The sequence below is a fragment of the Phyllostomus discolor genome, chromosome 5, assembly GCF_004126475.2.
Source record: "Phyllostomus discolor isolate MPI-MPIP mPhyDis1 chromosome 5, mPhyDis1.pri.v3, whole genome shotgun sequence".
NCBI classification, from domain to species: Eukaryota; Metazoa; Chordata; class Mammalia; order Chiroptera; family Phyllostomidae; genus Phyllostomus; species Phyllostomus discolor.
Window position 1 is genome coordinate 127,814,251 of NC_040907.2, and position 245,825 is coordinate 128,060,075.

At 38.3% G+C, this 245,825-nt stretch overlaps 6 protein-coding genes, 1 long non-coding RNA gene, 1 other non-coding gene and 1 pseudogene across 28 annotated transcripts; 6 read left to right on the plus strand and 3 right to left on the minus strand.

Moving 5' to 3' along the window:
• Window positions 1–326: 326 nt before the first annotated feature.
• On the plus strand, window positions 327–39,528 carry SLC25A16 (solute carrier family 25 member 16). 3 transcript variants are annotated; one of them, XM_028513789.2, is made up of 9 exons: window positions 327–555; window positions 4,072–4,164; window positions 9,687–9,820; window positions 10,752–10,815; window positions 27,215–27,336; window positions 27,564–27,630; window positions 31,981–32,143; window positions 35,295–35,363; window positions 37,499–39,528. In XM_028513789.2, exons 1-9 carry the CDS (start codon window positions 432–434, stop codon window positions 37,653–37,655), a joined length of 993 nt encoding a protein of 330 aa, XP_028369590.1. In that variant the 5' UTR covers window positions 327–431; the 3' UTR covers window positions 37,656–39,528. The 3 variants fall into 3 exon arrangements, with proteins under 3 accessions (XP_028369590.1, XP_035882764.1, XP_028369591.1); XM_036026871.1 differs by lacking the exons at window positions 27,215–27,336; window positions 27,564–27,630 and having other exon boundaries at window positions 345–555; window positions 37,499–38,083; XM_028513790.2 differs by lacking the exons at window positions 327–555; window positions 9,687–9,820 and having other exon boundaries at window positions 4,091–4,164; window positions 37,499–38,083.
• LOC114498347 lies at window positions 6,321–6,446 on the plus strand. Its single transcript, XR_003684771.1, has one exon. It is a non-coding gene; the product is annotated as a U4atac minor spliceosomal RNA (small nuclear RNA).
• Window positions 39,529–47,443: 7,915 nt separating the features above from the next.
• DNA2 (DNA replication helicase/nuclease 2) lies at window positions 47,444–96,846 on the plus strand. 2 transcript variants are annotated; one of them, XM_028513499.2, is made up of 21 exons: window positions 47,444–47,626; window positions 49,077–49,259; window positions 51,007–51,190; window positions 56,533–56,678; window positions 61,928–62,059; window positions 65,861–66,080; window positions 70,469–70,586; window positions 71,433–71,598; window positions 73,717–73,911; window positions 77,131–77,361; window positions 81,312–81,428; window positions 81,506–81,615; window positions 81,885–81,994; window positions 82,623–82,847; window positions 89,777–89,970; window positions 90,060–90,149; window positions 90,234–90,438; window positions 91,891–91,980; window positions 92,583–92,765; window positions 95,351–95,497; window positions 96,315–96,846. In XM_028513499.2, exons 1-21 carry the CDS (start codon window positions 47,553–47,555, stop codon window positions 96,381–96,383), a joined length of 3,189 nt encoding a protein of 1,062 aa, XP_028369300.2. In that variant the 5' UTR covers window positions 47,444–47,552; the 3' UTR covers window positions 96,384–96,846. The 2 variants fall into 2 exon arrangements, with proteins under 2 accessions (XP_028369300.2, XP_035882765.1); XM_036026872.1 differs by lacking the exon at window positions 82,623–82,847.
• A 5,423-nt stretch (window positions 96,847–102,269) lies between these two features.
• On the plus strand, window positions 102,270–146,940 carry RUFY2 (RUN and FYVE domain containing 2). Of its 8 annotated transcripts, none has more exons than XR_003684604.2 (18): window positions 102,270–102,500; window positions 104,385–104,558; window positions 107,066–107,183; window positions 110,990–111,091; window positions 112,829–112,952; window positions 113,155–113,216; window positions 114,236–114,301; window positions 119,327–119,396; window positions 121,577–121,678; window positions 121,806–121,922; window positions 122,776–122,943; window positions 123,634–123,731; window positions 124,496–126,278; window positions 135,013–135,142; window positions 135,454–135,548; window positions 139,870–139,918; window positions 144,740–144,817; window positions 144,909–146,457. XR_003684604.2 is itself a non-coding variant. In XM_028512145.2 (18 exons), the coding sequence occupies exons 1-18, from the start codon at window positions 102,497–102,499 to the stop codon at window positions 145,050–145,052; spliced, it is 1,821 nt and encodes a 606-aa protein (XP_028367946.1). In that variant the 5' UTR covers window positions 102,275–102,496; the 3' UTR covers window positions 145,053–146,940. The 8 variants fall into 8 exon arrangements, 6 of the variants coding, with proteins under 6 accessions (XP_028367946.1, XP_035882769.1, XP_035882770.1 ...); XM_028512145.2 differs by having other exon boundaries at window positions 102,275–102,500; window positions 126,159–126,278; window positions 144,909–146,940; XM_036026873.1 differs by lacking the exon at window positions 102,270–102,500 and adding an exon at window positions 103,161–103,562 and having other exon boundaries at window positions 126,159–126,278; window positions 144,909–146,940.
• A 570-nt stretch (window positions 146,941–147,510) lies between these two features.
• HNRNPH3 (heterogeneous nuclear ribonucleoprotein H3) lies at window positions 147,511–159,163 on the minus strand. Of its 7 annotated transcripts, none has more exons than XM_028511294.2 (10): window positions 158,975–159,163; window positions 153,822–153,956; window positions 153,177–153,315; window positions 152,531–152,670; window positions 151,963–152,049; window positions 151,539–151,654; window positions 150,172–150,307; window positions 149,034–149,129; window positions 148,853–148,945; window positions 147,511–148,748 (listed from the first exon to the last, which is right to left on the minus strand). In XM_028511294.2, exons 2-10 carry the CDS (start codon window positions 153,931–153,933, stop codon window positions 148,672–148,674), a joined length of 996 nt encoding a protein of 331 aa, XP_028367095.1. In that variant the 5' UTR covers window positions 153,934–153,956; window positions 158,975–159,163; the 3' UTR covers window positions 147,511–148,671. The 7 variants fall into 7 exon arrangements, with proteins under 7 accessions (XP_028367095.1, XP_028367096.1, XP_035882773.1 ...); XM_028511295.2 differs by having other exon boundaries at window positions 152,486–152,670; XM_036026880.1 differs by lacking the exon at window positions 158,975–159,163 and adding an exon at window positions 158,118–158,289 and having other exon boundaries at window positions 152,486–152,670.
• Window positions 158,297–204,463, plus strand: PBLD (phenazine biosynthesis like protein domain containing). Of its 5 annotated transcripts, none has more exons than XM_036026883.1 (11): window positions 158,311–158,445; window positions 172,221–172,401; window positions 185,298–185,437; window positions 196,330–196,429; window positions 196,772–196,870; window positions 198,317–198,426; window positions 198,509–198,538; window positions 199,987–200,075; window positions 200,344–200,522; window positions 202,427–202,489; window positions 203,586–204,463. In XM_036026883.1, exons 3-11 carry the CDS (start codon window positions 185,354–185,356, stop codon window positions 203,696–203,698), a joined length of 867 nt encoding a protein of 288 aa, XP_035882776.1. In that variant the 5' UTR covers window positions 158,311–158,445; window positions 172,221–172,401; window positions 185,298–185,353; the 3' UTR covers window positions 203,699–204,463. The 5 variants fall into 5 exon arrangements, with proteins under 5 accessions (XP_028369136.1, XP_035882776.1, XP_035882777.1 ...); XM_036026884.1 differs by having other exon boundaries at window positions 172,221–172,370; XM_028513335.2 differs by lacking the exon at window positions 172,221–172,401 and having other exon boundaries at window positions 158,297–158,445; window positions 185,294–185,437.
• On the minus strand, window positions 175,085–175,400 carry LOC118500822. Its single transcript, XR_004903408.1, has 2 exons — window positions 175,282–175,400; window positions 175,085–175,223 (listed from the first exon to the last, which is right to left on the minus strand). It is a non-coding gene; the product is annotated as an uncharacterized LOC118500822 (long non-coding RNA).
• A 29,863-nt stretch (window positions 204,464–234,326) lies between the features above and the next one.
• On the minus strand, window positions 234,327–236,829 carry LOC114498058 (annotated as a pseudogene).
• Window positions 236,830–239,737: 2,908 nt separating this feature from the next.
• Window positions 239,738–241,409, plus strand: ATOH7 (atonal bHLH transcription factor 7). Its single transcript, XM_036025081.1, has one exon. The coding sequence runs from the start codon at window positions 240,230–240,232 to the stop codon at window positions 240,686–240,688; it is 459 nt and encodes a 152-aa protein (XP_035880974.1). The 5' UTR covers window positions 239,738–240,229; the 3' UTR covers window positions 240,689–241,409.
• The last annotated feature ends 4,416 nt before the right edge of the window (window positions 241,410–245,825 follow it).

Genomic DNA, 245,825 nt, shown 5'->3' on the forward strand with positions numbered 1-245,825 from the left:
ACTTGGTGGGAGATAGTGCAATTTCAGAGGTTCACCGAAAGAGTCAAGAACCTAAGGTTGGTTCTGAAAAGGCTTCGTCTTAGGAAAGTCAGAAGACAGCCCGTTGGGCGGTTATAGATCAGTGGTCAATAGGCGAGGAACAGCTTCCTGAGTTGGTGGGAACTTTCTTGCTGGCTGCGCTTCACCTCTTAGATCTGAACAGAAAGGGCTTGGGAAGCGAAGCCCGTACCACCGACGTCGGGTTTGTTGGGTGGGTGAGGCGTCCAGCCCAGGCCCCGCCCCTCGCTTACGCCATCATCCCGCGCCGTGCCTCAGGCTGTAGCTCCACCCCTCTCGCGCCGCTGCCTGTGCCTTGCAAGCACTAGCGATGGCTACGGCCCCAACCCTTTTGCTAGTCGAAGACTAAAGCTCCCGGCGCGGCCCCAGTCCCGATGGCGGCGGCGGCGGCGGCCCTAGCCGCGGCCGGCGCCCCTCCTGCAATTCCTCAGGCGGCAGGAGCCGGAGGGCCCACCGCCCGCCGAGACTTCTACTGGCTTCGCTCTTTCCTGGCCGGAGGTGGGTGTCTGCGGGAGGGACCCGGCCGCGCCCTAGAGGGCAGGTCCGGTGCATGCGGCCACGAGGACATTCTTGGACAGTGGCTACTTCAGTGCCCTGCCAGATGTTTGTCCTGACCTGCTGTAACCTTTTCCTGATAAGCACTTAACTGTGACAGCAGGATCCTGGGGAGGAGGGCCCTGGAGCTGCTGTGGAGTGGCTGGGGACGTGAAAAGACTGAACTGTTGTTGAGGATTGGATGGGAAAATGTAAAGATTCTGACAAAGGCCCGAGGGGTTTCGGTAAAACATGTTGGGCTTTCCTTTCTTTTATAAAGACCATAGGTGACTGAATGTGGAATTGGGTTTTGTTATTTGCTTAAGAGAAAACAAATAGCTTTTAAAACATGATTGGAAAATTGCGCAACGCTGTCTACAACCAAAATGATTCCAACGATTCTAGTAAACTGTCACAGTTGCTCACAATTACTTGACAGGTAGCTGGTGCAGTCCTATTGTTGGTGTGACTGTAGGACCAGAAGGTTCACGTTGTCTATCAGAAATTTCCTCTGCCTTCCCATAAAGAGGTGTTTCAGTCTCTACCCTTTCTTAATTGATTGTGTGGGTTGTCATCACTTATTTAAGACTAGGAATTTAAAAAATTCTATAGAAAGATAATGTCTCTATGCTGCAGTAGTATTAAGAGTTTATTCTGCTGATAGAAAGGACATTCATTTATTTATACAGGAACATTTGAATGCCTTCTGTGTGCCTCTTACATGTTCAATGTACAGCAGGGAACAAAACAGTATCCTGGAGTTTACATTAGTTGTGGAGAAAGCCAATAAACACAATGAAAAACTAAGTTATATAGTTTGTTACAAAGTGACAGATCCAATGGGAAGAAGTAAAAAGAAGAATGGGGCAAGGAAATGGAGAGGCTAAGTAGGTGCATATTAAATAAGATAGTTGTGCTAATTGCCATTAAAAGGATGACACTTGAACAGACTTGAAGAAGCGAGGGAGTTTAGCAAGTTGATGGCTAAGAAGGAGCATTTCAGAAGGAGAGAAAAGTTAAAGCAAAGGCTTCAAAGTGGGAGTGGGCCTCCTCTGTTCAAAGAACAGAAGTGGCTGCAGCCAAGTGGCATTGATGGGAGAGGGAGGTTAGAGACATACAGGCTGCAATTGAAGGGCCTTGCATACCATTGTAAAGATTCTGACTTTTACTTGGAATGAAGTTGGGAGTCATTGCAGGTCTTGAGCAGAGAAGTGACATGATATGACATATTTCAAAAGGATCACTTTGGCTTCCTGTTGAGGGTAACTGTAGGAAAGTATGGCAGCAAGGAGACTAGTTTGGAGGTTACTGCAGTAATAAAATTACTTTATTCAGATGATAGTGGCTTGGATCAGGTGAGTAACAGGAGAAATGGTGAAAAGTTATGATAATCTGGATACAGATAGAATGAATAGGACTTTCTAACAGGTTAGAGATAGCGTAAGAATGAGTCAAGAATGACTGATTCATGGTCTGAGCAGCTGAAAGGTTGAAGCACTCACTCACTGGCTGAAATGGGAAGGCTGTGGTTGGAGCAATTTTTTTCATGGTGGTTGTAGTTGGAGGGGAGATGAGGAGTTCAGTTTTGGAAACATTGCATTTTGTGATGTTGATTAGACATTAAATTAGAATCATGGTACATGTTGGTGGGCATAGCAACCAACCAGTTCTCTTTATGTGCTACTGGTAGTACTATAAATTGGTACAGCTGCTTTGGAGAACTAGTTGGGAAGTTATCTGTGAAGCTGAACATTTATATGTCATGTGATCCAGTAGTTCCGCTCCTAGGTTTATCTCAACATATATATATTTCTGTTCTTGTCTACAATATTCATGAGAGTCCCAAATCAAAAGCAATCCAAATGCCCATCAGTGTTATGACATATTACCAAAATATGGTATAATCATACAATGAAATACTATGCAGCATTGAGAATGAATAAATTCCTGCCACATGCAACAGTGTTGATGAATCTCACAAGCTTAATATTGAGCAGAAGAAACCAGGCACAAAGCTAGCCATACTGTGTGATTTTATTTATATTAGGTTCAAAAACAATCAAAACTAAGTCCATGTTGTTAGAAGTCAGCAGGCCGATTGGTTATCTCTGAGAAGGAGGGGCAAGTAGTGATTATGGGAGTACAGAAAGGACTTCTGGGAGGCTGGTAGTTTCATTTCTTGATCCGGGTAGTCCTTATGTGATTGTATTCACCTTTCATTAAGTGACATACAATTTGTGCACTTTTTTCTATGTATCTAACAGTTACTACTTAAAGTCTATTAAAAGGAGGAAAAGAATTGCAGATAGCAAGTATCAGAAACTCTGCAAAGGAATCTTGATTAAACTTTGTATTTTTTAGAAGTTTGCATAGTTTTTGTTTTGTTTTTACATAGTTTTCATTCTTTTAAAATCAGGTTTATTAAGGTATAATTTATATACAGTAAAATTCACCCTTAATTTAAATGCATTTTCTACTTATGATATTTTCAGTTTGCAGTGGGTTTATCAGTATGTAACGCCATCATAAATCAAGGAGCATTTGTACATATAAGGTACTTTAGAAAAGTGTCTTAGTTCATGTGGGCTACTATAACAAAAATACCATAATCTGATGGTTTATAAACAACAAACATTTATTTTTCATAGTTCTGGAAGCTGGAAAATCCAAGATCATGGTGCCATCCGATTCAGTGTCCAATGAGGACCTTCTTCCTTATAGACAGCAAATTCTTACTGTGTTTTTACAAGGTCAGGGGTGTCTGGGGCCTTGTTTATAAGGGCACTAATCCCACATTTAGTTGACTAGTTGACTCATATTGCATTTTATATAAATAAAGATTCAGAGCCCTCTGGACATAATCACCCCCTAAAAGCCCTACCTTTAAATGCTATCAAATTGGGAATTAGTTTTCAACATGAAATTTTTGGGGGGTTGGGCACAAACAACATAGCAAAAGAATCTATATATTATCACCTTAGAAGCACACGAAACTAGTAGGCTTGGCCCGTATATATGCACTTTTGCACTTTGCTGTCATCTACATGTCTGCAGGGTTGCATGTGGTAGGGACCAAGTACATAGTTGCTGAATGTATGAGAGAATGATTGAATTTCATGGGTAAAAGTTGGTTATTTCAATGCAAAAGTTACACAGAAGAGGAGGAGGTTTCTTAAACAGTGCCTTACAGTTGAGTAAATGTCTTTCAAGTGTCTCCATAACCACTTTTAGCAAGATTCCCAGTATTCATCAGGTATTAGGGGACAGATTTACACTTTTCAAACTTATTTTTAGGTATGACATGCCAATTAGTAAGTTACAGAGAATGAGGGCCAGTGATCTGTACATCACTTCTACTAGGTAGTTACACCCATGGAGACCAAATTAAAGATCAGAGGTATGTGTTAGCTGAATAAATAATGGTTTCCATCTGGAAAGAAATGGTATGCAACATCTCCCTGACCTCTTAAAATTTTTTAGGTATTGCAGGATGCTGTGCTAAAACAACAGTTGCTCCTTTGGATCGAGTAAAGGTTTTGTTACAAGCTCACAATCACCACTATAAACATTTAGGTGAGTTAATAGTTGCTAAAGATTAAAATGAATGAAAACATCCATCTGTGGGCTTGGTTTCCATTTGTGAATTACAGTGGAAAGAAGATACAAAAAGGAGTTCAAATTTGGTGGCAGATTTTACAAGGAATAGATCTTTCTTATTTATTTTAATATTTTTATTTGCCAGAGTGTTTATAATTGTTTTAGGGTACTGGTATCCTCTAAACCAAAATCTTTGAATAATTGGAGTACAACTACTTGCTTATTGGGATTAACGTGTCACATCCTTGACAGACACACATTAATAGCTCAGCTAGATTTTTTTTGAAGAATCCAATCAGACCCTGACTGGTGTGGCTTAGTTGGTTTGGCATCATCCACAGACTGAAAGGTCAGTGGTTCCATTCTTTCCTGGCACGTGCCTGGGTTGTGGACCAGGTCCCCAGTAGGGGGTGCAGGAGAGGCAATCACACAGTGATATTTCTCTCTCTTTTTCCCTCCCTTCCCCTCTCTAAAAATAAATAAATACATAAAATCTTTTTAAAAAGTTTTAAAAGAATATTAATTGAGTAGGAATGAAGTTCAAAATGTTTTAGTTAATTTAAAAATATTACAAGCCCTGGCTGGCGTAGCTCAGTGGATTGAGCGCAGGCTGCAAACCAAAGTGTCGCAGGTTCGATTCTCAGTCAGGGTACATACCTGGGTTGCAGGCCATGACCCCCAGCAACCGCACATTGATGTTTCTCTCTCTTTCTTTTTCTCCCTTCCCTTTCTAAAAATAAATAAAGTCTTTAAAAAATACTACAAAATAGTGGAATTATTTGCATTTTATATAAACAAACATGTATTTAGACAAAAGACTAGAAAGACAAACATTAACATTAGTGGTTAATATTCAGTGGTGAGATTAGAGGAAATATTTTTCCTCTAAGCTAATTTGTAACACATGTTGAACACACATATATTACTTTTTCAATTAGAAGGGAAAAGAGTTTTTAAAAAATTGAATGTGTTTCCCTGGTGGAGTAGTTCAGTTGGATAGAGTATTATCCTGATATGCCAAGGTTGTGGGTTCTGTATCTGCAGGGCACATACAAGAAGCAGCCAATGAATACATAAATAAGTGGAACAGCAAATCAATGTTCATGACTTCACTTTCTCCTCCTCTGCCTCTCTCTTCTTCTCTCTCTCTAAAAATCAATTTAAAAAATTATTATGGCCAGAGACCAAGAAAGAAATTAGGTCAGGGCAACCAAGTCATACCACTTCATTGCTTCAGTTTCATGCTTCAAAAGATAGGAATGATGAGTGCTCTGCATGATCTGTGCAACGTCAGTGTGGAGGAAAGACGATTAACAGGGTAGATGAGAATTATTTTTTCAATTGGATTTTTAAAATGTGATTTTCCTCAAAAAATATGATGGCTGTTTATATTTTACATTAATTGCAGCTCACTTTGTTGTCACTATTCTTAATACTAATTCTGTACTTAAAATTGAAAGAAAACTACCATCTTTATGTCCAGCAATAAATCCTATATGTTCACAGTGTGCTCTTCATATATAGAAAGAATCAGACTTTTGCACTTGTTAAGAGATTATATAAAACTAGAAAGGAAGGAAATTACTTTCTTTTGTTATCTAAATTGAGGGTGAAAAGGGACACGAATTTTATTACCCAGTATCTTGGAGTGTTTTACAGTGACCCAACAGACCACTAACTGAGCAGGATTGTTTTATTCCTTTAACCTGCTCCGCATGGTGATCTGTGTTGTTTTGTTTCCTGATTTGTAATTGTTCGATTACCTATTCACATTAGATTTCACCCTCTACAGGGCTGCATACCGTGGGTCACAGTGTACCCTATCAAGGCATGCAAAATTTGAAATGGCATTCCTGCAGTGGTGTAGTGTATGGAATTTCATGTATCTTTAAAATAAAATATACAAGCTGTAAAAAAAAAAAAAAAGGCACACGAGCCATAAAAAAGGTATCCTTTTTAAATTTTCTTTAAAATGTTTTTTGGCATTTTATTCTAGATACCCCCTTTTTAATATGTATGCATAAGCATTTTTAAAATTTTGGTTTTTTTAAAGCATGAGTTTTCACAAATACAATATGAAGATGGGCTATTGAATAAAATTTCTACTTTAGCTTCTTTTTAAAAATGTGTGAACCATCTTTTCCTTGGGGTTGTACTACTATCCTCTGAGCATGTAGTGAGAGCAGTACAGCTAGTGCCTAAACAGCACACTCCCATCAACTAGAGCTCTGCTTTATTTTGGTGTAGTTTTAGGAAAAAAGAGAAAAAAATTAAAAATGTGTGACATTACTTTCAAAGCTTCAAAAATTACTTTTTATTTTGAATCAAAATTATTGTGGCCAAATGAAAAGTAAGGAGTATGGTAATTAGAATTTCTCCTTCCCCTCAGTTGCAGTTTATGTAAAGAATTTTTTCCTGTAGTATATTATAAATCTTTGACTTTCATTTAGCTTTTTACAGTCAAATGTGATATAAAAATAGGTAGATGAATCATGATAGGATTCTTTAAAATTCTTTTTAATTTTGTTTCTTTTACACTTTATTTAAAAAATTTTTTGAATGTATATTTTTGCAAGTTCATAATTCAGAAAAATACGAAAGCAAATTGTCATTCTGTGTCCCTGTTACCTCTTTGGAATCAAGCATTTTTCCAAGTTTCTTCCATTTCTTTTCAGCTAATGTATACGTACACAAGCATATGCTTATATTTTACCAAATGTTAGTTCCTTCTAATCCTGGCTTGATATTAAGTGAAGCTATAGAGGTGGATTTAAATAACTCATAAGCTTCATATAATAGATACACTGAGGATTTTGCACCCTACAGGGAATACATATTTTTTTCAAACAATTTTATAACATTTGCAAAAGTTCGTCCAGTGTTATGTCTTAAGGAAAATCTCTGAAATAACTATGTATATTGTCAGATTGGTACTAGACTTACTGTGGTGATCACTTCATAAGTTATATTAATGTCTAATCACTATGTTGTATACCCGAAACTAATATAATATTGTGATAAAGTATTTCAACTGTAGTTGAAAAATTTAAAAAATATTTTTTAAAAATTTCAACCCTGGCTGGATTGCTCAGTTGGTTGGAACGCCAGCTCATACACCAAAAGGTTCTGGGTTTGATTCTGGGTTTTATCCTGGGTTGGGGGCATGTGCAGGAGGCAACCAATCAATATTTCTCTCTTGCTGTCTCTCCCTGCCTCTGCTGCCCTCAGCCTTTCATCTCTCTCTAAAATCAATGAACATATCCTTGGTAAGGATTTAAAAAAAATAAAAGAACGAAAGAAAATCTCAGTTTATTTCCCAAAGTGAAAACAGATTGTAAAAAAATAATACATTTATCTAAGTAGATATTTAAATGCCATTTGAAAACATTCAACATCCATTTTTCATCTGTTTGTCTTTCTCAGTTATTTTGTTTTAGGTGAGATTTTTGTAAAAAGCATCTGGTTAAATATGGCATTTTAACAGAATTTGAGAATCTTTGGCTTTAAAATTTTTTTCCCCTCTTATTGATTCCAGAGAGAGGGGGAGGGAGAAAGCGAGGGAGAGAAACATCAATTTGAGAGAGAAACACCAATTGGTTGCCTCTTGCACCTGCCCCAATTGGGAACTAACCTGGAACCCCCAGCCATGTGACCCGGACTGGGAATTGAACCTATGACCTTTCAGTAGCAGGACAATGCCCAACCCACTGAGCCACACCTGCCAGGGCAAGATTCTTTGGCTTTTCATAGATGACTTTGTCCGTCAGCTTTTCTTTTTTGCTATCATTGAGTTATTCACTCACATTGTTATTTTATGTTTTCTGTTTATTGTGCCTTTTTGTCATCTCTAGTTCCCCTCTACAGGTCTTTCTTTCCTAGATTTCCTTTTTTTTTTTTTTTTTTTAAAGCACTGTATCTTTTTTGCCTATACTAATGGTTTTTCTTAAAATGTTTCCAGTAATCAAAGTTTTAAAGAATAATACAGGGTCCAGAACAAATAATACCCCTTTGTTATTACAAAATCTTTTATTATAAAATCATAAACATGTAATTCTGTAATATAACAATATTGCACTCAAGCACACCATATGACATTTTAGGTGAAATGTTCAAATTAAAACCATAAATGATTACACCCACATTATTACTACCAACCACACTCACACAAACCTTACTTCTTCTGGATCCTGTATAATAAACGTGGACTCAGTGCTTCAAAATAAGCATTATCAGTACAATTGAAACTTCCTCTGTACTTCCCCTTCATCGTCATCAGCCTTCCTGTCCCTACTAGAGAGTCGTGTTTCTAAATTTAATTACCCTTAAATTGTTACTAATGCATTTGAATAAAATTAAACAGGACTTAACTTTTGCTCCCTTTTCCTGCAAGGGGACGCCATCTTTAGTAGAATTTCTTTTTTGGTGTGTGTGTGAATATATTTAGTTTTATTATTCATGCATTTTGGGAGAATTTTATATATTATGCACATAGCCATATGTCAACATAATAGAATTCTTTTTTACTAGACTGTTAGTCCATTTAGGTACTTACTTATTAAAAATGTTTTTATTATCTATTTTGTCTTGGATGTTAATAAGTAATTTCTGGGAAGGGATCAAAAAGTTACTTGCAGTCTAAAGTTCAAAATGAGCCTAGTGATTTACTTTCATATTTGATCAGATATTTGTTTGAAAAATTTGGAAAGGTGCCTGAATTTAAATGGTTTAATAATAGAAGTATTTAACTCTGTACTGCAAATGGGACTAGTGATTAACCTTAAGAGAATAATAAACATATCACTATATAGGATCAGAACTGAGGCCTTAGTTTATCAATATTGCTAATTAAAGTCTACTAATGATGGAAAATTGCCCCCCCCAATTTAAATAGTTTTAATAGTTTTTTGTTTCTTTTATTTAGCAATTTTTTAAATTTTTTCTTATCCTCACCTGAGGATATGCTTATTGATTTTTAGAGAGAGAAAAGGAGGAGGTGGAGGGAGAGGGAGAGTTTCAAACCTGTACCAGTTCACAGGGTAACACTCCAGTAAACTAAGCCACACCAGCCAGGGCTAGCAGGATTCTTATGTATACAAACCACACGTGTATTTGGGTCAGTCTGGGTAATTTTCCTTTGTCCTTCCAGATAGAGCTGATCATCTGCCCTGCAATATATAGACTTTGAATATATTTCTGTTGTTAATATTTTTAGATAGCTATAGTTTAATATAACCAATGATAATTGTGCATATAATTTATTTGTAGCGGTTCTTGCTATAATATTTTATATTTTTACATGTGGTATATTTATGTAATTTGAACAAGTGATGTATTTTAAGTAGTATTAACTTACATAGAAATTATTCATGTAATTTCTCAAACAAAATTATGTATGATGACATTAGTAATCTTTATCTGTGATTGTCATGAAAATTTGAATTTAGATAGTTTTCTCTGTTTTAATAGTATTTTTTTTCCAAAAATCTTTCTAAAAATAGGAGTATTTTCTACATTGCGTGCTGTTCCCAAAAAGGAGGGATACCTTGGATTGTATAAAGGGAATGGTGCAATGATGATTCGAATCTTTCCCTATGGTGCAATCCAGTTTATGGCGTTTGAGCATTATAAAACGGTGAACTTTTATTTTGTTTTCTTGTTTTGTGTCCTTAACTATCATACTTAATTGACAAGGCATTTGCTTTGACCTTTAAAATTACTTTGGATGAAAGGGTAAAGTAATGTCTTTTTGAAGGAATAAGATTTGTGATAGTTTAAAATTTTAAATATAACTTGGATTTAGAGTTATCTATTCCAGAATTGTTAGTCATTTTTCAGTGAATTGTTTATATTCCAATTTAAGAAAAAGAGCCAAAGTATTCTTCAAGTAGATAATAATAAATTCATAAAATATTAATAGCTCTTTAGTATTTTTTTGTTTCTCAATTGTAGGAGAGGAACATTGTGGCTTTGGATTTTCTTACTATATAAAATAGCAAAACCATATTGTAAAAAAATCTGTTTTTAAGGAATGATCTAAGTTAACAGCTTTTCCCATCTTACTCATTGATCAAATTTCTCTTTTCTAGCCTAGTGAAAGTTTATCCTGTCAAATATCTTAACACAGAAAGGGGTTACATATTTTAAATTTCATAGGGTATCTTAAGACACAAAGTAAACAGTAGGCATGGGAACAACATTGTAAGCTAGTCTGTCAGATGGAACGGATGCCTTCAGTATATGAAAACTTCATTGTCTGTAGAAGCATTTTGTTCCCACTATTCCGATTTACACTTCATTTGTAGTCATTAGAGTGTAGTATATTTGGTAATCCTAAGCTAGATTGCATCTGTAAAAATACATTAGAGCAGAGGCTATAGGGAAAATATCTGACCTATTTATGGTGTGATATAACACAGTCCAGCTTCATATAATTGTAGTCATTTCACTCACATTTAATATTTCTTTTTACTAGTTCTGTTACTCTTTTGAAATAAGCCTTCATTATTAAACAGTGAAATGGGTAGCATTTTAAAAATATTTAATTTGACGTTTTTGGTTTCTAGTTGATTACTACAAAGCTGGGAATTTCTGGTCACGTGCACAGATTAATGGCTGGATCCATGGCAGGTAAGAGGAATGGGTTTATTTTATTTCTGACAAATTTATTTTCTATTAAAACATTTAATTTGGTTTAGGTGATATGTGTGGTATTGATTAACAGTATACATTTGTTATCTTTCTACATTCAACTATATAAGAAATTGTTAATATCCTGCCCTGGCTGGTGTGGTTTAGTGGATTAAGTGCTGGCCTGCAGACCAAAAGGCTGTCTATTTGATTCCCAGATTAGGGCACATGCCTGGGTTGTGGGCCATATCCCCAGTAGGGGGCACGCAAGAGGCAACCACACATTGGTGTTTCTCTCCCTCCCTTCCCCTCTTTAAAAATAAATAAAATCTTTTTTTAAAAAGCAAGAAATTATTAATATTCTAACTCAAAAAGAGTATTTTACAGTGGGAGAGGATAAGGAATAATGTAAATTTATACCCGTGTGAAAACTATGTCATTTCCTTTGACAATTCTCCTGAAAATTTTAATTTTTTTCTTTAAAAATTAAAAAAAAATTAGGCCCTGGCTGGTGTGGCCTAGTGGATTGAGTGCTGGCCTATGAACCAAAGAGTCACTGATTTGATTCCCAGTCAGGCCACATGCCTGGGTTTTGGGCCAGGTCCCCAGTAGGGGCCGTGCAGGGGATAACCATATGTTGATGTTTCTCTCCCTCTCTTTCTCCCTCTCTTCCCCTTTGTCCAAAATAAGTGAATAAAATCTTAAAAAAATTTTTTTAATTATACTGACTACTCCTGTATAAATGAAAATAGTATCACTCCCTAGAAGCAATCACTGTTAGCAGTGTCTTATGTATGCTTTTTTCTAATACTACTTTATAGGATAAGAACTTTGCTTTTAGTTATCTCTGTATATATCAGTGCATAGATCTTATTTTGTTAAAGAATTATATTACAGTCTTTTTTTTAGAGGTCAGACTTCTTGTCTTGCCTTGTCTTGTGTTTCACTGTGTTACCTTCTAAGGTATGAGTGTACCATGATTTATTTAATTAGTCCCCAGTTGATTGACATTTGGGATTTTTCAGTATTTGTTTCACAGAGAACATATTATACTTCTGTGACAATATCTATAGAATAGATTTTTGAGAAGAGAAATTATCTATGAAAGGATATACGTATTTAAATTTTTAAAAAGATTTTATTTATTTATTTCTAGAAACGAGAAGGGAAGGAGAAAGAGAGGGAGAGAAACATCAATGTGTGGTTGCCTCTTGCACATCCCCTACTGGGGGCCTGGCCTGCAGCCCAGGCATGTGCCCTAGACTGGGAATTGAACCTGCAACCCTTTGGTTCATAGGCCCACACTCAATCCACTGAGCCATACCAGCCAGGGCTGTATTTAAATTTTGATAGGATTTTACAAGCTGTTCTCCATAATCTTTTCAACAGCCTTTTCCCCTACATTCCATACCAATACTAGTTCTTATCAAAAATTTTTTAGTATATTTTCTTGATTATGCTGTTACAGTTGTCCCAGTTTTTCCCCCTTTGCCCACCTCTGCCCAGTACCCCCTTTCCCTCCAGCAATCACCCCTCTTAGTTTATGTCCATGGGTCATGTATATAACCTCTTTGGCTTCTTCATTTCCTATATATTATTAACATCCCCCTGTCTATTGTCTATTTTGTACCTACCAACTATGCTTCTTAATCCCTGAACCTTTTCCCCCACCCCTAACCCCTCCCAGTTGATACCCCTTCAAATGATCTACATATCTATGATTTTGTTCCTGTTCTGGTTATTTGCTTAGTTTGTTTTTGTTTTTTAGGTTCAGTTATTGATAGTTGTGAGTTTGTTGTCATTTTCACGTTCATAGTTTCGATCTTCTTTTTCTTAAATAAATCCCTTTAATACTGGCTTGGGAATGATGAATTCCTGTAACTTAACCTTGTTTGGGAAGCACTTTATCTGCCCTTGCATTCTAAATCATAGCTTTACTGGATAGAGTAATCTAGATTGTAGGGTCTTGCTTTTTATAACTTTGAATATTTCTTGCCAGTTCTCTAGCCTGCAAAGTTTCTTTTGAGAAATACAGCTGATAGTCTTATGGGAACTCCTTTGTAGGCTACTCTCTGCTTTTCTCTTGCTGCTTTTAAGATTCTCTCTGTCTATAACCTTTGGCATTTTAAGTATGATGTGTCTTGGTATGGTCCTCTTTGAGTCCATCTTGTTTGGAACTCTCTGTGCTTCCTGGATTTTTATGTCTTACTTCCTTCACCAGATTAGGGAAGTTTTCTTTTATTGTTTTTTCAAATCAGTATTCAATTTATTGCTCTTTTTCTTCTTCTGGCACCCTTATGATTTGGATGTTGATATGCTTAAAGTTGTCCCATAGGTTCCTCAGCTTATCCTCATTTTTTTGTTTGTTTGTTTGTGTGTGTTACTTCTTTTTTTTTTTTTTAACTTAGTTTTTGGATTCCTGTTTCTTCTTTCTGTTCTGGTTGAATGTTTATTTCTTCCTTTTGTTTGAAATTGTTGATTTGAATCCCAACTTCCTTCCCTTCACTGTTGGTTCCCTGTATATTTTTATTTCACTTAGTGTATCTTTCATTTCTTCCTTTATTTTGTGGCTGTACTCAATGAGTTCTCTGAGCATTCTGATAACCAGTGTTTTGAAATCCACATCTGGTAGGTTAGCTATCTCCATTTTGTTTAGTTCTTTTTCTGGGGTTTTGTTCTGTTCTTTCATTTGGGCCATATTTCTTTGCATTCTCAATTTGGTGGCCTCCCTGTGTTTTGTTTCTGTGTATTAGGTAGAGCTGCTTTGACTCCCTGTCTTAAAAGTGTGGCCTATGTAGAAAATGCACCTGTAGATTGCGTGGGGCAGAGCCTTAGGTAATTGCCAGGACAGGGCAATTCCCTTCACAGCTTTGTGTCTCTGCATGTGTGTGGCAGGGGGAGGGGGCTTGGAGAGGAGTCAGTACTGCTGCCTGGCTTCTGGAGGCCTGCTGGGCACTTCTCCTGCTTCCAGTCACCTCACCCACCATCCATATGTGTTTGGCGCCCTTCCAGCTGCTGCTGTAGTGTTTGTGTATGTTCTAAGCCCACATGGGCCCTTTAAGCAATGAAAAGCCAGCAGTTTTTTCCACTGCCTCAGCCACCACTGGTTTTTATAACCAGAGGTAATGGGGGTTTTATCTTCTCTGTGCTGGAACCCTGGGCTATGTGGGCTGATCTGGGGCTGGAATTGGTTGTTCCCAAGGTATCTCTCCCAGTTCTTATTCACTGTATGGGACTGTAACACTGCCCACTCCACCACTGATGCTGCTGTCTCCTGTGCTGCACCCTGTCCGGACTCTACAACTCTGCCCAGCCTACCCATCTGGATGAAAGTAGCTTCTTTAAATCCTTATTTGTCAGACTTCCATACAGCTCAGCTCCATTTTCTGATGGTTCTGGGTGGTATTTGGTTTTGACATTTGTTTGTAATTCTTTCTATGCAAGGAGTCAAGGAATGTCTACCTATGCCTCCATTTTGACCAGAAGTCCCCTTATCAATTTGTGTTTTTTAAGATTTTGTTTATTTACTTTTAGAGAGAGGGGAGGGGAGGGAGAAAGAGAGGGGGAGAAACATCGATCAGTTGTCTCTCATAAACATTCAGCTGGGAACCTGGCCTGCAACTCAGGTGTGTAGACTGACTAGGAATCCAACTGGCAACCTTTTCATTTGGAGGCTGGTGCCAAATCCATTGAGCCACACCAGGCAGGGCTCAAATTTTTATTTTTAATTTTAATTTTTTAAAAAAGATTTTATTGATAACTTCTGGCCAAGATGGAGGAGTAGGTAGACATACTGTACCTCCTCACACAACCAAAAGAAGGGCAACAATAATTTAAAAACAAAAAAGCAACCAGAACTGACAGAAAATTGAACTGTATGGAAGTACAACAACCAAGGAGTTAAAGAAGACACATTCATCCAGACCGTTAGAAGGGGTGGAGACGGCCTCTTTGAGAGGACTCGGTACAAAGCTGAGGCCGGCACACCCAGTGAGGTGGTGGATTGTGGAGTGGAGCGTGCAAAACTGCAGCTGGCTGGCAAGGCAGCAGTGGGTGGACCCAGTGAGGCAGCAGCTGGTGGAGTGAGCAGTCCCACATTCACATGCGGGTAAACTGGGAGGAATAATTGGGGAGCGAGACAGACTATGCAACCCAGGGCTCCAGGGCTGGGAAATAAAGCCTCAAACCACTGAAACTCCTAGCCTCACATGAGAATTTGTTGGAGAGACCCTCAGGGTCCTGGAATGTACACAAACCCACCCACCCAGGAATCAGCACTAGAAGAGCCCACTTTGCTTGTGGGTAGTGGAGGAAGTGACTGAAAACACAGCAGAGAGCAGAGCAAGCGCCATTGTTCCCTCTTGCACCCCTTCCCCACATACAGCATTGCAACGAGGCTATGTGTGCTGCCCCACCCCGTATTACGTAAGAGGTGCACCAAGACAAGAAAAAAAAAATGGCCCAAATGAAAGAACAGATCAAAGCTTCAGAAAAAAATACAACTAAGTGACAAAGAGATAGCCGACCTATCAGATGCACAGTTCAAAACACTGGTAATCAGGATTCTCACAAAATTGGTTGAATTTGATCACAAGTTCGATGAAAAAATGAAGGCTATACTAAGTGAAATAAAGGAAAATGAACAGGAACCAATAGTGCTGGGAAGGAAACTGGGACTCAAATCAACAGTGTGGATCAGAAGGAAGAAAGAAACATTCAACCAGAAAAGAATGAAGAAATAAGAATTCAAAAAAATGAGTAGAAGGTTAGGAACCTCCAGGACATCTTTAAACATTCCAACATCTGGATTATAGGGGTACCAGCAGGAGAAGAGGAAGAGCAAGAAATTGAAAACTTACTTGAAAACATAATGAAAGAGAACTTCCCCAATTTGGCAAAGGAAATGTACTTTCAGGAAGTCTAGGAAGTTCAGAGAGTCCCAAAGAAGTTGGACCTGAGGAGGAACACACCAAGGCACATCATAATTACATTAGCCAAGATTAAAAATAAGGAGAGAATCTTAGAAGCAGCAAGAGAAAAGGAGACAGTTAACCTACAACAAAGGAGTTCCCATAAGACTGTCAGCTGGTTTCTCAAAAGAGATCTTGCAGGCAAGAAGGGGCTGGAAAGAAGTATTCCAAGTCATGAAAGGCAAGGACCTACATCCCAGATTGCTCTATCCAGCAAAGCTTTCATTTAGAATGGAAGGGCAGATAAAGTGCTTCTCAGATAAGGTCAAGTTAAAGGAGTTCATCATCACCAAACCTTATTATATGAAATGTTAAAGGGATTTATCTAAGAAAAAGATAACAAATATGAACAGTAAAATGACAAGAAACTCAGTTATTAACAATCACACCTAAAACAAAAACAAAAGCAAACTAAGCAAACAAGTAGGGGTGTGCAGGGTGGAGGGGAATAAAGGGGGGAAATGGGACAATAGCATAATCAATAAAATATTAAAAATATTTTATTTACTTTTTTTGGAGAGAGTGGAAGGGAAGCAGAAAGAGAAGGCAACATCAATGTGTGAGTGATGCATGGTTGCATCTTGCATGCCCCCAGCTGGGGCCTGGCCCACAGCCCAGGCATGTGTCCTTGTTCTCAGGCCAGCATTCGACCCATTGAGCCACACCAGACAGGGCTCAAATTTTTGATACATGGAAATTGGAAATTAATTATGAGTAAGGTTAATCACCTTTTCATAGTTGTAGTGACCATTCATTATTTCTTTCTGCTCTGAGTTGTTTCTATTTAGTTATTAATTTTTATCAGTTTTGGAATTAGGACATTATTTTTCTTTTTTGTCAAATATTGCTCATATTTCATTTACCATTTTTAGATTTATCTTTTGACTGTAATTGTGATTTTTTAAAGAAAAATCATCTAAAAGTTGTTTTTACCCCCTTTATAGAAAATTTCCATAGCCAAATGTGTTAGGCTTTTTCTCAGTGGCTTCAAAATTTTTATAAATGCCTTTCTCTTTCTAAGATAAAACATTGAATCATGTTTTCTTTTAAAACTTTTTTATATAAATGTTTTATGTTCATCTTTTTAATATTTATCTTTATATAAGAAATAAAATAGAGATTGAATAAAATTTTTCTCTAAATGACTGGTTAGTTATACCAACATTATTTACTCAGTAATTTATTCTTTCTCTTTATTTTAAGCACCTCTATTATATAATAAGTTCAGTAAATATATTTAACAGAAGTAAGGGTGTGTATAGTGGTATTTAGCAACAAAGATGTTCATTGTAGTTTTGTTTATAATATCAAAAGGTGAATTAAATATGTAGCAATAGAAGAGTGGTTAAAAAATTCCATATATCAGAAATTTACACATTCATTAATAATACTTTTTGTGGAATTTAATTATTTATTTTTTAATATTTAAAGAGATTTTATTTATTTATTTTAGAAAGACAAGAAGGGAGGGAGAAACAGAGGGAGAGAAGCATCAGTGTATGAGAGACATGTGTATTATTTGCCTCTTGTACTCCCCCTGCTGATGACCTGGCCAGCAACCCAGGCATGTGTTCTGACCTAGAATTAAACCTATGACCTTTCAGTTTGTTGGCCAGCACTCAACCCACTGAGCCACACCAGCCAGGGCTAGAATTTTATTTATTAACAAAGAAAGGTGTTTACATCTTTTTTTTTTTTTAAACACTTCTTTTTTTTAAAAAATATTTTATTTATTTATTTTTAGAGAGGGAAGGGAGGGAGAAAGAGAGAGAGAGAGAGAAACATCAATGTGCGGTTGCTGGGGGTTATGGCCTGCAACCCAGGAATGTACCCTGGCTGGGAATCGAACCTGGGACACTTTGGTTCCCAGCCCGCGCTCAATCCATTGAGCTACGCCAGCCAGGGCAGGTGTTTACATCTTAAAAGCAAATTACAAAAGAGAATGTTCATTATTGTATATAATATTTTGTTTTTTTAAGTAAATACATGTATAAATATTCATAAAAATTCTACAAGTTTATAGCCAACATGTTAACTATTTTTATTTCTGCTAATGGAAGTAAAATCACTGGAAGGTGATATATCAAAATCTTAATTCTATATCTGACTGGTGTGACTCAGTTGGTTGGGTGTTGTCCAGCAGAGTGGAAGGTTGCTGGGTTGCAGGATTGGTTCTCCCATCGAAGTCCCCATGAAAGACAGCAGATCAATGTTTCTCACATTGATGTTTCTCTCCCTATCTTTCTCCCTCTCTTACCCTCTCTCTAAAAGTAAATAAATCTTTAAAAGAAAAACTAAATTGTAGTGGTTATCATAGGGTTTGTAGGATTTTGGATAACTATTTTGTTTATTACTTAAGTCAGGGTATGACATACTCCATGGTGGTGTCAGGTTTCTGGAACCAGAATTTTGTGCCATGCCTTTGTGAATACTAGTAGTGGGGGAGAGAGAGGTATGTGTGGCTAAAGCATCTAGGTTATTTGGCCTTCTGAGTAAATAGGCCCCTGCTCTTCAGTATATGCAATTAAGCATTCTAGTAGTTTTAAAGACCTTGAGGTGTACATGTGTTGTATGGGGGGCGGGGGGAAGGAATGCAGTTAGATGTGAGCAGGTAAGCCCCAAAGACCAAAAAAACAACCAAACCATCTTTGGATAGATGTTGGAGATACTACAGCCATTGATAATTATTTTCCTGGTTGTGGAGACAATAGTCTTGGCCTTAGATGACATGTCTTAGGAACTTACCAAATACTACTTTAGACTCTGAAATTAATGACTCTTGAGCCTTATACCTTTATACCTAGATTTATGCTGTTCCACCTGACCTACTTATCTACACTTTTGACTCTTTGCCTTCTTATTTGGCCCTTCTTGACTTCTAGCTGGCTGCCCCAAGTTCAATGAGTAATAAAAATAACCAAGAATGATATTCAAAATACAGGATCTGGCACAAATAACACCCTTTTTTTAAATTACAAAACTGTTTATTACAACATCATAAGCATGTAATTCTGTAACATAACAATATCACACTCAAGCAGACCATATGATATTTTAGGTGAAATGTTAAAATTAAAACTATAAATTATTACACTCATATTATTACCCTACCATCCACATTCAAGCATGCCTTACTTCTGCCAGACCCCTGTATTTAGCAACCCAACTGCAGAGGTACTAACAAATATGACAGGTTCTGAAGCCTCCACTTAACTCTTTTGTGGCTGGATCATGAGATGGTATGTAGTGGTGGTGGTGGTGTGGGAGTTCCAGTGTGGGGAGAGTGCTATCAGAGCCATTGTAGGGGAGATCTTGGGGAGTTGGAGCAACAGCTATTCTCCAGGTGGTGTAAAAGTATTTCAGTATTGTACACGGGCATGACAGTGCTGGTGAGTAACATTAGCTAACAGTATTGCACATTTGCTATATGCTGTTCACAGACCTGAGCCCATGACATGTCATCTTTGGCACTTGACATGTAGTCCATGGAACAATACTATGAGAAAAGTGTTATGATTGTCTTCCTTTTATGGAAGAGAAATTTTAGTTGTTTCCAAACCTTAAAGTGTATGATTTCTTGTATCACTTTTTAATTTTCTGTCTCTTAAATTTAACTTTACAGGTGAATGGTCAAAATTCTTTGAGGGTTGTAGGAAAGATGAGGTAGGATTATGAATATAATGAATATGAGTTAAATCCTAAAGGTTTTGTGTTATCTTTTTTTCATGACACTTGGTTATTGAAGAGCATGTTCATTCAAATGGTGTTTCTAGTTCCATTTTGCTGAAACAAAAGACATGTTAACATCAGGGTTTCAGTATATATTAGAAAACAGTAGTAAAAAAGAAGAGTGTCAATTATGTTTTTATTTTTAAAGAAAAAAGTTTTAGACTTCCGGCAAGATGGAGGAATAGGTGGACGCACCGTGCCTCCTCGCACAACCAAGATTAGAAAACCAATAATTTACAACAATAATTTACTATCAGAATAACACCCAGATCCGGCAGAGGATTTATCTGAATGGAAGTCAGGCAGCCAAGAAGTTGAAGTAGACGCGTTCATCCGGACTGGTAGGAGAAGACGAGCCGGCGGGCGCGGGTCTGGCTCGGGTCGGCGGCGCGCGGAGGTCGGGGGAAGGTTTGGCGCGAAATCGGCGCAAAAGCCATCCGGCGCGCAAGAAGGCAGCGGTGATCCCTGAGTACGCAAGCTGCGGCTGGCAGACCCAGAGGGGTAGCGATTGTGGACCAGGGCAGAACTCGCAGCCCAGAAGCCCAGACAAGGGTCTGAGTCCAGGGGAACGGAACTACCGCCATTGTTTTCCCCCGCCCACCCCGCCCCCACATATAACGTCACAATCTAGCGACTGGGGTGCCCAGCCCCGGTGAGCACCTAAGGCTCTGCCCCCCACGGTAACAAGAGCAACCAGACCGGAAAGAAAAAAAGGAGAGACGGGGAAAAAAACAAAAAACAAAAAACTATGTTTTCAACAGAGCAGATCAGTCCCCCAGGACTCATCCTTTTGAGCGACCAAGAACTAGCCAATCTATCAGATGCGCAGTTCAAAACACTGGTGATCAGAAAGCTCACGGAACTGGTTGATTTTGGACGAAATTTAGATGAAAGAATGCAGATTACCATAAAACAGATGCAGGAAGACACGCAGAGGAGAGCCAATAGTGAAAGGAAGGAATATGAGTCTCAAAACAATACAGTGGACCAGAAGGAAGATAGAATCAACCAAGCAGGAAAGCATGATGAAATAAGAATTCAAAAAATTGAGGAAAAGATTAAGAGCATCCAAGACACCTTTAAACGTTCCAATATCCGAATTATAGGGGTACCAGAATCGGAAGGGGAAAAGCAACAGATTGAACATGTATTTGAACAAATAATAAAGGAGAACTTCCCCAATCTGGCAAAGGGAACAGTCTTCCAAGAAATCCAAGAAGCTTAGAGAGCCCCAAAGAAGTTGGACCCAAGAAGAAACACACCAAGGCACATCATAATTACATTAGCCAAGGTAAAAACGAAGGAGAGAATCCTAGAAGCAGCAAGAGGTAAGGGGACAGTAACCTACAAAGGAGTTCCCATCAGACTGTCAGCTGATTTCTCAAAAGAGACCTTACAGGCAAGAAGGGGCTGGAAAGAAATATTCCAAGTCATGAAAGACAAGGACCTACAACCCAGATTGCTCTATCCAGCAAAGCTTTCATTTAGAATGGAAGGGCAGATAAAGTGCTTCTCAGATAAGGTCAAGTTAAAGGAGTTCATCATCACCAAGCCCTTATTTTATGAAATGCTAAAGGGACTTATCTAAGAAAAGAAGATAAAGAAAAAACATGTATAGTAAAAGGACAGCAAACTCACAAATATTAACAACCACACCTAAAGCAAAACCAAAAGAAACTAAGTAAACAATTAGAACAGGAACAGAACCACAGAAATGGAGGGCACATGGAGGGTTAGCAGCAGGGGGGTGGGAGGAGGAGAGGGGGGAAAAGGTATAGAGAATAAGTAGCATAGAATGTAGGTTGAAAATAGATAGGGGGAGGGCAAGAATAGTATGGGAAATGTAGAAACTAAAGAACTCATAAGTATGACACATGGACATGAACTAAAGGGGGAAATGTGGGTGGGAAGGGGGGTACAGGGTGGAGGGGAGAGAAGGGGGGAAATGGGACAACTGTAATAGCATAATCAATAAAATATATTTAAAAAAAAAAAAGAAAAAAGTTTTAAAAATTCTAGCTATTATAAATAAGACTAGTACTTCCATTATCCAGTATTTCCTTTTTCTTTCTTTCTTTCTTTTTTTTTTTTTTTTACCATGTTTAAGTAGATTTGTTTCTATGATTTTAAATAGTTGAAATGGATGTTCTGGTTAAATTTATTTTTATCTGGTATCTTTGCTCCTCTGCTTTTGGTGGCCTTTGAATCTAAGTTTGAATTCAGTATTTTCCCAAATAAAAATGGTATGTATATTTTCACTTTCATTTCAAAAGAGCTCATTTTTGCCCTGGCTGGTGTGGCTCACTGGACTGAGAGCACTGACCTGTGAACCTAGAGGTTGCCAGTTGGATTCCCTGTCAGGGCACATGGCTGCGTTTCGAGACAGGTCTCCAGTGGGGAGCACTCGGGAGGCAACCCCATATTGGTGTTTATCTCCCTCTCTTTCTCTCTCCATTCCCCTCTCTAAAAATAAATAAATAAAATCTTTTTTAAGAGCTCATTTTAAATATTTCTTGAACTTTAACCTTTTCCCTCATCCTGCAACTAGAGTCCATACACATTGAATCTCAGTCAGACAGAAAAAGGAAAACCTGGAGACTGAAGAATCAAGGTCTGCATATTGAAGGAAGTGTTTCTTTCCTTATTTATGTTTCAGTTGTTTGAAATCAGTCTTAGTTTCTGTGGAACTAAGAGTGATAGGACAAAGAGAAGATGGAAAAAAGGAAGTTATTAGAAACTAGAGGTAATGAGCTGAGTTCTATCTGCCGTCTGTCCTCTCTGGTCTACTCCAGTTTGGTGTGTTGGCTCAAGGCCAGCGGGGTGAAAGGACAGAATGTTTCCTGAGATCCTAGCTGGCCTTCATTTCATACCTGTCCTTTCACTATCTGCAGGTCATCCAAGTTTTCCATGGTTCATTTATCCATTTGTTAAAGTGGAGCTTATGGTTGGTCAGCTCCCTGTCTATGAAAACACTGTGAAAGATCTAGGTCCTCCGTAAATATGAGCTAATATTATTAAACCTTCCATGGCAATGACTTGCTACATGCTCTTCAGCCAGCCACCTAATTTCTTCTTTTCGTCTTATTTGTAACACAGGGAAATTTTTAGTTGTAAATAGAGGTGACATTCAAAATATTTAACAACCAGTATGACGTGGGCAGCAACCAATCAGGGCAGAGCCTGGACATGAGCAGTTAGAATTGCTGTATGGTGCATCCAATGATTATTAAAACAGATTACACACTGTTTTCTTTAGGGTTTCAACATGGCTTTGAAGTACCTTTCCTAGATACTTTTATTTAAAAGGGAATTCTATCCCTCTTGAGCCCCAATCCAGAATTCAAAAGCAATAGGCTTCCTATATATTTGGAGAAATTGTTCTTCTGAACTAGTAGTCCAACTCTTGAACTTTTCAAAATCAGAACTAACTTTCTTTAGTTAATAGATCTGAGGCCTTATTTGTGTGTGCATGGGGTTGGTGGAGTGGGGGAGACATAATGTTCAGACATCTGCTCTCTAGCCCTCTGGCTAGACTCACATGATGTAGTTACCTGAGACCTCTCATTTCTACATGAGACTATTGTATGAAAGGCATCCAAAGTCAGTTTTTTCTTTTGTGTAATAGTGATTGCAAATGTGGTTCCTGGATGTCATAATTGAATTATCTCTTCCTAAATATTCTCTAAGAGCATTATTTTATTTATTTTTTATTTTTTTTTAAAGATTTTATTTATTTATTTTTAGAGAGGGAAGGGAGGGAGATAGAGATAGAGGCAGAGAGAGAGAGAGAAACATCAATGTGCGGTTGCTGGGGGTTATGGCCTGCAACCCAGGAATGTACCCTGGCTGGGAATCGAACCTGGGACACTTTGGTTCCCAGCCCATGCTCAATCCACTGAGCTACGCCAGCCAGGGCGAGAGCATTATTTTAGATACTGTACTCATCAGAGGTTGTACACAGCTATGGACAGGTGTATTTTAGTTATTTTCAACTGATACTTAATTATCAGGCTTGAAGAAATGATTTGCATCCAAAGGATGGGATATAGTAGAATTGAACTACCATGGACATCTACTCTAGGCCAGTTTCCTTAGCTTAGCTTTTATATTCCTGATGCTGGAGCCCTCCATTTGTCTAAAGTATTTACTTGGAAATCATGTAATAGTGGTTGAACTTCAGTCTCTGAATGTGTATATAAATTTTGGATGCTGTTCCCTCTGTGGAAGCCTCAGATGGGGAAGGACAGTGGTAAACTGGGAGGAGAGCCAGCTCTGAAAACTCAAATCTACTTCCATATTCATTGATAAATTGGGAAAGAAGGAGATTGATAAGAGTCAACATATGCTCCTCTACTCCAGCCCTGCGTTATCCAATTTCTAATATTTACTCCTCTCTTCTCTCTACCGCTTCCTCCTTGTAGTGTTAGTTCTTTTGTGAAGAAATTCTTTATGCTTCTTGCTTGAGCAGAATAAAAAATTATATTTACCATATTTTCAGAATATAATCTCCAAAATTCTAATAAGCCAGTGCTACAGATGGAGAGAGGGTCCAGGTTCTTGGAGGTCACGAGCAAAGATATTGTAAAGCAAAGCAACTGGGAAATTTATTAAGGAAGGTACACTTCCCAACATGGGAGTGGGCCATCTCTGGCCAGGAAATGGCCCTCTTCTATTGAACAGCTACATGCTTTGTAGGATTTTTACTTAAGCTTCTACACATGCAGTTTTCCACAATCCTCCTTGATTGCCCTCTCAGGAAGGAAACCACAATTCTAATTATTGTCAGGTGTCACAAGATGGTTGTCGGAAATCAGGATGCTGACTGATGACTGCTGCATTGTCTCAGGATTTCCTATTCCTGCCTCACCAGGACTATCTGGTTTTGGTATTGTGGTTAGAAATATAATTTCCCACCAGAGATTTTTTTGCTTTCTATTTAAGCATATGGTAATTATGGAAGGTAATGTTAAATGCTTCTAAGCTTTCCAAATTACCAAATCTAGTTGCAGACTCAAGTATGTTCTTGGGTTACTACTGTTCCTGGGACTCGAGAATATAGAGATAAAAAGAGGATGAGACTTTAGGGACAGTCTCATCCTATAGTCTCAGTTGGTTTGAATTTATCATAAATCCTCAGTTTCCTGACTGAAGGGAGAAAAAGAGAAGTTGGCACATATATAAAAATTATAACCATATCTCAACTTGACTGGCTAGAAGAATGGCCATTCTGCCAAGCACGAGTTAGAACAGAGAATGTACCATTAATCTTCCCAAGTGCATTCATAGAGTGAGCTTCAAGAAATGTGCCCTTGGGCACTCAAAGGGGTCTGGAGATTTGCCATGAAGGAGATGGAACTTCAGGTGTGTGCGTGTTTCAGTAAAGCTGTCTGGGCCAATGGAATAAGGGATGCCCCATATCCTTGTGCACATGTGTTCATGTGCAGGTGTCCAGAAAATGTGATGAGGATGAAGATTCACCAAACAAGCTGTATACACTGATTACCTTTGTACCAAATAGGTAGCCACTTTAAAAATCTACACAGTCACTGTGGACAACTGGCCACTGATTGACAAATAGATATAAAACCACCACACACACACACACACACACACACACACACAAAGCCATATGAGAAACACACCAAAATAACTGATAATGCTTTTTGCCCATCAGTTGTTGGGAAAATGATCGAATAATTTAATCTTTTAATTGTCTAATAATCTAATACTACCAGGAAGTCAGAGAAATAGGACTTTTATTCTAATGGATGGCGTTATAAATTGGCATAATCATTTTGGAGAGCAATTTTTATTAAAAGTCTTGCCCTTTGACCTAATAATTTTACTGTGGGATTTATCCATAATGGAAAAGATGCACAAAAATATTTAATAGTTACAAGAACATTCACCAAAGCATTGTTTGCTCTTATAGTATCAGTGGAGCAAATAATGGAGACAACCTAAATGTCCAAGAAGATTGTTTTAATATTATAGTACATCCAAGTAATGTTTTTCTCACATGGAAAGATGTTCATAATATAAAGTTAGAAAATATTGACTACAAAATAGAATTATAAGGGTTTTTTTTTAAAGATTTTATTTATTTACTTTTAGAGAGGGAAGGGAGGGAGATGGAGAGAGAGAGAGAGAAACATCAATGTGCAGTTGCCGGGGGTCATGGCTGGCAACCCAGGCATGTGCCCTGGCTGGGAATCGAACCTGCGACACTTTGGTTCACAGCCCGCGCTCAATCCACTGAGCTATGCCAGCCAGGGTGAATTATAAGTTTTAAGTGTGTGTGTGTTTACGTGTGTATAGATGTACACATATAAAAAGTTTGGAATATATAGGTGATTATTACTGGAGGATGAATATATATTTAATTTATTATTGTCTTTATTTTCTAGTTTACTATATTAAACATACATTTCTTTTGATACTTTACAAAAAGATTTTTTTAATTAAAAAAATAACTCAGCTGGGTAGTTTATGGAATTTGAAATCATGTTGATGAAAATCTAGAACTTACTATTAAATTTTCTTATCACATGATCTTACCCCTAAAACACATTGTTTGTATTTCCTATGATGTTTATATTTTAATATGTTTAGTCAATTAACAAATTTACCTAAATTTAAAAATGAAAATTATGATAATGTTTTAAAATTTTTAAAAAGCACCTTTATTTTATTTTATTTTTATAATAGTTTTGTAGGTAGGTAAAGCATCTCTCCATTTTAGGATTAGAGAAAATAAAAGTCAGATAGCTTGTCTAGTGCTATGCAAATAGTTTTTCTTCTGATACCTTACCTTGGAATAGACAAGTATTAGAATTTTAAAAATATTCACCATCCACTTACACTATATTATTTTGGTGCTAACAATATAACTTCACCACAAGAACTTGAAGAGATTTTTACAAACTGACCCTTTATTTACCAGGTTTTTTTCAGCTGATGATATTATGATATAATTGTATCAATATCACCTTTCAAAAAAAGATTTTAAGCCCTGGCTGGCGTAGCTCAGTGGATTGAGCGCGGGCTGGGAACCAAAGTGTCCCAGGTTCGATTCCCAGCCAGGGTACATTCCTGGGTTGCAGACCATAACCCCCAGCAACCGCACATTGATGTTTCTCTCTCTCTCTCTCTCCCTCTCTCTCCCTCTCTCTCTGTCTTCTCTCCCCCTCCCTCCCTCCCTCCCTTCCCTCTCTAAAAATAAATAAATAAAATCTTAAAAAAAAAGAATGATTTAAAAAAAAAAGATTTTATTTATAAATTTTTAAAGATAGAGGGAGGGAGGGAGAAAGAGAGAGAAACATCTATATGCGAGAGATGTGCCATTGATCAGTTGCTTCTTACACACCCCCAGCCAGGGACCTGGCACACAACCCAGGCATGTGTCCTGACTGGGAATCAAACTGGTGACCTTTTGGTTTGCAGGCTGGCACTCTGGCCACTGAGCCATACCAGCCAGGGTTCACTTTTGCTTTCATTGGGTTTTCATCATTGCTATAATTTTACAATGAAACAAATGACAGGAAAGATAGATATATAGATATATAGATATACATATTTGTATCTATATATACACACACACAAAAATATCTTCTATATATACAATATGATTTAATGATAGGAAAGAGATATATATGTGCCAAAAAATTTCTTGTACATTGACGTTTTTTACTTTTTTTCAGGTATGACAGCAGTTATCTGTACTTACCCTCTTGACATGGTTAGAGTACGCCTAGCATTCCAAGTGAAGGGGGAGCACACTTACACAGGAATTATTCATGCATTCAGAACAATTTATGCAAAGGTACATATTTATTTTTCTCATCTATATAACATGTTTTTTATACATATGGAAATATTTTGAATGTTATATAAATCTTTTGCTTACAAGTAATTAATAATAATTATGAAAACATCTGTGTTTCAGGGTTGTTCACAGAATAATTTATTATAATGTATGCTTTTGTTTTTTGATGTTTAGCATAATGAGAGCAATGTAATCTTGTTTCTGTTGTTTTCTTCACTCAAAAGGAAGGTGGTTTCCTTGGATTTTACAGAGGCCTGATGCCTACTATATTAGGAATGGCTCCATATGCAGGTATGTTTCAAATTTTGCAGAATCTTTTTCTTTTATTCCTTTTAAGAATGATTTTTAAAATTTAGCATTTTAGCCCTGGGTGGCGTAGCTCAGTGGATTGAGCTCGGGCTGCGAACCAAAGCGTCACGGGTTCGATTCCCAGCCAGGGCACATGCCTGGGTTGCTGGCCATGACCCCCAGCAACCACACATTGATGTTTCTCTCTCTCTCCATCTCCCTCTCTTCCCTCTTTAAAAATAAATAAAATTAAAAAAAAAGAAAAAAGAAAATTTCTTAAAAAAAAATAAAATAAATTTAGCATTTTATATTTAAGTCACTAATCTGTCAGGATTATTTTTTTTCTTCCTGAAGGGTAACTGTTTGATTTATCACCATTTACTAAGCAGTCAGGCCCTCCTTTCTCCAGTGATCCTCAGTGCCACTTCTTAGAACAGTAATAGAATGCAGTTTTCTATGAAGTCTTTATAGTCCCTTGCAAGTCCCTTACAAGTCCCTTGACTTTATGCTTCCCCCCCCCCCCCCGCCCCCGGAATGTAATGACTATAGATATTTTGCTATTCCACATACCTGAGAATCAGGTTTGTTTTGTTTTAAGATTTTATTTATTTTTTTTAGAGAGAGAGCAAGGGAGGGAGAAAGAGAGGGAGAGAAACATCAACATGTGGTTGCCTCTCATGTGGCCCCCACTGGGGACCTGGCCCACAGCCCAGGCATGTGCACTGACTGGGAATAGAACCGGCGACCCTTTGGTTCGCAGCCCACGCTCAATCCACTGAGCTACACCAGCCAGGGCTAGATTCAGTTTTTGATGTCGCACAAGAACCTTGTTTGGATTTTGAATGAAATTTTATACAGTTTTTGGACATTTTTGCTAGATATAGTCACAGAAACCTTATAAGCTTTGTAGTGTCTTTTAGAAAATTACAGTTTATGTTTATTGCTTGATTTAATTTTAAGTGATCTTATAACTTGCTGTTATCCTACTTGTTGATATTATAGCCAGACATCATGTTACTTGTAGATGTTTTGAATTTTCTGTGTGGGCAATCACATCCTGTGCAAATATTATTTTTCTTCATTCTAATCCTTATTTTTAAAAAAATTTTATTTACATTTGTTTTATCTTACTATACTAGCTAAGGACCTATAGTGCAGCAGTGAATAAAAGTGATAATCCTGGGCATTTTGACTATTATTGATTTTCACAGGAATATTTCTAATACTTCATTTAGTATAATGTTTATGGTAGTGTGTAGTAATTATCAGGTTGAGGAAATTTTGATAAGAATTTTTACCTGATTCAGTTCATTATACTATTGTCTACTGTTGAATTTTATCAGATACCCTTTTCTGTATTTATTGAGGTGATCATATAGTTTTCTCCTTTAATATGTTAATATGGTGAATGACATTAATGGATGTTCTAATGTCAACCAAAATTGGTTGCGATATAGTGATCTTTTTATGTCCTGTTGGGTTCAATTTGCTGTTTTTATAAGTGTTAATATCTATATTTATAAGTGAGATTACTTTGTAATTTTCTTGTAATATCCTCAAGGTCTCATAGAATGAATTAAAGAGTATTTCTTCATTTTCCATCCTCAGGAAGAATCTGTATAAAATGATTACAGTTATCTGTTTCTTGAGTTTTAGTTATGGGATGACTTTTAAATACTGGTTTAATTTCTCAGTGATTGTAGGGCTGTTCATGTTTTTTGTGAGTCATTTTGGTAATTCATATTTTTCTTTACCATTATGAACTTGACTGTTTTATGCTGGTTTTCAATTTTTTGTTAAAAGGTTTTCTTTATTTTTTTATACCTGCTCTATCTCCAGTTGTGTCCCACTTTTCATTTTGTTTATTCTCTCTCTTCTCTAGTTTACCTTTATTCTCCATTTCATTAAATTTTTGTTCATGTCTTAATTATCTCCTTTCTCTGGGTTTATTCTCCAGTTGGATGCTTACCTAAATAACTTTCAATCTTTAGATTTATTTCCCCTAATGTAAATATTTTTTCCTAAATACTGCTTTAGCTGGATTCACTGAGTTTGTTATTTTATTTGTTTTTATTTAAGATTTGGAAATTTTCAAACATATTTGAAAGTAGACAATAGTATAATGAACTACCATGTACCTATTACCTAGCTTCAGTAGTGATCAACTCATGGCAAATCTTGCTTTATCTAACCCCTAATTACTCCCTCCACCCTCATCTCAAATTTTTTCAAAACAAATTCACTTTATTTCATCCACAATATATCTGTATTTAGCTCTTTATGCTTTTTTAAAAAGCATGGCTACATACCATTTGAAACTTGGAAAAAAGTCCTGAGTGTCATCTAGTCATTGTTAAATTCCCACCCATCTCGTAATTATTTTTTGGCCATATCCAAGTTAATATTTGCCTGGCATATCTTTTTTCATCCTTTTTATGTCTTTATGTTTTAGTTATTTCTTTTGCAATCATCAGAGAGCTAGATATTTTATTTAATCTAGTCTGTAAAACATTTTAATTGTCAATTAGTCCACTTGATGGTTATTATGATTATTGATATATTTACACTTGTTTCTATACCTTGCTATTTGATTTGTGTGTTTTTTTTTAAATTTCTTTCTCATCTTGTTTGCTTATTTTTATGAATCTTTACTCCCTTATTCTTTATAAATACACAAATTTATTTTCTTCTTCCTGTGCATGGTAGTCTTTAATTATGAGCTTATTACTTGATCTCTGAGTTTCAGACTCAGTGATTCCTTCTTCTGTAGGACCAATGGAGGATCCAGTTTGATGGCTTTGCTGCTATTGGTGTCAATATGTAGTCATTCCATTACTCTCATGAGACCACAACTCCCAAGTGGGCTTATATTTTTGGGAGGTGCTGGTTCTGGGGTTCTTAGACACCTTATACTTTTTGCAGTGGATATAGTTGTCCTACAATGACAAAGTCTCTCGGAACACCTATATTGCCATCATGCTGGAAGCAGAACTCTTTAATCTTCTGCTATATTTTCTTCTCTATCTTTTATTTTTGTTTCAATTTTCAATTTTTTAAATATATTTTTACACAATTATATGTACATATATAATTTCTTGATTCTTCCTGATTTTCCAAGTACTTTTTTATATTTTGAATACTCTTTACAAACATCATTTTTATTAATTATGCCATCATATTTTATTGATTATAACTCCACATCATTTAGGTAGTTCTAATTTTTTTTTACTTATGTTTATGTTGTTATGAACCTTCTTGTTGTAAGCTTTTTCTGGATTTAGATTAAGGCCTTAGACTAGATTTTCCAAACATAAGTGTATGAATATTCCAAAATTGTATATCATCATTTCCATATACTATAAAATTGTAAGAATTTTATGTAAAGAATAAATGCATATATTGAGATATTATCCTGGACTGAATTTTTGTTAATGCTGATTTGTTCTTAAGCATCAAGTATCTCTTTAAATATGTTTTTAAAATTTAGTAGATATTAGGATATCTTAATGCTTAGGTGATAAGGATGTTTGAATTCTATTCTTTTTTTAAAGATTTTATTTATTTTTAGAGAAGGGAAGGGAGGGTGAAAAACATCATTGTATGGTTGTTTCTCATGAGCCCCTCGCTGGGCACCTGGCCTGCAACCCAGGCATGTGCCCAGACTGGGAATCAAACCTATGACCTTTTGGTTCGCAGGCCGGCACTCAATCTGCTGAGCCACACCAGCCAGGGCCAAGTTCTATTCTTGATTTTATTAACATGCAACTTTAATGGGTCTATTATAAATTCATGTAAATTTTCATCAATACCAACTTCATATTACCAATAACTTAATCCAATGTTTATTAGATTTCATGTGTATTACAAGCCAATATGAACATTTCTCTGCTGATGACAACTTTTGAAGACCAAATTAGATACTTAGTTAAAATTACAATGCTTTGTCACTTCTGATTTTTTTGTTTCTATCTTATATTGTCACCATTATTGTTATTATAAATGGAAGTTGTCATATTTACTTGTTATTAATTATGAATTTAATATTTATTCATGTGAAACCTTCTATTCCTATATAAGATGGCATTATACTCACCAATATCTTTATTCAGTGAACTCAACTATTTATGTTAGTGTGTAAAAACCAATGCTGTAATTTTTTATAGGTGCTAATTTTGTTGTCTTTAGGTTAGTTATAGACATTAATTATTTTTTTATCTTAGATTAAACCAAACAGCAGGAAACAGGAAATGCATAGGTAGTTCCTTGAGTTAATTGGTTATTTTGTAAGATTGGTATCTTTTCACAGCTCATGTTCTGTTTAGCATCGTCGTGAATTTATATTTTGTTTTTCAGGTGTTTCATTTTTTACTTTTGGTACCTTAAAGAGTGTTGGGCTTTCCCATGCTCCTACCCTTCTTGGCAGACCTTCATCAGACAATCCTAATGTCTTAGTTTTGAAAACTCACATAAACTTACTTTGTGGTGGTGTTGCTGGAGCAATAGCACAGACAATATCGTAAGTTTCTTCATCCACTTAATTCAGTCAAGTTGCCCAGTCCTGATTTTTAGCATTGGTTAATCATTTTTTCTAGTAGATTATTTTAAAACATAGTATTCCTGGCAAAATATAATTATTAACTTAATACACTTTTTCAGATGTGCCTGCACTTTTAGCATGTTATAAAAAATTTATGCCAAATTAACCAAATTAGTGAACCCACCCAAATTCCTATGGATTCATTCAAAATAAAGAAAGATAGAAACACTAAGTATAGTCTTCATCCATATTTTCTCATGCATTTGCTTTTCCTATATGAAGTTTCTGAAATTTGAGCCATTTATTGTGTTTGTGTACGCAAGGAGACAGGACTTCTCTGGTGCTAAAATCTTGAAGGCCTGCTTTGTCAGACAGTGTACAAGGCATTGGGAGGTTCACTGACAGGAAAACAGTTGTTGCCTCAAGGAGACCATATTCTTATTGAGACAGTAGCAATATTGTGGAATTGTATATTAATTTAAGTTCTAGTGGAAACATAAAGGTATTACTATATTGTAATTGGAAAGGTGGCTTCAAAGAGTTTCTGTAGAAAGAAACTCTTTCAGAAAGAAGTTTCTGTAGAGAAATTGATTAGATGAGATAAAAAGAGACCAGAATACTAGAAGCAGGAACTTTTCAGTCATAGGACTGAGTATCCTGTAAAACAGAAGACAACAGGAAATGGTAGTGTCACCAACTCATAAAAAAGAATATCCAATGGAAAAAGAAAAGTCAAATAAGATAAGTACTAAAAAGTAAGTTCATTGGATTTTATAATTAAGTATTACCTCTGTGAAAGCAAATTTGCTGTACTTGTGTGAGAGAGCAGATCATACCACAATGAGGGTCAAGAAGCAAACAGGTGTCTGGTTTACTTTCAGAGACCTGGCTGTGGAAACTTGTTCGTTTGCAGACGTGATCACCTCTGGCTATCCTAATTCTCTTCTTGGTCTTACTGCCCTTTTTCTTTGTTACTCACTGCCAACTTAGGTCCTTAAAATCTGTCTTCTCTTTCCCACTTTTCCTCTTAATCTATATTCTATACCCATTGGTTCTTAACAGATCCAGTGGCTCCCTCTAGGGTCTTTTACCTTCCTTCCAGTTGTTCTAGTGCCTTGGTTTTTATAACAGTGCCCGTTCTTGGCCATCCCTCTCTCTAACCTTCCCTTTTCTGGTACTTTGCTGATTCATGTCTTCCTCTTCCTACCTATCTGTGCCAATTTTTAAGGCCCAGCCAGATAGTAATCCTTTTGATCTTCCCTTAAATATCTAGAATAGTTCATCTGTCTTTATGGTTTCATAAAGAGAACCAATTCTCTACTAGATAACCAGTTCTATTTAAATCTCCATTGTTGACTCACTATTACTTCTCCAGCAAGCTCTTGGATGTTTCTACTTGAACTTCTGCAGTTAGTGCCAACTCTGTAATTCAGACATATCTTTCCTCTTTGTGACAGTCCTCAACTCCCAACTTTCCTCTTTGTTATTGATGAACATTAATCTAGTCATGATAATGCCTCAAAATCATTTTTCACATTTTACATATCTATATACTCACTAAGTCTTACTATTTTTTACTTCAGAACATTGCCTATAGTGCTGTTTTCTTTCTTCCTCGTTGTTACTTCCCTAGCTCCAATACTTGTACCTTGTCTTCTTGCATTCTCTCCTTTATACTAATCATCTTCTACCCACATACATCTTTTCCTGCTTGGGAACTGAATCCTTCAGGTTGAGGTTTTGGCCCCTTTATCCCCATAAAGTGTTTTCCTCTCCCCACGCCCCATTAAAAAATAATTCCTGGAGATGCTATTGAAGTATGATTATGAAGTATTGAAGTATGAAGTATGTAGGGAGTTTCAACTGTTAGTAATGTTACTTCTTGAGCTGTTTGGTTCGTACATGGATTTTAAAAAATTATAACTATTTTATAATAAATTTAAATATATACAAAACTATATGATTATTTTTGGCATGTATCACTTATGTATATATTAGGTACCATGAAGAGTTTTGGGTTAGAAAGTAGAAAGCGTCTTTGGGACACTAGAGAATGTCTCTAAGACTCAGTTTTTTAATCTTTTTTTAAAAGATTTTATTTACTTATTTTTAGAGAAAGGGGAAGGTAGGAAAAAAGAAGGCAGGACAGAAACATCGATTGGCTGCCCCTCATAAACCTCCAACCAGGGAGCTGGCCCACAACCCAGGCATGCGCCCTGACCTAGAATCGAACTGGTGATTGCAGGCCAGTGCTCAATCCACTGAGCCACACCAGCCAGGTCCTCAATTAATGTTGGGATAATAGTACCTACTTTATGGAATTGTTGTGAAGGTGGAATGAGATAATGTACATAAATTGTTTAGCAGGGGATCTAACATAAGTAGTCAATATTAGCAAAATAAAATTTCAAAAAATCACCTGGGGCCTTACCCTGAAAAGAGATTACTTTTGTATATTTCATTTTAGACAGTCTTTACATAGAATTTACTCTGTTCTCTAAATGTAATTATCTGTATTGTTTATTATATCCTGTAAAGAAATTATTTTTGTTGGTCTACTGTATACAGGGGGACTTGGTGGATATTCTTAAATTACTGGTTCTCAACTGGGGTGATTTTGCCTCCAGTGGAACATTTATTAATGCCTAGAGACATTTATTGTTGTCACAGCTGGAGGTGTGTTACTGATTTCTAGTGGGTAGAAGGCCAGGAATGCACCTGAACATCTTAGAGTGCACGGGACAGCCCTTCTTAGATTACTAAGAAGTATCTAACTGAAAATGTCAGTAGTGCCTAAGATGAGAAACCCCATCTTAGGGTTACAACTGTGAAAAACACCCAGTTTGTTTTCTTTAGGAGGGGGCATTTAATTTGGCCTTAAGGGATGAATAAAAATTGATATAGTGATAGGAGGAAACAACTATCTAACCTGAGGGAGCCACATAATCAAAGGCCAGGAGACCTGTGTTTCGTTATTTAACTTTCTTCATGTGCCTGTACCCTGACTCCCAAACAATAAGAGAATAGAAACACATTATTTCTTAGCATATATACGGCTTTGTGTTCAATAATTATTAAGCAGAAAAATAAAAGTAATTTTTAAGTCCTTAATGCCTTTTTCTTCTTTTAGCTATCCATTTGATGTAACTCGTAGGCGAATGCAATTAGGAACTGTTCTTCCAGAATTTGAAAAGTGCCTGTAAGTTCTCCATTTATCTTTGTTTATTTTCTTTAGGAAATGTAATGTTTAAAGTAAGTAGGGAGATAGGACTGTGTCTCATCAGTAGTCTGGAACACCCATTTTATCTTCCATAGTTTAATTATAAGGTTTTAATTCAGGTCCCAGTCTTCCTATTAAAATCTTCCTTTTAGAGCAGCACTGTTAAATAGGAATAGAACATGAGCCACATATGTATTTTAACATTTTTTGGTAGCCACATTTTAAAAAATGTATAAAAATAAACATGAAATTAAAAACAATATTTTTCTTTAACCTAATATATCTAAACTATTATAATATAAACATTTCAATATTTTACATCCTGTTTTTATACTAAGCGCTTGAAAGCCAGAGTGTGTTTTACACTCACAGCATATCTCAACTTGGACTTGGAACATTTCAAGTGCTCAGGAGCCACATATGGCTAGTAGCTGCCATTATTGCACAGCACAGCTCTAGAGTTCTCTATAATCTATAGATATTAATATTTAGAATCACTCTGTTTGATTGGTGATATATTGTCCCTCAGGAGAAGAGCCGAATGTTTGTTTAGGGCCTTAAATTGCCTTTATTGACCCAACAGATTTTTTTTTTTTAAAGATTTTATTTATTTATTTTTAGAGAGGGAAGGGGGGGGGAGAGAGAGAGAGAGGGAGAGACATCAATGTGCGGTTGCTGGGGGTTATGGCCTGCAACCCAGGAATGTACCCTGGCTGGGAATCGAACCTGGGACACTTTGGTTCCCAGCCCATGCTCAATCCACTGAGCTACGCCAGCCAGGGCGACCCAACAGATTTTTTTAAAGATTTCAGTCCACATTGCCTATTGAAAGGTAAAGGCAAAGCGCAAAATGTTGGCTTGAAAGGAAAAAGAATACCATTTGAAACAAGAAAGTCTTTATTGAAATGTGAAAGATGGTCCTTCAAGCTTTAGTTCTATAACCACCTACTAGCTATAGTATAAAACTGGAGCTGAAATGAAAACTTCTAGGATAACTCTTCTTACATCCTTTAAAACAACTACAATATTTCAGATATTATTATGAAATAGTATTATTTGTACTAGATTACAGTTCATTACTGGTTTATTGTGTGTTTTTAGCTTGTTTTAGCACTTGCCTTCCAAAAACTATTCAAGATGGTATTGCAGATACTAGCTTGCAGTGTCTGAGGCATTATGGGTGAGATAGGAGACAAATTCACACAGACTACCAACTCCTGTGGAGGAAAAGGGACCGCCCAGCTTCTCTCTCAAGAGGAGAGTGCCAACCCTTGCCCCTACAAGCTTTTATTGGATTCAATTTGCATAGGAATACAGGGTGTATATGTAAAGCTCATCAGTCATTGTCAGGCAGAAATGATTAAACAATAGATAACATTCAAAGAACTCTTGAGGGCCTAGTTTGAGTCAGGGTCAGTTAGCTAAAGGGCCATAAAACTTTGAGGAACAAACTCACTTCCTGCTTGGACCCTTATTTAAATTGAGGGTATTAACAAAGTAGGTTTCACAGGATTTTCTGCATTCTTTCTTAGGCCTGATCACCCTAGGGAACCTGCCCTTTCCAGCACAGGGCGCCACCCTCCTCCAGCATTGTTTTCAGTCTTAAGGCATTGTTTCAGGCTTAAGTCAAGCAGGGGAAGTAAGGCAGCCAAGAGATTAGGAGATGTCTTACAGAAAGAATGAGGACTCAGGCTATGTCAAAGCCAAGGGCCAAGGGTCCATCACCCCTTTTTCTATAGCCCCCAAGTCCTTCCCTGGGGGCCCCCATGATAGTGCCTGTTTTAGGTCATCCCTTCCTTGAGGAATCTTACCTGTCATTGGCCAACCAGTCAAGCATTGGGGGCCAGGCAGGGTGAAGTAAAAGGAGCAGAGGCAATGCCCCTGCCAGGGAGATAAGCTTTGTCTCCTTAGTGGCTATGGTCTGAAGATCACTCACTCAGCCTTAGCCATTGGGGGGTGGGGGGAGGGTGGGTGGGTTACAGCTTCTGAAACCAGGCAGGGTGGTTCCCCCAAAAATGGCATTTTCGCTTCTTTTAAAAATGCTGTTATGGATCTTAACATTGTTTCTTCATGAGTAGGCCTAAAGGCGTCATCATGTAACCACTGTCTTTCAGTACCATGTGGGAGACGATGAAGTATGTATATGGACACCATGGAATTCGAAAAGGATTGTATCGTGGTTTATCTCTGAACTACATTCGCTGCATTCCCTCTCAAGCAGTGGCTTTTACAACATATGAACTTATGAAGCAATTTTTTCACCTCAACTGAAAAATTATGATTTGCTTTCCTAAACAAACTCTCAGAGGGACAAGTAAAATGTTACTTTAATTTTGGGAAGAACATTACTTGAAGGGGGGATATTTACCCTGTCACAGGAATCACTGGTATTTAATACTTGATCTTTTTCATTCATCACAAATCAAGAGCACTTGCTATACCTTTAATACCAAAAGCTGCACCATAGAACATTGAGAAAAAATTCCTAAACTGATGCTGGCTAATCAGTTAGGTTGTTTAGGTTGAAATGATTTAAAAGTGTTATTTGGAAGTAGAACTAACTTAAAATGGGATTCCGAAGGTTGCCATTAACTTATAATGCTGTTCTAAGCTTTTAATTGTAATCATGATATTCCAAGATTCTGCTACTGGTTATTATCATTATAATAAGCAGGCTTTGCAGCAGAAGGACAAGAAATGAACTTTTAAGTTACATAACCCATAGCTGAGAAGCCAGCATTGGAATATTACTGTTTTTCTTCTTAAAACTGCTCCATTAAGCCCTGGCTGGCGTAGCTCAGTGGATTGAGCGTGGGCTGGGAACCAAAGTGTCCCAGGTTCGATTCCCAGCCAGGGTACATTCCTGGGTTGCAGGCCATAACCCCCAGCAACCACACATTGATGTTTCTCTCTCTCTCTCTCTCCCTCCCTTCCCTCTCTAAAAATAAATAAATAAAATATTAAAACAAACAAACAAAAAAAAAAACTGCTCCATTGGATAAAGGGACAAAACTCTTTTTCTCTTCATTAAAAACAAAATCATTGTATTTAAAAAGTAGTCATGTAGAGACTCAGCAATAAATGAAGAATTTTCAGGTATTGCTCAAATGTTATTACCAGGTATTATGACTGATTTGTATATTTTAAAAAGTCAGTGTATTTCCCAAAGGCAGTAATAGTAAATACTGCCTGCTCTAAAAACAGATTAGCATTATAGATTTGTTTTGTTAAATGATTTGGTGTATAGTAGAAAATATGTTTAAGTGGACCATGAAATATCCATGAACATAGATGTGAATGTCAAAGACTGTTTCTAAACATTGTCATGATACATTTCCAACTAGTTCTTCCATGTAAAATAATTTTAGTGCAATATAAACTTAAGTAGCAATGCAAAAATTATTTGAATTGCTATCCTTTATATTAAAATGGTTTAAAATGTAAGAATTCCATTTATTGTATTTAGAATACTTTGTATGTTTTATTATAAGCATGATAAAGATGGGAGGGAAACACAGTTTTGTTCTCAGAAATAGTGATTTGTAGAATTGATGTGTATTTAAGACATTAGAAAACCAAGTTGAAAGTGTTATTTCTGCTCAAATTTTTATTTTTTGCATAAAAATTTCTTGTCACACCTTAGTAAAAATTAGATGAACTGGTTTCATTTTCAAAGTCTTTATTTTAAAACAAATATGTATCTTTGTATGATTTTGTAAGTGTATGTGCACGTGGAAATACATGTGTTCCTAAAACTTACGTAATTTTTATTTTTTTCCTTTTTATAGAATTTATTGGGATGACACTGGTTAACAAAATACAGGTTTCAGGTTCACAATTCCATAACACATCATCTGTACACTGTATTGTGTGTTCACCACCTGAAGTCAAGCCTCTGTCCATCACCATTTATTCCCCCACACCCTCCTCCACCCCACCTCCCACCCTGCGATTACTGCAGTCCTCCCTCCCCCACAGCTGCTCTCTATGTGTCTGTCTCTATCCTAAAACTATTTTGTGTATTTTAATTTCTGGACTACACTATAACTAAATATTGTCATCAAATCTCAAGATTATTTAAATGTATAAAATAAGTATCTCAGTTATGTTATCAATAAAAAGGACTGAAAATATTTTAAAAATACATTTGCATTCTTGTCTTTTATAGACTACATAGGATATTAAAAATAATAGTCACATTTCAACAATTATTTCTGTTAACTATTATATTAAAAGATAACTGTTAAATATAAGAAGTCAGAATTGAAGAATATTTAAAATAATGACTATATCTGCTTTATTTTTTTTTAAATTTTATTTTAATCATTGTTCAAGTACAGTTTTCTCCCCCCTACTCCCATTCCAGCTATATCTGCTTTATTTCAAATTGATAACCCAAGTGCATCTTGCCAGGTTATCTTCCATTTAAAGATGGAATATTTGTTTGGAACTCCATTACTACTCTTCCTGCCTTTCAGTAGTTACAGCCCTCTGATCTATAGAATGGGACAGTGGTCTGGTTTAGGGATTACACGAGGTACCTCTGCCTGCTGTCAGTGGTTGCCTGTATGGAAGTGCCTGTAAAGTTAGTGGGTATATAATAATATCTTACCCCATTCTCCCCCAGGGAATTCAACATCTGTTTATTTAGCACCCATATGTGCCAGGAGTTGTATCAGCATTTTGGGGGGCTTACTTTAGGAGGTCTGTCAGCTTACAATCTGATTTGGATGCCCAATAACATCTAACTTTGGGTATTTTTCTAATACAGTATGTACCGTACTTTATGGTAGCTGCCTGTTTACCTATGTTTCTCCATTTGGTTCTCTCAAGGATAGAGTCATGTCTTCACCACTTACAAGGAACACAGGGTCTGGCACAATAATAGGTGCTCAGAGATGTTTACTGATGGGAAGAAGAAAGAGTTGGCCCCTCTTTTTGGAGACCTTATGTTCCAGTAAAGAGAAATGAATCACAAATAGTCCATGGAAAAAGCAATTTAGAAAGAAAGTTATTTGGTTTGTTTCACAGACATGTTTTGTTCCCAATTTGAGCCAGGAAGAATGGCAGATAACAAAACCTGTATTATATGAGTGATACATTGCCTTACAGAGTTGAGCCAATGATATGTGATATACTTATATAGCAACTGCACACTTTTCACAGATCCTTGCATGCATTCTTTGCTTTGTTGTTGGTTGGTTTTTTCTTAATCCTCACCCAAGGACATGTTCCTTGATAGAGAGTGAGAGAGAAGGTGGGGGGGGGAGAGGGAGGAAAGGAGGGGAAACATCAGTCAGTTGCCTCCCATACACCCCGGACCCAGGATCAAATCCTCAACCTTTTGGTGTATAGGGTGATGCTCCAACCAACTGAACAACCCAGCCAGGGTGTTTCGCACATCAATTCTTTGAATATCAGACACTGTGTTAGGCACTAGAAATCAGAGATGAATAATGTCATGTATGTTTTCTGAGGATTTAGTATGTTCCATGCCTTGTTTTAAGTAATCTTGATGCCTTAATCTCTACAACAATACTATTAGGTACTATTTAATAGTCCTTTAATACAGATAGGATAATTGAAGCCTAGGGAGATTAAGTAACTTGTCCAAGTTCACATAATAAAAGGTGCCTCTAGGATTTAAGTCCAGCCAGTTTGAATCTGCAGCCTCCTCTACTAGCTATGATGCTATATTTCAATACATTAGTATCCTATTCAAAAGAAACTTATCATGTCAATAAATTAGAACATGTCAGTGAACATAAAACCAATCAATAAAATGATTGAAGTTTGTGGAAATACTTATTGAGGAAATAATTATGTGATAGAGAATATTTGTGGGATATAAAGATCAGAGAGCTACTTTAGAATGGTCAAAAAAATATTTTTGGTACGCTAAACTTTAAGCCGACACATGGAGGATAAAAAGGAAACAGCCATGCAAAGAATTGGGTGGGGGTCAGGGGACAGAATGGCCCAGATAAAGAGAATAGCATACAAAAACCCTGAAGTAGGAAAAAGCTTGGTGTGACATAGGAAATGCCAAAAAGCCAGTGTGAATAGAGGATTGTGAGTGAAGAAACAGCAACAAATTGGATTGGGGAAGTACACAAAGGCCAAATCATGCAGAGCTGCAGAGGACATGATAATGATTTTATCTTTTACACTAAATGCAATGTGAAGCCCTTGAAAGTGTCCAGCAGAGAGGTAAAATGGTCTGATTATGTTTTTACAAGGATCACCCCACTTGGTCAACAATGGTTTGTAGCTAAAAAAGAAATCAACAAAAACCAGACAATAGAGAAAATAACAACCCCCAAAATTCTTTCAAAAGAACAACAACATTGATAAGCCCCTAGTTAGGCTGATGACTAAAAATGTAAGAATATAAATGACCATTACCAAGAATGAAAAAGAGGACATCACCATGGATCTTGTGGGTATTAAAAAGATAAGGAATTTCTACATAACTTTGTCAAGGAATCTGACAATTTACATGGACAGAGATGTCTTGGAAATCACAACAAAAGATGGCATAGATGAAGCAAAATCTGCATAGTCAATTAAAGGAACTGAATTTATCAAAAATCCTTCCACAAAGAAAACTCTAGGCTCAGATGGTGAATTCTATTGAATATCTAAGAATGAAATAACCTCATACACAGTTTTAGGAATTAAAAGATAGCAAGCACTTCCTAAGCCATTTTATGATGCCAGCATAACCTTAATATCCAAATCTGACAAAGTTATTACAAAAAATGAAAATTACAGGCTAGGATCCATTAAGAACAAAGATGGAAAAAAATCTTTAATAATATTAGCAAACCAAATCTAGCAACATATAAAAAGTTTATTGCATCATTACCAAGTTGGGTTTATCCTAGGAATGATAACAATCTGAAGTCAATAGTGTAATTCCCCATAATAGAATAAAGGAGAAAAACCACAATCCTTTAATAAATGCACAAAAAGCACTTGGCAAAAGTCAGCATTGATTCATTATAAAAGCTAATTACATTAGAAGAGAACTTCCTCTTCTGACTGGATAAAGGACATTTTGTCAGATAATTCCAATTACACATCCCATCTCACATGCTCTTCTTGTGTCATGTCACACATTCTTTCAAGAGGTAGAGACTCTGTTCCCTCCCCTTCAGTCTGGCTGAGTAGACCTGTGACTAAAGTGGAAGTGATGCTGTGTAACTGCAGAAGTTACTCTCTGAGTAAGCCATCTTCAAAGGGGATCCTCCAGCTCCCAGCTAATGCTTCATGAAACAGAGACCAGCTTTCCCATGGAACCCTACCCAAATTGAATATTCATAAACTATAAAAGGATTGTTGTTTTAAGCCACAAAATTTTAGAGGTTTGTATTTTTTTAAAGATTTTATTTATTTATTTTTAGAGAGAGTGGGAGGGAGAAAGAGAAGGACAAAGTCATCGATGTGTGAAAGACATTGATCAGTTGCCTCTCACAAGTCCCTGAAATCCAGGCACGTGCCCTGATTGGGAATTGAATCAGCAACCCTTCAGTTTACAGGCTGGTGCTTAACCCACTGAGCCGCACCAGCCAGGGCTTGTTTTTGTTTTATACATAGCATTAGATAACTATAACAGGTATCCATAAAAAGCCTACAGCTAGCATTATATTTAATGGTGAAATACTGAATACTTTCCACCAAGGTCAGGTAGAAGGCAAGGATCCAGTGTCACAACTTCTCTTTAACCAATGAACTTGGGTAAGAAAACAAAATAACATAAAGATCAGAAAAGAAGAAGTAAAACTGCCTCTGTTCAGATAACATGATTATTTACACAGAAAGTCTTAATGTATTTACAAAATAACCAGTAGGAATTATAAGTAAATTTAGCAAGGTCTCAGAATATAAGGTAAATATAAAAACGAGTTTCATGTGCTAGCAGGAAGCGATTGGAAAATAATTTTAAAACAAATTCATTTATAATAGCATCAGAAAAATAGACAACACTTAACATTTAACAAATTTAACAAAAAATGTGTAAAATCTGCACACTTACAATTACGAAATATTGCTTAAACACATTAAAGATGTGATTCTACAGTTCTGGCTAAGACGGAAGAGTAAGAAACACTACACTTCCTTGAACAACCAAAAGAAGGAAAACAACCAATTTAAAAACTAAAAACAACCAGAAATGCCAGAAAATCAAGCTGCATGGAAGTCTAACAACCAAGGAGTTAAAGAAACATTCATCCAGACTGGTAGGAGGGACGGGGACAGGCAGCTGAAGCAGAGAGGATGCTGGGCAGGGTGGACCACTGCGTGGGTGAGGTAGTGGCTGGCTGACTGGCAGCACTACATTTGCATGCAGATAAGCCAGGAGGAACGGAGCAAGACAGACGGTGAAACCTAGGGTTCCAGCGCAGGAAACTAAAGGCTCAAGACCTCTGGCTTTAAAATCTGTGGAGGTTGCAGCAGCAAGAGAAACTCCCAGTCTCACAACAAAATTCACTGGAGAGGTCCATGGGATTCTAGAATATACAGACCCACCCACCTGGGGGTCAGCACCCGAAAGGGCACAATACACTTGTGGGAAGCAAGGGAGTGATAGAAAGTGGGGTGAGAGTTTAGCAAGTGGCATCATACCCTCTCTGACCCCTCCCCCACAGACAGCACCACAATGCAGCAAAGAGGGTTGTTCTACCATGGCGCACGCATACCTAAGACTCTGCCCCTTACAATGTAACAACTGTGCCAAGACAAATAAGAATGGCCCAAATGAAAGAAAGATAAAAACTCCAGAAAAAGAACTAAGCAACAAGGAGATAGACAACCTGTCAGATTCAGGGTTCAAAATACTGGTAATCAGGATGTTTACAGAAATAATTGAGTTTGGTTGCAAAATGAAGGAAGAAAGGAAGGCTATACAAAGTGAAATAAAGGAAAATACAGGGAACCAACAGTGAAGGGGAACCGGGAATCAAATCAACAATTTGGAATGAAAGGAAGAAATAATATCCAACTGGAACAGAATGGAGAAACAAGAATTCAAAAAAAACAAGCAGAGGTTGAGGAATCTCTGGGACAACTTTGAATGTTCCAACATCTGAATTATAGGGGTTCCAGAAGGAGAAGAGGAAGAAGAAATGGAAAACTTATCTGAATAAATGATGAAGGAGAATTTCCCCAATCTGGCGAAGGAAATAGACTTCTAGGAAGTCCAGAAAGCCCAGAGAGACTCAAAGAAATTGGATCCAACAAGACACACACCAAGACATTTTGGGAACCACCCTGCCTGGTTTCAGAAGCTGTAACCCACCCACCCTCCCCCCACCCCCCAATGGCTAAGGCTGAGTGAGTGATCTTCAGACCATAGCCACTAAGGAGACAAAGCTTATCTCCCTGGCAGGGGCATTGCCTCTGCTCCTTTTACTTCACCCTGCCTGGCCCCCAATGCTTGACTGGTTGGCCAATGACAGGTAAGATTCCTCAAGGAAGGGATGACCTAAAACAGGCACTATCATGGGGGCCCCCAGGGAAGGACTTGGGGGCTATAGAAAAAGGGGTGATGGACCCTTGGCCCTTGGCTTTGACATAGCCTGAGTCCTCATTCTTTCTGTAAGACATCTCCTAATCTCTTGGCTGCCTTACTTCCCCTGCTTGACTTAAGCCTGAAACAATGCCTTAAGACTGAAAACAATGCTGGAGGAGGGTGGCGCCCTGTGCTGGAAAGGGCAGGTTCCCTAGGGTGATCAGGCCTAAGAAAGAATGCAGAAAATCCTGTGAAACCTACTTTGTTAATACCCTCAATTTAAATAAGGGTCCAAGCAGGAAGTGAGTTTGTTCCTCAAAATTTTGTGGTGGGAATTACCTGGGAAAGGACATGAAAGAGTTTTCTGGGGTGAAGATAACATTCTGTATCTCAGTAGGGGTTTGAGTTAAACACATTAGTCAAAATTCATCAAATGGTACACATAAGACTTGTGCATTTGATTTTAAGTAAATTTTAAAATTTAAATATAAAATATATTAAACAATTTTAAACTACCCAAAACTACCATAGAATTCATAAAAAATATTGAATTCTAGCTAATAACATGCACACCAAGTTTTAGGGGTGAAATGCACTGATACCTGCTATTTTGAAGTGTGTTAAAAAAACACACACACACAAAACCCTGAATTCATGGACAGAGGGATTTATAGATAGATGTAATTAATCAAAAGTAACAGTGTTAGTAGTAAAATCTATGTGATAGGTGTATGGGTGTTGATTATATAATTTTTTAACTTCTGTACATTTGAAAAATTTCATGATAAAATATTAGGAAAAGGGACTAAACTGCAAGGAGATAATAATGGAGGCACATGTAAGAGTTGACTGCAGTTTTCCAGGTGAGAGATAACCATCAGGTAGTGTCAGTGAAGTTGGAAAGGCATAGAGAGATTTAAGGCCATTTTAGCTTCAAAATCTATGGGTCTGCCTATGCACTGGATGTGCGTAATAACAGGAATCAAGAATAATCTCTGAGTTTCTGGCCTTATCCTCAGAGTATATGAGAGAGATAGTGCTATTACTGAGAATAATAATAAAAATAATAAAAGGTTGCATTTTTGGCCATGTTATAATTGAGACCTACTCCCAATAATATTTCTTAAATGTCAGGTAGTCAGTTGGATTCTTGAATTCAGAGGAAAAGCCTTGCTTATAAATATACATTTGAGAGTTGGCAATACAGATGTTATGTAAAGCCATACAAATGGATGATATAACCTAGAGAGCTTGTTCATAAAGTTATCAAGAAGTGAACTCTGAGGACTTTCAACATTTTGAGACTAAAGAGACATTAAAGCAGATTGAGGAGGGCCTGTGACATTGGAGGAAAACCAATCAAATGTGGTGTCACAGGTACAGAACCTGTATTTACTACAGGCAAGGCTTTTCCAATTTTTTTGAGAAAGTTTTGCATAATTTTTTAATGAAAACATGGATATGAGAGAATTCTTAATAAAGGTTATTTTAAAATTATGTGACATGCTTCTGAAGTGATTTTATTTTTTACATCTTTTTGAATATTTTAAATACTGAGTATATTAATTTTAAAGTGTATGTAAAATAAATTGCCTTTTCATTAAAAAAATAAAAACAAAAAGAAAGTGAATAGTAATTGAAATAGGACATAGCCTTAAAAAATTATTTTAAAAAGTTTTAATTTGAGAGTGGCCAAGAAAGGGATGGAATAAGTTCCATCAAGGTAACAACTTTTAAAGAAGGGAAGGGCCTTGGCCAGGCCGCTCAGTCGGTTAGAGCCTCCCACCCATACCCAAGGCTGCAGTTGGATCCCTGATTAGTCAGGGGACACACAAGAAGCAACCAACGAATTCATAAATAAGTGGAACAAATCAATCAGTAAATCAATCTCGCTCTCCCTCGGATCATTTTAAAAAAGAAAAAAATATGAGAGATACTGGGCCACATAACATGCCTTCACTATCCGATAGTGAGGGAGATTGATGACAGAAGGGAGCAAGGGAGTAACTGGAGAGCACTGCCCTTGATAATACGAGAAGACTTTGAATGGAGGGAATTGTCCACGGACAGGAATGCTTTGTCCACTGTTGAAAAAAAGTGGAAAAAGTGTATTTACAAGACAGGTAATTTTGTAGATTTACTCCTAACGTGATGAGAAAGCTCCTGACAATTTGTTTTCTAGTAAGTTTTCCGAGAAAAAAAAAGTGGAAGAGAGGTTGTTTTCCAGAGGGGAAAGAAAAGGTGGAAGAGAGGTTGTTTTCTAGGGAATACAAGATTCTGATGGCTACGCACTCCTGGGTTTGGGCAACTACGAATTGTTTTGCTCAAATAAAAATCGTGTGCTGGGAATAGGTTGGCATGTCTAGAAGGTGGCGGGAGCATTTAGTTTCGGCCAGAGTATGACGACTACCTGTTTTTCAAAACCGAAGACAGAAGCCCAAGACAACCTTCCGCGGGAGGGTAGCCCAGACCGCGGCGCTCCTCGAGGAATGAGGCGGCGCAGAAGTAGCGGTTTGCGCAGGTCACTTGGGACCTTGGCGAGTCGGCGCATGCGCGCGGTGCCTCACGGACCCGCGCTGCTTCGTCTTTTTAGGGTTGCTACCGATTTCCCTTACTTTTAACTTGGTGGAAGTTAGCGGATTCCGCACCCGGGAATGGAGCAGTTGGGTGATCTCGAGCTTCTGATGGAGAAGAGTTTCGGAGACAAGGCTGAGCCGCCCGCGGAGCAGTGAGCTGAGTGGGGGGAGGGTCTGGGAGCAAAGCGGGAAATTTGAAAGAAAGGAGCCGGAGAGGTTGCGCTCACGGCCTCCGCGGACCCGAACTCGGACAGTGACCCGGCTCGGGTCCCGGGGCGCCAAACTCACCTCCAGAGCTGGGGTCTGTCTGTTTCGTAGGGTCCTCTGGGGCCACACTCAGACCAGAGTCTGGAGACTCTCCCTTTGCTCAGCAGTTCGTTATTTCCCCTAATTTCACGTCTTTTCCGAATTTGGAGAGTCCCAAGCCATCTTAAATGTCTTCGTAAAAGGATGTTGCAACTGCGAGGTGCTTTTCTCGATGTTTAGTTGGAGAATTTACCCCAGAGAGAACTCTGCATCCTCACCTCGGTCTAAATGGTCGGGAACACTTGACCCACAATCATGGTGTGGAGTTATTTTCAGTAGCAATAACATTGATGCAGATTATTGTTGATGGATGTCTTGCGTTTTGGGTTTTGATCAGCAGTACCTCTTGGGAGACCCTTAAGGCGTCCCAGCTGACTTTGGGAAATTCGAGGGGTAGGTAAATGTGGAGATTCCAAAATAACAGAACCTAGAGTGGGTGACAAAGGTAATTTTAGGATAATGTGAAAGGCATTTGTTGTTATTGGAAAGAGAATGACTTTGGACTCTATTGGAGTCTTACTACAATCAAACAGGAAACACTCAATAGGAATTTAATGTTTTCTAGAGGAGAGATTATTTTGCTTAAGATCAGTGGATAAAAATATTGTGACACCCCAATAAATTCAATAAAAAGGAAGAAACTGAAAGTGTATTGTGACATTGACTTGCTCATTATAGAATAAATTTCTGAGTTACTCTGCAGGAATAAGCTAATGTATTGAGTTTGCTTTCTATACAATACAGTGGCTAGTTGATTGCCAATGAGATGTCATAGAAGGGTTTCCGGCATTAAGTAGTAGATTGAACGAGATGATTTCTAAGTACTCTCCTAATTTAAAGATTGATATAATTCTGTGGCCCTCAGTAGGACTTCCAGCAAACCACCATGCTGTGTTTTTCTATGACAAACATTTCTTTTACTTACAAAAAGGATAGTGTCCAAAACATTCCCTTTTATTTGTACTTTGAAAAGGTTTACACCAGTGGTAGGAGTGTGTTGTTTAATGTTTTTCAGTTTCTCCTGAATCCTCAGAATCAAGGAGCTCATACTTGGAAAAAAAAAAAAAACAACCCATAAGTGTGTTTTAAATGGCATTGCTTCTGGGAAGTTCTTTTAATTGGAATTCTGTTATGTCCTTGCTCTCTTAATTTTTACCTATTTTTGCTAGTAGTCATTATGGCAAGCTTTCCAGAAGAGACAAACCTAAAACGAGAAGGTTGATTTGTAGATAAAGGAGATTGGTGGCTTCTTATTTCATGCTTGTGCTACAGTAGTTTTGTATGTGTATGCTTTAGATTTCAGAAAAAGGTGGAAGCTTCCTCTTCTAAAACAGTTCTGAGCCGTGGAATGGATAATCGGTACCTGGTGTTAGCAGTCAATATTGTACAAAATGAAGAAGGAAACCATGAAAAGCATTTACTCATCACTGCTTCCCAGTCGCTAGAAAATAAAGAATTGTGCATCCTTAGGAATGACTGGTAATTTTTGTGTGACTTTGAGCACTGATCTGGCAGATTCTTAAGGGTACCATCTTAACCCCTCACTTGGGCTTGTGTGGATGTCATGTAATTGTTAATAAAGAGAGTAGTTTCAACCTGAATTAACTCCATATTAATTTTGTGTCTGTTACCCCAGTATGTCAACTCCCTTGTTCCAAAAGTTGATTTTATTGTCATTTGAAATTGCAAAGGGACTTATTAAATGACTATTTTTGATTACTTGTGTTTTGCTGTTTTAAGATTATAGCTTAAAACTCATTCTGACTAAGAATAAAATTAATTATTCCTTGAACATTCTTCGTAAGAACATTCCTTGACCTTAGATTTCTCTACTCAAGCAAAGTGTGGTAAGCAAGGGGTGAAGGGGAGATCCAGAAAAGGTCAGGTCTAATTTTGTGTAGATTTTGTGTCTAGGCTGCAAATGGGTGGTTTGAACTAGATAAATGTGATTTTATTCTTGCTACATTAGGCTTAGCTCCATGTCTCAAGAGTTATAAAAGATGTAGATATACTGTAAGTCTTAAGAATGTGACAGTTAATTATTAAAACAATATCATTCATAATTGGAGCTTCATAGTACATCATTAAAGATTTAATAATGATGCCCTGGCTGGCGTAGCTCAGTGGATTGAGTGTGGGCTGCGAGCCAGTGTCGCAGGTTTGGTTCCCAGCCAGGGCGCATGCCCGGGTTGCGGGCTGTGACCTCCAGCAACCGCACATTGATGTCTCTCTCTCTTTCTCCCTCCCTTCCCTCTCTAAAAATAAATAAATAAAATCTTTAAAAAAAAGATTTAATAATGATGCTAAAGCAGTTTTCCCTTTTGGGATTTAAGGAAAACCCATGAGTATTCTCAGATGTGTTTCAAAGGTGAAAAGAGGTGGTGTAACAAGGATTTGATTCAGAAGACTATCCTGATTCTTAATTTTTAAAAATAATCCAGAAATTTAGAAGTATTTATTTTTTAAGACAAAATATTTATTTATTTATTTATTTATTTTTCTAAAAAGAAGTATATTCATTGATTCCAGAGAGAGAAAGGAAGAGAGAAAGAAACATCAATGTAAGAGAAACATAGATTGGTTGCCTCCTATGCCTGCCCCAATTGGGGACTGAACCTGTAACCCAGGCAAGAATGCTAACTGGGAATCGAACCAGCAATCTTGGTCTATGGGGTGATGCTTCATCCAACTGAGCCACACAGCTGGGCAAAACATTTATTTTTGAAGCCTCATTAATGAGCTTAACTGTATGAACCTACACAAGCTGGGTACCTGAGTCGGTTAGAGCATTGTACAGATAACGACAAGGTTGTGGATTTGATCCTGTCAGGCACAAAAAAGAATCAACCAATGAATGCATAACTAAGTGGAACAGAAAAATCATTGTTTCTCTCCCTCCCTCCCTCTCTCTCTAAAATCAATTAAAAAAAAAAAAGAAAAAAAAAATGTAGGCCCCGACTGGCATGGCTCAGTGGGCTGGGCATCCTCATGCAAAGCAAAAGATCACTGGTTTGTTTCCCGTCAGGGCATATGCCTGGGTTGCGAGCCAGATCCCTGGCTGGGGGATCGAGCAAAAGGCAGCCGATCAATGTTTCTCTCTCACACATATGTTTTTCTCCTTTTCTTTTTCCCTCCCTCTCTCTCTGAAAGTAAATAAATAAAGTACTTTAAAAAAGAAAAAATGATAGGAACCTAACTGTGTCTTGATACTTTGCTTTATTTTTAGGTGCTCTGTACCAGTAGAGCCAGGGGACATCATTCATTTGGAGGGAGACTGCACATCTGACACCTGGTTAATAGATGAAGATTTTGGATTTTTGATTCTGTATCCAGACATGCTGATTTCTGGCACAAGCATAGCCAGTAGTATTCGATGTATGAGAAGAGCTGTCCTGAGTGAAACTTTCAGGGTGAATAATATTAACAGCTAAAGCTTCTGCAGGATTTTAGAGTTTTTAGAGTACTTTTACACTTTTATGTTACTTAATCCTTCCAATAATCCTGTGAGATAGATGGTATTAATCAGCAGCATTTTACAGATGAGGAAAATGAGGCTCAGAATTTAAGTGACTTGCCCAAAGTCGTGTAGCTAGTAAGCGGCAGCGCTGAGACTCAAGGCTAGTTGCCTGAGTCCTTTGAATCTTGTTCAACACTAATAAAATCTAATGATAAAATTAATTCAGCAATAAATTTTTAAATTTAGTATGTCTAGACATTTCCAAACTTTACTTCATGTTTTTCCCTATGAACTAGAAATAAATGTGACAGTCTCCTTTAAAAAAGGTATTATGGGAAATTTGAAGTATACACAGAGGTGATTATAATAAACCCCCATGTACCTACTTTGCTTTCCTAAACATTATTTTGCAAGTAAATGAAAGCTGATGATTTTAGGAATATGTAAATACAATATTTTTATCATAACAATAAAACACTAATTTCTAAAATTATTGTTCAGTTTATCTCTAATGTCTTTTATCAAAAATATATTTTTTTCAGTTGGTTTGTTAGAATCAGTATCCAAACAAGGTCTTTGTACTATGTTTATTGATAGGCCTATTAAGTATCTTTTGATATGTATTTGTCTGCCTTCCACTTATGCCCTTTGTTTCAGTGCCATTTATTTATTTATTTGTTTATTTTTTAAGATTTTATTTTATTTTATTTATTTATTTTTAGAAAGAGAGGAAGAGAAGGAGAAAGAGAGGGAGAGAAACATCAATGTGTGGTTGTCTCTTGCATGCCTCCAACTGGGGATCTGGCCTGCAACCCAGGCATGTACTCTGACTGGGAATTGAACCAGTTCCCAGGTTCACAGGCTGGCACTCTATCCATTAACCCATGCCAGCCAGGGCTCAATGCCATTTATATGTTGAAGAACCTGAGCTATTTTTTTTTAATAATGTATCTTTTTTTTTTTTAAAGATTTCACTTATTTTTTTTAGAGAGGGAAGGGAGGGAGAGAGAGAGAGAGAGGGAGAGAGAGAGAGAGAGAAACATCAATGTGCGGTTGCTGGGGGTATGGCCTGCAACCCAGGCGTGTACCCTGACTGGGAATCAAACCTGCAACACTTTGGTTTGAAGCCTGCGCTCAATCCACTGAGCTATGCCAGCCAGGGCTGAACCTGGGCTTTTATTTGTTAAAAGTTTCCTTCACCTAGAGTATTGTTTTTATTATACAATTAATCTATATGTATATAGAAAACCAAAGTTATAGCTGAGTAAGAAGAAAAAAAGAAGAAAAATACCTTTATAGATTTTCTGAGTGTTGTTACTTATTTATTGTTTATCTTATCCACTTTTTTTTCTTCAGTTGTGGGAGAATATCAACTTATCTTAATCACGTTATAAAGTGGACCTAAATATTAATCTATTAAAAATTTTTATTTTGAAATAATTTCAAACTCATACAGAATTTGCAAAAATAGTACAGAGAGTTCCTCTGTAAAGTTTTAAACATTATTGATGATGGACTTTAGTGTTTTGTTAGCTTCAAGGTAGAGGCCTAGGTTAATAGGAGTTAATTGAATAATACTGATTCGTTTTGAGTGGAGAGAACTTTTGCTAAAAAATCTAGGTTTAAATTTTATGGGTTTTTTTGTAAGCTTTTTACAAACTTTATAATATTTTATTGATTATTTATATTTATTGACAACTGCTGTTACAGTTGTCCCAGTTTTTCCCCCTTTGCCTCCTTTCACCCAGCATCCCTCATTCCCTCTGGCACTCCCTTCCTTAGTTGATGTTCATGGGTCATGCAATTAAGTTCTCTGGCCTCTCCATTTCCTATACTGTTCTTAACATCTCCCTGACTATTCTATTACTACCAATTTGTACTTCTTAATCCCTGCACCTCTCCCCCCATTCTTCCCTTTTCCCTTCCCAACTGGTAACCATCCAGATGATCCCCATATCTTTGATTCTGTTTCTGTTCTGCTTGTTTGCTTAGTTTGTTTTTTAGATTCAGTTGTTGATAGTTGTGAATTGCCATTTTAGTGTTCATAGTTTTGATCTTTTTTAAAATAAGTCCTTTTAACATTTCACATAATAATGGCTTGATGATGATGAACTTTAGATTGACCTTGTCTGGGAAGCACTTTATCTGCCCTTCCATTCTAAATGACAGCTTTGTTCGATATAGTACCCTAGGTTATAGGTCCTTGCAACTTTGAATACTTCTTGCTTGCAAAATTCCTTTTGAGAAATCAGCTGACATTATTATGGGAACTCCTTTGTAGGTAACTCTGCTTCTCTCTTGCTGCTTTTAAGGTTCTTTCTTTATCTTTAATCTTTGGTGTTTTAAGTGTAATATGTATCTTGCTGTGGTCATCTTTGTGTCCATCTTGTTTGGGACTCTGTGGTTTGTGGATTTGTATGTCTATTTCCTTCATCAAATTAGGAAAGGTTACTTTCATTATTTTTTTCAAACAAATTTTTAATTTCTTGCTCTCTTCTTCTTCTGGCACCCCTATGATATGAATGTTGGTATGTTTGAAATTGTCCTAGAGAGTCCATACCCTATCCTCGGGGGGGGTTTGTTTTTTGTTTTCTTTTTATTCTTTTTTCTTCTTGCTATTCTGATTGGCTGTTTATTTATTTTTTTCTTATGTTCCAAATCATTGATTTGACACTTGGCTTCATCTACTCGGCTGTTAATTCCCTGTACATTTTTATTTTATTCAGGTAGTATAGCCTTCATTTCTTTTTTTAAATTTTAATGATTATACTGTTACAGTTTTCCCAATTTTTTCTCCCCTTTATATCCCTCTTCCCACCACCCTTCAGCATTCTGCCCCCCTTAGTTAATGTCCATGGGTCATACATGTTAAGTTCTTCAGCTACTCCATTTTTTACACTATTCTTAACCCCCCCCTGTCTATTTTGCATCTACCAGTTATGCTTCTTATTCCCTGTACCTTTTTCCCCATTCTCCCTCTCATTCTCCCCACTGATAACCCTCAATGTGATCTCCATTTCTGTGATTCTGTTCCTGTTTTAGTTGTTTGCCTAGTTTTTTGTTTGTTTGTTTGTTTTTTAGGTTCAGTTGTTGATAGTTGTGTTTGTTGTCATTTTACTGTTCCTAGTTTTTGATCTTCTATTTCTTAGATAAGTCCCTTTAACATTTCATATAATAAGAACTTGGTGATGATGAACTCTTTTAGTTTTACCTTATCTTGGAAGCACGTTATCTGCCCTTCCATTCTAAATGATAGTTTTGCTGGATAGAACAATCTTGGGTGTAGGTCTTTGCCTTTCATGACTTCAAATACTTCTTTCCAGCCCCTTCTTGCTTGCAAGGCTTCTTTTGAAAAATCCATTGATAGTCTTATGGGAACGAACTCCTTTGTAGGTAACTGTCTCCTTTTCTCTTGCTGCTTTTAAGATTCTCTCCTTATCTTTAATCTCGGGTAACATAATTCTGATGTGCCTTGGTGTGTTTCTTGTTGGATCCAATTTCTTTGGGACTCTCTGGGCTTCCTGGACTTCCTAGAAGTCTATTTCCTTCGCCAGATTGGGAAAGTTCTCCTTCATTATTTGTTCAGATAAGTTTTCCATTTCTTCCTCCTCTTCTCCTTCTGGCACCCCTGTAGTTCAGATGTCAGAACGTTTAAAGTTGTCCCAGAGATTCCTCAGCCTCTGCTCGGTTTTTTGAATTCTTGTTTCTCCATTCTGTTCCAGTTAGATGTTATTTCTTCCTTTCATTCCAAAATGTTGATTTGATTCCCGGTTTCCTTCCCTTCACTGTTGGTTCCCTGTATTTTCCTTTATTTCACTTTGTATAGCCTTCATTTCTTCCTTCATTTTGTGACCAAGCTCCATCAATTCTGTAAGCATCCTGATTATGAGTGTTTTGAAGCCTTCGTGTGACAGGTTGTTTATGTCCTTGTCACTAGTTCTTTTTCTGGAGTTTTGATCTGTTCTTTCATTTGGAGTATATTTCTTTGTCTTGGTGCACCTGCTCTGTTGTAAGGGGCAGAGCTTTAGGTATTCACCAGGGCAGGGCAACCCTCTACTGTGTTGTGGCACTGTCTGTGGGGGAGGGTCCAGAAAGGGAACAGTGCAACTAGCTCGCTTGCTTGGCTCTCACCCACTTTTCATCCCTTCCCTGTTTTCCGGCAAGTGGGTTGTGCCCTTTCAGGTGCTGATTCCCAGGTAGGCGAGTTTCGTATGTTCTAGGATCTCATGGGCCTCTCCAATAGACTATCCTGTGTGGCTGGGAGTCTCTCCTGTCCTCACAACACCCACAGAGTTTTACAGCCAGAGGGTTTGGGTCTTTAGTTTCTCAGTCAGCCAGAACCAGCCTTGCCTGTGTGGTCTGCCACATTGTGGTGCTTCTTGTCTGTCCTGTCTGCCCAGCTGCCTGCCTGTGCTCCTCCCACCAGTTGGGATGAATGTTTCTTTAACTCCTTGGTCGTCAGACTTCCCTACAGTTTGATTTTCTGGCAGTTCTGTGTTTTTTTTTTTTTTTTTTAATTGATTGTTATTTTTTTGGTTGTGTGAGGAAGTGGAGTGTTTCTGCCTGCGCCCTAACTTGGCTGGAAACCTTGTAACCTTCATTTCTGATTGGGTCATTTTATGCTGTTGAAATGCCCACTAAGTTTTTTGAACATCCTTTTAAGCAGTGTTTTGAACTCTGCATCCGATGGATTGCTTATCTCCATTTTGTTTAGTTCTTTTTCTGCGGTTTTGTTCTGTTCTCTCATTTGGGCCATGTTTCTGACAGCCTCCTTGTGTTTGTTTCTAGGTATTAAGTAGAGCTGCTTTTATTCCCTGTCTTAGTAGCATGGCCTAATGTAGAAAAACCATTGTTAACTGTTTGGGTGGTCCCCTTAAGTTGGATGGGGTGGAGCCTTGGGTAATCACCTAAATTTTATGTTTCAATAATATCTTATTTGCATGAGTTTATGAGCTATGCTTTTATTGACTTTTTCCTTGGGTAAGTTATAAATGAAATTGGAAATGAATGTATTAAATATTTGAGAATATGTTGAACTTTTTCATATTGGTTAATTTTTTAAAAATTGGAAATATAAGATTTAAAATAAAACATAATACTTATAAAATAATTCAGGTCATTCTGAATTGGAGAAAGTGAGAGTCACTTATAATTCCACCCACCAGGAAAAAAAATTGGTTGATGTTTTGGCATTTGTCTTACCAGTGTACTTGGGCTATAGTAATTTAATAGGTTAGGTAATAAGTATACATTCATGTCTTTTAATATGTTGTAAAATACACTTTTTTTGGATAGAGCCCTGATCCAGCCTCGCGCCAAATGCTGATTGGTACAGTTCTCCATGAAGTATTTCAGAAAGCAATAAGTGATAGCTTTGCCCCAGAAAAGCTACAAGAACTTGCTTTTCAAACTGTTCAAGAGATAAGGCATCTGAAGGAAATGTAAGTAGTTATGAGAGAACTATAGATACAATTTTATTTTATAACTTGTAGAATTTATAAAGCATTTGGCTATTAGACTATTCATTATAAATTAGTATAATATTAGAATGTAGATTCTGGAGTTGAAGTACCCTATTGTATTTCTGTGAAGAGCTTCTAAAATTGCACAATAGGAACTCTTTGGCTGAAAATATCTAAATTTTCTGTGCCTGTGCACAGCAGACCCTCAGAGAATGCGAAAACCTTTTGCCTTGCCTTTAGAAAGTGTGACCTATTGAAAATTGTTTGGGTTTGGGAGTCAGATCACATTTGAAATTCTAGCTTTGCCAGTTTAATGACTGAAGAAGTTATTTAAAGATTCCAAAGAAGGTAATAGTACCTATCCTGCATTTTGTGACAATGGAAATAATGTATATATGCCCACAGATGCTTAATCATTGGTGTTTTATGAGTGACTGCCTGCCTGCAGAGGGCTTGCCATGTTCTGCTGTCTGTTTCATCCTTGACTCCTATTGCGGTTCATCTTCTCTCAGAGGTGTTTTTATTAGTGGCAATTTTCACTTTGAAATCTGTCTACTTTCCCAGATGTAATTCCATGTTTAACTGTTTGTATGGGAAAAAATGTGTTTCAAAATTTCACACAACTGATTTGCTAATGACATGTGTCCATAATCTAGTGTCCTGAAAACATTTTAAATTCCTGCCATATGTCAGGCAGTAAGTGCTTTTAGCCATATTTTACATAGTCTCATATCAACTTGTTAAAAATGAAGAAACTGAAGCACAGAGAAGTTGTCACTTGTTCATGACCATATAGCATGCACAGCATTCAGAATATATAAAAATAGATAAAATTTTGCTTTAAGAGTTCTGCTTATCACCTTATTTACCACTTTCTAATTTTTTTCTTTACAAAATTTTAATTTTTTTTTGCACCCTATTCAGCAAAGATGATACCTTATCTGTTGTGTATTTTATTGACTATTGCCCTGAAACCCATCACATCAAAATTTAGTGGCTTAGCCCTGGCCGGTGTGGCTCAGCTGGATGGGCATTATTCCACAAAGCAAAGAGGCCACCAGTTCAATTCCCGGTCAGGACACATAACCTAGGTTGTAGGTTCCCTGGTCGGGGTGCATAGAAGAGGCAACCGATAAATGTTTCTCTTTCAACATCGGTATTTCTGTCCCTTCCTCCTACTCTCTCTCTAAAGAAAAAAAAAAACAAAACAGCCCTGGCTGGTGTAGCTCAATGGATTGAGTGTGGGCTGCAAACCAAAGAGTGTGGGAATCAAACCCCGGTTTGATTCCCAGTCAGGGCACATGCCTGGGTTGCAGGCCAGGTCCCTAGTGGGGGCCACGTGAGAGGCAACCACACATGATGTTTCTCTTCCTCTCTTTCTCCTTTCCTTTCCCTCTTTCTAAAAATAAATAAAACCTCTGGCTTAAATGATAAGCGTCTAATCTGTCATCTCATAGTGTTTATAGGTCAGGAATTTGTAGGTGGTTTAGCTGGCTGGTTCTGGCTCAGTCTCCCATGTGGGGCTGCAGTCATCTGAAGGCTTGATCAGCGCAGGAGGATCTGCTTCCATGTGTTTCTTTTGCTGAGGCCTCCATACCCCACTGGCTGCTGGCAGGAGGTCTCAGTTCCTCCCCACATGGCCTCTTCATAAGGCTGCATGATGTGACCTTGTGCCATAGCAGTGGCTTCCTGGATGAAGTATCCAAGAAAGAAAGCAAGCAGGAAGCATAGTGCCTTTTATATCCTAGTCTTTGAATTCCTGCACTGCTGCTTCTGCTTTTTTAATTTATTAGGTGCAAGTCACTGAGCCCAGCTCTCCCTTAAGGGTGGGGGGATTGTGTGCTGTCTTTTGAAGGGAGTATCAATGAATTTGTGGACATATTTTAAAACACCTCAGGTGTTTAGGTATCAGGCAATCTGATCTATAACCTAACTTGAGTACCAGGATGAAAGAAATCAAGGTTTCTGAACAGCCTTGCTTAGCATTTCTGTTGTTTATGTGTTAAAAAAACCATCATGTACTTTATGTAATGGAATGTCTCTCTGATACCCTCTTAGCACATGTTAGTTTTCACTAATATCTAACAGTCTTACCTGGTTTCCAAGATGTGGGAGAGAGGCACCTTCATTTTCATAGAACATGAACTGACAGCTTCATTACAGTATAGGAAAGAGGGAACTTTTTAAAAATACAGGAACTATGAAGGTAAAAAATTTGAGGGAATGCATTGTAGCAGATCCTTGGGCTACTGGATTATATTATTGTTTTTTAAATCACGATATCCTAAGTCATTAAGGGAAAGGTTGTGTTTCATTTCATAATTATGACAATATGAATTCTCCTGTGAATGTCATCCATCTACTACAATAGTGCTAATCCTGTTCAAAAGAATACTTTTTAAATTCCAAGATCCCAAAATAGGTCCAAAGTTCTTTTCTGCCTTCTCTCATAGGCCCATCTCTCTTATTATAGTTCACAGAACATATTTTATCTATTCATGTTGTACACTGCCATTATATCTGTAAGAGTCAAGGCCTGAAGGTACCACCTTAAGCATTTTACTAATCTCAGGAGAGACCAGGCTGTTACATGTCATTTTTCTGTGACTTCACAAATTAAAAAGGGAGAATTTAAATGCAGGAGACATTAAGTAACCAGTGTAGACTGGTATGGAAACTTTAAAAAGAGTCCTGATCTGTAGAAAGTAAGACACTGGGAAGATCTGCCTAAGGAGTTCACGACAATGAAGAACGCTCTTGGGATGGTTGGAGAAAGTTATTTAGGAAAAAAGACTAATCAATTGTGCAGGATTTAAAAAAAATGAAAACACTATTTCTAAGTAGGGTATAAATTCATGTATACGATATGTTATTGTAATAGTGGAAGGGAGTAAACAGTAAAAAGTTCTTTCTACCATTATTTTCCTTGTCACACAGTTCCTCTCCCCAGTGGAAACAACTGTTGTTTTCTTATGTCCTTCCAGAGATTTCAAACATTTATATGTGATAGTGTGTTGTGTGTGTGCCTATTTACATTTATATTTTGTTATGGAGATGGTAGCATACCATGCACATTATTGTGCACTTAAAAATCAAATCTTGGTGATCATTCCATCTCAGTACTTATTGAGCTATCTCATTTTTAATTAATAGTTGCATAATGTATCATTGTATAGCTAGATCACTTTTTATGTATCTGTGGCATTTCAATTTTTGCTTTTATTAGCAATGCTATGATAAATACTATTGTACATCCTTTAGTTCATACCTATGCAGGCATATATGTGGGATCAATACATAGAAGTGGAATGGTTGGGCTAGAAGATATATGCATTTAAACATTTAAAAGTGTTTTAACTTGGAAATAATTTTAAATTTAATGAAAAGTTGCATGAGTAGTACACAGAACATCCATATATTCTTCACTCATACCTATTTTGTGTGTGTGTGTTTTAAATATTTTTATTTATTTATTTTTAGACAGAGGTAAAGGGAGGGAAAAAGAGAGGGAGAGAAACCTCAATGTGTAGTTACCTCTTGTGTGCTCCCTACTGGGGACCTGCTCTGCAACCCAGGCATGTGCCCTGACTGGGAATTGAACTGGTGACCCTTTAGTTTGCAGGCCGATGCTCATTCCACAGAGTCACACTGGCCAGGGCTGTGTGTGTGTTTTAAAAGATTTTATTTATTGCCCTGGCCAGTGTGGTTCAGTTGGTTGGGCATTGTCCTCCAAACTGAAATGTCACAGGTTCTATTCCTGGTTGGAGCACATCCCTAGGTTGTGAGTTCCATCCTGCTTGGGGTGCATTCAAGAGGCAACTTATCAATGTTCCTCTCTTGTATCAGTGATTCTCTCCCTTTCATTCTCCCTCTCTTCCCCTACCTTTCTTGACAGCCTTTCATTTCACAGGCTGGTGCTCAATCCACTGAGCTATACTACCCAGGGCCAGACTTTTTTTCTAAGATTAAGTAGTACTAATCATGGAATACACAATGATCTGTAAACCATGAGGACACCAACCACAGAGCAGGCCGAAGAGGGCCCTACACATCCTGGGTTGTCCTGTGGGTTCAGGAATACCCACAGTAGTGGGCAAGGTGGCCTTGTTCACTTCCTTCAGACCTCTTCTCTCCACAACACTGGTGACTGGGCCAGGCATGTGGTAACAGCTGGGTGTGGGGCCGTAGTGCCTGCTGCTGGCCAAGGACTTTGCTCATGACATGTTCTTGCTGATGCTGAGCAAAGTAGGCTCAGGGCTTGTGTCCCTCAGGTAGAAAACCATGATATATTGTTAAATGTGTATTTCCTAAGAATAAGGATTTTTTTTAGGTAACCACAATGCAGTTAGCAAGTTTAGGAAATTTAATAGTGATGGAATACTTTTGTCTGATCTGTCCACATTCTAGTTTTGCCCAGTAATATCCTTTATAGCATCTTGTCCTCTCCAGGACAGGTTCCAGGCTGGGTGCATTTAAAATTTTGATACGTATTGCCCTTGCTGGTGTGGCTCAGTGGATTGAGTGCTGGCCTGCAAACCAAAAGGTCACTGGTTTGATTCCCATCCCGAGCACATGCCTGGGTTGCAGGCCACATCCCCAGTTGGGGTTGTGCTAAAGGCAACCACACATTGACGATTCTCTCATTCTTTTTCTCTGTCCCTTCCCCTCTCTATAGAAATAAATAAATAAATAAATAACATCTTTTTAAAAATGAATAAAATTTTGATACATATTGCCAAATACATCTCTGTAAGCATTGTCCCCATTTATATTTCTGCCGGCAATACCTGAGTTCTGTTTCCCCACATTCTCACCTACATCTTCTGTTATCTACTGGAAGTTGCCAGATTTCAAACAGTCTTTTGCAAGGATAACCTTTGCCTCTGTTAGACTGAATGTGTGATCAGGACACTTTAGTGTCAGCAGTTGCTCACTGGCTTGAGGAATTTCACATTCTCTATCAACTTGAGGTTGCTGTTGTGCTCAGGAGAAATAGTCTTGGCAAAGCTGGGTTGCTAACTTTGTCTTCCCTGCTGAACCAGCTCTTTCAGAGGACTGATAAGGCTTTGCTGTCTTCTTTTTTAAGGCTGAATAATAATCCATTGTTCATATAGACCACATTTTGTTTATTAGTTGGTCACAGGTACTTGGGTTGCTTGTATAGGTGTTTCTGTCCTTATTTACTGTTTTTATATTTAAACTTTTACATTTAATCTCTTACTTTACAGGTATCGCTTAAATTTGAATCAAGATGAATTAAAACGAGAAGTAGAAGGGTATCTTCCTTCATTTTCTAAGTGGGCTGGAGATTTCATGCATAACTATAATTCAACTGGCTTCCCACAGATGCAGCTCTCTTTGTAAGAAACCCATTTTGTTTATATGGTGTTTATATGTTTAGAACAGGATTCTGTTCTGTATTTTGAATTAAAGCCTTTTAAAGATTGAGTTATTACAGCTAGTCTTTTTGTTTGCTTATTTTATTTTTTAAAGATTTTATTTAATTTTTAGAGAGAGGGGATGGGAGAGAGAAAGAGGGAGAGAAACATTGATTGGTTGTCTGTCACACCCCCCCTAATCAGGGACCTGGCCCACATCCCAGGCATGGGCCCTAACCAGGAACTGAACTGGTAACCCTTCAGTTCACAGGCCGACAGTGTCCAACCCACTGAACCACACCAGGCAGGGCTGTTTGCTTATTTTATAAATTATAGTCCTGATGTAAATCTGCCCATTTTTATAATGAAAATTCCATTCTCTCCTTTTTCTCTGTCCCTTCCCCTCTCTATAGAAATAAATAAATAAATAAAATCTTTTTAAAAATAAAATTTTGATACATATTGCCAAAAGTAGACATACATATTGAAAAGTAGACATTTTCATTATAAAATGTCTACTTTTTGTATGTGGTTATTTTTTTAATAAAATAATCAACTAGTACATTTTGGGGGGATCCTAATTTTATGTATATTTCTCTGTGTTACTATCACATATGGACTGTGTCACATATTGATTGTCATGGATTTGTGTTGTATAGTTAAATGCTATGTTTAGCCAGTTAATGTTTTTTGGCATTTGATTTGTTTTTTAGTTTTTCCCCTTAAGGTTGCATTGATATAAATTTGTAGGTTTATAGGTAATATGTTTTTTACTTTTTAATTACTCAGCCATTCAGTAAATATTTATTGAATGCCTGATATGTACCTAGTAACGTTCTAGGTGCTGGGATTATAGTAGCAGTAAAAAAAGGCAATGGCTTCATGGAGCTTCTATACTGCTGAACGAGGAAACCACAGTGTGCCAGACTGGGTAAAGGCAGTGCAGAGCAGTGGGGAGGGGAAGGAGGAAAAGAGTCACTAGGACAGGTCATTTCCATGTTATGGTCATGGAAGCTGTCTGTAATGAGACACTGAGCCAAAACCTGAAAGAAATACAGGAGCTGTGCAGCTGTCTCCAGGAAGAGCATTTCTGGCAATGCCCTGTGGCTCACTCACCTCAGTCAGTATGACTGGAACAGAGAGAGGCTGGAGAGAGCAGAAGTGACTTTCCAGGGTCCTCCATCCTTGTCAGGACTTTGGCTCTGGTAACATGGGAAGCCACAAGAGCATTTGCACAGAGCTTTTCTCTTTGTTTGTTTTTTAAGATTTTATTTTTTAGAAAGAGGGGAAGGGAAGGAAAAAGTGAGGGAGAGAAACATTGATGTGCAAGAGAAACATTGATCAGTTGCCTCTGACACACTCCCGTCCAGGGACTTGGCCTGCAACCCAGGCATGTGCCTTCACCGGGAGTTGAGCCAGGGACCTCTTGGTTTGCAGGCCATTGCATAAGCCACTGAGCCAGCTTGCACAGAGGGTTTTGATCTGATAGCTTTTTTTAAACAGGCGACATTTTATTTTTCTTTAAATAGTCACATCTTTTACTTACATCAATATTTTTCTATCGATAGTCTCAATGTTTTATGACATTTTATGATCTAAATAACTTCTTTTAAGATTTGTGGATCAGAAATCTTGGTAACAGTCAGCTTTTTGGACCAATTTGTTTGCTAATGTTCTCTGTGCTTTGAAGGACATACTGAGCCCGAATGTGAATTCTAGTTCTGCCACAATTTAGCCATGTAACTTTAGGCAACTTCTCTGTGCTAATTATTACATTCTGATTTACTTTTAAAAGAATCAGTCTGGCTGCCCATTTGAGGCTATTTTGTAGGATAAAGGCAGAAGTAGACCAATTTGGACATCCTTGCAAGAATTCAAACAAGAGATGGTGGTGGCTTAGACCAGAGTGAGAGTTGCAGAAGTGATGAAATCGGTTGGATTGTGGTCAGATTTTAAAGGTTAGAGTTGATAGATTTTTGGATTAGATGTGGATGTGAGGGAAAGAAAAGTAGGTGGTGATTCTGGGGTGAAAATGTGATTAGCATGGGGTCAAAAAAGAATGGTAGCCCTGGCTGGTGTGGTTCAGTGGATTGAACTCTGGCCTGCAAACCAAAGGGTCGTCAATTTGCTTCCCAGTCAGGGCACATTCCTAAGTTGTGGACCAGGTCCCCAGTAGGGGGTGTTCGAGAGGCAACCACACAGTGATGTTTCTCTCCCTCTCTTTCTCCCTCCCGCCCCCTCTCTGAAAATAAATTTTTAAAAACCTTTGAAAAAAAAGAAAGAATGGTAGAAGAGGATTTGGGGACAAGGTGTGTAGACAGCTATACCTAGCAGTTTGTCTCTGAAAGGATATGTAGAAATGGAATGGTTGCCAAAGGCTTATGTGGCAGGGAAGAGAGCTTTGTTGTTTTGAGGATGGGAGCTGTAACTTATTTATATGTCACTGGGAAGATTTCCATAGAGGACACAATTAATACTTAGAAGAGATGGGAGATTTCTTAGAACTTTGTCCTTGAGTAGAGAAGGAATGTACATATACTAGTTAGAGGGTGGGTATGGGGACAGTTATTTCCTTGTGTTAAAACCTCAGAGCTGGAGGTTCTACCTCATCAAAGATTTTTGGGAATTTTACCTCTTACTTATTGCTGGAATTCTTTGACAATTTTTAAATCATTTTAGAAGGTTGCTAGCAATGTTTAAATGTCCCGTATCTGCCAGTAGGGTTTTAACTATTATTTTTTCTATTATGTACAATTCAGTGACTTCCAGTATATTCATTGAATTGCGCAACCATCAGTTTGCCAACAGAACTTATGTATGTATTTAAAAAATATTTAGCCCTGGCTGGTGTAGCTCAGTGGATTGAGTGCAGGCCTGCGAACCAAAGAGTCACTGGTTTGATTCCCAGTCAGGACATATGCCTAGGTTGTGGACCAGGCCCCCAGTAGGGAGTGTGCAAGAGGCAACCACTTTGGTGTTTAAAAAAATATATTTAGAAGTTAAAAAAAAAAAGACAACTTGCTGTTAGAATGAAGTTTATTTCTCATATTGTTTATTTCTCTAGTGACCTTAAATTTACCACCAGCTCCATATCTTTTAAAAAAAGTAAATAGGTTGTTTAATTTTTCTTGTACTATTTTTTATAAATTCATAATTTATAAAAATTTGTTGATTAAAATCAAAGTAGTTAAATTGAAATAGTGTCACAGATCTAGGTCTAAAATCACATTACTTTTAGAAAAAGTAATGTTAAAAAGTTTTATTACCTCTATTCTATTAAGTATACACGTGACATTTTATAAATAATAAAATTTGCTTTATTTTACATCAGCATATTTGAATACATACCAAGATCAGGTAACATTTGGTAAGAGAAAACATAAATATTTAAGAAATTGTAGGTAAGTTGTGGCTTCCCTGAATTCCTCTGTTATCTCTTTGAAAGACTGCAGAAGTATATGCCTAGAGATTTTATTTGAAGTTTCCTGAAATAGTTTTAAAAAAATTACTGAAGATAGCATTCTCTTTTCTTAGAAAATATTCTTATTTGTTAAGAAATAACTGATTTAAACAACATAAAACCATGTCAACTAGATCATGTAACAGCCAGAATTCTTACACCTTTTAAAGCTTGATTTTTATGATGCACACTTGGAGAATCACTGCTGTGATGGTACATAGACTCTTTTCCATCCCCACATTCTCTGTGTGTAATGGAAAGTCAATAGTAGTGGATGAGAAGTTAGCTAAGTGTTCTAATTGTTTCTGTGTTTTGTTTTTTAGGCCAAGTGATGGTAGTAACAATAACACAACATGTAATATTGAAGTCATAAAATCACTGGATATTGAAGAAAGCATTTGGTCCCCTAGGTTTGGGTTAAAGGGCAAAATAGATGTTACAGTTGGTGTGAAAATACATCGAGGATGTAAAGTGAAAGATACAATAATGCCATTGGAACTTAAAACTGGCAAAGAATCAAATTCTATTGAACACCGTAGTCAGGTATGTAAATCTTAATAAAATCGAAAGTTTAATAGATTTAAAAATGTAGTTTGCTTTATATATTTTGGTTCAATTCAGGTAATGTTTAAGTTTCATGTAGTACTTTTTAATTTGTGATACATCCAGAATGCTCACATTGTTTTATAAATGTATGTATAGCTACAGTGTATCCTCGGCAAAGAATATAACAGGTGAACTTGTGAGACAGTACTGCCAACTTTATGTTGCCAAACTATCAGTCTAAACAGATACTTTAAAAAAAAAAGAATTCCTTGATCTTGTAAGCTGGGGAAACCAAGTATATTTGTAGATACAATGATGTGTATTAGCCTATTAAAGTTTCTCAGAAGTCTTAAAGTAATATTTGTTTTAGCAATGTTTAACCCAATGTTTACTAAACCCAACTCACCATGTAGCTATTGTTTTCAGGTAACATCTACACAGGACAATCTTTAGGAAACATGATTGTAAATTCATTATTCCCTACCATTAATTTAACTATATTGATTTTTATTTAAAATGAAATATAGAACTATATTTTACTATTATGTTAAATTAAAGTTTTTAAAATCATCTTTTCTTCTCTTTAGTATACATAACAATTTTCTATTGTCCTTCAACATTTTCTGAAATTTATATTAATTATAATGACAAAGTAATTAACATAAAGTTCTGTTTTGTTTTCTAATTATTTCCAGTCCCTCTGCCCATCTCCACATTGGCAATTTGTAGTTTGTCCTAGGCACTTTTAAATAGGCAAAGATGAAACTAAAAGAGTAATATTATTATATTTTATGGTATAATATGTATTAAGGGAATAACGACGACATTTTGTAATATTACTTAAAATTCCTTTTACCTTTGGAATTTCACTTATTTCAGCAGATTTCATATAAAATAAAGTTCAGATTCAAAATAATTGTGTAATCAGGGATTAAAGAAGCAGAAAGGCTTCCTCTCTTTTTAAAAAAATAATTACTTTTTAGAGAGAAGGGAAGGGAGGAAGAAAGAAGGAAAAGAAACATCAGTGTGAGGGAGAAACGTCGATTGGTTGCCTCTCATGCACCCCTCGACTGGGGACCAAACCAGCAACCTAGGCATGTGCCCTGAAAAGGAATTGAACCAGTGACCTTTTGCTTTGTGGGACATCCAGTAAACTGAGTCACACTGGTCAGGGTGAGCTTTCTTTTTTTTTAAATTTTTTATTTGTTGAGCTTTCTTTTTTTTTTGAAATTCAGTTTATGGGAGTAACACTGGTTAATAACATTATATGAGTTTCAGATACACAGTTCTGTAATACATCATCTGTATATTGTACTGAGTACTCACCCAAAGTCTAGTCTTTCTTCATTACCATGTATTTGACTCCCTTTACCCTCTTCCTCCTCCCCTCATCCCACTTCCCTCCCTGGTAACCACCATACTGTTGACTTTAAAAAGACTTCCTGTCATTAAATCTTTCCTACCATTTTTAATTGTATACCAAACACCAAAAGGTCTCACAAAAGCTTTTTCATTTGGGAATGGAAAAGTAAGGTAATCTTATTGTTTTTCACTTATTAGTAGATTTTACAGATATTGGAGGTAGTGGAGAAAAAATAGGTTTTCCGTTTTTAATAGACATGAATTTTTTATTTTGATAGTACAGAAATGGATGAAATTATGAACTAAAGACTTGGCTAACTTAAAGCCCTCTTAGGAAGGGAAAATCATGCCAAAAATTTGAAAAAAATGTGTTTTGTATACATGAGACTGCACATTTTTAACTTTTTTTTTTTAAGGACAAGTTTGATTGAAATCACTTGACTTCTAAAAGGAAGAGAAATATAAAAGAGTTTCAGTGTCCAAAGTGGTATAGTTCTAGAGACCTTTCTTCCAAAATTGCTGCTCTAATTTGTAGTACCTTCAAACAAAGAACATTACTGTGTTTGACTTTATTTAGTTGGAATTTTATCTTTGCAAGTAGAGAAGCTGCAAGAAGAACTTTTAAGAATAAAATAGTATCCTGGCTGGTGTGGCTCAGTGGATTGAGTACTGGTCTGTAAATCAAAAGGTTGCCAATTCAATTCCCAGCCAGGCCACATGCCTGGGTTGTGGGTCAGGTCCCCAGCTGAGGGCATATGAGAGGCAACCGATCAGTGTTTCTCTCACATATCAATGTTTCTCTCCCTTTTTCCCTCTCTTCCCTTCTCTCTAAAAATAAATAAATAAACATCTAAAAAAAGAATAAAGTAGTATAAAAAAGAATAATATTTCTTATATTAAAATATTTGATTAGAGTCAGGATCATACAAAAATATTGGAGTTTGTATTACATATTCATTGTGTAAAAAAAAGGAGGAAACATTTAAAAATAGTTATAGTAATTAATTGAGTTATATAGATAATGGGGATGAGGAAAGAGATTTCTTCTCTTAGAAGATTTGAAATTTTCACTTTGGTAATACAGAAAAAGCTTATGTTATAAACTAATTTCAATTAGAGGAGATCTTTATTTTATAAATGGATTATATTCCAAAAGTTTATTTCTAAGTTGGTGATTTCATCATTTGAAATACATTTTTAAAGGAAAAATATATGGAGCTGTGATCCCTAAAGCAGCTCATAAAAACTAATTTAACTTGTTAAATTGTTATAATACAGTTGAATTATAGTAATATTGTAAAATTCCAACCTAACTTTCTTTTATCCTAATATTTAGGGAATTTCATTTCTGATAGTTCCCTGTACTAATAAATCCCAGGAGCAGAGTCTTATGTACTTCTTCCTCCTGCCTCAGTTCCCATTGAGGGAAAAACCTCACATGGTGAGACCGTTGATTTTGGATGACTCCTTAGGTCAGGGGTGCCAAACTCATTTTCACTGGGGGCCACGTCAGCCTCAAGGTTGCCTTCAAAGGGCTGAATGTAATTTTGGGGCTGTATAAATGTAACTACTCCTTAACAGTTAAGCAAGAGCTTGGCACTACCGCTGGGTAGAAACAAGGTGTCAGACTGGATAAAACAAGGCGGAGGTCCGGATTCAGCCCGTGGGCCTGGTGTTTGCCACCTGTGCCCTAGGTCCATAGCTCCAAGTCTCTACCCTGTCATTTATGAGTTTACTTTAATTTTTAAAAGTTTTATTTGGTATTTATAATGTATCAGGGAATGCAGTAGGGTGCTTATAAGAAGCCCTCCCCCAAAAATGCTTTATAGGTTCAAATGTTGAAGCAATAGCCTAAATTATTAGGCTATTCTATTAGGCTGTTCCTAAGAATGGCCTAAGAAGATTCCTAAGAATCTTATGCTTAAAGATGAATTTAGGATATCAAGCTAAAGTATCAAACTTTCATGTGATTATTTACTGAGATGGAATGTTTCTACATTTTATTTTGTAAACATTTGAGATTACCTGAAGGATTTCTGTAAATGTCCTTGAACATTGAGGTATCTGGGATTGTGTTTTCTTTGCAAAATTTGTATATTGAGATTTCTTCTATATTTCCATTACACTTGCTAAATAATTGCACAAACACTATTTTTGGTAGTAGCAAAAACAAAATATCAGCAAAATTTATTTTTGTTTTTTGTAAACTTGTGCACTTAATGATGAATTTGTGTATATAATTAATATTTATGCTGCAAATAATACTTTTGGCCTTCTATAAATTAATCGTTATATTTTAAATATAGTTTGGAAAACCAGAATATCATCATAGTTTGACATTACCCTTAAGCATGTTAATTATAATTACTGATTCTTTGTTTTTGAATTTTATTATTTAAAGACTGGGCTTTCATAAATCATATACTTTAATATTGGAGATTGCATCAGCTTGTTGTTAGGCTGTATGTGACTAAGCAAATGACTTGGCCTTGCTGCTAAGGTGTTTTCATGGACTAAAGGAGCTATTTGTAGCTTGTCTTAGATGGTTTCTCTGAAGAGCACCTCATAAACCTACTGTAGTTACTGATGCTTCAGATCTGAAAAAAAATGGTAAACTTTATAGCGTTAGTCTGATTTAGCTGTCACAGTACTGTGACATAAATAATTTGTATTTTAGTGAATAGTTAACTTATTTTAAACAGGAAAAGTAGTGTCTAAAAACTGTTAACTTCAAAATGTAAAACATAGTTTCATTTCTCTCTTTAATTTATTGGAAACCTAAATATTTACTAAGAAAAATTTGAAATATTAAAACTGAGAAGCAAAAACTGTTTTGTGGAAATTAAATGTTTGACATTGAATTTATAGTGTTACCTTTGCTAATTTGGCTCATGTTATTTTCAAAATGGATATAGCTTAATTTACCTTTGATTTTAAAATTACAGTATGTGTTGATTGCAAAACTTGTATGGAAAAGCAGAAATTTAAAGTTTTATTTGACAGAATGTACAATGTTTTCACAGCTGGTTCTGTATACACTGCTCAGTCAGGAGAGAAGATCTGATCCAGAGGCAGGCCTGCTCCTCTACCTGAAGACTGGCCAGATGTACGCTGTGCCTGCCAACCATCTCGATAAAAGAGGTTGAGCTGTTTTCTCTCAGTTTCACTTCTCCGGATTTTGTTTGTTTGTTTTTCTCTTCAGCTGTTGGTGATATGTACATACGTACCTCAAAGGTATTGCAGGTTTGATTCCAGATCACTGGAATAAAGTGAATCTGGCAATAAAGCGAGTCACATAGATTTTTTGGTTTCTTAGTGCATATAAAGATTATGTTTACATTATCCTGTAGTCTAATAAGTGTGCAATAGCATTATGTCTAATAAAGTAATATATACTTTAATTTAAAAATACTTTATTACTAAAAAGGCTAGACATTATGCAAGTCATAATCTTTTTGCTGGTAGAGGGTCTTACTTTCAATTCGTAAAAAAACACAACGTCTGTGAAGTGCAGTGAAACAAGATATGCCTGTATTTATACCTGACAGTAGCTCACTGTACTTATTAGGACTAAAAACTGGTTGTAATTTGTAGTTGTGGTATTTGTAAAAAGAACTTTAACTATGTAGTATAGTTAAACATTAGTCTTTTAAAATTTTACTGTACAAAACTATTTTAAACTTCCTATCCCATACTCTAGATAGCTGTATATATCCTTAGCACTCGGCTGATAAAACACCAACTTCACAATATGTACTAGATATGAGATACATGATTGTTGAAAGAATTTATCAAGTGAACAAAAATTGGAGAAATTATACCAAAATGTTAACAGTGGTTATTCTAGTGTAGTGGGAAATATGAGTGTAGTTCTATACTTTTTTAATGTTTTTAAATCTGAAAGTTTTACTTATGCAGTGGGAAAGGTATATTGTATAATAAACTTCACTTAATTTTTAAAAGACAACCACCTTTTTTCGTCCATAGAATTATTAAGACTAAGAAACCAGATGGCATTCTCTTTATTTCACCGTATTAGCAAATCTGCTACTGGAAACGAGAAGACAAAGCTTGCTCCTTTGCCACAAATAATTGAGGAACAGCAAACCTGTAAATATTGTTCACAAGTGGGCAACTGTGCTCTTTATAGCAGGTAAACACACTGTCTTTCAAAAGTACTAACTTCAGTTAAGTAGGTACTCGACTCAGAACAATTTGACATTGTTGTCTGGTCTGGCATTGATAATTTTATTTAGTCATTTTTTTCCATGTGTGTTTCTATGGAAAAAAGCACAGTCCATAATTTATAACAAGCCTGTTTCCTTAGGGAATAACAGAATGCATTTTAAACTTTGGTTAAGAAAAATATAATATGTAGTATAGGCATTGTGAATACAATACAATATAAATGGCTTTTTCAAGAAATCTTTTACTTCTTAGCTGCTATTTTATTTTCAGGCATTTTACAGGGCAGTTGTTTCTTCCAGACACACAGTTTAGTATGATCTGATGGACTTGTCTTGCTTACATGTGCCTATTGTATTACACATGTGACATTTTCTAGCTGTCTTATAAACAGTCACATATATGCCTTCGTAGGCCAGTGAAGGTTTTGAAGGACACAAAAAAATAGGTGTAAATACAGACTAGGAAAGAAGATCAAATAAGAACCAAAATTCTAATTCAGCCTGGAAATTCACAGAAAGGACTTTAAAAACTATTGTATCAAAAGATCTCTTAAGAGCAGAGGACCATGAATCATGGGAAGTCTGGGCCTATAGTATAAGCACATTGTTTTGAAATCTTATGTTTTATTGTTAATGTTTTGTAGGCTATTCTATGATATATTTGTTTCTGTATAAAATTTTAGAATTAGCATTAAGCAAAATTGATACTCTAGATGATTCTTGTACTTTTTATGTTGACTTTCTTATGACACAGAGCTGGATGTACAAATATTGTGATTTTAAGAAATGCAGTTGTAGAAAAAGCCAAAACTTGCTATGTATAGGTATGAAGACCAGCATATACCAAATTTAAGTAATTGTTAGGGACATAGCCACTGAAGGCAAATAACATAGTATTGAGTCTTAAGTATTTTGTTTTGTAAAAAGCCATTTGGCTTGTAAAATATTGAAATGACTTTTTTTGTTAGATTTTATTTACTTACTTTTAGAAAGGGAAGGGAGGGAGAAAGAGAGGGAGAGAAATATTAATGCGTGGCTGCCTCTTGAGTGCCCCCTGCGGGGGACCCAGACTGCAACCCGGGCATGTGACGTGGATGGGAATCAAACCAGCAACCCCTCAGTCTTCAGTATGGTTCTCAATACACTGAGCCAAACCAGCCAGGGCTGAAATGACTTTAAAAAGAATTAGGGCCATGGCTGGTGTAGCTCAGTGGACTGAGTGTCAGCCTGTGAAGCAAAGAATCGCCAGTTTGATTCCAGTCAGGGCACATACCTAGGTTGTGGGCCAGGTCCCCAGTGTGGGGCACGTGAGAGGCAACCACACATTGATGTTTTTCTCCTTCTCTTTCTTCCCCCCTTCCCTTCTGTCTAAAAATAAATAAATAAAATCTTTAAAAAAAATTTTTTTTATAAGCATTTATTGTTCAAGTAGCTGAAATCAACTGAGTGTCTCTAAACAGCTCTATGTTTTTGTGTTTTTTTAAAGGTTTGATTTATTTACTTTTAGAGAGGGAAGGGAGGGAGAAAGATAGAGAGAGAAACATCAATGTGCGGTTGCTAGGGGTCATGGCCTGCAACCCAGGCATGTACCCTGACTGGGAATCGAACCTGCGACACTTTGGTTCCCAGCCCGCGCTCAATCCACTGAGCTATGCCAGCCAGGGCAATAAATAAAATCTTTTAAAAAAAGAAAAAAGAAAGAAAATTAGGGGCTGTAGTGACAAGTTATGGTGATCACCATATATGTATACTTACTTTATTTTACTATTTATTTACCTTAAAGATTTTATTTATTTACCTTTAGTGAGAGGGGAAGGGGGGGAGAAAGAGAGGGAGAGAAACATTTATGTGTGAGAGAAACTTTGATCCGTTGCCTCTCACACTTGCCCCAACCCAGGACTGAGCCTGCAAGCCAGGCATGTGCCCTGACCAGGAATGGAACACTCAACCTTTTGGTTTGCGGGATGGCACACAACCAAATGAGCCACACCAGTCAGGGCTGTATTTATTTTAGAAATACCTCATTTTATAGGCAGCCAGCGAAATATTTTATACACATCTCTGACTTGGAGCTTTATTTTTAGAGCAGTCGAACAACAGACAGATGACAGTTCAGTCCCCATTGGTATGCTGCCCCAAATAAAAGAAGAAACCCAGCACCTCAAGCTTACCCACTTAGAATATTTCAGCCTTTGGTGTCTAATGTTAACTCTGGAGTCACAATCAAAGGACAACAAAAAGAATCACCAAAATATATGGTTGATGCCTTCTTCAGAAATGTAAGTGGTACATTTAATACAGTAAAACTTCAATAATTTGGATTAGCTAGTAGGATGTCATTAGAAATTCATGGCATTGAATGCTACATTAGAGATTATGTAGCATGTTAAAGACATGCAGTTTCATGTATCCATGCTAACTCCAGATGGCTGTCAGTGAATTGTTTCTAAGTAGAGCACCACTGTTAAATATTTTCAGTAGGATAAATTTGTCTCTGGAAATCTTGTTTTTTTTTTTTAAAGGTTTTATTTATTTATTTTAGAGAGAGGGGAGGGATGAGAGGAAAAGAGCGAAGGAAACATTGATGTGGGTTGCCTCTTGTGCACCCCCGCACTGGGGACGTGGCCTGCAACCCACGCATGTGCCCTGACTGGAATTTGAACTGGTGACCCTTCAGTTCGCAGGCTGGTACTCAATCCACTGAGCCACACCAGCCAGGGCTAGAAATCTTACTTTAAAAAGTATTAGTAAATCCTTTTTTATTAATGAAAAAAGTATAAACTCGAGTATACCATAAGGTAAATTTTGATACTGGGTTTGCCAAAAAGGTTGTTTAGTTTTTTCTGTACAGTAGCTCTAGTTAGTTGTTTTTAACTTCATTTGAAACAATTTTATTCGATCATATTGTGACAGCTGTCATATCAGCATGTATTTTAAAAACTTATCAAAATTGATGAATTTTTGTTTCCATTTTAATGTTGAGGATGGAAGAAAATATGCAACATTTTGCTTTATTATTTCAAGAAAGGTAAAAATGCAACTGAAACACAAAAAAAGATCTGTGCAGTATATGGAGAAAGTGCTGTGACTGATTGAACATGTCAGAAGTGGTTTCTGAAGTGTCTTGGTTTACTGATATTTTGGCAAGTAATTCCTTGCTGTGAGCTGTCTTATGCATTGGAAGATGTTTATCAGCAGCCGTGGCCTCTACCCACTGGAAACCAACAGCAGCAGATAGCTGACATACTCAGAATATCCAAATCAATAAAGTTACTAGTGAAAATGAAAAATGTATCTTTTAGTTTATAGAAACAATGTAACAGACTTTTTAGCCAACTCAATATATTGGTAAAGTGCAAATGAAGGAATTTTTACTTCATAATTTAAATATTAGTATTTAGAAAATATACAGTTTTTTGAAAACATATTTTACTTATTTATTTTTAAAGAGAAGGACAGAAAAAGAGGGAGAGAAGCATCAATGTGCAGGAGGTGTGCCAGAGAAGCATCGATCAGTTGCCTCTTGCATGCCCCCAGCTAGGGACCTGGCCCACAACCCAAGCATGTACCCTGACTGGGAATTGAACCGGCAACCTTTTGGCTTGCAGGCTGGCGTTCAATTCACTTAGCCATACCAGCCAGGGTAAAAGTTTATAGTCTTAGTATTTTTTTGTTTTATTTTATAGTCTTCATTTATTTATTACAAAATACAGGATGGGGCAAAAGTAGGTTTACAGTTTTCTTTAATATATTTTATTGATTATGCTATTACAGTTGTCCCATTACCCCCCCTTCATTCCCCTCCACCCTGCACACCCTCTCCCACCCACATCCCCCCCTTTAGTTCCTGTCCATGTGTCATAAGTTCTTTAGCTTCTACATTTCCCATACTATTATTGCCCTCCCCCTGTCTATTTTCTACCTACCATCTATGCTACCTATTCTCCATGCCTTTTCCCCCTCTCTCCTCCTCCCACTCCCCTGTTGCTAATCCTCCATGTGATCTTCATTTCTGTGGTTCTGTTCCTGTTCTAGTTGTTTGCTTAGTGTGTTTTTGTTTTTGTTTTAGGTGTGGTTGTTAATAATTGTGAATTTGCTGTCATTTTACTGTACATGTTTTTTATCTTCTTCTTCTTAGATAGGTCCCTTTAACATTTCATATAATAAGGGCTTGGTGATGATGAACTCCTTTAACTTGACCTTATCTGAGAAGCACTTTACCTGCCTTTCCATTCTAAATGAAAGCTTTGCTGGATAGAGCAATCTTGGATGTAGGTCCTTGCCTTTCATGACTTGGAATACTTCTCTCCAGCCCCTTCTTGCCTGTAAGGTCTCTTGAGAAATCAACTGACAGTCTGATGGAAACTCCTTTGTAGGTGACTGTCCCCTTATCTCTTGCTGCTTCTAGGATTCTCTCCTTCATTTTTACCTTGGCTAATGTAATTATGATGTGCCTTGGTGTGTTCCTTCTTGGGTTCAACTTCTTTGGGACTCTCAGAGCTTCCTGGACTTTCTGGAAGTCTATTTCCTTTGCCAGATTGGGGAAGTTCTCCTTCATTATTTGTTCAAATAAGTTTTCCACTTGTTGCTATTCCTCTTCTCCTTCTGGCACTCCTATGATTCAGATGTTGGAACATTTAAAGATGTCCTGGAGGTTCTTAAGCTCTCCTCATTTTTTTGAATTATTTCTCCATTCTTTTCTGTTTGGTTATTTCTTTCTTCCTTAATATAGGTCTTGCATAGTATTTTTCTCTGTTTAGTTGCTTTTTATACATTTGTTACTCTCCATAATGAATACTGATAATAATGTGACTTTAGAAATAATTAGACCATTATTTGCTTAATACTAGACTTCAAAACAGGAAACATTACAGTGGAGAAAGTTTAACTGGTTATCCATAGACTATGTAAGTACAGTGAATTGCCGAGTGTACATGCCAAGAAGCTTCTGAAGTGTATAGTGTTTAATAGTAGTGCCCTAGAGACAATAAATGCCTAATACTTACTTTCTAGAAGGAGTGGAATTATCAGTTTGCTTGCTGTTACTGTAATAACAGTAATTATAAATCCTTGTATAAACACTGAAGAAATAGCTTAGTGTTTTCTTCACATCAGATTTAGGAAGAGATCATTACAGTTTGTCTTCCTTAATGTTATGGTACACCCAGGATGTGGGGGTGTCCTTCAGGGACCAAAATTCTGGCCCACATGCTGCTCAGAGATCCCAGCCTGTGATGCAACAGGGAGGTGCTCCCTAGCAGGTGTGTGGAGGCCTGTTGGTGGGAGATTACGCATTTTAAAAAAGCTAACAGAGAGAATGTTTCCTTAGCATTTCTAAAGTTCCAGTGTGGAGTGTGGAATATGTAAAACCGACAGACTCAATGTTAGCATTAGAGTTTCTAGGGGTCCAATGAAGAAGGAAATTGTGGAAAACTGCAAATACAGTGTTTATATATGTGATGTAAATGGAAGCTTTCTCTATCTTTTTTATTTTATAGGGAGCAGAGTGGCAACTGCATTGGAAACCTGATCAGAACAGAACATGTAAAGACAGTTGGTGATGGACAATATTTACATAATTTCCAACGTAAAAATGGTGCCATGCCTATCACAAATCTAATGGCAGGTGACAGAATTATTTTAAGTGGAGAAGAGAGAACACTATTTGCTTTGTCTAGGGGATATGTAAAAGAGATTAGCAGGATGACAGTAACCTGTTTATTAGACAGGTAATGACATGTTCCCTTTTTGGGTGTAGGGGTAACAGCTTTATTGAAATATAATTCATATACCATACAGTTCATCCATTTAAAGCATACAATTCAATGGTTTTTAGTATATTCACAGAGTTATGCCCATCACCAAAATCGATTTTAGAACATTTTCATTACCCTACAGAGAAACCCTATACCCCTTAACAGTCACTCTTCAGCCCTAGACCAGGTTTTTTTGTCTCTATAGATTCATTGTTCTGAACATTATATATAAATGTGGATATACAATATGTTGTCTTTTTTTAAAAATATTTTATTTTTAGAGAGAGGGGAAGGGAAGGAGAAAGAGAGGAAGAGAAACATCAGTGTGGGAATTGAACCAGCGAACCTTTGCTTTGCAGGCCGGCACTCGGTACACTGAGCCACACCAGCCAGGGCACAATATGTGGTCTTTTGTGACTGGCTTTTTTCACTTTGCCTACTGTTTGTTTGTTTGCCTATTCTCTCTCACCATTATTTCTCATTGTTAGGTGTGATGTTAACTGTAGGGTTTTGATAGGTATTCTTTATGAAGTTGAAGTTTCTCTCTATCTTGAGTTTACTGAGGTTTTTGTTATTTTTTTAATCACAAATGAGTGTTGGAACTTTGTCTAATGCTTTCTTCTGTATCTATCGGTTTAGTCATGTGATTTACTTACATTAATTGAGGTAAAAATTCACATAACATAAAATTAGACCATGAATTATTTTAATTTTTTAAATCTTTACCCAAGCATATGTTTATTGATTTCAGAAAGAGAAGAAGGGAGATAGAGAGAGAAACATTGAGATGAGAGAGAAACATCTATCAGCTGGCCCCTTCATGCCCCAACTGGGGATCGAACCTGCAACTTAGATATGTACCCTGGCTGGGAACAAACTCTCAACCCTTTGGTTCACAGGGTTATGCTCTAACCAGCTGAGCCACCTGGTCAGGGCCATTAATTATTTTAAAATACACAGTCCAGTGGCACTTAACAGTATTGTACAACCAACACCTCTCTCTAGTTACAAGATGTTTTTTACACCCTGAAAGTAAACGTACCCATTAAGCAATCAATTTCTTTTTTAATTTAATTTAATTTTTTTAATCCTTACCCGAAGATATTTTTCATTGCTTTTAGAGAGGTGAGGCTCAGGGGACAGACAGACAGACATTGATATGAGAGAGAGACATCTGTTGGCTGCCTCCTGAATGTGCCCAGATGGAGGGATTTAAACCTGCAGCCTAGGTGTGTGCCCTGACCAGGAATCAAACCCACAACCTTTCGGTTTACAGGGTGACACTCCAACCAACTGAACTACGCTGGCCAAGGGAAGTCATTGCTTTTCACTGTCCCCTCCCTCCCGTGCCTGGCAACAACTAATTTGCTTTCTGTCTCTATAGATGTACTTCTTCTGGATATTTCATATAAGTAGAACCATATAATATGTGATATTTTTTGTCTGACTCTTGTTTATGAGGTTCATGTGCATTTCATCATTTATCAGTACCTCATCTTTTCCTTTTTTTAAAGTACCCCATTTCTTTTTATGGCTGAATAATATTCTGTTACATAGATAAGCCACATTTTATTCATCTGTTCACCAGCTGATAGATGTTAGAGTTATTTTCACTTTTTGGATGTTATGGCTAGTGTTGCTACAAATATTCACATACAAATTTTTGTGTGAATGTATTTTTATTTCCCTTTGTGGATACATCATAGTGGAATTGCTGGGTGGTGTACTAATTTTATGTTTGACATGTTGAGGAACCACCAAACTGCTAATCTTTTGCTCACTGCATCACATCCCATAGTGCTAATGTGGACACAGTCTTTTCTAGTTCTCACAGCCACGGGTGCCGTGGGCAGGACAGACATCCTGTGTTCAGCATAGAGCTTGTTTCTCCTTAGCACTTTGGTCACTCAGCAGTTCATTCCCTGCTGTTTAAAAAATGATTTTTTTCCCATTTATAGTTGTGACATTTATCTCAGTTAAAACAACACAGGTTGATTAAAGAAAAATATTAAGTAAATAACAGAAAAGTTGCTATAAAATTTTGTGGCAGAGTCTAATATCCATGTTTATCAAAGCCATGTCCCCCTCTTCCTGTACTGCCAGCCGTCCTTGCTCTGATGTGCAACATATGTCACCATTTCTTCGTGGGTAGAGATCGGTGACTGGGGTGCAGTGACTCCTGGGCACCTGCAATGGAGATGTCCAGGCTGTTCTCTCCCAGTCATCCCAGTTAAGCTGTAACCGGTGCTAGCCTGGGTTTTGTGCTATGGGAGTATGAGCCACAATACTTGTGTTGTCTATTAAGATTCTCTGCAGCCTTTTGTAGTATTTATTTAGTGACTACCATGTGTTAGGTGCTTTGCAAATCCTTAAGGAATTATAGTCTTGTGGGTATACAAATACATAAATGTGTGTTCAGTCTAATATGACAAGTGTTTAGATTGCTGGAAACACCAAGGAGAGACATTCAGCCCAATTTTAGGAGGTTCAGGGAAGGTGTTTGAAAGAGGTCATATACTGGGGGGAGTTAGGTGAGGGAGTTAGAAGAGAGTGGTAAAGTTGGGATAAAGGGTGTTGGAAACTTGCCTTGGAGTGGTGAACATACAATGCAGTATACAGGTGTCGTATTATAGAACTGTACACCTGATTCCTGTATAATTTTATTAACCAGTGTCACCCTAGTGAACTCAGTAAAAAAAATAACAAAAAATAAAAAAAGAGAGAGAAAGAGGTCATTTTGAATCTCAGTAAGTTAGCCTGCTGAAGCAATGTGGGCAGAGTATTCCAGACAGAGGGGACATGGTATGTAAAGGCATGATGCTGTCATGTAGTGTGAAGTGGAGCATTCAGAAAAGTGCAGGTAGTTTTTTCTAGAATGTGAAAGATAAGGGAATGATTGGAGAGGTCAGATTGAAGGTGGTCTTATATGTTAAGAAGTTTTGACTTTATTCAGTTGTGCTCAAGAGTTTTAAACAGAAGACTGATAATCATACTTGCTTTTTTTCCTGTGGATACACTGTGGAGAGTAGCATTAGTTGATGGAGGCAAAACTGAAAGCAGAGAAACCAGGACACTGCTGTAATGGCCCAGGCTTGAGGTGAATGAGGGCAGGGTGAGTTTGGCAGAGAGGCTGGAGTGACTTTGACAAGTACTTAGAAAGTCAAGCTGGCTGGCATTTGAATGCTCACTGGGTATCCAGGTTGAGAAGTTGGTGAGAAGAGGGAAGGATCAAGGCAGCAGTGTAGATGCAAGAGCTGTTGGCTGAGGTCAGGACCATGGAAGGAGGATCAGGTTTAGCAGGGGACGAAGCATTGTGCAGTTTTGGATATATTGAGCTTTCTTAGCCAAGGTTTTAACCAGGTGGAAAGACCTTGCTACCTACTGGATATCCAAATCTGAAGCTTGGGTGAGGAACCAGGTGGGAGAAGAATGTGAGGTCAGGCCTAAAGATGCAGATTTGGGATTTAGAGCCATGTGATGGCATGGCACCTAAGGGAAAATGACAAGAAGGAGCAGTAGAAGGGACCATTGGGAACACCATGGTTTGATGGGCTGCTGGTGGAGTGAGAGAAGGTGTCAGGAAAGAATCCTGTGCTCCAGGCCCGTGGAGGGAGAGCCTTGGCTCAGGATCCTTCTAGTGTTGTGAGCCCAGGATTGCAAGGTCAGGTGAATTGTTGGCAATTGTTACAGGTTCCTGATATTGGCTTTTTTTACCTTGGTGCCTTGTGCTCTCTCCTTCTCCCTTTTCCCACAATCCAGGACTTTGTGCTCTTTGATTGCCAAGTATGAATTACGGGCTGGTAGCCATTTTAATAGCTACCCTGGCCCATTTGCTCTTTTTCCAGACAGCAGCGTATATCTTGTATAATCGACTGACTATGTTGAGTGAAAAACATTCATGTACATCCGTGTTCCTGTTTTAGGAACTTATCAGTACTCCCAGAATCAACTTTGTTCAGACTGGACCAGGAAGAAAAAAATTGTGATATAAATACCCCATTAGGAAATCTTTCTAAATTGATGAAAAATACTGATACCAGGTTTGTAACAGTGAATGAATTTTAATTTTATCTCACTTTCCTAAGAAATATTACTAAAAGCATTTTTTTCTTTGCAGCCAAAAACTTCGAGAGTTAATCATTGACTTGCGTGAACCTCAGTTTATATCCTATCTCAGTTCTGTTCTTCCACATGATGCAAAGGATGCAGTTGCCTCTATTCTAAAAGGTGTGCTACCAGCCTGTCTGCTTCCATTAATTATTTTGGTTCTGTTTATAGTTTAATCTACATTATAGTTTCATGTTTTATTAATTTTTATGCAGTTACAGTTTTTAGACAGTTTTTGAAAGTAGTTTCCATATTTTTTAATATCACCATATTTTCTCACTTTGCAAAGATATATTGAAGAAATTTGAATGTCAGCTACTTTTCTTATAATTAATTTGCTCATTGAAATTCAACATACTTTTTCCTGTTATTTTTAAATTTAAATGTAGGCTTGAATAAGCCTCAGAGGCAAGCAATGAAAAAGGTACTTCTTTCAAGAGACTATACACTCATCGTGGGCATGCCTGGAACAGGGAAGACAACTACAATATGTACTCTTGTAAGACTCTTGTGCCTTTGCTTAGATACTAAATATGTAAATCAGCTTCTCCTTTGTTCAGAGATTGTGATGTTTGCTACCAAAAGGGCTGAATTTTAACTCAAAGTGTCGTTATTTCAAATTAACATTTTAGGATGACATGAGAAATAGAAAAGTTAAATTACAGATAGTTGTAATCATGTTGTAGGTTTCTTACATTTAGGATTGTCTGATGTCTCTGTTTTGGTGGTATATGTATCATTGTTATGTTTCCCTTCCCTTTAAAAAAAGATAAATTATATAGAGGTGGTTTAAATAGATTTTCTTGGATTTTTTTTCATATTGGTAAATTTCTTAATAGTAATTTACTGATTACTCATGGTGATAGTAGCAGATGTTTATTGATTGATACTGTGTGCCAGATACTATTCAAATTTTATATGTATTTAATTAACATCATTAATAACATAATAATGCCATGTTACTTTCATAAAACATTTTGGCCTTATAATTTTAAAAAAGTTACTTGGTTCTATTCTTAGATAGGCTTCCTATTAAGTTTTCTGACTTTATTAGAAAAATATGAACATGTTAAAAACGATCTGGAATTGAAAGTAATGCTGGTTTCCTTTCTCTTACTCATTGTTAGGTAAGAATTCTCTACACCTGTGGTTTTAGTGTTTTATTGACCAGTTATACACACTCTGCTGTTGACAATATTCTTTTGAAGTTAGCCAAGTTTAAAATAGGATTTTTGCGCTTGGGTCAGCCTCAGAAGGTACATCCAGATATTCAGAAATTTACAGAGGAGGAAATTTGCAGATCAAAGTCTATTAAATCTTTAGCTCTTCTAGAAGAACTCTACAATAGTCAAGTAAGTACAGTATGGTATAATAATGCTGATTAATAATGCTGATACTAATTTCTGTAGCCAGAATGAGGGGGGAAACAGCACTCTGGGAAATTTAGTCACATTGACCAAATTTGCACATGATTGATTTGTGTAAACCGCAAGACCAATTTACTAATTTATAGTTTGCTGTTTGCTTCTGAAATGAAATGAGATTTTTGGTTTAAAATATCCCAGTAAAGGAAAACTCTGTCTCTCTCTACTCACAACACTTTTGACACTAACTACGTGGAGTTACTGCAGACCCCATAAGTTAAGGGCTTAGTCCCACAAGACTGCCCCCTACTTCAGTTTAAATTGCAAATCAGGACCTCTTGTGCTACTGAATAGCTAGCTGTAAACTGGGGTTTCCATAACCTCCTCCTTGGGTTAGGTAATTGTTAGGATGGCTCATAGAACACAAGAAAGTGCTTTACTTACTATTACTGAATATCTTATATGGGATACAATTCAGGAACAGCCAAATGGAAGAGATGCTTAGGGTACTTAGGATGCTTAGGGTGAACTACCCTCCCAGCACCATGATGTGTTAGCCATACCCCTTTGGGATTTTTATGGCGAGTCCATCATGTAGGTCTGAATAACCATTGGCCACTGGTGATTATTCAATCCCCAGCCACCTTCTTGGAGCTGGAGGAATGGATGAAAGTTCTAACCCTATAATGATGTGGTTGGTTCAACTGGCAACCAGCTCTCATTTTCAGTGTCACCTCATTTCAATAAATTCTGGTTTGGCTGAAAGGGGCTAATTGTGAATAACAAAAGATATTCCTCTCTCCCCCATCACTCAGGAAATTCCAAGGGTGTTTAGGAGCCCTGTGCCAAGAATTAGGAGGAAGGCCAAATATATATTTCCTATTATATCATACTATCACACCTAGAAAACTATTAATCAGGATTCTTTTAGTGAGTTTGAATTAGAAGCAGTGGCACATGAACAGTCTTGTGATGGGTTTTTCTAGTCTTTGGTATAGAACCTAATTTATATTTTATTATTTAACTTTACATCTATATATTTTTACTAGGAGGTCTTAACTGGTATTTTTGTCTTTTAAAAAATCATCTAAAATAAATTACATTTATAGGCCATTCTTTTAACTCCTTTGTCTAATATCTATGCCAATTATTTAAAAAAAATTGATGTGTGATTTACTTTTTAAAAGTTAAACTTTTTCTTTTGAGATAATTATAGATTCACATGCAGTTTTAAGGAACAATACAGAGATCTTGTGTATCCTTTGCCTGATGGTAACATTTTGCAAAACTGTAGTGAACTATCAGAACCAGGACATTGACATTGATCCAGAATAGTTAGCTTTGTTATCACAAGTAACAAAGTAGCTTTGTTACCACAAGTAACAAGATTAGCTTTGTTAGCTTTGTTACCAAAGTAATAAGATACTTTGTTACCACAAGTATCACTCATGTCACACTTTTATAACTTTACCCATTTCTTTCCCATCCCACCCCTCCTTAAACTCTGATAACCACTTACCTGTTCTCCATTTCTATAATTTTGGTCATATCAAGAATGTTATATAAATGGAATTATAGAGTTTGCAACCTTTTGGGATTGGTGCTTTTCACTTACCCCAGTGCTCTGGAGATTCAGATCACTGCATGTGTCAATAGTTTGTTCCTTTTTTACTGGTGAATATTGGTCCATTGCATGGATGTACCACAATAGTTTAACCAGTCACTCATTGAAAGACATCTGAGTTTTTTCCCGTTTTTGGCTATTAGGAGTAAAGGTACTATAGACATTTGTGTACAGGATTTTATGTGAATGTAAGCCTTCATCTCTCTGGGATAAATGCTCAGGGGTGCAATTTCTGGGTCATTTGGTTGTTTCATATTTCGATTTTTAGAGATCTACCAAACTGTGTTTCAAAGCAGCTGTAACAGTTTATACTTCTATCATCAACATATGAGTGATCCTTATCAGCATGTGTTATTGGTGTTACTGTTTTTCATTTTGGACATTCTGATTGGTGTATAGTGATATCTCATTGTCTTTTTCTCTAAGGCAGCGATTTTTCAATCTTTTTCATCTTATGGAACACATTAACTAATTACTGAAATTCTGCAGCACACCAAAAAAATTATATTTTTTGATGATCTGACAAAATATAGGTATAACTTTTTAATGTATTTTATTGATTATGCTATTATAGTTGTTCCATTTTCCCCATTTTATTCCCCTCCACCCTGCACATCCCCTCCCACCTGCATTCCTTCCTTTTAGTTCATGTTCATGGGTCATACATATAAGTTCTTTGGCCTCTACTTTCCCCATACTATTCTTAACCTCCCCCTGTCTATTTTCTACCTATCATTTATGCTACTTATTCTGTGTACCTTTTCCCTCCCTCTCCCCCTCCATTCCCCAAATGCTAATCCTCCATGTGATCTCCATTTCTGTGATTCTGTTCCTGTTCTAGTTGTTTGCTTAGTTGGTTTTGGGGCTTTTTTTTTAGGTTCAGTTGTTAATAGCTGTGAGTTCTTTGTCATTTTACTGTTCATATTTTTTATCTTTTTTTGTTAGATAAGTCCCTTTAACATTTCATATAATAAGGGCTTAGTGATGATGAACTCCTTTAACTTGACCTTATCTGGGAAGCACTTTATCTGCCCTTCCATTCTAAATGAAAGCTTTGCTGGATAGAGTAATCTTGAATGTAGGTCCTTGCCTTTCATGACTTGGAATATTTCTTTCCAGCCCCTTCTTGCCTGTAGGGTTTCTTTTGAGAAATCAGCTGACTAATAGGAAGTGCTTTGTAGGTAACTCTCTCTTTTTCTCTTGTTGCTTTTAAGATTCTCTCCTTCTCTTTAATCTTGGGCAACTTAATGATGATGTGCATTGGTGTGTTCCTCCTTGGATCCAACTGCTTTGGGACTCTCTGAACTTCCTGAACTTCCTGGAAATCTATTTCCTTTGCCAGATTGGGGAAGTTCTCCTTCATTATTTGTTGAAATAAGTTTTTAATTTCTTGCTCTTCCTCTTCTCCTTCTGGCATCCCTATGATTCGGATGTTGGACCATTTAAAGATGTCCTGGAGGTTCCTAAGCTTCTCCTCATTTTTTTTGAATTCTTATTTCTTCATTCTGTTCTGGTTGAATGTTTTTTTCTTCCTTCTGGTCCACACTATTGATTTGAGTTCTGGTTTCCTCCCCTTCACTGTTGGTTCCCTGTAGATTTTTCTTCATTTCAATTTCACATGATGCAACCCTCATTGCTACCTGGGTCTTTTTTATGCTGTTGAAGTACCCAGTGAGTTCCTGGAGCATCTTGATAACCAGTGTTTTGAACTGTGTATCTGATAGGTTGGCTATCTCTTCATCACTTAGTTGTATTTTTTCTGGAGCTTTGAACTGTTCTTTCATTTGGGCCTTTGTTTGTTTGTTTGTTTGTTTTGTTTTGTTTTGTTTTGGTCTCAGTGCACCTGTTAGTAGTAAGGGGTAGAGCCTTAGATGTTCACCCGGGCAGAGCAACCCATGTTTCTTGGTTGTGACACTGTTTGTGGGGGAGGAGTCCGAGGTGGAACAATGCTGGTTGCTCTGCTCTCTGCCAGTTTTCAGTCACTTCCCCTGCTTCCCACAAGCAAATTGGGCCCTTCTGATGCTGATTCCCTGGTGGGTGGGTTTATGTACATTTTAGGACCCCATGGGTCTCTCCAGCTAACTCTCCTATGAGGCTGGGAGTTTCTCCTTCTGCCTCAACCCCCACAGGTGTTTTCAGTCAGAGATTTGAGGCTTTATTTACTGATACTGGAGCCTTGGGTAGTGTGGTCGATCCCTGCCCCCTGCCCCATTGTTCCTCCCAGTTTATCTGCATGCGAATGTGGGACCGCCCCACCCCCCTCCAGCCACCACCTTCCTGTGAGTCCTCTCTGCCCAGCTGCCCATCTCTGCCCCTCCTACTGGTCTAGATGAATATTTTTTCTTTAACTCCTTGGTTGTTGGGCTTACATATAGTTTGATTTTCTGTCAGTTCTGGTTGTTTTTTGTTTTTAAATTGGTTGTCGTCCTTGTTTTGGTTGTGCGAGGAGACACTGTGTCTACCTACGCCTCTATCTTGGCCGGAAGTCCCAAATATAGGTATAATTTTGATTCATTCACACTGGATGCCTATTGTTGTTTTGGCTGTTGTCATTTTTTATTTGACAATTTAAGGGAAAAGAGGTCAGTGCCCCTGACTAAAATAGTCAGGTATTGCATCTTTTAAAAATTCTTGCAGCACACCTGTTGGAAATAGCTACTTAATGGTTAGTTATGGTTTTGTGTGCTTGTTAGCCATCTGTATATCCTCTCTACTAAAATGTCTCTTCATATCTGTTGCCCATTTAGATTGCTTATTTTTTAATGCTGAGTTTTGAGAATTCTTTATATATTTTAGATATTAGTCCTTATGGGATATGTAATTTGTGAATATTTCCCCCCACTGTGTATCTTGTTTTTCATCCTCTTCACTGGGTCTTTTGCAGCAGAAAAGGTTTTAATTTCAATCAAGTCCAGTATATAATTTTTCATGCATTCTGCTTTTAGTGTCAAGTCTAAGAACTCTGTCTAGCTCCAGATGCTGAAAGTTTCCCCTTTTTATTTTTTTCTAAAATCTTTATACTTTTATGTTTTATATTTAAGTCTGTTACCATTTTGAGTTCATTTTTGTACAAGGTGTGAGATTTAGGTCAAGGTTCATTTATTTGCTTGTTTTGATGTCCAGTTGCACTTCTTGAAAAAATCCTTTCATTCCTCCATTGAATTGCTTTTGCACCTGTGTTAAAAAAATTTGTGAGCATATTTGAGTGATATAAAAATTCTCAACACTATACTCATAAACTGAATTCAGCAGCATACTAAAAAGTTTATATATGATGAACAAATGGGATAATTCAACAAATGAAAATCAGTATGATACTCCATTTTTTTTACTCTCAACATGCCTTTCATTAAATTTGAAGTGATTTCCTTGTAGTGTTTAGCTAGGACATGTTTTTTTTATCTACTCTGCCAAACTCTACCTTTTACTTGGTATCTTTTTTTTTAAAATAAAAGATTGTATTTATTTATTTTTAGAGAGAGGGGAAGGGAAGGAGAGAGGGAGAGGAACATGACTGTGTGGTTGCCTCTCACATGCCCCCCACATCAGGGACCTGACCCACAACCCAGGCATGTGCCCTGACTGGGAATCAAACTAGCAATCCTTTGGTTTGCAGGCTGGCACTCAATCCACTGAGCCACACCAGCCAGGGCTCTTCTAGTACTTTTTACAGCCCCTTCTCTAGGACTGTGAGGACATGAATGTTAGATCTTTTGTTATGTTCCACAGGTCAGTGATTACATAATTTCTATAATTATTTAAATTAAAACATTTTTAATTACAGTTGACATTCAATATTAGTTTCAGGTGTATGGTATAGTGGTTAGAAATTTATATAACTGATGAAGTGATACCTCCATAAGTCTAGTACCCACCTGATATTATACATTATTACAATATTATTGACTACAACCTATAATCAATCCCCATGACTATTCTGTGACTGCCAATTTGTATCTTAATTCTTTCATCTTTTTCACTGAGCCCTGAAATAATTTCTATTTTTCTGAGTCTCTGTTCACTGATTCTTTCCCTTGCCTCCCAATGTTGAGCCTGTTCTGTGGTCTTTTAAAAATTTGGTTTTTGTACAAGTATTTTCAGTTCTAAAATTTGATTCTTATATCTTTTGTTTCTTTGCTGCAATTTTCTATTTTGTTTAGACTTGTAATGTTTTCATTTGATTCAAATATGTTCATAATTGCTCATTTAAACATTTCTCAGGGCTGCTTTAAAATCTTTGTCACATGGTCCTAATGTCATCTTGGTGTTGGCATCTGTTGATTGTTTTTCTTCATTTAGTTTGAGATTTTCTTGGTTCTGTGCATAATGAGTGATTTTTTTGGATGAAACCTGAGCAATTTTATATAATGTTATTTAAAACTTGTTTTTAGCCCTGGCTGGTGTGGCTCGGTAGATTGAGCTGCTGCTGCGAACCAGAGGGTCACCAGTTCCATTCCCAGTCAGGGCACATGCCTGGGTGGCAGGCCAGGTCCCCAGTAGGGGGTACGTGAGAGGCAACCACACATTGATATTTGTCTCCCTCTCTTTCTCTTCCCCTCTCTATAAAAATGAATAAATAAAATATTACAAAAACACAAACTTTTGTTTTTAGCTGGCTTCCTCTGACACTATTCTGGTAGGACAAGAGGATATGCTACCTCATTACTGCCAGGTGGGAGTTGAAGTCCAGGTTCCACACTCAGCCTTATTGACATGTAAGGTTGGGGGGCTCCTCATTAATGCTGGATGGGGCAGAAGTCCAGGCTCTCCACACAGTCTCCATTGACATTGCAGGTGGGGACATATAACCAGCCAGCGGGAATGGAAATCCTGGTTCCCTGCTTGGCTTTCTCTGGTACTGCCCCAACAGGGTATTGTGGAGCCCTGCTATAACATCTTGCGACAGTTGGGGTCTAGCTTCCTAGTTCGGTCTCTGCTTGCATTGGTAGTGGGTGAGGCCACAGTTTTTTCTGTGGTGTTTGGCTAGAGTAGAGTGGTTACTGTATACAAGTTTTCTGTTTACTAGGCTTCTTATCTGTTCCTTTGGCTTTTGTTGGAGCTGGGTTTGGCCTGCAAACTTGAGAATTGTTAGGGTGTTTGGAAAAATTTTTTTTTTCAATTTGTAGTAAAAATTAAACTTTTTTGCATGTTGTATCTTAGAATTAAATAATATTGGGGAATTCCTGTTATTGGAGATGAAAGTCTTTTTTATATTTTTTAGTTTCAAAAATAGGAAAAAGAAGTTACATTTTTTGGACATACTAAATAACTGGTCTGTTTTCTTTGTCTTTAGCTTATAGTTGCAACAACATGTATGGGAATAAACCATCCAATATTTTCCCGTAAAGTTTTTGATTTTTGTATTGTGGATGAAGCGTCTCAAATTAGCCAACCAGTTTGCCTTGGGCCCCTTTTTTTTTCTCGGAGATTTGTGTTGGTGGGGGATCATCAGCAGCTTCCTCCCCTGGTGCTAAACCGTGAAGCAAGGTAAGCAGACATTGAAGTTTTAACTTTAAATTAGATTCTTTTTAAGGGACAGTTACAGTACACTGATGAGCCTCAATTTATGTTGACAGAGCTCTTGGCATGAGTGAAAGCTTATTCAAGAGGCTGGAACAGAATAAAGATGCTGTTGTACAATTAACTGTGCAGTACAGAATGAACAGGTATTTGTAACGGTGGCAGCTACTAGGGATTTTCGTGTTTGTTTTCATCCACCAAAACTAAAACTATTTTTGTAATTCTCTTAGTAAAATCATGTCCTTAAGTAATAAACTGACATATGAAGGAAAGCTGGAATGTGGATCAGACAAAGTGGCCAATGCAGTGATAAACCTACCTAACTTTAAAGATGTAAAGCTGGAACTAGAATTTTATGCTGATTATTCAGAAAGTCCTTGGCTGATTGGAGCATTTGAACCAAACAATCCTGTTTGTTTTCTTAATACAGACCAGGTAAAGGAAAACAAAACAACTTTTGGGGGGTGGGGCTTTTCTCCTTTTTTCCTATTTAAATTCTGCAGTTTTCAACAGCAAATGCCTCATTAGAGCATAGCAGTAAAAGTAGTATACTTCTTGTACACTTTTGCAACACACACAAAATTTTTTTGTAGATCCATTATCATTGGGAGGAAGTTTTTTTTGAGGATTGACATATCAAAATTGACTTTTAGTAGGAAAGCTAGGAAGTGAACTCAAGAGTATAATTACATTTCCTAGAAAAGAAACTGGCATTAATAGTGTCCAAAGGCTGGGTTTGCAAATGGACACAAGATATGACAAATTTTTGTCCTTTTAGAGATTTTTTTAAAAATAGACGCTATTTTTTCTAGAGTAGTTTTAGGTTCACAGCACAATTGAGCTGAAAGTAAGGAAGTTTCCTGACCCCACTTATACACATAAAAACCTCTTTACAAACTTGGCATTAAACAAAAATCTTCACAAGGACTTTAAATGACTTATTTCTAGGAACTAAGAATAAAGTTTTGACCCTATACTCCTACAGTTTGTTTTACATAGTGCTTCTCAGCATTGATTTAGAAGTCTTTACGTAAGTTCAAATAAAAATAGTGGCCCATTACATGTATGCATATTATTCTGAAATGTATCATTTGTTATTAAGATGGGTGGAGTTAGTTGATTGTTAAAAATGGGGCCTAATTGTGCATACCCTGCTGGAATTTTCATTCTCTTGGATATTGCCCTGAGCATTTCAGGTTCAAGAATTAACACCTAGGGGCAGGCAGATTCTGGGAAATTCATTTAAATAAGCTGATTTCACAGATGACTGCTTTTATAAACCACAGTTTAATTTATTAGTTAATTTACAGTACAATTATTTACCTCACTAATGATTGCTCAGGTTCTTTATTTTTATTACTCAGGTTTTCTCTTTCTTAGCATCAGGATTCCAAATAAGTTCTATTAAAAATAATCAAGGTTAGTTAGGGATATGTAGAGCAAAATAGTCCCTGGGGAATTTTACCATGTGTGTAGAACCCGGGGAACTTTATCTGCTCCATTATTTGTGTAAAAGGCAACAAGAAAATGGAGAGAGCACAGATATTGGAGCCAGATCTAAGTTTTCATTCCTAGTGCCATGATTCATTGTGAGCCCTTGAGCCTTATCTTTTTTGGCCTTCGAGTCCTTAACGTGGGGGATTACAAAGTAAAGCATGTGAAGCCCCATGTGCGGTCGGCTTTCATAGAAATTTTAGTCTGAACTGTGGCATGTTTAAAATGGTTGCCTCTGGATGGCTTTCTGAAAGTGAATAATCTCATTTCAACTTTTAAGATGAAGAAATTTTTCAGCTGTCTCCACAACTGGCAGTACAGTCTCTTACAGCTACCTGTGTGCTCTTAACTTTAGAGATTATTTACAAACAGGATGCTTATTTTTCTATATAGGTTCCAGCACCAGAACAAGTTGAAAAGAGTGGTGTGAGCAATATAACAGAAGCCAAACTCATTGTCTTCCTGACTTTGATTTTTATTAAGGTAATTTAGTATTTTACTTTGAGGGCAAATTAATATTTGCAAAGTAATAGAATGTTAGAACGCAAGGAACTTGAGATGTAGTAGCATTTTACCCTTGTTTATTAAGAGAACTGAAGTCTGATTGTTTCATTTTGAGGAAATTTATCCCAGACATGTAATTTTTTTTATAATGGCATTTTGGGTTTCTTTTTAGGATAACTTGTAACATCAAATAATTCTGATTGTGTCAATATAGTGCTGTTGTCGGTGTGATTGGGGATCAGAAACATCAGTGGGAATTGGATAGCAGAAAGTGAAATGTATATCTTTATGCTTTTTTTGTATGGCAGCAGTGGTCTAGTGGCATGCAAACCTTTACACTGTCATGAACTCCTAAAAATCAGGGGGCAATGTTTGAGGAAATTATTTCAGCTCGGGAAATGTGAATTTTGATTTAGAACAAATTCAATAATTATATTTACTCCTTGTCTTAGGAATATCTATTAGAAACATCAGTTGGGCACATTATGTAGTAAACATTTAATTTAGTGAATTTAGTAAAGCTTAAGTAACAAAAATCAAGCAAGATTTAAAAAATTTTACATTGTGTTTTTTCTGTTTAGGCTGGATGTAATCCCTCTGATATTGGTATTATTGCACCATACAGGCAGCAGTTAAAGATCATCAATGATTTATTGGCACGTTCATCTGTTGGGGTGGTTGAAGTTAATACAGTAGACAAATACCAAGGAAGAGACAAAAGTATCATTCTAGTGTCTTTTGTTAGAAGTAATCAAGATGGAACAGTAAGTTAAGTGTATTTCCTGCTGATTTGTCTGGGACATATTTTTATTCCTCTTTTTTAAAAAAATTGTAAAAACACAGAACATAAAATTTACCAACCTATTTTTAAGTGTATATAGTTCAGTAGTGTTAAGTATATTCACACTGTCATGCAACAGATCTCCATAACTTTTTATTTTGCAAATTGATGCTCTATACCTATGAATAACAACTCCTTAATTCCTTCCCACTCCAGCCTGGCCACCACCACCATTCTGCTCTATGTCTCTATGAAGTTGACTACTCTAGGTACCTTATACAAGTGGAATCTTAGAATGTTTGTCCTTTTGTAAGTGGCTTACTTCACTTAGAATGATGCCCTCAAGGTTCATCCATGTTGTAGCATGTGACAATTTCCTTCCTTTTAAAATCTCAATGATATTCCTTTGCATATATATGCTACTTTTGTTTATTCATTTATCCATCGACATGCATTTGGGTAGCTTCTACCTCTTGGCTATTGCATTTGGGGCATTTTATTTTATTTAAAATTATTTTATTGTTGTCTGCATTTCCCTCCACTGCTCCCCCAACCTCAGCCAAACCCTCCTCCCTCCCTTGTTTCCACCTTCCCTGTTGGTTTTGTCCATGCATCCTTTATAGTAGTTCCTGAAAACCCTTCCCCACATTATCCCCTCCCACCTTCTCTCTGGTTACTGTCAGATTGTTCTTACTTTCAATGTCTCTGGTTATATTTTGCTTGCTTTTTTCTTTTGTTGATTATGTTCCAGTTAAAGGTGAGATCTTATGGTATTTGTCCCTCACCACCTGGCTTATTTCACTTAGCATAATGCTCTCCAGTACCATTGATGCTATCACAAAGGGGAGGAGCTCCTTCTTTCTTTCTGCTGCATAGTATTCCATTGTGTAAATGTACCATAGTTTTTTGATCCACTCACTTACTGATGGGCACTTAGGTTGCTTCCAGCACTTGGCTATTGCAAATTGTGCTGCTATGAACATTGGGGTGCATAGGTTCTTTTGGATTGGTGTTTCAGGGTTCTTAGGGTATTATCCCAGCAGTGGAATTGCTGGGTCAAAAAACAGGTTCATTGTTTTCTGAGGAGCATTTGGGGCATTTTAAATACAAGGCTTTCTCAGATATACTTTTAGATTTATAGATAATTCCAGTTTTTGTTTTCATTTTTACCTCTTCTTGATTTTTTTCATGATTATGTGATACTTTTATATGGTTGTAAAAATGTACATAGTAAAAAGTCTCCCTTCTACCATATTCCTTTTCTACTCAGTTTTTATACTCACAGATAATTACATTTTTCGTTTTTTTAATAACCTTCTAGAATTTCCTAGGCATATACAAGCAGATGAGAATCAGTATTCATAGTTCCCTCCTTTTTACACAAAAGGTGAAAATATATTATTCTGGACTTTTGCTTTGTCACTTAATTAAATAGCTTGGGGATCTTTTTTATGTCAACACATAGAGATTTCATTCTATTCTTACTGTTACATAGTTTTCCATTATACAGGGTCTGGCACAAATAATGCCTCTTTCTTATAACAAAATTTTTTATTACAAAATCATAAGCATGTAATTCTGTAACATATCGCACTGAAGCACACCATATGACATTTTAGGTAAAATGTCCAAATTGAAACTATTAATTATTACACCCATATCATTACCTCACCAACCACACTCCAGCAGCTGTTACACCTGCCGGACCCTGTATGTATGTGTCATGGTGTAATTTAACCACTCCCCTGAGTCTTCTATTTTTATTACTGTAACAAACAATGCTACAGTGAATGGAAGATAGCTTTACTTTTTGTTTTTATTATGTATCTAATAATTTTAGATTACGGCTAGGATATCACACCAAAGATGAAATATTTGAAGTTGATATTGTGGGCAAATGTTTACAAAAGTCAAGATTTTTTAATGTGTTGATGAATCTTTTTTGCTATATGTGTATATATGTATATATATGTGTGTAACTTTTAAAATGGATGTTGAAGTACAACTGTCTCCATTTTCCCCTCACCCCTGCCTCCCACACTCAATCCTAGACTAACCCCTTTGGCTTTGTCCATGAGGCCTTCATATATATATTCCTTGACGACCCTTCCCCTATTTTCCCCCATTATTCCTTTCCTCCTTCCCCTCTGGTTACTGTCAGTTTATTCTTTATTTCAATGTCTCTGGTTATATTTTGTTTGCTTGTTTTTGTTGTTGTTGTTGATTAGTTTCCACTTATAGGTGAGATTATATGGTATTTGTTTTTCACCACCTGACTTATTTCACTTAGTGTAATGCTCTCTAGTTCCATCCATGCTCTCGAGAAGGGTAGGAGCTCCTTCTTTCTGCTGCATAGTATTCCATTGTGTAAACGTACCACAGTTTATTGACCCACTCATTTGCTGATGTGCAGTATATATTTTTAAAAGTGATAAAATAACCTTTCCCTGGTGGTCTATTGGTTAGCATTAAAAGTAATAAAATAGTTCAAGACAAATTGTGTTCTTTGCCAGAACAAACCCAAATATATAAGAAACCTCAAATAATTGAAAATTACATATCTTTCAGCTTGGTGAACTCTTGAAAGACTGGCGACGACTTAATGTTGCTATTACCAGAGCCAAACATAAACTGATTCTCCTGGGATGTGTGTCCTCACTAAACCGCTATCCTCCTTTGGGGAAGCTACTTTGCCATCTAAACTCGGAAAAATTAATATCCTTTTTGTTTTCTATATGGTCACATTTGATTGTGCTATTTTGAGTATTTTATTTATATACTTGCATAAATTAAAAATTCAGTGTGTTTTGTTTTCTGGGGGCATATTTCAAACATCTGATTCTACAAAGAGGAGACAGAAAACAATTCACAGAAAGTAGTTTTAAGCCGAAAGTAGAATAATGAAGGTGATGGAGGATAATGTGTGAAGTGAGAAAGAGGGTGGGGGAGGGACTTGATCTGTTGCCCAGTGAACAGAGTGTATGTTTCCTAGATGCATCTAGAATAACTGGTTCTGTCCTCTGGTTTCTGTCATCCCAATTTATAATCCTCTGTTAAAAATATAGTATAGCCTTGACTGGTGTGGCTCAGTGGGTTGAGCATCAGCCTGCAAACCGAAAGATGGCTAGTTCATTTCTTGGTCAGGGCACATGCCTGGATTGCCGGCCAGGTCCCCAGTGGGGGTTGTGCGAGGGGCAGGCACACATTGATGTTTCTGTCTCTCCTTTCTCCCTCCCTTCCCCTCTCTCTCGGGATAAATAAAATCTTTTTAAGAAATGGAGAATTACTTCTTGCCATAGTATAATTTATTTTAAAAATAGATCTCATCTTTAAAAAAAAATTATATGGAGGTGTTAGGCTAAAATACATAAACCTTATTGCATAAGTACATTATTTTCCATAGAATGCTATACAAATCTTTGTAATTTTTAGCAGTCCTGTAAACCAAATTATGAAATATTAAATAATTATGTCATAAATGTTTTATGTGGTTCCATAGTGTGTTAAATATGTCTTCCTTAATTTATTTTACATCATTGATCTGCCATCAGGAGAACATGAAAGTCTTTGTTATGTATTGGATGATTTTCAAAGAAGGTGAAGCACGGTTTTCCTTTTTCACACTAGCATAGTGATCTTCTCTAACAGTTTCCTTTTATGAGTCATTTGGGCATGCTCTAAAGTCAGCACCTGGTTAGGCTGTGGAGATAACTTTTATCCTAAGGGTATGAAATGATGTAAATGTACTCTGTTCAGAGTTGCAGGTTTGTGTGTATGTGTTTGTATAATCTTGTTAAGCATAATGTTCTATCACCATACAAAATTTAACACTATTTTTCAGTACAGATATACTCAAAACTGAAAAGTCTAAATTTATAGTACTATATATGTGTTTTTATGTGACCTACAAAGAATTTGATAAACGTTTACCAGCTTTTGAGATGGACTTTTGGGGGGATCTGAGGTTTAAACTTTTAAGTTTAAAATTTCAAGATTAACTTGTTTTGTAGATTTTTATCATATTTTATTTGCAATGCAGGTAAAGAAAATTGATTTGTTTTTTTCATTCAAGTACAATCTTATGGTGATGAGAACATGGGTGTGAATTTTTTTTTCAGATTCCTAATCCAAATCTGTTTTGCTGTTTTTCCCTTTTTATTTCTGCTGTCAGATATGCTTTCACTTAAAAACAGCCTTTTTGCCCTGGCCAGTGTGACTCAGTGGATTGAGCATCAGCCTGCAAACTAAAGGGCCACCAGTTTGATTCCCAGTCAGGACACATGCCTGGGCTGTGGGCCAGGTCCCTAGCAGGAAGCACGTGAGAGGCAGCCACACACTGATGTTTCTCTCCCTCTTTCTCCCTTTCCCTTTCTAAAAATAAATAAATAAAAATAAATAAATAAAATCTTTTTTGAAACAAAGTCCTAGCCTTTAAACTATAAGTTGATTATTTCCAACTAATTTCTACTTCCTTCTTGCTCTCCCATTTGTTATTTTTAGTATTCAGTATTGTAGAGTAGATTTTGATATAAAGGAAAATAATTCTTATTCTTCTTTAGAAATTTTGTTGCTGAATCGATAACAAATTAAAAATGTATACCCTATTTTCACCTCTTTATGTTCACATGCTCTTTGTTTCAGGGCATTGCTCAAATTTTTCTCTTTGTATAAAGATGTTTTGTATAACAGAATTAACCTCAAAGTACTTACTTATGTATTTGGGGACCAATTTCAACCTTAGTGTATCCATCTTCTCCATGGGAAGATCTCATTTCTCTCAATTGCTTCTATCTCACATGTTTTTAAAAAAATGATTACTTGAAGTTTTCATTGAATAAATTGTTTTCTACTGTTCTGTTTTACTGTGTCAGTTATTAATACTGAATAATAATTAAATTCAGGGTTGTCCAGCATTGTTTTCTAGTAGTGACAACTGAAATAATTATAATGCTCTAAAGATGAAACCAAGGGGTGTTGACATTACATAACAGGAAGGACTCTAAGATAATTTCGGTTCCTAGGGGTGAGATGAATAAGAAATTTGTTTTGGATTAGTCATTGCTTACCTCTTTACAGGTTTGTATGGCCTGTAAAGTAAAGCCATATGGAAGAAGAATTTGAGGAGGAGTTCTACATTTTCTGTCATTTGTGAATCTGTCTTGGTTACAAGATTCTAGCCACTTATTTGTAAGAGTTAGGATTCATCATCTGTGTATACGTTGCTGTGAATTGGAGTCTTGGGATGAGCTGGAAGTTAAACCCAAACTGGGCACTCAGAAAAGCTATAGTGCAGTCTAAGTATGATATTCATGCTGAGGACTGAGATGGCAGTGGCTACCAAACACTAATGTTACAGGCACTCACTTCGTTCAGTTTTAGATTATAAGCACCATTACCCTAATAAGATCTCGCTTGTAGTGTAAAGCTAAGATTTGATGACAGCGTAGCCATTCCAGTGGCCTCACTCCTGAATCAGTTCAGAGTTCCTGCTAACATCTCCCTCTAGCTGTCTCTGATTCCATCCCTCTCTCTAAAGGCAGGTCTTCCCCAGACCTCCCTGTGTGGTGTAATCCTCTTCTCTGTCCTTGGATAGTGATGGCTTCAACTATCACCTGGGTGGCTGTTTACAAATCTATACCTCACACTATGTCTTTAAGTTTTGCATGTAACTTTTCTAGCTCATACTTCCAGAATCTCCTATGAGCATTTCAGACTCAGTACACATAAAATGTAAATTCCCATCTTCATCTAATGCAGCGATTTTCAACCAGTATGCTGCCGCAGGCACACTGGTGTGCCACAAGAATTTTTAAAACATGCAATGCCTGACCATTTAGTCAGGGGCACTGACCTCTTTCCCATTAGACTGTCAAATAAAAAATGAGAACAGTCAATGCAACAATATCCAGCAATAAGTGAGAATGAATCAAAATTATACTTACTTGTTTTGTCAGATTGGCAAAAAATACAATATGTTTTTTGGTGTACTGCAGAATTTTAGTAATTAGTTTATGGTGTGCCACGAGATGATGAAGACTGGAAATAACTGATGTAGTGCCTCCTTCTCGTGACCCTTATTTTGGTTAACACCACCATCTACCTCACAGTTATCTGAGCTTTAAAGTCTTTGTGTGCCTTTCTTTAAATATTTTTTCTCTGATTTTAGTGAGAATTTCAAGCACTGAAGATTTTGGAAAATTAAATTTTTTTGTAATCTCATCCTTTAATTACAGCTACTGGTACTTTGTCATATGATGATATAGTGTGGTATTTAAGAAATAAAAATTACAACAACCCATAAGAAATACATTTATGTCATGAGTTGGCAGACATGTGCCCATGTGTACATCTGAAGCAATACTTTAACAAAATATTTACCCTTTTTATATGTGATACACCTTAATATTTCCCACTCTATTCCATTAAAAACAGCTGGTTGTAAGCTATTAAACTTATTTTCATGTCCCACTGTTAGGCTGGAACCCGTGGATTATAATAGAGGGTTGGCCAAAAAGTCCATTTAGTTTTTTCTAAAATAAAAGACATTTTTCATTTTTACCAATAACTATTGATTTGGATATTTTGAGCATGTTGGCTATCTCCTGCTGTTGGTTTCTAGTGGGTTGAGGCCATGGATGCTGCTAAACATCTTCCAATGCATGAGACAGCCTCACAGCAATGTCAGTAAACTAAGAAACTTCTCAAACCACTTTTAACACTTCCATCAGTCACAGCACCATCTCCATATATTACACAAATTTTTTTTGCATTTCAGTTGTGTTTTTACCTTTCTTAAAATAATGAAGCATAGTGCACCAAAAATATTACTTATTCCATCTTCAATATTAAAATGGCTGCACAAAGACCAATTTTGATAAATTATTTTTAATGCACACTGGTATGACAGCTGTCACAATGCAGTGGAACAAAATTGTTTCAAATTAAAGACAACTAAACACTGCTAGAGCCATCATATAGAAAAAACTAAACTTTTTGGAAAACCCAACAGAAGTCATTCTCTAATATTTTGTTCATATATTTGTTGTAACTTTAATAGACTGTTCAGTCCAGCAGAGTAATACCTGCTTGAGTGTGGTTGGTAGGGTAATAATATGGGTGTAATAATTGATAGTTTTAATTTGAACATTTCACCAAAAATGTCATAATGGTGTGCTTGAGTGTGATATTGTTATGTTATGGAATTACATGCTTATGATTTTGTAATAAAAGTTTGTAATAAAAAAGGTGTTATTTGTGCTGGATCCTGTATTTTTGCTGTTCCCTATACATGTCTTTTCCTCTTCCCATTCATATCCTCAATCTAGATTTGTCTTTTCCTCCATTATTTATTCAACTTTACCCAATCTGAAAGAGTTTAATAGGTCATCTCCAAAAAGCCTTGTCTGATTTTTTCCCTGACAAAAGAATTATTACCATCTCTATACTTAGACTATGAAATAGTGCTTTACATAGCTTTATTAGCACTTACTGCTTTTTATTTATTTTTTATTTATTTTTAATTATTTATTTATTTATTTTTAGGAAGGGAAGGGAGGGAGATAGAGAAGCATCAATGTGTGGTTGCTGGGGGCCGTGGCTTGCAACCCATGCATGTGCCCTGACTGGGAATCGAACCTGGGACACTTTGGTTCCCAGCCCGCACTCAATCCACTGAGCTACGCCAGCCAGGGCCACTTACTGCTTTTTAAAACAGCAGTAGTAATATGTAGCATGCTTTAAAGTTTGTCAGCAGTTTTCATAGATATTCTCAGCTGTATTAAACCCTGCAGAGTACCTAGCATAGATATTCTCTATTAGTATATAGCCCTGGGCAGGTCACCTGAATTGCTAGAATTCAGGTGTTTTGATTAGTAATTCAGCAATTTTCCTAGTCAGTATGTGTTCCCCATTTGGTGGTGTACACATTTTCCAAGTGTGCAGCAGTCTTAACAGTTGTCATTGTAAGCAAATCACATTTTAGGCTATCTGGGTGTATGACTGGAAGCTTGTGGCATGATGTGACAAGCTGGTCTACCTGGACTCAGTGGAGAGCTTTGCTGGTTGAAAAGACTGCTTCTAGTTATTAGGATAGGCCCATCCAATTCCACTCAGGTCACCGATGACCCTTAGGTGACTGAGGCTCAATCCTGGGAGGTATGAATCACAATGGATTCAGGGGATGAAGTCTGCATCTTTTATGGGTATTGCTTTGGCATATAAAAAATTTTTACATTGATTTACTTCAGCTTACATTTTATGAGCTTTAAAAATTTAAAAATTTTCAAAAACACACTAAAATAGTACAATGAACTCCTGTATTTACCCATCACCCATATTCAATAGATTTTGCTGCAGTTTTCAACACCCTTGATTTTTTAAAAATCTGAGATGTTATAAAGCAAATTCTAGACATTTAGTTCCATCCCTATACGTCAGTGTGTGATGAGCTTTTAAAAATAGTATTTTTGTTACATAATATTTGAAAGCATTTTTAAAAACCTAGATTCTTAGCTTTAGTAGATCAAGGACTCAACAGATTAATATTCTACTGAACCCTATTAAGGGTAGTTAAACATAACACACTAAATTCTAATTCTGTTCAACACGAGGGGGCTAGAATATCCAGCAAATGTTTATTTTAAGAATATGCCCTCAAAGGGAGAAATGGCTTTTCGCTTTAAATAAACTGGGATTTTTGCTGAATTAAATTTCTTTTTTACATGTTATCTATAGAGTCCATGGGGCGGGGGGAGCAGTGTAGGAAGTCTTTTCCCTTGTTCTCACTGCTTTATAAAATAAATATACATTTAATTTTACTCACTTTTCTAAATGCACTTAGAATTCCTCTTTGAACCATGAACAAGATGCTCCATTTTCAAGAAATACCTCGATCTGTTTCTAGAAACTGCTGATCTAACTAGGTAATAGCTCTCTTTTCCCAAACTGATGTAACTTAAACTGTGTCATTTGACCATGAGGGTTTTTTGCTTCCTGAAATGAAAAAAACACTAGCTTTATGTTGACACTAGTTTCTTTGATTAGTAAAATCCTTCCCCAGTGCATTTTTATCACTTAATTTTTTCAATTATAGTTGATATTCAATATTACATTAGTTTCAGGCCTATGGCATAGTGATTAGACGTTTGTATAGTTTACGGAGTGATCCTTCTGTTACCAGTGTATTTAATGGTTTGAACGTCATGATTTGGGCTGTATAGTTTCAGTAGATTCTTGCTGTTAATCGCTTCAGATTTTCTAAATTCTTTCATTTCCTACTAGTGTGTGAAGATGAAAGGGAAGAGGTCAGGCGCATTAGATGAAAACCTGGCGGACGGGCGGATGAAAACGTTTGCACGTGGCTCACACCCGCTAGGACAGGCCTTCTGAGCGCGGTGGCGTCGAAGTCCCGAGGGTGAGAGGACCAGGTCTTCGGACCAGGGTCCCGCCCTCCGGCTCTGCAGAGCCCCGGTCTCCTTCCGGTCCGGTTGGACTGCGACAGGTTTAGCGGAGGCAGGTTTCTCCCCTGCCGGCCGTAGGCTCCGCGGCCCCCGCCCCACTGGCAGCGCTGCGGCACTCCCGGGCGCCCTCCCGCCGCCGGGAGCGCTGTGGGCCGCAGAGGGTCTGGTCGCTGACGCCCTGGCGGCCGCCGCGCGTCTGAAGGGAGCTGCTGGCGCGGCCCAGGCAGTCCCCGCCCGAGACCGCACCGCAGCCGCCATGGGTAAGGGAGCCGGCCGAGAGCGGAGTCTGAGCCCTGCGTCCAGGGCCGAAGGCCGCGGGCGGACGAGGAGTACTCCCGGTGGAGGGCGCCGAAGGCTCCGGGTCGGAACTGGGGCGGAACCCGGCCTGGACTAGGCCTGGGCAGCTAGGGACTCAGGGTCGCGCGGGGTCACCATGGCAACGCGCGGCCGCCCCTGTTCCATCCAGCCCCAGCTCTGGGGCCTAGGAGTCGTGGGGTGTCAGTCCGCCTACTCTAGCTAGCGAGGACAGGGTCGGCCGCGGTGTCGGTCCCTGGTCGGGGGAACGGTCGGGGCGGGCGATGACAGCTCAGGTTTGTGGGTGGCAGAGGGAAGACGGGTCTCAGGTTTAGGCCTGGGACCATGACACCAAGGGCGGGGGAGGGGCAGCGATGCAGCGTAGGACCCCGGGTGAGCCCTCCGCGAGGGTCCCGCGGGCGTCCCGAGACTTTTAGACAGTCTTACTCGAGGGAGATAGGTGGGCAGGGAAGGGGCTCTAGGGCCGGGCAAATGCCGGGGCTGACCCTTAGCTTTGCTTCGGGGCCGGGAGCCCGGACGCCTCCGGCGGGGCGCGGCCGAGTGTAAAGGCTCTGCGCGAAGCTGCTGGCCCCCAGGCCGGCCCTGCCAATGCACCCTTTGTCCAATTGTCGCATCGTGCATTACAGGTTGTGATGGGAACTGTTAAGAAAAATGGGGAATTTCCATAGATTATGAAACATTAAATGGTTTCGCCCCCGAAAAAAAGAGGGAGTCATAGCACTGTGCGTATTTGAAGCAGTGACGTGTGTGGAGATTTTCCACCTGCTGGCCAGGTCACAGCACTTGTGGCTGTTTGCATTTTTGGCCTGACTATATGAGATTAGAACTAGAATACTAGATCATTGGGAACTCTGGACTTTTTGTTCAGTGAAGGAAAAACGGACACTTGGTTTATTCCGGGGTAGTAAACTTGTCAGAGCTCATGAAACGCTTTACTAAGTGCTTCATTATTCTGCATTTCATTTTGTCATCTGTGTTTGCTGAAAATATTCCTGCCACTCAAAACGGTAATGAGAATATGGGGAAGCGTCTGAATTTCTAAGTAAACGGAGAATAAAATTCGTGGGAAAGAAAAAATATTTTTTTGTGAATTGAAAATATCAATTGAAATAAATTTTTAAATGTATCTGTTAACCTGTTACTCTACTGAATCAGTTGTGTGGAAGGAAGGGCAGGGAACCTTAATGTGAAACTGGATCCGGTTTTTTATTTCCTCTTGGAAAGTAAAGGACTCACGCAACATAGAACAACAGTTATGATGAAAACACAAGATAATTAAAATGAGTGAAAATTGAATGGCTTCCTCTGTGTTCTCTTGTCAGTGTGTTTTTATGTATTTGTCATGATAGTTATGAGTAATACTGGAATCTTAGAATTTTAAGTATCTTTTATTTTATTACCAGTTTATTCTGAAATTTTTTTGCTTGGAATTCATCCTTGGATGGTTCCTGCTATCCACATCTTTTGTGTGAGACGCTTAAACATGTTGCATATTAGTCCAAACTTACGTCTACAGAAAGGCATTTAAAAAACCTCATACACCCTGAAGGGGTATCATAAAAGTAAAATAAATACCAGGGAATAGCCACATTGCAGGATCTTGAAAATAATTTATAAATGTTGGCTGGAGTGGGCATGATAGAGTTCTATAGTTTGTGTGACAGAGACATAAAGTGAAGTTAACTAGGGGTGTAGGTTAGTTAGGAAGACAAATTTGTTGACCAAGGAAAAACAAGCCACTGTTGGTTTTATAGGGGAAGGAAAGAGTTTGTATATTTTTCACTGTCATGTCTTGCAAATGATCTTGGACTCCTTTCTTGTGCTTTCAGCTACAAAAGACCCCACAGCTGTAGAGCGAGCAAACTTGTTAAACATGGCTAAACTGAGCATCAAAGGACTCATTGAATCTGCTCTAAGCTTTGGCCGCACTTTGGATTCTGACTATCCCCCCTTGCAGCAGTTCTTTGTTGTTATGGAACATTGTCTGAAACACGGTCTTAAAGGTATCATGAGACTTAAAAAAAATTAGAATCAATCTCTCTCCCATCTTAAACATCCTTGAAAATATGTTATTTTTTGTTTGTTTTGAGGCCATAATTATTACTTTACATTTAAAAATACTTGGGTTGGTTTTGGGAGAAAATATCCTACTGCTTTGTTTTGAAATGGGTGGTCTTAGAAAATGATTACTTGTTAGTATCTGGTTAAAAAGCATATTTAACTTAAAACTTTTTCAACATACTCTGAATTGGTTTCCATTTTGTAGGACATTTATAGAGATATTAAAAATGTCAAGTTTGGTGATTCTGATATGAACTCTTTTTATTAGTCTAAGCCCTATTGAACAAATACATTAACATAATTGATTATTGAAATATAAACTTCCTTAGCACATGGGAACATATCTAGAAAAATTGTCTTCTAAATTGGGTTATTATAGAAATGTGAGTACTCCCTGAAAACAATATTACTAGTGAATATTGTGTTCTTCTATACAGTTCATGTTGAATTATCTTATGTGTAAAATGTATTATAGTACTTAACATTTATTACATAATAACTGTTCTTTTACTTATAATTGTTGGACAGTTTTGGTCTCTAATTCATATGATCAACAGCTGTGTAGACAGCTAGCTATGTGAGTGAAGTTGTTTACTAAGGCATTTATTATAAAGCAAAAGAAACGTGGTTTCTTGCACTAGGAGCCTGAATAGGCTGGGAGGGCTTAGAGATTCTGACTATGATGCATGAGAGTGTGGGTAAATGTAAAAAGCAGAAGAAGAGATTTATCTAAACATGGTTTTAATAAAATGTACTTCATACTGAGAAGGAGTCTTAGCACCAAAATTTGAGAAATTCTATGTGATGTTATTGACGTACTCATTTGTTTTTTTAAATTTTATTCATTTATTTTTATTGGGATATAATTGACATATAATATTATATTAATTTCAGGTATACAACACAATGATTTGATGTTTGTATATATTGTGAAATTATCACAAGTCTGGTTAACATCCATCACCACACATAATTACAAGTTCTTTTTTTCTTATCATGAAAACTTTAAAGATTTACTTTCTTTTTTAAAATAAAAAATTAAAAAACATCCTCATCCAAGAATATGTGTATTGATTTTTAGAGAAAGAGAAAGAGGAGGAGAGAGAGGGAGAGAAACATCAGTTGGTTGCCTCTCGTATATGCTTTGTCGAGATACTGAACCGCAACCTAGGCATGTCCCTGGTGACCTTTTGCTTTGCAGGATGACCAAACCAACTAAGCCACACCAGTCAGGGCTTGCCTAACTCTCTCTTTTTTGAAGATTTTATTTATTTATTTTTAGAGATTGGGGAAGGGAGGATGAAAGGGAAACATCAATGTGTGGTTGCTCTCCCTCACCCTATATTGGGGACCTGGCCTGCAACTCAGGCATGTGCCTTGACTGGGAATCAAACCACTGACCCTTTGGTTCACAGGCTGGCACTCAATCCACTGAGCCATACCAGCCAGGCTAGGACTTGCTTTTTGAAAATTTCCTTTTCATTTAAAAAAAAACTAACAGTAAGATAGATTTTTAGTTTTTCCCAACTTGCTGAAATGCAGTTTACCAAAAGATGGCCAAAATAATTAAATTTTAAACTTTTCTGATTTTATTTTCTTTTACTTCACAAAATATCATGAGCCATCTCCTAATAGTCTTAGGCTTATTTTGATGAAACATTATAAATCTACTTGTGCTGTTTGATTTTTTCCTCCAAGGAAAAATTGCCTCCCTTCATGGTCGTCCTTGGGTGGTGCACATGATAGGCACAGTGCATCTGCAGGAGAGCTGTTCAGTCTTAAGAAAGAAATGGATAGTGATTTTATGGTTTTGTATTACCCAAATCTCAGAGGAAAAAAAAGGAAAAAGGAAAGCCTCATTTTTTCATGTTTGAAACTAATGTAACTAGCCCTGGCCTGTGTGGCTTAGTTGGTTGGAATATCATCCTGTAACCAAGGATTACAGGTTCAATTCCCAGAACAGGTCTGTCTGAGAGGCAACCAATTCATGTTTCTCTCTTGCACGGATGCTTCTGTCTCTCTCTTCCTCTCTCTGTAAAAGCAATGGAAAAAAAATGTCCTTCGGTAAGGATTTAAAAAAAAAAAGTAATATATTTATTTGTCTTTGCTTTATTTAATAAACTGATAAAGATCAGCTTTCTAGGGCCCTCAACCTTTCTATTTTGGTACTGGTAAAGAATGGGCCCAGTTGTTTTTTTTTTACTATAATTATCTGCCTACATATTTCTGATGTGGAAGAATGGCCAAGGTACGTATTTCTGATAAGGAAAAATATCAGGATCCTGATTAACAGGCTCTTGATCAATAGGACTCTGCAGTGTGATAAAAGATGTAAGGTCTCTGAATAATTGTATGTTGTTAGAAATGTTGAAATTAAATATTTAAACAGAAGTTACTGTAGTTATATACATATGCTGAAGTCATATGCATTATATTTTCTTTTTTTCAGTAAGAAAATCATTTTTGAGTTACAACAAAACTATCTGGGGTCCTTTGGAACTAGTGGAGAAGCTGTACCCAGAAGCAGAGGAAATAGGGGCTAGTGTCCGGGACTTACCTGGTCTTAAGTAAGTCATATTGTTACTTGTTCATCTGTAACCACAGAAGTATATTCACTGTTCCTTAAAAGTACTTCATATTCTAATTCATCTTTTCTCAGCCTTAAGTAGCCTTCTTCCATTGTCTCCTAATATAATTCTGTTCATTCTTCATGGTTCAGCTCAAATTTCTTGATTTTTCCTAGCCCCTTCAGTAATAAGTAACTGCTTTTTCTTTTTATGTTCTTATCACTATAGTCATTTTTTTATTATATCACTTACTTCAATTCTTGCATTGTATTGCAGGAAATTGCAAGTTCTTTTAAAACAGAATGTATCAATTATGCATTTCTGTTTCCTGAGTGTTAAGATGTTTTGCAATAGTAGGCAGTCAGCGACAATTTGTTGGAGACTAAATTCAGGCAAAGGCTCAGGAGATTTGAGTTCTCAGATGAGCCATCTATATCGCATAGGACATGTGCAAATGACTTTCTTCCTTTGAAAATTGGGACCTATAGTATCACCTCCCTGTTTCACTATGCAAATATTTATGAAATGTCCTAAAAGCTGAATAGTTTAGCTAATAACTCATAAATGTTGAAAATTTTTTGCAGGTAGAAAGTGTTGTTAAGGCTAAGGTCTTACACTCTTTAGGGTATGATTAAGATGTTAGAGCTCTCTTAGTTTATCTTAATTCTTGTGAATGAGATAATTTTTTTATGCTTAGTATTTTCTGTCAGATCATCAGTTTGCTTTCTTTCAGTCAGGTTTATAATTTAGAGATTTTATGTTATGGGGAATATGGTAGTGTTTTCTGGTTATCACAACATCTAAATGTTTGTAAGTTGTACTTAATTGAGTGATAAAAGTAAGCTATTATTTATTAAGCACTGTATTGGTAATAAGATCATTATTTTACATGGATTATCTCATAAGATTTGGTTTTATTTTAATAGGAAAATACATGTTGATATTGTTTTTTTAAAATATGTATTTATTTTTTAGAGAGGAAAAAGAGGGAGAAAGAGCGGGAGTGAAACATCAGTGTGTGGTTGCCTCTCAAGGGCTCCCTACTGGGGACTTGGCCTACAACCCAGGCATGTGCCCTGACTGGGAATGGAACCAGTGACCATTTGGTTCACAGGCCGGCACTTAGTTCACTGAACAATGCCGGCCAGGGCTCATATTGTTTTTAAAAAGCCAAATTCTACAAAAGTAAAAAATGTTTTCTGAAGAATAGTAGTCATTAAAATGCTAAGCCATAAGAACCTCAAGCTGTTAGAAGTGAAGGTTAAGTTTCCTCCCGTACTACCTGCTTAAATGTTCTGTGAATAAGAAAATATAGACTTCCGGCTAAGATGGAGGGGTAGGTAGACACACTGTGCCTCCTTGCACAACCAAAAGGACAACAGATTTAAAAACAAAAAACAACTAGAACTGCCAGAAAATCAAACTACATGGACATCTGACAACCAAGGAGTTAAAGAACCATTAATCCAGACTGGTAGGAGGGGTGGAGATGGGAAGCTGGGCAGAGAGGACTCATAGCAAGGTGGTAGCTGGAGGACCGGGTGGTCCTACATTCACGTGCAGATAAACTGGGAGAAACAACTGGGGAGTGTGATAAACTGCACAACCTAGGGTTCCAGTATGGGGAAATAAAACCTCAAAGCCTCTGACTAAAAAACCTGTGAGGGTTGAGGCAGAAGGAGAAACTCCCAGCCTCACAGGAGAGTTAGTTGGAGAGACCCACAGGGTCCTAGAATGTACACAAACCCACCCACCAGGGAATCAGCACCAGAATGGCCCAAATTTGATTATGGGTAGTGGGGGAAGTGACTGAAAACACAGCAGAGAGCAGAGCAAGCACCATTGTTCCCTCTCAGACCCTCCCCCCAACATACAGCATCACAACCCAGCAACTGGGTTGACCTGCCCTGGTGAATACCTAATGTTCCACCCCTTACTAGGTAGCAGGCTCGCTGAGACAAAGAAAATGGCCCAAATGAAAGAACAGATCAAAGCTCCAGAAAAAATACAACTAAGTGTTGAAGAGATAGACAACCTATCAGATACACAGTTCAAAACACTGGTAATCAGGATGCTCATGGAATTGATTGAATATAGTTGCAAGTTAGAGGAAAAAAATGAAGGTTATAAAAAGTAAAATAAACGAAAATGTATAGGGAACCAACAGTGACAGGAAGGAAACTGGGACTCAAAGAACAGTTTGGAGCAGAAGGAAGAAATATTCAACCAGAACAGAATGAAGAAACAAGAATTCAAAAAGTAAGGAAAGGCTTAGGAACCTCCAGGACATCTTTAAACATTTCAACATCCAAATCATAGGAGTGCCAGAAGGAGAAGAGGAAGAGCAATAAGTGGGGAACTTATTTGAACAAATAATGAAGGAGAACTTCCCCAATCTGGCAAAGGAAATAGACTTCCAGGAAATTCAGGAAGCTCAGAGAGTTCCAAAGAAGCTGGACTCAAGGAAACACACCAAGGCACATCATAAGTACATTGGCCAAGATTAAGGATAAGGCGAGAATCTTAGAAGCAGCAAGAGAAAAGGAGACAGTTACCTACAAAGGAGTGCCCATAAGACTGTCAGCTGATTTCTCAAAATAAATCTTACAGGCAAGAAGGGGCTGGAAAGAACTATTCCAAGTCATGAAAGGCAAGTACCTACATCCAAGATTACTCTAACCAGCAAAGCCATCATTTAGAATGGAAGGGCAGATAAAGTGCTTCCGAGATAAGGTCAAGTTAAAGGAGTTCATCATCATCTAGTCCTTATTATATGAAATGTTAAAGGGATTTGTCTAAGAAAAAGATAAAAAATATGAACAATAAAATGACAACAAACTCACAGCTATTAACCAAACCTAAAAATAACAAAAAACAAAACCAAATGAAGCAAACAACTAGAACAGGAACAGAATCACAGAAATGGGATCACACTGACAGTTATCAGCGGGGGAGTGGGTAGGGGATAGAGGGGGAAAAGGTACAGAAAATAAGTAGCATAAATGGTAGGTAGAAAACAGACAAGGGGAGGTTAAGAATAGTATAGGAAATGTAGAAGCCAAAGAACTTACATGTACAACTACCCATGGGCGTGAACTAAAGTGGGGGAATGTGGGTGGGGGGTGATGTGCAGGGTGGAGGGGAGAAAGGGGGGGAAATGGATAACTGTAATAGTATAATCAATAAAATATATTTTAAAAAAGAAAATATAAAATGTATAAATGATATAAATGATATTTTTCTCTTTAATCAATCATACATATTCTCTAAAACTTTTATTTTTACTAAATGATAGAAAAGTGTGAGATTTAATATTTAAGGGTAATTGGATAAAGGAAACATTTGAAAAAAAAGCAAGCAGCCTGATAATTTTTCTTTGATTAGTTACCAGGTTGGTACCTTCTTAGCTTTGCTGTGATCTTTTTACAGTTGGATATGATGTCAGTTATTTTTTATGGCATTATACTGCTCTATTGATGCATTTTGCATATTCATTTTTAGAAGGCTAAGCCCATTCTGACTAAATGCTGCTTGTAGAAATATTCTCACTTTTTAGAAAGTCATTTGTTCCAATGCTTAAAATGGTACCTAGATGTCCTACAGAGGCAAGTTTACCTTAGGACTTAAATAGTTCACAGGGATTGGTTTGCATGCTTGAAGAGCTGGCTTAGAACTAGAGAAACTAAGACAAAACCGTGATGAATTGCTTTTTTTCCTTATTAAAGTGTACCTCAACAGAGATAGAACAGGTAGTCCATTATCTTTGGGCTGGGGCTGTTTTCTTACCAATTGGTTTTACTTTTTAGGACCCCTCTGGGTCGTGCAAGGGCATGGCTTCGATTAGCCCTCATGCAAAAAAAAATGGCTGATTATCTTCGTTGCTTAATAATTCAAAGGGATCTCTTGAGGTTAGTACCCTTAAATTGTATTCATTTTCATTTTTTATTTCATTTATATTCTGCCTTCCAAAAAAGATTGAAGATGTAGTAAAAAATGATTCGTTAAATACAATAAGATGGCATGAAATAAAAGAAGGAGCAAAATGAGTGAGAAAATCATTGTGGGGGACATACATTGATTAGGAAATAACCTAAAAACTGAATATTGCAAGCTTTTTATCAGCTGATAAGGGGGAAATTTATATTTCTAAGTTTCATTTTTTAAAGTGTAGGGTACATTTTTTTTCTAAATTACAGTTCTATGAATAAAAATGTATAGTGGAATTTGGGGCTTTAGTTCAAGAGCCCTCTTTATTTTATTTATTTATTTTTAAAGATTTTATTTGTTTCTAGAGAGAGGGGAAGGAAGGGAGAAAGAGAGGGAGAAAAACATCAATGTGTGGTTGCAGCTTGCACATCTCTAACTGGGGACCTGGCCTGCAACCCAGACATGTGCCCTGACTGGTAATTGAACTGGTGACTCTTTGGTTTACAGGCTGGTGCTCAATCCACTGAGCCACACCAGCCAGAGCTCAAGAGGTCTCTTTTTAGATCTTGAATGTTCAAACTACTGCTTTGACTGTATTGTAAACCGTCAGTTTAAATTGGAGGCAAAATGGTTAAGACAGACTGTCAAAGCAAGGTAATCAGTTTTCAAAGGAAGTGGGCCCATGGTAGCCCCTTAATTCACTCTTGTTCTTTTAGAGTGCATGTCTGATGTTCTGGAGAATTTAGTTGTTTTGGGTTTACTTGTGACTGTAGTTGTACATCTTGGTTTTCCCATATTTTAAATGAGAATGACCATAGTTTAAGCACCTGCAATTTCTCAATAATATTCTGAAGGTTAATTGAGTGATTAAATACTATACATGTGACTTCTTTTTTCTTTTAAGATTTTATTTATTTATTTTTAGAGAGGGAAGGGAGGGAGAAAGAGAGAGAGAGAGAAACATCGATGTGCGGTTGTTGGGGGCCATGGCCTGCAACCCAGGCATGTGCCCTGACTGGGAATCGAACCTGCGATGCTTTGGTTTGCAGCCGGCACTCAATCCACTGAGCTACGCCAGCCAGGGCTTACATGTGACTTCTTGAGGAAGGCATGAGACAGTGATAATTAGTTCTTTTGCTATAAATTGTCAAGTATTTTTAAATTGTCCAGTTTCTTTCATGAGTCTCTTATTTGAACTGTTTTTTTAGAATATAGATATCTATATCTTTTATTGGTTTTCTATTAGTAACACTTGTAGTACACATATCAAATGCTCTGACTTGAACATGGGCTTTGAAATATGTCAAATGTTCATTTAGTTACCTTAGTCTTTATTTCAAGGGTCTTAATAAATCCTAGAATTGAAAATTCAACTCTAATTAAAGTGTTGTAATCAGATCAGCAGCAGTCACTGTATCTTCTGAGAGTCACAAACATTCTAGCCCTCAGTGATGCCTCTTTTTCTTCTGATCTATCTTTGCTTCTCCTCCTTAGCATTCAAAATTTCTTTTTCAACTTTATCTCTTTTGATCTCTTTCTTTTACATTTTCTGTATAAACATGTAAATTTCAAAAATTTTAAGTTCACATATAGAAAGGCTAATTTGAAGATACCTAATATTTATTGGTTTTATGTTTGTAATAAGGTACTGAGATTACAAAATTTAGTTTTTGAAATAAATTTTTGATTCAATGTTGTTATTATTTTAATTTTCACAGTGAATTCTATGAGTATCATGCACTAATGATGGAAGAAGAAGGAGCAGTAATTGTTGGGCTACTGGTTGGCCTGAATGTGATAGATGCTAATCTGTGTGTAAAGGGAGAGGATTTAGACTCACAAGTAAGTGAAAGTGATGAGTACCAAGTGCAGAGTGTTTTCAGTTTGCAATGTTCGTCTTTGATCCAGATACTACTATTACTTTAAGTTGTAAACAGTGAGGTTAAACAGTAAAGAAAAAATAAGAATAAAATTCAGTTGCATGTTAAATGTACTTCAGATATTTCTCCCCTTTAAATAGAAATAACTTTATTTATAAATTCAGGTTGGAGTGATTGATTTTTCCATGTATTTAAAGAATGAAGATGATATTGGAAATAAAGAAAGGTATGATTTTCATAAGTTATTTCACATGTATTTTTTTATGCAGGTCTTTACAAATCAGTATGAGGTTCGTCTGTTTACAGTGTGTTTTTTATTGCCATTATTTGTGTGTAGTTCCTGCTTTATTTAGTTTTCACTTCCATATACAAACTTTAAAAAGCAAAGACCACTTGGAAAGACACCTTAGTCTGATGCATGACTTTGGTTATACTGGTAGTTCCTATAACCCCTTTTATAATTTTTTTTCATCCTCATCCAAGGACACATTTTCATTGATCTTAGAGAGAAAGGAATAGAGAGAGGAACATTGATGTGAAAGAGAAACATTGATTGGTTGTGTCCTGCATGTGACTGGGGATCAAATCTGTAACCTAGGCATGTGCCTTGATTGGGAATCAAATCTGCAACCATCTAGTACACGGGATGATGATCCAACCGAGTCACCCCACTGGGGTCTGAAACCCATTTTAGTAGTATGCTGTGTTTTGTGATAAAAGGGATGAAAGCTTATTGTTCACAAGCTTACATGCACTAGTTTATTTCAAGATCTAATTATGTTTAAATTTAAATTATACTTACACCAACTGCTAAAAATAAAGGATAATTGTATAATGTGATAGAGCTGCTAATTATTGCTACAATGGCAATCATATCACAATATAAATATATCGAGCTAACATGTGGTATGCCTTAAATTTACACAATGTTATATGTCATATATTTCAGTAGAAAATAAATCATATTGATACAAAATTTTTAAAATATACTAATGGTACATTAAACCTAGTATTAGCAAGTTATTTAATAAATATTATAGTTATTTAATATAATCAAGCAGCTTACTGCTACAATTGTAAAGATTATTACATTTTAAAGGCAAGATAATGTTTCACCATTATGGTATTAAAACTTTAAGTGGCTTAGATATTATTTTTACAGCAATTTTAGATGATTTAGACATTGTCTTTGGTACCCTCTAAATACCTTTCCAATTAGCACAAAACTACTTTTCCCCCCTTTAGGAATGTTCAAATTGCTGCCATATTAGACCAGAAGAATTATGTTGAAGAATTAAATAGACAACTGAAGTAAGTATTATGGGTACTTGGACTACTTAGTACATTTATGACTATTGTCTTAGGGTTCTGTCTTCAGGCCAGCTTAACTCTGTTCTTCAGTGCATCTTTGAGAAAGGGTTATAATGAATAGAGAAAATTAAAAAGTAAAAGGATACAGAGAGTTATTGAAGATAATTCATTTTCAGTAGAAAATGAGAACCTAATCTTTAAATAGAATCCTCAGAGAACTTAAAAATAGAATTTCAAACACATCCCTGTGCCCTTAAGAAAAAAGATTAGATAAGGTGGAAGTTTATGTCATTTTGATGCTTCAAAAATTCATTTTCTCCTACTTCAAAGGGCTTCATGTGTAAATGTGGCTTTCATATTCCATGGTGGAAGTTTTCTCCTTCCAATGTCACCTGGTCACTGGAACTGTCAGTGAATACTCTATCTGGGGAGAATTCCTGGTATCTGTTTGTAAAGTACTAAAGTGCAGCTCTGTCCGATAAAAGTATAATGTGAGTCACAGAGGCAATTGGAAATTTCTAGTAAACCTTATTAAAAAGGTAAAAAAAAAGCTGAAGTTAATTAAAAATGTTTTTAACCCCAGATATTATCATTTAAATATTTAATCACTATAAAAATTATTAAGATATTTTATATTAATTTTTGGTACTATATTCAAAATTCAATATGTATTTTACACATAGCACATTTAAACCTGGATTAGTCACATTTTAAGTGCTTAGTAGTAGCCACAAATGGCTTATGGCTACCATACTATATAACACAGGTATAGTGAATATTTGCTACATAGTTATAAATAGACGGTTCTCATTAGTTAAAAGGAAGAATTAGCAAAACTGGCTAACTCTGGATGATAGGATTATGAATACTTTATATTTTTTTCTTTATAGTTTTCTGTATTTTCTGCATTTGACCCAATAAACATGTATTATAATCAGAAGATACAAATAAACATTTTCTCATTGAAGAAAGGCTAATAAGATGTAACTCTTGCTTTCCCTCTGAAGTTGGAGACAGGGAAGATCTTGTGTCAGTGTCTTCTTCAGTCATGGAGTTTTAATAATAGATATCATAGGAAACATGTGCATTGTATGTATCTGTATTTTTGTCATTTGTATTTCTGAAATTGTATTTTTTAAATTTTAATTATTTTTTTAAGATTTTACTTATTTTTAGAAAGAGGAGGAGGGAGGGAGAAAGAGAGGGGGAGAAAGAGAGGGAGAGAAGCATCGATGTGTGACAGAAACAATCAGTTGCCTCTTGCACACCCCCAACTGGGGACCTGGCCCTCAACCCAGACATATGCCCTGACCAGGGATCAAACTAGCAACCCTTTGGCTGTCAGGCCAGTGCTCAGTCCACCGAGCCACACTAGCCAGGGCTATTTTAATTATTTTTTAATTGATTTGAAAGAGAGAGACATTGGTTTGTTGTCCCACTTATTTATGCATTCATTGGTTGCTTCTTTTGTGTGCCCTGACTGGGGATTGAACCCACAACCTTGGCATACGGGGATGATGCTCTAACCCACTGTACTGCCTGGTCAGGGCTCTGAAACTTCATTTCTAAGTGCAACCTTGTGCTACTTATTTATTTACTTTTAAACTTTTATTCACTTTTTGGGAACAGGCAATATATTCCCATGGTTCAAACTTAAAAAGGAGCATTAAATGAAAGGTCTCCCTCTTCCCTGATCTTTAACCTTGTAGTTTCTCTCTCAGGGATTTATTAGCATACTAGGTTCTGATGAATGCCTCTACAGATGCTTTATGCAAATCAGTAAGAATATGCATATATTTTCTAATATTTCTCATCTTCCTCCAGTTCTTTACACATAAGATAGCATACTTTCTTTTTGGTGTTTTTATTTATTTATTTAATATATTTTATTGATTATGCTATTACAGTTGTCCCATTTTCCCCCCTTCACTCCCCTCCACCCTGTGCCCCCTCTCCCACCCATATCCCCTCCTTTAGTCATGTCCATGTGTCATACTTAATAAGTTCTTTAGCTTCTACATTTCCCATACTATTCTTACCCTCCCCCTATCTATTTTCAACCTACAATCTATGCTACTTATTTCCTGTACCTTTTCACCCTCTCTCCTCCTCCCACTCCCCTGTTGCTAACCCTCCATGTGATCTCCATTTCTGTGGTTCTGTTCCTGTTCTAGTTGTTTGCTTAGTTTCTTTTGGTTTTGCTTTAGGTGTAGTTGTTAATAATTGTGAGTTGCTGTCCTTTTATTATACATGTTTCTTCTTTATCTTCTTTTCTTAGATAAGTCCCTTTAACATTTCATATAATAAGGGCTTGGTGATGATGAACTCCTTTAACTTGACCTTATCTGAGAAGCACTTTATCTGCCCTTCCATTCTAAATGAAAGCTTTGCTGGATAGAGTAATCTGGGATATAGGTCCTTGTCTTTCATGACTTGGAATATTTCTTTCCAGCCCCTTCTTGCCTGTAAGGTCTCTTTTGAGAAATCAGCTGACAGTCTGATGGGAACTCCTTTGTAGGTGACTGTCCCCTTATCTCTTGCTGCTTCTAGGATTCTCTCCTTCATTTTTACCTTGGCTAATGTAATTATGATGTGCCTTGGTGTGTTTCTTCTTGGTTCCAAGTTCTTTGGGGCTCTCTGAGCTTCCTAGATTTCCTGGAAGTCTATTTCCTTTGCCAGAATGGGGAAGTTCTCCTTTATTATTTGTTGAAATACGTGTTCAATCTGTTGCTTTTCCTCTTCCCCTTCTGGTACCCCTATAATTCAGATGTTGGAATGTTTAAAGATGCCCTGGAGGTTCCTAAGCTTCTTGTTTTTCTTGAATTCTTATTTCTCCATTCTTTCCTGATTGGTTGCTTTTTTCTTTCTTCTGGTCCACTCTGTTGTTTTGAGTCCCAGTTTCCTTCCCATCACTATTGGTTCTCCATGCATCTTCTTTCATCTCTTTTATGGTAACCTGGGTTTTTTCAACTAATTTGCGTCCAAAATCAACCAATTCTGTGAGCTTCCTGATCATCAGTGTTTTGAAGTGTGCATCTGATAGATTGGCTCTTAGTCGCTCAAAAGGATGAGTCCTGGGGCATTGATCTTATCTTCTGTTTAAGACTTGTCTCTCTCTCTCTCTCTCTCTCTTTTTTTTTTTGGTATGGTCACTCCTGTTACGGTGAGGGACGGAGCCTTAGGTGTTCACCGGGGCTGGGCACCCCAGTTGCTAGATTGTGACGTTGTATGTGAGGGTGGGGGTGGGAGGGAACGATGGCAGTAGCTGTGTTCTCCTGGGACCTCAGGCCCTTCTCTGGGATCCTGGGTTGTGTGCTCTGCCCTGGTCCACAGTCGCTGCCTCACTGGGTCCACCAGCTGTTGCTTGCATACTCAGGGTCCACCCGCTGCAATCTTGCATGCCCCAGATGCCTTACAGGCTCCTGGTTGCCTTATGCGTCCAATTCACCCTGTTCTCTGCGCGCACCGCAACCCGCGCCCGGCTGCTTCTTTCCACCCCTCCTACTGGTCTGGATGAACGGGTCTACTTCAACTTCTTGGCTGTCCGACTTCCATTCAGATAAATTCTCTGTCAGTTCTGGGTGTTATTCTGCCTCTAAATTGTTGTTGTTCTACTCTTGGTTGTGTGTGGAGGTATGGTGCGTCCACCTATGCCTCCATCTTGCTGGAAGTCTAAGGTAGCATACTTTTTTACACTATTCTGTACTTTACTGTTTTTGCTCAACAGTTTATCTTAGAGACTATTCCATTTGGTTCAAATGAGCTTTCTCAGTCTCTTTTAAATTATATGTTTGTTAATCAGTTACTGTAATACTAGTGCCTTTTGTATATTTTATGTATTAAAAGCATTTCTTTGTTTTTCTTATTGGAAAATAGTTCACGAACATTTAGAATATTTTGAAAGTGTAGAAAGCAGATAAAAAATAGAATTCACCTGCGTTCCAAAGAAAACCACTATTGAGGGTTTATTGTTTTCAAAAGTTATTTTTTTATTTTTTCATTCTCACATATATGTGGGGCAAATATTATTGTCTGATTATATAGGTAAGGAAACTGAAGCTAGGAAAGGTTTTATGAGGTGACACAATTAGAAAGTAGAAAAGCAGTGTCTCTTAACCTTGGTCTTTCATCTCCTGGTCCTGTGCTTATTATAGCTTATCATCAGTGTGGTATTGTTGGTGAAAAATGATTTAATATGAATGAAAAAACACTTTTCCTGTTTCACAGCATAACTAAAATGCCAACAGTTGTTTCCGAAAATGGTATAAAATTTGTTGAATCTATTATACATCTTTACTGTGATATGTACAGCATATTACATTTTATTAGATAAAGTTTGAGATGGTAAAATCAAGCAGCTGTTGAAAATCAGACTCAGTAAAATGTACAGTAATGTCCAGTATTGATTGATTTAAACAAAAATGCAAAAAACAAGTGTGTTTATGTGGTGTAACCTGACTTTTGACTATCCTTGAAAGCTGAGGTGTTTGCTTAGTGTCAGGCTGACTACATTCCTGATACTAGGTATCACATATTTACATTTCTCAACAACAGGTGACTTTGGAGGTCTTTAAGTTTTTATGAAAGTGGAGAGGGGAATCAGAATGGGACTTCTGTTCATTAATGTTGTTCATAAGCATCATTAAGCCACTTAATTACAAAATGGGCATTTAAAGTTCACCCTTTAAAAATAACTTTTAAATTTAGTTTTAACTATATTTAATACTCTTTTGTGTAAAATTTTTATTCCTAAATATTAGAAGTTAAATGTAAAAAGGGACCCTAAGAATACAAAAAAGAATGAGCAGCATCAAATAAAATTTTAATAGAAATATTGGTTCTTTTGCTACAGTCTTTACTGTTTTTCTAGCTAAATCAAGTTATCCAACTTATTGAAACTCCCACACTCAAAATTCAGTTGGCATTTGGTGCATGTCAGTTAACATAGAGTCCAGGATAACATACTTTTTCTTGCCTTTGTGAGTTTGTGTGATTTTGAATGAGTTTTTTCTTTATTAATTTCAGCAGCACTGTCAGCAGTCTCCATTCAAGAGTTGACTCATTAGAAAAGTCAAATACTAAGCTGATTGAAGAGGTATTGTCATCCGGCCATGGATAATTGTCTTTCATGAACCGAGAATTTGCGATCCTTTTTCATGTTCAGCATGTAAAAAGCACACACACACACACACACACATGTTTTCATCATTATGATGGAATACTTACATTAGTTTGGCCAGCAAGTTTGTTTTTTTTTTTTCCATAAGATGGCTCTAGTAGAGCTTAGTTATCTTTAACTTCATTTGAAACAATTTTGTTAGATTGTATTGTGACAGCTGTCTTATCAGCATGCATTTTAAAAAAAGGCTTATCAAAATTGATGAATTTTTGGGTAGCCATTTAATATTGAAGATGGAAGAAAATATGCAACATAGTTGTAATTGAAAAGTTGAATGGTAGCCTCTTGAGATTTGTGGTGGTTTGTAGGCACCACCATCTCAAGAGTGGGTGGCTAATCACAGGTGTTTCAGAAGGAGCCTGGAGAGTAAGGTATTTAGAAGGGTTGCTGGGCTTTCATCAAAGGGCACAGTTCTTCCTAGGATCTCTGTCTCTCTCTCCAGGTTCCAATAACTGCCTAACTTCTTCCCATGACTTCCTGCTGTTACTTGCCCAGAGTATTGCACTGTCCTTCATGGTTTCCCTACACCCTGCTCACATCTCTGAGAAAAAGGCCTTTTAGGAAGGGGATTTTGGGGAGTGGGTGAAAAAGGTGAAGAGACTAAGAAGCACAGATTAGTAGTTGTTACAAAAGTCATAGCGATGTAAAGTACAGCGTAGGAAACATACACAATAATATTGTAATAACTGTATGGTGTCAGTTGGGTACTGGAATTCATATGATTGGCTACCCATATGCTATACACCTGAAAGTGACACAAAATAATATTAAATGTAAACTAATTGAAAAAAAAATGAAATTTTCCCTTGCAAAAAAAAAAAGTTTGAGAGAAACCACATATCTTAGGTGAATCTTAATTGTTTTGAGATACTCACCTTCTAGGAATGAGCCTCAAGGATGAAACTCATATATACTCTTCTATAAGTAAGCTGTGCTTCTCATTTTTAAATCCGGATAGCCTGATTTTAGATATAGAATCACCTATAGTTAGAATTTCATGCTGAAATGATACTCTCCCTCTTGTTCCACTATTCAGATTGCTTTTCTTTTGAAGCATGATCGTATCCACTCTATATTCACCTTCCCATGTGTAAATTTTTTTGCATGTGCTCTGGTTTCCTGCACTGTCAAAGTGGCTCTCTGGTGGTCCCAGAACCAGAGATTTATGTTAGCTCTCTTTTTTATACTATTTTTTAATATGTTAAAAATCTATTAAGCCATAGAAGTATTGCTTTCTATTTTCAGAATTATTTCAGGTAGACTAAGAAATCTGTTATTTTATTAGTGCTATTAACCCTGTTTCCCCTGTTAATTAAAATTTTTATTTCTTTTAAAACTTGCCCTATGTTTTCAAACCAGGGAAAACATGGTTGTTTGTATAACTGAAGTTAAAAATGCATCTTTGTTTTGATAGTTTGTGACCATGAGAGAGAGCTGCTCACAGGTTTGTGTTTCTTCTTGGCCTTAAGCACACTGTGAAGTTCAGTCACATCCTTGACAAATTATTCAGAGATTTATTTGCAAGCCAACACTGGGAAGTGGTCCCTGGTTTCCTAGGATCCTTTTTATTCTTGGCCTCAGAGGCAAGCCATTCATTCACTTAGTCATTCAGGTTTAACTCTGATTCTGAGAGCTGTCTCATATTTGCATTGGTCACTCAGTGTGCCATGTTTCACAGGGCATCCTGTTTGTTATCACAAATGTCATTTCCAATGACAGCAAAACCGTTTTTCCTTATAGATGTTTCTGTTTTTACACAGTCTTTACAGTTTTATTGTTTACCACATATTTCTTTATATGCTGACTCAGGCACTTTTATTCAGGGCATATTGTAAACCAGATAAACATAATATGTTTTGATTAACATAATATATATTGACTAAGAAAAGGAAACAGTAGAAATTAGTAAATTTCTTTAATTGGTATTCTGGGGTAATAGGAACACATATTTCTTATAAAAGTTTCTGTAATTGTGAGAGTCGTTTTTACTAGTTTTATGATTTTATTTTCTATTATTTATAGCCTTGAACATAACCTGTAAAACAAATATAAAGATGTTTAAAATGTTTTTTTTGCCCATGTTTCATAATTTTTAGTTAGCAATAGCAAAGAATAATATCATTAAACTCCAAGAAGAAAATCATCAATTACGAAGTGAGAATAAATTGATTTTAATGAAAACACAGCAACACCTAGAGGTAAGTACAGACTGATTGCAAACAAACTGGTGTCAAAAATTGTTACTTTTTGGGACTTTTGTATAGATTGGGTATTTCTGTGCTGTATTAATAGCAGTGATGATAGAATTAAAAGTTTTCTTCCTAGGTTACCAAAGTGGACGTGGAAACTGAGCTTCAAACATATAAGCATTCTCGACAGGGTCTAGATGAAATGTACAATGAAGCCAGAAGGCAGCTTCGAGATGAATCTCAGTTACGACAGGTAGATTGCATTTAAGTTACATTAATAATAATAATAATAGTTATTATTTACCCTTAAGCAAGCACCATTTAAAATCTCTTTCAGCCCTATCTTCCTTGGTGTGGGATGGCAATCCACCTCACTCAAATCCCTCAAATTCTTTAAGCTCCCACTGGATCAGTGTTTTTTTAAATGATGTTTTTAAGCTGTTACAGTGTGTGTTTTTGAAATGAATAGGTCATGACCAGCATTACAAAAAAGGAAATAGAATGCTGTATTCAAATATTAGTAAAATCATACTTAAAATTAACTTTTTTACCCTTTTAAATTATTAAATATAATACCTACAGAAAAATACAAATGTATAGCTTAATGAATTATAATGTAAATACCTCTGTAGGTACTACCCAGGTGAAGAAGAAAGTATTGTGAGCTTTTTCATTACTTTTGCTATTTGTCTTTAATATTAGGAAACATCTTTTCTTTTTGATGTAAAATTCCTTAAGAGAAGAAATTAAAATTGTGAAATAGGATTTTGAGTTATCTTTGGCTTTCATTTATATGCATTGCTTTATTGTTTTACTTAAGGAAAATCAATACTGAGTCTATGAGGCATAAAAATACTTCATCCTTGAGCTAGTAGAATAATGATAATTGACAATCTAGGAAATGCTTTCATTTTTAGCAAAATATGCATTTGAAAATATTTAGAATGTTGTTTTAGGGCTTGATTGATTCCCTTTAGTGGGGCTTACAACTCAAAGGAGCAGTCTGCATATTGAATAGAAACTGTTTCATGGCCTCGTTAACTATTGTGTATGTGATTTTGACATCCTAAAGTGGCATGTGAATTGAGGATACGTTACAATTACAGGATGTCGAGAGTGAGCTAGCCGTGCAAGTTAGTATGAAGCATGAGATTGAACTCGCCATGAAGTTGCTGGAGAAAGATATCCATGAGAAACAAGATACTCTGATAGGCCTTAGACAACAACTAGAGGAAGTTAAAGCAATTAACATAGAGATGTATCAAAAGTTGCAGGTAAGGAATGTTCTTAAATTCTTGGAATTTCTTGTTATATAATTTGAAAATGAATATTTGTATATAGGGTTTGGTTTTTAATAGATGAACCTATTTTAAATCTGCCATATTGGTTATAAAAAGTGAGGTGGTTTTTTTTTTTTTTTTCTAAATGGAAGCTTCAGATATGTAGCAATGAAAAAATGTCAGAGAACAAACAAAATCACCTATCTGAATTTGTTTTTTACTGCTGTAAGGTTAACAGTATGAAAGTTAAATCTTTTAGGAAAACTCAATCTAATTATGCAGGACATTTCTGTGAACTTTTTATATAGCATAGTCCTGAAAAAGATTTAATTTTGATTGAAATGCTTTAGTATAATGATTATGAATTCTCTAATAAAGTGACATCTTTGTTCAGTAGACTTGTTGCCAAAATCCTTTTACAATTTAATTTCAAAAATAGCATATTTTACAAGAGTTTATCCTGTTGCCTTCCAAAAACAATGAAAGCTGAGTGTTTTTTTCCCTTTATTATATTTTTAAATGAAGACTAGTAGTAGTACTACTGCTTTATATCATGAGAGTATTTGAATCTATAAATTAACTGTTCATTGCAAAGTAACAATCCCACAGCAAAATGGTATACAAAACTTACAAATATTCAGGTATAAAAGTCAAAACCACTGTAGCTTTTGTTTTTCTAAATAGGGTTCTGAAGATAGTTTGAAAGAAAAAAATGAAATAATTGCTCGACTAGAAGACAAAACCAATAAAATTACTATAGCCATGAGGCAGCTGGAACAAAGGTACAGCATTTCTAGTCTTAGTTTCTTTTTTTCCTTTCTTTCTCCCCCTTTCCTTTATTCAACTCTGACACCTGCCGCAAAAACCATTAGGGAAATTTAGATTAGAACATGATTTTTTTTAAGCCCAGCAGAATTTTGCCTTTGTTGTTTTGGTTGTTGCATGGAATCAAGTTGCTTTATATTAGGCTGATTCATTTGAACTTGCCATTTTATAGATTTTTTAAAAAGGCCTAATATCAGCAATTTCATGTGGTTCAGTCTGTTATGTTACATAAAACAAATACACAAACAGAAATGTTGAAAAAGTGTAAAACAAACAAAATCCGTGGTAGAATTATCCTTGATTGATTTCCATGCATATTGATTGTCATACCCTTTTTCATTCACCATCTCTTTATCTGAAATCGAGCTTTCCGAGTTGACAGTTTAGTTCTGTTTCTTTGAGCTAGGACCCTTAACCCAACCCAAGAAATAATTTTGTTTAAATTGAATTGTTTTATATTGGCATTTTTCACTTTTATTGTTGGAAAATGTAATGTATTTCCATTGATCTGTCATGTTGGTGTCAACATATGTCTTATCATTGCTTTCTTTGAATCTACTTATGAAAAACATAACTATTAATGCTTTATTGACATGAATATTCTTTTATTGACATCCTCTTTCTTCTTTTTTCTTTTTTGTTTTCTTTATCCCCATTTTTACATTTTGGACATCTTTATTACCTTTTTCTGTCTTTGATTTCTGTCCATTCCATTATGAAGTGACAACGATTTGTTAACTCAAACTAGGACAATTGCAATGTCATTGGTGAAATGTGCCAGCAGTGACACTCAGGACCAGTACAAGCTGGTCAAAGATATATCTTTCTGAAAACCACTTGTATTTAAATAGACTGAAAGAGAATCAACAATTTTATAATATATTACACAGAAAAGAATTTATGCTATTAAGTCTTCTAAAGGGGTATTAGGGACCCTGTACACTTCTTGATCAGCTGCTATGGTAACACACTGCCATAAAGCAGAGTGGGTGCACTTGGATTTCCAAAAACACATCCCTCAAACCTTGTGCACAAGGGCTGATTTTGAGTATTGACCTTCAGAGGTCAGGATTTTCAAATGCAGTTTTATCTTTTTAGCTACTTTTTGATGAAAAATATATAAATTGTTTAAAAATAAGTTAACCTTTGGTTTCACAATGTGTTGGCACAGATTTTTTTTTCCACCGTTGGTCCACGGTTTGCCTAATGGCTCTTTTACTAATTTTTAAAATGTTTAAAATAGTTTGTAACCCAGATTGGCCATCATCTTGTGCTTCAGCACCTCAAGTTTCTAGTTCCCCTTAATTGTTTTCTATGATAGCACAACTTCAAGGCCTACCTCACTCCTTTTTTTTTTTCTTTAGTTTCTATAACATTAGACAAAAGCTCCCTCTACCTTAATATTTCAAATTTAGATTTAAAGACAACTTGAATGTTACTCTTTTCCTTGGAAGTGGCATTCATACCTCTGAAGTATGTGAGGGTTGCCCCATTGGTATGGTTTTAAGGAAGAAAAGAAGAGGCTTTTTTGTTGTTGTTGTTGTTGTTAGCTGAATGGAAGCTTATCTTAGGATTCCCTACAAGGAATTAATATTACTTGAATACTTGGGAGATGTTTTCATATAAAAATACTGAAGTTAAATCTAAGAAATCCTAGGTGACCATAGGAGACAGGGAGTGGAGCTAAGCACAGGGAGAAGCAATGACTTAAAAATAAGAACAAATGGAAATCACATTTTAGCAAGTTTTAAAAATTCAATGACAAAATTCAAAGAATAAAAATAACCTCTAGAGAATGTTGCCAACTGGTACTAAATACTTTTAAATCTTAAAATGCACACACATATACATACAGCTTTGGCATAATTTAGTAAATGCATAATGATCCTATAGGGAGGACTAGGCTGTTAATTTAAAGTAGTTGCAGGTCTTTGCTCTTGGCCTTGTTAGTGCACTTGATTCCTGGCATACACATCCTAACATAACAATGGGGCTTCTTCACCTAGTATAGACATAAATACTATGCTTTTCATGGTTTTGTAAAAAGGTAGTAACACACCTATTATACTTTGAAATTTGATTCATTATGCTCTATAAAAGTGGTAAAGGCTGTATTGCTTTGCATTATTAATTATGAACAAGAAATAAAACAAATTTGAAGATAGTATTCTGGGCATATTATATGTTATATTGAAAAGAAATCACAAAACAATTTCTAGACATTGTGTGGCTCTTTCACGTTTGAGTTTGTGAGTTTTCCCCCAAACTTTGTTTTCATTTAGAAATGTTTCTATTTCCCCATTTTTCTTTTATTTGTCTTCTTCACCCTTTTACACCCTAGTTCTAGCCTCAGTTTTACCCAAAGTTGATTTGAATTACACCAGATTGCAGCAAGCAGAGAAGGCGCAAATGGAAGCTGAAGATGAGGACAAGAAGTATCTACAAGAATGTCAGAGTAAATCCGACAGTCTGCAGAAACAAATCTCTCAAAAGGAGAAACAGCTGTGAGTATTTCACTCTTGGAAAAATATACTCATATGAACATAATGCCTACCCAATCCCCTTTCTTTTGTGCATATGATAGAATACCTATATTTTTATTTATTTAATGATGTCAAGTAGATTGTAGAGTTCTTAAAAAAATATTAGAAAACATACAAGGGGATAACCCCCAAAAACCTGAATTATCTTCTAGAGGGTGGACCCTGTGTAGTACAGGGCTCTCCTGCTAGGTGAGTGTTCTAGGAACCCATCTGTATCAGTGTTGTGAGAGGCTGTTTGGCTTCAGTGAATTTTTCTGAAGACTCTTTCAAGGTGTTTGCCCATTTCATGATGGATAATTTATGAGCACACCTGCCCACACCACGCTGAGTGTTCAGCAGTTTTTACCAAAAAACAGCATGACCTCCATGCCTCATCCTCCCTATTCACCTGATCTTTCCCCGCGCAACATTTTTTTGTTTCCCTGGATGAAAAAAGTCCTCAAAGGGAAACATTTTGCCCATGTAGAAGAGGTAAAACAAAAATGGCGGAAGCACTAAATAACATCAAAATCAAGGAGTTCAAAAACTGTTTTGCACAATGGAAAAAAGTCTCAGTAGATGTATTGCATGAAATGGAGAGTACTTGGAAGGTGAATGAAGTTTAAACATGTAAGAATAAATATACAATTTTTTATAGATAAATTCTATTTTTGTGTGTCCCTCCTTGTGCTTATGATTAAAACTTATGTTTTTACTTTTTTACTACTTTTATTATTTATAGAGCATTTCCAACTGTCTTGCTATGTTTTTGCTCAAGGGCAGTTTTATCCTTTCTGCTGTTAACATTAATCTGATAGCCAGTATGTAACTGTAAGGAACATCTATTATCAAAGAACATGATGTTTTCTGGGAACATTTTTTATGAGTACTTCACATGTTAGATCTGTATGTAGCCAACTGGGAAGGATGTCAGTATATGTCACTGAGTTGGGAAAAAGCCAAGTTGCAGAAAGTATGCTATGCTAAGTATGATCCTATTTTTTATAAAATTAAAATGGCCCTGCCCTGGCTGGTGTGGCTCAGTGGGATGAGTGCAGGCCTGTGAACCAGGAGGTCACTGGTTTGATTCCCAGTTGGGGCACATGCCTGGGTTGTAGGCCAGGTCCCCAGCTAGGGGCATGTGAGAGGCAACCTATCTATGTATCTCCTCCTCTGGATGTTTCTTTTCCTCTCTTTCTCCTTTCCTTCCCTTCTAAAATATATAAATAAAATCTTTTAAAAATTAAATTAAAACTGTCCATAGAAAAGAATTTAAAGAATACAGATTCTAAGGAACGATTATCTCAGGGGAGTGATGACAAACTGACAGGGGTATTTTATTTTATTTTAATTTTAATTTTTTATTTCATGTGTCCCCCACCGAGACCTGGCCTGCAACCCAGGCATGTGTGTCCTGACTAGAAATCAAACCAGTGACCTTTTGGTTCACAGGCTGGCACTTAATCTCCTGAGCCACTGGCTGGAGCTGACAAGGGTATTTTAATTTTTACTTCACAAACATCAGTATTTTTCCCCAGTAATATGTATCACTTTTGTTTTATTAAAAGAAAACAATAGAAAATAGTTATATATTATGTTTAACAGATCATTAAACAAGACCACATGCCATATATGATGTATAATTTGCTGAGCTGCCTTTAAATCTACTGGTTGAGGTGTTGTTAAGTTTTTTTCTGTCCTTACTGATTTTCTGTCTAGTAGTTCCATCAATTACTGAGAGAGGACTTCTTGTAATTTCCCAACTATAATTGTGTACTTAGGTATTTCTACTTTCAGTTATATCATTTTTTGTTTCTTACATTCCAAAGTTCTGTTGTTTAGTATCTACATGATTAGGATAACTGTATCTTCCTAGTGAATTGACCTTTTTATCATTATATAATTTGCTTCTTTTTCTCTGGTAATTTTCTTTGCTCTGATGTCTACTTTATTAGAATTAATTTAGCCACTTCTGCTTTCTTTTTATTAATGTTTTCCTGTAGTAAACAAAAGATTAATGTTTGCATTTTACTGTCTTTTTACTTTCAGCCTAATCTTTATCATTGTAGTTGAAGTAAGTTTCTTATAGTTTAGTTTTTATCCATTCTGCCAGTCTCTCTTTTAAAGATGTAGATAGTCCATTATATTTAGTGTAATTGTTGATATATTACAGCTTAAGTCTGCTATTTTATTATTTTATTTTTCTGTTTTTTATTTCCATTTCATTTTTTCTGCCTTCCCATGGGTTACTTGAACATTATTTAGAATTCCTCTTTGATTATCTGTAGTGTTTTTGAGTGTATTTCTCTATATAATGTTTTAGTGGTTGTTGTACACATTATACTATATATTTGCAACTTTTCACAGTCTACTGATATCAACATTTTATTGCTTTTAGTAAAATGTGGAAGCCTTACTCCCATTTTATGCCCTCTCCCCTTTATAATATAATTTGCTTAAATTATATTATAATTTCGCTTTCTCTACATAAGCATATCAGACAATGTTATAGTTTGTGCATCAACCTTAAAACATAATTTAGAAAACTTTTCTTTTTATTGTTCTTTCTTCATTTCTGATGTTCCAAGTTTCCTTATTTGTGTCTGAAAAGCCTCCTTTAGCCTTTCTTTCAGGGTAGGTATGTTGATAACAGATTCTCTTGTTTTTTGGTTTCTTTTGTCCATCTGTAAACATCTTGATTTCACTTTCATTTTTGAAGGATATTTTCAGGATATCCTTAGAATTCTGAGCTGACAGTTCTTTTTGTTCAGCACTTCAAAAGTGTTGCACCACTTTCTTTTGGTATTCATAGCTTCTGGTGAAAAAACCCCTGTCGTTTGAATTGTTCTGTTCTCAAGATTCTTTCTTTGAACTTATCCTTTTTTGGGCTTTGGGCACCTACTTGAATCTTTAGGTTTATACTTGCCAAATGTGGAAAACTTTTGGCCATTATTCAGGTATTTTTTCAGTTCTACCTGCTTTCTACTCTCCTCTGAGAGTCTAACAACATGAATGTTAGATTTTTTTTTTTAAATAGTCCCACAGGTACTTGACACCTTTTTTTAAAGAAATTTTTCTGTCTGTTTTTCTCTCTGTTGTTCAGATGGGTAAATTCTGTTTTTTTTTTTTAAATTTTGAAGTTTATTCATTCTTTCCTCATCATCTTCATCCTTCCAATGACCCTATCCAGTGAGATTATTATATGTTCCAGTTCTAAGACTTCCATTTAATTCTGTATTTCTTTCACCTTTTTTTTTTGGTAGTACTTTGTACTTTTTCATTTGTTTCAAGCATGTCCTTAATTGACCATGGGAATATTTTTATATAGCTGCTTTAAAATTCTCATCACTTAGGAACTATCTGACATGTTAGCATGTCTGTTTTTTCTTGTCCAAGTTGAGATTATTTTCCTGAGTCCTGGTGTTGTTACCAGACAGCCTTGTGCTATTCGAGAACAGCCAGTGTGGTCCTAGCACTCGCCACCCATAGGCAAAGACTCTGGAGACAGAGTCCGGTGGAAAAAAAACAAAGGAATCCTTTCTTTAAAGTATACATGGCTTGACATAATGGCAGGTTTCTGCCTCAAAGCCTGTTTCCTTTAGAATGCCTCAGAGAAAGCCACCCTGCCACTCTCTGCCAGCTTAGGTCAAGGTTGCACCAGGAACCTTTCCTCCCACCCAAAGTGCCATCCTTTTCATCCTTCAGAGTCTGTGCATCCAGGCATCCTACTCAAGGCTTTGTCCTGTGTAGGTCTGCTAAGCCCCATCCTGCTTGTGGTGGGTCCAAGGCCCTGCCTGGGCTGAGTGGGCAGAGTGGCATTGGTGGCAGGAACTGTCATTTGTTGCAGCCACCACTGGAGGCAGGCAGGTGGCTGCTGTGGCACAGCTTCCAGGCAGCAGGCCACTGACCCACAGGGGAGGGGCACAGGGCCTGCCACTGATAGGTCTTCTCTGGAGGCAGGCAGGTGGCCGCTGCTAATGGAGGCCCCTGCTAATGGAGGCCCCTCATTAGAGGAGTTGCCAGATGGGTGACTGCAGCTGATGGCCCCTCGCTGGAGGGGTACGGGGTGGGGGGGGTGGCAGGGGGGTGGCTACCACTGATGGCTTCCCATGATTTCCTGCAAGGAGGAGGGGTGCAGGGCTTGCTGCTCTTCAACCCTAGCCGCATCCCTTCCCTTCTTACCAGCCTAGTCACTGCAGTAGTCCTGGCCAAGGAGGACTCCTGGACAGGCAGGTCCCGGAGCACTGTGGGAGGGGCACTGGGAATGATCCCAGACAATCCGGTTCTCCCAAGGCCAGCCTGTTCAGGAGCCTGAGCCCCTGACCAGGGGAGGAGAGAGCAAAAGTGCACATTTCCCTGGTGCTCAGCTTTTGAAGATTGCCCCCACAACCCCCAGCGCTGCGGGAGTAGGTGGAAGGGTATATCCCTCACATCCAATCCCCTCCCTAGCTCCAGTGTCAGCCCTTTTTGCTGCTTTTCTGCTGAGTCATGTGTGTGTCCTCCCAGCTGTCCCAGGTTGTCCCAGAGTGAGGAATGCACATGCTGACTTCGGTGCTCTTCCATTCCTTCCCCATTTCAGGGGTGGGGTGGGGTGCGGGAATTCCCTCCCCCCTTAGAGTATGTCAGGTGTTTCTCTATTAGGTCCTGAACATTTGGGGAACTGTGAGACTATCTTATTTAAATCTTGTTTTAGCAGCCCTCCACTGAACCCATACCAGCAGGGGAATGTGGACATTGAGCATTTATACTAAGTGGGGGTGGCAGCCTGGGACTGTTGTGGATGAGATGGAGAGGGGTGCCTGACCATTGGCAGGGATTGAAACGTATTCTTTCCACTCAGTCTCCACGGACACTGTGGAGGGAGGGGGAGTGAAAGTCCAGGCATCCTGGCTGGTCTCTGCTGACACCATCCTGGCGGGGAGAGGGAGAGGTACTTCATTACCACAGCACAGGTAGAAATCTAGGCTCTCCACTGGGCATTTGCTGCCACTGTCGCAAGGGTAAGCAATACCTTGTTACTGATTCATGCGGGTAAAAGTACAGGCTCCCCATGTGGTCTCTACTGACACCATAGGGGTAGATCAGGAGAGACACCTCGTCACTGCTGGGTGTTGGTGAAAGTTCCACTTCCCCTTTTGACCTTCTCTAACACGGCCACAGTGGGGATTGAGAGGGACACCTCATATCGCCCAGTGAGGATGGAAATTTAGGCTTCTCACTGGGCCTTTGCTGACAGTGGTCAGGGGTCCTATGGTTTTTCATCTGGTGTTTTACTGGAATAGGGCATTTATTGTCAAAAAGGTTTTTTACCATGCTAGGCTGCCTCTTCCAAGCTCTTTGGCAAGGAAGAGCAGGCCTTTCTCGGGCCTTTTTTTGTTTGTGCCCGTTGGCATTTGTGGGTTGCAGGAGGCTCTGACACTAAGTCTGAGTTATATAGGAGGCAAAAAGAAACAGGTGACTCATCACTGTGTTATTCTGTGAGTCTTGGGGGTTTTTGCTGGTCTGCTGCATTCTTGTCCCATTTCATAGTCTTATGTTTGTTTATATGTGATGTCCAGGGTTTTCTAACTGTACTTAGTGGAGGAAATGTGTTTACTCCATCTTGTCCAGAATTAGAATTCTAAGTTCCTTTAATAATGCAGGGAGTATGACAGTGACTGAAAACTTGAATCATTTGTACATTGTGAAACTAAAACCCAGTCCCCACCCCTAAACAAAAACACTCAGCAAAGTGTTTTCTCTTAATTTTAAGATTTTCACAAAAGGACTGACAGCACTTTCAGAGCTCCCTTGGCAACAAAAATCACATGGGACGTTTAAGCCAACAAGTTTATTAATGACGCCAGGGTTTTGTTGTTGGAGTCCCTTTGCCTTGATAGATGAAAAACAAGACATGCCAGCTTGGGACATTTTGTCAGTCAATAGAATACTACCTTGAAACCCTGGTATTCTGTGTTGCTGAATTTCTTTTCTAGAGTTTGACAAACCTGTAGGTAAGGCAAATCTGATAATTTTTCTGCAATAATACAACTCTTTGATCTCTGCCCAAAGGATGACCTAAATAATGCTACAGGGATCCTCAGTGAGATGTGGGTATAAGCTGCAGAGAGAAGATGTTTGTCTGTGCTTAAAACCATGAAAGTAATTTTGTCTCTCAGTCCAGGCGATTATGGAGAGCATGAATGTGGTAACATTTGGAGATCAGGCAGTGTCCCTGATTACTCAGAAAAAAGTGGAACCATTACTATAGAAGTGTTGGGACTTTTTAAAAAATAGTTTGATAAGTATCCTTATTTATTCTTGGTATTACATTATATTGATACTACATAGATACTGAATTTCTAGAGTGTCATGGTATATGCTCTTTAATCTCTTATTGTATTTACTATATCATGGACTATCAATAAATCAATGTGTATTAATAAATACAGCTCTTCACTAGCATATCACAGTTAACCTAAATGAATCCTTTCACCTGCAATATTATGCTTTATTTTTTGAGTTTACATATCTTTGTCTACAAATGATAGATTGCATTTCTTCATTTTGTGAATTGCCAGTTTATATCTATTTTTCCCTTTATGGTGTTCACTGTTTCTTTCCCCCCAAGAGCTCTTATGTATTTACTGTGGATTTTTCACATATAGTGAAAATGTTTTCTAAAGTTCATTGTTAATTTTTAAACATCGTTCACAGTGGTTTTTATTTTTTTTTAATACTCACTGGAGAACGTTCTTATCGATTTTAAAAAGGGGAAGGGAGTGAAAAACAGAGGGAGAGAAACATTGATGTGAGAGAGAAACATCAATTGTTGCCTTTTGTACACTCCCCAACTGGACTGAACCCTCAACCTAGGGAACTGAACCTGCAACATTTTGGTTTGCAGGTTGATGCCCAACCAACTGAGCCACACAGACTAAGACCATAGTAGTTTTTTAATTTACAAATGTATAACTTTTATGTAGTTTTATTTCCCCTTTTTAAATGATTTTCTGGTTTTGGTGGTCAATATATGTTCTGAGAATATATTTATTATAACTTAAAAACAAAACTTTTTTTTTCACTGCTTTTATTTTAGTGTATGTTCATTAAAGCTGGGATCAGTGAAACAGGAAGAGCTTAGGATAGAAGAAGCAAAAAGAGATATGCTAGGCAGGGTTGCTTTGGCTCCCCAGAAATGTTATAGGAAAGTGAGCCATGCAGGGCTGTGTGGACCCATTGAGAAGTAAAAGTCACAGTGACAGAAGTGAGCCAAGGTAAGGCTCACTAAACGGGGAAAAGGGGGCCTTGGAGACAGGTTTAGGGCATTAGCCTGGGAGGAGCTGCTGCTGCCCATTGCTCCCCTGGCTGCAAGTATCATGGGGTCCCTTAGAGTTCAGAAGATGCACGCCTGGGAGGGAGGAAAGGCCTGGGCGTACTAGGTGAGGGTGTGCAGTTTTTTTCTGACTCTGGATGATAACCAAGGCACTCTGTAATGTGGTTTACTTCAGTGTTAGTAACAGTATACCTGTCCCTTTGTATTCCTTTTAAATTTGTAGTACATGGTATTTATCAACAATTTGTAAATTTTGTTTTGAAGTATTTCTTCTCATCAGCTCAAATTACAAAACCTGAAATCTGTTTCACTAAGAAAGAATGTGGCTGTAAATGGAAATGCTAACTTTAATGAGGAAACAAAAGTAATAAAAATATTAATGCAAAGTATTAAAATAATATAATCAAAGTACTATATATTGCAATTAAAATGTTAGGCATTAAAAACTAGCATTATTACTATGTACCTACTTATGAGCAATAATTATAGAAATGATTTTTTGTCATTCTAAAATGTAGGAACTTCACTACTTTTGTTTTGCCAGCTACCATCTGTTGTTAGAATGTCGACATAGTGCTTTCAAATGTGAACTAGTATTTCCAGGCAGTGTGGATTCCCCCAGTGTCTCCTCAGTCTTTACCTGTCCTGTAATAATAGGTCAGCTTCCAACAGGAAACTGAAAAGTAGCTCTTCGCACCAGAGCTGAATTTTCCGTTACTGATGTTAAATTGATTTAGTGGTTGCTGTAATTTTTATATCAGAACAGTACTTTTCATTAGTTTGTTGTAAAATTTTTCACACAGCACAGAAATGTAAATAATCAAAACCCCATGTTTCTCTCACACTAGATACAACTGGTATAATTACAACTCCAACCAGTTGTAGTAGTATGGTGTAGCCTTGCAGGCATTTTCTATGCTTATACAGCATTTACATATACAGAATTAATAAATGACAAATTATTATTTAGCAAGGAGTTTTTGTGGTTGGCAAATAAACTGGTGCTTTGGGATCAGAAAAGCCTGTGCTGCTGAATTTACCAAAAAAAATTTTTTTTAAAGAGTTTATTTATTTATTTTTTAGAGAGGGGAGGGGGAGAGAGAGAGAGAGAGGGAGGGAAACATCAATGTGTGGTTGCTGGGGGTTATGGCCTGCAACCCAGGAATGTACCCTGGCTGGGAATCGAACCTGGGACACTTTGGTTCCCAGCCCGCGCTCAATCCACTGAGCTACTCCAGACGGGGCTTTGAATTTACCAAAAATATTTATGCAAGAAAATATCTGAAGAAATGAATTATAAAGGCAAAAGTTATCAACCAAAAAGATGCTCTTTTTAAAGAATATATAAAACCCTCATGTAAACAGTAGTACTGAGCTTCTGTTTACTGTTTGTCATTCAAGGGTGCAACTGGAAACTGATTTGAAGATCGAGAAGGAATGGAGGCAGACTTTGCAGGAAGATCTTCAAAAGGAGAAAGATGCCTTAGCTCATCTTAGAAATGAGACCCAACAAATCATTAGTCTTAAAAAAGTAAATGGTGGTAAAACTTTTAAAATTACATTTTTATAAAAGTTATTTTAAAAGATTCAAATTATAATTTGCCTTTACACCAAGGAAATAACATACTAGTCATCTTTAAAAATATCAGCGAAGAGAGTAAATAGTGGACGGAAAGTAGCTGATAATTGATAGAGCAGCTATGAACGTGCTTTGGACATAAAAATCTGTTTTTTGTAAAAAACTAAAGGACTTGTGTTTCTAATTAATGGTGTGTGTATACAATGTGGAGTTTCTAATTTCTTTATTTTGAATTACATTGTCTGTTTTTTATTGTTCTGAAGGAGTTCCTTGACCTCCAGGATGAAAATCAGCAGTTGAAAAAAGTGTATCATGAACAGGAGCAGGCTCTTCAAGAACTTGGCAACAAACTTAGCGAGTAATTTCTCTTTTTTCCTTCAGCTAAGTAGTCATTGACTTTTATAAAGGTTTGAGTGTGCCAAACCAAATAGGCAGAAAGGTTGAAATATAGAAAAGAAAGATATGAACTATTAAAAACAAAAGCAGACTCAGCGAGCAGGATGACAGCTATGGGCGGGGGCGGTGATGGTTAGGGGCAGAAGGATCCAGCAAAAAGGAGAAAGGACTCATGGACGTGGACAACGGTGTGGTGATTGCAGGAGGGAGGGAGTATAACAGGGATAAATGGTAATGGAAAAAACACAATAAAAAATAAAAACAGAAACTTTAAAGACTAACAAGACTATAGGTTGGAGAGATTTTATTAAAAATTTTCATTGTATTAGCTCTTAGCTCTAAATGTTTTCTTAAGAGATGAAAGCTAAGTCTCTTGATTTCTTCAAATCATAGTAGTCAGGAGTTAATATATTTTTCTCAGAGCAACAGAAGCTAGCTCTTTCAGAGTGTTTTGAGAAGGACCCAACATTGGGAGAAGTGAAGGGTATTTCACCTCATCTGGAGTAGGGGCTTAGCTTCATAGAATGTCTGTGGTTGGTTCGTTGCAATGAAGTGCTGGGTCCGTATAAAGACAAGAAAGAAATGGTGTTCTGCCTCACATATTCCTCCTTGTTCCATAGTCTGTTTTGCTAAAGATGAGATTCCATGAAGAAGTCTTGAGACCAGTTTCCAAGGGCAGAGGAAAGAGCAGTTTACTAAAACCTCAAAAGGAAACATCAGCCTTCAGAAAGATAACAGTGTTTAAGATTACAAATTCAAAGAACAACTGCATTGTGATTCTGATAAACGAGATTTCAGTTTTGTTTTGGCATCCATTTACTGACCCCTCTGAGCCAGACCTTACGCTAAGTGCTTATTGCCTCATTTCCCATTTGTTCAGTCTACTTGTTGAGCTTCTACTTTGGGCCAGGCACTGTTCTAACTGCTAGGAGCTCAGTAGTGAATAATCCCCACAACAAAAAATATGTTTGCATTACTAAGATCATAAAGGTTTAATATTAAAACAGATTAGAATAGTAAAAGAAGGAATTACTTTTTGCCCATCTCGCATTCAATACTAGAGATGTTATAGTTGTATTAAAAGCATGATTTTAGCCCTGGCCGGCGTAGCTCAGTGGATTGAGTGTTGGCTGCGAACCAAAGTGTCACAGGTTCGATTCCCAGTCAGGGTACATGCCTGGGTTGCAGGCCATGGCCCCCAGCAACCGCACATTGATGTTTTTCTCTCTTTCTCCCTCCCTTCCCTCTCTAAAAATAAATAAATAAAATATTAAAAAGAAAAAAAAAGCATGATCTTTTGGCTGTCCAGATAACTGAATTCAGACTTCTGTTTTTTTATCTTTAGCCTGGTTCATTGTTTCTCAAATTTTAGTTTGCATGAAAATTACTGCTCAAGATAGGGTATACCTAACAATCTGTACTGAACCTCATGGACTACTTAAGGAATTCCCAAGGGTTATTCTGACTACTAAATTTTTCCCTTGTAAACTGACTACATACCTAATTCCTGTGTAACTCCACACTGTATGCATGGTTTTCTGAAGTTTGTGGGGTTTTTTACTTTAGAATATGCATTAGAGGTTTTTCCATATGAGTACATAAAGATATTCCTTAGGATGAATTTGCTATCATTAAATTGTTTCTAAAATTTTTTAAAACTTTATAATATTTAAAATAACCAGTACTGCTGTGAACATTCCTATAAGTGTATGTTAATATCTCTAGATATACTTTAATAAGTATATTTGAAAAGTAAGTTCCAAGAGGTGATTGCTGGGCCACATGGAATGTGCTTAAAAAATTTTGATAGTGCCAGTTTACCCTACACCTCCAATGTTAGACCCCCGCCAGAAATAGGAGAGAGTGTCTGGTTTTGCCATTCTGATAATTGAAAATACTGTTTGATTTGTGTTTCTTTAAGTATGAGCAGGGTTGACATCTCTGTTTGTGTTCTATTTGTACTTGCAGTTTATTTCCTGAAAACTGCTTGTTCATATACTTTGTACATTTTTTTTGGTTGAATTGCTCATCTTTTTCTTATGGGACCTTTGTAAATTAATTGTTGTACAGTGTACATCTTTTTACCCTAGTTTGTCATTTGTCTTTTTATTTTATTTATGATATATATATGTCTTTCCTTGCTAATGTTTGCATTCTTTTTTTGTTTTTAAAGATTTATTTATTTTTAGAGAGGAGAAGGGAGGGAGAAAGAGGGGGAGAGAAGTATCAGTGTGTGGTTGCCCCTTCCACGCATTACCAACTGGGGACCTGGCCTGCAACCCAGGCACGTACCCTAGACTGAGAATGGAATCGGTGACCCTTTGGTTCGCAGGCTGGCACTCAATCCACTGAACCACACAAGGCAGGGCAAATTCTTTTTTAGACATTTTTTAAATTTATTGATTTGAGAGAGAGAGAGAGAGGAAGGGGTGAGAGAAAGAGGAGAGAGAAACATCAATTTGTTGTTCCACTTATTATACACCCATTACTTGATTCTTTTAAAAAAAAAATTTATTTATTTAGTTTTAGAGAGGGGGAAAGGAGAGGGGAAGAGAAACATCTGTGTGAGAGAGAAACATGGTTAGGCTGCCTCTCTCACTCCCCCACCTGGGACCTGGCCTGCAACCCAGGCGTGTGCCCTGACTGGGAATCGAATCAGCAACCCCTCATTTTGTGGGATGACACCCAACACACTGAGCCACACCAGTCAGGGCTCATTGGTTGATTCTTGTGTGTGCCCTTATCTGGGACCCGCAAACTTGGTGTATCAGGAGGGTACTCTAACCAAGGGAGCTACCTGTCCGGGGCTAATGTTTGAGATTTATGGTGCAGCTTTATTAGTTTTCCTTCTCTGCTTCTGAGACCTGTAGTCCCTAAGACATGAGTAGGGCCCATTGTGAGTCAGAACATATTTTACTTTTGTCGACTTTAGTTCTTTTCTGCAGTGACAATAATTTTATGATGGCTAGAGGAAGGACCAATGGCCCAAGAGTTTCCCCAGATGGTACCAGTTGTTTTTTCTTTAAGATTTTATTTATTTGTTTTTAGAGAGGGAGGAAGAGAGGGAGAAAGAGAGAGAAACATCAATGTGAGAGACAAACATCGATCGGTTGCTTCTTGTAAGCATCCCGACTGCAACCACTGGGACCAAACCTGAACCCCAGGCATGTGCCCTGACCAGGAATTGAACCTGCAACCTTTCACTGTGTGGAATGATGCCCAGCCCCCTGAGCCACACCAGTCGTGTTCCAGACTGTACCAGTTTATCTGCTGAAATACTTACTCCTCCTTGTGGCAAAAAAATGGAAACAAGTTGAAAGTTCAGCAGTAGATAATTATATAAATTACTTTATATTCTTTTTCATGGTATACTTATAATCATTTAATATAATGATGTGGAAGATACTTAATAAGAAGTCAGTAGCTCTGAGCCTTTCAGGTTATATTGTTAAGTGAAAAGAGCTGGTTATGGAAGACTGTCAATAATGATTCCATTTAAAATACACGCACACTCATCAACATATATTGTCATCTCTGAGAAGTGGGATCACAGGTAATTAAATATTGCTATTTATAACCTGCATGTTCGTTAACACTTATTTTCAGAAGAGAAAGTATTACATAAAACTGAAACTCAGACACAGACAACAGTTTGGTGGTTACCAGAGAGAATGGGGTAGGGGTAGTAAAGGGGAAGGGAGCCAAATACATGGTGATGGATGATGGTTTGACTCTGGGTGGTGGACACACAGTGCAACATATAGATCGTGTATAATAGAAATGTACACTTGAAACCTATATGACACGGTGTCACCCCGGGAAGTTTAATAAAAAAAGAAAAAGTATTAGTACTATATATTCCTTAATTTTTCCACTGCCTTTTGCATCTGCTAGACAAATGATATGCATGGTGGTAGAATGTCACCTTTGGGGTCACATTAGAACAGGTTTTGAATCCTGACTTCCCTAGCTGCCACCTCTGTGACCTGTTACAAATGACTAAACCTCATGAGAATGCACTCTCTTCAACTTTAAAATAGGATTTTTGAAGATTAAATGAGATAATGCATGCAAAGGTTATAGCATAGTGTCTGGCATACCATAAGCTAGTAAATGATAGCTATTATTAATGTCATCATGACCACATGAAAATACCAGTATTCTTTAAAAAGCAATTTTAATATTTTGTATACTGTGTAAAAGCAATACTTTCCTCATGAATTACTAGATGTTCTATATTTAAATACATGTACTGAAATTTGGACCTATTTGTAATTTTTTAGGTCAAAACTTAAAATAGAAGATATAAAAGAAGCCAACAAAGCGTTGCAGGTGAGTAGAAAGTATTTTCCCCAAGTAGGAAAGTAGAGAGATAGGTGAAAGTCCTCAACAGAAGGTAAAGCCCTGCGTACAACTAAAGTGTTGTTATTGAGTCCCAGGATTTATTAGAGGCAAAACCACTGAATGGGGAGCCTGAGTGTTGTGGGTCTACTTTCCTATAAAGTGTAGTGTGATCAATGAAATTACCTTTGAATTGTAGAATCCTTGAGTTCCTATGCTATTCTATTACTTATTAGTTTTTGACCTTCAGTAAGTCACATATCCTCATTGTCTCCTCTTTTGAAATGGGCTTATGATTTTGCATAGGGTTGCTTTGAATATTGGGTAGGTTGAAATATGTGAAAGTAATTGGTACAATTTATCCGTATTTGGTTCTGAATATGTCTGGATGCAAGAATTCCTTCTATAACATAGGAGAAAATAGTCTCTATGAGTATTTCAATAACAGATAACTTCTTCTTGCACAAGTTACCCATTTTTAAAAAGATATTTATTTTTAGAGAGAGGGGAAGGGAAGGATAAAGAGGGAGAGGAACATCAATGTGTGGTTGCCTCTTGTGAGCCCCCAACTGGGGACCTGGCCCTCAACCCAGGCATGTGCCCTGACTGGGAATTGAACCAGAGACCTTTCAGTTGGCAGGCTGGCACTCAATCCACTGAGCCACACCAGCCAGGGCCCCATTTTGTTTTTTATAAAAGTGTTACAGGAGAATAATTTAAAAAGTCAAATGGTACTAGAAACAAATAATGGTAGCAGTCTCTTTTTCTTCATCTTCTTGTCCCTTATCCACCCTAGTTCCCACCACCTGAAGGGAGCTTTCTTTTTTTCCTTTGGATATTTATCCCCCTATTTGTAAATAATATGCAGTATGTATTGTTTTCTCTTAATTTATTTAAGACCATTTTAGACCTATCTATTGCCTGGTTAATGTGCTGGATGAGGAGTTTTGCTTACTTTCAAAAGTTTTTGTGGAATTCACTTAATGTATATTCTTTATTATGGCTGTTTAAGTACTGTTTTTTGCTGGGTCAAGTAGTATATTGTAATTATATTTTCTTTCTTTTACTACTTTTATTTCCTCTGGAGTTAATTGCCTTTTATTTTTAAAATTTGGTTGTATTTGAACATCAGTGTTTTCTTAATGTCTCTTTAAAATGCTTCTTAATAAGAGTTTTGCATGTGGTAAATGAATCCAGTAACTGGTTAGTTGTTTTTTTCCTTTGAATCATCCTTCTTGGAGTTCTCTGCTTTCCTCTACACCTGTCTTATCTGTTTACCCCTGCCCTGACATTTCCCTTTGCTGACATTCTTTGAGTTCCCTTTGCTGTACTCACATGGGAGAGCCACACCAGCCAGGGCTGCTCTCACTGTTTAAAGAGATTGATAGTGATGTTTGCCTATCACTATTTAATCTGTGAACTTTTTTTTCACTGTTAAAGATATCATATAGTACAGCTTTAAAATACTTGCATACTCCCTCTGCTGGTGTGGCTCAGTGGATTGAGTGCCAGTCTGCAAACCAAAGGGTCATTGGTTTGATTCCTAGTCAGGGCACATGCCTGTGTTGCCAGCCAGGTCCCCAGTAGGGGGCGTGTGAGAGGCAATGACACGTTGATGTTTCTCTTTCCTTCCCTTCCCCTCTCTCTAAAAATAAATAAATAAAATCTAAAAAAAAAAAATACTGGCATGCTCTCTGCTTTAGTTTGTAAAATAGAACACATGTGCTCCCGTTTACAATCTTCTCCCTATAGTAATAACCTTGTATTTTGTATTAATAATGTTTTTAGTTTTTATCATTCATGTCTATCTTTAACAAAATATTACCTAGATTTCCATATTTTCACATGCATGAAAATAGATTTACATGTGACGTAATCTTCTTTTTTGACCAGCTGTTGGGTCTGGGACAGCTGTCCTACAGTTTACCCTATGTTGGGTTTTATGATTACTTGCTCGTAGTAGTCTTTAGTTCTTCTGTGCCCTTGTCGCCTGTAAACTGGAAGTTAAATCTAAAGGCTTATGCGACCTGCATGGAGACTTTTTATTTCTGCTACCATATTTTTAATATTCAGCAGGCCCCTATTTGCTCACTTTTCCTTTTAAAAATAGCATCCTACTTTATATCTCAGTATATTTATTGTTGCTTTATGAAGTTTTGTTTTGCTACTGCCACTCTTTATTTATTCTGAATTTATTTCTTTGAGGTAGCTCTTGCCAAGGTCATTCCTCAAATGTTGGATAATCCCCCAATTTCAGTAACACAGAAAATCTTGGATGCCCTGTATGTGATGGTTGGGTGGACTAGGGTGGGTTGTTATAGACGGACAGGCTTCAGCATAGAGAAATCTGTTGCTAGTTAACAGAGTTCTGGTTGCTAGTTGGTACCCTCTCCAAATAAATGGTAGTATCAATAGGACTTTTCTCTGGGGCAGTTGAGTTTCTCCAGAAAAGGATCCTCTGTCTGGTGGTGGTGGTGGGGTTCCGAGTTCTAGTTGGGTAACTGACATTCTGGAATTGGGCAGAGAAAATAGCCATTTGTTCTCAGAGCAATAGTTTGCTCTCCTCTAGCCTTGAAACACCTGTGTTTCCTTGAGAACGGAGCTACAGTTCTCTGGATTCATGTTATCTGACAGGTGGCAAACACAAGGCCTGAGGGCCAAATCCGGCCCTCCAACTTGTTTTATCCCTCTTGGCACCTTGTTTCTACCCAGCAGCAGCACCGAGCTCTTGCTTAACTATTTAGGAGTAGTTAACATTTGTACAGTCCTAAAATTACATTCAGTCCTTTGAGGGCAACCACAAGGCTGATGTGGCCCCTGGTGAAAATGAATTTGACACCGTTGTGGCTTACTGATAAATAAGAACTATGGGTATCGATCTCTGAGGTCCCTTTCAGCTGACACACTAGGCTTACTCTACAGCCTTTCTCCTTGGCAGACTAGCAGGGTAAATTCAGTCAAACTGAAGTAAGTGTGGAAGGCCCAGCCCTGCAGTCAGAACAGTCATCTCTGAACCTAATGATGCTGTTTGGAAATCTGCTTTACGTCAGGTTCCCCATGCTGCTTCCATTAGGTGGCTTTGGGGCATTTGGCAAGTCACTTCCCCTTCTGTGGTGTTCAAGTTATATCTGATTATCTTTTAAGGTCTTGTATCTTGCTTTAAATAAAAATTTCTGTGATTCAAGTAATTTGATTCTTTGCTGGTGGTGTTTGTGTTTGAGCTGTCTAGATTTTGTTAACCCTTCACTACTTACAGTCCTGTTTTAAGGAGCCTTAGACTGCGAGTGCATTAACCCAACACAAGTCATCTTACTTCTGCTACAATAGGTGTTAGCTATTAAGACTGTAAAACAAATACCTGGAATTAACCTTGTGATTTTTATCTGTAAACTTAGTCCTTTTTCATTTTCCTCTTTCTTCAACCGTCTGAAGCCTTTTAAGAATTTTGCTTGGAGAATTTTTCTCTAGTTAGGTGATAAAGGCCTCTCTGCCTCAGAGGTATTTTATAGGTGGCACATCTTCCACCTCCCGAGCTGGATTTACTTGTTCTTTGGAAGCGGCAGCAGTGTGGCTTAGGCTGGGCTGTGTTTAACTTTTTTTTTTTTAAGGTTTTATCACTTTTAAAGAGGGGAAGGGAAGAAGAGGAAAACGTCCGTGTGTGAGATACATCGAACATTTGCCTCTCGTTCACCCCCAACTGGGGGCCTGGCCTGCACCCCAGGAATGTGCCCTGACTGGGAATCAACTGAACTGGCAACCCTTCAGTTAGCAGGCAGGCACTCAATCCACTGAGCCATAACAGCCAGGGCCAGGCTGTGTTTAAAAGGAACAGGTGATAAGATTAGTCAGAAGCATTGAGGACTCGTCCTTCCACCTGGGTCTTTTCATTATAAAACTGGCACCATCTAAACAAAGTTGCTTTACGGGGGAAAAAAATGCTTTCTACCCAAGATCTTGGTTGGTTAAGAATGGGTCAAATTAGGAATTTTAGATACTAAGTTAACTCCCACTTGTTTAAGACTGCTACTAAAGTTTACATAGCAGCTATTAAATGTGTGAATTATAGAACTTGAGGGGAATTAATGGCCACATAAAACTAAATTTAATGTGGTCTTAATCTGATTTCCAAATTCTTTAAGTTTTATGGAATTACTGTGTATAAAGTATATATATTGCCAAACTCAAGTGCATTCTACAGTGAAAATTTATCCTTAAGTGTGTTGGACTAGATAATCTTTAAGGTTCTTTCCTTAATGAAAACTCCCATCAGTAACAGATTTTTATTTTTAAAAAAACATTTTATCATGAAAATATCCAAACATATGTAATCATAGGGAGTAAAACAAACCTTTACCTAGTTTTAGTATTTACCAGTATATGGCCAATCTTGTTTTATGTTCAACCCACATCCCTTCTCCCTCAGATTATTTTGAAGCAAGGTTCACACATTTAATCTACAACTATTTCAGTATTCCCTCAAAGAAAAAGGACTCTTTTTTTTTTCAAATTTTATTTTTAGAGAGAGGGAGGGGAGAGAAACATCAATGTGTGGTTGTCTCTCGCATGCCCCCTACAAATACCTGGAGCCCAGGTGGAATACCACAACCCAGGCACGTGCCCTGACTGGGAATCAAACTGGCAACCTTTTGGCTGGCACTCAATCTGCTGAGCCACACCAGCCAGGGCTAAAGGACTCATTTTTGATTCTTCATCTGTATAAATTCCTGTAAAATATTTTTGGTGGAAAATTTTTTAAATGTAATTTTTAGTGTTATAAATTTGAGCACTAATAGTTACTTTTCCTCCTACTAGGGACTGGTATGGTTGAAAGACAAAGAAGCAACACATTGTAAGCTTTGTGAAAAGGAATTCTCACTCTCTAAGAGAAAGGTAAAGGAAGTAGAGGCCAAAAGTTTTGGTGCAAACATGGCTTTTAATTTTACTGTTTTTTCTCTGACTTTGTTTTTTCTCCAATGACTAGCACCACTGTAGAAACTGTGGAGAAATTTTCTGTAATGCTTGCTCTGACAATGAACTGCCTTTGCCCTCTTCACCAAAGCCAGTACGGGTTTGTGATTCCTGTCATGCACTGCTGATTCAGAGATGCTCATCTAATTTGCCGTAAGACTCCAGAACTAAATCTTCCTTGTATGCAAGTACCTATGGTGAATGTTATGTGTGAATATGTGCACATATTCGGACAGCTCTTCTGAAGCGACTTTCGGACAGTACTGGTACCAGTTCTGTTCCACATTTCAATTCATGGGAATTAAGTTGTATAATTTGGTATTTCCTTTCCACTATTATTCAAAAAGAATTTTCAACAGGGCATGTTTTGAAAACTTTAACCTAACTCCAAATTCATGTAATTATAATGTAACTCTCAATGACACTGAAAGGCCAGATAGCATAGCTAACACTTATCTGCCTTACTTTATAAAGGCCTTCTTAAAAATAGGGCTTCAGATTGTTTTATTCTCCAGATGGTTGAGTTTATATTTGATGGTGCCTGTAAGTTTTATTAATGCACTTTAAAGCTTCATGGGTCTCATAGAAAGACTGGAAATGTGCAGAACTTTTTACAAGTGTTAAGATTCCAATTCAACATATTTCCCATTAAGTTAGTAAGATGTCATCTATATTTATTTGGCCCTTTCCCCCTCCCTTCTTTTGCCTACTTTGCATTAGAAAAAGCCAATGTTTTATCCTGTAAAATTTCTTTTGGTTTTCTTCCTCTAAAATCAATGTTGTAGTTGCTGATACCTTTCAGATACAGTGGGTTAAAGAGGTTACTTTGCCTCAACCTTTTCCTTATTTTGAAAGGAGGTTAAACCATCATCCTTTTACCTTAAGCTGCTACTTGCAGATCTAGTAAGTTTTAAGCATTACATTGCAGCCGTCTGCTACTGCAGTATAGAGTAAAAAATTCACCATAAACTGAGCACCTCTAAGCTAGGGTCAGTTAGTGAAAATGTGGTCACCCTGCCATGAAATATGTACTTGAACCATTTCAAGCATGAGACTAAATAAACACTAACCTTGTTATATTACTTATAGCATACCAAGAATCTGTCAAGTTACCTTTGTATAGTCACTTGAATGACACCACTACTAGGGAACCTACATTAAAAAAAAATTAGTTTAATACCAGCCATGCACTTTATGACTGTGTACCTTTCAAACAATGTCCTGTTAGGATAACCTTACATTATTCCTAAAAGCATTATATTTAGTGAATTTAATCATGGCCAGCTCCCTAGGATGGGGGATATCCTGCAGGATCCTTTCCTCAAGAGTACATACTTTCATTAAGCTTAAAAATTATTTTTCTAAATTCCCAGAGTATGAAATTAGTATTTTACTTGAAGATTTTTTCTTCACAATCCAGGTTGAGGTCTTCAGTTAGAAATGAGATTTTTAGGTGGTCTTTCTTGAATACTCTGATAGAAATGTCCCGAAGAGATAAATTATATTCTTGAAAAGTTTTGTATTGATGGGATGAACATTTTTATGATTGCTGAAAATGAGATTAAGGAAAAAAGGAAAATTTTCAAATACCAGATGTTTTTTATTACTACTGTGCTTAGAACAAATTTTAAAATGTGACTCCTACTTAAATTCCAAAGCTGTTTAACCATGATTTTTAGCCCCTACTCCCTTAAATTCTTTGCCATTTAAAATTCATGTATTGCCATTGATTTGGGATTTTTGTAGGCAAGCTTTTATGATAGCAATACAACTTGCTCCATTTAGTTTGGCTTTTATAAAAACCATTTGTACTAATTTTGAAATTTATGTTACAAAGTTTGAATTTGTACATTGTGGTTGTGAACCTAGTTTTACTTTTCAAGATCTGCTCTTACAGAAACTATAAACTTCACATAGCATTCCCTCATCTAGCTAGTACTACCACAATAATGCTATCATTGGTGCCAAGGAATTGTGATTGTAATTCTCCTGCCCTGTAATATTTTAAAATAAAATGTGAATTTTGTAAACCAAATAAAAGATTTGAAAAAGATTTGCTTTAGAAGGGCAACTTTCATTGATAACAGTTTATATTTTTACTCTTAAAAGATTTAAGTACTCCCCTTTAAGTACTCTTAAAGATTTTAAGAGTAGTCCTGGGTAAACAAAAGCACATGTAATCTCTAAAAAATGTTAAGCGGGCCCTGGTTGGTGTGGCTCAGCTGGCTGGATATATCAAACCAGAGCTGGAGATCATGGGGTTTAATTCCTGGTAAGGGCATGTACAAGAAGACAGCCAATCAATGTCTGTCTCTCTACCCCCTTCCTCTCTCTCTAAAAAAAGCAATGAAAAGATGTCCTTGGGTCAAGGATTAAAACAAATTAAGTAACATGAAACCAATATTTAAATGGGTAGGTAAGGGAGTAGATATAGGCATTAAGATTTATCATTGCTTTAGCTGATGATAAACTCCATTTAGGATCACACTACCTTGTCTAAAGCAGAAATCACTCTAAATTTAGGAGTCATTTTGTTTAATCTTCAGTTAGAAATATTTAGTACCTTGATTTATAATCAGAAATTGACACAAAGCATTCTAGGACAGACGCCATACTATTATCTCCCACATTGATATTTATTACATTAATATTTCTAGCAAAAACAAGTTAACAAGTTCAGTAACTGAATTCACATTAACAGGTTTCATTTTGATCCATTAGCCAATTTGGAAAAAAGCCATACTGATCAAAAGGGTTAAAAGTAAAAAGCACCTTTTCCTTGCTACATGTATAGTATTTTTTTAAACACAATGGCTCTAAAACTCCAAACAGATAGCAAATGAAAAATCCAACCGTAGGACTATCATTTTAAGACTACAACATGGACTTCTCTTATATCTTTAAAGGTATTTATACAAATATATATAAAAAAACACAAATGTTTTAACTATTGGGCTGAAAATAAAAATACATCTGTGAAAATTAACCCCACAGTAAGTACTTTTGTACTGAATTCTCATTTCACTTTTAGAAACTTAACCTAGTCTAAGACATTTTTTGAGATAACTTACAACTGTCAGTTTTTGGAAACATTTTTTGGTACTTCAGTCAAGTGCCAAGGGGATTTTATTCTAAAATCTAGGGCTAGAGTTTAAATGTCCAACACTGCTATCCTTGGGTAACACAATTATGAATATTCAGAAATCCAGATACCTCTTATTAGATCAACATTTCAGAGCTATGCCTGATAAGTGACATCTGAAAAGACACTAATAGAATTAGCAGAACTCTATACTCCTGAAACCATCTAAACTCATCTTTAGGTTTTATATTTACAGTATTGTCCAGGAAAAATTAAAAGTTATACTACTTTACAAGTTCTATTCCAGGTGTCTGCTTATTAAGACTTGCAGACTATGTAGAGATGAACCATTCTCCTCTACAATTACACTGTACTACTACTTGTAGAGCTGATAATAAAATACACCAACCCAAAGCTTATGAAAGCAGCTCGTCCTTAGGAATAACTAGTATATAAAAAGTATCAACATCAGTGGTTTGAATATAAAAATTTATTTTTAAGTCAAAGTATGCAACAAATAAAACCTACAGAAAACAGATTTTCCCATCACAATCTGTTGCTTTACCAAATAATATTTTGAAAACACATTCCTTCAGTCATTATAAAGTTCTTAAAATACAAAAGAAATGAAATCTGTAAGAAAGTCTAGTAGACCAGATGCTGTTGTCAGGACTAATATGTTGGTGGTTATGCTCTAATACATTCCACGCCATCCGCCTCCACTCATGCCACCTTGCCCATAGTAACCTCCACTGCCTCCACCACCACGACCTTAGGAGAAAAGACATTAAGAATTTAGTACAAGGTATCAACATAGAAGTTAGTCTGCATCACATATGAGGACTAACTGAACCAGAGTAACCAAAAACACTTACCATAACCACCCAGGCCATCAGGAGTCCCATATCCTCCACTGTAATTGTTCCCCATTCCCATTCTTCCAACAGATCCATAGCCGCCCTGATTATCTTAAAAAAAAAAAAAAAGTTTGAGGTTGACTGCTAAGTGTCTAACTCCATTTACTTAAAACAAAACAAAAAACACAACTTTACATACCCATTCCATCTCTGCCGTAGCCTCCCATTCCAGAGCCTCCCATTCCAGAGCCACCTCCAGGAGTGGAATTCAAGAAGAGTTCAATGTATCGATGTTCTTTAGGAAAAAAGAGGAGAAATGATGGATCAAATTTATCAAAGTATAAAAAGGCTATCTAATATTAATCTAAATGTATGCTCACAAATTCAAAGGGGAAAAATAAAATGAATGGTGAACAGGGCTAAAAAAAATTAGGTTTCTTTCAAAATGAACAAGTTATTTAAGTATTTGGGGCCTCAGCCTATCTATCTCTAAAAAGAACTAATTCCTTGTTTCAGAAACAACTGTTATACTTCTTAACAGATTCCAGGCCCAGTCATAGAACTAAATTAAAACCTTAAGAGCAGTGTCCAAGAAAACTTAAAAAACATTTCTTTTAGAGAGGTGGGGAGAGAGAGGGAGAGAAACATCCACGTGCAAGAGATACATCAACTGGTTGCCTCTCACACCCCCCCACTGGGGACCTGGCCTGCAACCCAAGCATGTACCCTGACTGGGAATTGAACTGGTGACCTTTCCGTTATTAGCAGACCAGTACTCAATCCACTGAGCCACACCAGCCAGGGCCAGGAGAACTTTTTATTAAGTACCAAATGACTGAAGATGTGTAGCCACATTTGGGAATCCCTGGTTGAGGTGAAATTTAGTGGATTAAAAACTGATTTGATAACATGCAAAAATAACTCACTTAAGTTGATCAATGTATAGATTAAGAAGTGGCACTAATTTGCAAAAGGCATGGGAACTCAAGCAAGTGCATATAACATACCCATTTCACCCCTTTAATAACTTAAGTTCTGATTTATCAAGTATTAAGAGTGTGAATTAATGCTTCAATAAAAAGACCTCGAGTCATGGGTTTGATTCCTGGTCAGGGCACATGCCTGGGTTATGGGCCAGAGGCAACCAAATGATGTCTCTCTCACACATTGTGGTTTCTCTCCCTCTCTCTAAAATAAATAAAATCTTAAAAAAAAAAAAAAAAAAAAAAAAAAAAAAAAAAAAAAAGGCAGCCCCCTTGAAAACTATTAAAGCCTGATCATAGAAGAAACAAGTTCACACCCAGGAAACAAGACAGCATGCCAAGGCTACTACTTACGCATATTATTCTTATCTTTAGACATGGCAGCTACTGCATCTTCGTGTGTCACAAACTCTACATCTGCTTCTCCTGTTGCTCTGCCATCAGCTCCAATATCAATATGCACTCGTATTGGATTTAGTGGTGAGAAGAACTAAAGAAAAGAACTTGTTACCTTTCTATTTGTATTACTAAAATTACACCATGCCTTTGTTTTTCCTTCTCCATTAAGACAAACCCTTCTATTGCCCTGTGTTGCAAGGCCAATAATTACACCAACTCCAGAGGTTCTCAGAATATTAAGACTATACATACTTAGGAAAACACAGAAATTATTTTCTCCTAAAATAATGTAGGTGGTATTAGATTTGAGAAGAAAAATATATCTAACCCAGAGAATAGTTTATCCTAAACAGATGAAAAAGTCTCATACCCTACTTCTGAGAGGGAGAAGAGTAAGCACCCCACTCCCAAGAAAAGTATTTTGAAATTGGGTATATGATTCAAAATGATAGTGTTTGATAAGCCTACCAACTATATATGGATGGCTCCGAAATATATCATTTTAGTTCTAATCACAAGTTAACCAGGTTTACGTGATCTTAAAAGGCACCCAGAACTTAGGCCAACTGGTTCCCAGTAAGCGCTAAAGCAAAATTTTCTTTAAAAGCTAGTCAATACTCTTGGCTTTGTAGGCCACTGGGAGTAAACTACTCAGTAAGTGAATATGACTGGATGGCCTGTCAGCTGATGTTTGCTGATTCTCTAGCCAATATGAAACAAACCAGTTTTAAATCAGTAGCAGCATCTACTTGCATTACTTTCAGCTTATCATACAACCCTGAAAGCCAAACCAAACTGCTTAAACTTTTCACTTGTTAACAAATTTATACTTTTGAAACTTCACACAAGGGAAACAATCCCCCAGTCATCACTACTCTATGCTGGTTAGTCAGCTTTTACTAATTTATTTTTTTGGTATATATTTAAAAATCCTCACCTGACGATATGTTTATTGATTTGAGAGAGAAAGGGGGAAACATTGATTGGCTGCCTTCCACACACTCCCCAATCAGGTATCAAACCCACAAGATTTTGGTGTTCAGGACTTGGCTCTACCTAATTGATCCACCCAGTCAGGGCTTTCACTAAATTCTTAACAGTACTTTATCAATGTAGCCTTTACTTGTTTGAATCCTATGTAGGTCACACAATGGACGCAAAAATATTCACAAACTACTGAAGACACACACATACACACACTACTTTTTTTTTTAACATTAAAGGTTTCTGTTATCAAAACTAGAAGGATGAGAACATGAAGAACGCTTCAAAATTTAGATACCAGGATTAGTATAAAACCGTTAAATACTAAAATTACTCACATTAGCAATGTCATTTTCAGTTGCTCGAAAAGGCAATCCTCTCATATGTACAAAATGACCACCATGAAAACCTGAACTTGCATCACCAGCTCCACCATAGCCATGTCCTCCCATGCCTAAAGAAACATTTCCAGATTATAAACTGATACATGTAGAAATGTATTTTAACATTTCTTTCCTATACATGTTTTTTCCTGTTCACACTGTTTTGATAACCCCAAGAGATCTAACACTTATAGTTGGTCTAATCATCAAATGGAGAATATACCACTAAGTATACATCTGTATAAAGCCCTATGTAGAATACACTAAAATATGCCCTAGCTGAATTATATATATAAGTCACCTACATTACAACTAAGTGGCTGTAAAGCAAATACCAAAATTCACCTAAAAGTGAGTATGTTTTTAATATTTGGTTTACCTCTTCCATCTCTCATCCTGTCATCAAAGCCATCATTTCCATAGCCATAATTATTATAGCCACCATAGTCATCAAAACCTCCATAACCTGTGTAATTTGAGAAATACGTGAATATACTTTAAAGAGATAAATTTTATAATGTAGTTTACAAAAGCATACTTTGTGGTAAGCAATTTGGTTAATCATTACAAATTTGCAACTCAACATGTGAAAAAAGCAGTTAACACTTGGTAGAAATTAAAAATTTCAAAAGGATACATTTAAACATCCAAATTAATTTTCACCCCGATATCAAACAGACGTCAAAACATGCCAACACCTTCATTTTAATTTCTGTATACCATTTAGGAGACAATATGTGCATCAACCAAGTCCCACAGCTGGCCATGGGAATTCATAGTTTCATGAACAGGTTTTAAAACCTAGTAGGTACTGAAATTACTGCCATTTCTATATTTCTTGACAAAGTGTCAGGAACATTAAGAAAATGACAACAGAACCTTTGTTCATTAGATACACATACCACCATCATATCCATCACCTCCTCGGCGCATTCTGTCATACATACTTCCACGCCCAGCTCCATAATAACCCCCTCTTCCTCCTATTGGTCTATCATATGGTCCTGGTCGCTGGCCCAGCAATCTTCTTGGTGGATCATAAAATCCTTTGATTTCACTCCTGCTACTTCTGAAGATCTCAATATACCTATTTAAAAATGGTTTAAGGTACAAGGTTTCAGCTTAAATGTATTAGAGTAAATAAAATACTGGGCAAAATGCAGTAAGTTTTTCTATATCCAGATATATAACCCAATTTAAATTCCTAAATACAACATAAAGTTAACATTTTTAAACCTTCAAACTTAAATAATTAATATTTAAGTTTCACATAGACAAATTAGCCATTTGAAATATAAATGTATTTTAGCTTTTCTTTAAGTACACGATAGGTGTTTAGAGAAAATAGTTGATTATACAAAAGCATTTATCAACATCCTACAGAGAAATGAAAACAATCTAATTTTAATTTAAGCAAACTATTAGTATTAATTCCCCACCCAAATCTGTAGTTTCCAAGTTAAATTTAGATAATTATCAATTCTTTTAAAACTACCCCAGAAAAATGTTACTGTTACCCCCCCATTTAAGCAATAGTGACCCACAACCCCCAAAAATAAAAATTTAACACCATCCCAAACTCTCCATCCCCACCTGTGCCCTATTCTTTCCTTGTGTTTCCCCAGAGCATTTTCTGCTATCTCCTTTGAAGCAAACTGCACGAAGGCCTCCCCTGTGCTTCTCCCCTGGTAGTCCATCGTCAATGTTATCCCATTTGGCACGATTTCCAACCCTTTAACCCAAGGACAAATAACCCCATCAAGGGGAACAGTGTTAAAGGCTGAAACATTCCCATCTGAATCAAATATTTAAAACAAGTCTAAACAAAACAAAACAAAAAATGCTTAGTTCCCCATCACCCCATAATACAAATGGAAGATTTTTTCAAATACTGGATTACATATTTTTGCGACCAGTGTCTTTTAAAATTACACTCTAAAAGCCCACCTACATTACATTAAAAAAGCTCAAATCAAATTTAACTATGTTTCATATGCTAATTCATGGTTCATTTCATCACACATAATTACTTTCAATTAAGTTTATTGCACATTAGTTAGGTGTTACATATTCTACACATTCTGTATGGAATATTAACTGGAGCAAACTTTAAACATTAACCAAGATATCATACTCAAATTAAAAAGTCCCCCAAGCAAATGGGTTTTGCAAATTAAAAACTGAGTAATATAATGTACAATTAAAATACTACTAAACTTTGACTAATACTAGAGGTACCTTGAAAGAACTGAACTATTTCCTCTTTGCTGCAACCAAATGGCAATCCACGAAGTCGTACTGTCCCATCACTAGCGTCATTTGGACCATTATGTTTCATAACCCAATCCATCTCAATACCGTTTGATTTAAATGCTATAAAAAAATAAACAAGCACATAAAGCAGTCAATCAAAACATACTCTTGTCAGAGGTACTGAAGAAACACCTCTCAGTGGTGCACAACAGGAAATGTAACATACAGCTCAGTGACTCCAGTGACAATGCTACACAATATAATGGCACAACACCTTTCTGTTTTGAGGCAGGGAGAAAGATTGAAAAAAGGCAGTGAAACTTGACCCCTCCCATGAAAAAGTACGGAATTTATAAGGAGCAAATATATACCGCCCAATTTTAAAAAAGCTTACATAATTTCTCGTAAGTCTTCAAACTCTTTCTATTTCTCAATCCTGCCATTTAACATCAACTCTACCTCTTCTTCATCTCTCAAATTTTCACTTACATTGTCCAGGTTTTATTATTCACTTGAATAGTCCTGCAAAATCTTTAAAACTTAACCACTCAGAATTTTGCACATAGTACCACCATCTACTCAGTAAGAACCAGAGTCAAAAGTACAAGTACTTCTTTGATGCACTACAATTCTGAACATATCAAATTGTTTTTGAAGGGGGAAAAATTCTTATGATTTTTTTAAACTAAATCTGGTCCAGACACTCCACAAGGTTTAATGACTAAATTAGGTTGCATTTTAAAATGGAGGTAAAAAAGGCCTTCTGACAGTCATCAGTATTTTTTTTTGAAGCCGCCCATTTTGGAAGTTATTGAATATAGTGTTAAAAACCAGTTTACTCACTGCTTTATTTTTTTATGTCAAATTTTTTAAAATGACAATACATTCACATTCAAAAAGTAAGCATTAAAGAGTAAAGTGAGAAGCCCTCTTTCCCCTCCAAAATGAACCCATCCACCCTGTTCCCTTCCCGAGACATCCATCCTTCCTTTTAATGTTCCAGAACACTTTTAAAAGGTTAATGCAGAAGTCCTTCAGCTGCAGAAACTTACCAGAGCTTATAAATTTCATTATGCAGCTGTAGGAATCCTACTCACCTGATTATTTCAAAACCTTCCCTCACCACCTCCTCCCCTGTAAATAAAACGATTTTGTTCACTCGATTCCTGTATGCTCAAGAATTGTATTGTATTTCATATAAACAATACTCACTAATATTTAATTTCACACGAATGAATTATCAGTTCAACTCTTAGGGGCAACATCTGCAAAGAGTAACACCCCCCATAAGAAATTCATGCATTTCAAAATAAGCTAAATGTAGAAATTTCCAAATGTGCATCACTCAAATCAAATCATCTCTGCATATCAATCACCTCTAGTACCTGTTATGTTGTTTTTTTAAACCAAGAATCCTACATGCCACCTATATAGAGATCCCAAATGGCAAAAATACTCATTTTATCCGATATTATAAATGAATGAATTCTTATGCAAATAACTGGTATGAACTTTTAAAGAGAAAAGAAACTTGGTTTGAATCGTTGGTCACTCACTGACTACCTAATTTAAGCAAATTGCCTAACTGCTGTGACTAACTAAAAAATACAAGAGAGGTGCTTATACTTCACTGGACCGTTTTAAGAATCATTCAGTGCTTAGTCTGTGGCATGGTAACCACTCAGTCAACAGTGGCCATCATTATTACATTTTAAGGGGCCCTGTAGAACTAGCGAAATGTACCACTAACAAAAAATAACTGAACCCTAAAGGACAGGAAAGTATCCTGAGTCTTAAAAGGAAATAAACATTGTCACAAGTTCTCATATTTCTTTAGAAACTGTCAAAAGCAGAGAAAAGAGAGGGGTTTTTTTTGAAAAGTTTACTGTAATATATGCATTATTAGCTAGAGGATTTAAAAATACTGGTCTAGTAGCCCTGAAAGTAGGCTCCAAAAACGGGGGGTGGGGGTGTAGTTAAGAGACGTTTTGAAGATCTACCATTTTCTTAAAAAAACAAAACAAAACACAAAAACAAAAAAACCACCAACCTAAGAAATAATAGCTGCTTCCTATAAAAGGGGTTAAGAACAAAATAGGAGAAAAGTGGAGATCTAACACATATTACTTCCTCATGAAAAATTTAAGAACTTTGCAAAGTCAATCTGTTGTGAAGCCTTGGCTGGGCAGCTCAGCTGGTTAGAGCATCGCCCCAATACGCCAAGGTTGCGGATCCCATTTCTGATCAGCGAACATACAAGAATCAACCAGGGAATGCATAAATAAATGGAATAACAAAAAACCTCACAAAAATTACAAAACATTAATATGATGCTTTTTATAACACTTAGCACATTTTATCAATGTGAAGATACTGTTTTGGGAACAAATACGAAAGTTGAAAATATTTTACTACAAGAACTTGCAAGCAAACTAGTTTTGACTTTCTGATCAGTGTATACCAATTAGATCTATATAAAAACAACAAATAAAAGTACTGCTATTAAAAAAAACGCACAAAGCCTAAACACAGTATTAAATTGGGGAAAACTTAATCAGACTCGGGGAGGGGGGAACTCTTTAAGAGGGCAATTCTCCATCCCGTGTGCACTGAGAAGGCACACAAAAAAAGAAAGCACACTTGTCCCCACTGGTGTGGCTCAGTGATAGGTATTGTCGATTCCCAGGCAGGGGACATGCCTGGGTTGTGACAGGCCAGGTATGACTTGTGGGTTGGGGGCATGCAAGAGGCAGCCTTCTGAAGTATCTCTCACACATCTATGTTTCCTTCCCTTCCTCTCTCTCTAAAAATAAATAAGTAAATCCATTAAATAGAAACACCCTATTATTTCCTCAAAACCCCAAATCTGAGTCTAGAATTCCACTTAGAAGACAAAACCAAGACAAACTCTAAAGGCATACAAAAAGACAATCTGCTTTAGTATCTTAATAAAGCTGTTTCAGAAACTACCTAAATAGTTTCTTCTTATTCAGAATAATCTAGCTCACCCTTTCTTTGCAACAGCATTATGACTAATCACAATTGTTTTAAGATTTCCAGGCGATAGTGCCAATTAAAAATACCAGCAGTTGAAACATTAGGACAACTTCAGTCCATTCTGTATGAGGCTTTAGTTTGTCAGAAAAAGCATCTAAGAGAAAATTCCTTCACAGCAGAGATTATACCATCTTTTGAAGTTTAATGCGTAATGGATTTGATGCATCAATAACTTTCCAAATGACAGCCTGTTGGTTCTAAAAATGAGAATTCCAAATTTTGGCAAAAAATTTATTTTTAACTAAAATGCAAATTTTAAATTATCCCCTCTTCCAATGTGCTTACCCAATTTTAAGTTAAAGACACACACACCACTAATACCTAAAGGATTACAATGAGTTCTTTTCTAGAGCAAAGTTAACCACATTCAGCTGCTTGTTTACTATGAGACCACCAAAAAAAGAACATAGTTGTTAAAAATATAAAGGCAATTACATGGATTTCCAGATTATAATGCAGATGAGGGCAGAGAAAAAGATTTCTAGGGCAATCTATTTAGGAAAGCTGTTACATCACATGTGTACTACCTTATAAGTAAACTCCGGCCTGTCTTGTAAAGCTGGAATGTAGGTAAAAGACTTCTTGTAAAGATTCATATGCATTATTGGAAACTGTTATTCTGAGGCCTTGCTTGTCCCTTTCCTACTGCCGCCCCCAGTGGAAATTCCCACCCAATTCTGCTGTGTTCTAAGGACGAAAAATCATCACACCGTATGCACTGCACTTTCAGTTTGTCTTGCTGTTGAGCAGGGCTACGTTTTTGGTGAAAAGACAGTCCTAGATTACGAGAGTCCTGGATTAAATAAAGAACACGCTTAGCTACAAACAACAACAACAACAACAAACCTCAATTGTATTTTAAAGTATTTTATACAGCCTAATGCAAAAGAATCTTCGCACAGTTACTCAATTCCTACATTCACATTTTTGTCACCACTGGTTGTTTAACCTTTTCCCAAATGTAAAACGCCTACTCCAATTCTAACTCAGTATGTGCCAAACTATAGAGAACCACTGCTAAACCACCCACCCCGCCCCAAAGTTCAGTAAGCTGTATCACTAAGTTCACTGGGCCCAGACGACCTATTTGAAATATGCGCATTTCACATTCCTATTTAATGTCACCCACTTTTCTCCTTACAAAACAATTACCCACATACTCTTTACGTTTAAGGTAAGCGTGAAAAAAAAAAAAAAAAACCTCTTCGGAAAATGAGTACGTACTCTTTTCGAAGTTCCAAATCTGGAATATAAGGGCCGGCTAAGCGTCCTTTATTCCTCCCCGGAGACTTTTCGTTTATCTAGCTGCCCTGGAGACCAGAGAGCTAGGGAGAGTACGCCCCTTCCCCCGCCTCCCCGTCCGGCAGCCAAGCCTGGCTTAAAAACCTTAGCCACCGGGCGGCGGAGTTACAAAGGAGGACCTCTGCCTGCCTCCTTTGTCCTGGATTTGGGAGTTGAGCGCCTTCGTCGCCATTGGCTTTCCTCCCCCAGCTCCAGCCTCTCTCATCTTGAGAATCTGCGTCAGAAGTCACTGGTAGTCCCGCCAGCCCAGGTAGCCCTGACGAGACTGCGGAGGATGGGAGGCCGCTGTGGGAGGCCAGGCCCATCCAGCGCCATTTCCATCGGGAGCGCGCCCGTCAGCCCAGATCCTCCCCCCACCCTCGCCCAACTGCCCAGCGGTTCCCAGTTCGCTTCGTTCCCCACCCTCGTCCCCTCCAGGGCGCTCGGACCACCTTCCAGGCTTCTAAATCAGTTTCGAAAACTGAGGAGCAAAAAGTAGAAAGAGAGGAAGGGCGGGAAGCCGAGGCGGCCGCGCCACCGTACCCAAAATGGCGGAGGCCAAACCAGCAGGGAAAGGAGAAATGCTGGATGACCCCCATTTCGGGCCTCGGCTTCATTCACTGAATTCCACATTAGAAAAACCTCCCCCCGACAGGCCTCCCCGCCTTGAAGTGGGAGATCGCCTGGGAGGCGTAGCCTGGCCGCTTCCAAGCGGCGACCTCCACACTTCCCCCCCACCCCCTCCCAGTCTCTTTCGTCCTTCTCCCGACTCCGCTCACGAAACCACCGGCCCAACCTACCCCCTTTTACTTCAGATACCCTGTCAAACGACAGCAGCGCTGACTCCAATGCTTGCGGTGTTCGGTGGAGAGGAAGAAGCCGCTCGCCTAGTGTAGCGCTCCCCACAACGGTTCTTCCAACCGTCTCCGGCGGAGGGAACCGCTCAGGGAGCTGCGCAGCAGAGCGAATGGCTTGGGGGGATGGGAGAGAGCGAGCGAGGAGGGGGTGGGTGGGGCGAGAGCAGCTAGAATCCGCCGCCCCCGTTCTCGCGAGACGAGAGAGTCGAAGCCACTTTCGCGCGGGCGACGAGTAGCACTCTAGCGTGCTGGTAGGCTGACCAGTTGGTGGAGAGAAGGTTAGGCAGGTCCAGTTAGAGGAAAAGGCGGAGAGTTCCTCCCTCCTTGCCCACTCTACAGCCATCGAATTCCCAGAACCCACATTCTGGCCTCTTTTGGAGGGTGAGTGGTAATAGTGGTTCTAGTAACGTGTTTGGAGGAATACTGGTGTCACAGTTTGGGAGAGTTCTCCGGTACTCTGCCCCACCACGAACAAATTCCATAAAGGCCCGCCCTTACCGTAGCGTCACTTGCGTGGAAAAGGCGCCACGCGCTTTTGCCACCAAACAGGGAGCATTTTCCTTGTCCACCATGTTTGCACTATGCGGTAAATATAGGAGTTTTTCAACGCTGGGGAGAGTCAAAGTGTCCACTAGCCCAATTTTGGCCCCTGGCACCTCTTTCCTTTGGCCCTGGCGCTGTCCGCACCGTTGTCCACCAGTGGGCCTCGTCGCGGGAGTGGGAGTCGGGAGGGGCTTCTTGATTGATTTCCTCCATACCCGCGTTCACTTGCAAATACGTAGCTCGCTCTCTGCTCTCGCCTTCGCTTTCCTCTTGCTTTTCATCTCTCGCACTTTGTAACCTGAGTGATCGATTAGCCCCCTCACGGCCGGCTTTGGCTCGTTTTCTAACCAGAGCTTTGCATCCTTGAAAATTCCAAGTACAAGTGACACCGAATAAGTACTTGCTGGTTGTACTCTCACACCACCAAGGTTCCTAGCGACACCTAATGGCTTTCTATTTTTAATTAGAAAAATGCAAGCTGAATTTCTGGGAAGGGTGGAGGGCAATCCTGGTAAAGAGATTAATGCAAGGTCCAGAAGTAGGAAGGGACAGGAAGTGAGACGGAGAGAACGAGATGAGTTTGAGCGCACGATTGTTTCTGTAGGAAAGGTCGGTGAAATTAGCTTGTATAGAACGTCAATATCCAGTCAGACTTTGTAGTAAGGGCATTGGGAAACGTAGAGGGTGGGATTGGGGGCGCAAGGGGTGCTTACAGTGAAGAAGCTTGCACGTTCCCCCCATGAGATCTCTGTGTAGAATGGACACAGGAAGCCAGTTACCTTCAGTTTCCTTAAATTTCATGGCTAGTTACCTTACACATATTTCATGGCGCCACGTGGTTCTGTTTAAGCCTGCTTCATCCTCAAACCTGCTTAAGACAAGTGCGGGATACGCCCCCGCCCCTCCACTCCTCTCCCCGTCTGTCATGCAGAACCGGGGGTTAACCTTTACCCTTCTCTCCTAAGCTCCAAGGGCCCCTCCTTTTCCCTGGGTAACTTGTTTCCTGAGGCCCATTTCTTCTATGGCTCATATCTTTTACCTCTGTGATTTTTAAAATAAACTTTCTCTTATAGTCTGGGTGGCGGGGGGGAAGCCAAGTGCAGGACAGTAAGAATTGGTTAAGCCGTAGTGCTGTAGTGCCTTTCTTGAGCCCACTCCTTTAAAATATCCCTCAGAAAAGGAAGAAAGTTACTGTGGTCATTGCTAGAGACAGAAACAAAACCAAGATAATGTATTGATAATAGCTCAGATTTATTAAGAACTCGCTTGAGCTAGGTGCTCAATTCACTGACTCTTTACAACTATGAAATACAGTTGAAATAATTTATAATAATAATAATAAATTATTTATTATCTCCAATTTACAGAAAAGGTGCCTGAGATCTAGAAAAGTGAAAAAAAAAAAAATGCCCAAGGTCACACACCTAGTGGCAGAAACTAGGATTTTGAACTCAAATGATTTCACACCAGGCTTTAAACATAACATCATTTTAGGCAAACTTAAGTTACTTCCCCGGAACAAACACTGAAATTACCACCTCCGGAAACCTGCAGTTAACAATTTATTGGCTGGAGACTTTTGAACAGGCCGGAAACTTGATGTTCTGGTGTTGCTGACACTGTTAGCACCCCGGCCCCTTCTTTTTAAAATAGTGTCGTATTGGTAAGACTCCAAAATTTCATACTTCAGATGGAGTTCTTTCTTCATTTCAAGTCATTTCCCTACTTTATCCTTTCAGTCTTTCCACCCGATTTGGTAGATGGAATTCTGTAATTATTTTCACCCCTTGCCTGAATCCATACAATTTATTTACTGCTTGATTGAGTTTGGCATTCTTTCCACATACCTACTTTGTGTGGTTATAGGCCACAAACCTAAAGGCATTGTAATAACTTTTTACTACCACACCTTGATGTTTTCTTTGGCCATAATTTCTTTGTATTTTGCACTCTGCTGTTTGCCATTGTGAATGCTTAGAAAAAACTTGAAATTAGTACATATATTCCTTTTGCTTTTTTTTTTTTTATCATTATAGCAAGTAGGAAGTTTTAAAAAAGTACATTATGTAGGGGTAAATCTGATTTTTATTTGACTGTCTACTTTACCATTTTTCTTAAAAAAAATGTCTATCAGCTATTTCTAATTGCAAATTGGATCCTGCAAGTAAAGGTTAGTGAGACGGGCTTACCACTGCTCTTGCAATCCCTACAGAATTGTTTCCAGATGGATCTCTGTGGAATTGTTTCCATAGAGATGGTTAGAGCTAAGGGCTCCCAGCTGCTTCTGGGATTTTTTTTTTCCTCTTTTGTCTTCCATTCAGTCACTTCAGTGCTTTCCTATTAGCATAGAGATCAGAGGGACCCTGGAGAGGATCTTGTTAGAGGCCATAAGGATAGAAAAGATGAAAAGGGAGAAGGAAATAGAAGTACCCACACCACCCAAGGGAAAACAAGACAACGAACACGTGATCATGTATTACATCAAGAGGAGAGGAGAGGAAAATTCCATGCAGAGCCTGAGAAAGAGAAATACAGAAATCGAAAGAGATCGCACTTTTGGGGGAGGGAAGGCATATTAACTAAAAATTGGTTAAGATAGTTGTTCACATACTCCCTGATGACTTTCTACCATGAAAACTGGATTATCATAATCTTTTTGCCTATATGAAAAGCATATAAGCTAAACATAGCAAAACTTATAAACAAGTTTCTAGGAGTGTGTCTAAGGTAGTTAATGCCTTTTGAACGCTAAATCTGTCTTACTAATGTTTTTTGAAATGCTTGTTCTTGGATTTATATCATATATATGAGGTCTGTTCAGAAAGTATCCAGTCAGGTAATATGAAAAATAAAGACATTTACTGAAGAAGATACAAGAAACAGTGTACATAGGACAATGACACCTCAGTCCTTTTTTCTTTTCAAAGTAGGCACCTTGGGACCTCACACAGTTCTTCCAATTGCCATCAGCTGCTCTGTTGTATTTTCCTGAATCTCATCAATGGTCTGAAATCTCTTCTCTTTCAGAGATGATTTTAGTTTTGGGGAAAGCCAGAAGTTGCAGGGCACCAAATCTGGGCTGTAGGTGGGCTGAGTCTCCTGGGTGATTTGATGTTTTGCCAAAAAACTGCATGAGACATGACGCACAAGTGGGTGCGATGTTGTGATGAAGCTTCGAGTCACCAGTTGCTCATAGCTGTGGCCTTCCGAATCATCCTAGTATTTTCCCCAGAGGAAGGTGCAATCTTAATCCAAAGTTTGATGCAGGTTTGTTGCTCTGCTGGCCCAGTCTTTTTGCATGCAGCAGCCACACTGTACACATGCTTACTCAACTGGTGTCTACAGTGAAGTCATAGTTCACACATGGGCATTCTAGTCCACTCTCCTCGGCCACCAGGCTACATCGATATCACACAAACTGTTCTCTTTATTTTAACAATGGCTGGACTTCTTCTGGATAGACCTTATATCTACTATCTTTAGAAGTGATCTTCCTTGTGATGCTTCAAAATTATTTCTCAAAACAAGGCTTAATTACACAGTTAACATTCTTAATACTTTTTTGTTTCTTTAAGTCATATTAAGAGGTCATCTGAGACTAGGGAAATTCAAAGGTTTCATCCAATTTTAATAATTATACACTAAGCAAATTTAAAAGGAAGTCTAAAAGAAATTTAAAAGGAAGAAAGCAGCTAACACACTCTTTCTCTAATTTTTGAAAATAATTAAAATTATTGAACATTCTCTCTGTTCCAGTGGACTGATGTGAAGAACAGGGAAAACGGCTACAAAAAATAGCTACTTAAGGAATTGAAATCAAATTATTGTGCTGCTTTCAATGTGTCATAAGCACATTAACTTAGAAAGCAGCACAGATAATAGAGTAACAGCCATTTCCTACCTTCCCACCCACATGATTTTAAACTTCTGACTGGTAGATAAATAAAAATATAGGTTTCACTATATATGTACCTATGCCTCTGAGTATAGGAAATCATCTCATGTTTATAACATACACATATAGATATACACAGACAGACACAAAAGACAGTTGGAGGCCTTTTATACTTATATCTGTCCTTGACAAGCCAAGTTCCAAATGACCTTCCTCCTTTTAAAATAAGGACAGCCATTTTTAATACTGCAGAGAATTGGGTTGGCACCTAAATGGCATAGATTGATCTATTTATCTAAATCCTCTTTTTGAAGCTTTGAGAGACCAATTAAATATGTTTTCCATTCATTCTGCCTAATTTTATAGCCAGCTTTTTCTAACTGTGCATACAAAATTAATTTAGAAGGATCAGAAGATCCTCATCTCAGCCATCTCAGTTATAAATGGGAGGCTGGCTGTGGTGAACCTTGTTGGGTTGAGAGGCATGATTTCCCATGTTAATTTTGAGCTCTGTAGAGTCTGAAGAAATTTCTAGAGAAAACCAGCCCTGCCTGTGTCCAGGCGAGCTACAGGTGCTGGATATCCCTAGGACTGTTTTAAGCCCCAGAGGATATTTTTCCTCAGGCAACCCCACAAAGATTCTTAGTTACGTAAGAATATCTGAACAAGGGCCAGGGAGAGCTTGCTGGATGCTGCTGAAACAACCACGCTTTCCAAAGCCCATGCTTCTCTCATGGGTCTCTCTTAGGGTGAACCCATTCTAGAGCACCCTGTCTTCTCCCTGCGGCTCCTGCTGCCTTTTTTAGGGTTGACTGTATTACTGCATTGGGTGCCTCATGGCATCCATCTCCACCACTCTGGATTTGGGGATCTCAAACAACGGTTGTCACCCCATTTGCTGTTTGGGTTGGGGAAGCAAGTGTCCTTTCTTTCAGAGCTAAAGAGAGTTGAGCCACTCATTTAACCAGCAATCCAATTAAAAAGCTGAATTAAAAACAGGCAACCCATTTTTTTCCCCACTGGGTTATCTCAACCCTTATCCAGCTTAAGGATTTTCTTCTTCTTTTTCTTTCTTTTTTCTTTTTGTCCACTCACACATCCAAGGAAGAACTGGCCATCATAAGCTTGAGGATTTTCTAAGAGCAGCTCAAATAAAGTCATGGCCTGCTACTTAAAGCAAGGAGGGTTGAAGTTCCAAGAAAGATTCATCCAAGTTTACTTGATGCAAAGTGGGAAGCTGGTAGGTCGCAATAGGCCCTTGCTTGTGTATAGTACTGGGTCCAGGTCTGCAGAGTAGTCCTGGGTGGGCTTTGGAATCCTGCCTACTACACCAAGTAAATGTTGATGTAAGAAACATCCAAACCTGTAGAGAATTTTTATGAGCGTATTTGAGCCAAACTGATGATATACACTAGGGAGCAAGATCTCAAATGCTCCCTGGCTTTTGTTTTTAGGTTGATAATCAACCTCAAATTAGATAATTTTGGCTGAAGTGGGAAGGGCGGATATTGAGAGAAGGAGAAGAGAGAAGACTAGGAGAAGGTCCAACAGAAATGATGAGCATTTAAACTAGAACAATGGTATTAGGGATAGATATGAGGGTTTTTGAGAAATATTTAGGAGTTCCTTTCAGCAGGATTCAGGGACTATGGATGGGTAACATAAAAGAAGTCAAGGATGAATTATTTTCGGTTTAGGGTTGCATGGTGGGGGCAGTAACTGACACAGGAAATATAGGAATATTGGGTATGTTGGTTTTGAGATGTCATGTACAATCCAAGTGGATGTATCTAGGCGGATATTAATATGTGCTAACTAATATATATTTGGCATTTATCAACTTATATTTTGCTTTTGCATTCTGGAAGTTTTGGTGGATAGGCTCAGGCCAAGTAAATTTGCTATAGAATCTGTTGTAAAAATTGGAATGAGAATTTATTAACTTACATTGAGGAATAGTGAGGAATATAACCATCAAACAGATGATAGTTATATTTAGTGTAATTACTGATCAGGTAGGGTTTAAGTCTGCCAGTTTGCTATTGGTTTCTATATCTCTTATGTCTTTATTGTTCCTCTATTCCTTCATTACTGCTTGTTTTGCATTAACTAGGTATTATATATATCTATATATATGAATATGTATAGTACATATAGTAAGCATGCATTTGTGAATATACATAAAAAGAACAGAAGGATGCATATACAGAGGGCTACAAGGTTTAAGAATTATTATTTTGTTTACTTATTCATAAGATTGTAATAATCATAACATTTCCAAAACCACTACTTCCCACTATTACTAAAGTTAAGTCCAAATAGTATGTATGTAAAGATAGAGATAGTTTTTTTCTGTAATGACTTTGTAGACCCAGTTTTCCTCATTTAATTTCAAGATAGAGCAAGATGCTACCGTGCTTTACAAAAAGATTGATAAATTTTTAACTGTGAGACTGTCCAAAAATTCAAAATGTAAACATGCAATAGAGTTGGATAGTCAAATACAGCTTCTTCGTAGAAGAAAGAGCCTAAGGAATTTTTGTCATACACTGAGGGTTTTACTAGTAACAAACAATACTGAATCATATTTTTCCTACTTAGAAAGGATCTTAAAATCAGTTTATAATTTATTTTCTGGAGTTTGCCCTAATCCCTTAAACTTCCTTTTTAAAAATAAAATGTATTAAATCAGGGGTGACTGGTTAATAAAATTAGGTAGGTTTCATGTGTACATTTCTATAACATATCATTTGTACACTGCTTTGTGTATTCTCCTCCCAAAGTCAAATCTTCCATCACCATATTTTGAATCCTTGATCTTCTTAGGTGACAAGAATGTGGGTCTTATTTTCAAGCAATCAAAATATTTTTTAAAAATTTGGTTGATAGCTCGGACTGGTGTGGCCCAGTTGGTTGGGCATCGTGTTCCACAAAACAAAACGTCACGAGTTCAATTCCTGGTCAGGGCACATGCCTGGGTTGTGGGTTTGGTCCCCAGTTGGGGGCGGGGGGGGGGGTGTGAGAGGCAACTGATTAATGTTTCGGCCACACATTGATGTTTCTCTCTGTTTCTCCCTTCCCTTTCTTTAAAAAAAAAAAAAAAGTTAATGAGTGGTCCTTAAAAAAAAAGAGGAAACAAAAATTAAAAAACAAAAATTTAGTTGATAACAGTAAGGATGATGAGAAATGTAAAATTTAGCAGAAAATTGAAAATTTCTAAAACGGTGTTTGAACATAAACATAGTTTAGTAATTTGGAACTAGTCTATAAATATTTTAACAAAGGCAGCATTCCAGAGCTTCTATTAAGTCTAAGGAAATATGCAAAAAAGTAAACACAAAGTAGTTGAGTGCCATATATGTATGATTAGTAGCTAGATGAAACTAATTTGGAAATAATTTTTCTTCCAAATTTTGACTTAAAATTTATTTTACTTAGAATTCATAATTTTTATGCTTATTCTTTTCACCAGCTAGTAGACAGCGTTCATGTACACTTAGAATGCCAGTACTCTATTATTAACTATTTACCCTTTTAAGGAACTAAAGGTCATTTATTAATGGGTAGCCTAGTTTTGAGGCAGCAGTCATGAACCAACGCTAATGAGTTCTTTTATGCTAACAGCTATAGAATAACAGGAATTAACTTTGTTGTCTGTAGCCACAGGATACTGTAAACAAACTAAAACTATTACAGAGGAACAAATAAACATCAGTGTTACCACCAGGCGCACCCACGGGCAGGTTTCAAGATCTAAGCTATTTGAAGGAGGGAGGTTTATGATTTCTCTACATTTACATGGTAAATGGAACCAAGATTGGAATTCAAGAAGTGTCTGCAGTGTTCTCAAAAACAAACCTGATGAACCTCTGAGGAAGGTAATGGGATTGGAAATCATCAAATGGGATTTTAGTTGTTTTTCTTTACTATCTTCTTTATAAGAAGATTATATTCATATACTAAAATAGTGATTAAAAAGCAACTTTAACAGAGAGTTGTGGCTGGGTAGCTCCATTGGCTAGAGCATCCTCCTGATACACCAAGGGCATGGGTTCAATCTCCAGTCAGGGCACATATAAGAAGCAGCTAATAAGTGCATAAATAAGTGGAACAACAAATTAATCTCTCTTTCTCCCCCCCTTCACCTGTCCCCTCCCTCTCTAAAAATATCAACAAATAAGACTAAAAAAAACAGTTACAAAAGAGATGAATACATGAGAAATTACATGATTTGTAAGCTTTACCCTCAGGTGATTTTATATAAACAGAATATTTGTTTGGCATTATTGAGGGGCATATGAAGCCACTCTAGAGGTCCAAATGGACTGTGAGTGAAACTAGAAAAGGATAATTTAAAGTATTTAGGTTACTTGAGAAACATATGCCTGATAGCTGTACAGAGCCCAGCCTGATAGCTGTGATAGGGGAACTCAAGAGTTCAGGATTTTAGCTTTAGTTGTAGTTGATAGGCTGTCAAGTGACTAGTGTGTGTAAAAAACTGTTGTTCCAGGAACTGGAATACATGACCTTGTAACTCCAGGAGGTCAACAAGCAATTGAACCTTTGTGCCTCAGAGATCTGCAAGTTATCGAGATACAGGATATCTATGACACAGATAAAGAATTATTGATTAGTAAATAAAGAAATACTAGGAAAATCGCTGCCAGACTATAACTCTTATCTGATTTATCTTTTTCCAAGCTTCTTCCCTATCCTTTTCTTCTCATAAAAAGATTGACTTGAGATGAGATATTAAGATGGTTTTTAGGGTATATAACCTGCCACATTCTCAGGTCACCAGCATCTGAATAAAGCTCCCGTAAAGACTCAATCTGTATCTCTACTTATTGGTTTTGGTAGTGATAGACAGCATGAACACCAACTTTTCTGGTTTCAGCTGCACCTCAGGTCTAGCCATTGTGTTGACCAGAATGCCAGAGTTTGTACATGCCCACTTGGTAAAGAAAAGCAAGTTGCTTAAACTTTATCTGCTTCAAATTTTTCCTCAGTAATTTAGGGGAGGTTAAGGCTGCCTTTTCCTTACAGAAATAAAATTGAAATTAATTTAAAAGTGAGATGGAGGAAAAGATATCTTCAGAAATAAGTTCTATCCCTGACTGGTGTGGGTCAGTGGATTGAGCATCAGCCTGTGAACTGAAAGTTCACCAGTTCCATTCCAGGTCAGGGCACATGCCTGTATTTCGGCCCAGGTGCCCAGTTGGGGGTGTGCAGGCAGCAGCCTATCGATGTTTCTTCACACATCAGTATTTCTTCCCCTCTCTTTCTCTCTCCCTTACCCTCTCTCTAAAAATAAATTGATAATAATCTTTAAAAAATAAGTTCTAAAAAAAAGAGATGACAATGAAAGAAATAAGTTCTAGAATTAGATCCTCAGGGTAGTGGGTTGTGGCTCTTTTATGAGCCTCTCTCCTCTCCCTGGGTGCCTAGCATTGGATGCTGACACACAGTAGCTGTTGAACTGAACTTTGGATTTCTTTTTTTTTTTTTTTTTTTAATATATTTTATTGATTATGCTATTACAGTTGTCCCATTTCCCCCCTTCTCTCCCTTCCACCCTGTACCCCCCTCCCACCCACATTTCCCCCTTTAGTTCACGTCCATGTGTCATACTTATGAGTTCTTTAGTTTCTACATTTCCCGTACTATTCTTGCCCTCCCCCTATTTTCAACCTACATTCTATGCTACTTATTCTCTATACCTTTTCCCCCTCTCTCCTCCTCCCACCCCCCTGCTGCTAACCCTCCATGTGCCCTCCATTTCTGTGGTTCTGTTCCTGTTCTAGTTGTTTACTTAGTTTCTTTTGGTTTTGCTTTAGGTGTGGTTGTTAATATTTGTGAGTTTGCTGTCCTTTTACTATACATGTCTTTTCTTTATCTTCTTTTCTTAGATAAGTCCCTTTAGCATTTCATAAAATAAGGGCTTGGTGATGATGAACTCCTTTAACTTGACCTTATCTGAGAAGCACTTTATCTGCCCTTCCATTCTAAATGAGAGCTTTGCTGGATAGAGCAATCTGGGATGTAGGTCCTTGTCTTTCATGACTTGGAATATTTCTTTCCAGCCCCTTCTTGCCTGTAAGGTCTCTTTGGAGAAATCAGCTGACAGTCTGATGGGAACTCCTTTGTAGGTTACTGTCCCCTTACCTCTTGCTGCTTCTAGGATTCTCTCCTTCGTTTTTACCTTGGCTAATGTAATTATGATGTGCCTTGGTGTGTTTCTTCTTGGGTCCAACTTCTTTGGGGCTCTCTGAGCTTCTTGGATTTCTTGGAAGACTGTTCCCTTTGCCAGATTGGGGAAGTTCTCCTTTATTATTTGTTCAAATACGTGCTCAATCTGTTGCTTTTCCCCTTCCCATTCTGGTACCCCTATAATTCGGATATTGGAACGTTTAAAGGTGTCTTGGATGCTCTTAATCTTTTCCTCAATTTTTTGAATTCTTATTTCATCATGCTTTCCTGCTTGGTTGATTCTATCTTCCTTCTGGTCCACTGTAGTGTTTTGAGACTCATATTCCTTCCTTTCACTATTGGCTCTCCTCCGCGTGTCTTCCTGCATCTGTTTTATGGTACTCTGCATTCTTTCATCTAAATTTCGTCCAAAATCAACCAGTTCCGTGAGCTTTCTGATCACCAGTGTTTTGAACTGCGCATCTGATAGATTGGCTAATTCTTGGTCGCTCAAAAGGATGAGTCCTGGGGGACTGATCTGCTCTGTTGAAAACATATTTTTTTTTCCCCCAGTCTCTCCTTTTTTTTTCCCCCGGTCTGGTTGCTCTTGTTACGGTGGGGGGGCGGAGTCTTAGGTGCTCACCGGGGCTGGGCACCCCAGTCGCTAGATTGTGACGTTATCTGTGGGGGCGGGGCGGGAGCGGTAGCGGGGTGGGAGAAAACAATGGCGGTAGTTCCGTTCCCCTGGACTCAGACCCTTGTCTGGGCTTCCGGGCCGCGAGTTCTGCTGTGGTCCACAATCTCTACCCCTCTGGGTCTGCCAGCCGCAGCTTGCGTACTCAGGGATCACCGCTGCCTTCTTGCACGCCGGATGGCTTTTGTGCCGTTTTCGCACCAAACCTTCCCCCGACCTCCGCGCGCCGCCAGCCCCGCGCCCGCCCGGCTCGTCTTCTCCTACCAGTCCGGATGAACGTGTCTACTTCAACTTCTTGGCTGCCCGACTTCCATTCAGATAAATCCTCTGCCGGATCTGGGTGTTATTCTGATACTAAATTTTTGTTGTAAATTATTGGTTTTCTAATCTTGGTTGTACGAGGAGGTACGGTGCGTCCACCTATTCCTCCATCTTGCCGGAAGTCTGTGAACTTTGGATTTCTGATCCCACAAAGACCAATCATGAACATTGGCTCTAGCTGGCCTTTATAGTGTCTCCTTTTGTCTGTAGCCACAGAAGACTGTGAACAATCTATTACAGAGGGACAAGTAAGCATCAGTGATCCCAGGCACACCCATGGGCAGGTCTTATCTCTACCCTCTCTATCTGCTCCCCACCCCGTGTATTTCCACATCCTATTGCTTGCCTTCTGATCAGTCTGTACCTTGTGCCTAAAATGCCTGTTGCCACCTACTGGAACTGCAGAACACATTTTTGTGTGTGGTTTTAAACCCACTCAAATGTCACTTCATTTCTTGGGCTCCCATTGACATCTGGGTAGAGCTATTGGTCTCATTGGGTTCTGAAACATTTTATCTATATCTTTTTATTTCATATTACAATTTTTAGATTGATCTTTGTACTGGCTGAGAATTCCTTGAGAGAACTAGTGACTTATTTTATCTCCAAAGTCTAGCATATGCCTGGCATTTAGGAAACACAGTAACTTTTGAAAATAAAACTGTTGAATCCTAGAGTAAGCATAATCTGTCACCATAAAGTTCAGAGATATTAATTGAATAAATTTTTTAAAAAGCCCTTTCTCTACCTTTTGACAGAATAAAAATTAAAGTGAAGTTACATAACACAGCTTAGAAATATTTTAGAAAATATTTCTAAATATTTCTAAAACGGTGTTTTATACATTTATGGTGTTAAATGTTATAGTGGTTCTCCAAGTACAGCATCAGCATCACCTGAGACCTTGCTAGAAATGTAAATTCTTAGGCACCCCCCTCAGACTTACAAAATCAGAAATTCTGGGCATAGAGTCCAGCAATCTGTGCTTTAACAAGCCCCCACAAATGATTCTGATGCATGCTAAAATCTGAAAACCAGTGTTCTAGAATGAATAAAAATGCTTTAGAAATGAATGTTATTGGATGGAGTCTGGGCCCAGAGCAGGCCCAGTGTTCAAGTTTTAAAAATAATGTTTGTTAAATAGTCTTCTGAAGTTTTCTTAATCTAATTCAGTACAGAAGAATAAAATTTTACAACTCAGTATTTTATCAGGCCTCACAGGATGGGGCAAAATTAGGTTTACAGTTGTAAGTACACAAAACAGTTTATTCTTGTATCATTATTACTATATTATTTTCCATACGAACAACTATAAACCTAATTTTGCCCCATCCTGTATTGTATAGCATCTCAAATGAAAACATTTCTTTAAAGGGAAAAAATTCTCAAAGACTCTAACAGTCAATATCATTTGTCTGTTTAACAGCTACCTCCACCTGCTGCACTCCCCTCCGCATGCCTCCACTGATGAATCATAAGTTGTGTAAGCCAATCAGGACAGTCGCATTCTCCTTTGTCATATGCTCACTCTTTAGATTCTCTTGCAGGTAGAGATGGCCATATGACCCAATTAGGGCAAGATTGCTAGAGGGGTTCTGGAGAAAATCTTGCTTTCTGATAAAAAGGGAAGATCTAAGAGGACAATGGACTGCCACTGCTGATGCCTAGAAATGCAACAATCATCTTTTGACCATGAGGTGACAAATATGAAGATTAAAATCTAACAAAGTAAGCTCTGGCTGATGTGGCTTAGTAGGTTGGGCATCATCCTGCAAACTGAAAGTTTGCCAGTTTGATCCCTGGTCAGGGCACATGCCTGGGTTGTGGGCCAGGCCCCTGGTTGGGAGCATGTGAGAGGCAAACAATCTCGATGTTTCTCTTGCTCTCTTTCTCCCTTCTCTTCTCTCTAAAAATGAGTAAATAAAATCTTTTTTTTTTTTTAAGAAAAGTTAAGTAAGAAAGAAAGAGTATGGGTACTTAACAATACATTTAATCTGCTAAATAAATATTAGAAGCTTCTACTTCCAAATTTCTTAAGTAAACAACAAATGTCCTTAAGGTATAAACTATTGTTAGTCTATGTGGCAGCCACTAATGGCTCCCCAAAGATGTCCACATCCTAAGTCCAAGAACTTTTGAAAATACTATGTTACATAGCAAGGGGGAATTTAGTTGCAAAGAGGATTAAGGTTGCTAATCACCTGACTTTAAAATAAGATTATTCTGGATTATCCAGGTGGATCCATTGTCATGGGATCTTTAAAAGTGAAAGAGGGAGGCCAAAAAGCCAACTCAGATTTGAACATGCTATGGGCCTGGCTTGAAGATAGAGAAAGGAGCCATAAGCCAAGGAATAGAGATGGCCTTTAGAAATTAGAAGAGGCAAGGAAACAAATTCTCCCCTAGAGCATCTAGAAGGAACATATCTGGATTAGTCAATTCAGGATGTCATAACAAAATACTATGAACAGTGTTTTGAACAACAAAAATTTGTTTTTTCAAAATTTAGAGGCTGGGAAGTCTAAAACCAAGGTGCCAACAAATTTGGTTCCTGGTAAGGACTCTCTTCCTGCCTACAGACAGCCACCTTCTTTCTGTGTCCTCACGTGGCAGAGAGAGAAAGGGAGCAAGCTCTCTGGTGCCTCTTTTTGTAAGACCCCTAATTCCATCATAAGGGCCCCCACTCATGACCTCTTCTAAACCTAATAACCTGCCAAAGGCCCTCCCCCTTCAAATCCCATCATATTGGTGGCTACAACTTTAACATATTAACTGGGGTGCCACAATTCAGTCCATAGTAACCCCCTGCCAATACCTTTATTTTATCTCAGTGAGACCCTGAGATTTTGGACTTCTGACCCCCAGAACTTAAATAATAATTTTGTGTTGTTACTAACCACTAAGTTTATGGTAATTTGTTATGGCAGCAACAGAAACCTCATATAGTTCCAATATTCTTTTACTTGCAGCCCAACAGAATTCTAACTGCTGCACAAATTTCCAAGAACAATAAGTTAATATTTATTGAGCACTTACATGCTAGACTTGATTCTAAGAGCATTTATTCCTCAGAGCACCCCACGAAACTGAAACTATTATAATCTGCATCTCCATTTTACAGATGAATAAATGGAGGCTTGGAAAATTTAAGTAACTTGCCCAAGTTCACACATTTAGGCAATACCTACATTTGAACCCAAATACTCTAACTCCAGAGCCCATGTTCTTAGTCACTGTGCCTTAGAATATATCCAAGGACCAGAATTTGAGAAATTCACTCGAGGAGCTAAAATCTTAGTTCCATGAAACTGTAAACCATCACTGAATAACAAATTTTGTCTTAAGTTTAAAAAATATTTTATTTATTTATAGAGAGAGGAGAAGGAAAGAAGAAAAAGAGGGAGAGAAACATTGATGTGCAGAACATTGCTTAACAAGCTGAGCCACATCGGTCAGAGCTGTCAAGTTTTAAAATAATGTTTTACACTATCATTGAAATGAACACTCAGAATTTAAAAATTCTCACTCTGGCCAGATAGCTCAGTTGGTTAGAGTGTTGTCCCAAAATGCCAAGGTTGCAGGTTTGATCTTCAGTCAGGGCATATGCAAGAAGCAACCAATGAATGCATAAATAAGCAGAACAACAAACTGATGTTTCACTTTTTCTCTCCCCTTTCCTCCCTCTCTAAAAATCAATCAGTAAATAAATAAAAATTTTATTTTAAAATTCTCTTCAAATTTGCAGACACTGAAGAATACAAAGGACCCTGATACAAGAAACACTAAACTGTATTACATTATGTGTGAAAACTCAACAAGATTTATTTCTAGTAAAATAAAAAGAATTGTCCAAGTGTAAGTATGACAGGATAGTAAGAAGCTAGGCAAAGTCCTAGGCAAGTACAATAGGAAAACTGAGACAAAATAAAACAAGGCCAAACAATCTGAACAACTTACAGCCAGCTAGTGAATCACCAAACCTTATCTTCCCTAACCAAGGACACTTGAGAGCAAATGTTTATACCTCTCCTCCCTAACCAGAGAATACAAAGCTTAAATCACCCTGGTCTGGGAAATAGAGAACAGAGCCCCAGTTAATGCCATTTGTGCCAGCTATGCCTAAGGAGAAATGAAGTGAGGGGAGCAAAGAACAAAAACTGCATTAGAGCCAGACAGACCCAAGATAAAAGTAAACCTGTTAAGCAAACCAAAGAATTATCCCAAAATCCCCTACACACTCATTTTGATGCATCAGCATATTAAAAATGCACCTAGAAAGCTGATGAAAAAATCTGAAACTCTCCCCTAAGAGTCTCACCTGCAGAAGTGAGATAAAGACCCTCAGGAGAAAGACCTAGTGTGAGCTCACTGTAGAGCACACCCATGACCCTTCTGGGGCGTGAACTTTTTTACTTCCTCTTTAAGTGTCCCCGTGAGACTTGCAACCAGGGGAGCAGTGGGCCACAGCACCTCATCTCAGGTTTACCCCTTGACCCTATCTCCAAGGCCCCCTTTCCTCTGACTTCCCAGTGAGCTAAAACCATGCCCACCTTGACTCACTTATGTCACTGTGACCATCACCCCCCAGTGAGCTAAAACCATGCCCACCTTGACTCACTTATGTCACTGTGACCATCACCTCCCAGTGAGATAAGAGTAGCCCTGCCTTGCCTCATTTCTTTGCTGTATAACATTTCCATGGAACAGAAGCAGAGTACTGCCTAGGCTCTTGTTGCTTCTTTAAGTCCTTAGTTTCACTGCCCTTAGCTTTAATAAGTTTACTCCCCAAATCACCTGGATTCATGTGAAATCTTTCCTACACAAAGTCAAGAACCAACACACTACAGGTGGGAAATTTATGATCACTATAGAAGAGTTAGACAGTCTTTTCAATGTATATTTTCTCATCCCATTGAACATGTAGCTGATGGCTAGGACCAATGAAGTTCAATGAGGCAAAAAAAAACATGCTCCTTTTGGCACCCACGTAATTTTTGTAATAGTATGAATCCTATTAAGTTTATAAAAACTATGTTTCATTATCAGAAGTATACTTTGTTCCTGTCCTGATGAGTGTGGCTCATTGAGTTGGACATTGTCCTGCAAACCGATAGGTTACCAGTTTGATTCTGGTTAGGGCACATGCCTGGGTTGTGGCCCAGGACCCTGGCTGGGGGTGTGAGAGGCAACTGATTGATATTCCTCTTGCATATCGATTTTTCTCTCCCCCTGTTTCTCCCTCCTTCCCCCTCTCTAAAAATAAATAAAAATATTTTTTAATGAAAAGAACTATACTTTGTTCCTGTTGTTTAAATTTTCTAAAATAATAAAGGCAATCTGTAATACAATTTCCAAATAATTGAATAAACAAACTGCAATGTACTATTGATATTGGTAATGCTACTGAAATGGAAATGTTAGTTGGCAGATAATAACATGTTTAGACACTCCTAAGTGTTTGTCAATCAATGTATGAATGTCCAGTTTTGATGTATGCACAGCATGTTATTTACCTACTTAATTAAAATATTTACTGAGTGCCTGGTACTGTTATAGGAACCAAGATTCTAAAAGTAAAGAGAAACAATAGGTTCTGTCTTTATGCTCTTAAGAGTCTAGTTGATAGACTTCCGGCAAGGTGGAGGAATAGGGGACTTCCGGCAAGATGGAGGAATAGGTGGTCGCACCGTTCCTCCTCGTACAACCAAGATTAGAAAACCAATAATTTACAACAATAATTTATAGTCAGCATAACACCCAGATCCGGCAGAGGATTTATCTGAATGGAAGTCGGGCAGCCAAGAAGTTGAAGTAGACACGTTCATCCGGACTGGTAGGAGAAGACGAGCCGGCGGGCATGGGGCTGTCTCGGGTCTGCGGCGCGCGGAGGTCGGGGGAAGGTTTGGCGCGAAATTGGCGCAAAAGCCATCGGGCACGTACGAAGGAAGCGGTGATCCCTGAGTTCGCAAGCTGCGGCTGGCAGACCCAGAGGGGCAGCGATTGTGGACCAGGGCAGAACTCGCGGCCCGGAAGCCCAGACAAGGGTCTGAGTCCAGGGGAACGGAACTACCGCCATTGTTTTCTCCCACCCCGCTACCGCTCCCACCCCGCCCCCACAGATAACGTCACAATCTAGCGACTGGGGTGCCCAGCCCCGGTGAGCACCTAAGACTCCGCCCCCCCACCGTAACAAGAGCAACCAGACCGGGGGAAAAAAAAAGGAGAGACTGGGGGAAAAAAAAAATATGTTTTCAACAGAGCAGATCAGTCCCCCAGGACTCATCCTTTTGAGCGACCAAGAATTAGCCAATCTATCAGATGCGCAGTTCAAAACACTGGTGATCAGAAAGCTCACGGAACTGGTTGATTTGGACGAAATTTAGATGAAAGAATGCAGAGTACCATAAAACAGATGCAGGAAGACACGCGGAGGAGAGCCAATAGTGAAAGGAAGGAATATGAGTCTCAAAACACTACAGTGGACCAGAAGGAAGATAGAATCAACCAAGCAGGAAAGCATGATGAAATAAGAATTCAAAAAATTGAGGAAAAGATTAAGAGCATCCAAGACACCTTTAAACGTTCCAATATCCGAATTATAGGGGGTACCAGAATGGGAAGGGGAAAAGCAACAGATTGAGCACGTATTTGAACAAATAATAAAGGAGAACTTCCCCAATCTGGCAAAGGGAACAGTCTTCCAAGAAATCCAAGAAGCTCAGAGAGCCCCAAAGAAGTTGGACCCAAGAAGAAACACACCAAGGCACATCATAATTACATTAGCCAAGGTAAAAACGAAGGAGAGAATCCTAGAAGCAGCAAGAGGTAAGGGGACAGTAACCTACAAAGGAGTTCCCATCAGACTGTCAGCTGATTTCTCCAAAGAGACCTTACAGGCAAGAAGGGGCTGGAAAGAAATATTCCAAGTCATGAAAGACAAGGACCTACATCCCAGATTGCTCTATCCAGCAAAGCTCTCATTTAGAATGGAAGGGCAGATAAAGTGCTTCTCAGATAAGGTCAAGTTAAAGGAGTTCATCATCACCAAGCCCTTATTTTATGAAATGCTAAAGGGACTTATCTAAGAAAAGAAGATAAAGAAAAGACATGTATAGTAAAAGGACAGCAAACTCACAAATATTAACAACCACACCTAAAGCAAAACCAAAAGAAACTAAGTAAACAACTAGAACAGGAACAGAACCACAGAAATAGAGGGCACAAGGTGGGGCTAGCAGTAGGGGTGGGAGGAGGAGAGAGGGGGAAAAGGTATAGAGAATAAATAGCATAGAATGTAGGTTGAAAATAGATAGGGGGAGGGCAAGAATAGTACGGGAAATGTAGAAGCTAAAGAACTCATAAGTATGACATATGGACATGGACTAAAGGGGGGGAAGGTGGGTGGGAGAGGGGGCACAGGGTGGAGGGGAGAGAAGGGGGAAATGGGACAACTGTAATAGCATAATCAATAAAATATATTAAAAAAAAGAGTATAGTTAAAATAGTCCAAGAAACACAAATAAAAACTCAAGATATTTTTATCTATCAAATTAACAATTGTGGGACACACTCATATCACACTGTCTAAAATGATACACTCTTTCTGAAGATGAATTTAACTGTGTAGGTTAAGATGTCCACACACTTTGATGAAAGGATTTCACTTTAAGAGTCTATTATAATTAAAGAATCAGAAGTGCAGACCAAATTTTACATTCAACAAATCTGATCACTACATTATCTTTGTAAGTGAAAAATTCGAAATAACAAAATTTACCAAAGAGGAAATGTTTAAATAATTTATAGCATATGTAGACTTTTGTAAATCTATTTAAATGTTTCTGATGTATTTATGTATTTAAAGTATTTCCCATGGAAAATACTCATACTGTACATTAAAAGGGTAGAAATTATTATTAAAAACTATGTCTAAAGTAATGTTATTGCTTGGGGTCAAAATGTACAAACTTACTAAAAATTGTTGAAGGGGATCAAAAGGTACAAACTTCTAGTTTTAAATAAATTATGGGGATGTAATGTACAGCATGGTGACTATAGTTAATAATACTGTATGGCATATTTGAAAGTTGCTAACAGAGAGAGATCATTAAAGTTCCCATCACAAAAACATTTTTTTGTTATATATGGTGACAGATGGTCACTAGACTTATTGTGGTGGTCATTTTGTAATATATACAAATATCAAGTCATTGTGTTGTGTACCTGAAACAAACATAGTATATTGTCGGGTGTAACTCTAAAAAAGAAAATAAAAAGAAAAGCAGGCATTTGGTAAGATTAAGCAAAACACTTATATTAAGAAAGAAAGGGAAGCATTTGAGATGCTACCCTTCTTCTTTCTTGGAATGTGTCATCAGTTTGACTCATAAACTTAGGAAAATTCTCAAAAGGAAGGAAGGAAAGAAAAAAAGGAAGGAAGAGATAGGCTTACGAGCTGCCAAGAGGGCTGGGCTATGGTGTGGGCAGCCAGCAGGGCTTCCCAGGTTGTTTATCTTCTTGAAAAGAAGTGTGGAAGCTACATTCACCTTCTCCAAGGACCAGACTAGAAGTACTACTTCCATAGTTACAAAGAATTAAATAGCCACAAATACATATCTATCAATAATCACTTTAAATGTAAATGGCTTAACTGCTCCAATCAAAAGAACATAGGGTAGCTAAATGGATAAGAAAACAAGACCCTGCCTGGCTGGCGTAGCTCAGTGGATTGAGCCCAGGCTGCGAACCAAAGTGTCGCAGGTTCGATTCCCAGTCAGGGTACATGCCTGGGTTGCAGGCCATGACCCCCAGCAACCACACATTGATGTTTCTCTCTCTCTCTCTTTCTCCCTCCCTTCCCTCTCTAAAAAATAAATAAATAAAATCTTTAAAAAAAAGAAAGAAAACAAGACCCATATATATGTTGTCTACAGGAGACCTACCTCAGAAGGAAAGATACACACGGAGTAAAAGTAAAGGGATGAAAAAAATATTTCACACAAATAGAAATGAAAAAAAATGTAGAGTAGCAATATGTATATCTGACAAAATAGACTTTAAAACAAAGTCTATATATAGTAAGAGACAAAGAAGTATACATAATGAAAAGGGAGCAATCCAACAACAGGATATAACCCTTATATACATTTATGCACCCAACATAGGAGCACCTAAATGTATAAAGAAAATCTTGAAGGATATAAAGGGAGAGATTACTTATAATATAGTCATAGTAGGGGACTTCAACATCCCATTGATATCAATAGACAGATCTTCCAGAGAGAAAATCAATAAGAAACAGCAGCCTTAAATGACACACTAGATCAGATGGATTTATTTATTTATTTTAAATTTAAATAATTTTTATAATACTCCAATTTGAATTGTATTTTTAAAAATTTTTTAAAGATTTTATTTATTTATTTTTTTAAAGAGGAAAGGGAGGGAGAAAGAGAGAGAGAGAAACATCAATGTGTGGTTGCTGGGGGCCATGGCCCGCAACCCAGGCATGTGCCCTAATTGGGAATCAAACCTGGGATGCTTTGGTTCGCAGCCTGTACTCAATCCACTGAGTTATGCCAGCCAGAGCAAATTAAAATAATTTTTTAAAATTTATTGATTTTAGAGAGAGAGGAAGGTAGAGAGAAACATCAATTTGTTACTCCATTTATTTATGCATTCGTTGGTTGATTCTTATATGTGCCTTGAGTGGGGATTGAATCTACAACCTTGATGTATCAGGCTGATGCTCTAACCAACTGAGCTACCCAGTCACGGTCAGATGGATTTAATTGATAGCTTCCGAATATTTCACCCCCAAGCAGCAGAATATACATTCTCTTCAAGTGCACATGGAACATTTTCTGGAATAGATCACGTTAGGACACAAAACAAATCTCAATAAATTTAAGAAGATTGAAATCAGATCAAGCATCTTCTCTGACCATAATGGCATAAAACTAGAAATCATTCACAAGGAAAAAACTGAGAAAGACATGAAGACATGGAGACTAAATAACATGTTACTAAACAATGAATGGGTTAACAACCAGATTAAGGAAAAAATTAAGATACCTTGAAACAAGTGAAAATGAGAACACAACAACTCAAAATCTATGGGACACAGAGAAAGCATCCGTAAGAGGGTAATTCAAAGCATTACAATTCTACCTCAAGAAATAAGAAAAATCTCAAATAAACAATCTAACTTTACACTTAAAGATACTAGAAAAAGAACAACTAAAAAAGCCCAAAGGGAGTAGAATGAAGGAAGTAATAAAAATTAGAGCAGAAATAAATTAAATAGAGTCTAAAAAAACAATACAAAAGATCGTCGAACCCACAAGCTGGTTCTTTGAAAAGATAAACAAGATCGACAAACCTTTAACCAGAAGAACAAAGTTGGTGGAATTATATCAGATAGTGTGACAAATCACACTACCTGATATAAAACTATACCACAAGGCCATAGTAATCAAAACAGCATGGTACTGGCATAAAAACAGACATATAGCTCAATGGAACAGAATAGAGAGCCGAGATGTAAATCTAAGTCTTTATGGTCAATTAATATTTGACAAAAGTGGCAAAAACATACAATGGGCTAAAGATAGTTTATTCAATAAATGATGTTGGGAAAATTGGGCAGAGACTACATGCAAAAAAATGAAACCAGACCACCTTCTTACACCACACACAAGAGTAAACTTAAAATAGATTAAAGGCTTAGATGTTAGACTTGAAACCATAAAAAATTCTAGAAGAAAACATAGGCAGTAAAATCCCGGACATTTCTCATAGTAATATTTTTTTCTGATCTATCTCTGTGGGCAAAGGAAACAAAAGAAAAAAATAAATAAATGGGACTGTGTCAAACTAGAAAGTTTTTGCACAGTAAAGAAAACCAATAAAATGAAAAGACAAACCACGGAATGGGAGAACATGTTTGCCAATGATATATCTGATAAGGGGTTAAGTTCCAAAATATATAAAGAACTTATACAAGTCAACACCAACACAAACAATCCAATTTAAAAATGGGCAAAGGACATCCAAATGGCCAATAGACACATGAAAAGATGTTCAGGGTCACTAATCATCAGAGAGATGCAAATTAAAACCACAATGAGATATTACCTCACACCTGTCAGAATAGCTATCATCAATAAATCAACAAACGTGTTGGCGAGGAGGTGGAGAAAAGGAAAACCTTGTATGCTGTTGGTGGGTATGCAGATTGGTGCAGCCACAGTGGAAAACAGTATGGAGTTTCCTCAAAAAATTAAAAATGGAACTTCTTTATGACCCAGGAATTCCACTTCTGGGAATATATCTGAGGAAACCTGAAACACTAATTTGAAAGAATATATGCACCCCTATGTTCATTGTAGCATTATTTACAATAGCCAAGATTTGGAAGCAGCCCAAGTGCCCATCAGTAGGTGAATGGATAAAAAAGCTGAGGTACGTTTACACAATGTAACACTTATTACTCAGGTGTAAAAAAGAAGGAACTTTTGTTCTAGACAGTGTAGATCAGTTTGTTGGAGCATCATCCTTTAACTGAAAGATTGTGGGTTTGATTCCCAGTCAGGGCAACCAACATACCTAGTTTGTAGGTTTTATTCCCATTCTGGGTGTGTACAAGAAAAAAACAATCAATGTTTCACCCTCTCCCTTCCTCTCTCTCTGAAAGCAAAAAATTATAAATATCCCCCTCATGGTGAGGATAAAAAGAAGAAGGAAATCTTACCTTTTGCAATAGCACAGATGGACCTGAAGAGTGTTATGCTAAGTGATATAAATCAGTCAGAGAAAGACAAATACCATATGATTTCACTTATGTGTGGAATCTAATGAACAAAATAGAAAGACTCATAGCTACAAAGAGCACACTGACAGCTGTCAGAGGGGAGGGGGTAGGAGGCTGGGTGAAAAAGGTGAAGGGTTAAGAAAAAAACCCCTCAGACAACAGCATGGGCATTACCAGAGGGAAATGGGGGTTCAGGAGGTTGGAGAGGTTAAAGAGGGGATAAGTGGTGATGGAAAGAAACATGACTTGGAGTGGTGAACCCATGATATAATATACAGATGATTTATTATAGAATTGTACCCCCTATATGTAATATTTTTAACCAAGTAACCCCAATAAATTCAATTTAAAAGTGAAAGAAAAAACATGTTAGATAGGTGATTTTCTTTTTTCTTTTTTTTTAATCCTCACCTAAGGACATGCTTATTGCTTTTAGAGAGAGGGGACGGGAGGGGGAGGGAGAAACATTGACCAGTCAGTTTGCGTACACACGCCAACCTGAGACCAAACCTGCAACCTAAGCATGTGCCCTCAATGGGATTTGAACCTATGACCTATAGATTTATGTTTCAGCATTCCCATCAATGGAGGCACACCAGCCAGGGTGGTCATTTTCTTTTATATGTAATCAAAGTGCCCTCTAATTTGTTGAATTTTCTTTTTTTTTTTAATTTGTTATCTCTTTTACCCCCTCCTCCCTGCACCCTATCACCCTTCAGCATTTCCCCTCCCCACTATCATTTAGTTAGTGTCCATTGGTTGTATATATAAGTTCTTTGGCTTCATTTCCTATTCTTAATTTCACTCTGTTTATTTTGTGCCTACCTATTATGCTTCTTATTCCCTGTACCTTTTCCCTCCATTCTCCCCCTTCCACCTCCCCACTGATAACACTCCATGGGATCTCCATTTCTGTGATTCTGTTCCTGTTCTAGTTGTTTGCCCAATTTTTGTTTTTGTTTTTTAGGTTCAGTTGTTGATAGTTGTGAGTTTGTTGTCATTTTACTGTTCATATTTTTGATCATCTTCTATTTCTTAGATAAGTCCCTTTAACATTTCATATAATAAGGGCTTGGTGATGATGAACTCCTTTAACTTGACCTTATCTGGGAAGAACTTTATCTGCCTTCCATTCTAAATGATGGCTTTGCTGGATAGAACAATCTTGGATGTAGGTCCTTGCCTTTCGTGACTTGGAATACTTCTTTCCAGCCCCTTCTTGCCTGTAAGGTTTCTTTTGAGAAATCAGCTGATAGCCTTATAGGAACTCCTTTGTAGTTAACTCTCTCTTTTCCTATTGCTGCTTTTAAGTTCTCTCTTTGTCTTTAATCTTGGGTAACTTAATCATAATTAAGGTGTTCCTGCTTGGGTCCAATTTCTTTGGGACTTGCTGAGCTTCCTGGACTTCCTAGAAATCTATTTCCTTCACCAGGTTGGGGAAGTTTTCCTTGATTATTTGTTCAATAAGTTTTCAATTTCTTGCTTTTCCTCTTCTCCTTCTGGCACCCCTATGATTCAGATGTTGGAGCATTTAAAGTTGTCCAAGAGCTTTCTCAGCCTTTCCTCATGTTTTGAATTCTTGTTTCTTCACTCTGTTCCAGTTGGATGTTTATTTCTTCATTTTGTTTCAAATCCTTGGTTTGAGTCCTAGTTTCCTTCCCTTCACTTTTGGTTCCCTGTATATTTTGCTTTATTTCACTTTGTATAGCTTTCATTTCTTCCTTCATTTTGCGACCGATTTCAGTCATTTCTATGAACATCCTGATGACCAGTGTTTTGAACTCTGCATCAGATAGGTTAGCTATCTCCTCATTGCTTAGTTCTTTTCCTGGAGTTTTGACCTGTTCTTTCATTTGGGCCATATTTCTTTGTCTTGGTGCACCTGTTATGTTGTAAGGGGCGGAGCTTTAGGTATTCACCAGGGCCAGGCAACCCTCTTTGCTGCATTGTGGCATTGTCTGTGGGGGAGGGGTCAGAGAGGGTAGAAGGCCACATCCAAGTTTCTAGTAAAGCAAAAGAAACACTCAGAATATTAATAGAATTTATCTCTAGGGAGTGAAAGCACAGGAGATTGTTTTTCCCCTCTGCTTTTCTGTATTTGATAGATTTTTTTAATGAAAAGGAAGTATTATTCTTATAATGACTAATCTTTTTGATTAGTCATTATAAAATTATTAAGAGTATTAAGAGTATTATTAAGAGTATTATAAGATTAATCATGATTATTATTAATCATGATTAATCTTATAATGACTAAACTTTTACTAATCTATATCATTAGCTCAAAAAAGTCTCCACTTGAAGGTTTAATAAAATAACACAAAGCATGAGGCTTTTTTGACTATGAAGTTTTTTTGACTTAAGTTCAAAATTAAAAAAATGTTATTGCATGGTTATGGGTCACTTTTTATTTTGCCAAGTTTTTTATTTTATCAATGAGCATATCTTTTATAATAAGAAAAAATACACTCTTTTAAAAGGGTAGTAATATTCATTGGGTGACTATAAGCACATGTATACTCCTTGGATGTTTTATTCACTTCGTCAAAAACATAGCCTAAGCTAGTTTTGGCTACTCTAAGTAAGAATACAATTATGTTGTTAAGTATATATACAGTATAAATGTTAATACAAAAGTTATTCATCCAGTATTTTAAAGCAGATTCAATTTAGAGGCTTAAAAAATTAGAGATCACATATCTTTAAATGTAGGCGTGTTAGAATAATTGCTTGACTTTGTATCTGGGAACTGTTAGTTGCTTCTGTACAGCAAGTAAAACATTAACTTTTTAAATTTTTTTGCAACAGCAAGAAGTAAAGCAGATTACCAGTAATTTTGAGAGCTTACAGAAACAGCTTACAAGGAAAATGAAGCTCCCTATTTTCATAGCAGATGCATTCACAGCGAAAGCATTTTATGGGAATCCTGCTGCTGTTTGTCTCCTAGAAAATGTAAGTATTTGTTTGGAAATGCAGTGCCTGGAATTCTAAAGTCCTGTGGAACCAAATATATATTAATTAATATACTATATATTAATATATAATATCAATATACTAATATATCAATATGTTAATATTAATATTATTTATATTAATATATTTTGTATATTAATATAAAATTAATATATGTTGTTGTTCAAGTACAGTTTTCTGCCTTTTACCCCTATCCCAGCCCACCCCCCTAGTCCTCCCCACCTCCTTCTCGTTTCCACCCCCCACCTTGTTATTGTCCATGTGTCCTTTATACTTGTTCCTGCAAACCCTTCCCCTTTTCCCCTGAAATTCCCTCCCCTCTCCCTTCTGGTCACTGTCAGCCTGTTCTCAATTTCAGTGTCTTTGGTTATAGTTTGCTTGTTTGTTTGTTTTGTCAATTAGGTTCCCATTAGAGGTGAGATCATAAAACATCAGATCTAGTTTGTTTACCTCTTTGTGTTTTTTTCTTTTTGGTCAAATTATATCAGCAATTATATTCATATCTGCAAGTTGATTTAGGAGAGAATGCTTATACCTACATGCTTAATTCCAGGGAAATTAAAATTTGTGTAAAGAAGAACTGGAGCTCCCTTTTAGCCATTAGATTTTCATTTAGTTAGTACCAAATATGGAGGAGAACAAAATTAGATGAGTTTTATGTAACTGGACATGGCTGATACTACATTGAGCATGAAAAATTCAAATTGGATTTTTGAAAGTCTTACTTAAAAATGGATTTTTGATTAGGATAAGTATTAACAGAATAGTTAAACATTCCTTGACCTTAGTGCTTTGTGTTGGTCCCTGGGTGTTAGGTGACAAGCCAAGGTACGCTTCCACTCAGAGAACCTAGTGTGAGGGTACGTGTGAGAATTACTTCAAAAACACAGTAAGCAATTCATAATCTTAAATATGTTTTATATTAAGTTGGACAAAGTGTGTTGGAGCATTGGTGTGCCATGAATTTCAACCTGGCCTGCACATTAGAATCGCCTGAGGAGCTCTACAAACTTCTGTGCTCAGGCTGCACTCCCAGCCAATGACAACAGAATCTGTGGGAGTGGGACACAGCCAGTGCTCTCTGTTAATCTCCCTACAGGATGCTACTGTGCAGTCAAGATGGGGAATGCCATTCTGGGGTTCTCCTGAGACAGGTGAATACTGTTAATTGAGTCCTTGGTACCCCTATTTTATCTCTCAAATGGGGCAGCAAAATGGTGATCAAGAGTTCAAGAGCCCTCAGCTCACTTTAACAACGCATTCATTACGCAACGTTGCAGCTGGCATTTTTTCAACCACAGAACGCAGAGAGAAAGTGATGAAGTTAATAGGCTCCAGCAACAAAATGAGTTTGTGAGGGTTAGTGAGAGAATGATTAACAACCAGATTCTAAATTGTGCATTTTTTTAGAAACAATTTGGCAAACACAACTTCAAGAAATTTTGAGATTGACTACATCTGCTTGTCGAGAGTCTTAGCATATCTGCCCATGTTTCCACATGTAACATCCCTGAAGAGTCTTGAAAATAGTTTTGAGTGATTTTTGTACTTAATTTTCACTGAAGACAAGCATTAGCATTCTTCCTCAATTTACTCCTTTTATTTCCAATATCCTCGCTAAACAACAGACTTAAGGACCTCTCTCCCTTTATCTACCTACCTAACTACATCTCTCTCTCTCTCTCTCTCTCTCTCTCTATCTATCTCCCTTTGCATTAAAATGTATTTTACATGTTATTTATATATTTGGAAAAAATTGGGAAATAAAATTTTAAGCAAAGAACTTAATATAATTCAAAGCAATATGCTTCAGTACCAATGGCAAAAAGAAAAAGAAGATGAAGTCCGTGACTCGGGGACACTCTCTAAAGTCTCCCAGTTCACTTCCTCTGGGTCTTGGACCCGTGAGAACATTCCAACTGGGTGGCCTCTCAAGGGCAACTGAATAGGTATCTAAAGACCAGTTAGCTAGTTCTCTATTCTGTGGACATGAAAATTCTGTTCTCCTGGAGGTGAATTTAGCACTTTCCCTAATTCATAATCAATAAAAGTTATAAAGGAAGTATAAACTGTGTTTTCTGCCCTTGGATTCTCTTATCCATGGCTGGAGATAGTGGATACCTGAAGTACCTAGAGAGGAACTCTGGAAAATATCAGAGGCAAATAAGTTTTAAATCTTATAATGCTGGCCACGATTCAGGTGCTTAGCTTGTCAGGAACATATTCTACAAATCTTTATCAATATCCACCACAAGCCAGGCACTGGGCTACTGATAGGAAGTACAAAGATTAGTAAGTGTGTCCGCCCTTGAGGTGCTCAAAGTCTAGTCTTGCTCACACACACGTGGGCCTGACCGTGATTTAGTGGCCACTACAGCGGCTGAAAGACCTACAGCTGCCAGGTGCAGAGGGCACTCAGACAACAGTGTTGGATTTTATGGAGGAGAAAATACTTCAAATTTTAAGTGCAGGGTTTTAATGGAATATCCTTTTTGTTTTGTTCTTTTTAAAAATATTATTAAAAATTTGACCAAGATGAGACTAACCACAGAATAACTTGGTGGACAGACTAAAGACTAAAGATTAAGTTATTGCTTTTTAAATGGTTGATAACCATTTGATAAAAGATTGCCGGAAGGAAAGGAAAAAATTCTGGATAACAGAGTTCTGAGAGCTTTTGTAATATTCTAAAGTGCTTTTCTTTAAGAACAAGTACATTTTTCATGTTCTCACATGAGGAACTTATAACACTGTATATTAGGTGAAAAGAAAAACAGATTAAGGGGTAAATGAAACATATATTTGAATAAAGTATTTAAAACCCTTCTAAAAATTTTATTTATTGATCTTACAGAGAAAGGAAGGGGAATGGGGAAAGAGAGAGACATCAGTTTGTTGTTCCACTAATTTATGTGTTCATCGATTGATTCTTGTGTGAGCCCCGACTGGAGATTGAACCTACAACCTTGGTGTATTGGAACGATGCTCTAACCAACTGAGCCACCTTGCCAGGGTGAAATATTTAAAATCTTAAAAAAATGATGGTGTCCCTAAACGTGTGACAATAAGTTTGGCAATAAAGACCATGTAGACACATGGAAAATGTATGGAAACAATATTTTAAAAATGAAATAGATACATTGTGATGACAGCTAAGTACAGAACTGTAAGAACTCAGGACCAACTATTGAATTGGTCAGAGGTCCGTGACAGTGCTGAGGGGTGAGGTTTTGTTTAGTCTTCTGTAAGCCAGCTTTAATATTTTGTGAAAAATAACCTATCTTCAGAGGTAGGGAGCCCGTATTTATCTTCATATTCTAAGAAAGCCTCAATTTTTTTTTTTGTTTTGTTGTTGTTGTTGGTCATGTGTGTGTGTGTTTAGCACAAGGTTTCTTAACTGAAGCACTACTGACATTCTGAACTGCATGGTTTCTTATTGTATAAGGCTGTCATGTGCGCTGTAAAATGTTTACCGGTATCCTTGGCCTCTACGCACTAGATGACAGTAGTCCCGCCTCCCCCCTTAGTTATGGCAATTGAAAATCGCCCCCAGTTGAGATCTGTTGCTTCAGAGAATACCTTTTCTGAGGAAGTTTATTCCTGAGATTTTCTGTTAAAATTCTCCATTAAGCAGTTTCTCCATGCCCAATATATACATTTATTCTAATTCAACTGGCATTTACTAACTTTAAAATAATTATTACTCTTTTAAAGATAAATAATCATTTCCAGTGATGGCAAGGAAGAATGGTTTCACATTTTTAAAGAAGAATGCTTAGTTTTTAGTTCCTGAACTATTTGCTGTTCCAGTTTTAAATTTGGGTGAGAACACCCAAAACCCCTGTGCAGCTTAGTGGGTTATGCATTTAAGAAAAAAAAAGAGGCGTATAGCAATACTGTGTTCAGTCCATGCTTTAACTCGTGTCAGGAAGCTTATGGTGCACTGCCCGCCTCCAAACTCGGTGCCCTCCCTTTGAGGGAGGCTCGAAAATGACCGCACTCGGTCAGAAGCTCCTGGGGTTTCTTGTATCTGATTTTTATGCCCAGAAAAGAGATTGGGGAGTGCAGAGAAGATTTTTCTAGGGTATTGAAGGGTTTTCCTTTGTTCAGCATTTGTGGAAAAGAGCGATGCCTAGGGGGAGGAGGTATTAATGTAGAGATTTCTACTTTGCAACTATCCTCACTGACTTCTAGAACATAACACTCAGCTTTGGCAGCAGTGACTTCAGAGAAATTCAGCCCAAAACTGTGCTACTTGGCTTTCATATGTTATCTCATTGCATCCTCACAACTACTCTCCCTGAGTAGGTCTAAATATTATTATCCCCATTTTACAGATGGGGAAACAGGTGGAGGAAGCTTGAGTACTTCGCCAGAGGTCACACACTCCTAAGTGGCTGACTTTAGGATCCCACCCTAGGTCTGTCTGACTGCGGAGCCTGTGCTTTAACCATTGTACTCCCTATTCAACTACAAGTTCTCCTCTTTTATGTGCTCCTTTGGCACTCCTTGGCGCTCCTTACTTCTCAGTTAACAAGTGTCTCTCCGGTAATTTACTCAATTCCTGTCTTCCTCATTAGATGGCACATTCTGTACAGTCTTAGATCCATTTAGACATGTCCCAGCACACTTGGCCTAGCACATGGGAGGCATTCAATGTCTGTTGAGTGAACATAAAAAATATAATCAATTAAATTATGGCAAAATCTCTGAAGAGTTCTAGTTAACCAAGAATTATTGGTATTACTGGTGGGGCGGGGTGGGTGGGGAATAGAAAGTGAGCATGAGCTTTGGGTTCTATGATGGAGCTGCAGAGACTGGGCATTCATCAGAACCAGTAGGAGCAACTGAAGATGGCTTATGGTTGGAGAACTGCATTGTACGGACAAAACTTCACAATAATCCAGGTGCCTTAGAAGGAATCTCTTATTTCTTCCTGGAAGATTTAGAACTTTCTACATCCAACTGCTTTCTCTTTGCTGGACTCTATCTGTGGCAGAGAGACAAATAACGACTGAGAGCAAGACTATGTTTAGGCTGTCATATTTCAAAACTGCCACAAGATGGGAGTATTTTAAAACTTTACGTTGATTTTCTGATCATTAATCTTTTGTGGGTCTTAATGGTGATGGAAACTCAGTGTCTTGATGCAGAACATTGGAACTCAAAAGAAAAAGTCATAGCTCTGTTTTTGCTGTTGGAAATTTGTCTTACATGACATTGCCAAAGGAAATAAGCTCTTAAAGCAAGAGAATTAAAAGCTGTTGGTTTGTAACTATTTTGTGCTGTGTTTGAAAATAAGTTTGTAGGGGGTTCTGGCCAGGATGGAGGTGTAGGTAGAAATGCTTTGCTTCCTCACACAACTGAAAAAAGGATAACAGCCAGTTTAAAAACAATAAACAACCAGAACTGCCAGAATAGCAATCTGCATGGAACTCAGACAAGCAAGGAGTTAAAGAAACATTCAGACTGCTGCGCCATGACAGAGAAATATGGCCCAAATGAAAGAATAGATCAAAACTCCAGGAAAAGAACTAAGTGATGAGGACATAGCCAACCTATCTGATGCAGAGTTCAAAACACTGGTCATCAGGATGCTCATAGAAATGACTGAAATCGGTCGCAAAATGAAGGAAGAAATGAAAGTTATACAAAGTGGAAGAAAACAAAATATACAGGGAACCAACAGTGAAAGGAAGGAAACTGGGACTCAAACCAAGGATTTGAAACAAAATGAAGAAATAAACATCCAACTGGAACAGAGTGAAGAAGCAAGAATTCAGAAAAATGAGGAGAGGCTTAGGAACCTTTGCAAAAACTTTAAATCTTCCAACATCTGAATCATAAGGGTGCCAGGAGAGAAGAGGAAGAGCAAGAAATTGAAAACTTATTTGAACAAATAATGAAGGAGAACTTCCCCTATCTGGTGAAGTAAATAGACTTCCAGGAAGTCCAGGATGCCCAGAGAGTCCCAAAGAAATTGGACCTAAGCAGGAACACACCAAGGCACATCATAATGAAGTAATCCAAGATTAAAGATAAGCAGAGAATCTTAAAAGCACCAATAGAAAAAGAGAGAGTTAACTACAAAGGAGTTCTTGTAAGGCTATCAGCTGATTTTTCAAAAGAAACCTTACAGGTAAGAAGGGGCTAGAAAGAAGCATTTGAAGTCATGAGAGGCAAAGACCTACATCCAAGATTGCTCTATCCAGCAAAGCTATCATTTAGAATGGAAGAGCAGATAAAGTGCTACCCAAATAAGGTCAAGTTAAAGAAGTTCATCATCACCAAGCCCTTATTATATGAAATGTTGAAGGGACTTATCTAAGAAATAGAAGATGATCAAAACTATGAACAATAAAATGACAACACATTCATAACTATCAACAACTGAACCTAAAAATCAAAGACTGGGCAAACAACTAGAACAGGAACAGAATCACAGAAATGGAGATCACATGGAGGGTTATCAGTGGGAGGAGGAGATTAGCGGAGGAAGGTACAGGGAATAAAAAGCATAATTGGTAGGCATAAAATAGATAGGGGTAGGTTACAAGCAGTATAGGAAATAGAGAAGCCGAAGAACTTATATATACAACCCATGGACATGAACTAAGCAGGTGGGGGGATGCTGGAAGGTAGGGGTGGATGCAGGGAGGAGAGGAAGAAAGGGGAGAAAAAAACTGGGACAACTGTAATAGCATCATCAATAAAATATACTTAAAAATTCAAATATAGAAAAAGGAAAATAAGCTTGTAGTGTAAAATAAAAAAATTATTGGAACCAAAATTCAGTATTTTAAATGAATGCAGCCTCTTCCTTTTGTTTCTAAAGCTCTCAAAGCAGAACCAGTATTATTTTTCTCATGAGTCACCATTATCTTGACCTTTAGTTCCAGTGTAGAAATTCAGTCTCAGATGGTGCATATTGAGGGCTGCTATTATGAAAATTTCTACATTATGTCTTCTGGTCCCTCAGGCAAATAGCAGGTGATTTTAAGTGTCCTGGGACAGAGAATAGTTACAGAAATTCAAATTGCAATTGGTGTAATTCATCAAGGTAGAGAGGATTAAAGAGCTGATGGTCAGTAAAGTATGTGTTCTAGCTGATGTGCACAACAGCCCTTTTGCAAGGAAATTTATTACCAGTAGATGGTAAGTTTGGCTACAAAGTGGGATGCTTTAATGCTTTCAGAGACTCTTGTCCTAAAGGTGGAGAGAAACAATAGATGAAGAAAGGAAGGCCAAGGGCAGGGAGAGTCTGGCTGGATCAGAGGGAGGAAGGACTGGCAGGCACTGTGGTTCCTGCCATCAGGGAGGCAATCCCAGGAAAACCGGGAGCAGGCTTTTCTTTGCCACCCCTCCATCCGCCGTTGAGCCCTGTGATTGCAGAGTCTGCATCAGGGAATTAAATGGCTTCTAGTCTCTCTTGGGTGTTGTATGCACAGGTGTGTGGGCCAGTTTCCACAGAGAACATTGTACAGACCATGGCAAGTGCTTCAGTTCTTTTTCTTTTTTTCAAATTATAAGAGAAAGCTTATTTAGAAAGTTATAGATGTAGTAAACGTGAGCCAGCTGGGCTGCATAGGCTCAGGAAACAAGTTACAGAAGCAAAAGAAGGGCTTTTGGAGCTTAGGAGAGGGAGAGGCAAAAGTAACACGCCTGGGGGGAGGACGAGGGGAAAGAAGAGGAGAGGAGGAAAGGAAAGGTGCGGCCATGCTCCCAGAGGGAAAGCATGCCCAAGTTCAACCACTAACAATGTTGCCTTGTAGCCTGGGATGCTCCAGCAACCACCCCCTTCCTCGACTCAGATGGGACTTCTCATTCTCCAGGCCCACAGGAGTGACAGGGGCTTATTTCATTTCATTTCTACCATCCTAATTCTCCTTGCCTCAGTCACAGAATCTTAGAGAGTCAAAGATGTAACAGACAGATGCGAGATCAAGTAACTTTCCCAAGATGCATCCCCAATACAAAGCTCTTTGCACACATTGTCCTGTCCAACTCACCAAAAGTTGCCCTTTTTCTAGGTCCACTTCAAGGCCTCATCTTTAAAGGTCTAGCGTATCAATTGTCAAAATCTATGTATCTCAGTCGCACACTGTACACAACACCATGTGTACATGTCTCACATACACAGGCACTCTCTGGTGTTGTTCACTGTCACTTTCTGTGTCTGTCCTGACTCCCCACAAGAATACAGAGCCATCTGTATACACCAGGGCTTCTCAAATCCTAATGTGCACACGGGTCATCTGGGGGGTTGGTCAAAACGGAGATTCTGATTCAGAAGGCCCATGATGGGGTCCGAGACTGAATTTCTGACAAATTCCCTTGGTAGTGCTGCTGATGCTGCAGATACTGCTGGCCCAGCTCAGTAATTGGTTGCTGCTTTCCCTCAGAAACATTGCAGGGGCCCATCTGACCCAATACACGTTGGTTTTCCTGCCTGCAGTGTGTTAAAGGGATAGTAACAGTTAGTCTGTGTTATGGGGAGGCAGGGTAGTGTGGCAGCCACTCAGAATAAAAAACTAACATTAATCAAATACTTGCTTGTGTTGGGCACTGTCATGAGCACTTTACATACATTACTAGATTTAAGCTTTTGAAAGAAAAACATTAAGTAAAAAACAAAACCAATTTGTTATGTTTGGGTTTTTAGAAAATAAGTTACCAATTTCTTAACTGATCTCTCTTTCTGTAGGACTACAGAACTTCTATAGATTTTGAATATAGTGCTCCTTTAAGAAAACCTTAGTAAATCTCTTGCTAGGATTTTTTTTTTATTTATTTTATTTTTTTTATTTTTATTTTTTTTTAAAGATTTTATTTATTTATTTTTAGGGAGGGAAGGGGGAGAGAGAGAGAGAGAGAGAGAGAGAGAGAGAGAGAGAGAGAGAGAGAAACATCAATGTGCAGTTGCTGGGGGTTGTGGCCTGCAACCCAGGAATGTACCCTGGCTGGGAATCGAACCTGGGACACTTTGGCTCCCAGCCCGCGCTCAATCCACTGAGCTACGCCAGCCAGGGCTTCTTGCTAGGATTTTTATAGCAGCTGATAGTTTAAAATTCATGACTGATTTTTCACAATAGCCACTGTTGAAATACCTTACACAAGTATATGGAAAGTGTTTCAAAGGAATTTGAAACCACTAAAAAACAAGGGCGCTTAACTTGTGTAACTCAGCAAAGTGAATTATGAATTTATTAGTATAAAGTTATAATTCTCATTTCTGGCATTCAGAATCTCAAGAATAGTAACTTTGGCCAAAGCAAAAATTCATTTGTCTTTAGAATTCAAAATCTAGCTAGTAAGCATTATGTTGATTAAAAAATTTACTTTTACTCTCAAAAGGAAAACGCGTATTTCTGACCCATTTTTTTCTGGATGTAAGAGGAATGTGTCTGTGTGTGAAAATATAGTATGCACACATGTACTTTTGCAATAATTCTTTGATTTAATACTATTAATCCCATTTTAAAGGTGTGGAAACTGAGGCTCCATGGGAGTAAATGACTTGCCCACCCTCTCACTGCTGTGAGGGGCTGATCCAGATATAGCTCCAATTCTGTCTGTTTTGAAAGCCCACACTATTTTTATTAAAACAATTTTTTAAAATCCTTATCTGAGGACATGTTTATTGATTTCAGAGAGAGAGAAGAGAGAGGGAAATATCAATGTGAGAGAGAAACATTGATCGGTTGCCTCTGGTACGCACCCTGACCGGGGATCAAACCCGAAACCCTTTGTTGTACAGGATCATGCTCCAATCAATTGAGCTACCTGGCCAGTGTGAAGCCTACTTCAGTCATTCATTCACTCATTCATTCCTCCCCCAAGGACATTCCTTTCATTGCCTTTAGAGCGAGAGAGAGAAAGAGAAACATCGATGTGAGAGAGAAACACAACAGGCTGCCCCAATCAAGTGAGCTACACCTGCCAGGGCCCCAAATTATTTTTAACATTTTATTTTGGAAAATTAAAAACCCACAAAAAAGTTTCAAGAGTGTACAATGAACATCCATATACCTTTCCTCTAGATTCTCTGGTTGTTACCATTTGCAAAGCCCACACTCTTAATCACTCTATCATTGATTAGGCATATCGTGATCTTAGGAAGTTAAACAACCTCTCTGTTTAACTTCATCTGTAAGTGGATCAAATACCCATATTGAAGATTTTTAGAACAAAGATTAAATGAGTAATGTATTTATTCTTTCAGCAAATGTTTATTGGGCCTCTTCCATCCTGGGATGAATACAACGCATTGTTCTAAGCCAGGACAAAGCAAAATAGCAGTCTGTGCCCTCTTAGAGCTCTGAGTCAGAGGTGGAGGGACTGTGTGAAGGGTGACAGTGAAGGACCTGCTAGGTGATTTCAGGTTGTCTGAGCGCTGGGGAGGAGACAGTGCTTGCGAGCAGAGCAGTCTGGGAGGCATCCTGCAGGAAGTGACCTCTGGCCTGAGGCCTGACCCATGAAAGGGAGTGAACCTGCATAAATGGAGGCAGAGTGGTCCAGCCTGCCTCCTTCGAGTGCCAAATATCTCTTCATTCAACAAGAAAGGGAGATCGTGATGTTTCCATTTGTGGAGGTTGTTTTAGGTAAAAATCTCACAAAGGATAGGCTGGGCCAGTTGGGTTTTCGGTGTTTCTTTTAGCTTCATACACCTACACAGCTCTTCATAAGGTGCTCAGACATAGATTTTTAAAAAGCAGTTTTTAGAAAAGTGCCTAAATTCCTTGGCAATTATTTCCTTTTAAGCATGCAAGTTTTAATATTAACAAATTGTGTTATTAACTAATGGCAGTTGCTGTCCAAAGAAGTCTGACTTGTATTTCTGGAATCTCAACAACTTTTTGTTTCTAATGTAGAAATTGGATGAAGACATGCATCAAAAAATTGCAAGGGAAATGAACCTCTCAGAAACTGCTTTCATCCGAAAACTGCACCCAACCGATGATTTTACACAAAGTAAGTAAACATTTTTAAAAACCATTCCTGAATGGTACCAGAAGCTGCTTTTCCAGTGGGGCAATGACATTTAAGGGTAATGCCCACTTGCTGTTTGCATGCAGATAGGAGAGAGAAGGGGAGATTCTGATTTGGTTTTCAGTTAATCTAAGGGAGTGGGTTTGGTTAGTTTGATGATTCAGCCCCAGATCTAGTGCTTAGAGTTCACTCCTCCTTTCACAACATGCTTCAGAGATAGACCGACACTAATGAAATACTGAGAAAAGAATAAGAAAATGAAAAGTTTGTGGCTCATTTGTATGAGATGACTTTTGTCTCTCTTTGATTTGTCTTTCTCTGAAGGCTCCCGCTTTGGATTAAGGTGGTTTACACCAGCGAGTGAGGTCCCTCTCTGTGGCCATGCTACCCTGGCTTCTGCAGCTGTGCTGTTTCACAAAATAAGTAATGTGATTTTTTTAAAAAAATGAACCTATCACTTAGCAAATAGCAAATATATTTTAAAATTCTCACATTCTTTCCAGCCAACCAAGTGACTGCTATAAGATATTGCAGGACAACAGCATACGTTAAAGAAGGGGACCTTCAGGCTGAAGAACATGAAGCCAACTGTGCAAAGAGTTAGAGTGGGAGGAAGAGTGTTTCTGGCAGAGGCAGCAGCAAGTGCAAAGCCCCCGAGGCATTGTCTGTATAACCTGAGGCTGGAGCTTCCTGCGGGAGAGGGTGATTGGCAGGAGATGACGCTGAGAGTTAGGCCAAGGCACCTCTGTAATGTAATCCATTACGTGTTTTAAAAAGATAATTTTGGTTTCAGTGGTTAGGAGATTAGAATGAAGGCAAGCAAATATCATAAAATATTGTTTAGTAACTCAGTCTTGAAAAGCAGACTTTACTTAAGTTGGATGTGAAAACCCCACATTGGTTAGTATGAGGCTGAGGTTTGTAATGATAGCTCTCAGATTCCCATTGAGCGTTTTTAAAGTTAGATGAGATAAGATACGAAAAACTGCTTTGTAAATAATAGTCTAACACCAATTATAATGAGAAAGTTAAACTTTGGGTCCCAAAATGTAAATTTTACACTTAGTGAAAGTTAATAAGCAGTGCTGAATTTCCTCACCTTTGAGATATGTTTAAATTTTACAGAAGTATTGGGGGGAAGGAATTATGTTACAAATCTTTGTTTCACCAAAAATGTTATGCGCACTGAAGTTAGGTAAGCGGCTCAAGTTGTATTAGAAACATGGAGGGATGGCTATTATATCTGCATTTATAGTCTGATCTTTAAATCAAAATTTTATGTATAGCTTGGTTTAGTTAAAATAAACCTGACTTGTTCATGCCAGATTGTTGTTCATAACTTGTATGTTCTGTTTATCATCACTTGACATACCTTAGACTAGTAAAGCTTATAATTCTACAGTTATTGTAGGTTGATATAAAATTGTATTAGAAAACATAGCATCCCCATTAGGTAGGCTTAATCATTACTCTTTTTTATTGTTAAAATCAGTATAGATTTAATTCTGACCTCATTTTATTGATGAGGAAATTGAAATTTAAGGTTAAATAATTTGCTCAAGGGTACAGCTAGGAGGCAGTAAAGAGTTGGGATTTGAAGCCTTGCAATATGATGCCAAGTCTAATCAGCCACATTCTTAGTTTTCAAGTTAGAATCCAGGGAGGGTTTTCCCCATTGTGGACCCCAGCAAACCAAACCTGGCCCCCCCTTGCACGAAAGGATAGCAGTGCCACAGGATCTAAGACAACGGTGACTGAAATGGACATATAAACATGTAACAATATAACAAAGTTTATTTTCCTATTTCTTGACTCATTTTCAAACAGTTTTCTGATTGGCAAAACAAGAATTTTTTTTTTTTCTGCCAGAAAATGTGAATAGCGCTCTAACCTTTGTGACGCTGAGTGGGGAGCTAAAGGCCAGAAAAGCAGGGGACGGCATCGTCCTGGACTTGCCTCTTTATCCAGCCCAACCCCAGGTCAGCTCTTTCTAGTTAATAAACTGTGTACAATGCCAGCTTGCCTGTTTTCCAATGATTTTTGTCTTTTTTCCCCATCTAGGACTTTCATGAAGTAAAGGACTTGATAAAGGTTAGTGAAAAGAATACAAACTGAGTTCATGTTTTTGAACATTTGTTATTGTTTAAACACAAAGATGGGGTACCATTTGACCCCGAAAGACAGGCCTGCTACCAGTATCAGTGTTCCCATCTAAGCTGGGATGAATAGTGAACTGTGCACCCGACGTTTGAATTTTAATATTAAATCTATTTGGTGAAAAAGTTAACCAGTTTTCCCTGACTCTTCATTGTCAACCTTAGCCTCCGTGGCAGGAGTGGCACTGTGGGGAGAACCGTTTTAAGCATGTTGGCAAGAGAATGGGAAATATTTAGAGTTCTTTCTACCTTGTTTGTGGTAGAAAGAACTTAACCTGACCTCTCTAAGCCTCAGGGTCAGCACTGTGAAATGAGGATGATAAAGGGTTATCATGAGTGTTGTCATTTTGTGTTCCTAGAAACTGGCAATAAGATTCACAGATGAGAATTAAACTTTCAAATCAACTAAGAATCCATGCAGAGAAGGGCTGGATGGCCCTTTAGAGAGATGGGAAGGTCCCCGAGAGAAAGTGGGATCTGGCTGGTGGAATTCCCGTTTCTAGAGAGAGGGACACAGGTTCGCTGTGGTCCCAGAGGCAGACAGCCCAGGAACCCAAGGTGGAGGGAGTCTTGCCCCTGGGACTTGGAGCATCTCAGTCCTTGACCTGAAGCCACATAAGACTTGCCAGACAATGCCTATGTCATCCCATTGTCATCTGCTTGGCTGGCAGCCCGTGGGAGTGCTTGGAGGGGCTTTTGTCCCCTCAAAATCTCCCTCACAGTCTTACATAAAGAGTGAATATCTTTAGAAAGTTTGGCTATGTTACTGACCTGCAACATCCCATCTAAGTGAAAAGAACTGCTTGCCAAGCAGAGCAGCAGCATTAAGGTGAGTCCTTTGGTCCCCAAGTCCAATCCAGCTGCCAGCCCCAAGTCCTCACTTTGTGCAATGTTCTCATCACTGCGGTGGGAACTCCACGTGTTTTATTTAATCACCACAATGACTCCAAGAGATGGGCTTGAGGGCTGCCTCTCGTCACAGGGGACAGGAGGCAGCGGTAACTCAGAGAACTGACTCCAGGGCTCCCAAGACCTGGGTCGAGAGGTGTGTGTTAGTGTGACACCTTGGGCCCTAGTCTTCCTTCTGAGCTGTGGGGAAAATACCCATTTGAAGGAACTGTGTAGAGGCATGTATTAACACTTGTGAGTAATGCCTATATTTGGCTCCCAGAGGGTGAGCTCAACTCCTTTAAAGGCCTCTTTAGTCATCAGGAAAATGACCATCCTAAGGCAACACCTTAAGCCCTGAAACCGAACTAAAGCTTGGGGACTCCATGGGTGTACCTGACACACTGCAGATGCTCATGAGAGGTCGTTTACCACGAAGGGGGTCAAGGACTCGACCCAGAGCACATTCCTGACAAGTCTGATCTGTCTCCACAGACTGCCATCGGGGACACACTGGTCCAGGACATCCGCTATTCTCCAGATACCCGGAAGCTCCTTGTCCGGCTCAGTGATACTTATGACAGGTGAACAAGATTTTTGGCTTTGTCAGCACTTTGGGGAGGGCCAAGCACCCAGATTTATAGCTCTGGCTTGGTCTGGCTGTGCTGTGTCCAGTCAAACCATTTTTTATGCAGCCAGAGAGTTTTGTTCTCAGGTGGGAAGATACTCCATTTTCTTTTCCCTTCCTGCTGATCTGTTTGGGTAAGCCACACCCTGGCCTGCTTTACAGAGTCTATGTAGTGGGTGGTCTGTGGAATGCATTTGTTCTAATCCATCCCATTTATGAACAAGGTCATTTCTGGAGAAACTGAAAGTGAACACACAGAATCTGCTGCAAGTAGAGAACACAGGGAAGGTGAAAGGACTCATTCTCACCCTTAAAGGACAGCCTGGTGGGCAGACCCAAGCATTTGACTTCTACTCCAGATATTTTGCACCGTGGGTTGGTGTGGCGGAAGACCCTGTAACAGGTACTTCTTGATGTGGTTCCTGGGGAGGGTTAAACAGTGAGGAGTGGGAGGATAACAAACAGCTGTTTAAGTGCCCTTCCTATGACTTACAGATTGCTTATGCTTTCAGCTAGCTGCCTCTGTTTCCCCATCTTCCTGCCCCCATCCCTTCACTGACATCTCATGTGAAAAACACAGAATAGGAAGCAGTCTAGCAGAGTTAAACTTCAATGTCAAGACAGCTTGGGTGTGTATCCTAGTTTCCTAGCTGTTGACCTTGGGTAAATGGCTTAACTTTTAAAAGTATACATCCTCACCTCTATAAAACATAATAATACCCAGAGGATTATTGAAACCCAATGCAAGTTAAGTACTTATCACGGTGCTTGGCACATGGTAAGTGCCCAATAACTACTAGCTGTTTTAATAATCATGAAACTGGCTCCCTGAGCAAACACTTCCAGACCTGCTATTTTTTAAATTCAAGGGCTGATGTCTTTTGTCTTTTCCAGTGACCACCCTGCACAATTGTTGACATCTAGATAAAATTGGTTTTGAAGGATAAACTCCTGGGCTGCAAGTGGGAAACGGGACAGGAATAGTGTTTCTTTTCCTCCCCTCCACCTTTCCCAGACCTGCCTCCAAAGTAGGTGGGGTGACTTTGGGAACAGGGTTATTCAAGATCTTCTACCAGCCAGAAGCAGAGGTATGAGATTTAAGATGGGCAAGAATGTGAAGCCTCCTACTTTCGTCCTCTTCGAGAAGAGTGGGCTGCGCAGCAAAAGTGGGCAGCGCTCCATGGATGGGATGGTGGCCAGGCCAGAGGGAGCTGGGCAGAGACTTGCAGGCTCCCGTCCTGGTCAGATGGCAGGGGCCGGGTGGTGTCAGGACTTTGACTTAGTTACTCTCTAAGGAACAAAACATGTGAAATTCAAACTCAGTAAGCAAGCACTTTTAAAGACTCAGGAAAATGCCCAAATGACATCCAAAAAGTCCAGCTCAAACCTTCCCCCATGGACAAAAAGTTCAGAGTAGATTTATACATGTACAGCTGCCTTACAAAGCTTTTAATTGGCACAGAGGACAAGTGTTTTTCCCCTGGAATAATGCTTTTCTGGAGAGGAAAGGTCTTTGGACAGCAATGACCAACCATCTCAGCTTGCCTGAAATTGAGGGCTTTTCAGCATACGGAACCTCAGTGCTAAAACCAGGACAAGTCTCAGGCAAACTGGGATGGCTGCTCACACCATGTGGGCTTCCCATAGCATTTACTGTTTTCCTGAAAGAGGGGCCTTTTCCAATCCGAACTTTACTCCCTCAAAGACTTTTCTGGCAGTTACTTTATACTTTATAAAGTAATACTTTACACTTTATACTTTATAAAGTAATAACTTTATATAACATTTTACTATCTGTTCTCTGATAAAAACCCAGATTACAATCATGTGAAAAAATACCTCACTGAAAGAAAGTTCTTTGGCCACCGAAAGTCTGGGACTGTGCGCTTGGTGGAAAATTTGGCATTTTGTCAGAGCTTCCACCTTTCTTTGTGTGTGTATCCTAGGAGGAGGCAGATTGTTTCCCTGGAAAGATCTAGAAAGACTCTTGTGAAGGACTTGATTTTCCTACCATGGCTGACAGTGAGTTATAGACAGGACAAGAATTAAAACCTGCAGTTTAATCCAGCCTTCAGAAAGTATAAAGCATAGCAAATGTATCATTTGGAGAAGCTTATCCATAAATTCTATGTCTTCCTTTCTATCTCCATTCATAATTCTGCACACAGCTGTGGCCATGGCAACATAATGACTAAGTCATCTAAGGTTTAGTCAAACTGTGTAGTTGATTGTGACTGCTTATAAGTGTACCACAAAATCTCCACAGTTTCCTTTGTGACTGTATCATAATTTTTCATTTCTTTTAAGGGTCTGCACATACAGTTCTCAGCAGCTACTGGTCCCAGCAACTGGGGAAGAAAGATATGCATGGTAGGACAGCTCTTTTTCAGTTAAAAAAAATGCCTAACCTTAAGCTAGTATTCCTTCTCATATGTACTCCCCACTTGAGGATATAATAAAATGTTATGTATTATCCATGTGAAAATGAAAGGTTTTTAAATTACCTCACCCTGAACCCTCTATGCAAGAGAGCCTCTATCCCAAACACCTTCCACCGCCCTCCCGACACACAGACACACTTCTAGTACAGTAGCACCCAGTAAATGTTTGTTGAATAAAACTAACTACCTGTGTTACTTTGACCCAGAGAAGTTATATATGATGCGACAAGTTTAGACTGGATGATCAGTTAGGTTCCTTACTGCTATTGCTAAGTCACAGGGTTGAATCAAACAAACTGCTCTTGGACCAAGTCCCCAGCTGATTAATATATTGCTCAGGGGAAGGAAAAATGGATCTCAGACATTTGAGGCTACATGGCCCTAATGATTAAAATGAGTCCTACCCTAAAGAGTAGAGGTCTTACTTAGTAGGAGGGCTAGGCCTCTGTGACACTAATTTGGGGATAGCAGGGTGGCTGTTCTTTCTTAGGCGAGACTAGTTACTCCCCGAAGGATTGAGCTCCAGGAAGGCTGAGGCCATGCCCCTCGTTTGCCTGACACATGTTGCTTGATGGCCACAATGAAGGAGTGGACTCCCCTGATCTTACTCAGACCTGGAAAGGTGGGGCCTTTTCAGAAGGGCCAAGACCATTCCTCCTGATCTTCTTAGATGTCTAGTTTTTTTGTCTGTCTTTTCACATGTCCTTGCTTACTCCTGGACAGAGCTGGGCAGGAAATTACGGAGAGAGTGTGTCTGGGGCATTTCAGGAGGTGAGAGAGGAGTAGCCCAGGAAGGAAAGACACAGAGTTGTGTGTTTTGTGGATCCCCTTGCATTTGTGGCCCCTCAGTCCTCAGGAGAACCCACTGGGCTGGGCTGGGCTGTACAATGGACAGATGAAGGAATTTATTCCTTTAACTGACCTGAGAGGATTCTGGAACTTGTAATAAGAGGTGTCTCACTATGTTCTTTTAATTAAAACAGATGAAAACGATCTTAATTTATGATTGATTTTGTTTTCTTCAGCCTTTCAGTGTTCCTGCCGAGGAGGACAACTGGAGATTTCACTGCGTTCTGATGGACGGGTTGACATTAGGGGCGGTGCTGCCGTTGTTTTAGAGGGCACGCTGACGGCCTAGAGTTGGCTGTGCCATGACACAGCTATCCTCAATGACTTTTCATAAAGAGAAACATAAGGGGCTGCCTTTAGCTTAGCAAGCTTGCATAGTAATCTACTTAACCTCATGTTAGACATAGCAAAATGAAGACACGTTAATGAATATGTAATAATATGCCCTGACTAATTAACTATTGAGTTTTGGTTCTACCTGTATTTGAGATGTAAGTAACTAGTAACAAGTAACAAAGAACAAGGTTGTTCTTTGTGACTACCAATCACAGAATGAGGGACAAATTTATGAGGAATAAAATCAGGTCATTTAAACTTAGGTTAATGTGGTAGAATATTTTGCAGCCATTAAAAAGACCTGGTAACTATGTAGAAATATAGAAAATCTTTATGATATAATACTAAGAAAGAAAATTATATTAGGCTATAAAATGTTAGCAATGTTATGCTATCTATGAGAATATGGATTTACATGGACAAGGATGGGTCATGAAAATAGACAGTGAAAACAGTTCATGTGTGAGGAATAATATTTGGTAATAATTTTAATGTACCTAAAAAATTATTTCCTTTATTGGAACACACTGTGTTCAATAACTAAAAATGAGACATATAACTAAATAACTAAAAAAACAGAAATTAAAAAATGTGTATGTATTTGTGTGGTAATAAAATTAAAACACTAAAGGTAATTTAATATCTTTATCTAATATATCACTTTAGAGTGATAAATTAAAAGGTATTCTTCTCTTACCTGAATAAAGGGGTTTTAACATAATTTTAAATTCTGTTAAATCTATAATATTGAAAACCTATAACTGACTCTGGGATGGGGACTGTTTTCAAGTCATTAAGAGTGTTTCTTGTGCTGGCCGGGTGGCTCACTTGTTTGGGGCGTCTTCTGTGCACCAAAAGTTTGTGAGTTCGATCCCTGGTCAGGGTGCGTGCAAGAGGCAACTGATTGATGTTTCTCTCTCACGCTGATGTTTCTCTCCTTTCTTCTGTCTTAAAAATCAATACATATATTCTTGGGTGAGGATTTTTTTTTAAGTGTTTCTTTAAGATGACCTCATTGATGGCAATTCTTGGCCATCTCAAAAACTGCAAGCTGATCAGTTAGAAATTCCTGTCCCAACATTTTTCACCTTAATGCTACCATGTTTTCTATATTTATTAATTTTTGCTAAGGCATGTGAGAGTGAATGTATTACACAAGTGATCTTGTGTTTCCCTTAATTTGCAACGAAGAAAGTAATTCACTGGCTTCGGTGCTTTAGCTTACCGAGTGACCAGTGGCCCACCACACACTGCACACACAGCTCATCACAACTCGTCTGTTGGTTCTGACACCGAGGGCAAGAATCGCCAGGGGGTTCTCACCAAATGCAAGGTTTTCACAACCTAGAGCTGAATTGTATGAATAATTTTACATAAATGTGCAACTGCAAGGGTCTGGATTTTATTTCTTAAATGTATGCTAAGTTCTTAATAGCTATTTTGGGGAAACAAGTCCTTGAGATGACTCTAAATTCTTTTTTTGCATGAAAGTTGCTATTTGAAGCATCTGGGTTGACTTTTCATCCTATATTTTCAAACCCTATATTTACTTTTGTAAGTAAAATTTTTCCATTTAGCAATGGAGAGATGAGTCAGAATAGCCAGGGCAACTGTAGTATTTAATGTGTTTACTTGGTCACCCTGCTGAAGACTGAGTGGCCATAGTGGCTGCAGTGCTCCAGAAGTGGCCTCCAGGGAAGCTGGGGCAGGGGTGGGGAAGGACAGGCACACTCGAATAGATAAACAAGAGGAAATGAAATGACATCTTTAGGTAGCAGGAGCAAAGCGCCTCTAGAATTAGCATATGGGTGAGTTTTCTGCTGACATGAGCAAGGCAGGTTTGAGGGTGCTTTAAAATCTATAGTCCTGCTAGGTTTTCCCTTGCCTCTTCTGCTTCTGCCTACCTCCTGCCTATTTCATCTAAGAGTGGGTGTAGGGCTTTGAGGAGAGAGATTGTTGGAGATGTACCATTGATTGAAAAATGTGCTCCAGGGTGGAGGGGAGTGAGGGGGGGAAAATGGGACAACTGTTATAGCATAATCAATACAATATATTAAAAAAAAGAATAGTATGGGAAATGTAGAAGCCAAAGAACTTATATGAATGACCCATGGACATGAACTAAGGAGCAGGAATGCTAATGGGAAGGGGATGCAGAGTGGAGGGGAATAATGGGGAGATGAAATGGGACAACTATAATAGCATAATCAATAAAGTTTATATTTTAAAAAATGTGCTCCCAGCAAAGTTGGCCTCCCGTGTTGTATTGAGTTACATTGGGTTATGGTAACATAGGAAATATCTACAAAGTCAGAGTGGTTTAATACAACAAACTTTTATTTGCACTCAGATTTCCTGTCTATCACAGGTCAAGAGGGGTTCTGTTCATTCCGTTCAGGAGCTCAGGCTGGTTTTGCATTCTACCTTTTCAGTGTATGGCCTCCATGGTTGCTGCAGCAGAGGAAGGAGTATATGAAATTCTCACTCTATTTTGGTTCTGAAGTGATGTGTCAATTCTGTTTACAGCCTATGGACCAAAACTGGTTACATCCTCCCATCGAATAGGAAGGGACCTTCGAAGTGTGGGGGATTAAATATAGCCACCATACCTTGAGAAGACTTTTAGGCCCCTCAGATGATTCCCCCTTGGGTGGCATTATTTGGGTAAATTCATCATGGTCTAGGAGGTGTCCAACCTTTTGGCATCTCTGTGCCACACTGGAAGAAGAGTTGTCTTGGGCCACACATTAAATACACTGTGACATGTAATCATAAAAACTGATAATGTTTTTAGTAAATTTACAATTTTGTGTTGGGCTGCATTCACAGCCATCCTGGGCTGCATGTGACCCATGGGCCACAGGTTGGACACCCCTGATAGGGACTCAGAAGTGCAGGCTCAAAAGCCTATCATGTCAATGAACCAAGAGTGAATCGATCTCTCAGGTGCAGCTTCACGGTGACCTAGCACGTAGAGACTGAGACTTAAAGCCAGAATACCAACTTTTAATTTCACAGTGAGAAATGTAACTACAGAATGATTTAGATCAGAGCATTTTTTCCCCATTTGCATTTCTGTTTGGGAAACCAAATTATAGTCAGGAAGCTGTTTGGTAACCATGGAGCTAAAATAAGGAGTCAGCAAAATGGACCCAAATGGCAGATGTCATCAAGACATGATAAGCTTTCTCACTTGAACAGTGCATCAGAATCCCATCATCCTGCACTTAATTTACTTGAATTTAACTTTATAGGTTCGGGGCAAGGCCAAATGTGACTTTAGTGTTTAAATATATTTATTTTGGGAACAACCATGATCCCAACTTCAAGCCGACGGTTTTGTCTAGCACTCAATAAAGCAGCGGTGTGTGCCAGCACTGGAGAAAAACTAGCGGTGCTGGGCTTGTGCACTGGTATAACTGCACACTAGGTTTTGTAGGTTATTTTAGGGTTTTCAAGGATAATTTTGACAACACTCAATTTTTGCGTTATACAACATGGTAGCCTGACTCCAAAATGGCTCTCAGCAATCCCCGCCTTCTATCGTTCAGACTTTGTGCAGCCCCTTCCCACACTGCCCCAGGGCTGGTCTGTGTGACCAACAGAATGTTCAGAAGTAATAGCATTTCACTTCCATTAAGTTATAAAAGACTGCGTCTTACGTTTTGATCAACTTCTGTGTGTGTCTGTCTTTCTCTTTCTCTCGATTTCTTTTTCTCATCACTTGCTCTGTGGGAAGCCAGCTGCCCATTATGAGCAAGGAACTGAGTCCCCTGAGCAACAGCCACATGCATGAGCTTGGAAGCAGATCCTCCAGCTCATGGAGCCTCGGAGGCCTGAAGTCCCTCCACTCCTTGATGGCAGCCCTGAGACCCCATGCCGGAAGCACCCAGCTAAGCTGTGCAGATTCCTGATCCACAGGAACTGAGAAAAATAAGTGTTTGTTGTTTTAAGTCACTAAGTTGTGAGGTAATTAGTTTTGCAGCAATAGAAAATATGCATGGGATCTTTTTATTTTTAATTTTATTATGAACATTTCAAGCATACACAAAAGTAGGGAGAATAATATAATGAGCTTTCATGAACCTACCAGATTCAACAATTTTCAACTTATGGTGAATTATTTATACTTCCACCCACTTTCCCTCCATTCTGGATTGTCCTGAAGCAAATCCCAGACAGACATACTTTCATTGCAAATATTTCAGTATTTAGCTCTAAAACGTAAGGGCTCCTAAAAAGAATAGTAACCTCAATGCCAATATCACATCAATGGAAGACAGACTTTTAAGGTAACCCCATGATTCTCACCTCTTCTGGGAGCTGAGGGCAGCCTCTACTTGAGAGCCGGCATGAAAATGAGGCCCTCAGTCCTACTATAGCAAGGAACTGAATACTGGCCATGATCTGAGTGAGCTCCGAAGCAGATCTTTCCCCTCAGCTGAGTGTTCATATGAGACTGAGACCCAAGCCCTACCTATAGCGCCCCAATTGTGGCCGTGCAGAGGACCCAGCCTGACCCACAGAGACTAAAATAAATATGTGTTGTTTTAAGCCACTACGTTTGTGGTGATTGTTACACAGCAATGCAAAACTATTACAACATTTAAAAATTAGAATGTTATTGAATATCCAGTTAATAGCATGTTTCTTGATTGTCTTACACATTTTCTTGCAGTATTTTTTAAGACATGGTGAGTTTAGCTTGCACTTGTGTGAGATGTGAGCCCACTGTACGTAACCTGCCTGTCTCACAGGCTTGACCCGGCTGGGCCCTCTTGTCTTCCTGAGTAACTTTTCCCAGGGCCTCCACTGCTGGCCAGCCCTGTCTTCCTCTGTGATCAGAATATGGTCAAGCCATTCCATTCCTTTTTAAAAAAAATCCTCACCAGAAGATATGTTTATTGATTTTAGAGGGAGGAAGGGAGAGAGACACACGCATACACATCAATGTGAGACAGAAACATGAATGGGTTGCCTCCCCCGACATGCACCCCAACCGGGGATTGAACCTGTAACTGTTTGGGTGTACAGGAGGACGCTCCAACCAACCGAGCCAGCAGGCAGGGTAAACCATTCCATTCCTTTAATGTTGTTAGACACTGACAAATACCCCTGAGGTGGGGGCGGGGGCAAAAATCTTCACCCTGGTTGAGAACCACTGTTTTAAGTTGACCATGTTTTTCACTTCTCTTTTTTTTGTTGTTGTTGTTGGTATGGTTTAACTCTCAGAGAGTGGATTGCTTCTTTCCAAGTTCACTTCAGGGTGGGAATCCCCCTTGCTGTCATTCCCATGTATTCTGCAAGTTAGGTGCCCAGCTGGGATCCAGTTCACAGCCTGTGGGTCTGACCCACTGTTTGGCAATCTGACATGGCTGGTAAATGTAATTTGCTGTCTCCTGTGCATAAGACACCCTGTTAGAAGCTGGACAGGTGGAGAACTGGGAGCAGGCTGCAAAGATGATTGGAAAGGGAGCTTACAGAAGTCTTAAGGGATGGGGGAGACAAGGCTCATCCTTTCATGAAAAGATAACGAGCACTTGCAACTGGCAACTGTGCCCACATATGGCACAGACACAGAGTAGTATGGCACAGTCAGGGGAGTACTGAAGGACAGGGCTCAGGAAGGCAGGCGCATGAACAAAGATTCAGAGATGAATGCACACCTGGGTTTTGTCTAAAGTTTCTACATCTAGAAAGTATTTGTTAGGTTCTGTGGTGGCTGAGGGACAAATAAAAGAAATTAATTCTTTAACAATCTAGTTGAAGAGATAGCATGTAAACACAAGGACAGATAAATAATGCTGAAATATATTTTAAACTTTTTAAATTATAAAATCTCTAGAAAGAACTTGGGGGTTATCCCCAGTGTATGAGAAAGGGTAAAATTATGCTTCTCTAAGTGTGGTTCCCCGACAGGCAACATCCATGCCACCTGGGTGGGAGCTTGTTAATGAAGCAAATTCTCAGGCCTTATCCCAGACTTACTGAATCAGAAGGTCTGGAGGTGGTGATCAGAAATCTATTTTTAGCCCTGGCTGTGTGGCTCAGTGGACTGAGTGCCAGCCTGTGAACCAAAGGGTCGCTGGTTTGATTCCCAGTCAGGGCACGTGCCTGGGTTGTGGGCAAGGTCCCCAGTTGGGGACATGCAAGAGGCAACCTATCGATGATTCTCTCTCTTTCTCCTTCCCTTCCACTCTCTGTAAAAATTGAATAAATAAAATCTTAAAAAAAAAGAAATCTGGTTTTTAATAAGTTCTCCAGGTGATTCTGGCATGTGCTAAAGTTTGAGAATCACTGGTGGTCAGGACTCCAGATTTAGCCACTGTTTTCTTTTCACGCAAGCAACAATTGTTATGCAGCTCAAGAACTTTAAAATGTGCATTGTCTCAAAATCTCCCTGACCAGACCAAGATACTTGCTGCTTAGTGCAGTTTTAGAGGACCTGTTTTTTTTTTAAGCTTCCAGTTCTGTTCAGCATCGAAAAATTAGCTGTGCTCAGGTGGGAGCTGTTTAGTAATGTGTTGGTAATAAACAGATTAGTTAATCAGCCATGATTTATTAATGATGAATTAATTATACCTGATTGTGCAGTTCTGCTAGCTAAATGGAGCTTTAAAGGAGTTATTTTATTAATCATCGTGGTGCTAATTGCAGACACTTACAGAAGGATCACTAATTAAACATGCCACCATATGCAGAACAAGTTGGGCTGCTGAGACCGGCAAGAATAAGAGATATGATGTTTAGGGGAGCTAAAATAAACTTTATTTTATGCAATATTAGGGAGTTGGCTTGGCAATGTTAATCATTCACTTCAAATTTAGACTGTCATCTTTTCTCATGGGAATTGATCCCTATATCAAAAAGTATATAGTACTCTAGTGAGATTCTGTTAAGGGAAAGATTGATCAACCCTACTTTCTGTCTTACACACATGCAAACTGCTATACTGAGTCTTTGCTAAACAGAGACCACTGATTGATGGGGATGGATTTACAGCAGAGAGAGTCAAAGCCAAACACCAGTCCTATGTACCACAGAGCTTCAGGTGAGTGGGAGGTTGTGAACTCAGGGACCAGGCACACCCTGTGTATTGAATCACAGTAAGCAGATTCACAGCTTTGTGCTATAGGAGCAGAAAAAGAACTGAGACTGTTAAGTCAAAAGGGCATCAGGTAAACTCAAGGATGGTCAAGTGACAGGAAAAATTGTTTTCAACTTTTAGCTCAAGATTAAAGCCAGTTCATGATTTTTTTTATAATATTAACTTCTCTTTATTTTTTTAAAGATTTTATTTATTTATTTTTTAGAGACGGAAGGGAGGGAGAAAGAGAGAGAGAGATAAACATCAATGTGCGGTTGCTGGGGGCCGTGGCCTGCAACCCAGGCATGTGCCCTGACTTGTAATTGAACCTGTGACACTTTGGTTCGCAGCCCGCGCTCAATCCACTGAGCTACACCAGCCAAGGCTCGTGATGTTTTTGTAGTTATGAATATTTGTTTGGAGTTATGCAGCATCCAAACACCATCCTCCTAGCACTGTGGACTGGGAAATTTTCATTGTGAGTAATCAAAGAGGTAGAGCCCAATTCCCACCAAGAAACCGAAGCAGACTAGGGGGCCATGCTACTCTGGCTTAGCCAGATCGGAACTGATCTCCTGGGAATTTGGATCCTAACAAGGGAAGCAGTACTGTGGGGGTGGTGGGGCCCTTGCAGTCGCTGCTCCGTGAGCTAAGCTAGGCTTCTGATAGTTGAGACACTGCTCAGAATAATGGATGCAGGAATATTTGGGCAATTTTGATTTATTAGGAAATACAGTCAAGTCTGTATGGTATGAGCACCTACGGCAAATGTGTGATGATAAGGATGATGGTGATGACAGACTTTAAGGCTGTCATGATTTTTCGGGAGAGCCCCGTGCTGCACAATCCCTAGCCGGCTCATTGGATTAGGATTAAGCATGTGATACAACTCTGGCTAACAAGACATAAGTAAGTTCTCAGTTCAGGGAGCCAAGTGAGGAAAAGAACCTGGAGTGGGGTAAACCAGCTTTTGGCATGCATAAATTTATTTAATCCCCCAATTTTTGATATGACATCCCACCTTCATATGTGCTTGGTGCCCCCAACTCCAGCGATCTTCTGTTTTATATTCTCCAGAGAAAAAAATCTCCCAAGTTTTTCCAGAGCAGGGAGAGGGCACATGAAACCTGGGCACATACAAGTATTTTAACATATGTATACAATGTATATCTACCATCTAGATAGGGAATATTTCCATAGCTGCAGAAGTTTCCCTCATTCCCCTTCTCTGTAAAAATACAAAAACAAAAATGAAAAATAACCTTTTATCCCTCACTCCATAAGAGAATCATTATTCTGTGACTTATATCACCATAAATTAGTTGCCTATTCTTTAGTTTTTATAAATGGAATCATAGAGTATATACTGTTTGGTGTTAGGTTTCATTCAGTAAACAAAATTTTGGGGTTTCTACCGGCTGTTACTTCTTTTTATTTCTATATAATATTCCACTGTATAATCATGCTACAATTTGTTTATACCTTTTCCTGTTGATGACCGTGGGGGTGTGAAAATTCTTATATGTCTTTTGGTAGACACAGACATTAATTTACCTTGGATAGCATACTTAGAAGTATAACTTCTAAGTTAACTTTAACATATGTTTAACTTTAATAGATACTGCTAAATGGTTTTCCTGTATAGTGGAATGAATTTACACTTGCACCAGTAATGTGTGAGAGTTCTTCTTGCTCTATATCCTCACTCTCTTTGACACTGCCATCTTTTAAATTTCAGCCTCTCTGGGGCAGCATATAGTGATGTGTTACTGTAGTTTTAAGTTGCATATCCCAGTGGGAACTGGGATGAATCCCTCTTCATAGGCTTTTTGGACTTTTGGAGATCTGTAAAAGTGTCTAAGTTTTTGTCCACTTTGTAATTGGGTTGTCGTTTTTATTGATTTGTAAGATTTCTGTATCTATTTTGGACATGAATCCTTTGTCAGATGTATGTATTGTGAATACATTCTCAGTGTATGGCATGCTTATTCACTTCTTCTTTAAAATAATATTTTACTGATTATACTATTACAGTAGTCCCAATTTATTTTCCCCCAACCTCTCTGCCTGGTACCCTACTTCCCTCAAGCAATCTCCCCCTTAGTTCATGTCCCTGGGTCATGGATATAAGTTCTTTGGCTTCTCCATTTCCTATACTATTCTTAACATCCCCCTGTCTATTTTGTACCTACCATTTATATTTCTTAATCTCTGCACCTTTTCCCCCATTCTCCCCATTATGATCTCCATTTCTATGATTCTTTTCCTGTTCTAGTTGTTTGTTTAGTTGGGTTTTTTTTTAGATTCAGGTGTTGATAGTTGTAAGTTTATTGTCATTTTACTGTTCATAGTTTTTATCTTCTTTTCCTTAAATAAGTCCCCTTAACATTTCATATAATAAGGGCTTGGTGATGATGAATTCCTTTAGCTTTACCTTGTTTGGAAGCACTTTATCTGCCCTTCAATTCTAAATGACAGCTTTGCTGGATAGAGTAATCTTGTGGTTCTAGGTCCTTGATCTTCATCACTTTGAATATTTCTTGCCAGTCCCTTCTAGTCTGCAAAGTTTCTTTTGAGAAATCAGATGATAGTCTTATAGAAACTCCATAGGTAACTCTCTTCTTTTGATGCTTTTAAGATTCTCTCTTTATCTTTAACCTTTGGCATTTTAATAATTATGTGTCTTGGCATGGTCCTCTTTGGGTCCAATTTGTTTGGGACTCTGTGCTTCCTGGACTTGTATGTCTATTTCCTTTGCCAGATTAGGGGAGTTCTCTTTCATTATTTTTTCAAATAAGTTTTCAGTTCCTTGCTCTTCCTCTTCTCCTTCTGGCATGCCTATGATTTGGATGTTGGCACTTTTGGAGATGTCCCAGATTCTTCTTATCCTCTTCTTCTTCTTTTTTTTTTTTTTTATTCTGTACTGGTTGACTGTTTATTTCTTCCTTATATTCCAAATCATTGACTTGAACCCCAGCTTACTTCCCTTCACTGTTGATTCCTTGTGGACTTTTCCTTATTTCACTTAATGTAGCCTTCATTTCTTTCTTTATGTGTTTGCTGTACTCAATGAGTTCTCTGAGCATCCTTATCACCGGTGTTTTGAACTCTGCATTTGATAGTTTGGTTATCTCCATTTCACTTAGTTCTTTTTCTGAGTGTTGATCTGTTCTTTCATTTGGGCCATATAACTTTGTCTTCACTATTTGGCAGCCTCCCTGTGTTTGTTTTTGTGTATTAGGTAGAGCTGCTTTGACTCCCTGTCTTGGTGCACCTGTTACATTGCAAGGGGAGGAGTCTTAGGTATTCCCCAGAGCGGAGGAACCGCTTTGGGGCTTTGTGGTGCTATCTGTGGAAGAGGGGTCAGAGGGGGAACAGTGATGCTTGCCCAGCGCTCACCATTTCCAGTCATTTCACCGACTTCCCATATGTGACTGGCGCCCCTTTAGCTGATGCCCTGGTGATGGTTGCCAGAGGGGGTGGGTTTGCATATATGTTCTAGGACTGTGGGGACCCTAAAAATGAACTCTTCTGAGAGACTGGCAGTTTCTTCTGCTGTCCCACCCCCCACTGGGTTTTTACAGCCAGGAGTTATATGGTTTTATTATCCTAGCACTGGAACCCTGGGCTTCGTGCTCTAGCTTAGGGCTGGGATTGCTGGCTCCCCAGGTGTCCCCTCTATGTCCCTCCTGATTTTTATTCACCACAGATGAATGTGGGACTGCCAGTTATGCAACTGCTGCTGCCACTGCCTTATCACGCCCACCCACCACCACCACACAGCATCCTCTCTGCCCTGGCTCTCCATCTCCACCCCTCCTACCCTTCTGGAAGAATATTTCTTCTCTAAATCCTTGTCAGATTTCTAATACAGTTTGATTTTCTGGCAGTTCTGGTTGTTTTTTGTTTTGAGGTTAGTTGTGACCTTGTGCAAGGTGAAGCGTATCTACCTATGCCTCCATGTTGGCCAGAAGTCTCTCACCCTCTTAATGATGTCATTTATTGACAGAAATTAATTTTAATAAAGCCTAACATCAATTTTATCTTCCATAGTTAGTATTTTATGTCCAGTTTAAGAAATATTTGCCAGCTTTAAGAATATGGAGATTATCTCCTACATTTTCATTTAAACAATTATTTTGCATTTCATATATAGATTTATGATTCATCTGAAATGAAGTTTTATATATGGTGTGAGGTGAAGACAAAGGTTCATTCTTTTTCCAAAGTTTCCATACAGACTTCTTAGGTTCCTTTCTGATAGCACCCTCCCCAACGGTGCACCTTTAATACCAACAGACCTCTCGGTCTTTAACTCTGATGTTTACTGCCTCCAACCAGTGAGAGAACAATTCTCTGCTCTACTCCATGGCCCCACAGTCTGGCCTAGAACATGTCCTTTGGGAGAAAGCTTTGATGAATGTGCAGCCTCCCCTTTCTCAATGATCACAGCCCTGTTATTGGTCACTGCTCAGTGTCCACAATATGTTTTGCATATTTTGTCCAGGTTTTAAGTTATAATTTTTTTTTTTTGCAGAAGGAGGTTAAGTTTGAGACCAGTTACTCCATGCTGGGCCAAATTTGGCATTCTATAACCACTTCTTAGAACTTTCAACTGGTCCTGGCCTTTCAGCATCCACAGCTTATCTTCATACCACTAGCCACCCCTAACATTAAGGACTAACTTGTGCTGCCAGTTTCTGAGTCTTGTGAGGATCCAGTAACCTAAATTAGATTGATTTTTTCCCCTACTGCTAGTGTAGAATTTGATCATCAGTTCAGCTAAGTCAATTACCACTTGATCATAATGTTTTTAGCTTCTAAAATTGTACTGTTACTCCTCACTACTCTCTTGATCCTTTTGAACTATGCCTTTAGAAATATCTTTATCAGCCCCAGCTGGTGTGGCTCAGTGGACTGAGTGCTGGTCTGCGAACCAAAGGGTCACTGGTTTGATTCCCAGTCAGGGCACATGCCTGGGTTGTGGGCCAGGTCCTCAGTAGGGGGTGTGTGAGAGGCAACCACATATTGATATTTCTCTCCCTCTCTTTCTCCCACTCTTCCCTTCTCTCTGAAAGTAAATAAATAAAGTCTTTTTTTTAAAGTACCCAGTCCTAAATCACATGTTCTATTTAGTTATTCATGTTTTCTCAGTTTCCAATTTGATTAGTTTTCTTTCCTTAATGTTCATGATATTGACACTTTTGAAGATTATAGGACTGTTTTTGTCTGGAATGTCCCTCAGTTTGGGTTTGTGTGATGCCTCTTTGTGGTTAGGTTCAGGATAGGCACCACTGGCAGGAATACCACAGAGGAGACACTGTGTCCCTGTTGCATCCTATTGAGTGGCATATACAGGTAATATAGCTGATGCTATCCAATGATTTGATGGCATATATAATCAAATCGTTATGATTTTGATCAGCCCCAGGACTGATGACCTTCACTCTGATTACTTGATTAAGGCGGTGTCCACTAGATTTCTTCACTATAAAGTTACTCTTTCCTCTTTTGTGGTTAATAACCATTTTGTAGAGAAGTACTTCGAAGCCATTTAAATATCTTATTACTTAACAAACTTTTCAATTCATTCATTTATCTATATTTCTATGAATTCACGGTTATCTATATAATGTAACTGACTATAATCTATTACTATTGGTATTTGTTTTGATGCTGAAATTATCCCAAATGTGGCTTATAGAAAGCCCATTCAAGCTGGCTTTGTCCACATGATTCTTTAAGCACTTCCGTGCTTTTTGGCACAATGAGATTCCAGCTCATCTTCTTTTTATATGTCCCAGACCTGGAATCAGCCATTTCTCCAAGGAGCCCTGATTCCTTCTAGTGCAAAGTGGCGTTTCAAAGCCAGGGTCTAGTTGTTAGGTCTATCGGGTATTGCTGCTCCAGCATCTTTCAGCAAATGGCGTTAGGGAATAGATTATTTTCCCCCCTAGTTTTACTGAGCAATAATGACATACACTCCTGAATAAGTTTAAGGCATACAGCATGATAGTTTGATTTACATACATTGTGAAATGATTAGGGAATATATGTTTTATACACATTTATTTCTAATCTATCTATACATGTTGAGAACCATGAATGCAAATGAATACCTCCAATTCTAATCCAAAATTGAGTTCTTTCTGTATTTGTGACTCCTTTTACCAGTGGGGAGAAATATCCCTTCCATTATCATTAACACATTTATTTGATCAATCCCCTTCATGTAACCATCTGCCATCTGTCCATCCCATACCCTGTGGGAAAGCCCTGTTTTCCCTGCTTGGACTCTCCAGGCTACCACCATCACTACACAGATACCCTCCTCTCCTTGCTTGGATTCTGTACCCTGGGTCCCTTCTGTGTCTGCATGCCCTGTATTAGGTGTATTCTACCTTTTCATACTGGTTTCTCCTTTCTTATCTCAAGACTTTCACTGAGTGCCGAGTGCTTAGTTTTCTAGTCTTGCATTTGCTCAGCATTCCATCTGTAAATACTGAGTCTTTTTCCTTTTCTTGCCAACTCTCACCCCTTTCTTCTCCAACTAGTACTCCTTCCCCATTCCCCACCCAGGAAACTGTTATTCGTAACCTGGTATATTCTCCCACACTTTCACATTCATATAACCCATCAGCTTATATGCGCACATATATACAACTTTGGTTTTGTATATATTTGTTTTAAAGCAATAGTGTCATGTTACATAACCCTCTGCTTCTTCCTTTTTTAATGTAACATTCAACTGCTAGAGATCTTTTAGCTCATTCTCTAGCTTATTCTTTCTCAAGGCTGAGCATTATTCCACAGTACAGCTGTTCCTCAGTACAGCTCTTCCACAATTCATTCAATCAGTCCCCCTCAATCTCCCATTGAAGATCTTTTATTTCCAGATTTCTACCATTATAAGCTGTAGTACACAGAACCATTTTATTTTGTTTATTTATGTCCTGGTACTTGTATTTCTGTAGGCTAGATTTGAGAGGGATTTCTTGTTTGAAATGTACATTTTTTCATTTTGGTTTTTAGCCAGATAGCTTTCCAAAACAAGCTGTATGTCACTGCTCACATTGCCATTAGCACTGTAACCTTGTCATCGCAGACCCGCCAGCAGAGTCTGGTGATCTGGTTATGTCATACTCGCTGTTCCTTCATTTGCACTTACCTGACTGGGGAAGTTAAACATCTCTTGATATATTTACTTAGGGTTCATATTTTCTCTTTTCTGAACTGTCTATTCATATATCTTGCCTATTTTAGATTGCATCTTGTTATCAGTTTGCAAAAACACTGTATATGATGAGTTTTTATCTGTCATAGGTGTGGGAGTATTTTCCACAATGTTTTGTCTCTATGCCTTTTATCAAACATATTTTAAAGTATTGATGTAGTCAGTCTATTACTTCTTTTTTTTTTTTCCTGAGCAAAAGACTTTACTAAACAATCCTTGTTTACAGTACTTTTTCTGATCACCTTCCCATAACTTTCTTCTTCCTCTCAGAAGCTTCAAACAGGCTTTCCTTTGTTCAGTCTAAGACAGTATATTAGCACAAATTCTAACCATTACTGATTGCTCCCAAGTGTATGCATGATGCATGTGTTAGTAATTCTGTTTGTTTTTTCTTGTTGATCTATATTTTTAAAATTTTATTTTTAATCACAATTAACAATCAATATTATTTTGTATTAATTTCAGGTGTACAGAATAGTGGTTAGACACTCATATACTTTACAAAATGGTCTCTCCGATATTTCAAGTGCCCACTTGGCACCATACAGTTATAACATTACTAATTATATTCCCTAAACTCTACTTTATATCCCCATGAAATATTTTTTTTTATATTCTTTTTTTTTTTATTTCAATCATTGTTCAAGTACAGTTTTCTCCCTATTACTTCTTATATAGCTTCTGGGTTTACACTCTGGTTAGGCCGCTCTTCCCTACACCACAGGTGGTGTACATTGTATCCTATATTTTCTTCCAAGATTGTTAATGCTTTAATTTTTACACTCAGTTTTTAAAAATCCATCTGAAAATGCAGGGTCTGGCACAAATAATGCCCCTTTTAATTACAAAATCTTTTATTATGAAATCATAAGCATGTAATTCTGTAACGTAACAATACCACATTCAAGTACGCCATGTAACATATTAGGTGAAATGTTCAAATTAAAACTATAAATTATTACACCCATATTATTGTCCTACCAACCACCTTTAAGCAGGCCTTTCTTCTGCTGGACCCTGTATTTATTGTGCTCCCCAATTCTGAGGGTCAGCAATTTGCACAGGACATAGGGGGAAAGGCTTGTTCTTGCTCTGCTTGATGTCAGGGCGGAGCTCAAAGGAAGGGCTGTGATCATTAACAGCTTGTTTGCACGTTTGGAGTTTGTGTTGGGAACACTCAAACAGCTGGGAGCTGGAACGGTCTGGACTCCTTGGACAGGCTTTATCTATCTTTGTAGTCTTTCTACATGATGTTTCCAGCATGGTGGGTTTAGATTAGTTGGATTTCCTCCATGTTGGCTTGGCTCCCAAGGCTTTGAGAGAACCAAGCTGAAGCTCTACTCTCTTTTATGACTATACTGGGAAGTCATATGATTTCACTTCTGCTACTTTCTACTGGTTGAGCTATTTACAAAGGTCTGCCCAGGCTCATGGGGTAGGAACACAAATCTCACCTCTTAATGGAGGAAAGCTAATGTCACATTGTAATAAGAACACATGATATAGGATATGTGTAACTACAGCTATCTTTGGAAAAATACAATCTACCACAAGAGTGTTTAGGAGAATTTCCCATATTCTTGAGAAACTAGAGACATTAATGGTTAGCAGGAACAAAAAAAATATACCTTCACTCAAAAGAAGAAAACTAATGTAAATCCTGAATTTTTTTAATAGAGGAAAGGCAACTCCAGTCGTCAAACCATCATCAACAAACCAACGGATGTGTTTACAGAGCATCATCAAATACTCTGAAATGTTCCTAGACTGCTGAACCAAAAGATACTTTCAAGGAACCGGAAACATTTAAGTATCAGCTCTGACACACTCTGCAGGCTCTCAAGCATACTCTGCAAGGTGGATGGACCAGACTGGATTTGTTTTCCACTCAGAGTGAAATGGTGTTCCTTGGCTTAAGCTCTTTGTCTTTATCTGTTCAGGCTGCTATAACAAAAATGCCATACACTAGGTGGCTTATAAACAACAGACATTTATCTCTCATTGTTCTGGATGCTGGAAGTTCAAAATCAAGGCACTGGCAGATTTGATGTCTGGTGAAAGCCTACTTCCTGCCTCATAGATGACTGTCTTGTTGTGTCCTCATGTGGTGGAAGGGGCAAAGGAGATCTTTAGGATCTCTTTTTATAAAGGCACTAAGCCCATTCATGAGGGCTCCACCCTGATGACCTAATCACCTCCCAAAGACCCCCCACCTCCAAATGCCATCACACTGGGAATTAGGTTTCAACATAGAAATTTTGGGAAGACACAAACATTCAGTATGTATAGCCTTTCTGGGGCAATGCCTTGTAGTCATTGTTTCCTGATGCTGCCAAATGCTTCTGGAGAAGCTACAGTGGCCATTCCTGTGGATGAGAGGTTTATGACTTTATGCAAGAGCCGCATGAGGCTATCACAATACCTTTGGGCTAGGTTATTTTAAGTTACAGTAGATAGACAGCTTGTGAATTTCATCAACCAACTGGAGGCTCGCTCTAGCTAAAATCATGAGTTCAGCATAAAAGAAAAGAAGAGGTAAGTTAAAAGTGAACACCTGTTCTTCTAAAATTGCTCTACTGCAGGTACCAGCCCTAGAGAGTTGGCAGATGGTTTTGTGTTTCTAAGCCTGACCTTAGCAGCCCTTCATCAATCTTGAGCTGATTGATTCACAGGAAATAGGAGACTCTGGCTTCCCCATGTACCCAAGACACCTTTGATTTAGTTACTACCTGAAGACCAATTAATTAGCCCACACTGGTTCTCCTAACAAAGCTAGGAAACATTGGGCACAGACTGGCTGGGGCGGTTTTCTACTAGCTCGTTAATTACTGTCACCCCAGACATGGATAATCGTAAAAGATAAAGATAAAAGCATCATTCTGCACCAGGGAAGACTGGTGATCTCCAAGGCCTGCAGCTATCCTGCACTGCGATACCTGTAGACAAGGGGCCCCATTCTTAAAAAGTCTCCACCTATAGCACTAAAACCACTGACTACTTCTTCCCTTTCATCTTAACTCATGGCTCCCAAGGGGCAGCTTGTTAATAAAGAGAGAATTTGCACCTTCACTCCCAGACACTGTACTTTTTTACATTTAAGAGGGTTTACTTAAGTTATTCTTCTTTTTAAGTCAAAAAGGATTGAATATATATTTATGACATAGAAGTAATTCATAATTGACTCAGTTATCCTCTAGATAATCTGGGGACCTTGTCCATTCAGCCAGTGTCCCCTCCTCTATCTCTCATCTGGCCCCATTTCTCTCCTAGTTTCTCCTCAGTCTTTGCTCTTCATCCAAAAACTGGGAAGAGTTGAGGCTGGATGTGAGGTGTGATCCGAAGGGGTAAGGAGAGAACAGCACACTCGTTCTAAGATCAGGCACTCGGAGACTCTTCTCCTTTAAGAGGATAATCATAAACTGACTTTTATTACTAAGAACTTCCTCCTCATGATGTTGTATTTTGGTAGATAAACTGAGGCATATTAAGTTTTTTAGTTTATTTGAGCAAAAATCAATTCCAGTGGGGCAGTGCCAAGCCTGAAGTGGTTCGAGCACCCCACTGCTGGGAGGTAGGGGCAAGACTTTTACAGAGAAGACCTGGAAGCGGAGCAAGGAAATTACTTGATTTGTCACAGCTTAAGCCAGTGTTGCATTATGTGGCTGCTCGTGCTTAGCTGTCAACAAGGTTTTGATTTCTTAACCATGAGGTGTTTCCAGGCTTAGCTTTGGGTTTACTTATGTAGGTGGCTCAGGCATTAGAACCACATCCATCTAATGGCTTCTTTGTTTAATTAATTTAACAGTAGTTATGTATTACTTTTTTTATTATGGAAAACTTCAAATAAAAGCAAAGCGAATACTATAGCTACTTTCTGGCTTCCTTCCCCATGTGCCCTCCCCCCACTCCCATGTACCCATCATGCAGCTTCAACATTTATTAACCCATAACCAATTTTGCTTCCTGTGTGCTCCCAAAACCAGGTGTTCTGTGATCCATGTTTGGATTCACCTGAAACCCTGTTTCCTCAGCCGAACAGACCCAGGAGGTGGCCCTGGATGTCAGTCTGTGTCTTCCGCTCCGTCTTGTGGACCAATTCTTGAGAACACCTCGGGTGTCACATTCTATTAGACCTGACGGGAAACTCTAGGCGTCCTGGTGGCGGGCAGGACAAAAGGACAGCTGTGCTGGGCTGCCCACCAATTAGGGCATCTTTGGAGACTGTCCTCCAATTATCAATTTATTTTTTAGGAGAGCTTTAATTATGCCATCAACAGTCCTCACTTAACAATCACAGGCACTCTGGCTGAGGGGGGAAATGAGTGACTGACTAGATTTGCATAATCATTTACCCTAATTAGAATGTCAAAAGTTGGTGGCAAAGAGGCCCAGTTGTGCTGTGACTTAGTATCATTTTAATTTAGTCTAATTCCCCATTATTACAACTGTCTCCTTCTTTGCAGCTCAGGTCCTCTGTCTAAAAGATTTGTAGTAAAAACAGAATGGAAGAAGAACTAATAACTCACTTGTAGGCTGAACTGAAAAACTCTAAAAGTTTCTTCCCTTAACCCGAACCATGGCTTTAGTTTTTATCTAAATTTGCAATTGCAAGGCCTTTTAGGTTGGCCACTGGTAACTTCGGCAGACACTTGGCTTTGACTCCAGAAGCCTGCTCTTGACATGTGCACTCTTGTGTGCACACTCACACTTTTAAGGTGGTAGAATCATCTTCAGGTGGTTCCAGGAGAAAAAATAGTGTCTTTTAGTAGTCACTTTCATTCTAATGTTTTAACATAAGGATTTTGGTGGGTAATAATAATGATTATAAGATATACTCATTAATAGATAGTATTTATAGTAACATGTAAAACTTCTAAGACAAATATTTTGGACTGCAAGATTTGAAAACTACAAAGATTGCTAAAAATACTCAGAATGCCAGGTCTCAAGCACAGAACCACCCTGACCCCTGACAGACTGTTTAGGCACGCATGGGTGATTTCTGGGTCTGGCTGGTGAGCTACTTACCCAAATCCTAGTTAAATCAGGCATCCTCTGTTTTTTTCTGCCCTCATTCCCTTTTAGCAGCAGGAGGCCACCTATTTAATTAGTTGGGGGTGGAAGCGTCTGTATTCTCCTGGGGTCAGCGTTAGCCCTAGGGTTGGATAAGAGGGTGAATCCAACGCATGGGCGTGGCTAGCCTCTCCCCTGCAACATATGGGGAATCTGCCACGCCTTCAGCCCAAGTTCCAGGAGCAAGCGTTAGTGGGGAGGACTTCCCTGCTGGGAACACACCCTGCAAGCCAAGGGCAGGTGGCGTCACTAGTAGAGGTCAAGCAGTTCTTAGACCAAACAGCATCTGGTGAACTGTGCCAATTGGAAATCAATGTTCCTCTCAGGGTCTGTTTAATTTTATGGTTGTTTGCACAAACTTCTAGCCACTAATGGGCAGGGCAGAACTCAGCACATCCTCCCAGGATTGTTCCAATTGAGTCTGTTGTCTCCTTAAGCCATTGATAGTTGAATTAGAGTCTGTTTATTAGAGGCTGGTGTTAGAGCCCCATGATCAGGCTAAGCCAGACTAATGGTGGGGTTAGCAACTATTTATCCAAGGCCTGGAAGTCTGACCACAAATGCAATATGTGCTGGCCTCCAAAGCCTTACCATAGCCTAAGGGAGACAAGTGGCTTCCTCTGTGTGTGGCAATATTGAATCATGATGTTCAATGTTGCAGCTCCATTTTAAGTAGGCTAGTCTTCTTTGGACTAATATAACATTTTTAGTGCTTAAAATATTATGTTCTGCAGTCAGATAAATTCTGGTCCAGCAGAAGGACCGTGGGGTAAGTTTATTAACCTTTCTGGCCCTCACTTTCCTCATCTGTAAAATGGGGGTAATGACTATACCTACCTCGCTAGGCTGCTGAGAAGATCAAGATAATACATTGAAAAGTTTAATATAGTGCCTGGTACATTAATGCACTTTTAACAAATATTGAGTATTAAAAATGACAATAAAGATCATAATGATAATTCCAGCCATAAATGAACAAGATAGGCATGTTAAAATAGAAACAGATGATCTGAATGAGCCGTGCTGGTTTTAAAATCTTGATTTTAACATTTCTACCATTGAACTCTGTAGTCTTAAAGATGTATAGGAATTCTTTAACTTGCCCATTTCTCCTTGTTGACTCATTAGTCTTTCTTGTTTTTCAATAGAGACAGACTGCTATATTTTGATTCACCCTGTAATGAAAGGGTTGTTGCTTTAGAAGTGCTTCATGTGGATCTCCAGGTCCAATCAGAACCAGAATGCCAGGGAACCCAGCTATAGTCATGGCCACAGCCTCTGCCCTATTTCTCAGGTGGATCATTCCCTGGAGAGCATTAGATAGTCAAGATCTAGTGCCAGCTCATAAGGGAGAAATACCTTTGTGTAGCTGGGGATGGGGTCACCCTCTTCAGGGCCAGACGCTCTGGTGGAATGTGGGCCTGCCTGGCTGTATGTTCCCCACACTCTCCTCTGTCCAGGCAGCTTCACCGCAGTGGACACTGAGGGAGAAGCAGTAAGGAGCCTCTTCCGAGTGGGGCAGGATGAGGAGGACTGGAAAGGAAGGGCCAGTTCTCTCAGATGAACAGGGAGCAATGGTGGTCGGAGAAATGTGCTGTAGCCAGAATCACAGTTTCCACGGGATGCTTGATTACCTTTACAGCTTCAGCTGGATCCCGTCACTGGGGCAGTAAGAAAGGGTCCTCCTTTCTCTGACAGACACCAACGGCAGTGCCACCTGACAAGCTGGCCATTCCAATTCTCTCCTCAGTACGTGAAAACTTGACTGGAACGGACAAGTGGGTTGGAGCAGAGTTATCTCATGACAGTTAGTGCTTCAGGGCCAAGAGTACTGGCTCCTAAGGTCCCAGGTCACCTTCATTCATGTCTGGCCAGAGAATCGGTTTAAGCTTCCTTTGATTTAGGGAGCTCGTCCTCATATCATTCCACATCTCCTTTTTGTTTAAAGACTGGTTTCATTTATTTTTTTAAAAGATTTTATTTACTTATTTTTAGAGAGAGGAAGAGAAACATGGCATTGATTGGTTGACTCTCATATGTGCTCCGACTGGGAACTCAACCCGCAACCCAGGCATGTGCCCTGACAGGGAATTGAATCGATGACCTTTCACTTTGCAAGATGACACTCAACCAGCTGAGCCACACCAGTCAGGGTCTCATTTATTTTTTTCCCAATAACCTTAAGCAACACTGTTTCCTACTAAAAACTTTAAAAAAAAGCCGAGAGGGGTGAGTTCTGAATGTAGACTTGTGATGTTTTGTAAGTTGTTTAATCTAAAACCTCTGGGCTCTCCAATTTGAGAATATCATACTAACAAAATTTTCCCCATAAAAGGCGGGCTTCTTCAACTGCAAGAACTCTAAGGCTGCATGCATATGCCAGGTAATTTAGCCAGCTCAGTCTGTTCCTTGGTTAAGTGATTGACGTCTACATATGATAACCTGGGATTTCAATCTGTGCCTACACAAAATGACCCAGATGGCATCCTCAAGAATAGGTGACACCAGAGCATTAATTCCTTTAAATGCCAAAGGCCTCCGAGAAAAGGCCCTAGGCTCATTTAAGCTACACAAACTAGAGCAGCTAAGTACATTTCTTGTTCTTTACAAACTACAATATTACCTTTAGTGATGATATGGAACAGCATCACCTACGCTAATCATCCAGTGAGGCGGGCCATGGATTTCCTATTTTACAACTGGAAATGGTTTTTTCCATAGGATCCATAGTACTGGTCCATGTTTCGGCACTGATTTAGATTGTGATGGCTTTAGCCTCATCTTCTGTGAGGGGCTTCCTCTGAGGATCCAAATGTGAGGGTAGGTCCCTTTAACAGTGACAACTCTGAAGCTGGGCAAAACCCCTGAGCAAGAGAGGAGTCTCTCTCCTAGCTCCCTCAGATAAGGAGATTTTCCTTAGGATGTCACCAAGGGATGGGAAACTTCATTGCAGAACTAAAGACACAAGTCCCTGGTAGGTCCAGTTCAATTTCTTCTCTTTTCCGGCCATGGAGTACATCCACCCCCAAGGCCATGACTAGCCTGCTCCCAGATAGCTGCCCCTGGCACAAACCCATCCTCACTTCATTCAGGAGCTATTTAGGGCATCAGTGGTATTGAGGTAGCTTATGACAGACTTCGTGATTCACCAAAACTTTCTGCAAGCTCCCTGGAGTTTTCATGTTTCCATGTCATGAATTAGCAGTTACAGCCTTCTTACGGAGCTTCCCCCCTAAGGACTAATGTGCCTCCCATTTGTCTGTCTAAGTGTCCCGCTCTCCCCTTCTGCCCCACATGGAAGACAAAGGAAATGGTATCAGACCAGGGGTGAAGCAGCTGGGTGTATCTCCAGGAAGGTCTTGGGTAAAACCAGAAAAAAGTTGGATTAACATCTGGGAACCCAAAAGCAGACTCTGGTGTGACCGAACAGGAAGAGGGTCCCCTCCTTGACTCGAGGCACTGATACTGACCACCAGAACCCAAAGACACACACACACTGCTCCTGTTCTGAACTGTGTTCCCATTTCCAAAGTATCATCAAATATAACCCTGAATGAAAATTTTCGACTAATTTCTTTCTAATTTCAGGAACTCATATTGTATGATCAAATTTCTCTCTCCCATTTTTACTTTGTGTTATAGAAAATTTCAAACAGGGACCACAATGAACCTACAATGACCCTATCTATCATCCAGCTTCAACAATAGTTAACTCATAGGCAATCCTGTTCTACCTGTACTTCCACCCATTTCCCTCTTCCTTGATTATGTTGAAGCAAATCCCACACATTACATGATTTCTTGTGAATATTTCAGTATGTATTTCTAAAATACAAAGACATAAACAATATAACCATGATATCCTTATTATAACTAAAATAATTAACAGTTCTTTATTACCAGATTTGCGATCAGTATCCAAATTTTCCTCATTACACATAAATATTTTTAGAGTTGACACATCTGGGTCGGGATCCAAACAAGATCCACACATTGCATATGGTTGGTATGGTTCTAGTCTCTTACCTAATTCCACAGGCTGTCCTCTCCCCTTTCTCCCCCTCATACAGTATATTTACTGACAAACCAGTCAATTGTCCCACTGAGATTCTCAATTCTGGGTTTTGCTGATGCCTCTACCTGGTATCACTTACATGTTTCTCTGTCCCTTGAATGCAAATTTGTTAGACATGGAGGCCTAATAAGAGTCATGTTCCACTTTTTAGCAGGTATAGTAAGTGCTGATTTTTTCCATCAGGAGGCATACACTGTTTGATTCTGTCTCTCCCATTTTAATGGGTTAATTGGACAATAATTAGAAGCATTCAAATAACAAAGATAGGTTATTCACAGCCATGTGTCTACCACCAGGCCTTGGACAATAAACGGTGAATCACCACAGTTTGAATCTGAGCCTGACACTGATGCCCTTATCTCTGCTGATACTTTTCTCCTCTCCTGGGTTCCTTTACATGCATTCTGGGCTGGCTGCCAACTGAGCAGGGAGTCTCTGACCGTCCTCCTTGCCAGCCAGTTTTTTGTCCTGAAAGTTTACCCAACCCCAGCCTGTTTCTGAGCACCACCCAGGTAATTTGGATGCTCACAGGTGACTTTATAAGACAAATCTTCAGGACTGCAAAGAATGACTAGAATATAGGAGAAAAGGAGTTGATGCATTGGTTTCAAAATTGTGAGTTAAAAGACTTGAGTGTAAAGATACATAAGTTTCTTTTAAAAAGGAGTCACTAAAATGTTTTAAGATGATCTTCCCCTTAATGTAAAAGTATGGATTCAGCTTTCATTTTCCAAAAATGTTTTCTGTACATACTGCTCTATGGACATCCTCTGAGATGGTGAGGTTCCATGGTGATATAATTTGGGAAACTGCATGTTTCATCCTAAGAAGGATCACAATTATAGTAAAGGCTCTGAAAAGCCCTGCAGTAAAAAGTCTCCATAGCTTTGTTTAAGTCAGAATTTCCCTTTCCTTATTGAAGGTAACAGTTTCAGGATACACTTTGGGAAGGACATTTTATGGAATCAATAAAGCTGACCTTCTGGGTAAAGTGAGACATGGGAGAGACAGGTCACTGAGGGCCAGGGCCACCATCCTGGAATTTCTCTGACCCGTTGAGTCTGGGACACTTGGGAGATCGAATTAGCAAGAGGTTGTTATAACTGGCTTCTGCAGAAAACTTGAGTCCTAGGGGTGTTTCTTGGCCTAACATTGTCAAGTATTTAAGTAAACTCTGCCTTCCACCTGGGATGACTTATCTGCCTCCTGCAAGCCACCAGGGTGCATGGAGGCAGGAACAATGTTACCCAGGTAGTTACCCATGAACACTGAATGGAGCCCAATTCTGTGCCTACAGATTGTTAGTTCCATTGTCCAGTCCCCTTTAGCAGGGCTGGGGCAGGCTGGGCCTGGCACAGTGCAGCATACGCGTCTCAGTACATTTAATGAGTATCTACTATGTGCCAGGCATCATTCCAGGTACTAGAGGCACAGTGATGATCAGGCCTTGTCCCTGGAATCAAAGCTCTTCCAGACAAAACCCAGCACAGCACAGAGCATGGGCTCTAGAAAGAGAAATGCCTTTCAAATCTAGTTGTTGACAGTGTAGTTCAGTTTAACCACAGTCCTTGGTTTCCTTGGCTGCAAAATGAAAACTTTAAGTTCTTTACTCTAAGGGTAGTATGAAGATAGGAACTACCACCTGGTAGGCATATGGTGTTTCTTGAAAGTGTTAATTTTTTTTATGGTGATGATACTGGTTTCCTTAGCTTAAGGTAAGCCTGAGTAAGAACTTCAGTCAGCCAAGCCAGCCGAGCAGCAAATACAGATATATTAAACACTCTAGCAAGACCCAGATATCTAAAACTTGCCCCTTACTTCAAAGAACTTACAACCTATTTAGAGAGACAGAAAAAATTTGTTAAGATACTAACAATACCGGTTTAAAATATTCAGCGGGGTAGAGATATTTATGGTGTGGTCAGCTCTATTTTTAGTGTCTACCATAGTACCTCGTACATAGTAAGTACAATACATATTTGTTGAATAAAGGAGTAAATGAATATCAGTGTAAGACAATGAAACACAGTAAGTTGGTACAAGGTTGCCAAATGAATAAAGGAAGAGTGTGCATTGACACAGCCACCAGTGCTGGGTTCCACCTGGAGACGGCCTAGGGGTCTGACTGGCACAGGGCTGGTTGTGGAGGCATGGCACTTTTTGCCCCTCCTCGTCTTTGGTGGATGTTAGTAGGAGGCTGGGGCGCAGGTAGGGAAGAATCAAACATGATGGTGAGGAGGGATGGAATGAAAAGACCTGGGTGTTTGGACATTTAGAATAACTTGTTAAGCTAAGCTGCTGAAATTGCACAAGGAAACAAAAAAGCAACACCAACTAAAATCAACAGAACACTGCTTCCCCCTGGGGCAGGGAGCCGCATCAGCGGCTGGCCTGGGCCGCAGAGGCCTCTGGGCTTTTACTCTGAGCTGACTCAGGTACCGCCTGAAACCTGGATTGTAATGAGAGCCACCCTTTGGGGAAGTAAGCCACCTGCTCACTGCGAAACAGCAAATACCACAATTTCAGAGCAGAAACAAAAGCAGCAGGGCCATAGCCACTGCTTTTGGAGGGCATAGTTTACCCCCAAAGGGTCTATATTAGCAGGAGAAAAAAAGAGAGCTGTGTTGATAGGGGAACAGCATCTATTCTCCCTTTGTGTGGGGGGCCCTTCTGTCCACCTTTTCCTCTTCTCTTCATTCACCTGATATTTCTTGAGCATCTATTATGGGCTAGACACAATTCTAGGTACTGGAGACACAGCTAGGGATAATACAGAGGAAGACCCTAAATTCCTGGGGTTTCCAAACAAACAACTAAGGACATAAAGCATCTAACAGATCAGGAGCTGAATAACACAACGGAGCCAGCTAGGAGAAATCTGGGGAAATTGCATTTGATGCTGAGAGAGCAACCAGTGAGAAGCCCCAAGGTGGGGGTGAGCATGGGCAGTAGAGGAGCAGCCTTTTGAGGGGGCAGCAGTAACAGGAGATGTCAGAGAGTTAGGGCCACTGGCCAGAACCCTTTTACCTTGAGAGCACAGTAAAATCCCTCTCCTCTGAGCTCCTACTGGCACTAATCATATATTGCCACATGCCTAGGAGAGTGTCCCACCTTTTCTGATCACACGCTCCTATCAGGGAAAAAAAAAGGATCAGCATATACTCACACATATGTATCTATACTTTGTATATTATAAAACACACCCCAACGTAGAAATAAAAAGAATGAGATACATATCAGCAAAACTTCTAATCTTTTTCCATACTCTAATGGACTCTCTTGTGTGCCTCTTGGGGAGCATGACCCTGATTTACCACTCAGGATGGTTTTTTGATGTGCTGGGTCTATCTCCACAACTGGATTATGAATTCCATTAGGCTAAAGGCTGTCTTATCCCTGGTGTTGCCTGGGTGAACAAGCTGAATGGATGGAAATAGTAGTAATCACAGTCTAAGAGACAAAGGCTCTAATTCTGGCAGATACATAGACAATGGCGCACCAGTGTGGAGGGTCTCCACTGGGAGGCAGGGATAGGTCCTACGGCCTTACTGTGGCCTGGATGAAAGGTTCCTCATATCAGAGTTCACCCAGGGAAGCAGAGCCACTCTGAGTATTATGGAAGACGGAATTTAATACAAGGATGAGGATTTACACAACTTGGGAAGGAAAGAGGAACATAAAGGTCCCAAAAAGGTTGTTTAAGGATCAGAGAACAGTCACTAAGCAGCCCAGACCCCAGTCTGGAAGCCAGGCATGTCAGCTGCTGAGACGAAGCCGGGTGGGGACTCTGGTGCAGGAGTCAGCTTCTTTGTGGCTACTACCTCTGTGAGTTTGGAAGAAGCATCTGATGGTGGGCCTGGGGGCCACTGCTGGTCAGCAGAGCTGGTAGGGGGAAGGGAGCACTGGATACCCAATGAGAAAGAGCAAGGAGAAACAGGAATCCACCGGCACTTCTGGGTCTCCCTCTCATGGCCTCCAACCTACAATGATGCTCCGAGCCTGGTGGCTTCATTTCTGCCTCCCAACGCTCAGCTCCTGCAACTTCATTTTTGCTGAACTCAAACCTGGAACCACGCAGGGAAAGCATTCTGAAAAACGTAGCTTCCACCCCTAAGACCAACTCCTTTTGTTCTTCCTCTAAACTCTTGAAAAGAAACATGATTATTGATTTGTCTTCTCAAAAACCTCAGCACTAGGAAGGGAAAGGCCTGGATGGTGAATGCAAAAATTTCAGTCACTGGAAAAAGGAGCATTCCCTGAAAAGTAACACTTGAAACTCCGAGAGCTCACTTAATGTCACTGATAGGTTCTTGGAAACTGCGACTTTAAGCAAAATGTACAACAAAAGCAATCTTACCATAGGCTAATTGATATAAACAAGAGTTAAGTTCCCACAGCATATTTCTGGTCACAAAAACACCACAAAAGTTCTAAAAGACCCCAAAACGCTTCTAATATTAAACACTGAAATAAATGTAAATTATCTATACGTTTAAGGATTAATAAAAGCAAGTAAGATCACTCTTTTCCAACCTGCTTATTTCAGTTCAGGGTTGCAGGTGGCCGGCAGTTCTCCCAGCAGCTCAGGGGAATAAGATGGGCACCCACCCAGGACCGGATGCCCTTCCGTGGCAGGCACATCACATCCACACCCACACCCACTCAGACTGGGCCAGTGTAAGCACAGTGATTTGCCACTGTACACTGTTCCGGGATGTGGGAGGAGACGGGGGTACCTGGAAAAAACCCACACAGACCTGGGAGAATGTGCAAACTACTCATATGGGGACAGTCACCTGGGTTGGAAATCAAATTTTTTTCCTCATCAATGTTATGAAGCAACACTGAGTGAACAGGTATTCAAGGACCTGCTGCATGTGTCTGCAACTGTAAAATGAAACCTCACACTATAAGGAAACCACCAAACTTACTGCCCACTAAATTTGAACAGCCTTCTTTTTTTTTTTGGCTTCTGTCTTGGTATTTCAAACTTAGATTGTTCCAATGTCAAAGGCAAAAGGAACTCCTTTGAACTTGCCCTCCTCTTCCTGTCCCTGCTCAGTTTATGGGACAAACACTGAAAAGAAGGGAAATACAACAAAAATGAGCATAAGGAGGATGGCTAGTCTATAACCTACATAATTGCAATAGGTCATTTTGTTTGTCTAAACAAGCACCTATATCACATTTAATTATATGCCAGGCATACATGTAAGAGCTTTACAAAGAGTAACTAAATCAAGCCTCAAGCTGGCTGGTTCTATTATCAACCCTCTTACAGATAGGATGAGGCGTAGAGATGTTAAATAAGTTGCCCAGGGTCACATAGCTGGAATTCCCATCATTACCAACTATAGTTTTATGTGTAAAATATTAAAAAAGTATTCCTTAAATCAAAATCTGCAGAAATTGATGAGTTCATTTTCATTATCACTTGTAAAAACTATTCATAGTATGTAATATTAGCTGTCACTTAAAGAGTGACTTTCTTAGGGACCAGGCAAAGTCCTTTATAGGTACAATCTCATTTTAATGTTCACTCATGCACTGTGAGGTAGGTATTATCATTTCACTTTGCAGATAGAGAAGCAGAAGTGATTTCTGCAAGAGCATACAGCTAGCTATAGGAAATCCACGATTCAAAACTGACTTCCAAGATGGGGCTTAGCTCAGACACTAAAAGAAGGCTAAGATCCACTATCGAGAAAAATGAATGTATAGTCCAAACCATGCAAGTCGGTTTGGGTCATGGTGACAATGAACTCTGACTGCCAAGCCAGAATGCTCATGCAGTGTGTGGAGTGACTAGGGGCTGGACAATCACCTGGGGCCCTTTGGTGAGCCGGTACTTTCTGGGTCTGGGGCAGGAACCCCCCATCTTGTTCTTGGCCTCATTATTGGTCTCTGTTCTAAGTTTCTTCCCTCCACTGGGGTTTCTCTTCTGTGGATCTTCGAGGGGCAGAAAACAGAGGTACAAGACATTGCCCCTCCTTCCTTTCTCTAAACATATAAATCCTTTTGTGGGTTTCCCCCACCCTTAGTAACTGCATAGTACATTATAAAATTATAAGAACTTTTAACACCCTGCATTTCTGGTCTTTAACGAAATACAAGTGGAACTTGACTTCATCATTCCTTTATCTTTCCCTGACTTACCTGAGTGTTTCGGGGACCCCTCCAATTGCCACACCTCCAGGAGGAAGCCCAGTTCTTCATCTTCCATATTTTCCTCGGCAAATTTCAGAAACACTTTTTTTGCCAAGTGTTTTCCCTCTTTATTTATTTTTAAAATCAATAAACAAAACTTAAGGATTTGTTTATTCATTTTAGAGAGATGGAGAGAGGGAGAGAGAGAGAGAGAGAGAGAGAGAGAGAGAGAGAGAGAGAGAGAGAGAGAGGAACATCAATTGGTTGCTTCCCGTACGCACCCTAAATGGAGACTGAACCCACAATCCAGGCATATGTGTTGACTGGGTTCTGAATCTGCAACCTTTTGGTCTATAGATGGCGCTCCAACCAACTCAGCACCTGGCCAGGGCTCCTCTCTTTATTTTAATTATGTGTTTATTTGGAGGGTTTCCATTTTAAAAATGAAATATGGTTTTGGATAATAAAGGAATGTTTACCCTTGAACCTATTCTACATATTTTATTTATTTATTTACTTATTTATATTTTTCAGTATTCGTTTATTAGGTTGAGACTCACATGTTTTATACTTAATGACATTTTTCTTCTCACAAGGATCCTAACTATGGTGTGTTTTTTTTATACCAGAACTATTTTTAGTAAATAAAGTCAGCATTCAAGCATCTTATTCAAGGTTACACTGCACGTATTTGGAGAGACTGGACTTGAACTCACTTTGGACAGAAAACTTCTACTTAATACATGTAATTTATGATATTCTCCTTCACTCCTGGATGAATAAGGAACATCATGGGTAAACTGACACATCCTTGAGAACTTACTCCGTAGTGAATGACCCTTATAGAAGGTCTTGAATTAAAAAAAAAAAGTTGTTGAAAAGCTTTCCTTATTCTTCTCAGTAGCAGAGGAAATGAACTTGTAAAAATTTGGCACAGATGGCATCTCCATACAGGTCTTTTTTAGGAGGCATTAGTCATTTTCTTTGGGATTACAGAAAATAGTGAATTAAGATTCTTTACTAATGCAAACAGAACACTGGGAAGATACGCACAACACAAGGCAAACTGTATACACTGTTGTGGAATGAAGGATGTTGAAATGAAAAAAAGGGGAGAGGCAGCAATAAAAAGCTGGTGAGAATGGTGCAGATAAGCTCAGCACGCTGGGTGCACCAAGGCCAGAGGCACGACAAAGATGTGGGTGAGGGTGTGAGAGGTTTAAGAGCTTGGAGAACACGGTGCCACGGGGGCAGTACCCGTCATGGGACTGAAATATGGAAAAATTTTCTGAGCAAAGGAACATGAAGAGAATTTATAGATGAGAAACCCATGGTCTGTAACATGACAAATGAGAACGTGCCAGCGTTGTAGTCCAGGAAAACACCGACACGACAGGGAGGAACAGTCAGGGAGAGAGTTAAGTTAGATACAGGCAACCAAGAAGGGTGAATCCACAAAAGCCTTGTGTTCAAACTGATTCTGTAACCTTATAACCCAATACCCATTTTTAGATTGATAACTAGAGTTAATGAAGTATTTTTTGTCTCATACCCCAAGATCCAGGTACGTTCCTCTTACACATCTACCTCCCAATAATGTTTCCCTGATGTGATAATCTGTATACTGAGTAGAATGTAATCATTGTTCTGATTTGTATTTACAGGATGAAACAGTATTCATATCTCACTTGTGTCTGAGCCACAGAAATGGCAACAGTTGGTGTGTTCTTGGGAGGGTCCAGGGTAATGTGAACCCAATAGCAGTGCACATCTGCCAGCTCATTAAACACCTTCAGCATACCACTCAGGTTAGGAACTTGGAATACTCTCCTTTGTCCCTTGGAGATAGTTTTTGGCTTCTTCAGAGTGAAGGTCTTACTCCTTTCCTGATGCCATTTATATCCTGCAGCATTTTCATTGTTGACCCCTGCAACTGATGCTCCAGATCTGAGATGATACCTCTCAACACCTGGCTCTGCTGGACCAGCTCACTCTCAGCCTGTTCTAGGTCATGGAGAATATCTCCCTCCTCCTTCTCCAGCTTTTGCGGCTCCTTCTGCTCCTCAGTGTCCAGGATGCCTCTCAGTGCCTCAAAGTGCCCCTCGGACACTTTGGCTCTCATGTTATATTTGATTCTTTCATTTGATGTCAGTTTCCAACTTTTCAGCTTCCTGGTGCTCTGCCCTCAGCCTGTCCAAAGCTGCCTGGACCTTCTTCTTGTACTCCTGGGGCAACCTCCTCCATGACGGTGTGGTGACCTCGGTGCTCTTCAGACTGCTCGCAGAGCCAGCAAATGAACTTCCCATCCTTTTTACAGAAGAGCAGGAGTTTCTCTCCTTGGTGCACACAGAGATCTCTCTGTTATTCCTCCTCTGGGCTCAAAATAACCTCTCTAAGTGTCTCCACTATGTGGGCCACATGCTGATAGGCCCCAGGTTTCCAGGCTGGTAACTGACTGGCACAGAGGGAGTATTTTTTAATTTTGCAATCAAAATCTGTAGCTAGTGTAATCTGTCCTCCTTTGCTGATCATGGACTCCGTGTTGTTTGCAATGATGCAGGCTTGACAGAAGCTGTGCCCACAGGCCAGGTTCAGGGGTTCCGTCAGGAAGTCTAGGCAGATGGGGAGGTCTAGGCAGAGGTCTCCTCCTCCTTTACATTCATCAGAATTCCTGAAGCCATTGCGGCTGCTCCCTTTCCTATCTGTGCTTATCTGAGGCTCCTCTAGCTCAGAGATTTCCCCAGTCTTCCGGGGGAAAGGGCACTTTTTCTGGAGTTCCAGCCAGAGGGGCAGACATGGTCAGGATTCAGTCTCCAAAGTAGGGGCCCGAGTTCACCCTTTGCAAAACAAGGAGCTGGTGAGGTACAATGGGCCCCTGCCGGTACCTAGCAGCAAGTCAGGGTCTGCGAGGTGGTCCTGGGTGGGCTTCTTTGGAATCCTGCTGCACTATGCCAAGTTAATGTGAACATAAGAGACATCTGAACCTGTAGAGAATTTTTGGTGAGTTTATTTGGGCCAAACTGACAATTGCCAGGAAGTAAAATTTCAATGGATTGAGAAATACTCCCTTATTCTACATATTTTATGTAATAATTTCCAGTCATTCATCTTTTACCTCTAAAATAATATTTCCCCAGTTTGTCTACTCCTACAGGTGTAAGCTCCTTCTATCTTCCTCTCTCTCCCATCTCCATCTGCCAGTTTTGATTTCTTGCTGACCTCCAGGCATATAGTGACTGCCAATTCACCGAGCAGGATCATGCCCTCAGTATAGAAACGCTGTGGAAATTAATCTGGCATGCATGCTCTTCAGGCTCAAATACCTATGGGTGTGTTTTTGATAAGAAATAATTAATTTTGCAATCAAAATCTGTAGCTAGTGTGCATTCTTTATAGGATGAGGTAAGAAAAATCATTCTAATGGGCTATTCACTAGGAATGCACTCACTCTTTTTTAAAGATTTTATTTACTTTTAGAGAGAGGAGGAGGGAGGGAAAAAGAGGAGAGGAACATCAATCGGTTACCTCTCACATGCCCCCAGCCAAGGACCTGACCCAAAACTCAGGCATGTGCCCTGACTGGGAATAGATCTGGCAACCTTTTGGTTTGGTTTGGATGCCCAATCCACTGAGCCACACCAGTCAGGGCAGAATGCACTCATTCTTATTGGCACCTATCTGTCATTCATATAATTTATTTTCTAGCCATTCATTGTGGGCCATTTATTACCTATTATTTTTTAGATAGTGTGCTAGACACTAGGTTTATGAAACAAATGACACCGTCCTTCAAGCACAAACTTTCTAATGGTATTCCTAAAACTTTTACTAGTGACTTGTCTGAGTTTGGGAAGTCACTGGTGAGTCTCAGTTACTCCACCAGTAAACTCAGGGGCTTGTATTAAGTAATCTCATAATTTCAAAACCTCTAAAATCAAAGGACACAGATTTGACTTCTCATCTTAATTCAGTCATTCAATTGCTCAGTGTCATTGAGCACAGTGTTTAGTTTCCGGGTCTCAGTCTCTTTCTCCATAAAATAAGTGGGACTCCCCATATCAGGTTTAAAAAAAGTGTGTTCCAAGGAACTCTGTTAATAGGACTTTCTAGGAAAAAAGGTTCTATTCAAGCAAGTTTAGGAAATGTTGGAGTCAAGAGATTTCTTGACTTCTGGACTTCTTAGAAATGTTACCAATTTTGCTTCATGATTCTCCAAGCAGGAGACAGCAAATGTGTTTCCCAAACTTACTTGACAATAGAATCCTTTTCTCCAGGAACATCTTTATAGTACTAATAAATAGTCTTTCAGAATACATTTGAGAAATGTCTTATATACCTCCTAAGACCCTTTATTGCAATAATACCCTCTATCTTTGGATCGATTTCATGTCATAGATATCTGCTAGTTTATGTTCTAATATAGCTGTGCTGTGTGCAAACTGCTTGCTATTTTCCCTTTCTATGCTTTTGATTCTTTAAAAAAATTATTGATTGATTTTATAGAGGGGGGAAGGGGGAAGGGAGAGAAATATCAACCAGTTGCTTTCCATATGCACCCCAACCGGGATGGAGCTGCAACCCGGGCATGTGCCCTGCCCCGACATCAAGCCAGCACCAGTTTGGTTTATTGAACGACACTCCAACTGACCCAGCTACATGGCCAGGGCTGCTTTTGATTCTTTTGGAGCACAAGCCATATAATCTTACCAACACTGAATACATGCCCTGCCTGCAAAATCATGCATCTCATTAGCCCTTTGGTCATTAGTGTCCAGAATAAGTGCATAGTATGTAGGGAAGTAGTCCAAAGAGTAGCACAGAAGAGGCTCCTTGTGGGAAACGGACGAAATAAATGAATATGAGAAATAATATCATTAATAGGGCAGATTTCCATAAAAACTAAAAAAAGATACGTGACATTTTGATGACTAAATAACACAGACTTTTCTGTCACAAGGCTACTGTTCCTGACCAAGCCTGTTAATACCCAGAGTAACAGAGCTGAGTGGCTCCATGCAAAAGTCTGTTCAACATCTGTCATGCCGCAGATCATTAATGTTCAATTACACTCTATTGTCTTCATATCACTCAACTTCATGTCATTGTCATTGCTTCAGCTGGGGATTAATCAACTATTTATGGGCAGACTGGACTTGGAGTCACGGCAGTCACAAAGGGGTTTCAGTCTGAGGCAATGTCAGGGAAGCAAGTCACAGTTAAAAGACTCCTGATTTGTTGAGAGTTTGTTAGTAATGTAATAAAACAAAAATGGTCAAGAATAATGCTGACAAACCCATATTTCAAAAGGAAAAAAACATATTTGGTCTTCCTGAAGAATCCAGAAATAACCCTGGCTTGAATCTATTTGGAGCAGGTTTCTCTGCTACTTTATTCTATCTTAAGAGCTAGAAAGAAGCTGTGATGAGAGAATCAAGCTAATGGATTCTCTGGATAAATGAGCTTATCATTATCAATAGTGGAAATCATGCTTCATTACTGTCACTGAGGACAGTTGGCACAACTGAAACATCCACAAACTATGAAATATTTAGAGTTTTATGAGGTGGGGGAACTTTCATCAGGAACTATTTTTAAGAACCTCACAAACTACTTAGATGTTTCTATTTTGCACATACATGTTCATTAAGATTAGTTTTCTTGGATTTAAACATCCAATTAAATAATTAAGTGACAATCATCTTAATGTATGCCCCCCAAACATTTATGAACCTGTGTCAGGAGAAATGGAGTATAAATTCTGAATTAATTTACCTAAGTTTCCCAACTCACGCAATCCAATTATATAATGAGAATAATATAATTTTTGACGTACCATTAATATCTTTTGATTGTTATGATAAATTATTCTGCATAAAACAGCCGAATTATTTGCACAGTAAAATTCCAGGTCTGCAATATTAGGACCTGCTAATTTGTCCCAACTTAATAGCTAAAATTAAAATGTCAACATATGAGGTCAGCATTATCCAAAATTGGCACTTATGTTGACAAAGCTAAATCTTATACTAAACTGATACAGTGTATAATTTCAAGACCAACGTATTCAACGCAAATGATTTCTAAGAAACTTAAAATTCTGGTTAAGTTTTTGACATGTAAGCTGCCCGTTGACATGGGAAAAGATGGACCAAGCTCTCCCCCCACTCCTACCCCACCCCCACCTTGTTATTCTTTTGGGAACAGCCAGGCCCCTCCAGATGGTGTGTTACTGTTGGACATAGCTTTGGAGAAACTTCAACAGACGAAGGCTGTAATGTCAGGATTTTGCTGTGCATCGTCCCCCTTCCCCCCCTGCAGTTCCCAGGGTAGGAAGGTGCTGAGATGGAAGCCGAGGGACGCCCGCCCACCTGCCACCACCTGTTTCCTCCTTCAGCCCTCTGCTATAAATTCTCCTCCCTCAAAGATTTATCCAGCATTCTCCCACAGCTACAGCAGAAAATGCGCTTCTTCCCTATCTGAGCTTCGAGAAAGATTTCACCTTCTGAGAAGAAGTCTCGGGCTTTCCCAGAGGACTTGAAGGGCCTTCCCCGAACCAGCCACACTAATTTCTGCGGCAAGAAGGTTCCCTTCTCTTTTACAACTTCACATTGGGGAAATGACTTTCTCTTCAGCTTTTCCATTTCCCCTAACTTTGAGCAAGTGAAGAGAAATCAATCTGATTATCCAGTAGGCCAGAAGGCGGAGGCCCGTGCTTCCCAGTGTAAACTCTGGTTCCACGCGAGTTGCTGTGTGTATACCTTACTTGCTGAGAAGAGGCACGTTGGGGAGCTGCTCAACAGACCAGCCCACCGTGCAGTTTCTGAGCCGGCGAGTGAGCTCGGCGCCTCCTCCCTCCTTCTGGCGGGAAATGAAGTCCTGCAAGCCCAGTAACCCCGCGACCGGGGCGCGTGCCGCGCCCCCGTGCGCTGGCGGCACGGAGTGCGCGGGCACTTGCGCCGGGGCTGGCCGGCTGGAGAGCGCGGCGCGCAGACGCCTGGCGGCCAATGCGCGTGAGCGCCGCCGCATGCAGGGGCTCAACACTGCCTTCGATCGCCTGCGCAGGGTGGTACCTCAGTGGGGCCAGGATAAAAAGCTGTCCAAGTATGAGACCCTGCAGATGGCGCTGAGTTACATCATGGCTCTGACGCGTATCCTGGCTGAGGCCGAGCGATTCGGCTCAGAGCGGGACTGGGTCAATCTCCACTGTGAGCACTTCGGCCGCGACCACTACCTCCCGTTTGCGGGCGCGAAACTGCCAGGCGAGAGCGAGCCCTATGGCCAGAGGCTCTTCGGGTTCCAGCCAGAACCCTTCCAGATGGCCAGTTAGGGCGCGCGGCCCAGCTGGGGATGTGGGGGCGAGGAATGCCCAGGGATCCAGCTTCGGAGCCGCACCCCTTTTCCCAGCGTCTGCAGGGGCTTTCGGTGGCCAAGGATGCTTTCTTAGAAAATTAGCAAACTTTCAGGTTACTTTTATTCGCATCACTAGTCTATGGACAAAATGATATTACTGTCTGTCTTTTTCCCTTCTTATCAGTATTTTCAGAATTCATTGATGGATCTTATGAATGGTTTTGATTGCTGTGAAAATAATTCCCCTTCTCCCTTTTCTGGACTAGTTTGAGGGAAAACAGTCATAAGAAAAGATAGAATTAGGCTATACTGCAGTTTTAGTCCTCAGAGAAATAATCACTTGCTTAAACTTTGTAAGTTTGTCCTATTCAGGCGAAGTTACAGGATCCATTCCTTGTGTATAGTAAATCAGAGCTACCTTCGTGTCTTGTAAATGCATTTATGCTTAGTGCATTGTGTGTGCATGCATGAAGTAGTCAGACTTTTTCCTGTAGAGTACATGGGCATGGATGCTCTGTATTTTTAAAAACTGTATACATTGTTCAAATATAGATTTTGTAAAATATAGATAAAAACTTGAGTTTGTTTTTTGTGCCAGGTCCCCTGCTAGTTTCTTGATGGCATAAAGGCCTAATTGGGGGTGATGATATTGAGTGCTTCCCTGAGCAAAGAATGTTTAAATCTAATCACGCCAGTGGTAAATGAGCTGTTTTGTAATGCTTCTTCAACAACTGCCCCCCCACACACATACACAAGCTATGTGAGCACAAGTAATTAACTTGAAAGTTTTCTCTGTCAACTTGGAAATATAGATGTTTTTTTCATGTTTTTAATGATTAAATTAATTGAAATATTTAGTTTTAAGTAGATATACAATTCCTAAATACTTTGTTTTTTGTTGACCAATTACTATTAATTCCTTCAAGTACCCAAATATGTATACATTGTTCTTACATACAACACACACACACACACACACATAAGCTAACGCAAAGATAAATAAAAAATGTTGCTTTTGGAAGTGATTTCCTTTTAATCAGTGCAAATTTAGCAGTAAGAGTTTCACTACCATCAAGGCCAATCAAGATAGGAGCAAAATAATACAGATGATATTTGGTTGAATTACTTTTATAAATTTGCTTACCTATTGGATGAATAAACCAAACCTTAACAGAAAGAGTGACTTTGTGGTCAACAGCACTGACTGTGTTTGGGAGAATGACTGTCTTGTTAATAATAAGAAGGACTCAAAGTTACCTCTGGAAGTATCACAAATGAACAAAAACAACAATGCCATCCAAACTCTTTTATTACGGATTTCAATGCCTCACATCAAATACAATCATCTATTTGAAATTGAGAGTCTCCATTAAATTTTTTACTTTCTTAGAATTATCAAAATCCATTTAGTTTGTTGTGAATGTGTCTTCCCCAGTACAACTTTAAACTTGCAGAATCACAAGTGTATCTCTAGAAATCCATTGAGAGACTAACGAGAAATTTCCCTTCTGTTAGCTGATAAGAAATTGCAGAGGGCTGAGGACTTTGTTTTCGCACCACAAATCAGAGAGTAAAATGTTTAACTTCTTGACCTCAACAGCTCTTAGAAGACACTACAGTCTAGCAGCCGACACAGTTCTAGAAGTGGTGATGCTAGGACCCTTTTCTGGTCATGCTCCCCTCCACAGTGTGCATTTGGGTTAATGACAAGGCTTCGGGGATCTGCCTGCCTCAGTATTTAGGTACAATGGCTTACTTATTTAGACTTAAAAGGCTTCATAAATAATCCCAGGAAGTTTGTAGAGCTTGAGAATGAATAAAATCAGTGTAAAAAATGTATTAGAGAAGCTCTCAAAAACATGTTAAGATCACTAGCCTATTTTCAGGTAAGGTTCACATTCCCCTGCCTGGACTGTGAATAAATACCTTATGAAAGAGAATGTTCTTTTCATTTTCTTTCTCCAGCTTTTAGTACAGAGGTTTAAACAAAATGAACACTCAATAAATATTTCTTGTATGGTTATTAACAGCAGTTTCTTAGTGAAATTGAGCAATTTAATGAAAATGATGGGATTGTAATCCCATGCCTCTCCTTCCTGATCCCCACTCTCCCAAAAGAATGGGAATCTGTCTGGTAAATGCTATACCTTTAGCTGCTTATTTCTGTGTTTTGGAAATCTTTGGGAGCAGCTTAGCTCTTACCAAATCCCTAAGCTTTCCACCTGCCTCGAAGTACTATTTTTTTCCTGGAAGATATTTCAGGGAAACGTAAGTAGGTCTCAGTGATCCACCACATCCAGTCTTTGATAAAACTCCCAAAACTGTATGTTGGAAATCCATCATAGTTTATGGATTAAGAGCTTGGAAAAAGCAAATGTAAAATTTTTTTTGAAGTTGAGAGATACCGCATAGATTTTAGATTACCAATCATCTTAAAAGTTGTTACAATCTTCTATACTGCTCATCTTTGAAAATCCATGTTCTAGTTTGATGGTAGGACATGTTGAAATTCAATATATTGAAAAAATATATATGTTTTACCTGGCCTCCCTTTTAAAAATAAATCAACAAATATTGTCAAGGACCTACTCATACCCAGGCTTCCTCAACACCATCCTTGTCCTTGGATAGGCAGCCGGGAACATGCATGTATTAATCAATAAGCAATCCTGGACAGAGTGTAGCTGAATGCTTCATTAGTTTACTATCATATGTGCCCTGAGAGCTCTTAAGAAGAGCATTAAATAATAGAAGAAGACTCTTCTTCCACCCTCCCTGGGCAGGGCTTTTCAGTTGGACTAGTTATATCTGGGCACTCCCTAGGTGCCAGCTGGAGGTTTAAGCCCTAAGCCCCAAGGTCAGTAGCCTTGAAGAATCATATGCAAGTGAAGTGGCTATCAAAGTGGGAAAAGCCATGTAAGCCTGTGGTTGTCAACTCTGACTGCTCATTAGAATCATACCTACAGAGTCTTGGAAAAAATACCAAGCCTGGGGTTCCCAACTCAAGAACTGATTTAACTGCTCTGAGGTGAGGTCTGGGCATAGATATTTTAAAGATGTTTCCTAGGTGATTCTAATGGGCTGGCAGGGTGAGAACCACTTAATTAAACAATACTTACTGTGATACCATTAACATCATTACCAAACACTGATTATATCAACTTCTCATTCTTTGTATTTGCAAATGTCAAGAATGATTAGGTTATCTTTCTTAACACCCAACACAGCCAGTTTCTAAGTTGTTGTGGTGACGTTCATACTAATTAAAATCTAAAATTTCTGCTAGATATAAGTCAGATAGCATTTGTTTGTGTTGTGGGTAATACAGCTGCAGGATTCAATGATTAAGGCTCAGTTCACTTAAATTATGCATTTCACAGCAAAAGTGAAGTGCTGTTTTTGAACTGAATTTGGCTAGACTCTGTTCTCTGCTTTCTTTAGGTGTCACTAGAGACATCTCTCTTTATTACTTAGAAGGTGGAAGAAATTTCAAAGGGCATATAAAACCACAAATATATGACCTATTTTTTCAGAATGTATACTCATTCCGCTGTCTGGTCATGAACACACTAGTGAGTACACACCTTAACAACTTGTATTGAATCAACACAGGATGTTTGGTTTGCTATTTCACATTGGTGGTGTAACCAACAAATACCCAAGCTAGAAGAAAACCACTGACAGCAAGAACTTACCCATCTCACATACAAAGTCTGGGAACAAAAACGCAACACAAGAGACCCAACAATTAATTGAGAATAAATAAATTTGTATTTAATGAATAAAGAAACAGTCCATCACATCCTCTAAACTGCTTTTTAAAACATCCAGGTTGAATTAAATACTGTTTTTTTAATTCTTATTTTTCTTCTTCTAATTACAAAGTTTCCAAACAAAACACAACCCTCAACAAATGTTTACAAGATCACGACTAGAACACAGCAATAGGTGTCATGGAGATGACGTGGTCTACCGGAATACAGTACCATATATCTTCTGAACAAAGACACAGTTTATGCTCACAAACATTTTGGCTTAAGTGATCAGCTCCACAGACTAACATGCACGATGCAGAGGAACAGGAATAAAAGCCAAGATCCATTTATTGTTTTCTAGTAATAGTGGCAAAATATACAGTTTATATAACTCATGCATTTCAAAGTGGCTACTATAATGACTTTTCCATTAGGATTTCTATAACTAAAAAAGTGCCTTAGAAAATGAGTTGACTTAAGCTTCCTAAGATGGAAGCATACCATGTTTGTGAGTTTTCTGGGACTCTAGAGTGTGTTTTCCAGTGGAATAAAACTCATGCAGGAATAGAAAGGAAAAGTGTAAGTAAGAGGTGTTCTTGATTCTAATGAAATTAGGTTAGCTATGGGTGCTCCATGACTCCTTACTTAAAGTGTGTGTGTGTATGTGTGTGCACATGTGGATACATTCCTATGGCACAAATGTGACCTTTGTCAGTCCTCATGGCTGAAACGAACATTGGGGTTAAATTCAGACTTGAAGCTGTGAATGGAAAAATGGAGACCAAAAGGCTCATTTTTGAGGGTCCACAGCTACCTGTTATCCTAAACTTGGTTCACTTCAATGTAAGGCCACTGACATGCTAGTATGCACGTTTCTTCATTGGGGTCTGGAGCTGTACAATGGACTCACAGTGAACTGCTTAAGTCAGGAAGTCTAGGAATACAGGAGCCCCTTTGCTGTTTCTCTGTGCACTGCTGAGTCATTTTTTTTCACCAGCTTCAATCATAGACACAAGAATCAGAGTTCTCTTTGGCTATTCTCCCTATGCCAAAATAAATTTCCCTGGACTCTGCCCACAGAAAGCAGGTAGGATGTTTCTTGAGTTCATTTATTTTTCCCAAGCACTTTTTAAACTGCATGCCATCTTGGAGGAGGATTTCACCACTATGTATTACCCTTCTAAGAAAAAACAAAATAGGCAGGAAAGAAATGTGAACTTTTAAAATGAATTAACTACTTGCTTTGGAAAAAAGTATTTTTAACATTTCCCTTGGAATAAAAAAAAACTGCTGCCACTTTTTTTAGGATCTCTAAAATAAACTCTTTATAAATATTTATTTATCCTATCTTCCATCCTG

Bases quoted from the DNA above. Each gene is read 5' to 3' on its own strand.
- PBLD (XM_028513335.2), top strand. From the start codon at position 185,354: ATGAAGCTCCCTATTTTCATAGCAGATGCATTCACAGCGAAAGCATTT. The intron at 185,438-196,329 runs GTAAGTATTTGT...TTTCTAATGTAG, and splicing joins CTGTTTGTCTCCTAGAAAAT to AAATTGGATGAAGACATGCA. The intron at 202,490-203,585 runs GTAGGACAGCTC...TGTTTTCTTCAG, and splicing joins GGGGAAGAAAGATATGCATG to CCTTTCAGTGTTCCTGCCGA.
- ATOH7 (XM_036025081.1), top strand. From the start codon at position 240,230: ATGAAGTCCTGCAAGCCCAGTAACCCCGCGACCGGGGCGCGTGCCGCG.
- DNA2 (XM_028513499.2), top strand. From the start codon at position 47,553: ATGGAGCAGTTGGGTGATCTCGAGCTTCTGATGGAGAAGAGTTTCGGA. The intron at 70,587-71,432 runs GTTGAGCTGTTT...TTTCGTCCATAG, and splicing joins CAACCATCTCGATAAAAGAG to AATTATTAAGACTAAGAAAC. The intron at 90,150-90,233 runs GTATTTGTAACG...TAATTCTCTTAG, and splicing joins GTGCAGTACAGAATGAACAG to TAAAATCATGTCCTTAAGTA.
- HNRNPH3 (XM_028511295.2), bottom strand. From the start codon at position 153,933: ATGGATTGGGTTATGAAACATAATGGTCCAAATGACGCTAGTGATGGG. The intron at 151,655-151,962 runs GTAAACCAAATA...ATGTTTCTTTAG, and splicing joins CAGGATGAGAGATGGAAGAG to GCATGGGAGGACATGGCTAT. The intron at 150,308-151,538 runs GTGAGTAATTTT...TCTTTTCTTTAG, and splicing joins CTGAAAATGACATTGCTAAT to TTCTTCTCACCACTAAATCC.
- RUFY2 (XM_036026873.1), top strand. From the start codon at position 103,478: ATGAAACGCTTTACTAAGTGCTTCATTATTCTGCATTTCATTTTGTCA. The intron at 113,217-114,235 runs GTATGATTTTCA...TCCCCCCTTTAG, and splicing joins GATATTGGAAATAAAGAAAG to GAATGTTCAAATTGCTGCCA. The intron at 144,818-144,908 runs GTAAAGGAAGTA...TCCAATGACTAG, and splicing joins TCTCACTCTCTAAGAGAAAG to CACCACTGTAGAAACTGTGG.
- SLC25A16 (XM_028513789.2), top strand. From the start codon at position 432: ATGGCGGCGGCGGCGGCGGCCCTAGCCGCGGCCGGCGCCCCTCCTGCA. The intron at 4,165-9,686 runs GTGAGTTAATAG...TTCTAAAAATAG, and splicing joins TCACCACTATAAACATTTAG to GAGTATTTTCTACATTGCGT. The intron at 35,364-37,498 runs GTAAGTTCTCCA...ACTGTCTTTCAG, and splicing joins CCAGAATTTGAAAAGTGCCT to TACCATGTGGGAGACGATGA.